General features: G+C 35.7%; 1 protein-coding gene and 1 pseudogene across 2 annotated transcripts; both read left to right on the top strand.

Annotated features, from left to right (window-relative positions):
- The first annotated feature begins 1,771 nt into the window (after nucleotides 1–1,771).
- TMEFF2 (transmembrane protein with EGF like and two follistatin like domains 2) lies at nucleotides 1,772–233,136 on the top strand. 2 transcript variants are annotated; one of them, XM_033111301.1, is made up of 10 exons: nucleotides 1,772–2,540; nucleotides 4,918–5,027; nucleotides 14,292–14,421; nucleotides 19,241–19,267; nucleotides 126,727–126,823; nucleotides 184,448–184,596; nucleotides 185,318–185,377; nucleotides 226,292–226,415; nucleotides 228,324–228,482; nucleotides 231,710–233,136. In XM_033111301.1, exons 1-10 carry the CDS (start codon nucleotides 2,369–2,371, stop codon nucleotides 231,720–231,722), a joined length of 1,041 nt encoding a protein of 346 aa, XP_032967192.1. In that variant the 5' UTR covers nucleotides 1,772–2,368; the 3' UTR covers nucleotides 231,723–233,136. The 2 variants fall into 2 exon arrangements, with proteins under 2 accessions (XP_032967192.1, XP_032967191.1); XM_033111300.1 differs by having other exon boundaries at nucleotides 231,767–232,154.
- Nucleotides 136,273–137,557, top strand: LOC117025446 (protein DEK-like; annotated as a pseudogene).
- Nucleotides 233,137–288,358: the final 55,222 nt, after the last annotated feature.

Here is a 288,358-nt window from a genome sequence, read left to right on the forward strand (position 1 = left end):
TGAGGAAGGAGCAAGATGCCACCGACTAGAATGCTGGGATCTGCTGCTTAATTGCCAGGAGAGAGAGAGAGACAGATTCAGAAATCTTTGGAGGTGGGCGGGGGGGGGGGGGGGGGGGTTGGGGGGGGAGGCAATCTCCGGGTGGAGGCGGAGATGTAAGATAAAGGAATGGGTTTCACACAGGAAAAAATGAGATTTCTTTGAGGCACCGAGGTGCTGCACGATCACATCTCTCAAAGGAGAAGTTAAAAAGCAAGGAAGTGGGAAGAGGTTGAAGGTTAAAGTACTTACAAGGATAGCTCGGGTACAATTTGTTTTTCTGGCGGTGCCTGCAAAGGATAGATAGTTCCTGTTTTCAAAGTATATGAGTGCCTCTTTTAAGTGATTGGGGATGGACACTAATTGCCTGTGGGATGCTATCAAACATGCTCTTCTAAATTCAGGTGACACATAAGGAGAGGGGGAAAGGCGAGATTAGAAAGAGAAAGGAAAAAAGGAAGAGATGAGGGCTCTTAGAAAGAAAGAAGAGGTGAGAGAGGAGAGAGAGAGCAGAGAGAGAGAGAGGAATAGAAAAGGAGGGTGCGGAGAGAGAAGGGGAAAAAAAATCCTGAATCACTGAACAATTACACAGAAAACACTCACAGAGAACAATCACATAGAAAAGAAAACTCATTCAAACACTGTGACTTCAATAACGACCAGGGTCACGAGAGAAAGATGCTCCTCTCCATCCCTGTCCCGGGAATCTCTGGGTCCCGTTACTAGCGACTAAAATATCATTAGTCTGAAGAGTGTGTCTAACTGCGTGAAGAATGCAGCAGGCGGAAGGCGGGTCCCGCCACGCTGTTTGCACAAGGCCGGCTGGAGCGAAGAAAAGAAAGGTGCAGAGCGGGAGATTCCTGCCAAGTTAGACCTTCTCGCACCGTCCAGGTCACTGGCGATCGGAAGAGACCCGCGAAAAGCGCCCTGGGCCACTACCCGCGCCACCAAAGTGAGCCGATTTTCTCGACGCTGCTTACCGGAGGATGCGCCCGGCATCCCACCCACTGCTGATGCAGAGGAGCCCTCCCTCCCTCACTCTGCCCACTTGTCACGACCAAATCTGACCTTCGAAACACATTTGCCCCGCATCTCCCAGGAAGCCATACAAATAGGCTCCAGGCTGGAGATGACCGTGTGATGGGGAGAGGGCTTCAAATCTTCGTCTCCTCCGGGTGGGTCTGGGCTGCAGGGAGCCAGGGAGGGCAGGAGACAGAGAAAAGAAAGAGGAGAGAGCCTGGAAGGCTGGTTGAGCCAGCTGGGAGAGCAGCCTCAGGGTCGCAGTCTCCTGTGGGAACTGCAGCTGCTTCCTGGCCGACCAGAGCTGTTCTCATACCACCGCCTCTCACCCTCTCTGGCTCGCTGCTACTCCCTAGAGAAATGTCTCTGGGCTCTCCGCGGCGATTTTCCCAGCCTGTATCCGGTTACGGCCAGGGGGCGCACTGCCGCACGCTGAAGTGCGGGGCGCCAGCAGGACGCCTTCTCCTCTGTGCCCGCTTTCCCCTCTTTGCTCTGCTGCTACGGCTCCTCCGCCCTCACCAGCTCCAGCTCTGAGAGACGCCACCCAGCCGCGGCCGCCGCTCGCACCCAAGGGTCAAGCACGGAAGTGGGGCGCTAGAGCTGACCCTGCGCTCGGTAGCAGGCGTCCTAGGGCGAAGAGTGAAAGGGCAGGTGGTATGTATAGGTGTGGGAGTCGCCCACCCAGAAGGCTGTGCGTCTCACTTGAACCTTCCCCGCCTAGCCCCACTCGGACCAGCGCCTGGCGAGCTAGCCCATCTGTGACATCCGCTGCCGCTTCCTCCTTGCATCTCCTCGCCGACCCCTCCCTCCCGGGACCTGCATCCCGCTCCGCCAATCAGCGTCCGACTGCCTCTTCCCACGTGATCCCGGGCGGGCTAAGGACCTGCTGCTTCCCAAACGCCAGAGGGATGCGGGCGGCAGAGCGCGAGAGGCGGCTGCTGGGCTGCGGGGCGTTTTGACTTTTCCTCCACCCAGCCTCCTTGGGCTCCTCTCCTCTGTCCCTGGACTCTGGTCTCCTGCTTTCCCGGCTTCCCAGAGCCCTCTCCTATGGCAGTAGCTTCCCGCGCCTCCGGCATAGCTTTTCAGCGGACGACCCTCTCGCTGCTGGGGCTGAACCGGATCACTGGATGTTGCTGAAACTCTCGAGATCATGCTCGGGTTTCGCTGCTGCTTCGCCGTCAGGTGCCACTGCCACCACCGCTGCTTCTGCTGCCGTCGTCCGCGGGATGCTCAGTAGCCCGCTGCCTTGCCCCCGCGGTAGTGTGTTCTTCGGAAGCCGTTTGCTGCTGCAGAGTTGCGCGAACTAGTCATGGTGCTGTGGGAGTCCCCGCGGCAGTGCAGCAGCTGGACACTTTGCGAGGGCTTTTGCTGGCTGCTGCTGCTGCCGCTGATGCTACTCGTCATTGCCCGCCCGGTGAAGCTTGCGGCTTTCCCTACCTCCTTAAGTGACTGCCAAACGCCCACCGGCTGGAACTGCTCTGGTAAGTCCAGAACCCCAGCTCCCAACCCCTCAACACCGCAGAGGAAACGCGCTTTTCCAGCACAGACCAGTCTACCCTACCTAGCACGTCTCCCCAGCCCCTCACTTCCTACTGCCCCAAACCCCGGAGACGACAGACCTCCACCCAAAGGAGCACAGAGAACTGTTCCTGGCCACTAAGGAAGGCTGGGGGTTGGGGGAATGGGGGGGGCGGAGGGTCTGGTGGGGGCAGAAAGTGCAGGTTGAGGGACCTTTGCATCCTTGCGCTAGAATTGGAACTGCGAAGATTTTGAGAAATGTTAAACGGGATGCTTTTGTGAATTCACTGAAAAGAGCACCAATCCTTGGGAAAACACTAAAACAATCTTCCCCATCACTAAAGAAAAAAGTGTAGCTAGAACGAGCTAGAAATAACTTTATGAGAACGAATGAGTGACAAAGCAATAAATCAAATGACTGCAGGGGAAACACTAATTCCTAGCAAAAGTGTAATGAAGGTGCGCTGGTCTTGTGTTCAAGACCAGATTATACGGATGCTATAGGAGCTTGGGTTTCAAGAAATCCAAAATCTCTCTCTCTCTCTCTCTCTCTCTCTCTCTCTCTCTCTCTCTCTCTCTCTCTCTCTCTCTCTCTCTCTTTCTCTCTCTCTCATCCTCTTTCTCTCCTTGACTGCAAAAGACATTGTTTTGGCAGCTTACAGATACCACGCTTTTTCCTCCCAAGCTCCTAGATCGTGAAAGGAAGTTGAGAAAAGAATCATTTGTAGGTCTCTCAGGACCAGGTGGGCATGACTAAGGCCGGCCAGGCTCACGCTTAACCGGGCAAAGAACAGAAACGACCCCGTTGGGCGCTGACTCCTCCATTTCTGGGCAGAGTTCCTTGGGGATGGGTCAATCGCTCTTTCTGCTCACTTGGATCTCTTCAGAATCTGAACTCCAGAGCTTGTTAGGCTTTGCTCTGCTGAAGCCTCCTAATGAAATAGGGCCCGCGGATGGGAGTTGCCGCACTCTGAACTGGATTCGCATTTCAGTATGACAGCCCTTAGTATAACGGGCTGGATTATGGTGTGATTTCATTGACATTTTAAACCCCATTCACACGTCTGGGTATTGTCCCTTACGTCTGATCTGTTTTAGATTTAGCAAGTGTGTATATAGTTTTTCATCTTCTGTAAATATAATCCTGCTATAGTTAAATCTGACTCTAAATAAAGTGGCTTTCAAGAGATGTATGTGAGTTCAAGTGTATGTAACTTTAGAAAGGAGGTAATGACCAACTGTAACTTACAGGATGAAAGAATATATAGCTGTGGGTTGTTAGTGATGTAAATTCCACAAGTAAAATTGTTATGCATCACTGGTTTGTGCTTTTTAAATACAAGACTTGCAACCCTATTAAATATGGGTCAATGATAGCCTTTGTTCTGTTTTGACAATTTCTAAATTTGGCATTTTTATTAAACTCAACATGTTTTCTGTAACATACTTGTGGTTCGTGCATGCATGTACATTATTTTGGAAAGACTAATTTCCACTTTGCAGGTGCCTAATCACTTTTTATGTCCTTTATCATAGGAATATTAAACAACCTGTAAACTCTACTGTTTGAAATGTTGATAGCTTTGTACTGCAACATGACTGGTTTGCTTCATCCTTAACTATAGTATTGTTTTAGGAAATAACTATAACTTGAATGTGAAATTGAGGTTGGCAACGAAGAAATTCATTATTAGCTGGATATCTTAAAGGGATCTGTAGAAACTAGAGAGAATGAACAGATTTTCCAAGCAGACTGTCAAGAACCTGGCACCCTCCACCCCATCCCTGTTAACTTAGAGGTGATCAATCTTCATTTGAACCAGACAGACCATCACAGAAAACACTGTGCCTGTTTATCTTTATTATTGGGGCTTTGTTTCTTCTTTGTCTGGAGAAATTCCAAATAAGGGGCTGTTTCAGACTGTAAAGCAAAAGTATGATTAAAGATGGAGAAATGGTAAAATAGCATTCAGAGACCATCACTAGGTCTTTTCTAAAATGTGGATTTGGGGGGTCATAAACCATAGTCCACTTAATGAGGAAAAAATAAGGAAGGTAGGAAGCAAGTGTTAAACGTTCATTCAGCATTGCCAGTATTAACCCCAAAATCAAATAGCACTATCAAAAAAGGATATTAAAAGAGAATTGACTAGAAAGGAGCTGTGAAAAAACAAATATTGATCGCTTAACTAGATTTTTTAAAAGTTATCAGCAGAGAATGACCTTGCAGTACAACTGTGGTTGTTGGAATTAAAATTTAGGGTAGTTCTTTTAAAGCTTCAAGATACCATGTTTTTGTTAAATGACTTTAGTGACTGGAGTGTTCTCTTTAAATTTGAGGTTATGATGACAGAGAAAATGATCTCTTCCTCTGTGACACCAACACCTGTAAATTTGATGGGGAATGTTTAAGAATTGGAGACACTGTGACTTGCGTCTGTCAGTTCAAGGTAAGAAATCTGACATTTGCATTTTCTAATTCATTAACAAAACTACAAAGCAAAGATCTACCTTTATAACCCATCACTTGGCAATTTATAGCTATGTAAGCTAAGAGGAAAGCTGGCACCAAGCAAAATACTGGCAAGAGAGCCAACTGATGTCAAGAAAACTTAGCTTTTTGGAGAAATGCATATGCCACAGTTACAAATGCTATGAAGGTGGAAAGTTTCAGGTTGTTCCTTTGGTGTATCAAAGGAAAATTATGTTTCTGTGTCTCTTCTAGCATGCATTTTAGAAATCAACTACTGAGGGTAATAGTCAATCGACAGTGGATAAGAAGTGTGGATTTGTACTTTTGTTTTTTTTGATTGGAGCTATCATCTTTTGATGATGTTGCTCTCTGTTTTAATGGTCGTGGGGTTTAGTATACTGGCAAAATGATTAGGTTTTTAAATACACTTCTTAATATGACTTCAAAGCTATTGTGCTTGTTTTGGAAATCATGAAATTTGTTAATCTATGTAAACATTTCATGGGTGCTACATTCAATTATAACTGAATCTCCCAGAAATCCAAATGAGTTCAAATAGCCACAAGGTCACTTCATAAACATGAGAAAGATGTACTTTGTGTCATGTTAAAAAAAAAATAATAATACTAAAAAGAGATATTTCAGCACTATTATAATCAAAACTAGCTTATTAGTAACTATTGAAGATAGAACTCTGAAATGTCATTACTATAGTCATCATCTAACAAACGCTTTCTACCATGTAAATTATAAATCTTCATCTCTATCAAAATGATTAAATAATCATATATTCTTCAAATATCATAGATGTTATATCAATGTCTTATTCACCTTTGAGTGTTACTGAATTCCTTTTAAAAATACATATGAAATCTAATATAAGGTTTAACTGGGAAATGTGCATAAACAAAATTATACGTGAAATCAGGGGAAACTTTTCCAAGATTGTAAGCAAAACAAAAAAAAAATTAAAATCAAATTCAGGTCTAAATTTTGTTACAGTATGTGATATTTAGAATTACTGATGAAGTTTAAATATTTCAGATTGAATTCAATCTTCTAGTAAGAGAGATAAGAGAATTCACATTTAAATATAGTTTAACTGGCTTATAGATAAGCTAAAAATCTTGGACGTCATTTTCTTCTTTCTAAAAAAAGTAATAAAACAACTGATACTTGTAAAGTGTACCACCTCCTGTTGGGTAACTATTGCTATGACCATGGTCTTTTAGACCATTCTATAGTGTTAGAAACATGTCCTTTCACATTTAATATGCACATGACACCAACGTCTATGGTCTCCAGCCACACTGTACAATGTAATTATGTCCTTTCAATGAACTACATGAGAGAGATGGAGCATGAGAACTCTCTAATTTATACTTTTCCCAAATGTTAACTAAAAGGAAAAATACATTTGGATAAATCATTACTCATAGGCCCCCAGGATTTTGTGGATTTTTTTCCCCTTTCTACTTGTGATTCCCATAAATTTGGCTTACTTTTGTAGCCAAGGGTAGACATGAGAAGTGAACTTATAAACAGTGTAGAATGAATCAAGGAAAATGTTCCTCAAATGGAAAGCCATAATTCTAAAAAGATTTTGTCATGAGAGGAAAAAAAAGGAGCTCACAAAATTCTAAGTCGATGCATGCTACTAAGAGGGAATGTATACTTTTCTTATTAAAGTAATGGTGTTCTGTTTTCACATTCCACAAAGGGTTTTGGTAAAACTCTCATCAGCTAACATATTTGTGTTTTTTATGCATTGATCAACCAGTCACATTTATCATTAACTTAAATAATTATTGAGTGGAATAAATGGAGGGCAGGCAATGACTATACGTTTGAATAAGAAACTACAATGTAAATTTTCTTTTGCTAAAGTCTGTAGCATTTTAAGTTTCCTACTAGATTACTACTGCTATTAGTTTTTGCTTTGCAATAGTTGTCAATCTATGAGGAGAAAAACATTTCCCTAGTGGGAAATTTAGATTCTGCACATACCAAGAACTAGAGTGGCTGAATTAAGTTGAACATCAAAGAAAATGCACCAGTTATACAAAGAATAATAGGTAGGATATTTTAGATTAAAGGTATCTTGATTCAGTACTTTCCAATACTTTTCACTGAATTTGAGGGTTTTTTTTATTATTATTTTGTTGGGTTTTTTTGTTTGTTTGTTTTTAATTTCCCAGTATCTGATAGAAAGAGACAGGTCCTGAAAATCTATTTTCCTATACACTATGCTAAGCAACCTGAGTTCATAATTCATCCATTCAAATAGGATACAAACTATGATCTTTCTGGCTGAGAGTTAAATTTCAGAGAAATGGGTGTATATGCTTATAATCTATGTTTTTCAATTTGGATTATTATTGGAGCACTTACGGGAATGTATTGTCACCTTCACCTCTTTTTGATGATATAAAATAAATGTATTCTATCCTTCAAGCATATTACAGTAGATGCTTCTTTATCCTAGGGAGATGCATCCCAAGACCCCCAGTGGATGCCTGAAACCACAGATAGTACTGAACCCGATATGTACTATGCCTTTTCCTATATGTACATGCCTATGATAATGTTTAATTTATAAATTAGGCACAGTAAGAGATTGATAACAATAACTAATAAAATTATATATTAAATAAAGTTATATATTATGTATTACATATATTATATCTAATATTATATATTATAGCAATTATAACAGTATACTGTAATAAAGTTATGTTAATGTCTTCTCTTTCTCTCACAAAATATCTTATTGTACTATATTTATCTTTTCATGTAAAGGATGCACTTTACAGAATCTCTTTGGCATATCCAAATTGCCAGCATCATTACTCTTGCATTTGGGTCCATTATTAAGTAAAATAAGGGCAACCTGAACACAAGCACTGTGATGCTGACAGTCAATCTGACAACCTAAATGGCTACTAAGTGACTAACAGGTGGAAAGGGTGCACAGCATGGAGATGCTGGACAAAGGGAAGACTCACGTTCCAGTGGGATAGAGAAAGGTGGCGTGAGATTTTATGCTACTCGTAAAAGCACACGATTTGAAAGTTATGAGTTGTTTATTTCCGCAATTTTCAATGTTATACTTTTAACTGTTGTTGACCACTGGTAACTGAAAACACAGATAAGGATGGACTACTATATCTCATTTATTTCTCTCAACCAAAAAGGTAATTATTTTCTCCTCCTTTTAAAGATGAAGAAATTAAGGCCCATAGACATAAATAACTTACTGTTAAGTGTTGATACGAAAGCAAGAACCTAAGTCCTTCGACACCAAATCAATTTTTTTCCAGGACATTACACATGAAAATAAGAACATCAGTAACAACTACAAAAGTACAAATTTGTTGTGGAGAACTCTTAATGTCAAAAGTAGTACAACTAAGTTCTTAGGTGAAGATATGAGTTCCAGAAATGGCCTGCAACCTCATGCATCCTACCTTCCTATCTGTATGCCATATGGTATATGGCCAATCTAGTAAATCATTTGTGGAGATGAAAAGTTAGATACAGTGGATAGATAGATGGATGGAAGGATGGAGGGATGGATGGATGAAAGGAGGAATGAGGGAAGGAATTAAAGAAGACATAGATAGTTATTTGTAGATAGCACTAATCATACAATGATTAATTATCAATTTATAATTTAAAAATATGATGAAGCTTTATGTGTTTGGGGGTATTATTTAATTCAAATATTAAATATGTTTTTATTTAAAAAGCCCTGCATTAGATTGCAATTGTTTCAGTTACTAGGACTGCATAACAAATTGTCCAGAGCTTAGTCACTCAAAACAATGAACATTATTTTGCTCATGAATCAGTTATTGTATGTAGCTTAATGGAAACAGCTCATCTTTGCTCCGCTTGGCATTAGCTGAGGTGGGGGAGGGAACACAAAGGTTTGGTTCTGTACCGTCTCAGGGTTCTCACTGTTACGTCTGACTATCAACTGGGAACCTGTTCCTTCTCCATGTGGATCTCTCTGTATGGGCTAGTTTGGGCTTCCTTAGAGCATGGGGGCTGGGTTTCAAGGACAAGCACTGAGTGGGGTGGGGGGGGAGAGAGAGAGAGAGAGAAGAAGAGAGAAGAGAGAGACTGAGAGAGGAGAAGAGAGAAGAGAGAAGAGAGAGACTGGTAGAAGCTGTATCCTTTAATGACCTGGTCTTGGAAGTCAAAAAGCCACTATTACCATAGCCCACTCTCAAAATCATAAAAAAAATTTCCAAGTAAAGAAATGTAGTCACAGAGAACTAAAAGTTACCTATGGAATGATCAAAGGATTGGGACATATGCGGGTTTTTTATCTTTTTATTTTTTGGAAGAGAAACATACCACATTCAAAGCCATTATTCCTAAGCCTTTGACAACTGGGAATATAGCAGATTCACTTAGTGTCTGTGGAGCACCTTCTATATGCCAGACCCTATGGAAGGTGCTGACAATACATAAAGTATAAGTTATGCATAGCTTCTAGATGCTGAAATCTCAGCTAAATTCAATCCTTATTAACCAACTAAGCAATAAATCATATGAAAAACTTCTCACATAAATTTTTTGTTCATTTGTAGCAAAATGAATTCCATATATTCTAGAGTGTCAAGTCATTGAATCTACCTGTGTGGCATGTAGTTGCTTTCTTAAGCAATGTGGACGTTTTGGAACAAAATCATTTTACTGAAAAACATATTTGGAAAATAAACTTAAGAGTTTTTAAATGTTAAGAAAAATACTTCCCTTTATTCTTTTCTTTACAATCAGCAAATAAGTGAGATCATATGGTACTTATCTTTCTCTGTCTGACTTATTTCACTTAACATAATGTTCTCTAGTGAATGAACTAATCAGAAACAGTTTGGGAGACAATGAGGAAAAACTGAGGGTTGCTAGATGGGCGGGGGGGGTGGGGGGTGGGGGGGAGGGTGAGGGGATTGGAGGGCAGTCGGTGACCACAGGATGGCCACGGGGTTTGAAAATTAATCTGGGGAACGTAATTTGGTGGTTACCAGAGCGTAAGGGGGTTGGGGGGTGGGGGATGAGGGTGAGGGGGATCAAATGTACGGTGATGGAAGGGGAGCTGACTCTGGGTGGTGAACACACAGTGTGATTTATGGATGATGTGATACAGAATTGCACAACTGAAATCTATGTAATTTTACTAACAATTGTCACCCCCAATAAATTAAAAATAAATTTAAAAAAATAAATAAATAAATAAATCAGTACATCAGGAAAAAAAAAAAAAAAAAACAACATTGATGCTTCAAAAATACGAAAGGAAGGCAGTGGATGGCTGATGTTATCACAGTGTAACAGCAGAAATCCTTCCCCTCAAAGAAAGGGGAAATCCTTCCCCTCAAAGAAAGTATATATATTAGTTTCTTAATTAATATACAGGAATTGTTAATCTTCTTTTGAGACTGCCTAAAGGTTAGGGCAAACAATTTTATTTCTAAAATTAATGAATTTATTATCTTGATTTCAGTTTTAAAAATCTATAATTTAACATGTATGATGAGTGTATTAACTATTTTTGAGTTAAACGCTTTGATTAATAACACAGAATACAAATAAATAAAATTACTAAAATAAAAAATAAATAAATAAAAAAAAATAAAAAAAAAAAGAAAAATACTTTCCCTTGAGAGGAAGTTTGTAGAACACATACATTTATTGGCATAACCCTCTGGGCCTGAATGTTATTTTTTCTCTCATCAGCCTGCTGTGTGGCCTTAGCAAGTCACTTAACATCTGAATGTATCCCTTTATCTGAAACAGCAGTTTCATAATTACCACTAAAAACTATTTCCAACAATTTGGCATATTTTAATGTAGTAGTTAGCCTATTTCTATGCTTAGGGTTATCTTGTTTTACTTTATTTTTCTGATTTTAGATATACATGTTTTAGTGTTGATGTTAGATGGTGACTGCTAGTTAAAATACATATCATGAAAGGCAAATAATTTTTACTTCTTTTTACGAATGAATATTGCGGTTTGTTTTTATAAATAATTCTGTTAATTCTCTCAAATGCCCCAGTTGACCATTTCAAGTGGGGAAACTGAGCAATAAACTTGTTACATATTTAACTGTTGAGTGATATTCACAAGAGCCTACACCAAGGCAGTGAGAGAAATGGGAGAACCTGGGACCAGACTTCTTCTCCTGAGCCTTAAGGATTTAGAGTATGCTCCCTCCGTGTGTTATTCATATTAATGAGTGCAAGTCACGGTACTAAGGGCCAAAAACATCGTGCTGATAATCTACAGTTAAGCTCTTTGCAGCTCCATACAAATCTCCCTTTTGGCTTGGGCATGGAACTTGGCAGCTCTGTTTTTAGCACTGTTCACATTTGGCTTACTGCATCCCTCAGAAATGGCATATGAGTACTTTGTCAGTTTATTTGATATTTTAAGATGCATTTCAGCATTGTGTATGAGCACTTGACAGACATAATAAATACTTCTCACCCTTCATTCCTCGTCCACTGACTACATCTAAGTAATTTGCAGACCTACATGAGAAGGATAAATAGAGAAATTCTAAGAATCAGTGTGAAGAAAATGCAAACCCAAATTATCTACACACAAAGTGTTGTAACCAGGGCTGGAGATGTAACCCGGGACAAGAATGCTAGAAGGACTCAAGCATGAGAAGTTAACTAGTCCAATTGTCCGCACTAATCATGAATACTGAAAGGGTCAGCAAGTCTACTGATTATATGTTACCAGCTGTTTACTTCTTAAGGGTCTCTCCTCCATGTGTTAGTGGGTCTTCGTAAGTCCTCCGTACATTTTCCTCTCCCTGGGCCTAAACATAGCAGATTCGTGAAGCACCTCCCATCCACCTGCCTCCCTGGCCATGGTTCCGACATGAGAACCAGCTCCATTTATTTGGTGTCTCCCCAGCATTGCTCATTGGAAAATTCAACTCTTCACTGACATTTTGCTATTGCCTTTTTTCGTTAGCAGTGATGCAGATGTTCTTTCAGTCATTTGTAAATCAGTTTTCAGATATCGGTACACACACACACACACATGCACACACAGTGGGTGCCCAAAAAATGTATACACATTTTAAGAAAGGAAAAAGCTGTATTAAAATTACACTGAAGGCAAACACTTTGAGCACCTCTTGTAATTGCAGAAGTCAAACATGACTTGTATTCATCTTTTGTTATTGGTATATATTGAGTATTACAATTTTAATAGATTTTTTCCTTTCTTAAAACGTGTATACATTTTTTTGTACCCTCTGAGTGTATATTTCCAAATATTGGAAATATATACATATTTTTGGAAAGCAAATGGAAGGTATTACACACATATCACCTGATCAGAACTTAATTGCCTACTGAGTTAAAGAATCCTCATTAATGAAAAGTTTCAATCAAAACTGTTTTTAAAATATAATTACATAGATAGACTGAGTCTCCGAGGCAATAGTCTAACTGCTGAAAGGAATAATTGTATAGATGGCTTCCAGAATGCTTGGTTTAGAAATTGTAGAAATAAAGACGATTTCTGAATGTCATATTTTAAATATTTTAATATTTAAATAATTTCTAAATAGATATGATTTAATATCTAAATCACCATGTGAGCAATTATGATGATCCTAATAGTGGCATAGAATTTAGATTTATTATCGGGAGAAAAGTATATCACTATTAGTAAAAAATATATTTGTTTTTCAAAAATGGTTACAAAGTAAAGCTCATAAAATGGCTTTCATTTCAGAGAACATTTATAAATTGTTAGGATGGTTACGCCATTACTACATAAAAGCAAAAAGCAACAGTTAAATGGTTGATTGGGAAGGAGAAAGTACAGATATTATAAGGAAACAGAGTAAAAATATAAACCTGTTTTTATCACTAGATTATAACCTTATTGAGAATTTCTTCTTTTGTTGCATAAATTCTTGAGTTGAATTTAACTTATGATAGAATTTTAGGTTTATTATCATATATATTAAAACTTTCCTAGCTATCTCACCAGATCATTGGTTTATTTTGTATGTGCTATGAATTTACAATATATCAACAATCCAAATATTTTAATGAGTCGAAAACAGAAAAGTGTTTTCACATACATGTGTATGCATGATTTTCTTTAGTTTCTGGCATAGGTGAGTGTTATAAATAATCATCTTCAATATTACATTTGTTATAATTAAACAATGAAGTGTATCTGTAGTAGTAATTTGAGATAATCACATCTCTGATATAATTAGCAGGTATAGGACACAGCCAAGTATCTCTAATGGCTTATACTGTGATTGTATTATGATGAGTACACCCTGTAGGTTGCCTAATTTCCATTGTAAAATGTGTACTTCTTTTAAATTAAAATTTGTTGGGGTGACAATGGTTAGTAAAATTACATAGGTTTCAAGTATACAATTCTGTAATACATAATCTACTCATATACTCGTATACCACATTGTGTGTTCACCACCCAGAGTCAGTACTTTTTTGTAATGAGACTGTTTTTAAAATTAACTTTTCTCTTTATGAAATATATATTAATAATCATACTTCTGAATAGTTAATGAAGTTTACATACAGTTCAGTAGCTGTTAAATTTTTTTCCTGTGTTCCATAGTCTGTTGTTTCTCTCTACACTGTATCTACATCAATATCTCATGATCTAAAGATATAAGAAAAAATATTTAGTAATACAAATGTCTTACCGCAATATTCAGAATTTTGTGAAGATTAAAATTCAACAGAGAATAAAAGCAGGCTAAGGAGTAACTGAATTCTCTGGCATTTCATGTATATACTTCCGCTTTCCAAACATAGACATTACCTATTTTTTTTTTAATAGCTTGGCTATTATAGCATGTTTTAATTTTTCCCACCAAGCCATATGGGCTATATATCAGAAAAACAATCTTATGTAATATTGATATAGTTGTTGTTATCTCTTTTTAGTACTGCTTGTCTGATCACTCTGTTGGAATTGCCTGATCAATTTAGAAGCATTCCCCCCTCCCCACATTTGAATCAAATGACTGGTTGACTGACTTGATTTTGCTTTTGTGTCTCTTTGAATGATGCCCTTGCAAAGTAAAAGATTTAATGGATGTAATGAGGATCACTGAAAACAAAGACAAGTATTTCCTTTTTTAAATGATCATTTCTTTTCATGAATTCAGAGGCATGTAGACTCCAGTACTAATCGTAGACTTACATCTGTGTGTTCTCAGTGCAACAATGACTACGTGCCTGTGTGTGGCTCCAATGGAGAGAGCTACCAGAATGAGTGTTACCTGCGGCAGGCTGCCTGCAAGCAGCAGAGTGAAATACTTGTGGTGTCTGAAGGATCATGTGCCACAGGTATGTATGGGAATCCTGAAGACTCCCTGAAACCTTCTAAAAGATTCTGAATCCAAAAGCCAAGTCTTGTTTATGCTGTTATCTCCAAATAAATAATTTAGACTATATATTGGCTAGACAAGCCTTTTATTCTTTTGTATAAAACATGCATTATTTTTATTCTATGTCATTTTTGTATTTCAAATCACTTCTGGAAGAAAGAGAAAATCTACCATAAGCATGTTGGTAGATTTTAATATACATGTCATTTATTGAAGTGCTGACAATTGAATCATATAATTAGAAATCTAGATTGAGTGCCCAGTTGTCAAATATATAGAAACCTATGTATGCATGCATATAGTTTGTTTATTTGCTTGTTTGTTTTAAACATTGTCTGTTGGAGGGTAGCTTTACAGATTTGGGTTTAGGAGTCAAGATGTGGCTAACTTTAGCACCTCTACAAAATGCTCTGCTTACCATTTAGCAGATCATTTTGAAGAATGTATTTGTGGTAGACATTACGTCTAATGACATCTGTCCTTTCTGACATAGTCAGCCTGGGATCCACGAAGCTTTTTAATTATATTGTACAAAGAATGCTCACAGAAAGTGAGGGAATAGTGACTTCAGATGATCTTTCATTTTTCAGGTTTTCCTTTAGTGAACAGTTGCCAGAATTGAACATTATAGGCAGGAAAAATCAATCAATCAATCAATCAATCAATTGATTAATTAATTAATTAATACATAAATAAATAAAAAACAAGAAGAACAGCCCCAAACTTCAAAAACCAGTACTTTAAAATGAAGCTGAGCTTTCAGGTTAGTCTTGAGACATTAAAATCACATATGTTAAAAAAAATTTAATGTCCCATGGTAGTTGTCCTTAATAGCAAATAAGCATCTTTCTGGAAAAGTCATACTTTCTGAAGAAGTGGATGATATAAGCGTATTCAGGGGGGAAAAAATAATGATATGAAATTCCTTCAAAAATGGAAGTAAAGAATAGTACCAGGAAAAGTCTATTTTGTTGAAAAGTACCTCTTAGATAATAGGTATTTCTAGAGAATCATGTTAAAAGTTATGTGTATGATGACTAGGGCAGAGTGCTAATAGAGCAAAGAGAAAGTCTCATATTCTGTAAAAGATTATCTTAACCCTATTGATTATTAGTAATTGATAATGTTCCCACTTGTACTAGTGACTACCAAAGTTTCCAAGAATTAGCAGAAGAAAAATGTGTCACTTCTCATGGGAAATGATGCAGGCTGTCTGGTTTTGGTTTCAGTTTTTAAGTAGTTTTTTCTCCTACATGATTCTTCACATCACAATGTGAGTGTCCTTCCTGGAAGAGTGATTGTGAGGCAAGCTAAACTGGTGCTCCACTTGCTTTTCATTTGCCAGAGCAAACAGATCATTGCTGCTTGATCTTTGAGTGAGAAATAATGAGTGAAAATAAGAGCAAGAAATGAGAGTTATTGGACCATCTTCTCCAGTAGGAAAGAAGGACCAGCCTGCTATTCTCATAGTAAGGATGCGGGAAATACAAAGAAAGACAAGGAACAAACTAATTATGAAAAATCAATCTTCCATACCTAATGAACGAAAAAACAAAAACAATGAAAAATGGCACTTTAGGACAAATGGAATAGAGGAAAAAAGAAAACAAAGAACTTCTGGCTCCCAGAAACCAGGAGTGATGTGGCAAATACCAGAGAGTATAAGGGAAGGATTTGCTTATTCAAGGTCATATAGGTTATCTGTCTGCCTCTGACAATAGTCAAATGAGAATCAGTGGACATTACTCATAAGCAGTCATGAAGTTATGATTATAGCTAAAAATGTTTGGTAGCAAAAATCTGTTTCTCACTTGCCAACCTCAAAGTTCTTGTCAGCACATGCAGTTGCATTCTTCTGATTCATTCAATCTTTCCATTCTAGTCCCTAATGTGTTGGTTAAACTATAAAAATAAATACTTAACCAAGTAGAAAATTTAATCACAATTGAGTTATCCATCCTTAGCTCATTCACAGACTTAGATTTCTTCAGGATTTAATTAGTAACCCAGTATTGCTGAATGTATCTTCCATTGACTTGTAAATCTAAAGGGGTTTTGATACAAATAATAATGGAGGGACCAAAGTAATTTTGATTAACCAGGTCTGACTGTAAATAAATTGAAGTTCTTCTGACTTTTGATCTAGAAGAGATCCTCATTCTTTTCTTTGTAGATTTTCCATGTATTTTTTAATGTTGTTTGACACTGAGTAGAGATGGCAAGTTGTGATCTCTAGGAAAAAAAGACAGCAGAAGATATAACTTTATATTTATTATTTTCATTGAACTTAAACTTATTTTTTTTGTCTAGAAAATGGTTTTTATTGGGCAATCTGGCCCATAGCCTCACTGTCAATTTCACTTTTCTGCCTTATAAGAAATGATTAGAAGCCCAGTATCAGGACCACCAGCATGATTTCTTTTCTTAGGTGTTTCTGTCTCACTAATAAGGTTTTAGTAGGTTACTTATCTCTAATTTGCCGAGATGACTCATCTTATAGTAGAGAAATCATTAAAGCTTTCCTTCACTTTTTCATAATGATGCCATGGATTTAAGTGACTTTTTTTCTTTCAATCTATTCCTCTTTCTTCCCTATATACTTAATTTGGGTCAAATCAAACACAAATTTTCTTAAGAACCATACTGCATGATTTTTTAGAAACACACATGGGAAATATAAGCCAAATACTACTGCTATTTTCTTGATTTTTCCCAGCTATGTCTACTTATTACAAACCTATAGATGAATAGTCAAGGTGTTCACTCAAAATTTAAATTATTATGTTCTGGACACAGTGATAAACATTTAAAATATGCTATTGTACAGTAAGCCTCAAAATAGCCCAATGAGATAGACATTGCTAAACTCATTGAATAGAAGACAAATAAGCTTAGGAAGGTTGGATAACATTCCTTATGTCATCCAATGAGTAATGCTTTAATGTTTCGAGCTTGGCATCCTTAAACTTTTATGTATTTCCTCTTATATGCATGTAAGTATAGAAATGAACAAGACATGGACCCTGATTTAAAGAAATGTAGTCTTAGTGGGAAAGGAAGAAGGAACTATACACATTCAATTGAAGCACGGATAGAATACATTGATGTTATGGTAGTGCAATCTGTTATTAGCACCTGATCATTGTAAGTAATACTGACTTAAGCTTTCATGTTAGCTCAAATTAAGTCAGTTAAATTTTTAGCTGTAAAGGTATACAAAAAGGAGATTTGACAAACAATGACCATTCTAGCACTATCCTGTCCAAACGTAATGGTGCCATCACTTGTGATTATCAGTTCAGTTGACAGGACTATTATCCTATTATGGAGATGTATGCAGCAGCCTTTCTTGACCTGTTATCATTAAATAGTCAGATAATATGATTAAAATATTTTATTTTGCATTTAGTAAGAAGGGTTTCTTTAGATTATAAATTGTTTTACCAATTAGCTTGCCTTAAAGAAAAGCATGTGATGGCCCAGAAACATAAACCTTAGTCACATTAGCACTTAATTAAAGACTTGACATTCTGATTTAATACAGTGCTAGACCTTGTGCATTTAGTTAATATGAGTCTCCACCAAGGCTGATAATTCAAACTACTGCTCTTTCATGGCAATACTAATGCCTAACATGATGGCAAGGAAGATGATTGGGGAGTATTTCATTCTTCCATATGTGTCAGCCTTCTCGGATTGTTATACTCCATGCCTCTTTCAATGCAGTGCCTCTCAATAAAGTGTCATCATGGCAAACAAGCAGCAGTGTTTTACTTTAATTGGACTAAAACATTCAACACAAATTCATAGGCGTGGCATTTGATGTAGTTCTTGAACCCTGGTTGAAATTTCAGTGTGAGATTGGGGCATATTAGACAGAGAAAACCAGTTTTAGTTTTATTTTCCAGTATTAACATCAAAATGCATAACCAAATGTATTTAGAATACAAAGGACTGGGGAGGCAGACGGAAGATGATGTCTACACTTAACAGGTGGAAGCAGGTGGAAACTCAATAGTCTTGACTCCAACTAGAAAACTGGGTGTTCCTGAAAACTGAATTCTCAGGAATAGTTGTATTTGACCAGTTGTAACTGTGTAGGAGGGAGGGGAGAGAAGAGATGGAGAAAGAAATGCAGAAGGGATTTTTTTTTTCCCCGCCAGCATCACCTACGGTATATCCAATTTTAAGCAAAAAGACAAAATTAATCTCATTCTTCTACTGATTTCAAAAATAAAGGATTCTCTTGGTAACAGTTAGACTCATCCACAATTGTGGTATTTGTAAAATACATTAACAATTATATAAAAATATATTTATTTTTAAACTGTTTTTCTCTTTGTGCATGTGATTTATAAGAATAAAAGCCTTAATTATGAATTTATTTGCCACGTCTTAGACTGTTTAATTTTTAAATCTCACTGATGGTTATAAGCATCTCATTTTCATTTTTTGTCATTGTTAAAAACACCAAATTTATCCTGATTAAAATAAAAATATATGAGAGATTTTACATAGTCATGTTTAGGAATTATTTTTAAACTAGATAATTATTTTTCATAAAGTTTAAATATGAAAGTAATAGAGAATTTATAAGTTATGCTATAGAAATTAAATTAAATTGATCTGAATACATATTTTCATATTAAGTATTAGTATTTTCTCAATTATATTACTATCTCAATGTTGAAAGTAAACATGAACTAAAAAGTAAAAGTCATACATGTTTTTTGAATATGTTTTCAAGCGAAAACAAAGTATTTCTTTTCCCCCCCCAGATGCAGGATCCGGATCTGGAGATGGAGGTAGGAATTGTCTTTTTATATATTTGAAGACTTAAAAGTACATAGATGTTTATTACTTATATATTTGCCATTATAAATGTCTCAGAGGAATTCACATGTTGCATTTTAGGAAAGGAGAAAACAAAACAATATCATTCTTCTTATTAAGGCAATACATATGCCATGCAAAATATTTTATTTATTTATGAATCATACTTAAGAACTCTATCTCCATCGAATCTTCCTTATTTATTTGTTTGTTTATTTGTTTGCATCTTAGTTATCTTTGAGATAGATATGTATGTCAAAACTTCCTGACAGAAGATTCCAAGCATATTTGGCAGGACAGAAAAAAACTCATGAGTTAATCATTTAAATATTGGGTTTTTATAATATTGACTTCAATTACCAGATATTAATATTAACACATACATAACTATCCTGTAAACAGGTCTTAATTATCAAGTTAATAATTTGAAACTGAAGGAGTTGGGGCTCATAAAAGAAAAGCAAAACAAGATAAACAAAATTTAGGCCAATGAAAATAAAATAGTATCTTTACTTCTTTGATTAAATTCATCTATATTTATTTTTACTAAAATAAAATACATATATGTTTTCCTTATTTAGTTGTGTGTTTAATGACGTATACAAATAAGAGAGAGCTGGAAACTTCTAAAATTTTATCTGATGTACTCACTGATAGATAAGATTTTATTTATGGATTGAGCCTTCATTGTAAATTTCCCAAAATGCCTTTCCAAATGAAATCCAAACAAAATTCCACCTTTATGCACAAGAAAAAAACAAAAAACACAGATATAATTTCAATAAAAATAATAAAAAGAGAATGAATAAAAAATGTAAATATTCTCAAGGCTTTGTTTAAGGTATACAAAATGGTTAAATGTATGATTCCAAGTAAATTTTAGTTTTTAAATAAAGAATTTGATTTAATAAAGAAAACAAGTCCTTAGGTTCAGGAAAGTCAGATCTCTACTGCACACTTTATCTAGTTCTGGCAACACATTAAAATTTATCAAGTAGCCTTATATAATGAGAGGTTTAACTAGTTCAAATAAGCAATACCCAGAGAACACAATTAGAGCAGCATGTTAGAGCCTTTTTTTTTTTTCCATGAAGACTAAAACGGAAGAGGAGTCAAGATTTAGTAGCATGAGAGCATTAAATGTATTTAATGTCATATAGCATTGGACAGTCATTTGGTGTTAGAACAATCTTTCACTAGTTCTAAGAAATTAAATTTTATTTTTCCCCTGTGGCTGATTAACATGGTAGTCCTAAAAAAAGTTACCTTAGCGATTTGAAAAGAAGAGCTTAGAAGACCAAATTAAATCCTAAAGAAAAAGGAAGGAAAGAAGATAGTGTTCCCTGAATAGACGTTTTACCATTGGAATGTTAAGAAATTAATCAATTTTAATATTGCTTTTTTAAGGAAATGGTTTCTATGCAAAATTCGGTTTATTTTCCAGGTATTTAGTCTTATGTGTAGTTTACTTAATTTTGCAGATACTGTGTTGAGTTTCAGCTGTTCCACTGTTGATGAAACAAGTGTCGTTAATTTTTTAGCATCTTTGAAAACAAAACAAAATAGATTACAGAATACACAATATCTTTATTGCTATGTTCTGTTAAAACATCATGATATATTTATTTCTAATTGAGTCTCCTATCATACATCATTTCTTTATTTTTCTTTATTTCTTAATAATAAGACATAGTTTATGTTTCAGAAACTAATTTCCAACTTTCATTCAGTGTAATCAGCACATGGAAGTAAAAGTAAAGTCAACCTCACTCTTCCTTGTTACATTTTACATTGAAATATTTGGTTCAGTATGCTATCTATGATCTGAATAAGGTAATTTTGTTTAAGAAACAATTTTAATCTCATGAATATGATATTTATAACTTAAACTTTATGCATTAGTTGGAAACCACTTTTCTTCACTTATTTTCTTCTCCCTTTTTTACTCTCCCTTTCATTTATAGATGCTTTACAGTAACTTGGGGGGGAAATCAAGTTCTTAAAAGATAACTGCTTTAGGAAAAAACAAGCATATTACCCATTTATTTCTGAATTGTACTTTTTAAAAATAGTTGTTCTGAAAGTTGTGGTAATCAGTATTTACTCCTAGTGGCATAAATTGTTTTTAAATCAGAGACTGAACAATTTTATTTTAACTGAATTTCTTTTTTTTTAAGTCGTTATTTGCTCTGCAATGCTAATGGTTTTAATTTTCTTTAACTTTTTACTGTATTACAAGATGCCCAAAAAAGCTTAATAACTTGAACCTAAAAACCTAGTTTAGAATGACCTGCACAATTCCAATTCACATATCCATTGCGTTGTATATAAAATATGTTTGACTCATTACCTCTGCTATAAAGAGGAGGGACTTGCTTTTGTATTCTGTTCCCGATACCAAAGTATCAGAGGAGCCAGAATCAGTTTCCTTTGAATTAACCAAAAGTGATTGAATTACCTGTGATTGGTTAGTACAACAATCCTAGCTAGTGATTGTTCTAACTGATCTCTATAGGATATATTCTCAATAATGTGTATTTGATTAATAATTGGGGCATCTTTCCAAGCATTTTGGATGGTTAATGGTTATTTTTCTAATTTATATTAACAAAAGTTAATATAGTTCCCAACTGGACTGCGGTGATCTGAGTAGTGAACAAATTTATTTGTAATACACATAGTGACTATCATAAATGATATCATTAAAACTCCAAATCCAAAATCACTTTAAAATACATCAATTTTCACCTTTTTGGATTGTTCTATATTTTTATTTTTATTTTATTTTATTTTATTTTATTTTATTTTATTTTATTTTATTTTTTTAAATCCCACCAAAAGTGCAAGTGGATTCTCTTTTCTCCATATCCTCACCGACACTTTTTTGTTGATTTTGATGATGATCATTCTTATAGGTGTGAGGTGATTATTTCATTGTCGTTTTAATTTGCATTTGTCTGATGATCAGTGACATTGAGCATCTTTTCATATGTCTGTTGGCCATTTGTATGTCTTCTTTGGAGAAAAGTTCATTCAGGTCCTCTGCCCGTTTCTAAATTGGGTTGTTAGATTTTTCTGGTGTCGAGTGAGTTCTTTATAAATTTTGGGATTGTTCTATATTTTTAAATGAATGAGCATTACATTAGCAATGAAGATTAGACCTGATTATTTAAAAAATAATTTAAGTTTAACCCAATTTGCACAAGAGCATACCTGTCATTTAGTGCATTTGAGGGAACATTTCTACCACAATATAAAAGGGATATAAAGGTTTCATAAAATTTGTATTAATTTATTAGTATACATTTTATAGGGAATTTTAAAATCTTTAGCTATCGATCGGTTTATTCCGATGAAACAATTCGAAGGGCTGTCTTTATTTAGGTATGACATGTTTACTGTGTCTGCAGCATGCTCTGCAAATGTGCCTTCATTCATAAATGTAACTTGTTGAGTAATAAGAAACAAATGCTGGATAAAAATCTTAAAAGTTGGCTTTTCCCATTTCGATGACTCTATCTTCTTCTAGTGCTTAAGAAAACTCATTAACACAAAGAATAATTTTGTATCATTAGTTTTGAACCTAAGACCTGCTGTTGATAGAATTCTGTCTTCAAACAAAAATGTTTAGTTGGAAAGGCATCTATATCAAATAACCTTTTGGGATAGTCTCAAAGTTGAAAAAAAATTCAGGATGAAGTATAATTTACTATATATGCATCTAATAGGAAGGTAATGTGTGAACCAAATTTCAAAGAATTTCAGAAAATAGTTGGAAGAAAGGCGTTGGTGTTTCAAGTACTGATATATATATCAGTTATATATATACAGATATATATATATATATAGTTTAGATTTAATGTTGTAAATACAAAAACGGGTTTGTGTAGGACGGATAATAACATCTTATCCACCCACCGACTTCCTTTAGCAACAAATACTGCAGTAAGAAAAAAGTGTTAAAAGAGCCTCCTCTCAAAATCTAGGGGTGTGTGGGTAGTTAAAGGATAATTTTTAATTCCTGCTTTTCTCTCAGTCTTTTAGTCATGTTATAAAGACAACTCTGAATATTTTCCTGTACTATTTAAAAAAATATTTCTGGATTGATTAGACCTTTGATAGATCCCGGATATTAAAAAAAAAAAACTAACCCCAGTAAAATGAAAACAATATTTCAACAATTAAAATAATTATAAATGTATTATCTTGTTATAGACCTGGAGGAATCCACAATTAAATTTTAATAATAGCATATGGAAAGTTGTATGATAATGTCTCTAGAAATAAAATGTGTCTAAGATACATGGCATAGATACAATGGGTATAGTTTTATTTCATGAAGTATAATGAGGCACTGGGACTATACAACTCCTTGTATAATTACATAGTTTTAAGAGAATTCGTTAATAGGTTAATGTCAGATATGCACAATAATAAATCAAATTAAATTTGTGTCCATTATTTGTATAAAAGAAGCCTGATTTTTATTTTAATTATCTAGGTAGTTGTTATTATGACAACTTTGTTATAGAAAACGAGTTATATGTTTTTATTTAATATAAAAGTGCCCTGTGCAATTTATCTTTGTATTATATTACTCAGATATCCATAATTAAGACATTTACTTCATATACATTTTGTATAAAACAAGGAATATTTACATTATAAAAAATGATAGACCTAAGGCTGCCACTTTTGATTATGTGGATTGCTGAAAACTGGGTAACACTATTGTAAGAAGTTTGAGAACTTGAAAATCATTTTTTAAAAATCCTAATGTTTCTAAGGTAGATTTGATGGTGTTCAGGAATTTAGGTGCATTGAATAAGCCTAAATGTAACTTGGGTAATGTGGCAAGATTTCTGGAGTAATAGACATATATGTGATACAGTTCTGTACACTCAAGGAGATGACGTGTAAATTCTCTTTTTCGCACACAATGGGAAAAATTACGATTTTCATTATCAAAAGAAAAGTATTTCCCTGCAGAAACAAAATGTTAAGTATATTGTAAATAATAAGGAACTGAACGTTCATGTCATAAAATATTCTTATATGAGGCTAAGTAATTTTTTTCTTCCATGTGGCTGCATTCATTTATTTTCCTGACCTCAGTTTGTAGCTTCTTCATCTTCCTGTCACAATCAAGTTATAGCAAACACAATATGCCTCACCATGTATTTTCTCCACTGGGTTCACATCACAGCCAAAGTCTGACAGGCATTAACTGTTAGCAGCTTTAGCTGAAATACTGACTCAGTGAAGACATTCTACCATGTACATATGCAAGGTCTGAGATTCTTCCAGAGTAGTACAAAGAGGTGAGAAAGCAGAAACTATGCCCGCTTCTGTTGTTTCACACCTGAGGGCTGCTGTTCAACCTGAAGATGGGTTCAGAACCATCTGAACCTCAACTGAAATCTTATCTCTGTTTTCCATAGCTTGGAATACATTTCGCTTTTTCTTTACCTCAGAGAAAAACAATATTGTGATGATAATGAAATATAGTAGAATGAATGAGAAACATGTAATGGACAATGAAATTGGAAAAATACAGAAAAAAAAAAAAACAGGAGGGAAACAATGTCAGAATGATGGAAAATAAAAAAGGAAGAGAAAGGAACCTGTGTTATCAACATGGCTGTATTTTGTTTTCACACATGGCTACCATCTTAAAAATAAGAATCACTTTTCTTTTCTTCCAGTAGAACAGTAGTAGTTGTCTGATATTCCAGAGAAGATTGCTTGGGAATATGAAATGGTTGCTACAAACTTTTGTCTGAATCATCCATATGGGTTTTTAAAACCATATCTAAGAAAAGAAATGTAATTTTGTGCAGTGTGACAGAGAAATGGCTTTGGACTGTGAATCAGGAAATTTGTATTCTAGGTTTTTAATTGGCTCGAAGGATACCTATTTGATTCTTACTCTCAATCTCCTTGGAGAGTCACTTATTTTATTAGTAAAAGAGAATAATATCTACTTATAGGAAATATGATTATAATAAACGAATGCAAAAAACTTTGAACTCCATAAAATTAAAAATGAAATTAAAAGAATTTATATTACCTCTTCTCTTTAGTCCCATTTACTCTAAGAATATAATTTCTTTAAAGAGTTTAATTAGAAGTTTGAATCTTTTAATTAGTGATATTTACCATTCATAGTTTAAAGTATTGATGCTGAGATAATAATAAGAAATCTAGGAATCCAATCACAATTCTCAGTATTCAGAAATAGCTGGCTCCCTAACTTGAATAGAAGTGAAATTCATTATTGATATCAGAGAAACTGCAGTTACACCAGTAGATAAGAAATAAAGAAAAACATTAAATTTTTCAAAACAGTAAATAATTATTCTTAAAACTATAATGTTAGGCATATTGCCTCCATAGAAAACCAAAAAGGAAGAAATTGGAGGGATTTACAATATGAGGGATTCAGTATACTTACAAGGAAGAATTCCCATCAGCTCTAAACATTGCAGTTTTTCTAAGGGAATTGGTGCTTTCTAGATAGAGATTCTTAAAATAGAATGGAAGGTTTTATTACTTTTCTGCTTGATAGCGGAGCATGAATTAGATAAATCTGTAAGGATGCCTACCTGGTGTGTAATTGTTATTAAAACACACTGTGATTTATAAAAAGCACTATCATAGCATTATTTAATCACAATAACAGACTTTGGATGATGATTAGAAAGGATGAATATCTTACCCACAATTCCAACAACAGTATACATGGTAACTAAGCCAGTCCTTGAACTTCAAGAAGGAAGGAAACTATAGTCTACATGATTACCTTACCCCTTGTAGTAACTTTTTGTAATAAGTATACCAGACCCTATATTCTGTGGTCTATGTAAATCATAAACCCTATCAACAAGCATATGAGATTTCATTATCCCATCTCCTTGTTCCCTTCCTACTCTCACTTTTGTTTCTGAAATCACCTGTTCTAGTCAAGGTAGAACTCAAACCCCTATGGGTTTTTGTTGTTTGCTATCTAAGTTAATCCTAATTCTCAGTTCATAGCATTTAACTATGGCCATCTATTCTCTTCTATTAATTTCCTCTTAAACCCTCATCTCTAACCTCATTTCTGTTCTAAATATTTGCTCTAAGTATTTAATATACTTTAAATTCTTGGGGGAAAAAAATATGGTTATGCGTTTAGTAGTAGGAAATAGTGGTTGAAAACTCAGGCTCTAGAGCTAAATTCTGTGGGTTTGATCTTGGCTCCCCCTCTTACTAGTAGTGTGACCATAGACGTATTACTTAGATTCTCTGTTTTCAGTTTCTTCATCTATGATCCTGGCAGGGTTTCCCAGGGAGCAGACTCTGAGGTTGAGATCTGTGCATTCGAAGTTTATTGAGTAGTACTCTCAGAATCAGCATCTGTGGAAGGGAAGAAAGTAGAGTTGGGCAAAGGGAGATTTTAAAATGGTGCAGTTTTAAAGGGCCACAGCAAGTCTGCAGGAGGCTCTCAAGATGGGGTGGTCTCTCTGAGTTATGCGAATTGGGTTGACAGGGCTGTGCCTTTAGTCCCCACCACTGATGTTGGCAACTGCCAAAAGGGAGTGTTACTTTGGGCCAGAAGGCTCTTTCAGCTGCAGACTAGACCTGGAGAGGGACTCAGCTGTGAGCTGTCTGGTGCAACGCTCCAGCAGTTGACAAGGGGAAAATGTCGACTTTGTGCAGTCTATAAAATTTAAAGGAAGGAACAAAACAGACAAAATTCCTGCCCTGGTAGAGCTTATTTCTTGTGAAGTGACCCAAACCATAAAAAAATAAACAAGAAAAAATATAGACTATCAGATGGTAGTGAGCACTATGTAGGATGGAAAAAGTGGGACAAGGGAAGATGAGGGATGGGGTTCCTAATTTGTTTGGGGTCCTCAGGAAGGCCTGGACAAAAATAAGGAGGAAATGAATGAGCAAACTTTACAGATAAGTGAGGGAAGGGCATTCCAGAACTGCAAATGCAAAAGCTTTGAAACAGGCGCATAACTGGGGTGTTCCAAGAAGATTACGGCTGTTAGTTGGACTAAGGTGAGTGACAGGGTACTTGGAGATGAGGAAGAAAGGTGAGCATAACTCTGCAGATTCTCCTATGGGGATTAGCTCTTCCTATGAGTGAACTGGGAGCCCTCGAGGGTCTGGAGCAGGGGAGCATGTTGTGATCTGACTGATGATATTACAAAGTCACTCAGGCTGCTATGTTGAGAATGCAGTGTTACAGTAAGGAAGAGAGTGGAGAAGACTTCTGCAACACAAAAGACAAAAAACAAAGTTTCTTTTGTTTGGTTGTTGTTGATGTTAAAGCGCTTATGGCATATCCTCTGGAGTCTTCCTTTTCTATCATACATATACCAACCAGTCTGCTACCCATCTAAGGGACATGGTCTGTGGATCTTTATTGAATAGCTATCCTAGATTTTACTGTAGTCAATCCATTTATTTTCTCTTAAGGAATTTTTGTATTTGAGGTTTTATTTAAGATGTCCTTCTCCTATTCTGATAAGTAAGCAGAAAATTTCACTTGTTTCCAGACACTATTTAATACATAAGTATCTCTCTGCAGGCTGCAGTGCATGCCAAATTGTATTTAATTTGTTTCAAGTTTGGATTTGAAAATATAGCTTTTTTTTTTACTGTACTAAATGTGCAATCCATATTGTAACATATGATTTTCAATGTGTACTTAACGAAGTGCAGTTTCATTTTCTCTGGTAAATTACACACTTGTTATAGCTTTGGGATTAAAAAAATCCAGGAATAAATAGAAAACAATATGTTTAAGTAATGTTTGCATCCTGGCTCAGTGAGTCAAACCGAAAGAATTATTCCAGTTACCGTCAGTTAGTAAACTGGTTCTGAAAAATCTTTTAGTTTTGTATACTGTGCTGCTATCTCTCTCTGAGAAGAATTAAAGGGGAATGAACTGGATTTTTAATAAGGTTGGACTGATGCTTCCAAGAACCTGTTCTGCAGCTAGATCGTTAAAACTGGATCTATTCCTAATTAAATAACATTTATTATAAACTTAATCTTTCACCCATTTTCTCTCATTTTCCAGCTGCTTTTCTCACTCCTTAATCCTGTAGTTTAGCTGACTGGGTGGCTGTTCTGTCATTACCTTCTTTTGGTAAAGCCTGTAAACAGAATGATCATTATTAGTGGAATCAGTTAAAGAGTGGGCTCATTTCTATGATAACATCTATACAACATTGATGGACTCGGCTCAAATCTGGTCCTGGCTAAATTAAGAAATCTTGCATGATCTCGTAAGCACTGAATTAGGGTGAGAGTCATTTAAGATACACTGACCGTCTTCTCTAGAGACTAGCACTAATAACATGACCTTTGGCAAGTAGAATTTCTGACACATTGATTTAAGTAATAGTGGTGGAAACTTCATGAAAATACATGTTGAGCTATACAGTGTCATCTTTCTTGAACCCTTTGAACTTTGTGATGCAGTTTGAGATCTAATCCTTGAGGGTTGGAGAGTTTACAATATTGAGGATTTTATTCAGTTACTCAAAAGACAACCATCGTAGCAGCTTGTATGTGGTTATCTTTGAAGTAGGTGTTATTTTTAAATATAATTAAAGAGAAACACAGCTGGCAGTTTAGAGAATAAAAGGAAATTCGTAGTACAGTTATTACACTGCAACTTAAATAGTGGGGTGATATTTAATGGTTATGTTCTGGAAGCTCATGTTCTCACTGCTTTGAGTTCCATGCTATCCAACTATGGTAAGACATTGATTCAGGAATCTCCTTTGGCCTCTTATGAAGAGAGAACTCCTTTATGCAAGCTCTGCTTGGAAGTAGAATGTGGCAAAGTTTTAAAGCCAGTCCAATCCTATAAATCAGCATACTCTATGGATTTTCTATTGTGAATAGTTCTCATATCTCGATCTCCAGACCTTCCATCAATCCCCTATTTCAATCCCTAGTCATCTCTTGTAAAATGTTGGAAAAAAACAAGCCCCCTAACAGGTGTCTCTGCTTCTTGCCTTGTCCTGTTTTTTTCTTACTGGTACAGTCAGAATGATTTATATAATATACTTACCTGAACTTACCATTTCCCTGCTTACAACCCACCAATGGCTGCCCATCATCCTTAGAATAAAAGTCAGTCTTTGTTTTTGAAGTACATGGCACCTGATAATAGTATATCAACATGTTCACTTGTGATTTTCCTCATTCTCCTGAAAGTGGTGTGCAGAGAAAAAAAATTGAAGTTATTTTAGGGTCCTAGTTAGTTAGTTTGTAGGTAATTGAGGTAATTTTACCCTATGTGAATACTTTATTCCACATCCAAATTACTTATTAAAATACCAAATGACTTCCGCCAGAGAATAGAATCATTTGGAAATCCATTTGATGCCTTCATTTAATTTGACATTGAACTAGTGAAAAAAGCCTGTCTTTTCTGAGTTTTCAAGGAATTACAATGATTACTCCACATAAAATGTACTTTAGCCATAAAAGAATGTTACTTGGAAAATCAAACACTGGATATTAGTTCCTTACAGGTGGAAAGTTCCTTAATTTAGTGGAATAAGAGAGTAGAACTCTGTGAACTTCAGCTTCTAACTTATGATCTATGGAATAGTACATATGGAGGAGAAAAATGGAGCCTCCATGTGATACCATGGAGATTCTTGAGGAAATATTAAAGTAAGTCACCTCACTGTCATCTGACTGAAAGTAAAGATGCAACCGGAAGAATTTCATAGAACTGTGCCTGTACTTGATGAGTATTTGTGAAATTAATGGATGGATGAGTGAAGTGACAGGGCAGTGATTGCAAGAGCAATTACTTGATGCATATTTGCACAAGGAGGCCACTCTTGTACTTCCCAGTAACCGCTAACTATAGCTCTTGACTCACTCAGTGAAGACATCAGAAATGCTGTAAGACATGTCATTCCTCAAGAAATTTGCAGAGTGATTCTGTTTCTTCCACAAACTCTGAGTCACAGCTCTTACCCACATCTCCATGTTCTTCTTTCTCATTATTTCCCCCATAAATGAACTGGAGCAATGTGGGAATACCATGTTCAGATATAAAAGAAGATATTTAAGATATTATAAAAGAGTTTGGAGAAACAAGATAGGAGAGCAGTCTGGTAAGAGAGAACAGGACTTCTCAATGCAAAATGTGAGAAGAAGAAAAGAGAAAGTAGTGGTGTTCAACATTTTGTAGAAAAAGAGTTTGTCTCCGAGTAAAAAAACATAAAAGGTGGGCTTTTAAATAGCTTCAGGCGTGGATAGGCTGTATTATTTTTTTATGTTTCAACTCTTAACATTTCTTTCCATATTAACATACACAATATTTACTTATTTAAAGCATTTCTCCTCCCAATTGTTTCTATATCCCCAACACATACATGTTTTGAGATGAAAATCCAGAAAAAATGTTCCAGAGGTAGACTTTCTTCCTAACTCTACTCCACATGCATTTTTCTCACCCATCTGAAATAGCATTTAATGTTACCAGAGGATATTTCATTAGGAAGAATAGTTTTCCTTCTTGCCAGATAAGACAAAGTTTGAAATCGATGTTTCAGTCTGCTGAGTAGGAGATCTGACAACCTTCATCTGCCCCAGCACTTTAGAAAATGTGTTCTGTAGAACTCAGATGCCTCAAAATGCTATTATACCGGAGGACATCCAGTTAAGTGAGATTGGTAAATACTGCATATTTTGACCCCTTTTGAAGAGTCACAGATAGGGTGACCAACTTGCTCCAATTTGCCCAAAACTTTTCCAGGGTTAGCACTGAAATTCCTGCATCCCAGGAAATTTTTCAGTCCTGTGAAAACTGGGATGATTGGTTACTTTAGTCACATATGAAAGACTTCTCAGTCTTTCTGAGAAACTCTGCTCCAACCCATCCATTTGTCTTCTGGCCCCTGCAATCTTACTAGTGGTCTTCTCTCTACTGCCCTGTGTCGAAGACCTAAGGAATGGTTTACTGATCATAACTACTTGACTCTCCTCCTGAACCTTAGACTAAGGATATTTAAGCCTCAAGCTGGAAATGTAAAAAAAAAAAAAAAAAAAAAAATCAACATAGAAATATATTTCATCACTTTGAAATCATTCTCTTTTCTCAGTCTTTTCCACAAATACTTACCTGTCTTAAAGCAAAACTTTTGGGACTTTCTGTAGGAAAGTAGTATATTGTAAGAAAAGTCTTTAAAAGACCTATATTGCAATTTATTTTAGTACTTGCTATCATATAGTTCTGGATAAGTCTTGAATATATGTTGGGCAGTATGTGTAAATTTTTAAAAAGTTAGAAAAGAGTTTTGAGGCTGCCATTACATGACAGCAGAGGCATTCATAGAACTCGCCTCTGATCCCTCTCTCTGTAGGAACAATACCTGAGGGGAGAACAGGACAAGAAGATAAAGATGGGTAGAATAGAATACAAACATTTTTAATGTCTGGAAAGGGGAAAAGATTCAGATTCAGAACTTTTTAGTTCCACCCAACCATTTTTTAAACCAACAGCTAAAGGCTTCATCTAGCGAGCGCATCCTATATCTGCCACTGCATCGCGAACTAGGACAGGTGCCTCTTCCTGCACCTGCAAAAGCTCACAGAAGGCAAAGCCCATTTTAGTGAACTCCAAAGGACTGGCTGAATGAATTTATGAAAAGGATTCTGTTACACTGAAAAATGCATTTGTTTCAACAACGACTTAAATTTTTCTAAATTCAGAGGTATTTTTCTAACTTTTTCTAAGTGGTTTTTAGCTCTAAATATCTGAGAATTAAAAGGTACTATTTCTGACATTTCTAGCACACAGTATTTACTGATAATGCTGAGAGAGCATTCCTTTTGACAAAGTTTCTAATTTTTTACCTCTGGGACAAGTCCAAGCAAAAGAAAAATGCAGTAGCTGCATAATACTCCCTGAGGTTATGGGGAATGAAAAGGAATAGATGGAAATGTGCCTCAGAGAGTGTGTTACTTTTAGGTATGCTGCTTTTCGGGGAATTATAAAAACACTGATAAAGACACACCGCTGCTGATTTACATCTATAAATTTACATGAATCACTCATTTCCTACAATTTATCTTCTCCAGTAACTGATAAGCCCAGTAACACTCTAAAGACTAACTTATTCTGTCTTTATTAAGACATTTATAATGAGTACCTACTATGTGTCAGGTATTTTATAACTATATAGTAAAACTTTACTATATCTCTTCAAGAAAGACATATCATCCCCAGTTTCCAATGAAGAAAATAAAAGACACAAAGATTAAGTTATGTGTCCAAGACCATGTAGTTAGAGGCACAGCCAGGATTTAAACCTAAGCCCTTAGAACTCCAAAGTTCCTCTTTTCTCCATTACTTTATGTGTCATCTGCCACGTATTTTAAAGTTGGGGACTTAAAACAAAAATTATAATCTTTCATGCTAAAATAAACATTTACTAATTTGATTAAAAGGAAGGTGTTGCTGTTAAGTAGGAATTTTGAACTAATCAGGGAAACTTCATTTTGTGTGATGTGACTGATTTATTAGTCCCCTGTGTGTGCACTTGCACTCACACAAATGTACACAGTTATGTGTGTTTTTTTTTTAAATTTGGAACATGTATTCCATTAATATTTATGGATAATATAGTAGTTATTGCTATGCTTTGCTAGCCTTGGTATTGATACCATGGCATAATATTATATTTTGTGCCAGCCATATTTTAGATGCTTGAAATACAGGAGGACAAAAAAATCCCTGTTCACATGAAACTTAATTCCAAAGGGAAGAAACAGACATAAACCAAAAAAATAAATAAACAAGAACATCTCAGAGAGTGATGATTTCTTTTATTTAAGTAAAACATGGTGACCTAATAACAAAATGACTGGGTTTTGTGGGAAGGCTGAGATTTGCATGCAACACCAGGATTATGAGAAGTGTGCACCAAGATCCCGAGTCAGGGCATTAAGAGCAACTAGAAGAGCAAATGCCAATGGCCTGAGGGAGACTTAGTGAGATCCGGAAACAGGAAGAAGGTAAGTGTACCTCGAGCACAGTGACTGAGCAGGAAAATGGTAGCAAAGGAAAATGGAGAAAGGGTAAGGAATTTGGATTTTATTCATAGTGTCATGGGAAGCCTTAGAAGGGGAGTAATGTAATCTGGTTTATATTTTTAAAAGACTGCTCTGGCTGCTTTGTGGAAAATGAATTATAGATGAAACAAGAGAGGAAGCAAAGAAACCAGTAAAAGGGTTTATTGTAGTAGAATAAGTAAAGATGACCCTGACCTGGCTAGGGTGATGGCAATAGTGACGGTGAGAAGGTGACAGATGTACTGGTGTTCCATGTCTCCTCAAATTACTTTCCATTGTTTCATATTGACATTGGTGTGGACAAATATGTTGCATGCCAGTTTAAATCAGGATCTGGAAAGGGGAAGGAAAAATGATAATAATCCTGTCACCTCATTTTGCACTGTTGAAATTCTCCATACACATTCAACATGAATGTATATATTGGTTTACTTTAAAGACATGAAAATGTTTCATAAAAAGCTTCATTTTAAAAAACCAAAGCCCATGCACTGAACCTGTTGTATTCGTAAGGCAATTTTCTCAGACTTCAAGAGAAAAGCAGATTGATGTACTTTGGGGATTTTCAACCAGTGGCTTTTTAATAAAGGCTGCATATATTGATGTTTTTGTTTTTCATTTACCATTTTAAATTTATACCACTTAAGCATCACCATTGAAATGGCAGTAAAGGTAAAATATAAAAAAAATAGACAGCTCCATAATTTGGCATTTAAATGGCTTTATGTATTTATATTCTATGTAGGGTATGTAACAGATTGTGATAACAGAATTAGATATAATCAAATTGCAGCATTACTAATATAGCAAATAACAGAAACATCTCCTTCTGCTGACTCAAAGAGTGGGCGTTCCATTTCTTTAATTATATTTTTTCTGTAACAGCTTATCACTAACAGCACCTTTGTAGCACTTCTCCTGCTTTGTCAGTGTGAATGTCACCACAATAGCACTTTACTTAATATTTGCCATTTATTCTCACATCGGATCTTCTTCTCAGGAGACAACTAATTTGAGTGGTTTGAAATATAAAACTCACTGCTTCCTCTTTTGGTTTCCCAGTTCACATAAAAATATAGGAGAAGTCACTTTCAAATGCAAAAAAAACCCTAAGGCCCTCAGATAGATTTTGTTCAACTTCTATGGTGCTGCTCTATTTTATTTCTCTAAAGCCTGCAGCCTTTCACATGTACTATTAGAGGTAAAATCCCACATATACTGTTAGAGAGATATATAAGCACCGCTACAATTAAACTCTGCTTGTTGACCCATCTGAATGCAAATGAGCACACCAGAGCATCCTGAGAGTGACAGCCATTTAGTTCACTCTGCCTATCCAATCTTGGGTGGGGACTTAAAAAGTGCTGTCAAATATTTATAAACATGTGCGCTGCATATTTATTTCACAGAGATTATTTTAGAGTAAGCAGAGTTGTTTTTCCGTTTTTTTTTTTTTGGTTGTCATTTGTTTTTTGTTTTTTGTTTTTTTTTTAAAAAAAAAAACTTATTTTGCTTTTCCTCCTCTTTAAACCTAAATTGTAATTCTATCGGAACCCACAACTCACAGACTATCCCTTACTAGATACATGAAGTGGGAATAGTGTTCTACCAGTAGGGGGAGCTCAGATCATGCCTATTTTGTGGGTTGTATAAAAGTGACTTGCAGGTTTATGTAGTTAGGGTGGAGCTATTTAACTCTAAAGCCAACAGAGATTATGGGTTGGAATAAAACTTATTTCCTCCAGTTGCCAAGTTAAAATTTCCTAAAGTTGTAAATCTCAACAACAATAAGTATTTTGGTAGCTTTGGTTAATGAATCTGCAATGCTGGGGTTGAATTTTTCAGATAGCTGAAATGGGGAGGCTTTAAAACATGTTAAAATATTTATTTCCTGGTATGTATTATCAAATTACTTTCCTCCATAAATATGAAACACAACATCTTATTTTAAGATATTTTGTTTGTTTTATGGCTGTAAGTCAACGTAAACATGTGCAGGTGCAGATATGAGTGGCAGTGGACAGAGGGTTGAATGGATACTGCTTGCAGTCTTAAGCTTCTTTTTCTCATAAATATCTTTTCAGTAAGTTTGCTTGGGGCCATTTGCCTTTCTCATTACAGTGGTGTCAAGTGTCATCTCACAGACACCAGAGTCACGATTAGCTAATTTTGACCAAAATCGGTAAGGACTCAGAGCCTGAAGCATCCTTCGCCTACTCTGTTTTCTTCTTCATGTTTGTTATGGTTCTCCTTTGAGTTGTCAGAACCCTTCAAAAGACTCTTCGTAATTTTGGAAGCTAGAATATGGTGGACATCAAGCACCTTACCGTGCTGAATGTACTTTTCTACTCCCCCAGGATTTAATGTTATTATAGGAAATCCTCATTTCTTACATTTTATTGAACACCCATTTAATACCAGGCACTGAGCAAGAGACCAGAGATTAAAAAATAAAAGATGAACAAGACTGGTCTCTACCTGCAAGAAACTCATGATCTAGGCAATTCATCACTTAGTGTGTTGGAAAAAGGATGGCTCTGAAACCTGCGTTTTCTTCATAGAAGAAAAGGACACAGTTGTTTCCAAATGGGTCAGAATGTTTGGCTATCAAATCATTCCTGACTGAAGCTAATTTACTAATTGCTTACATTATATGTAACACATTGGAAAGTGCACAATGCCTGCATTTGGGTAGCGTGTACTTATGAAATCACTTTTGTCATACAATTTTCATCCAAATAAATGTGCTATTTGATAGGTTGACTCTGGGTGGAAACACTGGTGTGGAAGTGGCAGGGTAGGAGGGTGAGCTCCACAATTGTCTAGCAATTTTCTAGCAATAAAATAGCTGTCCTATGGTTGATACACCTTTAGCAGGACAGAGTGATGACCCTAGACTGGATTCTCAGACTTAAATAGCTCTTTGGTTCCCAGAAGGCAAAGCTTTTTTCTCCTCTCTCTCCTCAAAATAGACTTATTTCTGCTGTCAGCATTACTACTTCTTATTGTTTTCACTTCAGTGCTTAATTACTATGGCATCATCACTGCTACAATGGCCTCTTTTCCTGTTCTTCCCACTTTTCTTTTTCCATGTATCTTATTTCTCCTGACTTGGATTTATCTGAAAAAGCTGTTCTATAAACGTTATCAGTCCTACATCAGCCCACAGTGACCATGGCAATGCAGAGGGTGTCATATCGTGGAACGTGTGTAGCTTCAACTTTAGAGTCCCTCACTTTGCACACGCCCTGCCAGGCCTCCACATGAAATTATGCATTTGCAATGTTTGTTTTGTTTGTTTTTGTTTTTCTCTAAAGAAGGTACCCTAAATTGTGAAAGCTCAGACTCTATAGAAACTTGGATCTGTCTCTGCCCGTGAGGTTTAGTATTCAGATCTTTGGCTCCCTTTTCAATTGCTTCGTTGTTTGTGGTTCTGTAGGGAGATTGTTGCAGCGCTGGTTCTTGTCTTAATGAATATTTTTAACTTTATTTTTTTTTTTTTGCTTCCAAGGATACTTTTTAGTCCAGATTTGTGGCAGAAGCCAGGTCTTCTAACAGAGTTTAATGGATTTTTCAACAATTCTTATAAAACCTGGCATCTTAAATCTCTATCACCAGATATTATAATACAGATATTATTATATGTGAACATATTCAATAGATGTCACAGCATTTGAGCCAAGCCAAATGGTGGTATACACCATTAATATGATTCACCAAGTACTCATATTTCTGGCTTGACAGTACCTTTGAAACTGGACTCCTTGTAAAATCTCCTGGAGAGTCTCCTAAATCCACCTATCTCCCCTCATCTACACACATATTGTTCCACCTCAGAGGTCTGAGGCTCTCAGAATTTTAGAAGGCAGTCCCAACAAGGTGCCCTTTTCCCAGGCAGTGGTATCACAATGGAAAACATCCTTGAAATACAAAGCCTCTGGCAACCATAAAGTCTGTCTAAGCTGTTGCTAAAGGAAATGATGACCTCAGAATTCTCACTGGCCCTATGACTTTTCATCATTAGCCTCGGTCTCAAACAAAACTGAAGTTCAAGTTCTGGGTTTAGACTTCTGTCTTGCCAAAGAACTGATATGTTAAATGACTTCCTTTCATTAATTCAACATTTTAAGTATTGCACACTTGCTCGGGGAATATAGAAGTGAATAAAACAAACAATAATCATGTTAGCATGACAGTGAATTTCAGCGGAGCAGGGCAGTGAGGTAAGATATATTGAAGTATGGGGAAGGAATTTTTAATTATCTAGAGCATTTCCTTGAGACAGACCTACACACTTTCAACACCAAGCACTTAGAGTAGGCCATTGCTCAAAGGAACTGCTATGACAATTCTTTGCATTATCAAATTTTATTAGATGTTGGGTTCTTACAGAGTTTGAGCTATACAATGGCAGTAAACTAAATGTGAAGTCATTAAAAATTAAGTTTTATGTTATTTTGCATGTCATGAGAGTAGCAAAACGATTTGATTCCCAGAATCACAGCTTCATCTCAAAGGTGAGTCACAGTTAGCAAAAGGGACCATATTTGAATGAACCAATCTTGTTACTGTAGCTCATTTATGCTCAGCGGCAGACTTCCTAGGGAATAGGAGACAATCTTTTTTTCAAATGAAGAATTAGTCCCTAATGCTATCCTTTTGTCTTTATTCCCCTCTCAACACTATCCACTCTGTTTCTTCTTGAATACACTCTTGTCCTGGGGTTTCCTTAACTACAAATAATAATAGCACAAAACATTCTCAGTTATTGTGGTTGCAATTCCCCATTTGGCATTTGTTAACAAACAAGAATCACCAAATATTTTATTATGCATTTACTATGTTTATAGCACAGTGGGGCTAGGAAAAAATCTTTATAAGATAATCACTTCTCCTTGACGAAGAGCTCACAGTCCTTTAGGAGAGTGCAAACGTGTGTATATGAAAGAGTCAGACCAAAAAGCATAATGTGTAGTCGTTCAGAAAGGAATGATTCATCAAGTGGTACGTATGGGTAGGGAGACCCTCAGAAAGGAGATAAGGCATGAGTTGAGCTTTAAAGAATAGTTTAGGTTTTAAATAAATTGGCATTTTTATCATTTTCCAGTTTGCTGTCTTTTTAAATTCATAAACTAAACATTTCCTATTGACGAATGGATAGTATGTGCACAATTATTTTTATGCCTGGTTTTAGCTGATCATTTTATGAGTAGTTTTAGCTATTTTTCCAGCTCTAGGAGAGGATTCATACTTTAAAGGTTTAGTTTTGAGTCTTTCACTGGATCTAGAGGTGCTAAAGTGTGAAGTAATAAATTCTAGTGTCAGGGAACTACAGTGGAGACAAAAAAAGGAAAATTAATAACTTTTGGTTTCAGTGTAACCAGAAATAATTTTTACAACTGATATTCTGATATAAATATTATCAGATAGATTTTGAGTATATTATCTTTCTGAGTATCGTATAGTATTATTTTGAAAATATGTTAATAAGCTCCAGCTATGTGCCATGTAATGTACTTTACTGATGGCTAAAACACTTGGCTAGTAACAGAGCTGTCTTGTTTTCACATTAAAAATAATAAATCTAGGTTTACAAACTTCCTGACACATAATATCACATAATATATTAGAGGTATAATCTCCAACACGTATATCCAAATAAGGGTTGTCCTTCAAATTCGATCCTTCATGAAACTGTAATCACACTTGAACAATAATGCCATCAGTCAAAGGTTTGCTAAATCTGGTTTCAATCTTTCATAGGGAGCCAGCTTACAACTGCACAAATACATTTCCTTACACTACTGTGAAATCTAATTTAAAGAAAAATGGTATTGTCCTGCTTGATCATCTGCCTCATTCACTCATGTAACAAACATTTGTATGGTACTCATACACTCAGTGTTCCAGGCACTGGGCCAAAGGAGGCATGGATCCTGCCTCTAAGAAGCTTACCACTAGAACAAGAGGGCAGGCACAAGAGTTTGGCTCATGAACAAGAAAGAAAGAGCCATTTGAGATAGAGGAAATGGCATGTAAATACATGGGAGTGTGGAACAGCATGGCATTCTCAGGGAACAACAGATGGTTTGGCATGACTAGAATGGTAAGTGCAAGGAGAGGAAGGGCGCCCATGAAGCTAAAAAAATTATTTTTAGCCAGACAATGAGGGATTTTCTTAACTTAAAAAGACTTAGTATGATCAAAGATTTTATCTGTCCTTTTTGCTATAGTCTGGAAAAAAAGTTCTAGTAAACTGCTAAGGGATATGTTTACTAAAATCTGAGAGATTTATGACCAGAGAAACAACTGGTATAGATAAGCCTGCAAGTGCAATATGTGGTGTCAAAGTGATGTCTACTTCTTGTGAGCTAATTATTTCTCTCTTCGGTGAAAATAATTAAGAAAACCCCAGTGGGTACCGAAACTTGCTTTTTTGGGGGTGTGTTTTCTTTGTTTTAATATTTAAAATGCATTATGCTATTTAATTTATACAACAACCGAACTAATAGACATTCATCCCCCCATTTTACAAATGGGAAAACTGAGGCTCAGAGAAAAGATATGCCCAAGATCTCCAGGTTACTGAGACAAAAATCAAGATTCAAACAGAGATCTGTTTGACACCAAGGTTAACGGTTTACACTGTGCTTCCACTTTCCCTTAGTCAGACTTTATCTATATCACATTTGGATGTGAACACCCTCTGTTCTGAAGAATATTTAAATCCCTCATTAAAGCATCCCAAGTATCAGATAGGAAATTTTGGTGTTGATTTCTTGAAGTCACAATATTCATGTTAAATATTCTGGAGGTTGCCGGGGGGAAATTCCATAGCCATCCTTCAGCTTGCTATACAAACTGTATCTTGTTCCATTAATGCTCAAAGTGGATTAAAGGACAAATGGGAATACTACAAAGTCCATAAATGAGACGAAGCTCTCAAGTGTGACTTTAGGAAACCTCTCTCGATTTCAGTTTGTCATCTGTAAAATAAAGGGTTTGGACTACCAATCCCGACTGTCCTTTTGCATGGCCTCAACATTTTGCACACACTCCAAAATTAATGGCATTTAATTCTATAGATGCGATATCTGTTGGCTTAGAGGTGAGAGAACACTTTAAGTGTGATTATTTATAACTGCCAAATTCGGAATCAGATTTGAGAACTGTGATTTCTGTGTTTATTTTTAAGTATTCTCATGGCCTGCATATTTCTGGCGCATGTAGGATTTGTTGCTGGTGATATACCCGGTGTATAAACAGGAAATTACTCTTTAGAAACAAATACCAATGTGTTTAATTTTCAAATCAATAGAAACAAAGTAATCAGGAATACTTAGTAATAATACTGTGTAGTGTTTGTTACTATGAGAGGGCAGTAGGGCGGAGGGATTAAGGAGGCAGGCTCTCTGGCCAGACTCTGGCTTTAAGCCCTGGGCTGCCACTTCCTAATTGTGGAATTTTAGGCACGTGAATTCCTGCTCTGCACCCTAAGTTTCTCATCTGTAAAATAGTTCCTGCCTCACAGCCTTGCTGGGAGAATTAAACATGCCAATGTGTGTATAGTGTCTACATAGAACAATGCCTGGCCCATAGGAACAGCCATGGAATGTTACCTGTTGTTCACATTTTGGATAAGGGATCATTTATTGGAATTAAGAAACTATAGAATGAATGGGTTAAATAGAAATATTGAAGGTAAGCTCGAGGAGGGCAAGAGTTTTTGTCTCTCACAGTGGTATCCTCAACGCCAACCTAAGTGCCTGGTTCAGTTTAGGTGTTCAGTAGATATTTATTGAATGAAAGAAAAGGTTAAGGGTAAACAGTGTTGAAGTTTCTGTTATTCTGTTCATTCCAAACTGTCCCCTGTATTTTCATGTTCCTTGTGCTCAAAAGCATTACACCATACGTGTATGCTATAAATCATATAACATAATGAGTGATAACTAACAGCTTTGGTTTCTAACTGACTCCTGTTCTAATTTCTTTGTGATATAGCAAAGAGAAATATCTGAAAATCTTAAATAGAAAACAACTGTTAGGCTTCATTGTTTTTTTGTGTGTGTGGTTTTTTTTTGACAAGTACAAACATACCAGACTTCTGCTTGTTTAGACATTTCATGTGTCTTGGCAGCCCTTTTTGTCATAGCAGTAACTGTACTGATCCAGCTGTTGCGGTTGCCACTTGGGCAGCTGCTGGGCAGCATTGACAACTACCTCGGGAGCTTTTAAAGTGATTCCAGAGAGAAAAACAATCCGGCAATTCCAGAAATACTGACAAGCCTCCCACTCCCTTGTTCAACTAGTAGCCATGACCTAGAACCATGGATTCCAAATTTAGGAATTCTATTCCTCTGGACATAAATTCAAGCCAGTATTGAGCAGTCTAAATTTGATAAAACTCTTACTTGCCATTTTAGTTTTAATAATAATGGTTCCGAATTAGTTATATAAACCAAGTGTTTGTAGGATTTTCACAGTCTTTATCTTATTTTATTTAAAACCTATGCTTTCTCCTCTTTATTGTTTTCCACACAAAGACTGTTTCCTAATCATTTGATTTGCCAGAGTGACAAGGACAGCCACTTTAGTTAATGAAACAAAATTATTCCTCCCAATAGGCAGTAAGTCAAAAACATGCTGATATTTAAGGTGCCTTCCAGCTTTATACTGTTTTAAATATTTTATTACTGTCTAAATGATTTTGTTGGAAGCAAAAGCTTTGAAAACAAAGAGATATGTGTAATACCAAAATGTGATGGTTGTCATCCAGTGGAGTGTATTGGCCAATGAAGAATACCTCACTTTTTGTTACAGGAAGAATTATTGATACCCAATTTTAAGTTTCTGGGAAGGGTATGGAAAATTTTACATAAAGATCTCATGGGCTTTCTGGAAGGAAAAATATTTAAAAACCCTCTGCAGCCTTTCTTCCCAAGGTGCAATGCCACAGAATCTTGTCAGAATGGAAGAAGATACTTTTCAAAGACCGGGTTGGAAATAGCAGGGAAGCCTTCAACCTCAGCTGCACGCAGATGGTAGCAGCATTGTCCCCTGCTTCATGAGGGTATTCCCAGGTTTTACTAGATTGTGTATGTAGAATATAAACAGAACCACCCTCCAGAGAATGCCTGAACAGTCTCCAGATAAAACAGAGGAAAGAACAGAGCTGCTATCAGCAATATGGAGGGACAAATAATGTGCATAGGTTATTAAAAAGAGATGCTACTTTACTTATTGCCTCCAAACAAATGAAATAGATGATAAAGTGATAAAATTTATTAAAGTTGATATGAAGTTCTGTCTATGAGCCTCATAAGAGACGCAGGCACTGAAGTCATTTCTAAATAAAAGCTCTCTGCTATTTCTGATCTGTGGAATTTGAGGAGTAAATATCAATCATAGCTAAATCAGAGATTTCATTACTATGCTTACTGCACTAATGTGGAAAGTAAAGTGTTCATGCTATCAGTATGTTCATTTGTACTCAAGCCATACCCTCAATGAGAACCATCTCTCTCTTACACAGAGCTCTAACCAACCCTGCCCTATCCACAGGTAGTTGACACATTGCTATATATGATTTGGTAACACCCCACCCCAGCATGCACATCTACCATTTCTGGGTGATGCAAGTTTCAAGCCTGAATTCTATATACTGAAGTATAACACTGCCAACTCAGGTATTTCGACTCCTAATTGAAGGAACCCAAGAGAACCACTGGGAGCACACAGAAAATCTTCTCCATTTTCAAAAGCAACCATGTCTGTAGTCAAAAACTAGTTAATGGAATTAGCATCCACTTGATTTCCTCTGCCTTCAAATGAAAGATACAAGCTTTGTCCCTCCACACCACTACTACCATGAAAGAATGCAAGCTGGTTTTGATAAAATTGTATCTAAAAATGAAAAAGCTATTTTATGTTTATTTACTGGTTGAACCTGCGCCAGCAGAGCTGGTGCATTCCCAAGTCAGCATCAGCCATCTCATGCATATTTGAGTAGCATCAGCACTTTCACCCCTATTGGAGTATACAGAATTTCAAGCATTCGAATATACATCGGCATCTGTGACAGCTCAGCATCTTTCAAAACAGAAAACAAACACTGTAGACAGTCATAGTATGCATTTTTTATACCACAGGTGTCGATTTCTCCCCCAGGAAATATAAGAATGGTAAATCAACAGATATTAGCCATCATGAATTACGTTCTGTCTTCTGAATGTGAATTTTAAATAGTCTAATGAGAATGTCACTTGGTTGGCAAAATACATGATGGTCAGCCTGCTCAATAGTTGTTGGGCTAACATGGACAGGGTAAAGATGACACTGGCAACCGATCATGGAGTGAGTCTGCACAGCAGTGGTGATGCATCAGCAAATGTGCATTGGAGAACTGGCTATGAATCAATACATTGGCAGATATGAAATGAATAAATGCCAGGAAAAATGCAGTGAGAAATTGGGTGCAAAATCATCGGTGAGAATCCATAATTTTTCAAAAATAATACCATTATTCTGGTATATCATGCTGTATAAAAAGCATTCAAATTACTTATGTATTAGCATTTAAAATTATACGAACATGTGATTTGGTTTAGTCTCTACCTTTTACTCATACGTGAAATACGTTTCTTTCATAAAGTTCTAATATATCTATTGAGCAAATAAACTAATTCTTAGATGTATAATATTACCAAGAGTAATAATTCAAATATTTAAATGTAGGATCTCTACTAATTGTTGAATAATTTTCTTAAAATTAGAATTGGCATGCAGTTTAAATGAGATACCAAATTAATGTTTGCCTATTTACTAATGTACAACCTATGCTCACTTCTATTAAAGTAAATATTTAGTGACTATCTACTATGCGCAGGCACCATACTAGATACCTTCATAGATGTTACCTTTTGCAATTTTTATAACAAACCCAAATAAGACATTTTACAATTGATAAATGTGACTCTGCTCCCTGAGGCCACTCATTACTTTTACAGCTGCATCAAATCCTTTTTGTATGACCCTATTGTATTATATCATGTCTTGGTCTCTCTCTTGGTTAACTACCTTCCATGAGGTTAGAAATAATTACAACAGCAATGGCACCAAATAACTTTGTGCCTATAAAACATATTGGAGGGAAATCTCTGGTTACAGTGCCTACTTCAGTCCTTTAAAAATGGTATATAGATATGAAGATGAAGAGACCCTATGGCTGATTATCCCATTTTAATGCAAGCCTTGCATCTAGTATTTGCAATATAAAAGACAGCTCTTCATAGTCACTCATAGTGACCCCCATGCTGTCCTGAGCTGGACAAAATGAATTACTGAGATATGCTTGAGATAAAATTTGGCATCCGTCGTACTGCACTCAGTTCTTGATTATGCTGAATGCAATATTCTTTTGCGAGTAACACATGTTTCTCTGGATTACCACCCCCTAATTGCTATTATGGGACCTCCAGCCTTCCTCCTCCCTAAACAAATCTTTCCCAACCACTCTAGAAGCCTCTTAGGATATAACTCGAAAGATTTCTGAACAATCGGCTTCAGGTAACATGAAACATCTGTGTTTTTCCTCCTCTGAGACCCAACTCTCTTCGGTCATTTTGCTCAGGAAGCCTGCTATGGGTGCAGCTTCAACCACTGGTACTGCCACCTGTTCATGCCACTACAAGGTCAGACTAGGTAAACACTCATCACTAAAGCCCCCTGCAGGACTGGGGAGACTAAGGAGGCCATATCACGATGGTCCCTAAAAGGTGGCATTTCCAAGTGTCAGAGAAAAGTTTACTCTAGTTTCTGCTTACACCTCTAGTCTAGAGGACTAGTCTTTGAAATTAACCTCCAAATTCCAATCATCTTTCTTCATTTTCACAAAAACAAAGCAAAACAAAAAACTCACCTTTCTCAATTTTCCTCTACAGCTTCCTAATCAGCATATTTGCTCCTAGACTCAGGTTTCAGATACTTCACAATGAACCTGTGAAAATAGAACGCTTGGTTTCTGAAAACAATTCTCTACACAACAGTCAATGGCGGTCATCTTAAAATGTTACCCCGGTTAGTGGTTTTCAAATGCTGCTGCACATTGGAATCACCTGGAGAACTTAGAAAAATGCCTGATGGCTATGCTCTTAATCTTGATAGTAAATCATCACTAGGGGAGAAAAACTCAGGAAATAATGTTGGATGACCCACCTCGTCCTGAACTTCCTAAAGAGAATTAAAATTTAAACTCAACATACTCAATTCAGCCTTTTCTCCAAGGCTATGGAGTAGTGGCAGGATTTGCATCTAAAGACAAAGCAGAGGCCTAGGAGAAGTGTGCTCAGTGGGAGATATGCCCCCGGCTCCGCTTGTTCCCTAGGAAATTATAATAGCACTAAATGCAAAAGGAAATTGCAAGATACCTGCTGCTTGGACCATGCAGTATGTGCCCAGGGAGCACTTTCAATGGCTTAAGTGTGAGACACTGTAGGCAAAGTGACCCAAATCAGAAGAGAACTGCGAGTGGAGCAAAGAACTTAGGATGCAATGTAAGGACAGGACATACCTATTCTGTGTATCACTGGGGAATAATTATGCACTGTGGGATACACCAAAATCACCCTGCAAGTGATGACCTTAGTTACTTAGATTAGTTTCTTAAACATTGTCAAGAGCCTTCAACTAGACAGTGTTGGGCTGAGGAAGTGAGGATTTATTTTTGGGGGGGGGGTTGGGATTTTGGAAATTTTTACTTGTTTATTTTCTTTCTTTTTTTTTAGTTTCAGGTGTACAAAACAATGTAATAGCTAGACATTTACACCCCTCACAAAGTGATTACCCCCTTCCCCCAATCTATTACCCCTCTGACATCGTATATAGCTGTTCCTTTGTACAATTCCATTGAGTCTATTCCCCGTACTCCACATCCTGTAACTATATATATATATATATATATATAGTTAATATATATGGTTATATATATGGTTAATAATATTTGGTATTATATAGTTGACATTCAGTATTATTCAGCTTCAGCTTCAGGTGTACACTGCAGTGGTCAGGCATATACACCGTCCGTGAAGTGGTTTCCCTAATAAGACAAATGTCTATCGAATACCCTACGAAATCTTTACAACATATTGATGATCTCCCCCAAAGATGGAAGGGGGGTGGGGATGAGAGAGAAGGTGAGGGGATTAGAAAGCACAAATTCGTAACCACAAGATTGCCAGGGGGATACGAAAGACAGTTTGGGGAATATAATTAATAATGAACACGTGAGGGTTTTTCCAAGATACTGAATCAAAAATTAATTAAGACAAATGAGACTTCCCACACTGGTCCTTATTTTCAGGAGTACAGCTGCTCCATTTATCCTTTGGTCAAAGTAGGGCTATGTTTTATTGTTAATAATAACAATTTTTACATTTCATTGTTCTTGTTCGTATATTTTTTAAAGACACAATTTGGTAATTGAGTTTTCATTAAAGAAAAAATAGATTTTGAAAAATAAAAAAAAGATAGTGTCATTTTTTTCATTTGCTCCCTAATTAACTTATAATTATCTTCATCCATATACATATAGATACATGAGATATGTCTCCAAAATCATAAACAGAACTTATTTATATCAGCTACAAATAGTGTATGATACCAAAACATTGATTTCCAGAGCTTTAAATGGGATTGTTCTGTGATGGGCCTTCTAGATCAATCAACACTAAGTAGAAGTTGTACTTAATAAAGTCACCAAAATATCAATTTATCGTAGTTGAAAGTTAACCATGAAGTTATGTAATATTTTGCTTTCATTGGATCACGTGTTTGGTCACCTCCTTCACCAAGAAATTACATGAAAGTATACAACGGTAAGTATAAGATACACTTAGTATGTTACCCATCTCTCATTGGAATGTGTGATTATAACGCATTTCAGCACAGGTTATTTATGTTCTGCAGGGCATAATAGTATAACCATTGCCACCTTTACCATGAGCACTAATTTTGAGTCCATTGCATGATGCGAATGCAGAAAGAACTTCCTATCTAAGGCAGTTTTCAGATTCAATGTACCTCTGAGTTTTCCTCTTCATCTTCTTAATTCAAAGCTCCATTTTTTTAAATACTAAAAATCTCCCAGAAAAGTCTTTAATAAGTACGGCTGTCTAATAAAGAAAAAGGCCCAGATGACGCTTGGAAAGATAGAGCAAGCATAATTTGAGCTTCTTCTTCAATCCCTCCTTCCTCTCCCCTCACTATGCTCATCTCTCTCGCTCTTGTATACACACCCACTCGTACATATTTTTGGAGGCAGAAGAGCACTGCTTGCTTTTTGTGCAAATTAAATTGCAGAGAAGAAAAAAATGTTGATGTGAAGCTGAAATACACTCATCAGACTAACAAGTGCTTTTGGAAAAGCTTTCACTGAATGCCATCCTGAGGCTTGCAGCTCCCTTCCTCTTAGGGTCCTATATACACATGAACCACGGGACCTCCCGGTGCCCCCAAACCTGTTAGACAATAAACAGGATTTGAAGGAAAAATTAAAGGCCTGAAAATTGTAATCACAAAGTGGTTGATGGGTTGTGGTCATGGGAAATGGGGGGAAAATAAAGGCATTTTCCTGTTTCTTTGTGGTTTTCTTGTCATTCTAAAAAACTGACAATGCTGTGGGACTTAGGGACCTCCTGGACACAGAAGATAGTCTAAAAATACATTTGTTTAAAATAAAACAAAAACAAAAACATCCACTCTAGAATTTGTCTTCTTTTGAGGTAATCTGTTACACAAAGCTGCTATGTTTTGGCTTTCAGCAGTAATGACTAGTTATGCCAGAAATGGATCATAAATAAAGTCAAGACAAATGTAGTGCTTTTATTCCAGAGGCAGCCAGCAGATGCTTTGCGTAGCCCGCACTCTCTTGCCGACCAGATTAATTTTGCACCATGCTTTTACTCTGCCATGCCTTGGAACAAAACAAATTTAAAATGTGTCCTTTGGCCACTTGGACTACCTCAGATCACTCATTGTGGCATTCTTCAATAATCGTGAAGAGTAAACTGTTTTTCTAAAGGCTCTCATGATAGTCAATGACTTACCACACAGCTCCACATGGACAAGAACATCACAGGCAGAGAAATCAGTACTCCAGAAATGTTCTTCAATTGTCAAAGTTCTGTAACATGTCAGGTGTGGGAAGAGGGACAAGGCAAGGAAACGTAAACCTAGGGGAACAGAAATCTCAAGTTTCTTTATAGACTGTCGATTAAGTATATGATTATAATTTCTGATAACCTCTCCTTCCCCTTCTGTGACATTTATGTTATAGTGGAAACCATGACACCTTTCAGATCTAGCACCTTGTCTTCAGGATGTGTGTTATATTTGGACAAATAGCATTGCTGCTTTTCCGAGTGGATTAGTAACTGGGTCTTAAAAATCAGGGGGTTTTGTTGTTGTTTCCTCATCGCTGATGAGAAGAACAGAAAGGTCAGTGGAACTCGTCCTTGAAATATAGCCCAAACTGATAAGTTTATGCAACCTAAATGTTAGCATTAGCTACAATCATTGTGAAAAGCATGATGGAGCTTTCCACTCATTACAAGTAATTCTCCTAAGCTCGATAGACAGACTTTCCCTAATTGAGGAGCAGGCATTACCAATGAATTTTTATGAGTTTATTCATTCTGGAATGTTTCTTCATATTGCAGTCAGTTTATTATATTAAAAATGTATATCACAACTGAAACAGTTTTGTAAAAGAGGCATTAATACAGTACTGTATATATTTATTTGTACCTTGGGGATGTAAGGCAAAAACAGCAAACTGCTTACTGCGTAAAATCATAGCCATCCAATAACTAATGGCTGTATTGTTCGAAGTAAGGAAAATGCTTCCGTTGGACCCCAATCAAATGATTGGGGTTGGCTATAATGAGATTGGAAGAGGTAGTTGAAATTTAGTCAAGATGTAGCACAATTGGATATTAATTCTCTTTAATGTTAGATGAAAATAAAACATGAAGGAAGATAATTGAAGTGCAATATTTTTTATTGTAAGCATTTACATCTACTATACACTCTTTCTACCCCACAGTGTATACCTGACTATATGTATACCCATTGTGGTGTCGACGTTGCCTTAACTATTAGATACCCATTCATATTTTTACTACGTCTACCAGAGTTCCTGCTTGTTTCTGTAGCTACTGATACCAATAATACTGCAATGGGCAGTCTTCAAGCTATTTTAAAAATGAAGGGTTTCCCCCCAAAAGCAGCAACCTAAAGTAGAATCCAACTGTGACCTCTTCCTATACTCCTAGTATCTTAATGATACTTCCTAATATGTTACTAGGGTAAAAATAAAAACTGCATATGAGGTCTTGAAAATTAAAACTAAAATGTTTGTTTTCTTTATTGTAATTACACCAACATTGCTTACCTTCCACTAGCCTGTAAATGTGTAAAGTAGTTCAAGGGTAATTACCAAATCATTAATTTGCCATTGGGTGTTCTTATACAAGTTTTTCTCGCCAGTATTTTCCAACAGTTGTTTGGTAGATTTTTTTTTTATTTTTTTTTTAGATTTGAAAGAGTTGCTAGAACATGTGCAATTGGAAAATAATTTACACATACAGACACACACTCAAATTACAGGCTGTTGCTATGGGAATCTATAAAGCTTACAAATTCAGAAAATAGGATATTCACATTTTCTCAATGAATCAAAAATGTAGCAGTCCACATAACTAAGCAGATGACTAAGCAGACACTTGGGAGAAGAGCTTGCAAATCAGGCAATAGGGAAATTGCTGTCATCAGATTCTAAAAATCTAACCTAATTATCACTTAAAGAAAGTCAATGTTGAAAGTTAATTAAAACACTTTTTAGGCCATTAATTTCTCTAGTTCTCAGATCCCTTCCTCCTTCTATACCCATCTTATGCCATGTTGTAATCTAGCCCAATATCAAAAATATGTCAAAGGGACTCTTTAAAAACCAAGTTTCTCTTAGTTATTTTTCCACAATATTTTTATTGGCTAGTAGCTTATCTTCTGAGAATAATCTATTTTTTCCTAACTCTAAAGATTTTAAAATTTCTTGTAGGAATGGCACCTTGCATAATGGCAGGGTTTTAGTTATTTTGTCTTGTGTGATGTTTACATTTTTGCAAAGATGCTCCATGGTCTTATTTTTATATTCTGCCTTCATGAGATCATTCGCTTGGATGTCTCATGGCAGTAAATACAGAAGTAGCCATGCAACGTTTCACTCACCTGCTACCATTTGAATATGGGGGGGTTTCTGTTAAGTTGACTTAAGCATCTGAGATATTGCTTTTCAGTCTCTTTTTCTTCGCTCTTAAAAAGGATTCCAACTTTTAGAAGTGCCACATTAACATAAGAACAAATTCATATGACACTTGCTATATCCTGCTCTCTATTCTAAGTTCCATGGGTAAAATAAAACATTTAATCATTGTGACAACCCTAAAATATATAGATGAGAACTGAGGCACAGAAAAGTTAAGCAACTTTTTCAAAACAGCACATCTTGTAAGCGGCCAAGTCAAGATTTGAACTTGAGCGAACTGTGTCTACAATCTGTGACCTTAGCCACTACTCTATTCTCATGTTTACTCATGTTTTTTTTTCAGTTATACAGACGAGACATTCAGAAAAGGTTATGTAAGATAAGTGTTTTGTCCTTTTTATCACATGGTGGATAAACTACTTTTAAAAATATTGAAGTTTTATTAATTGGAATTACTCTAATTCTGAGTATAATACAGATTTTTTAAAATGCTACTATCAAGTTCATATAAAAACAGTATCTTATTTGAATGAAAAATTATCTTAAAATTGTCACTGTGTTACCACATTCTTCTCTACTGCTTTCTCTTTTCAGTTTATCATTTTATTGTAAAATGAAATGCATATATATTTAAAAGTTGTTGTATACAATGATAATAGATGCCATTCATTAGGTATTTTGTTGAATACATAATCAGAAGCATAGGTACATAAATATGTATATTACGAAAAATGTTAGTTTAAAATTAAACTACAGAATCAACTTTCAAAAAAGTCAAAATCAAATTTATTGTATTAAATAATGTTAGTATTAAATAATTCATAATGTCAAATATTGTTAATAACTCAATGTTCTATGTACTGTGACTAGTTCTTTATAATATGCCCTTTTATATCCTTAGAAAATGAGTTTTATTCTACTAAAAGTGTTTATCTGATTTTCTCCCCAAAAAGAGAAAATATTTCAGAAAGTTATTTCTTTCAAGTAAGTTAACTCATAATGATATTCGTTAAAAACTTCTCAAATTTGTATTTTTTTAAAATTCCAGAAAACTCCCAAATGGTAAATTAGTCATTATTTGACCTTTAATTATTATAATCATTCCATCAGAAGAGTTGACATTGCAAAGTCAAATTAGAAATGGCAAATGAATATGATATTTAATAGTGAAACTATATATGTTATAGTTTGGGCATGTTTAGGAGCATTATTTTTCTCTCTGAATAAGGTAACCGAAAAAACTAAATGAAAACAAAACAATTCTGCATTTGTCCTCATTACATTTGAATAAGTTATTTAACGTTTCGTCATTTACTTTCTCTCACTGTGAAACCAGATTCAAAGTATTATCAGTTCAACCTTGAAATACACACACACACACACACAGGCATGCACACACACGCATGCACACACGCCCATGCACACACACGCCCATGCACACACATGCCCATGCGCACACACAAACATATTAATTTAGCCAATTATTTGATTGTTTACAAAACAAAAAATAGAATCAAGTTAAAAGAAGTATAGAAAATAATTGAGTAAAAATACTTTTGGAAGAGAGACACAACAAACTAAAAAGTAAAAATGGCTTCTATCTTTATTTCACCATTACTGGACAAAGGTTGGAATACTCAGAGAAAATACTAATCTTTTGTAAAATACAGAAAAAGGAGGAGAAATTTTCCCAAGTTATATTTAGCAATGTAATCAGAAAATGAGTAGAGTGAAGGTGATGGTGATAATTTGGGAACGATAATAAGCCCTTACACATGAGACTTTTTCCTGTTCTCCTTAGTGTACTTGAACAGAAGCCTTCTCCCCAAACAGGAATTATATAATTTTCTTACCAGATAAATCAAGATTTATAATTTTGTAAATGTTTAGGTATCAACTGAGGTTTCAAAATAATCCAATAATACATGCAGTTATGTTTTTAACATAAGTGCTTTTGTAAACACATAGATAATAAGTATTTTAATGGACTGCAAACTGGCCTACTAAGACCGGGACATTATGAAGTAGAAAGTTAAGCGAAATGAACAGCTGTAATGTACATACGATCTTTTATTCTAAATTAAAGGTGACTATTAAAGAATATGACGAAGAAAAGACTATAGGTCTTATGTTTTTTAAAGAAACATGATAAATGTGGTGGATGCTACAAGACAGTGCTTCTGCTACTCAGAAATTGACAAATATTTGTGGTTGTCATGGGGACACTTAAATTACAGAAAGGAGGAAATCAGGAAATGATGAATGTAATTAATTTTTCTTGAAGTTCAACTGATGCAAGGTTAAAGCATATTTATTATGTAAATGTCTAGTCACCCATGATATTTAAAAAATGAATAAATACCAAATTTGCAATATATGTAAATTAGGCAAATCTTGTCATGAAGTCCACAGCAAATACAATAACGTTTAGTTGCTCACTGATGACTTTCCTTTTCTCATATGGTTTTACATAAATAAATACATTTATAAAAATAGAAGGCTTTTTTTGGTTGTTATTTCTTGTACTTTTGATTAGGAACAAAATAAATCAAAGTGAATGTAACAGCCACATATACCAGATGAGATACGATGTGTAAAAAATTGCTGTAATACTGAACAGTAGACCACACCTTCAGGGAGGAATTTGAACAGCTTACAAATGCCCACCTTTGAGGCAAACTTTAAATTAGAGACACAACAGGTCTGGATTAGATTAGAGAAACAGATTAGGCAAGTAAGTGAACAATATGGGTGTTAAAAAAAAAAAGTGAAGGAGTAATAGGGGTTGGTAAGGTCCACGGTAAAATAAATAGTCTAAGAGCAAGTGAAGTCCTCTAATAATTGTCCTTCATGAATTTGTATCCATACATGCTAGATCTGATTTTCATGGGAAGTTGAAGATGTAGATTTTCATGCAAAATCTCTCAAATTTTAAATGTGGGCAAGTAATATAAACATTGAAGTCATCTAGTGGGCCACAAAAGAATTACTGTCTGTAAGTATTTTTTGACTTTCTTAGAGGTCTTTATCTAGCGTTGTCCTTAATAAGTAGGCTAAAATATGGCCAATTAGGGAGTTTGTTGGTTACAATCTTGTTGCATTTAGTGAGTCATGGGCTTATGGATATGAAGTGGTCCATGGTGTTTTATCAGTGATGGCTTTTAATAAATGATTACCCCTTCAGTCTGTAGGTATAAGTTTGTCTCTCAGAATTGCACTAGACCCCAGGTACACAACTAATAAATTCTATCAGTTCTTGTATTCCAGACCAGGGATTTTATTTTTCATTAACAGTTGTTTATGGTTCACAATAGAAATTTAAATAGGCTCCAATCAGAGAATTTACTAATTGCTACTCATCATTTGTCAATCTTCAGACAGAATTTTTACCCCAATAACAGCAAGGAACCGCTATCTTTGTGATACAAATTAATGTATACTCATTCCTTCCTGGCTTTAGAAAAGAAAAAATAAAGGCGCTATCTTCAATGTTGTAACCTATACATGATCTTCAAACCAAAAGGCACCACATTTGGCCCACTGAGAAGTAATTCATTCACCAGAGTTATCGCCATAGGCCAGCTTAAGTTCATTGTTTCTAGGAGAGTCCATATTTTCAATCTACATGTAACAAACATATAATACCTGACATTTATATGATGCTTACAATTTACAAAATATATTCTCAGATAAAACCCTAAATATAATATTATTTTGATCCTGGATATAATACAAACACATATGAAACTCTTCTTTTCCCCCTTTGACTTTCCAAAGAGGGTCTTTCAAAAGTATCCTAATAGATTCCTTTCTTATGTTTCCTGGGAAGACTCCATTGCCTGAAACGTACAGCTGTTTCTGGTTTATATTATCACAGTGTAATAACATATACTTAATTCTATAGCTTTTTTTTTTTTCCAGTTACATTTGCTGTATAAATCTGTGATGATTGAAGAGGTGTTTTATGTAAAGGATCTCACTTATGGTCTGGAATATAGATGATAGTCAATAAGTACGAATATCCTGAGTTGCCTCTATGTTGGCCACCTTCTTTCCAAATGTACCTGTTTGATCCAACTTATCTGCTTACACCAATTCCTAAAACAATTCCAATCATAGTAATACCACCCTCCAACATGTGCTATGGATTTTTCCTGCCTCTGGAAGACAGGGTGTAGCTTTCAAGGCCCTCTCTGATCCTATTATTTTTCATTGCTTCCCCTTACCATTATGCTTTATCCAAATTAAACAACTTCCTTTTAAAGCTTCTCTCTCAGGTTGCTATCTTTGCTACAATTTCCCATCTACTCGGCATTATTTTACTACCTTTTCCCTCACTAATTGCATCCTATAAAAATCTTACACACCCTTGGGGCCCAGTTCAGTGAAGTATTTCTACACCACTTCCCCTTCTGTACTTCCAGAGTACTGTGTGACTCTTAAATCTCTTCTCTGTATATTCTAGCCTTAAAATTAATGAAGTGCACACCTCAAGATCACAGGTATGTTTGGAAAAAGTGTTTATCCCATTTACTTTTTCATACTTCCCAAAGGGAGAGGATGCCTTTCACATAGTAAATGGTCAACAAATATTTATCGAATTGACTTGGTAGAAACTACAAGAACCATTAAGACCAGCTTCCTATCCAATTCAGAAATCCCCTTTACACCTTCCCCACTTCCCAGCCTCTGGCAAAAACATGTGGAATCTCACAATTTCGTGATGTAGTACTTTTCCTTGTTGGAAAATTAAAATTATTCTAAAGTTCTTTCTTGTTTTGAGCTGAAATATTTTCTTCTTCTCACCTTGCTCTCAGCTCTTCCTGTGGAATTTACATACTAAATATTCCCGTCTTCCACATGGCAACCTTTTACATATGAATATAATGTTTACCCTAGCCATTCTCTTCTGTTAAGACTCACCTTTCCCTCTCCCCCACATTCTGGTTTCCTAATATGACACCATTCTGATCAACCTCTTTTTAAATGGTACTTATTTTATCAGTTTACTTGTTTTAATGAGGAATCCAGAACTGGGCAAAATGCTCTGTGAATGATCTGACCAGTCCAGGATGCAATGGAAATATCACCATACCATATTCTTGCAATACAGTCTGCAACTTTAGCAGCCAAATCAAATGGTTTGCTTGTAGTGAGCTTCAACAAAACACAACGATTTAATGAGTGCCTGCTATCTGCCAGGTACCACAAGAACCCTTCACACTTGTTATCTCAGTAAATTTGTAGTTGATTAAAGCTCCCAAGTCATTGTCACATGAATTGCTGTCAAGAAAAGTTCTAGCTTCAACATGTATAATTGCTATTCCAGCACAAATCTAAGATTTTGATTTATCCCAGCTAAATTTTGTTATGTTGGGTTTGCCTCATCCCTTTAGCCTGTCAAGGTGAATTTATATCCTGCTTCTGGTGTCAAACATAGTAGTCAGCTTTCCCAGCTTTGAGTCAACTATGTATTTGATAAGGACACAATTTAGTTTTCAGCTAAGACATTGATAGAAAAACTGTTGAATTGAATGGAGCAGAGTTAAGGCTGGAAGCTACCTCTTTAGAGTCCATTCTACTGATTCATAATTAGAATCACTAAGGTAGGAGATATTCTATAGCTCCATATTCACCTAAATGTTCTAGCATTTGTTGCACAATCTTTGTCATAGCAATAGAAGCATCATGAAATTTCATTAAGTGTCTTAATTAGAATATGATAGAAATCCCATGAAATATGAGATTGGCTTGGTGTGCCTTAGTCTGAGTGCACTCTTGGTGTTATTTGTTTATTTGGTTTGCATGTTCACATTTACTACAGGTTCCAAACTATTACTTTGACAATCCTTTAGGAAATTTTGCAAAGTTAATAAATCTCTGACAACTCTGTTCACTCTGTGCTTTGACATTTATCCATTTTTGAAAATTGGGTCATTTGCTCATCTCTAATCTTATGGGATTTCCTCTATTCACTACCATTTCCCAGTGATTACCCAGAATGATTTGTTTCACAACCTTTCAAATGTAATTCATCTGTGTCTGGACTTGAACATTCATTTAAAGAGGCTAAATGCTCTCATAATCTTTGCTTTTATTTTGTGCTTCAATTACCGCTTTACGATGCTGTCCTTCCTAATGTGAAGATAATTCTCCCAATGGAGAGAAATGGAAGAAAATCACCATTTTATCACATTTAACAGTATATAATTTTCCCAAGCAGTGATTGTATCCATCATTTAAAAACTCTTTTTTACTCTGATATAGTATTTATATTGTATGTACATTTTATGCATATTTAAAAGAAAACTCCTCAGTATCCTTAGTATAGATAAGAAATATCAGATATTTCAATTTCTTGATCCTATTCTTAAAGATTATTTTTTCTCTTTTGTATTTATCTTTGGTTATATGTTCTTCCCTTCATATTTTGCACATGTTTTATTTAAATCAGAGCTCATCAGAAAGAGAGCCCTAAGCAACTACACTGGTTTCCTTGGATACCAATTCTTTATTTTCATCATCAGTATAATTTGTGATTGTATTATCAGATTTTTACTCTCAACCTCTTTTAAATTTTCTGGACATGGAACCCCAGGGGGATTATGATTGCTGTTACTTCTTAAATTGTTTTTTTTTTCTTTTTTTGATAAAATTTCCTAAAAACTAGGGTATGCTTTACTCACCTCTTCTTGACTGCTAAAGTGTCATGGATGCTTTCTCTAAAAGTTTCCATTATTTCAGATTCAAGCATAAGCTCTTCTTTGCTGGTGAAAGTGAAATTATGAATAGAAACTCCCTTCATTGTTACGTGGAGAATGTTGTTTCAGCAAGACAGCACAATTTTCAGATGCTCTTTATTGGCAGAAAAGGCTTTCTTGGAAATGTCCAGTTGGTTGAATTTCCAATAAGTGGCCTTTTTGAACACTTGTGTGATTTGTGTAATACAACATCAATGTTAAATGTGTACTTATTAGAAATGTGAATTTTGAGCCTCAGACAGCCCTATCGTATCAGAAACTCTGCAGGTGAGTCTCATCAATCTGTGTTTCAACAAACCCTTGAGGTAATTGTACTGCCACTAAAGTTTGAGGACCACTATTGTAAAGCATCATCCATATCTTCTGACTAGGAAGCAATGCACAGTATTATCCCTCAGCCACTGATGTTGTCTCAGATATTGCCTACTAATGTCACAGGTTTCTAAACAAATGTATATCCTCTTACCACATAGTAGAATGTTTCTGCCTTTCTACTGACTTATATGACTTATATCTTTTGAACAAGAAGTCTTCTAAATCACAGACATAGTTGTATCCCAACAAATATTTTAATACCTATAATTCAACTTTTAATGTTAAATTGCCATTGTTTCAAGAAACATGTTACCCATCAGGCTTAGTGAATAAGTATGTAAATATCTGAGGCCTTTCATGTAGTCTGACTCATTTAGGATTCTTTTTCTCCTGAGAATGTTTTGGCACCTTCTCCACTATTGGTTTTGCTCAGACCATAAGTACCTTGTACCTGCTCTTGCTTTTCCCAGAGTCCATTCAATCTGGTCTGTTCCTCTATGAATTGACCTGTAACACAGCTCTAATGATCATTTCCTTATTGGAAATTATTTGCTGCTTTTGACATCCTGAAACTGACATTTAAAACTGACTATGTTATCACTTTGACCATCCTCTCCAGGCTTTCGTTTCGTGACCCATTTCTTTGTAGCTGATACTCTAGTTCAGTGGGACTAAGCGTTGTTCCTAGGACTTTCCTGCCCCAGACTTTTGTTCATGTTCTTCCTTCCTCTTGGCATGCCATTTACCTTCATTTTCTTGTTATAATCCTTACTTCACATCTCTGGTTTACCCTATCCTCATGAATTCCTTTTTATGTAACTTGGTTAGATGTCATTTCTCCTCTTCTCCTTCTGGAAAACACCAAAAGAACCATAAGATGTTGTACTTTATGATCTTGATTACATATTATTGTGTAAGCATATGATCGGGGACTTATCATATACCTCTGTTAAGAAGGGACTTCTCATGTATTCTTCATCCTTGACAATATTTCTGGAATTGAAATAAGCATCATGCTATAGCATTTCATTTCATTATTTCTTCTAGGCATTTTTGCTTTCCCCTTTATTTCCCTTCTAAAATTTTCTCAAATGAAATAGTTCATTTCAAAGTGCCTAAACAGGAAATCAAGTGTTTTGCCTCCAAAATATTTAAAGTTAGTGATTCAATACAATAGTATATTACCTTTTTTGATGAAAGGACCCTTGAAGATGTTTTGATAAGTCTAAAGGTAACTGTTTACCTTGGAATAACTTGTCTACAAATGGAAATAGGTGGAAAATATTAATTTAAAACACTTGGTGTTAAAAAAGTGACATAATACACGTGTGTGTTTGGGGGGATATATGGGTGAGAGAACAAGAGACGGTGCAGGAGGGAAGAAGGGAGGGAGAGAAGAAAAAAGAATAAGTTGGCCGGAAGGCCGTCAATCTTTCTTTAACACCCAGTCAGTAATACCACTATCACACACTCAATTTAAGTGGACATGTAACCTATTAAAAACAGGAAAATAATTATTTTATTCCACACTTACAGGTAAGCAGTGGTTATATTATAAAAATTATAAATTATAAAAAAATGATTTTAAAAAGATACCATGTGTTTGGACAGTATGTTGTAGAGTTGAGAGGTTTTATGAATCAAAAAAGCAAGAGATAAGGAAGCTGACTTCATGAAAACCAGGGAAAAGGCTTAGCAGTTAACCTTAGGATGAAGTATCTTTCCTGTCTTATCGTGATCAACTCATATGTAAGTCTTTAAATGGAAAATGACTTGTATTTAACCTTTTATGATTCAGAGAGCCATTTAATTGTAATTATAGCTAATCCAATTAAAGAGGGATTATAACCACTGCTGAATTAATAGGTCATGAAATACTGAGTTTAATTACTAGATTCCTGTTTATTTTGAAAAAAACTACGCTTCTTGAAATATTATGTAAAAATCTCTTTAAAATTTTAGTCTAAACTTAAAATTGTGGAGGTTGCACTGTTAAAAAAAAAAAATAGACGAAGCCCAAGAAGGAATGACATAGCATGAAATTTGGGGGGAAATCTGATTTTCCAGTTTTATATTTATTGAATTTAAATTATTATTTTATACCCTCAATCTTGAAGGCAAAAATAGTGGTAATTTTAATTTAATTTCCCTCTGGATAAGGTAAAATACACTAAGATAATAATAATAATAGTATTAATTGATAAATTTACTTCATTAAGATTACAAATCATAATGCAACACAATCTAAATTACCTATAGGTATTTTGTATCTATTTGTTGCATAGTTAGAGAAAATCATGCAGTTGCAATTAAATTAGACCAAGTTATGTTAGCATCAGATGTAATATTTTAATGTTAGTGTAATTTTTTTTTTTTAAAGAGCTAAGGAAACAAATATAAATAAATGGGATCTTTTTAAAAATCACTGGCTATTGGGATGGCAAATGATTACACAACTAAAATTGAAGGACTTCTTTATTGTGTGCATAATATAAATTATACAGGGTACTGTGCCTCAATCTTTCAAGCCATTCATACAAGAAAGTATATTAAAAGATTTACATTCCCATAGACATGCACATTAAGGTTAAGTTCTCAGACTGGGCAGTTCTGGAGCAATATAGGCAAATTCCTAATCATAAATATATTTCCTAATTCTATGCTACAGTATTTTCATATTTTAACATTTTTGAAATCAGGATGCATTTTTAAACAGAAATGTAAGAACAAATATGAGGTCTTCAAATTCCTGTATGTGTGATTTTTCAGGGTGACATGAGTTAAAGTATTAAAATGTTTCCTTCTGAAAGTGTCCTTTTTCCTTGGACAGCCTAAGAACCACCTGCTTCTGGCCATGGCCAGAAGGATACTACTATTACCTGAGGATAATACTATTCCTTTTCTTTTTTTGACATGCTGGATAAAAGTGTTCAGATATTTCATTTTCTTCTCCTACAAATTCACCACTGGATTATATTTTCAAGATGACTAGAGGTCTGCAAATAAGAAAATTGGTTGACATTAAAAAAAAAAAAAAAAGAATCAATCCAGAATATAAATTGGGGAACTCTCAAGGAGCCAATTTTAAGGGCTGCATGAGGATTCCAGGATTCCTTGTAGTTTAATCAGCATTGGCCCACCTAAGTACACAGACGTATAAACTGGCACCAGAGCTAAAATACCTAATTTAAGAGCCCAAGGCCAGAACAGGTTAAGATTACTCTGTGCTCAACACACACGTATGGAACACACAGGAATGTCCCAGAGGAAATATGTGGCTATTGAAAGATATACTGTGGCAATACATATCAGATTCACAAATCACTTAGAATGCACTGTGCGTGCCACACACTGGAGAGTTCCACCACCTCCAGGGAGATGCCAAAATGTGCTGCTGCAGCACTTGGAATGGAAATGCATCTTCTGCAAGCAACAACCTCCTATGAGGAAATTCCTTTCTCCTTTGGCATTTGGAAGCTGCTGAGCAACCCATAATCAAGGTTTTCTTAATGCTTTAAACAGGCCTATTCAGAGTCACATCTTTCTGAAAGTTTCAGACTTCATTACACTATTAGAAAAAAATTACCATATTGTAGCTGATAAGTTTCTGGCATATTCAAAGTCTTGCAGCCTTATTAATGCTGACTACCCCAGCACTTGTTTCTTATTAAAAGTGAGTTGCACGAGAATTAAAATATATGCTGCTGTTTGTCTACATTTTTCTTGAGATAAGGTAGCAACAGTTAACTTGTTCGGAAGTTAATTTTCTATCTGTAAATTCAAGTATTCATTTTTAGCACATCCTTTCTCTTGTCAGAATACTATATCTGATTGTGCAAGAATTTATAAAGGAAAACCAATTTGGGCACATTTATAGTAGATGATGTTAAAAGTAAATGTGAAGGTTACAGTGTATTCTTAGAATATTTGTTAATAATCAAGTTGAAACTAAGAATATCATTATATTATGTTAATGCTGAGTTGCTACTTCATATGTCAATCCTAAATATTTTAAAATTGAGAAGTATAGAAAATGAAAAATATATGTATCGACAATGAATAAAAATTTTAACATTTTGAAAATAAGCTTTAAAATGGCAAATTAAAAAAAAAGTGACATGCAATTTATTTGGACTTAAGTTTAATCAGTGAAAGGCTAAACTTATATAAAAGACTGAAAATTGCAGTGATCTGAAATCTAAGGTTGCAGTGGCAAATCAAGGTTGGAAATATATAAATCATGTCATCATTCTGCACAGTAGAAATGTGTAATTTTATGCTACAAAAAACTACAAACCAGCCCAGAACTGTGTATCTCAAAACTAAATTAATGGGTTGCCAAAAAGCATGGATATATCATATCATCAAGATTAGAAGGATGTAAAAGTATGAGTTCTGTTAGGTAGGAAATTTTCTTGTAATTTGAAAGATTTTTGCTAAGCTGAGACTCACTACTAGGAGGAAAAATAACATACAAATATAAAGATATTATTACTTAAAATGCTCAGGATTTCTTGAGCATTAGCATATTTACGACTTAAGTTAAAAAGATTGGGCTTTTCAATCAAAGTAAAATTAATTAAAATTACAGAATTGTAGTGTTGCTCCAGTTTTGACTTTAGACCCAGTCAGCTCTGTTCTTGTCGTGCCTTAGCACAATGTTTCAACATTTTGCCCCAAATAATTGTTCTGTGCCAGCAAGTCACTGACATCTCTGAAATAAATAGAGGGATTTCTAATCCAGTTTAAACAAGCAAACAAACCAAAAACTGAATTGTTGATTTCTCGAATGTTCGCCCAAATGAATAATTTTTACAATTGGATTTAGGAAAGAAGAAGTAAGAGAGAAGGCAGAGGGCAACACTTAAAGACAGAAGGGAAAATATTCTAACAATATTAAGAATTCACACAGATAATAGCTGTGAATTAGGTGGCTTGTGATACTTAATGAGCCCTGTATAATTTTCTCTATTGTTAGTCAATATGTGGCTTTTTGTAAACATTTATAAACTTATACCTTGATTAGCAATAAGGTCCTGTAAAATGTTTTTCTTCTTGCTGATAGAGAATCATTTGGAAATGGTCCGAGGCAGTCCAGTGTCAATAGTGCACTAGATTCTCCCAAGACTGAGGGAGGAGCTGCAGACTCTCATCTGTCAGAGAGCCTGGTGGACGGAAGAGTCACCTGATGCTCATAATCTCATTCATGTCCTTAGCATTGTAGCAGTCAGAGGAAGAATACTTTGCTGACACGACACGTCACTAGATCCGGTGGTGCTAAATTATTTAGTGTTTCAAAACAACAACAAAAAGATCCAAAGTAAGAATTAATACTATATTTATACCAATAAACTAATAAATACAGTAGAAAAACCTGAATGAATAAATCACTTAAAGTGAGAAGAGGGGACATTCTTTTAAAGTACCCAAAGCAAGTGTTTCTTTGTAGTTGGGAGGTAGCTCCACATAATGAAAGAGGACACGCTTTGGAGTCTCACCAAGCAGGATTAGACTACGGTGGAGCAGTTATCCAGTCTCTCTGAACCTCAGTTTTCCTAGCAGGAAGAGACTGAGGGGAAGGCACCAATATTCTGAATGTAAAACACCATATAACTTAGTGAGTGTTAATAAATATTTTTTTCTTCCCACTAGTTGCAAGTGTGTCTTTACCTTTATCTCAAATGTATTTAGCATGGCAGTATCTAGAGCGCATCAAGCTGTGACATGAAACCTGAAAAATGCAATCAATATGTTTAGTTTGGGACTGGCAGTGTTAGTTGTCACTTTTTATTGTTCTCATACAAATCCTGATGCTTTTTGCCCCCTGCAATATATTGTCTTCATACAAATAATTGAATGTATTTGAGATACCTGAATAATTTGTAGGATTTTCTTTGTTACCCGACCTTTCATATAGACTTGGCAAATGTATTCACAATTGGGAACATTTCCATAGAAAAGAAATGGTAAGTTATTCAGATTGTACTTTTTGCCCATCACCTAATTAATTAGCACAACATATTAAGGGCTCATTTTATGTATAAAGTAATATTCAACTAGATTTAATGAAGGAAGATTAAAACATATTTCAGAAAATGTTTACAAATGTCTCATCTTTTTTGTTTGTTTGGAAGAAAGGAAAGTATTGCTTCTTTTTCAAATATCTGAATAATGAATTGATTTTTTTTTCTATTTCCATCTGGATTTTGGTAGATATGTCCACATTTACTCATATTTTTTTAAACAAAATTTTATTAAACTTTCTCGAAAATATTTTATTTTTCTCTGAACTTAATGAAATTGTTAGCATATTTTATCTATTTTACTTATTTGCCTATCTCTTCTCTGCTACATATTGTAAGACATGACTTCTTGTCTAAAATGATATTCAGTTAGAATGAAGACATGGAGGAAAATTTTTCAAACCTTTGAGACATACTGGTTTCCAAATGTTTTTCCTTCCAAATGAGAAAATGTAAAAAAAAAAAAATTCTGTTCTATACAATTTCATACAAGTGATGTTTGAGACCAGGAATGGTAATGGCTCTTTCATGGTAGGCTTTTCCCAATTAATTCATGTCTCTTCTATGAAAAGTTTGTTTACAATAACATTTCAGAGGTTATATGGCCATATGTACTAGTTAATGAGGAAGAGTTAGTTCTTGGCATATTATAAGTAAGAAATAACAACAGGATTATTTGCAAGAGGCAAAACAGGTCTGGAGTGACTAATATCTAGTCTTCAAAAGGGATGTGCCTGTGGGCAATGAGGATGGATAACAAGAAATAAGAAGACACCCGTGACTTGTGACAAAGTTGGAAATATTGGAAGACTCTATCTGTGTTTCGTCTTAGTTTTATGGTCAGTGTGAATTACTCTTCTGTCCTTACATGTTTAAATTCCATTTGCCAGTTGTCAGCCAAGAAACCCATTTGCTTCCTGCTTATTTGTGTTTTCTGTCATCTGAAATTTTTTATAAGGGTTCAGTCTGCTTCTCTGAGGTAGGCTGCATAAATTTGAAAGACTTGCTGATCTTATCCATCCCAAAGATCCTGACAGTTTCACAACTGTGTAGGGGATCCAGATATTATTCTCAAGAGTGTGAATCTGACCCAGAGAAGGTACAAGGCATCCAGATACACAGAAGAAAGAATACATCATTCATCACTTCTGCCAGCCCTGAGTCAGGTGACCCACAGATCCCCATTAGAAGGTCTTCAATAGGGAAAAGCTTGACTGCATTCTCGGGTTAGGGAAAGGTGATGCAGTTTATAACTGCTGAGACAGGAGAGATGAGAAAGAGATGGATAAATCAGTTCAAATGAAGCCATAAAAAGAAAACTGTGTGAGTGCTTGCCCCTGTGCTCCTGTACCCCACATCCCAACCAATTTGCAGACTAAACATTCATTTTCATAATGATTGCATTCATGTATGTTTATCTTAAGGTGATGGAAGTCAGGTGATTACATTCAAATGCTGCTGGATGAGGTGTATTACCTAGCAGCACTGTAGGCTCAGAGTACTTGAGTTAGGGAAGAGTGAAAGGTGCATTTAGAGGAGCCGCTGATCAGTTCTTGGCAGGCAGAATACAGCCCAAGTAATAATTTGCAGTAGTTTTACACTCCTGTCAGTGCCAGTTGGCAAACTAATGGAGATGATGGAATGAAAGAACAAAATGTCACAACAGAAAGGAATGAGTTGAAATTCAAACATTTTCTTATTTCTCATAATCCTACTGAATCAAATTAAATCTGTCTACAAATGAACCAACTCGATATTGAATAAAAAGCAGCTACCTGCACAATTTTTTTTCCAAGTAGGAAAATCGATTAACATTCTTGTGACCATTAGCTTGTTCAAAACATCATCATGATCTTTAATAACTCAGAGAACTAGTTTATAAACAGGATTATTGATTTTTAAGAGAGTAAGTTTTAGTTGAGAATAGCAATTCATACAGATGTCGAAACCTTACATTAAGGATTGCCTTATATTGCTGTAGTAGAAAATCAGTGCTAAGGTAGCAAGGTCAATTTTAAACTATTATTTTCTAATAGCAGATATAATACATCTCCTAGTTTTCCTCCTAATACTGATCATGCGAATTTGCTATGTAATCTTTGCCTGTCACTACAGACTACACTAGGAAAACCAATTCTGTGTACATGTTATACATCATGTTCTTAAGCTTCAGCAATTTAATAAGCATTGTTGACTTTCCATGATTCACTCAATTTTAATGTTTTGTAACTCAAGAGAAATTACCTCAGTTTTTGACTCTGGAAAAAAAATGTAAGTTTATCAAAACAAATGAGAGAAAATTAAATTAGCACATCACATCAGAAGTTCAGGATAAATAAATGTGAAATAAAGATGCTGCCAAATGTCACAAATACTGCCTCAGTAAGTAAATACACTAAAGAACGAATCTTTACTTCAGAACTACAAGACTGCAGCCGTTAACACATCAAAAATGAGCTACCAGTAACTTGCCAAAGGTTGAAAAGTAATTTTTTTCTTCATATAATTTTACAGTGCAGCTATGTGATGGTTTATTAAATTTTTTCCCATTTGGTGTAAAGAAGTTGTTTCAACATTCACATGGAAAAATAGATAAATAGCTTTATCTGTTACATGGCTACTATAAAGCTCAGAGCCCAATTTGTGTGCCTGTTATTATATATACATCTTAAAATAATATACATTCCTTAAATTCATTTCTGAATTTCAATCTGATTCTTATATCCTCAGTTTACATTTTTCGCTGTTCTGTTATCTTTTTCTGTATTTATAAATGATTAAATCACATTGAATAAGGCAAGGATAAATTTCTGCCAACCTGAAAATATTCTTTTAAAAGGCATATAAAATAAAGTATATTTTTATTTCTATGTAGTGTTTACATGCATATTCCATTCTGTAAAGGTAATCATCTGATCTCATCATTGTAGACTAAATTAGTCTTTGGGCGAAGCAGATGTATAAGTTAATTTCATAAATAAATTCGATTTCATTGCCTATTGATCACTACAGAAGCCATACAATGCAGTACCATGAATTGGATTTAAAAGGACCATAAAAAAACCGTACAGTTTTTTGGCAGAACTAAGCCATTCCAAAAGCAGAAATGCCTATCTCATTCTTAAGAAAATCCACATAACTTACCATCGGATTTTTTTTTTTTTTCTGGAACCTTAAAATAAAGCTCCTACATTGGCAGAGTCTAAATTCCTCTGACATCAGTTTTAGCAGAGTGGAGGTTAGCTATTATACACCAAAATATTTCTCATGTATGTTTCCTGTTGGAATGAGTTCTGTTACTAAATACCATTTTTAGCCCTAAGGAAATCAAATTCTGTTTTTGCTTTTTCACTGGAGAATAAAGGGTATGCATGGAGTGGGGCCAGATTTTATTGTGACCTCGCCTGGTGAATATTTTTTAGGGAACAGAGCTATTGCTACTTATCCTCCTTTTCCAGCCTCTCCACCTCATTTGCCTATTTACTTGTTGGATGTTTTTTTTTTTGTTTTTTTTTTAATTTTATCATCATTATTACTGCTTATTATAGGCACCTCAGCATTTCTCTCCTGAACAAATTTCTCTTAGCAGCTCTCTCCTATCTTCATTCTTTCTTACTTGCAGTTCATTCTCCTTTTAACTGCAGCTTTATCTTTGAAATTCCAAATTTGATTGTGTTACTTCTCTGCTTAAAATGTCAACAGCATTGATATTCACTACAGAAAGAGGGAAGAGGGCTAAAACCCTTAGGGTTATGTAGAATCTTGCTATTCAAGTGTAGTCCTCCAGCCAGCAGCATCAGCACTGCCTGGTATCTAATGTGAGAAATGCAGAATGGAGCCCCCTGAATCGGAAGCTGCATTCTAACCAGAGAGATCATCCTGCTGATTGTTTGCACATTAAACTTGTAAAGCCCTGGTTCCAAAGGCCACCTCAGTCTAGCCTTATCTTGCCTCTCCAGCCACATCTTTCCAACATTCCCTCCCCTCCTTCCACTTTGCTTTCACTGCCTCTCATTTCTCTAGACACAGAAAGATCTTTTCATGCCTCCGGCCCTCTATCTACAAAGTGGTCTCTTTATCTAGAATTTTCTTTCCTGACTGCTCTACCTAAGAAACTGCTACAAATGCTTATGACCAAGACCAAGTATTTTTCTCATCTGGTGTTTCTTTTCAAACTGCAGCATCTGATAATCACAATTAGTTATTTTTATACTCTTTGCTCCTATAGTACATTTACATATTCTTTTTAGCAGTTATTGTATTATGTTTGAATTACCTGCTGACGTGTTTTTTCCTTCACTAGACTCTGTTTTTTAGTTGCTGATACCTACTAGAGTTCAAATAACATGTAGGCGCTTGACATGTTCAGGGCAGTCATGATTAGAATGGACACTAACTATAAAGGTTCTCTCTCTACATCTTGCTCAAAGCAAATAAAAATAAGTATTACCATGGGACAATTTAAACAATTGCTTTGGTATCCCTTAGAACAGGGGTCCAAAACCTACAACCCCAGGGCCAAGTCCAGTCTGCAACCACTGTGATTTAAGCCAAGTTGGCTTTAGAAATTAGCTTTTGCTGCAGATTTGATAAAATTTCTTAATAAACTCAACCTAAAATCACAAGACAAACAATGTCTGTATGCAAAACTTATACTTCTGTAGAGTAATTTTGAGAACAACTGATGTTGTTTAGATCACAAGTAATATCAAGCTGCTTTAGACACTCCTGATACAGTCAAAATTAAAGCAAGAATTCATATCTCCATTTTCATACAAATATGTAGCAGATACATTTTCTGAGTTCAAACTACAATCCCATAGCACTTTCCAGGCTTCAATGCAAGTACAAAGGAAATTCACATGTTTCAAAATGCATTAATTGTTGAAAAGCTTCAATTGGAAGTCATTAATCTACAATTTAAAGACAAACGAAAAGGGCAAATATCAAGATAATCTAGTTAGAATTCTATAAATTCCTTTCAAGCAATAAATATGCTCAGTTAAAGCCATGTGTTTATGCATTTATATCACTATTTGTCACTACCTACCTTGGTGACAAGACATATTCAAAAAAGTAACACATAAAATCATATTACAGAAGAACATTTGCAATTAATTTTAATAATAGGGAACACTAATTTTGGACCTCAATTAAGTAAAGGTTAACCCTCCTGAAAGAAGAATTACATTTTTCACTAGTAGATCTGTATTATACAAAACTGTACTCAATTTTTATTATTATATTTTTAATTTTAGCAATAAAAAATTTGTGGAAATTTAGATTCTGTCTTGTAATGCAAGTACCTACACATTGTCTTTGATTTTGCCTCTGGGCCCATTATCCTTTACTATCCGGCACCTTACAGGAAAAGTTTGCTGACCTCTGCTGTAGAACCAAAGAAAGATATTAAACATGCAAAAATGGGTAACATATTTAATAAGTCTGGGGATAAAGTGTAGACATTTTCACCAATTTAGAGGTTATGTTGTCACACAGTATGTTTTCATATTTCCTAAATAATCTTGCTAAAATATATAAAAATAAAAACGTGTATATTTTTAAATATGTATTTGAATTATTTTGTGAGAATCATCAGGAATAAAGGGTTATGAAAACTGTATGGGAAGCAAAAACGGAAATAACCATAAAGAATTTTCATACCTGAACAACTCAGGTCTGAATCAGATATACTTTATGAACATTTTAAATCTACTGTTTTAAAAATCCTAGTCTGGGGGTGGTCGGTTAACTTAGTTGGTTACAACGTGGTGCTGGTAGCACTAAGGTTGCTTGTTCGATTCCGGCATGGGCCACTGTGAAATGCGCCCTCCTTAAAAAAAAAAAGAAAGAAAGAAAGAAACGTAGTCTTTAGGGAATTTCTCTCTTTCAGGCAATACATTGTCATAATTTTTTAAAAGCTGAAAACAGCCTTTGTATTTAGGTGTGCTGAATAAGCTCTCAGTTACTGAAACAACTTACATAATTAAACTCAGCAAACATCTCTTCACCATTTGCTGTGCCTCTCATATATAGAGGCATTTCTGAGCACATGCAGAGGGCTCTTCAAAGGTGGAGAAAGAGGAAAGGCGTTTTGTTTCACTTTTACTTGCATATATCCCTTAAAGACAAAGCAATTTTCTGTGTTGAAACTTTGATTCTTTTAGAGGTATTATAGTGGAGTAGTTATGCCACGAAGTTATTGCCACAAAGTCGTTGCCTGTTAGAAACACCATCATCAGAGAACTTGTTCCGAAACTGGCAGTCACTCTAGTTAGTCGGTTGAAGAGGATCGAAGGCAGATGTTGGCACATACATCTATTATAAAATATCTCTATTCTAAAATTCTTGGTACAAATCCCTCCATTTTGATTAAAGCAACCTTCAGTTTACAAAGTTGAGACAAAAAAAAAATTCAGAATCTTTAAGGTGTAAAACATAAAGGAATAAAGACAAACTAATCTCTATTAGATTAGTTTTATTCCAATTCTGTACTTTATCAATAGAAATCAAGAACTTTCCCTTTACTTAAATACTTTTAGCTCATTTTTCCTTTTTTAAATATTCTGTTTGTATTCGTGGTTTTCTTGAAATAAATCGCCATTGCCCCCCATTTCAGGAATTATTCACTTCTGCTTAGTAGTTAACCTATTACCAGTATTTTAAATTTTCTTATGACAAATTTATGTGTGTATATGACAATTTGATGATAAGTACTTTTGTAAGTCTACTTACCATTGAGCTGATTATAGATCTCAAATAAATTCTACTATCATGCATAGTTTATGAAAATTATGTTCAAATGTAGCTTTTCATAATTTTGAGAGAGTACTACACTTTTACAAAATTTCTGAAACAATAACCTTGTTTACCACCTCAGATTATGACCATTCTCTGACAGCCCTATCTTTTGGTAATTACATTTTTAAAAAATAGTCTCATTTGTTAAAAAATAGCTAAAAAAAAATCACAAATATCAGAGCTAAGAAAAAGAATGACTTTTTGTTTAGCCTCAAAACATCTATTGCGAATATACACGTAGTAGCACTTACTCAAAGGATATTGTTAGATAATGATGAAGGAAAAAACATATATTTATTCTTTCAATAAAAATAACTACAGAAATAAAATATCATTGAATGATTATTGAGCAATAAATGTTTGATCTCCTGCTTAATTTAAAAGGTTTAAAATTCTTATTAGCAATAATAAATAACAAGCTGAACTGAGATTTAGTAATTGTAAGAATATTGATCTTCAATGAGAATTGATTCCTTCATTTCTTATATCATGGTATTGGCAGTAGCCTTAATTTCTATCAAAAGATTTCTGAAATATCAGTCTCACATAGATTCAGATCAGTTCTTAGGGAATACATTTTTAGATAATAGTAGTTATGTTTTGAATAAAATCGTGTAGCTAGTTTGTCCAGCTGTTCAGATTTTAATATCAACAACAAAATCTACAAAATTATTTCCTTTACGGTTATACCCAATGACTAATATCAGCATATAATATTCTAGTAGTAAAATATAATAACTGAGCCATATATTCATTGAGATTGATTCATTTATCTTCATTTTGCTTACTGAATGTCATTCAGAATTCTATCGGGCAAGTTCTGTGATTTACTTTTACTTTACTAAACATATTATTAAATTAAGCTTATATGTATCATATTTTTAATTTTTATTATAGTCACTCTGAATATATTTTCATAATTGGAGATTAAATATAATATGGATAAATAAAGTAAAATTATCTTCTACAAAAATAGTTAGTATTGCATGAATTTCATTTTCCCATAATATAACTCTTTTGGATTAAGGACCGTATTCATACTATCCACAATCTGAGATATTCATTTGATATTTGCTTTTGGGGTTTTTGTTTTTTAATGAAAAATACTCCAAACTTAGTATTAATAAGCCCTCTCTTTTTCTCTCTCTCTCTCTTTCCCTCTCTCCAGGCTTGATTCAATATTGTTCTCAGGGAGAAGAGTAATTCTAAGTAGAAACTCCTTATCAGTTTTGTTTATTGATGTTATTAAAGTATAGAGGTTATGAGCCAAGGTTTGAAGTCGGACAGACAGATCTAAGTTCAAATCCCTGCAGAGCAGGGATATGCCCTTCTCTGAGCTCCGATTGCTGTCAATGTAAAGGAGATAATAATAATATGTACCTCATTAGGAGGTTTTAGACAAACAATAAGGTGAAGGGTCTGGTGAATACTAATTACTCAGCAGTTGTTAACTACTATTAATGTCACCTACTTTTGAGCCACTGCCCATATTAAAATCACTATGTTAGAGCTGGCATTATGTTCATTTTATAAGTTTACTATTTATTGAAAAATATTTTTCATTTTATTCTACTATTTTTAAGGACAATAATTATACTTACTATCATATGTATTCAAAGCAATCTAAACAGATTATTAGAATTGATTTAATGTAATTAAATGCCATATTTATTTCACATAATTTCTATTATGAGAAAAGAAATTCCTTAATTAAGAAATATTTGAAACAAGAATATGTTCAATAATCCATGCATCTATTTATTATTTTTAATTATAAGACTAGTGTTTAATTCATGTAAGTTAGTTTTTCTGTTTCATGTTAACATGTGATATATATAACTAAGACTTCAAAAATATATGAAAAAGATTCAACTTTTCTATAGAACATTGCAATTTACCTGAAAAATATCTTTGTTCAAACTGCCCAATTATTAGTATTTTCATTAGTAGCAATCACTGGTAGAAAGAATAATAAAACTGTAATAATCTTTCCAATATTTTCTACAGTGCTGATATTTTTTCAATAGTGCATAAGCCTAAACATTTTCAAATCAACAGATACCTTTAATAAATGGTAATATTAATTTTAAATGCATTTATACAACCTTCAGCATTAATGAAAGCATGTTAAAACACATGAAATATGTGGAATATATATTTTCAGTTATTATCCAAAAAAGCTACATATATGCAGAGTAACAGACAAAGCATCTCAAACTGATTCAGCTATGTTAGAAAGAAACCAGTAGCAATGAATACGAAATTAATACAAAGGGATGTTCAGGAATTGCAACAAATCTTAAAATTCCGTGTTTATAACAACCTAGCATATAATAAATACTTAATAAATGCTATATATCCTGGAGGATGAAAGAAGAGGTGAGCATGGGTTTAGTCTTGAGAGATGTTGTTCAGACAGAAAAGAAGAATAAAAGTGCAGTTGGGTTTTTATTCTAAAGATGAAGGATACCAGCTAAAAACGACAACAGAAGTCTCCCTCCACATTTAGGAACCAACTCCCTTTTTTCTCTTGTTTAGAATTATCTAGACTCTCTAACTCTGCTATTTCACTTCCTACTCACCACTCAATCCACTTCAATTTGTTTCCCTACCTCATCTTGCCACATAAATAGATTTCTGTAAAGTAACCAGTGACCTCTGGGTCATGAAATACAGTGGACGTTTTTTAGTCCTCAGTTTGATTGCTTAGAATTAGGTGAGTCCATTGATCTCTTAGTCTTTGAAAACCCTCTCTTTCTTGAGCTTCCATAACTTGCCTCGCCAAACTTCCTCTTATGATTCAGACAATAACCTCTGTCTCTTGCTGGCTCATCTTCTTCATCCCGGCATTAAATATTAGAGTTCTTCAATGCGTAATCACAGGTCCTCTTCTCCCTTCTTTCTTTTTATTTCCATTTTTTATTCTAAAATTTCCCCCTGAGGCATATCACCCATCCTACGACTTTAATATGACCTACATTGCTAATGGCTTCTTAATTTACATCTTTAGTAGAGAATTCTGTGAGATTCAAACTTGGAAATGTAACTACCTACACCACATGTCTGTTAGGTGTAACTGAAAAGTGCTTTAAAACCATCTACAACTTAATATGTATGTCCAAAACCAAATTAATTATCTTCCCATGTAAAGTAATGCACGCATATTGCACACATCAAAATCTGCTTTTCCAGAGTTTCCTATTTCAATTTAATTCTGTAAGCTAGAAACTTAGAAGTTATTATGGTATTTACCCCTCCCTCATACCTTCCCACCAATTACAGTCAAGCATGAGGTGACATTGGACCTGATACTAAGTCTGTTTGAAGCTGTCCACTTCCCTTCTTCATCTATAATAGAGATAATAGTATTAAGAAAAGTGTTCATTAAGTTCCGAAATGTCTTCAAAAATCAACCAATTATTATTGCTTAGTCATTTAACATGCTGTGGTCATGAAATAAATGCCACTAGGAACAATATACTAAAGAAAAAAAATGCCTTCAAGGGATAAGAAATCGATAGCAAGTGGCAACCAGCAATGTGTCAATATATCAGAAAGGGATTTGCAGATGTTTAGCCTTCAGTAGATTGCGTGAGAATCAACTAATATGACTCTACTGATTTTTTTTAAAAGCACAATTTAAGATCCATAAATAAGAATATAGTACATGGACTCTCATACTAATTATTTATTACACATAGCTTTCATTGACACACATATATGTAAAATATATAACATAAAACTTGTCATTTTAACCATTTTAAGTGTACAATTTAGTGGCATTAATTTCATTCACAATATTGTACAACCATCACCACTTCCTGTTTCAAAACTTCGACATTACACTAAACAGAAACTCGGCCCATTAACTACAACCCCTCCAACGGTAAATTCTAATCTACTTTCTGTCTCTGTGAATTTGCTTATTCCAGATATTCCATATAACTGGAATTACACAGTAGCTGTCCTTTTACATCTGGCTTATTTCACTTGGCATGCTTTTTCAAAAGTTCGTCCATATCGGAGCATGTATCAGAACTTTATTTCTTTTGTAAGTACCCATTTTGAGATGGAATAATATTCCATCTGTTTGTATATATCACACTGTGTCTATTCATTCACCAGTTGGTGGAAACTTGGATTGTTTCTACCTTTTGACTTTTGAGGGTAATGATGCAATGAACATTGGCATATAAGTATATCTGTTTGAGTCTTTGATTACCATAGAAAATTTGTTGCAATTTAGTGTAACAAAGATCACTAAATAATTTAAAACTAAAACTTACAAGGGAGAGCACATAGATCTGGAAAAATCTTTCACTCTAGAGAATGCTAACATTCATTTTTATTACAAAGAAAAATATATGTTTATGTTTAAATAAAGTCCTGCCCTTCATAGAAGTGGATTATACTAAAAACCCATATGAGTATAGCATGCAATTAAAATTGTTTTTAGGGTATTAAAAAAAATCATGATTTAGCCACTTTTTATGTTGTTTTATGTGTGTTATGTATGGGTACTCAAAAAGTACCCATTTTGAGCTTGCTGGCTGGATTAGAACCTATTTGTGGAAATAAGCATAATCACCTGCTAGGAAAATTAATTTAAAAGGTTGACTTGTTTGAACTAGCTAAGATAATTGATCACATACAATGGATGACTGGCTCACTACTTGCTTCTTTTTTCAATAAAAAAATGAACTTAGTTTATAACAGATATTCATAATGATATTATTCAACAGAAATGGTATTTTAATTATTTTCTATAAAATAAGTCATATGGTTTCTATCTTCTGTGGAGAATTAGAGAGAGATTTGTAAAACAGACAGAAAATGAACAAGATGATCTCTTGATTTGTTGCCTTGTGATTCCTTAAAGATGCAACACTAATGATACATTGACGTAATTGTATTGGGATAAAGAAATGCTAACAGTCTTAACATTAACACTCTTACTGTAGCATATGCACTCATACTGACATGTGGAAAAGTCACTTAAATTCTTATATTTTGGAAATTAACAGACCAGTGTTTTATAAACATAGAATGAATATCTTGTGAATAAATACACATTGTCCAAGTCCACAAAAAATCTTGATCCTTGTTTTGCTAGATCGTTTTATCAACATATAATATCATATGAATTGGGCACTTCTGCTTTAGAAAAGCTACTCTTTCCTAATTATGATTCTGGTAAAAGAGAACAAAGAGTTTCCTACGTATTCTAGTTGAAAATAAAGAAAGACGTTTGAAGACTTTTTCTAACTTTTGTACTAATTGATCAAGATATCAAGATGCTTTATTCTCATGTGATGCTGAAGCACTGAGAATCTAGGGCTCAGTTGATCTGTATGTGAATTAACAGTCCTTTCGTCCTAAGTGTATTTGTCATTGACCCTCAGTGTATTTAACATTATTTCTACTTTAACATAGATAATATCATTTCTTTATTCAAAAGCTTTTAGTAGTTCCCCAATAAATAGATAATAAAGTACAAACACCTTAGGCATTTTTTTTTTCAGGATGTTTAGACCTTGTTTCAACTCCCTTTCCAGACTTATATTTCACTATTACTTATCAAATACTCAATGAATGAAACAAGCCACCCTACTTACTCCGCTTTATTCCTGCTAAAATGTTTCTCGTGTAATTCCCACCCACTGAAAATGCCTAATTCCTTGATTTTGTCTGTAAAAGTTCAACTCATTCTTCAAGTCCAATTTCAAGGTCAAATGCCATTATCTCCATTAAACTTCCCTTTTTTCACCGAATGGGAAACAATATCCACCTCTCTGCTACTGTAAGACTTTTTACCACCTATTACCATATTCCTTACATTTTATCTGGAATGATAGTTAGGTTTTATGTGCCTTATTTCTTCTCCTATTGATGTGCTCCGTAGGGCCTAGGGTCATATATTCTTTGTCTTAAAATTTCCCAAGCACCAAAAAAGAAAAAAGTGTCATGCAGACAGGGAGTACTTAAAATATTATTATTTTGAATTAAATAGAATTCACATTCCCAAGTGTAGTTTATAAAAGATCATTTCAAGAAGAGTATAACTTATTCTTCATTAAGTAAAATAACTAACAAAGAAATTGGTAAATCATGGACCTCTTTTGAAAATGATACAAGCGAAGTAGTGTCAGTGTTTCAAGACAGGAAGAAACATGAAAATAGTGACTTTCTTAAAATAACTTTTTGGCTTTATTGTCAAGTTATATGTTTATTGTATGGAATAATGAGAAACAAAAAAATCTGCAAGAATAAAATCACTTTTACCTGCATTGCCAAAGATAAACTGAAGCTATATCAAGATACATTTTCAACGCACGCCCCCCAGAGGAAGCATAGTTTATATGTGTTTCTGTATAACAAACTGCATAACAGTTTGTCATGCCCTTGTTTCTACATCAATAAATACACATCTCAAACATTATTTTTAACAAATGCCTAGCATTCCTTTCTTGTTTATATAACTCCTATTCTTAGACATTTCAAATCCTAGTTTTTCACTGTGGCTAAATCTCTTCGACTTTCATCCATGTGATTTCATCTTTATGCTCATCTTTGTTTCTTGGGGTAAATTCCTAGAAATAGAATTTTCCTACCCAGGAGATATATATATATATATATATATATATATATATATATATATATATATTGTGTTAAAGGTATTTATATGCATCAATAGCTTGCCTTTCAGACATGTTTGTTTATATTTTGTCACTTTCTGTTGGCAGCAGCAGTGTTTTAGAGTAACTAATAGTGACTTAACAACCCTGTTTCTGACTCAAGCTTCATTCCCTACAGTATTCCTAATTCTTCTTATCGGCGTGAAATTCTCATCTGCTTGAAAGACATTAAATGAAATACTTGCTAAAGAAAAAACAATTGGATTAAGGATGGAATAAAGAATAACTTAGGTTCTCTTCTATCATATGATTTCTACATATCTGAAAAAGAGTTACTTATAACTTGACAGACTAATGGCATGTAATATATGAGTATACTCCAGTTCTGGAGTATACTGTCTAGTTAAAGTGTTACCTACCACTTAACCATTGTGTGACGTGGGGCCACACAAAGAAGTGACCTTCTTTGAAGGGTGGTTGTGAGGGCTTGATGAGATAAGTGCTTATGAAGTGTATTGCCCAGTGCAGTGCCTCCCAACTGGAAGATCTCCAGAGTAGCTGTTACTATTTTTAGTTACAATATTTGGAAAATAGCTGCCTAAAATATAGGTTCATCACTTGATAAATACGCTCAGTAAATGATTTTATTTATTGTTGAATGAGTTATACTAGCTAAAGGGGGAAACATGCAAAAACATTTAACTTCATGTTGACTTGAGGAATACTTCATGAGACATCTATAATTAACCTCTTTATCTCATTAACATTGAAATGATTTGGTAAAAAAAAAAAGCTGTCATTTTGGAAGAGGTCAAATGGAAAGATTGTGTTGCTCAACATTACATCAGTTAGACTTCATATGAATATTTAAAGGATTCTGGTAATAATTCATATGCTAAAATCCAAAAGCATCCTACTCAATAAATGAAAAGTTTCCAGGTCAAATCTCTTCACAATATTCATATATATTTTCTTGTCTTGAGTTAGCATGAGATAATAGTCAGGGTTATAATTTCACCTATAACTTAAAGAAATAAGACAGGTAAAATAAAAATAACTGCCTTTCAAAACACACATATAGAATTAAACTGCCAACACTTGAAATGTTCAGTAAACTGCATGTGGAGTAAGATTTTTTTAATTCAAATAATTTCCTTTGAATATGATAGGAAATGAATGTATTGGCCAGAAAATTGTGACAATTAATTGCAGACTGGCTGAATTTTAATGAAAGGTTCTAAGAAAAAAGAATGATGAAATGAATGTGCTATTTGCTTTTAAATCTTTTACAGTCAAATAATTTACATTATCTTTAATTCTTCCCGTTAAATTATCCACTGTGCATACAATATGAATGGAAGAGGTTTAAAATTGTCAGGTTTTTGCATTAAAATGTTTTCCAATAACCACTTTCTGTTTTTTATTACCATTTTAATGGTTTTATGTATTGCAGTATGAGTTAGAAGACTCAGCTAAAGTACACAATATAATGAGTTTGCAGGGTTATAAATATTTGACCTATATCTTCAGACATTGAGATAAAATCTCATATACGTAGGCTATGTGTTCACTCAAAGTAAACTAACCAAACTGGAAATTATTCTGATAATCTTCGTCAAATTTGACCCACATATTTCTCCCCATTTCTGTGTCTAACAACATTTTCTAGTTGTTAATGCCATATCTTTGGAATCTTGCCAAAAACCCTTGACTTCTTTTCTCTCAAACTCTACATTTTATTCATCAGTAAATCCTGTCAGAAGCTGCCTATGAAATGTATCCAGTATATTTCTCACAAACACCTACTGCTACCACCCTTATCCAAGCCCCATCTCCATTCTCATCCTTTCTCTCTCTCTCTCTCTCTCTCTCTCTCTCTCTCTCTCTCTCTCTCTCTCTCTCTCAATCTCACTCTCTTTCTCCCTCTCCCTCTCCCTCTCCCTCTCCCTCTCCCTCTCCCTCTCCCTCTCCCTCTCCCTCTCCCTCTCTCTCATTAAGTAGTAGTCTCTTAATGTTTCCCGTGCTTTGGCTGTTGCTTTCCTATAGACTCTTTCCAATAGAGCAGCCAGAATGATAATTTATAAATAAAAGTCAGAATGTGTTACTCTACTTCTCAAAATTCCCAATGTTTTCCATCTCATTTGGAATAAAAGCTGAAGGTCTTACAATGAACTTTACAGCAATATAATGAACTAATCCCGGCCACATCTCTGATTTTATGCCCTATCACTCTTTTTTTTTTCCTGAGCTCTTTCCTCAAATACACCAAACGTACCCTCCCCTCAAAGCTACTGCAGCTTTGTATGTAAAACAAAGGCATACGATTCCTCATTTTCCTTCTCTTTCTACTAATAACCCCACCATTGATTTGGCTTTCACCAAGAGAACCCAGGAATCCAACTCCAAATGCTAACAGACTGACTGCATGACTCAATGTATGCAAAATAATTTATGATTTATATAATACTCTATTAAGTGTTTCACTTGTAGGGTTGAAAGCAGACCTACCTACCTATCTCCTTAAAAGGTTCTATATCATTAAGAATTAGATACTGAGTCAAACTCGGGTTTTGTTAATATATAATTGGTAAAAGACACAGACAAAGCACAAAGGTTAGATCTGACTCCTCATGAAACTAGAAGATTGCTGCAGTTTTGAAATGGAAGCAAGATAAAGACCAGTTCTACTAAAGAATAATTAGGACACATGTCTGAAGGTGAATACCAAACCAAAAGTTACAAGGACCAGCCAAGAGCCAAGCCTCGGTGGGACAGGATATGTGAGGAAATCTAATAATCATGTCACTGGTGAATATACTTATGATTGATCATTTGGGGTTCGTCAGTGGGGATAGGGAAAAGAAATACAAACAACAGTCATACCTATTTTGAGATATTGACGTTCAGAAAAAGGAAATCCCTTGCAGTCAGGAATAACCATCAGAAAACAGAGTTTTAAAAAAAGGTAATATCCAGAAAGACCATAGTCAATGAGAAATTGAGTTACGGGGCAATAGACATGGTTAATAGAAGATTAAAATTCAACTTCTGAGTTTCTGGGTAACCAGCTCCAATTTTGAGTTAGTGAGATATGTCTATTCCCATTGTTTAGGTCCAGAAGTGATCTTAGGGTTTAGAAGAAATCTCACGTAGGCCCAGCGGCGATATTCTACACCTCACAGTGCTCATACAGAAAAATGAGCTTCATCTTAGGAACAATCTAGAGGTTGCCATTTCCAATAGGATAGTTAAGAAAGCCCTTATTGAAAAGATGACATTAAATAAAAACTTAGAAAGAGGTGAGAGAGAAAGAGCCATGGAGATATCTGGGGGCAGAGCATTCTAGACCTTGTGTGAAGGATTATAAGAAGGCTGGTGTAGCTGGAGTGAAGAGAGAAAGAAACAAGGAAAATGAGATTGAGGTTGGTGCACATTCTATGGGGGCCTTATACGCCACCATGGTGAGGACTTTACCATTTATTGTGAGTGAGATAGAATGCCATGAAATAGTTTTTGTCAGAAGAATACTTGATCTCTACACTGGTGATAAGCTCACACGCATGACCTTAATTCCTGGACTAACCATTGCAATATGGCTAACTAAAAGCTAGAAGAGAAGCAACTGGAGGCTTTAATTTTGGTTGTTTTTATTTTTTTATAGGCTAATAGTTTCTTACCACAGAAGCTTCAACAATTTGTGTGTGCTGTGTATTATACACAGCTCCCTGATACGCTACCATTATTTAACATTCCAATTCCTTCTAATTTTTTTGATCAGTTGCCCTAAAGTTAAATTAAGATACATTTGTTGAGCCTTTATATGGGGTAGGTACCATGTTCTATGCTTTATATGCAGAATTTCATTTATTCTTCCAACAACTTAGAATCAACATCATCTCCATTTACTAGTAGGGAAACTATAATGCAGACCATTTCGGAATTCTGGAGCCTGTGCCTTGCCTCAGGTTGACATGATACTTGTTTTCATAGACCTGAGTTCCCTCGTCAGATATTTTCTTTAGGTTGACTAGTATTTAGTTAGAAGAGAGTGCATTTTCCATGTTGGATTAGATTTCTGAGTGAGAAGATATAGCATGCATCCTCAGCTGTGCTTTACAGCCTGAGGTACTGGGTGGAACTCAGCATCATCTGGTGATTTAGCATGTGTGCATGTAAGTCAGAACACAGGTTTGTTTCCATCCCAGCTCAGCCATTTACCGGCTCAGCAGGACTTCCCAGTGTCTTGTTTTGGTTTCTCTGTAAAATGAGAGTGCTTAAAGTAGGATTCAAGCCTATCGGATTTTGAGGTCACATTTTAAGAGATAGCATACAAAATTAGGTACAAAAATAAATATTTATTTAGATGGAGAAAATAAAACATAGCAAAATACAAATGTAAAATAGATGACAGATGCCACAAGCATCATTAACTCCAGGAAAAAAATTAGCAATATTTTTGTTCTATGCCTAGCAGTCAAAGTGACATAATTAAGGATTGTTGGAAAAATAGCTGGAGCCAGACTCTCCTGGAAGCCCAGGGATGATGAGGCAAGCCTTTCTTCACAAAAGTATCAGTAGGTCGCTATTCCCACACAACCTCATACACAACATCACTGTTTCAGCCTCCAAGCCCATCAAGAAATTACCTTGCAGTGTGCATGAAATACATTTTAAGTAAAATCAGTCTGCTCTAGGTACTCTCTATATATTTGTTTAATTGAATTAAATTTGAATTAAAGTGGGCAATGCTGGTTCCTTGGTATAAAATATAAGGAGGCTGATTGAATTTAAAAAATTGGCTAATTTAAGGCAATTACTAAGTCTCACAATAGAAGTGTGAACAGAACCATAATCCCTTATTAGGCAAACATTTCTTCTTTCTGTGATAATTTGTTGACTTCTGGCCATGACCTCTAATGATGTATGTACTTGTAATACACTTCAGTAATACTTACAAAAATAGTTTGAAAAACTAAAAGTAGTCTGCATTTTTTTCTTTTTTTAAAAGATTTTTATTAAAAAATATAGCTAACATACAATGTTATACTAGTTTTGGAGGTACAACATAGATATTTAACATTTATATACCTAAAGAATTGAGCAGCATGAGAAGTCCAGCAATCATCTGATACTGCTCTATGCTGTCACAGTATTGTTGACCATATTCACTATGCTGTATATTACATACCTATGACCTATTTGTTTTATACCTGGAAGTTTGGACCTCTTATTCCCCTGCACCTTTACTCCGCTTTTTTAATTTTTCAGTTACAGTTGACATTCAATATTATTTTATATTATGTGATTCCCCTAACTAGTACCCACCTGGCCCTATACATAGTTACTACTATATCATTGACTATATTCCTTGCGCTTTACTTTACATCCACATGACTATTTTGTAACTACCAATTTGTACATTTTAATCCCTTCACCTTGCCCCCAACTCCCTCCCATCTATCAGCCAACAAATGTAGTACCTATCCGACACCACACAGTTATTACAATATTATTGCTACATTCCTTATGTTAAACCCCATAACTTTTGAACAACCAATTTGTATTTCACAAACCCTTCCCCTTTTTTCGCCCACACCCCTAAACCCCCTCCCATCTGGGAACCATCAAAATGTTCTCTGTGTCTATGAGTTTGTTTCTGTTTTGTTTGTTTATTTTGTTCTTTAGATTCCACATATAAACGAAATCACATTGCACCTGTCTTAGTCTGTCTGACACTCCACTCAGCACAGTACCCTCTAGGTCCATCCATGCTGCCACAGATGGCAAGGACCCAATCCCTTTCATGGCCAACCAATATTCCATTGTATATATGTACCACCTCCTCTTTATCCATTCTTCCATTGATGGACACCAAGGCTGCCTCTACATCTTGGCCATTCTAAACAGTGCTGCAATAAACATATGGATACACAGTTCCCAAGTAGTGTTTGGGTTTCTTTGGCTAAATATCCAGAAGTGATATTTACTGGGTCCCTTTTTATCTCTTGTTATAGCCTTTGTTTTAAAGTCTATTTATCTGGTATAAGTATTGATACTCCAGATTTTTTTTCTTTTCCATTTTCATGAAATGACTTTTCCCATCCCTTTACTTTCCATCTGTGTGTGTCTTTCAATCTGAAGTAAGTCTCTTGTAGGCAGAGCATATGTAACGGTTTTGTTTTCTTATCCACTTAGCCCTTCTATATCTTGTGATTGGAGCATTTAATCCATTTATGTTGAAAGTAATTGTTGATAGATATGTAGCTATTGCAATTTTATTATTCATAATTTTGATCTTTTTTTTTTTCATCTTAAAAATGTCCCTCTATAACATTCCTTGTAATTCTGGTTTGTTGTTGATGAACTTCTTTTAGCTTTTTCTTGTCTGGGAAATTCTTTATCTGTCCTTTGATTTTAAAGCCTTGCTGGGTAGAGGAGTTTTGGTTGTAGATCCTTGCTTTTCATATTTATTCCAATCCTTTCTGACCTGTAAAGTTTCTCTTTAGAAATCAGCTGACAATCTTATGGGGGCTACCTTATAAGTTACTAGCTGCCTTTCACTTGCTGCTTTTAGGATTCTCTCTTTGTCTTTAACCTTCGCTGTTTCAATTACAATGTTTCTTGGTGTGAGTCTGGTTGGGTATTTCCTTCACCAGATTGGGAAAGTTTTTAGTCATTATTTTTTCAAACAGTTTCTCAATCCTTGCTTTCTCTCTTCTCCTTCTGGTATCCCTGTGATGCAAATGTTATCATGCTTGATGTTGTCCAGAGGTCTCTTAAACCATCCTCATTTTTTTGGATTCTTTTTTTCTTTTTGCTGTTGTGATTGGGTGTTTTCTGCTACCTTGTCTTCCAAATCACTCATTCAATCCTCCGCTTCATCTAGTTGGCTGGTGATTCCTTCTAGTGCATTCGTCATTTCAGTTATTGTATTCTTCACTTCTGACTGGTTCTTTTTTATGGTTTCTATGTCCTTTTTTATACTTGCTATCTCTCTGTTGAAGTTCTCATTAAGTTCCTTGCGCATCTTTATAACCATTATTTTGAACTCTGTCTCTGGCAGGTTGCTTGCCTCCATTTTGTTTAGTTCTTTTTCTGGAGTTTTGTCTTGTCCTTTCAGTTGGGATGCATTTTTTCATTTCCTCATTTTGGCTGCCTCTCTGTGTTTGTTTCTATGTATTAGGTAGACCTGTTATATCTTCAATCTTGCCTGGGCAGCCTAATGTAATAGGTGTCCTGTGGGGCCCAGTGGCACAGTCTCCCTAGTCACCTGCTCCAAGTGCTCCAGGAGTGTCCATTGTGTGAATTGTGCATGCTCACCTGTTATAGTTGAGCCCTGATTGCTATTGGCATGTCAGTGGGTGGAATTGACCCACAGGCTGATTGGCTGTGGGTTTGGCCACATCAACAGATTATAGACTGCTGTGCAGGAGGCTTATCCCATTGAATGGGATTCTCCCTAGTGGGCTCTGGTTCCTGTTGAGACCACCATTCATGTGTGCCATTGCGGAGCTAATTCGGTGGTGCTATACCGTGGTCTGAAGCAAACCTCCAAGTATGTTGGTTCTGAGGCCTCTTGGGTGGGGCTCCATTGCAGGCCCAGTTCAGCCACTGCCGGTGACTGGCCAGGGGCTACCTTGTAGGAACTACAAAGCAATCCACAGTTGTTCGCTGCTTGTGCTAAACCCAAGGCATGTCGAAGAGGCCATGCTGCAAACTGAATATTTCTGCCACCAGTACCAGGCCTGAAATAATTTCACAAAAATCCAGCACACCGAGATGGAGGCCTGCTGCCACATGCCGGCTCCTTTAAGGTTCAGGCACTGATAAAGGCTCATGTGGTACACGAGGTGGGTGAGGAAGGATCTCAGGGAATCACTAGAGTGGGAAGAGTTGTGGTTTCCAGGTTAATGTAGATTTTGGTTTGGTGCCACTGCTAAACCTAGAGTGACTCAACAAAAGTCTCAGAGCACACTGAGGCCAGTCACCACCTGCCTGGGTCCAGTGGACTCCAAAGTTTTCAAAGAAAGAGTGCAATGAGGGAGGGGCTGCTGCTCACAGAAAAATTGCCTCCAGCAGTGTGTGAGTTGGGTGAGAAGGAGTCCCAGCTGAGTCAGCAGGGCGGAGCAGCACAGCTCACCAGGCCAATCAGATTCAGATTTGTCCTGTGGGGGCAGGTTCAACATAGGAAAGATGGCGCCCGCCCGCCGGCTACACTGGGAGAAGGGCCTCTCACTGGGAAAATGCTGACTGTCCTCCATCTCTCTCCGGGAAGCCACAAACCTCAGTCTGCCCCTCTTATGCCTCTGATGCCCCCTCAGTCACCATCCTTCTGTTGGAGCCCAGGGTGAGTGCCTGAGTGTGAGTGAGTCTGTGTGCGGGCCATTTAAAATGATGTCTGGGTATCCTGCAGCCTTCCATCCTCCTGGATGGTCAGAATCCCCACTGTTTTCCATAGTCATATGTTGTGGGGGCTCCTTTACCCCGCACCAGTACTCTGGGCTAGGGCCTGGTGTGAGGCTGCCGTCCCTGACTCCTCTGGGAGAACCTGTGAGGTTGAGATAGCCCTCCTTATTCTCAACCGTCATACGGAATTTTGGGGCCAGCATGTTTCAAGTCTGGGCTGCTCTTACCAGTCTCGATATGGCTTCTTCTTTATATCCTAAGTTACAAAACTGTTCAGCCGATTTCAGATTGTTCTCCAGGTTGATTGTTCTATCATTTAGTTGTAATTTTAATGTGTTCACGGGAGAAAGCAGGACCAGTATTTATCCACTTCTCCATCTTGGATCTCCTATTTTTTTTTCATTAATTAAATTACAGTTATTTATTAGCACCATTGAACCAAAATATACTGTTACTCTTAAGGTGGAATAAAAGTGATTTAGTTATCAATGTGGTGTGGGAATGCATAGGCATGGAAGTAGACCCCACCTTATTATCCAAGCTTGATTTCTACTTGCCAATGTGATCTTAAGCAATTCATTAAATATCTTTGTGACACAGATTCCATAAATGTAGCAGGAGCCAGTGGAATTAGATCTACCTAAAGAAATTGGGAAAAATAAATCTAGAAATGAAAATGCATGTCTATGTGCTTTTAGTGCCCAAATCTGTTTGGTAGTATCATAGTCTGAGGCATATGAAGCAGTTTTACATGCCAAACAGAAAATTGAGTAGAAACCCTTTTCCCCTTAAACAGCCTTTGAAGTTGCCAGTGATTAATTTGATATAGTGATTTAAAAAAAAAAAAAAAAAAACTCAAGCCAATCTTTCCAAGTTGTGGGGTTCTGTACATGGGCCATCTGGAACAATCAGATAATTAAGATGATTTAAATCATGCTTACATAATTGTGTATGAGGACATTCATTTTGGTTTGAGTTCAAGGGTTTAGGAAAACAGAGCATTACCAATTCAAGAAAGTCTGAAACACAATAGTAACAAGAGATATACATGCAAAAATATCTGGTTTAAATGAAAATATGTATGTGAAAGCTGTCAGAGTCCCTAATGTTCCCAGCTTCCCAAAGAATTAGTTTATAGACTTCCCTTCAAGGGGTAAAACCTAAGTATATATTACTTAGATAATAATAAAAAACAAACAAACAAACAAAAAACAAATAAACGAAATAGGCTTGTTGACTATTAAATAATGCAGTTTAACTATGAATATTACTTGAGGCTTTCAGTTCCCATTTCTAGTGAGAAAAAAAATGTTTGTTTGCTATAAAGATAGAAATAGGAACAACTGGAAAAGATGGAAGAAGGGAAGGAAAAATAAGGAAGGAGGTCTATATTGATTTTCCCTCAATTCTCAGTGTATATGCCCTGTGGATACTACCTGTTAATGTTAGAGAATATTAAACAAGTGCTAATGTAGTTTGGAAAAGTTGACTAGTTGGGAATTTCAAAAATTTTTCTGTTTTTAAAAACCAACTCTGTTAAACACAGTTTCATGCCTGGTTTCTATAATTGAAATATTCTGTAAAATTCACATCAATTCCTTTAGAATAACTAAACTGAATAATATTTTACCAAGTCTTTCTAAATACTTACTCTAAAAAAATTTTGCAATATTCACTCAGATACACATAATGAGTTATGATCAGCTGTCAGAAGACATGCTTTTAGAAATTCTATTCTGGTGCCTTTCATGGGATTGCCATTTATCCTGGAAAAAAAAAAAAAAAAGTCTTCAGGAATCGCAGTTCTATTGAACTGCCAATTTAGCTAATTTGTCTTGATTTTTCATTTTCACTTTTATCATACAGTTAAGAGAAGAGCAGCAGACTGCTTCTACCTCTAGCTCAGCTGACTTGCTATACAGGAAACTGGAAAATATGGTAGAGCCTTGGTTCTCCCCTGCTCCTAAAACTCACCTGCCTAATCAAAAATCATCTGCAAGGAAGCTCAGTGTTTAATCCTTAAAGACTTGATTTTTTTTTTTTTTTTTTTTTTTTTTTTAGCACTTTGCCTAGTATTAATGTAGCACTTGCCTTGTCAGATAATTAGGAGAATTTTTGCAGCAAAGTATTCTAATTCTGAATGGCAGGCAAATTAATTAATTTGAAAACATTGATTTCATAATATATTGACCAAATAGTTAAAAATTCTACATAAATAAGAGAAAAAAATAGTTTTTTCACAAAAGGAAGTCAGGATTCCATTCAAATAAGATTTGGATTGAGAGTGTGTTTGCTTGATAGAACAAGACCTTGCATTTGATAGTTCTCACTGGGTAAAAAGTCACTTTATTTTTTAAAGAATATATGTTAGTGTTTTATATGTTTACATGTTGGGTTTATATGTTAGTGTTTTGTTAGTGCTATTGTGGATAAATTCAAGATAGAGATTATTATTTGGGGGAACACTTCCTACCTTAAAGCATTATCAAATGATGATATTTGATGTCAAATAGCAAACACAGAATTATACACATTTCACCTTGTATTTGATTAATTGAGGCAAATGCAATTGTCTTGGCTAAATGCTTGTGACCTTTCTTTTCTTCATCTTCTCCTTCCTCTAAGCTTCCATTTAAATAGACATTATTATTGCCATTTTCCTGAACTCTAAATGTGATAGCATATGTAATGTACCTACAAACATAGCCTTGCACTGTCTTCACTTCATTTAAAAGATTTTTAGGTTAACATGAGCTCTGAATGTGAACATATTTTCTTCAATGAGAGATTAGCATAATCCAATTAAAAATAAAAATATGAGGACTGTAAGAGATACTAATAATGGAGGTCAAAGACCACACAGTGAAGTACAGTTGAGACATGATGACCTGTAATTGTCTTACTGCTGCTCCACCAGAGGACAGAAGACAGTACTTAAAATTGCATTGAAGATGTATTCTATTTTGGTTATGTTGAAAATGAGAAGTCAAATACTTATTTCTGAGAGAAGAGTGTGTGGTAGGTCAATTGAAAGAATCTGTCTTATCCTAATATCTATTCAAAATGTTTGAATGAATTATTGTCTAAATTGACAGGTGATTGCTATGTAAGCTAACACTATATTCTGTTAGCATAGCTCAAAAGGGATTATGTTAAAGAATATATGTTCTTTACAAGCTTTGGTTGAGTAAATAATGATACATGAATTACAAAACAAATAAGCTGGACTTACAGCTACGTAGATCCACATAATTCTATTGCAACAAGTCTACTTGCAATCCTTTGCGAAACACACTGTGTACAGTGTGACAAGTGTGCTTGTAATTAATAATCAAGGGAGCTTCTTACATAGAGAAATGCACAGGCAATATTTTTAAAAATTATAGCAGTACATACCTAAAGTAAAGTCAAAATGGTTTTCTTAAATTGTTTAAAAATGTGTGTGCTATAACTAGTATGTCTGCAAAAATTAGTGTGCACACAAAACCAATAATTCCTTATTAAATATTATACTTATATATGCAAATAACAAGAAATAATACTAAAAAATGGAAGCAAGACATTTTTTCAATTAATTTTTTCAATTAAGACAATTAATCAGGACATCTAAAAACATAAGTGTTTTTAGAACACTTTTAAAAGACAAATTTAAAGGTACATCCAAATTTTTTTAAATATATATTTTTATAATTTTCAAAATAATAAGTACATTCATAAACTGAAATTAAGTTTATAGATATAGAGGATTAATTTGAGAGAAACCAGTCATGCAAGAAATATTTTCTTATATGAAGAGTGAGTATCTAATTTCTAAGTGGCATAAAAAATAAGCTCTTGGAATAATAAACCATTAAAAAATTTTAACTTGCCTAATAAATACAGTCACACTTGTGTTGTTTTATATTAATGCTTCATCTACATTTATGTATATAACATTTTTAACTTCAGTCAGTGGCTGTAGTTGAAAATCTCTTCATGTAAAAATTCCCAATTGTCCTTTGAAATAAATAAGGCTCAATTAATATTCCATTGATTTCATTGTTAATGGATGACCAACTCACAGCCTGAGCAGAAGGGAAGGTTAAGTATTATCAACTGCTTCCTCTTTCAGAGTGGTAGAATACCCATCCAAATTCCATTTTCTGTGTTCTGTGGAGACAGTGTTGCCAAATCCCGTTCTACCACTTCTCCTCATGAAAACCTCTTCGAAAAGTGAGAACAGAAAACTAATCTGTGACATGTGTCAAAGCATCTTTTAAGTTATTCATATGACCTGTGAATATATCTTAACTTCAAATTATGGATTATGTCAAAATCTATGAAGCATACTTGTCTTACATACATTTCATCTGTTGGTTGTGGTTTTTAAATACTTTGATAGTTGATTCTTTATTTATTTTATATTAAAGTAAGTTGTGCAAGACTTTTATGCCCAGAATGCAGGAAGCACTAAGCTTGAATTAGAAGCCCAAAAATTGAACATTCTGGTAATATCCAGCTTTGCCATTAGCTTATACCCAGTATCATTATGGAAATTCCTTTGGCCTTCACCTCTAAAGTGAGTTAGTGACAATATTCTCTATATCTATTGTGTTATTATTGTTGTTCCTTGTCTTTTTTTTTTTGTTTTAAATAATTGTTTTCTCTAGTGTTTCTTTTGCTACAAGAAAAGTGTCTAATTTATTGAGTTTCCCCATAATTTTATAATTTTAATATTGCCTTGAAAATAAAATTAGAATAGTGTGAGACATTATTTGTCATTAAAAACGTATAGAGTTATAGTATAAAAAATTTTTCAAGGCAAGAAAGTATTTTTCCCTCACTGAATTCTATGATGTTGCTATTTCAAAACTTCCTTTAAGGACCCACTACCCATGCCATATACCTAAAATGATACACAGGGTCATCCAGAGGAAAGCATCTATCTAGATAGAAAAGTATATTTCCATCCATTTCTGTCTTTATTGGAATCAATTTTAATTCCTCCATATATTTTCAAAAACTTGCACTGTCACCAATAAAGCAGATACTGAAAAAAATTGAATTATATTCCTCTTTAAGCTGTTATTTAAAAGTTATAGTTGGTCACTGAAGGTTTTGGCTCAGTGGCAAAATAGGCAGCAAGTTCTGAGCCTGAACTGTAAACTGTAGATAATCAATTCTACTGCTCTCTAGGATTTTAGTTCTAAAATATTGTCAGGCCAGACACTAAGCCTCAAAGCATAGACTCTTTATGGCTTCAGCTATGTTACCTTCCAAGCTCCCAACTTTGTAGAATCTGAAGGGAGAAGTTTAAGAGGACTCTCTCATCCTACAGGGAAAGGAAAGATGACTCAGAACCACATGGCAAACTAGATAGATGATTGATTGATAGATAGATAGATAGATAGATAGATAGATAGATAGATAGATAGATAGATAGATAGATAGACCAATATAAATAAATAAAGGGAGAGTAAGAACAATAGCAAATCTACTCAGGACATAACAAAGACAAGAAAGGAATGTTGAAGAAGATAATTTACCATAGCAATGGTTGTAGGGAACCGTGTATATTTGAGGAAAATTCAACCCTGATGTTTAAATTCAACTTTGTGATCAAATGTGCTGGTATAAATGTGAAAACTCCGCCTTCCTCAAGTGAATTACCATGAGCTTCTAGAATATGAAGGGCAACATAGACTCATTTTCAAAATAGGCATAAAATAATTAATCTGGTATAACTCAAAGCAATATGTTGATGCATTCTATTTTCTAAGAGAGTCATTATGTTTGGAAAGTCATTGGGTTCCAGGAGAAAATATATCCATTTATGTGGCTAGTGGGATGCTAGCATACAACTTTTCAACAATTCTTTACTTAAAGCAAAAAATAAAACAACAATAGCAGTGAGTATGAAACTTGATTATCAGCAGCTAATTTTTCCCCTCTCCAATATACACATGAACTAATGCCAACTGATGTCAACACAAATTATGAGCATGCAAGAAAAACTAATTGTTCCACATTATTTTACAGTTATTATTGATTACCGTGCTCTTTTCAAATCAAGATAGAAATAGAAAGTATAATAATTCTTAAGGATTAATCTAACAGTTATTAGAGGGAGGAAACATGTTTCCAAATATTTTCTTAGTTACATTAAAATCACAGGATACATGTAAAAGGCTTCAACTAAGTATATAAAAAATCTGACAATTTTAGAACACATGTCTAATCACATGCACTGATTTAGGAGGAGACTTCTCTTTTCAAGTTTAAAAATTGTTTCTTTTTTCTGTCAGACAAGGTAAAAACTGAAATGGGCATATCAGCACCACAAGCACACACACACACAATTCTCGTTAATCTACCAATTTTCTTTAAATATTACATATTTGGTAAATGTAAATTACTACATGGTAATATAAAATAATCATATATTTGAAAATAAATATACAGAACCCTACATATTTGAAAATAAAGAAGACTATTGAAGATAAACCCTGAGTAGCAAAGTCAGACTTTATGATGATACCACTTTGTTTACATAGATTCAATCAGAAATGGGGGGGAAATCACATCCCACAGAATATAACAGGAATCGTCATTATCAAAAAATACATGGCCAACCATCCAGGAATGTAACTGAACTTTAACAAGAGAGAAAGAGCTGAAAATTAAAGGGATTTGCCCAGGGACTCCTGGGCAAGTCCCTGGAGTTTAGATGTTTAAAGTTCTGAGGAAGAAAGTAAGCCATATGTTTTTAAAACTAACTTTTAAGAGGATGTAGTCACACTATTCATAAAAAATAAATCATTCTAAAGAGGTAATATACACCTGCTGGAAAGAGAGCAGTTTTAGGACATCGATTTCACTGGACTTCAGGAATTTCATCCTCATCTTTTATTTCCCGGGTACTTTGGCAGGAAGTACACATGGCAGTTCATGGCTTTTAATGACTTGAAGAATTACATTGGAATTCAGTCCTGTGATAATAACCTCCAAATTAATATTTCCTTCAGATAAATTGCATGTGAAAAAAAAAGTAATCTTATTGCCCATAAAGTGACATAATAAACCAAAATGCCAAATACAGCATGGAAAACTCTCCCAGTAAATGTTACAGAGATAGTCCAGTTTCTGAGTGTTTGTTCTTTGTGTTTAGCTATTAAAATAAGGGTTTAATTTAAAATTCATGAATAAGCTTCTTATTTGATTGCAAAGAAGCAAAGGAAGTGATTTTTTTTCTCTTTTTTAGAGAGCTGTTACTGTATCCTTTCCTTTTTTTCATGCAACTACTAATTTAGTAGGGGACCTATGGGTGTGGAGTTGCTGGGTAGGGCAGGAGAGGAGGGTGTTGGGTATAACTGCTCAGTAATTACTTCGCTGTCCTAATAATTTCTGTGATTTCTCTGATGTTTCTGCTACTGTGTAACTTTTGTTTAGGCTGGGATTTATAACTCTGTCATTCAGGAATAGGTGTTAGAGATAAGCCATTAAACAACCATCAAAGCATTGAACAGCTACACACACGGGGAGCTACCACAAGCACCGCCATGAGCTGGCCGCAGAGAATCCCTAAGCCTTGCAGCAGGTGTGATACTACTTAGAGTAGGAATCCTGGGAGCTGGGAGTTGACAACAATGTCCAAAGGACTGGAGGTGAAAGAGCATGCAGCTTCAGTGTGTAAGACAGATGCTGCGTTCGCCATCTTCTGCATGTAATACTTAAACACAGGAATGGAGCATTAGTTTGTGGCATGCTTAGTGACAGAAATAGAACCATGAAATTGGTGATGTCTTGTAAATTTTAAAGTGTAGATGAATAACTTCTTGTCAGAGCAGTGAAGTCTTTCTTATCCTATAAAAATAAATCCATGTATAACTAATGAGATACCTGGGCCATCATGCCCGCTCTATTCAATTTCTTACACCAGTTTTCCTGTTCAACTACCTGTGGTACTTAAACTATGGAGATTGGTATCTTCAGAATTGATTAACACTATAATAAATTAATACATGAATGTCCATGTCTGAGATGCATCCTGGATGTAATGCATAAATTTTATGTTACCATTTTTTAAGCTAGACTTGGTGTTCCTACATCAATTATCAGACTTCTTTGATTCTTCTTTATATAGAAAACATGTAAATTAGCTTATGTCACACATTGCGGAGGGAGAGCCTGGGAATGGCAAGTTGTCAGAAAACTGCCATTTTGACTAATAGTGCTCCGGGCAACATATTATGATAATAGATTGTTTTTTATTATATCACTGGATTTGGCGGTGATGATATTTAACTACAGAAGATTAAAGACATGTCATGATGCCGGAGAGCTTTATGAATGGGCCAGTGCATTTTTATCATACTTAAAAATTAGCAAACCAGAACAGTAATAAACAATTCTAGGAAACCTTAGAGTCACTGAAGAACGCACAATTTTTACCCTTCATCATTTCCTTTAATTTTTGAGCCAATAAATGTTTTTTGTTTACTTTTTAGGTGCTCGCCCTCGGCTGGGTCCATGTAGAACACTTGACCATAACCCCATGACCCTGTCCTTAATGATCTGATAGTCAAGTTTCTCTAAGACACTATGAAAGAATGTACGATCATACGTACTATTTATAATATAAAATAGTGATGTTTAAGTGATGTTTACAGAAAAAAGAAGCAGATCAGTAGGGAGAGAATTATATAAGATAGTTTGATAATCAACTGGTGGATGAATAGCGTTTCATTACGAAAAAAGAAAAAGAAAGGCAACTGAGATGGGGGAATAATGCATAGAAGAAGAACGTGGTTATGCAGGGAACAGGTGAGATCGTTTCTTGAGTTTAAAGGTTACTGTGCTCTAGGCATTGTGCCACCTGACTTTCATGTTTTTTTCGTGTCTAATCCTCTCAATAATGCAGACATAGTGGTCTCCATTTTGCAGGTAAGGAAACAAAAACTTAGGGAGTTTCTATGGTCACTAGACTTGGAAGCAGAATGAATTGGACGCAGACCTAGCCTGTGCTCGGCCACATGGCATGTGGCCTGAGAGCAGCACAGGGCACAGAGTGCACGCGGGCTCGTTCGAGGACGGGCGCTGTGGGAACACAGAGGGAGACCCAAATCACAGAGGCTGTTGGGTGAAATGTTCAGGGTGATCTGGTTATGGAGAAAGGCAAGGGACTTGTCAAAGAAGACCGGAAGCGTTTTTAACCTGGAGGCCGACTTTAAGAGTCACTGGGAGAAAGAGAGGGCAGTCTCTTCTCTGACATCCTACATTCTTCAGAGTTATCCAGGAACTTCAAGAGCAGGATTCTTGCCACTTAGAGACCAATATTCAGTCCTCCTCACCTTTGGGAGAAAAACGGCTGGGGTTGTTGGTCCCTAGACTGTTGACCTAGTTCTTCTAACAAAATAACTAGGTCAAGCAGGAGGAGCATGGATGAGCAGAGAAAGGCCTTCCGTGAGCTTAGAATGAATTTTTAAAAAAAGGAAAGGAGGTTAGGAAAGACTCCAGCAGAGTCTTGTCTAGATACCCTAAATTCCATGAAGCATTGGAGCAATTAGCTGATTCAAATCCAATGTCACTTTTGTCTCAATTTTCTGTGTGTGTGTGTGTGTGTGTGTGTGTGTGTGTATTAAACAAATATCTACTATAGTGCTTACTATGGTAAGTGGCTTAAGTGATACAAATATAAATTAGATACAGATCCTACCCTCAAAGTGTTCATTGAGAATTATGAGATCGCATAGCCATAATTAACCCTACAAACGAAGGTTAATGTGATTAATAACCCAAGTTAGGAGCAAAGTGCTCCAGAGTTCAGAAGAGAAAAACTTACTCCAGAAAGAAGGGAAAAGGTGAGGAAAGCTAAGCACAAAGGATATTTTGGAAGTGATATTTGAAATCTGTGTGACAGGCTTTGGGCATTCAGAGATGGCGGAAGAATAAAAGTTAGTTTGGGGCAAAAGGAATACCATGAGTTAAAAGACTGAAAGCTAAGAAAGTATGAGGTATGAGTAAGAAATAAAATCAGTACTTGAGTCTGCCTAGAGAGCAAAGGGTACATAGTATTTCAGAAAATATCATTGATTCAGTTTTGTCCTATATTCTGCATGCCTCTTGTTTCATTCAAAGAAGCTGATGCTGACACCACCAGTAATGTTATCACAGTCAACTTGCTCTGACCCAGTTGTCACTCACTGTTTCTGCAAATCAGGTGGATGAGACCCACCTGAATTCTCTCTCTGTGAATTCTGTAGCCAGGGGTGGCCTGGAACAATGCAAGAACTGCATCAGTTAAAAATTCGTTAATCACATATTTCTATAGCCAGTGGATAGATAGGCCCTATAAATAGATAGTGTTAGTAAAAGCATGAGTCTCACTCTCCCCACTAACTCCTTCGATCTTCCATGTCCCTTCACAGATTCGGTCCCTTCCTACCTAGGAGCACAATTTATCTTCCTGGGATGTGTTAGGAGGAAACATCTTATTTGCTTTGAGCTGATAAAAAGTTTCTGGAAGTGATGGGAGGAGCTGAAGTCTAATGCCCACGTTGCTTTGCAGAGTTGAGCTCATTGTTGAGCTGCAGACAGAAAGGCCCAACATTGAAACACTGCAGTTCCTTAGTGAACCAGGTAGCCACAGGGATCTGAGCCAGGCAGAAAAAAAGTGTGTCTTTTCTAAATCAATGTTTGGCTCAAGGTGAGGAACAGCAACTAATTATACTAAGTATTGCCTCCCAGCTTTTACTCCTTTATAAATAAATGTATTTTGGGTTAATAAGCAAGCTATTTCTTCTTTTGTATTCAAACATACAGCTGAAATATACAATGTAGAAAGATGACAAAGGACTAAAAATATGGTTTTATTAATAAAGATATTAACAGAGAAAGTCAGCAGAGGTAAAACAGGAATCTGAGTCTATCCGGGATGATATAATGAACTTCCTCAGAAATATTATTTGTTGGTATCATGCATACTGTACGTTACACATAAAAATGTTTCTAATAGAATCTTTAGTCTCTTTCATTGCATCTAGTTATAACAGATCTGCTCCTATTTAGTTTCTTCTTTAATTTCACTGTGGCAACATGCTTGAGTGAACACAGAAACGGTACATTTAACCAATTTGACACTATGCCTTAGGTTTATTAAACAAACAAAGATTTGATGGGCTGTCTCTAAACTCTAGCCCCTTAGGTAAATTCTTCAGCTATAATATTGCCCCTATCGTGACTTTTCACTCTGCTGGTGCTGGGACTTAGGGCACTAGGAAAGTAGAATCCACACACTTTGGGTCCAATGTTTATTCCTTGGATTTCTCTCCTCTTTTGAACCTGGATATTGTCTTCTCTCTACCTAACAACTTCCACATAGAATTATAGGCGCTTTTTTCTCAGTGTGTTACATATACTTCCTTACAGCCATTAAAGCTGGGGATTAAATATTTTGTAAAGTTAGAATGAATAAGTAAACAAACGAATTACAGTATAATTTCTCCCAATGAACAGGCAAAGTCCTCCTCGTTGATTAACTAGCTGGATTTTTTCCCCTAGAGTTCCTGCCCAGAGGAGGGCATAAATATCTATCTATGAGCTCCTAGATTGAAAATTTAGTTTTATGTAGAGTGTGGATTTTTTTTTTTAGTGTCAAGAAGATGTATATTTCAATTCTTTTCTTCCCAAGTCCAATCTAGCAAATGATGCCTAGTTTTTATTATACACATGTTGTATTAAGAGAGAAAATTGACTTCTAATATATTTTTCTGCCATGTATAACAGCTAGGTAATACACTGCTGCACTTTATGCTAACAAAATAAAAATATTTCATGGCAAGTGTCTTTACAGGTTGCATATAGGCCAAACACAAGGGAAGATATATTCTACAAGGAATAAAAGACATGTGAACTTAATTAAGGTTGCTCATCCCTTAGTAGGAGATTTGTCTAATTCTCTATTAGGTTAGCACCTACCATAATGTTGACAGATCATAAAGTTTGATTATAACTGTGAACATTTTTTATAACCCAAACTCATAACTCATCTCTCAGCTAAAAGCCCTTCTCCTTTTTTGGAGTGTTACCAAGGTGATACATACTACAGAGCATGTACTACTAAAAAGGTAAAAATTGCAATAGGAATATTTCACGGGTAACCAAATTGTAAGCAATTTCCATAATCAGAGATTTGAAGTAAGTCTACATAAACTTTGATTCAAGATAAAATCTTATAGGAAGGCTATTTTTCCCTAAAAGAAACTGGGACACATTACATGATAATTGGAGTTACCATTACTCATCTATGATTTTTAAAGGAAAACAAAAAGAAAAAATTTTAAATACATGCTTTTACACAGCTTTCATGGTGGCTCACTGACATTACATAACAATTATGAAGGCAAAAAGAAAAACCAGCATATAATTGAATGTACCAAAAACTTAAATGTTCCTACTTGTGGAGAGTTGTCAATGAATTCTATAAACAATTACTTGTTAAATAATTTTTTTTATTTTCTGATATCATTGATGATTTAAATTGGCCAGAGATGCAGTCTTAACCAAAATAACAAGTTTCATTTGTCATATATTGGCGCCTTTGATCTTTACAATGGCCTGTGGAATTTGATAGGGTCTGGTTTCCTGATCAGGGAACTGACACACAAAAAGATAAAATAATCTACTAAAGATCACAACAGCCATTTTAAAGAGGCTCTGAGTCACATTTGGGAAATGGATCCTGTCCATATGAACACATCCTTTGAAATGCAGAGTTCTCTGCAGTGCTCATTGCATAATGATCGAAGGCTGTGAGATAACATAAAAGTCATCTCTGAAGAGTTTTGTGAACTGAACAGATTTATACATTTGCATGCTAGACTTTTATGATCCAACTATTTACTGAATCCTGAAATCACCTCTTTGGTGTTTTGTTTTGTTTTCTTTTGTTTCTTAATCAATGAGTTCACCTACTCTCTATCTCCATAGATATGGATTTCCCCTTCATATTCCTCTTTAATATGGTTATTAGATATAAACTGCGGAAGATTCTGCACTTGAGAGAGAAATGGAGCCAAACAAACCATTTTGAGATCTGCGTCCTCCCAGTTTTTCTCTTCATATGGATGCCTGAGATAGGATTACGACTCTCCATTTCTCTGGGCAAAGCCTTTCATCCACTGTCAGTTTCATTTAAAGAACCCACAATGAGTGATTCCTGACTACGTGGTGCTGTTTTCTGTGCAGAAAAGCCTGGGTTGCATAAGGAAAGCAGAGCTCCAATGCCTTGTTTATCTCATTTCGGCCTCACCGAGTTGGTTGTCAGCAATGTGCTGCTCCTCCCTAAGCACTCCATCTCAATTTACTGAGAAACTGTGAGCTCAAGTAACGTATCCAAAGTCACACATGAGTGGCTTACCAGAATTCATACCCCAGAACTGTCATGGTTCCTAAATCCTTTATTATAAGCATGATACCATACCATCTTCCAGGTCTCAGGATTAACATCATGTAAATTTATTCTCCAGCATGATTCATTAAAATGAAAATGGGCCATTTTCTCTGATTCTCCAAGCACTTCAGAAGAAGCATTACATCCTGAATACAGATTTCATTTCTGAGAAGGAGACAAGAAAAGAAGTTAAACCTTTACTTGTATTGGAGGCTGGTACATCGTAAAAGGGCTTTTATTTCTAGTTTTCAGTTTAAAATATTTAAAGGAAAACGAAGCAGCATTAAGGTTAAGAATAGCTACAATTGCATTTTTTAGCAGTGGGTAAAGCAAGAAAACTAAAAAGTGCCTATAATTCAGTGGCAGAAACTATTGAATCCCCTCCAGATTAAAAGGTAATGTAAAACTAAATTTAAAAAAAATAATAACCTGTGCTAGACACCCACTCACACATTTCTTTCTGTCATAAATATGTAGTATCAATTCCCTTTTTTGGGTAGGATCTCATTTTCTATTTAAATAGAGAATTAAAATAGTAGACTAATCACATATACTCATATAGCTCCCAGTACAAATAATATCACAAGAAATAAAAACTCAACATCTATGTTTAAAATTGCAGTCAAGAGGTAGAAAGGTGAAAATAAAAGTGGAGAAATTATAAAATGTGACTTTGTCTTTTTGTTCTCTTTCAATAAAAGAGTCCTCTGGGTCCATTCTCCTCCTCTTCCTCCTCCTCCTTCTCCTCCTCGTCCTCCTCTTCCTCCTCCTCCTCCTCCTCTTCCTCCTCCTCCTCCTCCTCCTCCTCCTTCTCCTTCTTCTTCTTCTTCTTCCTTCTTCCTTCTTCTTCTCCCCCTTCCTTTCTCCCTTCCTCCTTCTCTTCCACCTCCTCCTCCTCCTTCTTCTTCTTCATCCTCTTCTCTTCGGCCTTCCTCTTCCCCTCCTCTTCCTCCTCTTTCTTCTGTAAAGAACATTCAGTTTTCTTTCACTTAGATACTTAAGTTAAAAATTATCCTCAGCATAAATTATTTATTAAGTTCCCACTCTAGGCAAAGCATTAGAATTTCCACTATTTGAGTAATAAATATCTCTCTCAAGGAAGTTGTAATTTGGCTGTGGAACAGAACATACATTTAATGACACAAGCATCTATCTAGAATGTAAGGAAGGGAAAGTGACATCACACAGTAAATAATACAGATATTTATAAGAACTAAATAACAGTGAAGCAAAAAAAAAATGAATCTTTCAGAGCAGAGGCACAAGAAAGAATGAGGGACAATAAGAAGAGCCTGATTCTAACGGACCTGTTTACAAATTCCATCTTTACCACTGTTAGCTGTATCTCTTAAGCAGGACATTTAACTTCTCTGATTCCGCATGTATAAGTAAGCATGATAATACCTACCCCATAGAGTTATTCTGAGCACTAAATTAGGCCGTGTTTATAACTACCTACCCCAAGGTTTGTCTCTAGGTAGGTGCAATTCAGTGGTACAATAGTTCTAGTGGTGACAGTATTAAGAGCATTTTTGAAGCTCCTGGGACCAGAGCCTGGCATAGAAAAGGCCCTGAGTGAAATTTAGTTCCCTTTCCTAGACCCTCCCTTTATCTACAACACCATCTAATTCTCTAATTACTTGAGTTGATCCCTGTGTCAAAAAAGATCTTAGAAGCTTAGAAATGGAGATGGACATTTCAGATGTGAATAGAGTGAACAAAGTCTGGAAGTTGAAAATGAAATTAGGGCATACAAGAAAAAATAAATACAATTACACTGGATTTATTTATTTATTTATTTGTTTGTTTGTTTGTTTACTTATTTATTTTGGCAAGGATGTGGTTGTGGTGTTGATTGTGTAGAGGAGTATTGCAGTGTGTGTTTCGAGAGCAGATGAGCTGTCTAAATACATGTGGTAACCCCAACATAGAGGATTTTTTCCTACTACTTCTGAATTCAAAACTTTTCTCCTAAAACAGTCTAAAAATCTTCCTAGCATGGACATGTTGCAAAATGTAGGAAACATAACTGATAAAATAACAACGTTCTGGTTAGCATTTTGACATATTTTACTGCCTTCTATTTTTACTTAATTGAAAACATATTTTACAGTTAAAAATAAACCTTGTTACTCAAAGTGATTTAAAAAAAATGGGTTTTAGGGATAACAGTTCGGGGAAAGGCACCAAAATTAATACCAGCTGGAGTAAAGATGATCTAAATCTAACTATCATGGAAGGTCTTTTGTCTATAGAATTCCAGTAAATAGGCAAAACAGTTTTAATAAAAACTCATTCCAAAGTAAAGGTAATTAGTAAACATGCATATAAGAGAATGTTTATTCTCATACATGGTACAAGGAACACAAATGCAATAATTTTATAATAAAAGTGATATAAAGTTAAAAAAGATAAAAAGTGATAAAATGTTAGCACAGTTTCAGTGATGTTACTAAATTCATTTGTTTTTAGTAGCATTGAAATTTGGAGGATTGTTTTAGAAAATCATAGGAGGAAGATAACAAATAGGTCATACTTAGCATGCTAGCTCTGACTTCTGTTTAACTACAGTGACTGTTTGGAGAACTGTGCGGTGATTATAAACCGCATGCGGTCTTACCAGGGAGGGGCAGTAGACTTGAATAAAGTGTCTGCTATAGGTAGGAGCACAGCAGTAAGAAGTAAAGATAAAAGATTTTCAAATTCTTTGGTTAAAATACTTCACTCCTAAGCATAGGTTTCAACGCAAGGAAAAAGATGTATTTATGAGTGTGTTCATCACAAAATTAACTATAGTTCCCCCCCAAAAAAAGGCAACTTTAAAACACGTAAAATAGGTTAATAGGTTATGATACCTCATCATTGATTTTTATGCATTAAAAAATATGGTTTTAAAGATCACATAAAAGGCTTTAATACTTCCTCCATTATATTGTCTCCATATAACATGCCAATAGTAAGAAAACAAAATAATAACGGAATTAATTTAAAAGCACTGGGACTTTTCTGCCACTGACATCAATTTTGTATCATCTCCCCATCCCGCTTGGCATTTTTAAAAAATAGTTATGATTTCCTGATTCTTTGGGAGGAAAAAGCCTGATATTTATCATAGTTAATGCCATAAAAATTAAATTTCAGGTATATGAACTTAATAAATTGGCACATCATCAGGCTGATCATTTTATCTTTCTTAAATTAGAATTAATATGCCAAGAAAGAAATGAGTTCCATCTTGTGCCTCTTTATAGGGAAATTTGCTAATTAAACAAAACCTCAGACTATCTAACAGCGAAACATATTTTCTTGCCCTGCATTCCCAGGCTTTGTATTAAAGTAGACAAGTTTCTTTGCAAAGAATTTTTTCAGAGAAAGCTTCAAGACTAAATTACAAAGCATACTGCATTTTCTGCAGATTTGTGGTAAACCAATAAGATGTGTACCAAGATGCTGCTAGAAAAACAGTATCACTTTACATTTCCAGTGATTTAAATGTTTTGGATAGACCTTAGTATTGTATCAGAAAATACCTATCACAAGAAGTTCACTTTTCATTCTTCACTGTCATAACAAAATATTTCTGTTCTTACAATATTCCTGTACTCTCTTTCTAAATATCACCTCAATGTATGCTAATTTTATAAAATATTTCATAGGGCAAATAAATAAAATTACAAAAGGTAGTTATTTTTTAAAAAATTTGCTTTTAAATGTCACACCTATTTAAATATTTTGCAAAACATTATGTGTAATGAGAAGAGATGAGAATTTGGCAAACAAGTAAGCTTTTGGGTATATACAACAGTGGCTAAATAATCACATATTTTGTGTTCAGCAAGGAGATATTTTGTATAGTAGGATTCTTTATTGTTGTCAAAAAAAGAAAATCATGGAGCAGCAAAACTGTTTATTTAAATTGATATGTATAAAATCTGTGCAATTTCTGTATATCTGGAAATACCAAATTGACTTACTTTTTCTACCTTCATGCAAAGTTCACAAAAGTGTCCACCAGGCGCATTTTGTCATAATATGGCCTAATTGATGTGAGTTAATATACCCCATGTTTATACTAAATTACTCTCTAGCATATGCAATCATCGGTGAGCTATTTGTAAAATTATCTTTGTCTCCCCATCACTACCATCATCATGCTTTTGTGTAACGTAGAGGACAGTTATAAAAATAATGTTAAGATGTCTTAGATTAAGGGAAGTAAATAAAGTAGACTTTATATGTATCATGGTATCTCACCTTTATATATTTTTCTATCTTCCTAGGGAGTATTTGTATTAACATGATATACAAGTACTAAGCAATACAAATGCTTTAGGTCCTTAAAAGCTCATAAACAAATGAATGATTTTTTTTTTTTTTAGAGAACTCCTCAAAGCTTACATGAAGAAATGCCTGAGTTATATAAAATTGGGGAGGAAAGGAAAATCATTTTAATATTTTATTTATTTGTATGTATATTAGCTAAGGTATATTGCCATAACAGCAAGGCACAATATAGTGGTTCAAAAGATAAAAATGTTTTTTTTTGCTCTCACGTTTCAGTCCAGGCCCGTGGGACAGGTGAGCAGCTTTGTTCACATAAGCACTTAGAGACCTACGTTGATCTGGGTCTAATTTGTTGAGCTACAATTCCCTAAAGTAAGAGTCAGCAAACTTTTCCCATAAATGGTCAGATAGTAAATATTTTGGGCTTGGTGGGCCATCTATGGTTTCTGTCACATATTCTGTCTGTTTTTATTCTTTTCACAATGCTTTACAAATGTAAAAATCATTCTTAGCTTAGAGACCATACAAAATCAGCCACAGGTCAGCTTTTGCCTGTGAGCTATTGTTTGCTGACCCCTTCTTTAAGGGAATTCCATGCATATTAGCTCAATCTAGTCCTCATCAATGTGACAACAATGGAAGTAGAAAGGGAGCAATTTCCTCTTAAGAAAGGAAAGCGGTAGTTATACACATCATTTTTAGTCATATTCCATTGCCAGGAACTTAGCCATATGGCCATACCTAGACACAACAGGGGCTAGCAAATGAAATCTCTAAGTGAATATTCTCATATTCTGCTAAAACTCTATTACCCTATGTGTCAGTTTGGTCCTCTGGGAAGACACTGAGACAAATTTAGAGTGCAAAACGATAAACCTAGGAGAATGAAAGAGAAAATGTAGAGGAAGCAGAAATGAGCTCAGCAAGTCCTCAGCTATGGTGCAGATACAATATCTCTGAAAGGAAAGGGGACAGAAAGCAGAAATGGGCAGAGCAAACCCCAGACCAAGATGCAAATCTGGCAAAAATTAGGTCAACCCTATGTGCATTTCCTAAGCAAATATTGTCCATTAAGGGCGTCTCACGTGGGGCAGGAATTGCCAGACCCTAGTGCCCCACCATGCTCGGTCTTTCGCTGTGACAGCAGAAGAAGAAAGTGCCCTGGGCTTGAAAGTTCAGTTGGATTTTGAAGTCACTAACAGCTGGAGGCTTCCAGCTAACAGCATATCTTGCAGCAAAATGACACGTTCTTTGTTAAAATGAGATCTGAGATAGATACCTCCATAACTGCCATATTGTATAATAAAAGGAGAATGGATTTTGGGAATATTCATAGTTGTCACAGTATATATCATTAATAGAAATAGAATACAAAGAATTATGGATTCAATCACTGGGTGAATCCTGCTAAACCTACCAAGAAAGGGACGGTGTCACAGCAAGTAGTGGCATACCTACTCTGAATCTGACCAATATTTATATATTTTTTTTATTTTTTTTAGATCAAAATTTATATAGATTGTTATAAGGTCCACTTTGTTGTCAAATTGTGATTTACTTTTTACTTTTAACCTGACACTACATAGTTTTCAGTTTCTATGAAGTGAGATTCAGCTGAAACATTGAGGAAGATCTAATGAGGGCCCTGTGCCTGAAGTCACTACAATAATCTGTACTATAGATAGAGAGAATCAGCAGGGTTCAATTGGGGATTTTCCTGATTCACATCAGAAGCACCTCTGCAGTGTATTTCTAATACCTATGGTAACAATTCTTACTCTTTATTGTTATCCAAAATCAACAACTGGAATAATTCAGATAAAAAGGAACGCAAAAGACTAGGTTCAAATATAAATGTTTTTGTCCAAATTCAATAAATGAATTCAGTTAAGAAATATCTGCCAACCCATATAGGTAAAGAATAATAATTTCTACTGTTTACCGAAGGTCCTAATAAATGTCAGTATCTTTCCAGATGTTGCATGTAATCTTGGAACATCTCTGCAGTAGTTATTGTTATCCCCATTTTGCAGATGCTAGGATAAAGCCTCATAGAGAGAGTGTCAGTGCTTGCACTGGTCTGTGACCTGTGCAGACTTTACAGATCCCCATGATCTCAGCACCCATCATTTTTCAATAATGCCATTGTTGTTCCAAAATAAACAATCCTTCGGAATAATTATTCTTTCCTTTTCTTAAGAGTGTTCACATTGATTCATATGTGAAAAATATTGCTTTTCTTAAAAGACTTAAGCCTAGTACAAATCGAGGTGAGAGAACTTTGTGTGCAGTTGTTTCATGCAGACTCTGTACCTAGTACTGCTATTTATTTTCTGGAGCTTATGCCCTCGGTACCAGATTCAGCTTAGAAAATATATTTAAATATTATTTTGCAATGTATGTTTTGTTAAACCTCTTATAAGAAATCAGAAAGTTGTGCTTGTATGCGTGTGTGTGTATCCATGAAAGTAGCCAAACTTGAAAATATAAGCCTAAATATTCATACATTTCTGTGTCCTCTCATACATCATTTCATAATTGACATTCCTCATTCTTGTCCTAATTATTACCTAATCTAATGACCAAGAAGTAGAAGGAAGACATCCTTGGAAGGTTAATAAGCCATCCCGAAAATTAGATTAGCATGATCAAAACCTTAATGATTATTATTTCTCATTATATTAGATCACCTGAAAAAATTGAGGAAGAAAAAAAGATTGGTATCATTTGACAATTATACTTGTAGTTTTCCACACAGTAGATTTTATAGATGATCACTAGTAATTCTTTTCATATCTAAAACCAGAGATTTTTTATAAATTATACTACCATTATTATAGTAATCAAAGCCCGTTTATTTGATCATCATCATAATGGCTTACTTGTGGCATTTTCTCCTTTGCTAATTGACAGTTGGTCAGTTAAGAGGTGCTTTTCACAAAATCTTCCATAACCCTAAGGGTTTGAATTAGCTTCTAATAAATGCCTGAGAAGCTCCTCTAGATTCTTAAGTGCATTTGCTAAAACTCCCAACTGCTATTTTCTATCTTCTGGTCAGCAAATGTCTTTGATCTGCCATCTAGCTGCCTTTCTTGCTTATATCTATCTGTCTCAAGCAGCGTAACCCTACTCATCAATACAATGACACATTATCATTTAGATATCACTTTCTGAAGCCAGATTTCTCTGAGAAAGAAAACGAAATGCGAAGAGTAGGAAAAGGGTCAAACTGAAGTTTGTATTGCCCTATTTGGAGAATTATAAGAAGTGGCATGTGGTCAGAAGACTAAGCCTTGAGTTTGATCCTCTCACTCTAATTTCATACCTAGGAACTTCCTGTGCGGACTTTTTGGCTCACTCATTGCTCCCTGCTCGCCCACATGACACTTCACCATCTGCAGTGGGACCCCCCCACCCCACCCCAGAGCCCAGGTTCCACAATATCAATATCCAGTTATGCAAAATTGGTTCCTTCAATTTCATTCTCCTTTATCACTTTCTAATAAGGTGGTAGTAGTGACTTGGACTAAATGAGTAAATCAACTTGCTGATCTTTAAAAAAAGAGCATGCAATCTTAAATTATTCAAAAATATTTTAAAATATTTCCTCACAATACTCTAATGGAGATTATTTAGTTCACAACTTTATTTAGTTCACTACTTTATCCCCATTACTAGCAAATAATAGGTATTTAGTAAATGTTGGTAGAATGAATGAATACGCTAGAAAAATTGGTCCATATCATTGAATTAAAAATTTAATATCTAGTTTCATCTTGATTCCTTTATGTCATTATGTTTTTAAATAAACATTTAAAGAAGATATTTTTATAATTCAAATTCCCAAATATCAGGAATATGCTTAATCTGAAATATCTGTTGTTAATAGGAGACGAAGAAAGAATTGGGGAGAGATGGATGAAACAGATGGTAGGAGGGACAGTGATACATATTAATTCTTCAAATACAACAAAGCAATATATATATTTCAGTAAAGAAACATTCTAACTATAAATATACACCTATAAGTATTAAGTTTAAAAATGACCTTTCTTGTAGTCTCAGCCAAAATCTATTCCTTCATTTATTCAATAAATATTTCCTAAGTCCCTTACTGTGTGCCAATTAATATGTGGACACTAGGGCACAAAGCAAAATAAAACAATTCTTACCACAAAGAAACCATAGAGGTAATTCCTTCCGTCTTTCTATTCCCTTCTCCTTTCTTTTCTTCCTCATGTACAGAATATGAAGTCAAAAGTATAAAGATAAAATGACACCCGTAGTATCTCCCACAACATTTGAATTAATCCAGAAAAGTTAGCAATTGAAAATCTCCTTTTCACCAGCTGAGGCTAGCTTCTTCAGTGTGTATTCTAGTGTTTAAAATAAATGTTTTGCAATTAGAGTAAAATATGTTAGTGACAGCTGCGAAGACTGAAGGCTTCTGTTTACTCAGATACCCATTTATCTCTAAAATACCAAAGTAATGGCAGATCCCCAGCTTATCACTGCTTCTAGATGTGAACGCAGAGTTAAATCTCTGTATGCCTTTGTTTGGCTTTAACCTCCCTCAAACTGCTGGTAACGAGAGGCCTGTTGATGTCAGTTAGGAAGGTAATTCTTCTGGAGGAAATTTTTAGCCACCAGAAGTCTGTCTTATTACAAATAATATATTGCTCAAGGCGCCCATGTTGACTTGGTTTAAACTCACATGGCTAAGTGTATATATGGAAGAACTAGGCCCCCATGAAAAGGAAACAATGTTGCAAGGATATCCGATAAGCATTGTGTATATATTGGTGTTGTCCTCCATGCACAATACTTATCTCAGTGTATGACGTAAGCATGTTAACCCAAACTGTAAATTTAAGTGCAAATGTAGTAGCTAGAGTCTTGGACAGAGGAACAAAAAATATTCATTAAAACCACATTCACTCAGTTGTGCCTAGTTCTTTGCATCTAATCTGTTGAGCTTCAAGCCACAATAATACTGATGCTCATTATCAGGATGTTTAGAGACTACATTAGAAGATAGCTATGTTTGAGCACTTGAGATAGAGGAAAAATACAAGATTTATCCATTAAGAATTTCTATTATGTTTATTTATTAATCAAGCTACATTATATACAAAAATGTCACATAGTCACACCACATACCATGGTAAAATGTTCCTTCCACTTCATGGAAAGATGAAAATGGCAGTCACACCATCTCTTATCTTCTATAGGTTGAAAGACTCTAAAACAAAAGTACTGAATTGGGAAGACTGGTTCATGAATACCATTATATGCTATATTCGAGTTAAACCTTTCTAGGGCGATGTTGTCCAAGAGAACTTTCTGTGTTAATGATAACAGTCTAATACAGTCAGTAATCACTAGCCACATGTTGCTCTTAACTTCTTGAAATATAGCTAGTGCAACTAAGAAAATGAATTTTTACTTCTATTCAGATTTAATTCATGTAAATTTAAACAGCAAGAAGTGGCTGCTGGCTACTCTTTTAGAGAACACAGTTCTAGAACATTTGATTTCTAATCTTTGAAATATTTGTTTTTCATAGCAGAAAAAAAAAACAAAAATGCTGCTTTTAGTCAAATATTAAGCAAAAAGATATATAAAATGAGTTTAGTTGCATCATCATTCAATAATTATTTATAGAATAATGGTTACCCCACTGAAGTTGGTCTTTCTATATTGCAATAAAATTTCTCAAAGAAATTTAGAGAAAAAACTCAGTACATTTCCACCCTTCTCACCACTGCCTTTTCCTCAACATATCAGGGTTTTGGAATTTGTGGTTTAAAATGTTAAAATTAAATATAGTCTTTACTTAGGCAAGTCAAATTTTCTCAGAACTAGTAGCAGAAACTTAAGGTAGGTTGATAGGTTTGGACACGCCACACCAAGTGACGTATTAACTCCTCTATTGGCTTTTTAAAAGAAAGATTTGATGTCTAAAAGCAAAGACACGAGATTGCTATAGCCTCCCACTCTTTTTGCCAGTCAACTGTTTGATTTATCTGATGAGTGACTGATCTCAGACGACCCTTTCAGGCACTGAACCATCGAGAGTTATGTTGCCAGATGATAAGAAACCTTCAGAGATACCTAAATCTTCTTTTATCACTGAGAGTTTTATCTGCTCTGGAATAAAGGACATCTTTACATATGTTTCTATCTAAATAGCTATACGAATATTCAGAAAATATTCACAGACTTAAATTTGTAATGACAAGGACGTTAAAAGTGTACAATATTTACAAAAATATGTTAGACAACACCTTGTTTATATTTTGTTTCTCAAATGATGGCTAATGTTTTATATACTTTGAGAAGTCCATTAATCTTTTCATTAGCATTTGTTTTCCTGTATTTTCCTTGGAGACAAACCAACAAATGAGGAATGTTCTTAATTTGATCTTGGGAGAAATCATAGATATGACTATTGTGTCACTTAACAAATGCACTAAACAAACCTGTAGGGATTTTTGTTTTCTGTGTTTTGTTTTTGCTTTAATGTATACTTTTATGCACCAATGATGCAACTGGCTTCTTAATTTTACTGAAGTTCTTGGACTGAATTTTATTTCTAATCTAATGTGTCTGCTGATCATATATAGTCTTGGGCTTTTTAATAAGAGTTAATTCCAAGTAATTTACCTTTAAAAAAAAAAAGTTGAAATCCTTTCCAGTTGCATTAAAACTGATGTGGAACCTGCTCTTAAAGACATATGCTATGAAAGTAACACTCTTGGCTTTTTTCTAACCCACAGATCTCTCTCTCTCTCAATATGCAGCAGCTTTCACTAAGGAAACTTCATTTTGTTTACAGTTTATACATATTCACCTTGTCCTGCAACTCTGTCAGGTGTGGCTGATACATAACAGAAGCTGTTTTTAAAACGCTTTTTCCCCATTTAGAAATTCTTCACCCAGGTATTGTTTTCCACTCCTTTGCACTAAGCCCTGGACACAAAAAAATCACTACCTCAACCATCTGACCCTCTTAAGAGTAAAGCTAAGGTACATGTTTTTAGATCCCTTTTTAGGCAAAGGAATCTGGTTAATAACCTTTCTCTGTGATGTGCTTGTGAGCCAGTGTGGGAACAGAGGAGGAATGAAACTGTTGTCATGAAAGACAGCTCATGTACTGGGGATTTAACATGATATTTAGCAACCCTGGAAGAGGCCTCTTTATTTTGATACCAGTATTTGTGTTGGTGGAAAGTCTATCCGAAGTAGTTTTTCTTAAACGTGAATGAAATGCAGTACAGATATGATTGGTCCCTATGTATTACCTCATATTTAGGCATATTTTGAAAGAGATGGTGTGTAGTACATTTAAATTCCTTTCCCCACCCCTTTCTCTTCCATTAAAAAATTCTGTCAATACCAGGGCTTGTACAGCTACATAATTCCATAAGAATAGGGCTTCAGGTACACAAAGAAAAAGCAATTGAATATAGAGACAACGTTAGTTGCTGTATATCAATGTTTTACAAGGCTTTCAGTATTTCATTTCATTAACATTTTTTTTGAATCACACTACATATATTTTCAAGGAAAGAACTTTCTATTCATTTTATCTGATCTAAAAATAAAAATATGCGTGAAGAAATCTAAGCAGAATTGGGGGAAAAATGAAAGCAATGGTACAGAATGTTGTGTAGGTGAGAATTAGGGCAGGAGGCAGGATGTTTGGAGGTAGGGAAAAAAATGATTTTCCATTTGAGATACCACACACCATCCACAATCTACCTTTATGTCAAAGGGCTTTAAGGCTTTAACAGCATGCATATGAAAATACCAATAATTATTAGGAATTATTTCCTGTATCTCTAAGAAAATAAAATTTGGCCTATTTAAGCATACAAGAATTTAGTATATTCTTGCACTGTTATGATAGTTATTATCAATATTAGCTCTAGTGAAAGTGGAAGGTTAAATTGTCCTAAATGTTCCAATAATTTCCTTCTGTCTTCTCCCCAGTGACAGCATAACGCCCCTCTAAACCTAATCTACTTCTGCTCTCCTTTCCTATGTAAGGGCATACATTTCTTTCTTTAGACTGTTATGTTTAAACTACCATGAATACTGTCTGCTATCATCACTCAATAAAGTGCTTCTTAATCAGAACTCATGCTAGTTGCTTATACTACCCTCTCCCCATACTTGAGGTATAAGTTGCTGAACTCCACATAACTGCCATTTTTTTTCCTCACTGAATCAGCATTTGACTTACTTTCATTTATTCTGTTCCAGAGTCACCATCAATAGTTAGGTACTTGAAAGTTGCTGGTGAAATCAGCATAGTGGAACCAATTGCATCCATGCCTCTTATGCTCATCCCTAACATATTCGAGTTATTTTAGGTTCTGCAAGGTTAAGCAGAAGTAACAAACATCCCCCCAAACTTAATGGCTTAAAAGAACCAAGGTGCAGTTCTCATTCTCACCACATGTTCACTGCAGGTTGGCTGTGCAAGCTGGTGTGTGGGGGCAGCTGACTCTTCCCATTACAGTCACTTAGTGACCTAGACAGATGGCAGCTGTCTCAAACACTGACTTTATACCTACACCAAAGCCATCAGTAAATCCTGACAGTTCTCTCTCCAAATCACATGCCACATCTGACAAATGTTTACTATCCCTCTTCTGTAGCCTTCTAATTTGGCCTCCTTTCCTGCCCCTCTTAGGCACCCTTTAATAGTAAGGAAGGTTTCCACCTAGCAATTAAATCCTCTAGCCTAACGTGACCTGTGTCATTTCCACTCCACCACTCTTTAGCCAGAACCCATTGCATGGCCTGTTCAACCACAGGGTGTTCAGGAAATGCAATCTTGCCCTGTGCCTGGACATTTTAATTCAGGAAATCAGGAAAGTAACCGGACACCTACAATGGGATACGTTCTAAGAACATGTGGGGCCACAACTAACAACCCAGCATAGCCTTGGGGATGAAGGAAAAGGAAGGACGGTGAGAACATCTTTTTTTGAATGGTGTGATGCTACAGCTGAATCTTCAACTTAGAGTCAGAATCAGCCTTAGAGGTGGGGAGGAGACATTCATTATAGACAGTGGAAACAGCATATATAAATCCCCAGCAGAGTGGCAGGCACAGCTGTAGCATAAGCAGCACACCAAGGGTGCTAGAGATGAAGGTAGTGATAGGTTGGTGGCAAATCATGAAAGACTGAATACAATAAGAGACTGTGGATTTTTATTCTGAGGGAAATAAGGAACCGTTGAACTAAAGAGGGTTGTATCATAACCAATATTTATATTTTTAAAGTAGCATTCAAGTTCGTTTATCGACCAATATTTCAGTCATTAAAAATATTTACTGACTAAATTAAATGAACAACAGCGAAGCTCTAGAAAAATATCAGGCGTTTTTATTTTTTATTTATTTATTTTTTCCTTTTTATTAATTCCATCAATGCAACCCACAGTGTTATAATATAAATATTTTGATGTTTTAAAATCTTTCTTTCTTATTTACGAACATGGTTTTGTTTATTCACAAAATTAAGTCACATTTTTATTGTTGATAACTTTAGCATATATGTCCTTCAATATTATAATTTTTAAAACAAACATTGAACAGAAGTAATAAGCTACAGGCCCTGTTGAACCTAAATCTTCATGGTTTAGGCTAAAAGCAACTTTCCCCAAAACTTGAAGGTTTTTAATTCCAAATCTGCAAAAACAAGGGAATTAATTCAGTTCCAATTATTTTACAATTCAGATGGAAGGTATTTAAAAATAAAAGATCTGTGAATCTCGGTGAAACTATGAATGAAAGTGGTTTGAATTTAAAAACCTAAAGTTTAGAAAATTGATCTCATTACAAAAGTCCAAATAGAACATTGTTATTTTTTTTAAAATTATCTCTTTCCATTCCTTGGCAATCTAATGGTGACAAACTTTTTTTCAAAAATTCATGCAATTTTTTTTTTTAATCGAGATGTCTTTTCCGTAATTATTCATTCTTTCCACTTTACAGTTTTAGACTGAGCTAATGGTTCTTTAAGTAGACATATTGATTAGGTTGAAATCAATTTCTAACCGATTCCAGCACTTGCACTTTCTTAGACCATTTTGTGGGTTTTGTTTTGTGGGTTTTTTTTTTCCATTTTGTGGAAGTTGTTCATGTCTTCTTTCACACTTCAAATTAGATAATTCTATCCTTTCTATCCTTACGCTTTTGAGGACACATTTTTTTTTCATCTTGCTTTCTTTTGTTTATGTTGATTTGACATTATGTGTAAGCACTTTTTCCGGGAAGGAGTGAAACTAAAGATACTGGGGCCTGCTTTACTTGGCTGTAGTGGGGATAGATTCCATGGTGAAGCATCACAAGAATGGTCTTCAGTGCTAGAGTGTAAGCAGTACATTACAGATTTGAAACCAGAGTGTGAGAGACAGCTGTAAACTGGAAATGGCAATCACAAGAGTTATTAAACTCTACCAGCTAGAGACAATAGACAGAAGGGAAATTGTAGAGACGAAACAAGGTCTCTTAATATAGAACAAGCCGGATGGAGGAAGGAGTGTTGCTAGATCTAGCACAGGCTGAAACTAATCACAAACACTGAATTCCAGCCCTGACCGTTTTCCTATTATTTGGGTTATTGTGATTCCAAAAATTAGGGATTGGATCTTCAATAGCAAGTTTGGAAAACATTATAGGCAATTCAGAAATATTATTGCTATAATTGCCAATTTTATGAAATGCTGTGACCTGTTAAAATTGGCTTGATTATTACTACTGCTCTTTTATTTAATTGGCCTATTTATATCAATCAGTTATTCATTTAAACGAATCTTGATCTTTATACATTTCATTTTTAAGTTTCATTTGGACTTGAAGTTAGACTTAGATGGAATATATTTTTTAGGCTTACAGTGAAAACCAATGCCCATACCAGGCATGTAGGAACAAAAAATGATAAAGCCCTTATTTCATTCTTATTTTATTAATAAGATAAGAAAGAATCTATCACTTTAGTGTTTTCTTTGTTTCAATATCCAGTGTACTAGAACAAAGAGCCTGGAGCTATGGGCAATTTCTGAGGATACATACTTATCAGTGACTTCTCATCCACTTCTTACCTGTTCCTCTCTCAATCTTTTTACCTCTTAATATAAGAAACCAAATGAGAATGTTTTGGTGCAATTTTCCTCTATAAGTTCTTTAATATTTTTATTTCTCTATTTGTTATGTTGTTTGTGATTTTCATTTCCCTGCTCCCACCAAGACTTCAGTGTCATTCATTATAAGGCAACTCCCAACAGCCAACAATTCACATTTGTGATACTCAGTCTGAGACTTCCTTCAAAGAAATTTACTTGGAATAAAATGATGCCTTTACTTCAACTTTAACACTTTCTTAATGTTAACACCTTAGGGTGGCAGAGTAATTTAGAGGGTGCAAAGCACTTTCACACATTCTCCTGTTTAATTTTCACCACAGCCTCTGAACTAAGCAAGGCAAACATCTCATTTTACAAGTAAGAAATCTGAGGATCTAGAAAGAATCTGGGCAACCCAAATACTACTTCCCTAGCACTGGGCCTGAATTGTATTTACCATGTAACTGTCTTTAGATTACTTCATGTCATTTTAAATTTTAAATGACATGATCAGATTTGCATTTCAGTAAGATACATGGGAGATATATTTAAGATAGACAAGTTTGCATGTGCTGAGATCAGGTAGTTAGAAGTATAGGCAAGACACAGGGAAGATCTGAACTAGTACAGTGATGATAGAATGGGAAAATATTTAGGAAATGAACATTACATGTAAATTGTTACCAGATTGCAAAGCCAGTCTATCGAAACAAATATGCAATAGGGTAGAGTTGACTCTACTGGCAATTTAGTCTTTATTTGGTTATTCAAATAAAACTTTCTACATCATAAAATGCTTTTAAGTTACCAATACCAAAAGCCATACACTAAAGACACACACAGAAGTGCAAGTTAATAAGGATGTATCTTTATTTATTAGAAATTTGCTAATTAGAAGAATTAAGCATAAAGTTGGAAAGCAACAAATTAGTATAAGAAAGCCTTGGAAGACTTTGATCTTTCTTTATTCACATTCACTCTCCTACAGTAGTATTTCGTATTTTTCTCTTTTCATCACACCCTCTCAACTGATGGTATCCCTCTTAAGTACAAATACAATAGAGACAATAAATATAACCATAGAGCTATTTCACCCTCCTCTTTCCAGTGTCACCTCCTTCCTACAGCTCTACCCACATACACTGCTACCCCTCCTGAAGTAGAGGTGTTCTTATCTCTAAACTAACCATTAGAACTGTATTTAAACCCATTACTTCTCAAGGACATTGCTTCTGTGATTACTCCCTTTCTCTCCTGCATAAAATGTATTCCTCGCAGCAGGCAATGATGCCCCAACTCCATCTTTTCATAAAAATTATTTTCTTGACCCTATATCCTTATCCAACTAATGCCTCATTCTCTGCTCTTCTCATCAGAAAATGTGTGCAATAGTGTCACCTACATTTATTATTTCTGCTTACTAGCGCTTAGTCTTTCTTCAGTCTCCCCTCACTGGGATTTGATCCCTACCATGCTTTACAATAGCTCAAGCCAGTGTTCATAATTTACCAATTAAAAAAAAATTCTCATCATTTAGGCATTTAATAAGAAAAATTAAGTTACTTATAAGAATTTGCATAAAATGATTCAAATTAATAATACTGCGAGTAACAAAAGTACTTTTGCTTAAAATTATCATATGATTGATATGATGGAGTTTCATGAAATCTGGCATAGTAACTTGTTCTGATGAATTCTGCCATACATGATATCAAGCTGAATAAGCCTTTCTGTTCCTTTCCTTCCCGTCATCCTTCCTTCCTTCTCTCATTTCTTTTTTTCTTCATTCTCTTTTCCTTTTTTCTAACCAACTGAGTATCTTCATTTCTAACTAAGAACTGAGTGAAATTAGTCAGGCTTAAATGACAACAGAATTATGCCTCAATATAGTAACATTGTAATAATCTCTTAAGTTATTTTTAGTTGTGCAGAAGATAAATTATATGTGGTTACTAAAGAAGTCTTGTCAAGCTCTAGCAAACTAGCTTAATTATGAAAAATTAAATTTTCTGTAATGATCTCTTCTTTGAGTTTTTAATATAAAATTAGATTTGCTGAGTCATGAAACTTGGTTCTTAGACTTTTCAAGCAGTTTTTAGAATTTTAAACTCTTATGTTTACATGTAATTTTAGCCTTCTTTTAGTTTTTGGCATTTTAGTTTACTTAAAAATTAACAGTGGATTTGCATTTCGTTTAATTAGAAGCAAAGATAATGATTTTCTTCCTAAAATCCGAACACATCTTACTGCATTATGGCACTGATACACAAACAGAATCTATCTGTTGTTTTTGTAAATAGCTGACTAAAATGCTACTTCTCTTGTTTTAGTATTTCAATAATATGATGAAACAATGTAATTATTATTCAACTCTCCTCACATTATAACATGAATGAAAAGGAAGTATTTCTTATTCTTGTTTTTCTCTAAAGTCATATTGAGATTTCTAGAGAAATGTTGGAAAATGTAAAAGAGAACATGACTATAGTTCAAAAACAACAGTTTAGAATTGTCTGAGCCTTTTAGAACTGTCAGTGGTTCCATCATTTAGAGTCAACTGACATGTGGGAGAAGCATATCAGAGGTAAAACTGGCATACAAAAGGCAAAACCAACATGTTGTCCAAATTAAAGGATGGAATGGAGAGTTTTGATTTAAAATTTTCTTTCTATTCTTTAAGTGGAATTTTTCCCTTTTTGGAAGGTGAACTCAAAGTTCAGTTTTTGGTGATAATGAAATAGTAATTTATGCAAGTTATTCAAAAAGAAAAGTTGCTATTTATAATTTTAGAATCAAAGTAATTGTATCTATAATAATTGAATGTTATCACTGATAAATCCTTTATCTACATAAAGTGGAAAACATAAAAGTTTACCAAGAATTACTTTGTCATTCTACGTATTTAAGAAAAATACACTGACTACTAGATTGATACTGACTCTAAAATAGAAAGTGAAAGTTGCCTTCTATATTTTGAAAAAAAATTCAGTTTAAAGTCTACCTAAAATTTGTGTAAATACTTTTTCTCAATTATGCAATAATTTAAATGAGTGCAGAACCAGTACGTATGGGTCATAGTTAAGCTTAGAAATCTCATTCTTTTTTATTATAAAATCTGATCGTTTCAGAGACAACCTACTTTATTTCAAACTTGATGCATGTGGAGGTTTCAATTCATTTATGTTTATACTGTGTTTAACATTTATGCTCCGAATAATTTGAATGGCATACCTTACATATCTGTGAAAGAGATGTACTAGAATGACATGGAGAAGAAAATGGAAACCATGCATAGACTGGGAAAGATAGTGCTCTGTTGGGAAAAAATGAAAATATAATAGAAGCAACAAAGTACATATTGCAGAGTATATGCTGGTATAGAAAAGGAATAGTAAAATGTTTGAAGGAAGATTTGGAGAAAATTAAAAGCAGATCTAGAGTTGTGTAGAAAAGTAATGCAATAAATCTGAGATGTGGAAAATGATGTGAAAATATATTTTCTTAGAATTTATTGATGACATTAATTCATGTCTTCTTAGTCATCTTTCGCAAGGTAAAGATGCAGTTACAAACAACCTCAAAACCTTAGAGGCTTCCAGTATCAGTGGCATAATTCTTACTCCTAAGGCTGTGGTCAACTGTGGCTCTGCTCTATATTCTGGGATTGTTGAAAGAATAGCTCCTATTCTAGTATGTGTCTTTTTTTATGCAAAGGGAAAGAGCAAGAAAGTAGAAATGCACATGATGGCTTTCATATAGTTTCTCACTTCTATTCAGATTTCAATGGCAAAAGCAAGTCAGGGCTAACAGTGATATCATGAAACTCGTCATATGGCTGTGGAGAGGAACATAATTCTTTATCAGAAAGGGTGGGAAAATAATTGGAAAAAATAATACAATGTACTATAAATGTCATATATCATTAGTGTTTTCCATGGAGAATTTGAGACTATATATAAGTCTTGAAAAGTTAGAGCAAATGCATGTCAAAAGTCAAATAATCATTTAACAGTAACAGACAGGAGTTTTCATTAGTACGGAAATCTCTGGCTTTTTCCTTTGAAATTAACACAGAAGAATAGGATCGTTGTTTAAATAAAATTAATTTTTAAAAGGAACATGAGCTTTGCAGCATAGGCAGAAATATGATAAATGACAGTAAGAATGCAAAGAGTAGAGTATACTAATTAAAAATATATTGTCATAAAGTTCTTAAATTATTCATGTAATGGAAGTAATGGATTAGGATAATTTAAAGATGCGTATTGTAATCCTTAAAACGAAACACCAAAGTAACAGAAAAATCACCAAAAAAAAAAGATAATTACATTAAAGTAAATGGACGAAACACCCATATCAAATGCCGATATATTCAGACTGATTAAAAAAACAAGATCCAGCTATATGTTGTGTCCAAGACACACACTTTAAACATGTTAAACAGGTTGAGTGTAAAAGGATAGAAACAATAAGCAAAAGAATGGTGGTGTGGCTCTCTGCTTATCAGAACAAACTCCAAGATGAATAGTGTTACCAGAGATCAAATGGGTGTGTTTTATAATGATAAAATGGTCACTTATTTAAAAAGACACGACTACTAAATGTGTCTGCACCCAAAATCAAAGCTCCCAAATATAAGACAAAAGAGAGCTAGAAACAATTTTACTGTCACTGATAGAGATTTTTAACATTCCTTTCTCAGTAATAAGAACAATTGAAAAATCAGTACAGTTATGGGTAATTTGAACAATACTAACCATCAACTTAAGCTAATTAAAATTTATAAAAAAATTACTCCCCACAAGAGGTTACAACTTCTAAGATGTGCATGCATTATTCAAGAAGATAGACCATCTTCTAGGTCATAAAACAAGTTTCAATAAATTTCCGTATGTTCTCTAACCATGACAGAGTTAAATTAAAGATGAATTAGAATAGTATACCTTTAAAGACCCTCAAATATTTGGAAGTTAAAAAACATATTTATTTAATAAACCATGGGTTAGAAAAGAAATCCCAAAGAATATTTCTCTCTCTCTCTCTCTCTCTCTCTCTCTCTCTCTCTCTCTCTCTCTCTCTCTTTATTTTATTATATATAAATATATAATATATATATATTTTAACACAGATACATAAAAACACAACATCCATATCTGTGGGATGCCACTAAAGCACACTTTAGAAGGAAATTTATAGATTTAAATATCTGTGTTAGAAAATAAGAAAGGTATAAAATCAAGCACTTCTTCCATTTTAAGAAGCTAGAAAAATAATAAATTAAACCCTAAGTATATAATATGAAGTGAATAATAAAAATGAGAGCAGAAATCAATAAAATAGAAAATGTAAATAGCTTTGTATGAAGAAATCAAATAATACTATGAGGTGGGATTAAACAATACAGTGAATATTTAAATAAAAAGAAATTATTACAGTGAAAGACACATTGCCATTAATCCCCCTCAAAATACTCCCCCTCGCTTCCAACAAACTTATCCCATTATTCTTTCCACTTTCTGAAGTAGTTCTGGAAGTCCTCTTTCATGAGTATCTTTAGTTGAGCTATCATGGTTGCCTCAATGTCCTGAATCTATTAAAAAAATTTTCCTTTCATGGACATTTTGAATTTGGGGAAGAGCCAGAGGTTGCACAGTGTCAGATCCAGTGATTAAGGTGGATGAGGACACACCGTAATGTTTTTATTTGACAGAAATCGCTGTACCAGAGGCCATGTGTGACACAGAGTCTTCCCATTGTGATCACAAAATGTCGTAAGTGCTGCTGCCCAGAGCCATCCAATGGAAAGGCGGGGGTCTTCAATACGGGAAGCAGTGCGTGGAACCTCAGTTACAGTGTGTCACAAGTTTCAACTTGTTCAGTGCAGTGAGTTGGGTATGAGCTATGGTTGAGAGAAGGTGTGTTTTAAAGTGTGACATAAATCATGCTCCAACTTGGCAACTTGGCAACGCTCCGTGTCACATATCGCTTCTGGTATATGGCAATTTCTGTCAAATAAAAACATTATGGTGTGTCCTCATCCACCCTATGCACTAGATCTGGCACTATGGGACCTCTGGCTCTTCCCTAAATTGAAAATATCCATGAAAGGTATAAACGTTTTGAATGGATTCAGGACATTGAGGCAACCACAACAGTGCAACTAAAGACACTCACAAAAGAGGACTTCCAGAACTGCTTCAGAAAGTGGCAAGAACAAGAATGTGGGATAAGTATGTTGGAAGCAAGGGGGGATTAATGGCAATGTGTCTTTTACTGTAATAATTTTTTTTAATTGAAACATTAACCATATTGTTTGATCACACCTCTTATACACAAAACAGAGGAAATGGGGGGGACACTTCCCAACTCATATCATGAGACCATTTAGGTAATATATTATAGTACAGTACATGTATTATAGTGTGTGTGTGTATACACACATATATATATACACACATATACACACACACACACACATATATACACATATATATACACACACATATATATATATAATATGTACTGCTGTGTTTCCCCGAAAATAAGACCTAACCGAACAATCAGCTCTAATGCGTCTTTTGGAGCAAATATTAATATAAGACCCGGTCTTATTTTACTATAATATAAGACTGTGTTTTATGTAATATAATACAAGACTGGTCTTATATTAATTTTTGCTCCAAAGGATGCATTAGAGCTGATTGTCTGGCTAGGTCTTATTTTTGAGGAAACACGGTATATATAACTATTATAAATGCTATATGTAGTTATAATAAATACTACTATTATAACACTTAACATTATTATAGTGTATATTGTGTATATACTATTGTGTATAATTGTGAGTTAGCATGATTCATCCCCTGAATTACTTCCAGTAGATCCCCAACCAAGGATCTCTACTGTGAAAGAAAATGGGACTGCCCTTAAGTGGCTATAACTGTTCATTAAGGACCTTCCCGTTGTGTTAGTACGTTTCCTGACTGATGGGAAGTTTTAGTCTGGAAGCTGCTAATCTTGCTAACACTAAAAGGCCCTCTCCCATTAGCAGCTTCTGTGTTGCATTAATAATAAGAAAGTAATAAAGACACCAACCTCAGCTGTTCAGTCTCCCCTGAGGTGAGGACCCAGCTTCCTTCTTATCCCCATGGTCCACTCTAATGGTCTTGTCTGTATTAAAGTAATAAAGTGGATAATAAGTGCTATCTATTTTATCAGAGTTTAAAATTCCTTATTTCTAGAGAGGAACACCTTTTTTTAAAACTTCCAAATATAAAACTATGTCATGAATACTTTTGCAATTGAAGTTAATCTGTTTAATTCATAACTTTTTTAATGTAAGTGTAAATCATCAAGCACAGGAAAAAAAAATCCTTTAGAGAAAATAAATCTCTGTACCTTTCCTGGAAAAACTATAAAACACAGTACTCTCAAAGATGTCTTCTTGTCCTTTTTTAAAAAAAATTCTATCACTAATCAACACAGCAGTAAATTATAAGGAATAAAGACCTTTACTTTTGTAAATACGAAAAACCCTCTTGTTAATAGACAAAGAAGAAATGTTGAGAAAATATCTTATTAAAACAAATAAATAAGGTTGGATTTGTTAGGTTCAGGGTGCATGTTAATAAATTATGCCTTTGTTAAAATTTTATCTTATTAGGGTTCACAAAGATAGGAGCTAATACTATGTTTAATTGCTTATGTTCTTTTTCTATTGAAAATACATGACCTTTTGCAGATGTGCACTTTTTAAAGATCCTCTTCATTTAAACATCTGATTTTAAGTGTATGATCTCCCCATGGAATAAGATTATCTATGCAGTAGTTAGGTTGTTACAATTTTTCATCTATAAGCAGAACTATTTTTGCTTTCAGCTATATACTTTTTTAATTGAGTAAACAATAATCCATCATCTCAAAAATGTTGCTTAAATTCTCATTATTTGGACTCCAAATACTAGAAAAATTTTCCTGATTTACACCACTATTTCTTGATTTTAAGAGGTTAATTTTATAATTAGGTTACATATTGCATATTTTTATGTTTGTGATTTATGGAGAGAAAAATACCAATATCTATAATCATCATCAATGACAATACATATTTTTTAAATGAAATATATGTTCATAACCTACACAGAAGAACTCACTGTAATGGTCTCTGTGTAATATTTATGTAAGGTTCAAAAAATTACTGTACAAACCAATTAACAGCCATTTTCCAAAAATTTATAATCAACATTTTTTTCTTATAAGTACTTAACATCTTGGAAAAAAAGGAGATATATATAATAAGTCAAGGTTGTCCATCTAAGTTTCTTAAATTATAAAAACCTTCAAATGAAAAAATAATCTATAATTTAGAAATGAGAAAATGCTAAGTATTTTTTATAAAGCAGACACTAGATTTTTCCTCTAGGCAGGTAATACTCTAAATCTCTTTTTATTAAATAACTCTTTCATATGGTTTATTTATTAGCCAAGCAATGTTGACAAATCCTCTTGTTTGTTCTGTTTTGTTTGTAAAAAGGAGAAGTGTTCACTACATACCAGCAGGTGGCATATTATTGCTAGAATTGCCCTTAAATTTAGGGAAGAATGGAGTTGAATATTACATTCTTTAAAAATAATTATTTAATTTTTAATTACAGTAGACATACAATATTATATTAGTTTCGATTGTACAACATAGTAGTGATTAGACATTTATATAACTTACAAAGTGATCACCCCGATAAGTCCAGTCCCCATCTGACAACATAGTTATTATCGTATTATTGACTATATTCCCTATGCTGTATTTTACATCCTCATAACTATTTTGTAACTACCAATTTGTACTTCTTAATCCCCTTTCCTTTTTCACCTATCCCCCACAAATCCCCTCCCATCTGGCAACCATCAAACTGTTCTCTGTAACTATGAGTTTCTTTGTATTTTGTTTGTTCATTCGTTGTGTTCTTTAGATTCCACATATCAGTGAAATCATATGGCATTTATATTTCTCTTTCTAACTTACTCCACTCAGCACAATATCCCTTGTATCCATCTATTTTGTTGCACATAGCAAGATTTCATTCTTTTTATGGCTGAGTAATATTCCATTGTATATATGTACCACCTCTTCTTTATCCATTCATCTTTTGATAGACACTCAGGTTGCCTCCATATCTTGACTATTGTAAATAATGCTGCAATGAACATATGGATGCACATGTCCCTTCGAAGTAGTATTTTGGGTTTCTTAGGATAAATACTCAGAAGTGGGATTACTAGGTCCTTCTTTGTCTCTTGTTATAGCCTTTGTTTTAAAGTCTATTTTGTCTGGTATACGTAATGCCACGTCAGCTTTTTTGCTGGTTTGTTTGTTTCTATTTTCATGAACTATCTTTTTTCTCCACTTAATTTCAGTCTGTGTATATTTTTCAATCTGAAGTGAGTCTCTTGTAGGCAGCATATGTAAGGGTTTTCTTTTCTTATCCATTCAGCCACCCTATATCTTTTGATTGGGGCATTTAATCCATTTACATTGAAAGTAAATGTTGGTAGATGTGTAGCTATTGCCATTTTATTATTCATATTTTTAAAAATCTTTCTCCTCCTCCTCTTTCTCCTCCTTCTCCTCCTTCTTCTTCAAGAAGTCCCTTTAATATTTCTTGTAATACTAGAATGGTGGTGATGAACTCCTTTAGCTTTTTCTTGTCTGGGAAGCTCTTTATCTGTCCTTTGATTCTAAATGATAGTTTTGCTAGGTACAGTGATCTTGGTTGTAGGTCTTTACTTTTCATCACTTGGAATATATCATGGCAATCTCTTTCGGCCTACAAAGTTTCTTTTGAGAAATAAACTGATAGTCTCATAGGAGCTCCCTTGTGGTTATATAACTGATTTTCTCCTGCTGCTTTTAGAATCCTATTTTGCCTTTAACCTTTGGTATTTTAATTATGACATGTCTTGAGGTAGGCCTCACTGGGTTCATCTTGTTTGGGACTCTCTGTGCTTTCTGGGCATGTGTATCTATCTCTTTACCAGGTTAGGGAAGTTTTCATCATTGTTTCTTCAAATAGGTTTTGAATTCCTTGCTTTCTTACTTTTCCTTCTGGTACCTTTGTGATGCAAGTGTTGATACACTTAATGTTGTCCCAGAGGCCCCATTAAGCTGTCCTCATTATTATTATTATTTTTGGATTCTTTTTGCTGTTCTGATTGGGTGAGTTTTCTGCTACCCTATCTTCCAAATCACTGATTTGATTCTCTGCTTCATCTAATCTACTGTTGATTCCCTCCAATTCTTTCTTCTTCTTCTTTTTTTTTTTTTTAAAGAAGTTTGATGTCCTTTATTCAAAAGAGAACAATCCATGAATGGGAAAGCACAGTGTGTCACAAGTGTTGGAGCACACTTCCCCTGTTCTTTATTTCAGTTATTGCATACTTTACTTCTGACTGGTTCTTTTTTATGTTTTCTATCTCCATTTCAATGTTTCCTATCACTTTGTTGAAGTTCTCACTGAGATCATTAAACAGCCTTATAACCAGTGTTTTGAACTCTGCATCTGGTAGATCACTTGTCTCCATTTGTTTGGTTCCTTTTTGGAGCTTTGTCCTGTTTTTTTCATTTGGTTGGAACATGTGTCTTTATCTCCCCATTTTGGCTGACTCCCTCTTTTTCTTTGTATGTCTTAGGTAGAGCTGCTAGGTCTCCCAGGCTTAGTAACGTGGCCTTATGTAGTAGGTGTCCTATGGGGCCTGGTGGCACAGTCTCCCTGGTCACCTTAGCCAGGTGCTCCAGGTGTCTCCCTTGTGTGGGCTGTATGTTCTCTCCTGACATAGTGAGCCTTGGTTGTTGTTTGGGAGAGAATGGCCCTCAGGCTGATTGCTTGTAAGGGCTGGCTGTGACAACAGTAGAGGAGTTATTGTACAGGGGCTGACCCTATAGAGCAGGATTCACTTTAGCAGGACTCTGGTGCCTACCCAGTCTGCCCTTTGGGTGTGTAATCTGTGCAGGTGTTTGGGTGGTGCTCTGGTGTGGTCTGAAGCTGGCCACTGGGTATGGGGCCTCTTGAGAGGTGCTCTGTTGCAGGCCAAGTTCAGCTGCTGCCTGTGCCCTGCCCAAGGCCACTTGGCATGAGCTACAAAGTGATCTGCGCATGGTTGCCAACTGTGCTGGGCTTGGAGGTCTAGGAGAGGCTAAGCTGTAAACCGAGGCTGGCTGCTGCTAGTGCTAGGCTTGGGGCTGCTTAGCAGGAGGTACCGGGCACACCCTGGCCAGATACTGCTTGTTTAGGGGTTGTGAACCTTTGAGATTTTAGGAAAATCCACAGCATGAGCCAAGACAGGATGTTTTTATTCAAAAACCACTGGAAGCAGCTTGTGTGGAACCACAAGTTGGGTGGGGAAGGGTCTCAGGGCAGGGCAAAGACTGTTAGCCAGGTTGATGGAGACTGCAATATGGCACCCGCCTGTATTTGCACACTGGGTACAGGGGAGGGCTCAACAAAGGAACAATGGCTTCTGCCAACACTTCTCTCTGTGAGAAAGCTGCCCATCCAGTCCACACTCTGAAGCCAGAGAATTCAGTTTCTCCTTGTATGTCCCTGGAACCTTTTGAGCTGCTGTCCCAGCACTGGAGCTCAGAGCAAGTGAGTCTGTCAGGAATAAGTCCATGTGCAGGCCCATGAAAAGGAGCCTGGGACTCCAGCCACCCTCGCTCTCACTCAGTCACAATCTCCACTAGTTTTCACAGCCAGAAGTTGTGGGAACTTCTCTTCCCATCACTGAAACCCAGAGCTGGGGAGTCTGATGTAGGGCTGGGACCCCTCATTCCTTAGGGGGTACCTCCACAGCATAGATATCCCTCCCAATTTTAAACCATCACCTGTGAGTGTGGAATCAACTTGTTCCAGATCTCTGCCCCTCCTACCATTTCAATGTGGCTTCTTCTGTGTATCCTTAGTTATAGGACTTCTGTTCAGCTAGACATTAGGTGATTCTCAATGATGATTGTTTTTCAGTTGCAATTTTGATGTGGTCATGGAAGGAGGCAAGCACAGCATTTACCTACTCCACCATCTCGATGGGCAAATATGACATTTTTTTGAAGCCCTGATAGCAAACAAGTAGCAGCTTTAATATGGAGTAATTTTAGAGTTGTTGGTATTATACACACTTATCTGAATTCTTTTTGTTTCCTTTTTTCTATCCTACAGTCCATGAAGGCTCAGGAGAAACCAGTCAAAAGGAGACATCCACCTGTGATATTTGCCAGTTTGGCGCAGAATGTGATGAAGACGCTGAGGATGTCTGGTAACATGATTTTATTTATTCTTCTAAACAAAATAATGACAGTAATTAATTTATTTTTACTCCATTAACCATTACATAAAAACGACTTTTTCAGTATTGATTTTTCTTTTCTAATTCCTAAGGGAGTGGAGGTGGGAATTAAATCTATAAAACAGCAAGGAATTTCTGAAGCTGAATTAAAAGTTGGGCCAGCCAAGCAGCTGCCCAGGGCTTTATTTGGTAAGATATAAGAATATATCATTAAGACACCCCAATACTATCAATGTTAAGATATGGAGATATTCACCAGAACATTTTTCATGAAGTATGGTCAAGAAACAACGGACAGTTGTTAATCTGCTTTCTAAGATGGTGGATCTGTGTAATGGCAGATATTTTATTTAAGGGTATGCCTATGCATGCCTGTAGCTGAACTGGAAAGATGGTAGAGCAAGTAATGATCTCTGGGCCACCCTGTAGGATCAACTTCTTTCTTCACTCAAGCAACATTCAGCTTCTCCTGTAAAGATATGCTGAGCAAATAATGAATAATATTCATTATTCTGAATGGGTCCCAAAGTGTTAGCCTTCTAGGGCATTGACATGTGTATATCCTTCCCTGGTCATACTCAAAATGAGTGACTCAGTATTCAGAGGACATCTTTGTGGCATGGTAGTGGAAAGAGGCAGTCTTAAATGTTCTCACCACCAAAAGGAGTGGTAAATCTGTGACTGTGAGGAGGTGTGAGCTAATAGGATGCTGGTAATCATATTGCAATATATAAGTTTATCAAATCAGCACGTTGTACATCTTAAACTTAATACCATGTTATATGTCAATTATATCTCAACAACATTGGAGGGAAGCAATCATGTTGATCAAACTTTTGTGTGTGGAGGGGGCAATTCATCTAAGGGACAAGAACAAAAAAATAAGGCAAGATAATTTTGGCAAGAATGAAACAGTCTGCACTTGAAATACTTTTTTGATGCAGATTTAGTTGAGGATTCCAAACGAGTAAACTGGGGTTCTTAGGGTAAATTAGCTAAGTACTTACAGGTAAACACTGCCGTAGACTAGGTAGGTAAAATAGCCACCCATTAATAAAAGCAGACATCAGTAAAGCTTCCATACCTGTCAAACATTTCTAGCCAATGGGCAGCTAAGAACCAAGTCAGGCAGGCTGTGCACTGGTTTGATCATTTTGAGGTAAATGCACATATGTTTTTTTGAGAACATCCTAGGCATCTTAATGGCTGATGAATGTATGGTTCCCAAACCTGGCTGATTTCCAGAATGAGGGGATGTTTTAAACACACCAATTCTTTAGTTCCCTTCCAAAATCAATTAATTAGAATTTCAGAAAAGTGGAGTTTTAAATTTTACTTATCTAAAACTCTCCAAAATACTGCTCTAAACTAAATGACTCAAAGAATTTTTCTCCTCCCTAAATGCTGTAGGGCTCTGTATAGTCATAGTCATTGTATATTAAAACACACTTACAGAAAATATATTTTTAAAACATTTTATTTTTAATATTTGCTGATGCCTGCATCTATAGTTCAACATTATTTTTAAAGTAATTAGTTCTCTTGCTGTCAATTATTTTACTCTAAAACAATTCACATGGGTCCCTAATTTTTTTCTTAAAAAGTTTTCATTCCCCTACTTTCTCATCTCTTTAATAATCATCTTTAAGTGACATAGTTCCATTTAACAAGTGCAAAAATTTAAGAGATGAGATAATTATAGCAGCTAAAAGTTACTGGTTGCTTACTATGGGCTTGGTCCATTTGTGTGCATTTTTTCTCAGGTCTCTTCAAAATAAGCCTAGGAGTAGATTCCATTCTGATCTCACTTTACAAAGAGGAAACTGAGTTTTAAGGTGTTTAAGTGGTAGGGCCAAGATGAAGATATGAGTAAGTAACTAGAGGGTGTTAGCAATTAAAATAATATTTTCTCTTGTAATGTCTGGAATAATGAGATGGCCAAATTGTGGGCAACTTAGATCCAATGACTCAAGACCTACAGGGTGAGAGCTGGTGACAAGGGAGATGCCTGCAGCAAGCAGTGGCAAAACATTCAGGCAAGCAGTGTCACTCCTGGTATTCTAGCAAAAGGTCGTATCTGTGGTAGGAAGGTAGGCACTACAAGTTGATATGGGCAAGGCTAGTGGCATCAGAAAGATTCATCAGCCATGGCAACTGGAGTTAGACAAAGAAACTCAGTTACAAAGGGAACAAAGAGAAATGCAAGGCAGAAACTCAGTCAGCTAGGAATGGGGTATCAATCAGGGAAATTAATCAGGGACAGATATGGGAGAAACTGAGAGATACTCACTTGCCAAGCTGGTGTAGAAAGCCAAGCCTTGGTTCCAGGGGGCTGGGACAAGTGCCTAGATCTCAGAAATAAATTACAAGGTCAGAATGAAACCAGCCTCAAGGCTGACTGGATGCTAAATCAGTTATCTTTTGGCTAAGGATACTTGTACATCCCCAGCCTAGAGACAAGATTAGTACCAAAATGTGGAATAAGGCTGAACCTCCAGATGGGGCTAAGTGGCCATAGCTGTGAAGATTAGAGGGCTGCAGGGGGCAAGAAGCCAAGAAGATCATTATACTTCCCAGGCAAGAATGAAAAGTTGTTAGCGTTTAAATATAATGTACTTAAAATGCACAACGTAAGCAATAAGGAATGGTGCTGAAATGATAAGCATATTGATTTTCATTTACATAAATACCTTTGTACTTTAATATATTGTATTTTGTTATGACTATGAAGGGCAGATTGGAAAGAGCTGAAGGACACAAGGATAAAGCAATAAATGAAATTAAATAGGCATGGAATAAAAGAGGCTATAAAGTAAGATAGGAAGCAATAGGGGACTGATCTGACTCTCATACACTCAGCTGATTCAGAGGAGCTTTGTTGTGCTATTGATTTTGGATGAAACCATGCCAAGTCCTCTTGAAAACATAAAATACTACATATGCTGTGTGACAACCAAGAGTACAACTCAGTGTTTTAGATTATTTTCTCCTTTGATACCAACTAAACAATTTTATGCATACATATTTCTTCAGCACTGCAGTATGAAGTAATAACAAGGCATGGATAAATACTACTAAGGGATAATGTTATTATTGTATCTGCAATATCAAAACAAAGGTGAAAAATTAACTCATGATCTTTCTTTAACCCTGGCCAATGAAATTAATATTTTACATTTCACCACAAGGACTAAGTCTAGTTATTCAAAGGTCCTCAAGTACTTTCTACACAATGGTAAATCTTTGTTAGAATTAAAAAGTTGGTACACAATCAGCTTTTCTTATTTTCATAGTTACCTGGAAGATTTTTTGAGTTAAGAAGTGAGTCATACTGGACATGAGGAAAAAAATAACAAATAAAATGAAGAGGAGTAAGAAGAGTAAAGGGAAAGGGGAAAAATACTAATTAGAGGGTGTCATTGATAAATCATATCCAATGACAACATTTTAGTGAGTTTATTTTGATAAAACATATGGTTTAGACATATATGCCTCTCACTTATGTGCCATAATTTTATTTAAAAGTTATTTTTCTTGTCTTTTTTTTCTTCTTATGGAAAACATCAAGGCTGTAAAAGTCAGAAAATGGCTAGGTTTTCTTAATAGGGAAGAAAGACCATTACTACAAAAAAAAAAAAAATTCCTCAGTTATAGGTATTTACCTAAGTGTAGGAAAGGATGAATCGCCCAAAAGAGAGAATTAAAAGTTCACATGAAGTGGTCCACACCACAGATATATCAACTCTCATAGTGAGCCCTCCCTTTATTTAGGATGGACCTCAAAAATAATTGGAATGTCTGTGCACAGGGATGTGTGTCCTGTTTATGAGGCAGAGGTTAAGAAGAAACGAAAAGAAGGGCTTAAAAGACTGTGTCTCTTCATATCTAGACTGAAAAAAGTCAAAACTAATACATTTATACATTAAAGAGACTCTCAAATACATCCTGTCAAATATAATTTATAAAGAAAAAGAATGGCTTATAAATAAGTCAAACATAATAAAATTGACTCATTGCAAAGTAATAAAGCCCTGTCTGGTAGGACTGGGAATACCAATTTATGATTTTGGCAAATATTTCTGATACTTGGTTGATTTTAGAAACAGCTTTATGTTCCCTTAATTATCTTACCTGGTAAAGTATTTCAGTAAGTCCAAAGTAGGTCAGCAGTAACTCTTTGCACTGAGAAGTCCTCCTAAGAAGTAATTAGATTAGGACTTTCTGTTGGTCTTGTCAATCAGAAGCAGTTTAGAGTGCTGAGGTAGATATTTGATTTAATATAACAAAAAAGGCATGTTGGTAGCTGGGTCTGGTCATAGAAATGGCTGGGGAGGAAATTGGCTCCATGCCTAACATTTCCATGGTGTCAGGATAGATCAAGCAAGGGAGCACAGGTTTAAGAGCAGATGTAGCTAGGTGACAAATGATATAAACAGACAACTTAGATTATTGTGTGTGTAATAATTTAAAGTATTATGCTTAAATAATGACTTAAGGTATTATGCTTCTTATGTATGCGTTATAGTTCCTATTTCCATTTTAACTTTGCTCTTGTATTATTCTCTGCATGCCACTCAGGCTCCATTAGCAAAATCATATTGGCTTAAATGCTAATAATTCCTCAATAGTCATTCATTTTATCTTCGAAACATTAATAATGCTTCCCAGTTTTAGTGCATAACATCCCTGCTGAACTGCAATGGTGAGAAAGGAGGAAAACAAAGTAGTTGCAGTAAAATGAGTTCATAAGAGAAAAAGAATGAGCATCTATTTTTTTTTCTTTATTTCATTGATGTTCCATAACTGAAACAGGGTGCATGGGGTTTGACATTCCTTTTGTGTCTTTTACAAAGACACTTTAGTTTGAAGTCTTCAACATCTTGCTCCTTTGATCTGAGAAGGCTCCTTGTCACTAGGAAAACTGTGTGTTGCTGGCATCATTCCCACCTTTAATGCATTTTGCACTGTGGAGAATCATGAATATTTGAAACTGGGCAATAGCCACGATGATCCTTGGCGCTAGATTTCACCATACATATAAGCAAATTAGGCATTAGTTCCTGCTGACTTTAGTACATTTGGATTATGAGTTTGATGGGGAAAATTAAGACACCTCTGAGGAAAATATAGAAAATGATTTCTTTTAAAACTACTATGGAACCACAATTGAACAAAAAGATTGTATTGCAATTGGAAAGTTTCCAATTGTCTTCTATCAAGAAAAAAAAGATCAGTTAGTGTTGTATATGGGATGTCTAAAGAAGAGGATGCTGATTAGTCACAAATTTTAGTGAACTAAGAGTTCATTCAGTCTTCCCCCAGGGTGTTTCCCTTTTATTGATTCCCTTGGCTCTCGTGCCTTAGAACTGCAAATGTGGTTACCATAATTAAGACTGGCTTATAACACATGAGTTTGCTCATGGAGGGAATGAAAAACACACACAAAAACAAAAACAGAGAACAGATCTGGTCTAGAAAATCCAAGGTTTTTGTTGGATGTAAGGCTTTATTTAGGAGAAAGCCTTTCCAGTTCCAAGATTCCTGTAGTTGAGATACTGCCTCCCAGGAATTGCCTCTTGCCACCAGCAAGACAACACTCTCTCCTCTGAAAACTGCTGCCATATTTTCTGTTTATATAGATGAATGGAGTCTTAAGAGTAAAAACACCTCTCTTTCCTTCAATGCTTCTATTTGCCCAGAAAATTGTTTTTTTCAGAGAGAGAAGGAATCTATAGCTCTTGATTCAGGGAAACACACATCTTTCCATATCCAGAATTTCAAGGGAAAAATGCTGACATTTTAAACAAATCTATGTCCTGATGTAAACATTTGATTTGACAGTGTTATTTCCATCTTTTATATATTTCTTCACCTATCTTAATCCATAAAAAAAGTTTACTTTTAAAAAAATAGTCGCATAATGAAATGACATTTACAAATACAATTATAAATAGGACTAGTATCTGTAACATGGTCCATACAATGGTCTGTGCCAATAAATGCCATATTTGTGACCCAAACTTCCCTCTTCCAGTAGCTGCCAGTAAATAGTCAAATCTACAAACTACATCTAAACCCTTTGAGATACTTAGAAAGAGATAAATGGATGACAGTGCCACTCAAGTGTATGACAAGCAATTCTCCCCGCCCCCAGAAAAACCCCACAATTAATCCACCCCTCAAAAAAATAGTTATGCTTTGTGAAAGGTATAACTTAAAAAATAAAACTGAAATTTGAAAATAAAACATGGTCTTTAAAACAAAGGCTTACCTCAGATCTTCTGCAATACTGGGCTACTTCAAAAGGAATTGGATTTTCATGTAAGTTCTCAAGAGTCTTGAATTTTTTCTCATAAACTATGCCTCAAATGTCTAACTATCACATAGTGATTAATGAAACTTAATTAGGATGTGATATATACAATCGTAGATCTGCTGTAGAGTACCAAGAAATACAGGAATAAAGTAGTCTAAACTTTAACATGTTTTATATGTTTTAATAATTTTTATTTAGCTTATGCAGTATGAATCATGTAACTTCCATTTTGTATAAAAATAGTGAAATACTACATGAAGGCAAAAGAAATCAGACAAAATAAGTACAGATTGTATTTCTGTCACTAACTTAACATTTTTCATTATTTGTTTTGCTTTTTCCTTGCTTTAAAAAATCTTGCTGTAAAAAAGGAAAGAAAAGAAAGAAAGTCTTGCTGTAAACTATATCCTGCCTTACTTCTCCAGTACTCACTCACCAAATCCTCACTCTCAATTTCCTCTGCAGTTTTCTGGGTCTCAGTTTCTAATATATTCTGAGTAAGGGATTCCTGTCCCTTAGAATCAGGGAGTACATGCTCCATGTTCTAGCATCCTGGTGTAACATCCCAGTCTTGGAGATAAGAACATGAATCTCATTGTAGTTATCAAAATAATGAGAGAACTTTCAAAAGTATATGTTGGGAAATATGTGGCAGGCACCACTGTAATAGTTACATTCATGGAGCCATTTAATCCTCCCAATAATCTTATGATGTTAGACACACTAATTTCATTTTACAAAGAAGGAAACTGAGGCACAGACAGGTTAAGCAAACTGCCCAAAGCCAAACAGTAAGTGGAAGACCTAGGATTTGAACTTCCTGAGACCAACTCCAAAGACCATGCTGGTGATAATGAATCACCATTCATTATCTTCCCATATATTTAATGACATAAATTTTGTGTGTGTGTGTTTGTATGTGTAGTGTGTATTAAGTGTACACACCCATAAACTGTGTATATCTAACAGAATATAAAAGCAAAGATGCTAAGTGCCACTTTGTGATGAAATTCACTACTAACAAGTTCACATTGTCTGTGATGCCCTTGAAGTATTTTCTTTCCCGTTAAGTAACTACACTTTATTTCTTTGAAGACTGTTGTTTTTTACTTGTTTTTTAAGAGATAGTGAATTATTACCTAGGAAGAAAATTAGAGAATATCCTTATTATAACTGTGTGTATCAATTAGGTGGGAAGGTTGTTAACCATGAGGTTTCAGAGAAGAGACATATCTTCACCAAAACCTGGCTATTTTAGCCCCTTCAACTTCAATTTACTTGTTTTGAAATGGCAATAGCAACCCTGATTATGGACCAGCGTAAACATTATTTATACATTATAACAAGTGATAAGTTTCAGATTTTTACCAAGAAAAGGGGTAGATAACACAGCTTTTAGAAACTGGCCATTGTAACACTCCCCCTTTCTCTCATGCTGGTGTGCCATTATCAGCAATATTTCAAAGGGCTACACAAAAGGCAGAGCATTGAGGAACCTCGAAGAACAAGGGCACTGCTCAGTAAGCCATTTGCTAAACAAGGTGGGATTCATTCCTTAATAAATTGGGAATAGTTAATGTGCTACATGCCCCTTTCCAAGTGGCAGAGGACAGTTTATTACAAATGCATATTCTTCCTGCAAGAATAGAAATTAGGAGATATCGAGAAAGAGGGAAGAATCACCAAATTAAATGGCAAATAAATATGGCCCATATGCCACTGGGCTTTAATCCCCATTTAGTGGCAATGCTACATATTTTTATTTAGCACTTAAAAATATGATGTCAAGCCTATTATGTCCCCATCTAATGTATATTTTTGATGGTTACATTAAAATGGAATTTGTTATGGCCTTTTTTGATTTTAAAAGTTGTACATGTTTATCATAGAAATTTGAAGACTAGAAATATAAAAAAAAACTCTATTGAAATGTCATCCCATCATTCCAAAATAATTACTGTAAATTTGGAGGTATATTTTCCTCCCATGTATGTGTGTATGTATGTATGTATTTCTAATGAGTCTAATATTTTACACATCAACAAAGCCTCACTTGAAAATTTTACTTAACCTTGAGGCTGAGTTAGGAGAATGTTATGAATGCTAAACAAATTTATGAATAATATATTTATATTTGAACATAATTTCTGTGGCCCAAATTCTAATTATTCTTTCAGTTTGTTTTTTCCATTTCACAAGAGTAATGAATTTGAGGGTACTGTCTTCACATTTGTGATCTAAAAAATTTACCAAAACCTAAGTCTTCTCTAAGTCTACATTAGGCTTTTTTTTTATTAACACCAAGAGACTAGACAGTATGTGTACTGAAAACATTTCCATTGTCTGTTTCCAGAGCATTCATAATAAGTAGCTTTCTGAGGTATAAGCATTATTTACTGAGAAACTGTCCTCCCAAAGGTGTTTTAAATTGGGTAGAAACTATTTCTGGTCTTCAGTGGTTTACTTCCAAATACTCATATATTGTATGTGTTGGTTCATCTAAACAACAAATCAGCAAGCCAGCCTCAGCAGCTCCCATCCATCTGTTCCAGATACATTCCCCTAACAGGATGTATAATATCTAGTACATGACTGAACAAATTGTAAGATTATATGCAACACCACTTGAAAAACCAATACTGCTGAAGATCTATATGTTTGTTTAAGTAAAAAACAAAAACAAAACAAATATCCGTTTTGATTAGTCCCCCCAATGCAAAGTAAAATTGGGTCCATTCATCCCTTCATCACGAAGCTATGAATGAAATAAGAAATCTGGACAATGCCCTTGGGAAGGGTGATCTTCCAAGGTTGTTTGTAACAGCTCTTTTTTATTCGTTGCAGTCTTTTCCAAGTCTTTGACATAACAGTTGACTCTGTTCTCTGCCCTCATCCTAAAATGAGCTTTGTATAATTAAAATAGTATTATCCAGGGTAATAAAAGGAATGCTAGGTCTGAACTAGCCATAAGTGCCTAGAATTAGCAGATATTAAGAGATGTATATCGGGGAGAAGTACATAATAATTGGGGAAAAAGCAAAAGTAAGAAATCAAACAAAATAGCTTCAGGAATCTTGTTGATTCTGGGGAGCCAAGAGCTTAGTGCAAGCGTCACTCCAGCACTCCGGACAGCAGACAGCGGGCCCTGTGCACCTTGTCTTCGTGGCCTGAGGCTGCCTGAGGCCTCCATGTGCCCACACGTGCCAGACCCACGGCAGCTGGGACCCACCAGCGTCCACAGCATATCCTCCTCTGGCCCTGCTGCCCAGGGAGAGGGAATCCCCAACCAGCCCGCATGCAAAAAAGAACCCAAAATTCCTGGCCAGAAAGAGAAAAGTAAAGAGGACAACAAGGAGGACAGAGAGACTGAGGGAGAAGAAGAGGAGGGAGAAAAAGAAGAGTCTCCTGGTGGAAGGCAAGAGAGAAAAGGAAAAAGTAGAGAGGCTGACAATGCAAGTCTCTTCTTTACAAAGAAAGCCATTTACCATTGCACAAAGAAAGGGGCAGAAACTTTGTGAAATTAAAAGGATACATTTCTTTCTGAGTAAGAAGAAAATGGATGAACTCAGAAATCTACATAAACTACTTTACAACAGACCACTCACAGTGTCCTCATTAAAGAAGAATCTGGGCCAGTTCAGTGGCTTTCCATTTGAAAAAGAAAGTACCCAGTACAAAAAGAAGGAAGAAACGTTCACAAATTTTAGAAATGCCACGTTAAAGAGCATCTGTGAGGTTCTTGATTTGGGAGTAATCAAACAGTGAACTGATGAAGATAATCTAGAACTTCTTAAGTATCCAAAGGCTTCTGGCAAACCATTGCCAAAATCTAAAAAAGCACTTCTAGCAAAGGCAATAAAAAGGAATGGTACAGTTCTGAAATGGCAAAGAAAGCTAAGCAAACCAAGTGTCCTGAGATTCTGTCAGATGAATTGAGCAGTGATGAAGATGAAAAGAAAAACAAGGAAGAGACTTCAGAAGAAAACAAATAGAAAATGAAGAGAAGCCACCAAAAAAAAAAAAAAAAAAGACTTACTAAAAGATAAAAACCTATACAGAAAGTCACTTCTGAAAGTAAAAAAAAAAATCTGTTAAAAGTGCTAATATGAAGAAAGCTATAGCAGCACCATCAAGAAGAATTAAAACAGTTAAAAAAAAAAAGAAAGTTAATCTGATGATAGTTAAGATGATGAACCTTTAATTTAAAAATAGAAACCTCCTACCGGTGAAGAATTAAAGGAAACAGTAAAGAAATGATTGGCCAGTGCTAACTTGGAGGAAGTTACAATGGCACAGATTTGTAAAAATGTACATGAAAATTATCCTGCTTCTGATTTAACTGAAGGAAAGGTTTTATAAAAACAACTGTTAAAGAGCTAATTTCTTGAGATAGAAGACAGAAACAGATGACTTGTTCCATGGATTTCAACATCTGATTTACCGCATTATACCAGCAAAGAGAATGTATTTCCTTTCCTAAAACCTTGCAAGCATTGTAGGTAGAACTTACTGCTGATTTTTTTTATCGTGGTGTAAATTTGAGTTAGCCATTTTAAATTGCATTTCTGTGCAGTTTTTAGTTTAAAATTTTGCATGGCAGTAATTGTTCTTTGCTTTTATAGTTGTATTTTGGATTTCTTTATATAAGGTCATAGATTCTTGAACTGTTGTGATTTTTAGTACACTTAATATTAGCTTGTTTAAGACATACTTTTAATCGATTAGAACAGAAACTATTGTAACTGCCATTTACGCATGCAGAGATTATTGCAATATTTAGCACATGAAATATTTTGAATACATATCTCTCTGTCAGTGTAAAAACTCAGTGACAGTGTGTTCATCATGTTAAGAATATACAATCTTCAGCTGTCCAAATGACTAAATTGGAACTTTTCTCCTGCATGTGTATATGTGTCAAATTGTCATCATGACAAAAGTGAGATGTTAGTTTTGTATTTTTAATAACAAATTTGTTGTATATAAAGTGTTTTTTTATTTCTTTTGTGCAGATCAATTTTTAAACTCATAGGTAGATATCTTTACATTTATAAACTATGAAATGTCAGTGTTCAGCCAGATGGTATCACGAAGCAGTGAAAGTCAGAATTCAGTGAAGAAAACACTGAAGGAACAGATAGTTCTCTGCTTTGCCTTGAAAGTATCATTAATTTGTAGTTTTACTGTTAACTCTGCAACAGTGTCTATAGATGCATTTTATATTAAAGATAGACTAAAACCAACACATCAAAAGTTGAAAAAAATTGCAGAAGAGTGGGATTAGGTACAAGCACATTTGGCTTATAATAAATGACTGATTTTTATTAACTGCTTTTGCCCATTTAAAATGCTGATATTTATAGGGAACCTGGCCACCTTTATAAGTACGCCAAAAAGTACCAGGAATAATGCCAGAAATAATGTGTAGGCAATAGTGGTTATCTCTAACAAAGTATTTCTCAAAAGTGATAATTGATTTATTTTTAACATTTGTGGAATTAGAGCTATTGAGTTTTAAATTTTGGCCAGTCAGAATTCTGGGTTATCAACATATGGACCACCGCTGAATGGTGCTAATTTGTCTTTTAAATTGACTGTTTAATCAATTTATTAAATAATCTAAATTTTAAAGTAAAAATTGCTGCTTATGAGAGAATTAGGCCTTTCATAATCCAACTGAGTGTTTAAAATAAAAATATATTTTCATTATAGAGCAGAAATATATAAAAATACGTTGACTGTTAACAGGTATTTTCAGGTTTGACATGTTTCTTGATAAAATTGTTAAGATATTAGAGAAAGGTACACTTAATATAAATGAATGGAATAAATTAAATGAGACTTAAGAATTGGCCTTTGATTTTAAATATTTAATTTGTTCCAGTAAACCTTTTCAATAAAAATAATAAATCAAAAAATATTAGCTTCACATTAGCAACAATTAGCGATGTATTTAGAGATATCTGCATAAATGTGGTACTTTAAGACATTCACATATAGCATCAAATTATCAATTATGACAATTAAATAAAAATAATGTTTTTAATGAAAATATACAGTTTAATTTCAATTGAATATGTTTTCTCTTCTGTAGCAAAAGTATTGATTAGAGAAAAATAAACTGCAAGAAGCTGTCTGCAATGCAGAGATATTAGACAGTCATACTTAAGGAAAAAAAATAAAAAGAAGCCCTGTATCAATCAATATATCAGTATCTAACATTTTTGTGTAAAGTTATTACATGCTTAGGGTATATATTATGGAATATTGAATTTGTAAGTCTTTTAACAATTCTCTTTTTGTAATTATGTTGGAGGAAGTATTTGCCTTTTGAATCATGCATGGCATGATGGGACAGTCAGATGAAAAGGAAAAACTTCTAACATATCGAAAACCTTATACTTTTCAGACTACTTTCTTCTCTCTTGTGGTCCTCTGATATCTCTATAATGTAGGTAGATTAGGTAATGTTATCATCATTTTACAAATAAATATATGAAATCCCTGAAAGCTTAAGGGTGATCAACATGTAGCAAAAGGAAGGGCTCAAGTGACTCATGCGACTATCTCATCAAAGCTACCAAAGAGAGATTTAAAAAAGAGAGAGAGAAAAGAGCTGGCATGACACAGTGGAAAGACTACTAAACTGCCAGTTCAGAAAACTGAGTTCTCATCTTGGATAAAATCACATTTCTTTTGGTCTCTTTTGTTTTGTTTTGTTTTGTTTTGTTTTGTTTTGTTTTGTTTTTCATTGATTAGATTACATAGATAGATGATAGATCTACAGCCGTATTGTAATATAATTCACACAAAACTCATTCATTCAAAGTATCCAATTTAATGCTTTTAATATAGGCACCAAGTTGTGCAACCATCAACACAATCAATTTTATAATATTTTCATCACCCCTAAAAAAAACTTGTAGCATTATTAACCCCTCTTCATTTCCCCCCAAGTTTCCCCTCCTGCATCTGTAGGCAAAACTCATCAACTTTATATCTCTATAGATTTTCCTATTCTCATATTTTATATAAATGGAATCATTCAATATATGGTACTTTGTGACTGGTCTTGTTTCACTTAGCATGATGTTTTCAAGGTCCATGTTCATTGTAGCATGTATCAGTATTTTGTTCTTTCGATTGATAGAAAATATTTCATTGTGTAGATAGATATACAACATTTGTTTATTCATTTATCAGGTGATGAACATTTGGGTTGTTTCCAATTTTTAGCTATTCACATAATGCTGTTACAAACATTTGTGTACAAATATGTATGTGTATGTGTGTTTACAAGTTTTAGTCTAGGCATATGTTTCCATTTTTCTGGGATATGTACCTAGATGTAGAATTGCTAGGTCAAATGGTAATCTTATGATTAACTTTTTAAGAAACTGCCAGACTGCTTTCCAAAGTGGCTACACCATTTTATATTTCCTTAAGTAGTGTGTGAGGATCCAAATTTCTCCATATACTTGCTAATACTTGTCATTACCATCTTTTTGCGAATTATAATCCAAGTAGGTGTAAAGTGGTATCTAATTGTGGTTTTGATTTGCATTTCCCAGACAGCTACTGATGTTGAGTCTCTTTTCATGTGCTTGTTGATCATTTGGGTATCTTCTTTGGAGAAAGAAGATACCCAAATTTTTATTGAGTTATTTACCTATTTATTATTGAGTTGTAAGAACATTTTTATAACATATTATAGGTATATCCTTTTACCAAATATATATGACGTGCAAATATTTTCTCTATCCTGTGGAGTTGTATTTTCCCTTTTGTGATTTTCAATTGTAAAGCACAAAAATTTTGAATTTTGATGAATTCCGATTTGTTTGTCTTTTCATTTTTCACTTGTGTTTTTGGTGTCATATCTAGGAAGTCTTTGCTTAACTCAAGAACACAATTACAGTTTTAGCTCTTGTATTTTGACCTCTGATTCATTTTGAGTTTATTTTTGTATATGGAGGGAAGAATGAGTCCTAAATTATTTTTGCATGTAGATATCCAGTTGTTTCAATACCATTTATTAAAAAGGCAATTCTTTTTTCATTGAACTTTTTTTGGCAACTTCGTAAAAAAATCAATTGATCCTATATACGAGGGTTTATTTTTTGAACTCTCATTTTATTCCATTGATGTATACACCTATCCTTATGCCAGAACTAACTCCATTTTTCTCGTAGGTAAAATATGGGAAATAAGGTGATAGTCTAGATGATTTACATGGTTCCTTTGAATTCAAACATCATCTTAAGATAGGAGCAGAATTACTTTGAGCTATAAAGACCTACTTCACAAGCATCCCCAGTGATCACAGTGGTATTGTTCCTCTTTCCCCTTTGGCCTAAAGTTTCCACTAACTAATTTTTATTAAGAAAAGTTGGTCTACTGTGCCCAAAGGGTAGCATTTACCACTCTATATTTTAACCCTGATATAGAAAGTAATATAAATAAGTTTTTATATTGACTAGTCATCTGTTTAGAAAGCAAGGAAATGGGATGTTCTTTAAAGGATTTGAAGCAAGAGTGTGAAAAGTAAAAATACAATGAAGCTATTTAAATAAGAGAAAAAAAATTGAAGCGTTGAGTAATAAAACAATGTTGAGGAGAAGAGAAAAGGAAAAAGGTAGGATAGAAAAAGAAATAATTGTAAAAAAATATCAAATTAAGAGAAGCTGCTACAATTAATCAAAAATCCTAACTCTAAGTATCCTGGAATTCAAGGAAAGAAAGAAAAGAAGTAATTCTTGTGGTGTAATTTCCCAAGACATACAGATGGCCAACAGACACATGAAAAGATGCTCAACTTAACTAGCTATAAGAGAAATGCAAATCAAAACCACAATGAAATACCACTCATTAGAATGTTTGTTATCGACAAGACAAGAACTAACAAGTGTTAGAGGGGATGTGGAGAAAAAGGAACCCTAACACACTGCTGGTGGGAATATCAATTGGTACAGCCATTATGGAAAACAATATGGAGATTCAACAAAAAAATTAAGACTAGAATTACCATATGACCCAGCAATCCCTTTTCTGGGTATCTACCCAAAAACTTTGAAAACATTTATTTGTAAGGATATATGTACCCCTATGTTAACTGTAGCATTATTCATAATAGACAAGACATGGAAATAGCTGAAGTGTCCTTTGATGGATGATTGGATAAAGAAGATGTAAGACATAGATACAGTGGCATATTACTGAGCCATAAAAAAATGATGATATATTGCCATTTGCGACAACATGGATGGATCTTGAGACTATCATGTTGAGTGAAATAAGTCAGACAGAAAAGGACAAGAACCATACAATTTCACTCATATGTGAGATATAAAACAGAAAGCACTACATGAACCAAACCAAACAAACAAACAAACTCATAAACACAGACAACAGTACGGTGGTTGCCAGATGAAGGGCGGTGGGGGGAGGCTGTAAAGGGAAAAGGGGTTCAAATATATGATGACAGAAGGAGACAAGCCTTTGGCTGGTGAGCACACAATGTAATATACAGAAGATGTGTTATAGAATTGTACATCTGAAACTTACACAGTGTTATTAACCAATGGTACCCTAGTAAATTTAATATAAAAAAGAAAAAACAACTAGTTCATCAGGAGATACTTTCGTAAGTTCTGAACGCCACCCAAATTTATACTGTATGCCTTTAATAACATTTTGAAAGAACTAAAAGACAACATCCTTAATAACTAGCTTATAAATTATATAAAATTATTTATATTGGATCTTAATGTAATATATTAATGATAAAATTCTAAAGTTAAAAATTACATCTCTGTAGAGGTGATTCTCTGTGAGACCTGTATAATGATATCCAGATATGTTGTTGTTATATTTCACTAAGTACAGGGTTAAAACAAGAGGAATCGATGGCAAATGTATTTTAGTCTTTTTCTATTAATTATAGTTATCTCAACCAGAAATTAGGCAGAACCCTTAAAATATTTCATATGAGTCTTTAGGATTATAATTCCCTTTTACAGATCACAAAACTAAGCAGTTGTTGAAAGATAATTTGTTCATGCAGCAGAGTAAGGAAGAGTGCCAGTGATCTTGAGAAGGTCCTAGAACATAAGAGAGGTGGTTCTTATACAAGTTTGTGAAAAATGGGAAAACATTGTTCAGCTTTTTATGACAAATGTGCTTGTTTTGATTGTAATTAGTTAAATGATTAAAAAATAGAAATGAGAAACAAAGAGAAAATATGCAAAGTAATAGATCTTAACATACGGCTTAACGATTATAGTTTTGTATTTAGAATGCAAAATGTAACTGAGATATATGTATATTTACTATCAATTCTGTTCTTTCTATTTTGACTCAGATAATCAATAAATAACCAATATTTTGGTAGGTATATTTGACTATATATTTTTTAATGTTCATAATGGGATTTATAGTCCTATATTAGTATAATCAAGCTTCTGGAAGTTTTAATCCACTTATTCATCTATTGTATCTTTTTCCCCCAATTTTTATTTTTCCCAACTCAAAGTACAGTTTCAAATTTATTTATTTATTCATTTATTTTAAATTTTTGTTTATTTTTCAGTTAGAGTTGACATATTAGTTTCGGGTGTACAACATAGTGAATAGACGTTTATATATTTTACGAAGTGATCACCCTGATAAGTCTAATACCCATCTAGTACCCACCATACTTAGTTATTACAATGTTATTTACTATATTCTGTATGCTGTGACTATATTAATAAATGGCAAATTGTACTTCTTCATTTCTTTCACCTTTTCCCCCATTCCTCCAACTATCCTCCCATCTGGCGATGACCAATTTGTTCTCTGTATCTGTGAGTTTGTTTCTGTTTTGTTTGGATTAGAGGGGGAAGAAATCTTAGCATTAGTCACAGAACAACACATAGTAATAAAATAGAGTGCACGAGGGCAGTAGGCCTGCAATTTTCAAAAATGTAATTTAGTTTAATTCCAATTTTGTTGCCTAGAACATTGGCTAGAAGGGTTGATGTAGAACATTGTGAATATTAAAAACTGTAGCGTGCAAAATTGCTAGTCAGGGAGAATTTCTTTTTAATAGGAAATAAGACAATACAATGGACACAACAAATATCTTAAGTATCGAAAAGGTCAGTGTCCACATGAGCTGGGATGATTGAGTCTGAAATGTTTGAGAGAATAATTTAAAATAACAACTAAGCTACAGTGAGCACTGACTTTGTGCCCTGCACTCCTGTAAGGGCTTTGCATTAATTAATTTATTTAACCTTTGCAAGAAAACTACAAGTTAGGTACTATTACTATTTCAGTTTTAAATATTGACGCACAAAAGTGTCGCACAATATTGTGGCGCACAATAGTGACGCACAGTTGAAAATTGACGCACAAAAGTGTTAAGTAACTTGTCTCAGTTTTCTTAACCATTAAGGGTCAAGTCCAGATTTGAACCCAGAGGTCACACTTTTGCCTATTTGGTGAACATTGTGCTCCAGGAAACTAGGGGCACAGTGGAGAATTTGCAAGACTTGGAAGAGTTTTGCAGGTGTAAAGAAGGGAGAGAAATTTCCTTGGGGAAATAGAGAAAGAAATGTATGTTTATATAGCATGCGAGTCAACTGACTCATCTATGGAAGTCAAGTGCACCATCTCTTTTAATTGTTTACAACAGTTCAGTGAGTTAGATATTGTTTTCTTCCCTTTATATATAGACAGAAACTAAGTTTTGGGGAGGTAAATACTAGTAACATGCCAACTGTAATGTTGCTAGGTAGGTAGTTCTTGAATTCAATTTCAGATTTTTCTAAAATATTTTCAAGATCCATGCTCTTTTCATTGTGTGATGCTAGAGGGTAGATGTTAAGGTAGAATTAAGGTAGAGTTAAAGAAGCTGTACTTTCAGAGGAAGGAGTAGCTTATGACTGAGAATATATATAGTACCTGAAGAGTTGGAATAGTACCCATAGCCAAATGATGGAAGACATGATTGTCAAGTGTATTAGTTTGGGTAAGTAACACTAAGTGTTATAACAGAGAAGTGCCAAATTATCAGAGGTATCACACACACACACACACACACACACACACACACACACACACATTTAATTCCTGCTCTCCTCACAGTTTAAGGCAAATGTTCCTAATAAGGCAGTTGTACACATGATCTTTTAGGAACCATGTTTTTTTTTCCCTATCATGGACCTGCCTGCCCTTGTCTAAATCACTGAAGTCCTATTCATTATTTAATAGGACGGAAAAGGAAAGGGAAGGGAAGGGAAGGGAAAGGAAGGAAAGGGAAGGAAAAAAAAGAAAAGAAAAGAAAAGAAAAGAAAAGAAAAGAAAAGAAAAGAAAAGAAAAGAAAAGAAAAAAGAAAAGAAAAGACCATACATGGGAGTTTTTGTTGGCCAGTCTTGGGACTGGCATTCCTCACTTCCTCATATATCACTCTGGCCAGAACATTTGTTACATGGTAAGGAGAAAGAACCCAGTAATGAAGTTTGACAATTGCCCCTGAAAGAAGGAGACATTGGAGTCAGGGAAGCTGTACAGTAGCAATAGATATGTGTTTAGTGCATATGATGGGTCATGTTCTGTCTGTGCCCTGGCAATAGTGTATAACACAGACAAAACTCACACCTGTAAAGGTCTTATATCCTGAGGAAGTTCCAGTCCAAGAGGGTGACATAGACATCCTAAGAAAGAACAGACAGGGAGATTGGTCATCAAGAAATAAACAAGTAAAAAGAAAGGGAGGGAGGAAGATGATTTCAGACACGTTTTTAAAAAAGAAAACAGGAGTTCTGAAAAGCAGGTCCTGGGAGAGGTTGATGCTATTTAAGATGCGTATTTAGGAAACACCTCTCTGAGGATTGTCATTTGAATCCAATAGCAAGAAAGAGCTAGCCTCACAAATATCTGTAGAAACAGAATTCTGAGCAAAGAGAAGCTCTGGTCCAAAGGCACAGAATGCAGAAGGGCTTGGTATGCTGAAGGAACTGACAGAAGATTTGTGTGGCTGGAGTCCAGAAAATAAGAAAGAAGGTCTTAGATGAAATTTAGAAGGGGCCTAATCATGAAAGTTCTTGTAAGCCTTAATGAAGAGTGTTGATTTCATTCTAAGTATGCTGAGAAGCTTTCAGATGTTTTCATCTGGTAGTGAAATAATTTAGTCTTCCCCACTCTCACTTCCTCCTGAAGCCTTACTAGACCATTCCAGAACATCATTATTGATGCCTTTTCCCATATCCCAGAGCATTTGTCCTTGTTTCAATTATATTAGCACCTAGTTACCTTGAAGTGGGGATACGTGATTTCCTCAACTGGAATGTTACCTCCTGGAGAACAGAAACTTCTATTTAATTTGCGGCTCCCTCAATAACAAGCAGTTCCAAGAAAGCACTTAGGTCCTGAGTAAGTGCATGGACAAATGAATGATGAATAAATAGATGGAGGAAGGAATGAAAAATAGTTAAAGGAATAGAGAGCAATATGCTCTTATATTTAGAGTCTGCAATATGTTTTTCACTTTTGCTATGTCATTTGAGCCACGCAAGCACAGGGGGTGCATGGGGAAGAGTTCGGTAACCACTCAATTATGAGAAGCAAGAGATTAGAAAAAGAGGCAAAGAGAAATAAAGATTTTTGAGGCTGAGTGCTGGGAAAAATAATGGAACAACTTTGAAAACAGGGATCAGGAGGTAGAGTCAATTTGGAGTAGGGGAGGGAGACGGTGAGAGAAAGTTATGTTCTGATTCAGCTGATAAAAGGCAGAACCAAGCGAAATACCCAGTAGGCAAGTAATTAAAGGTTAAGTTGTGTGGTGCAGACAGAAAGAGCTGCAGGAGTTCAGAGAAATCTAATAAAGAAAATGGATTTGGGGCTAAGGAATGAGAATAGACACTGGCCTAGCCAAAAGTTAGACTATTGGGAAAAAGGACACAAAATATTTACTGAAAATAATGTGATTCAGAAATAAAGGAAAATAGAAAGATATCAGGATGTATTAAGAGGCAAGAAATTGGAAATAGACCAAAGGTGGGAGGGGACATAGGAACTGCTATCCTCCACTTGTTTAATTAAAAGATAAAATCACTGCCCTGCTGCTCACTGAATACTTCTATTTCCCACTTCCAGAGTAGGAGAAATAGCACTGTGTCACAGGATTGTACTTCTTGGTTCCCTTGAGGTTGAGGAACCTCAGGTGTCTAGTTCAAGACCTTGACCCATGGCTGAGTTTTTGATTGTCAGTGCAAGTCTCTGCCGAGTTCTTTCCTCTTTCTGGTATTGTAACCTGCAGTGTTCAAGTTAAGTGACTGCTTCATCATCCTGGGTCTTTGGGTGACAGGTAACATGAATAAGAAATAGATCTTTGTTGTTTTAAGCCACTGCGATGCTGAAGTTGTTTGTTACTACAGCATAACACCTTATCCTTACTGATGAACTCAACATCAATGAGGAAAGGTAAACGTGAGTGAGATAGACTCTTGAGATAGGAAACAGGGGAGAAATTGAGAGTCATTAAAGAAAGCAGAGAAACAAATTCGGTAAATGGCACTGTCTGCTATGGCCTGAATATACACCCTCCCACACACAAATTCATATGTTGAAAACGTACGGTGGTATTAGGTGGTGGTATTAGGATGTGGGCCTTTGGGAAGAGGTCTTAAGGGAAGAGTCCTCATGAATGTGATTAGTGTCTTTATGAAAGAGACCTGAGAGGGCTAGCACTCCCCTTCCACCACGTGGCTTTATAGCAAAAAGAGAGCCATCTATGAGGAAACAGGTACTCACCAGACACCAAACGGGCTGGCGCCATGATCTTGGTCTCCCTAGCCCCCACAACTGTGAAAAATAAATTTCTGTTGTTTATAAGCCACCCATACCATAAATACCAAACTTATGGCATTTGTGTTGTAGCAGCCCCAATGGACTAAGATTCTCTCCAAAGGTGTTGCAGTGGGGTAACCCTGGAAACATAACCACAGATGTGTTTACCTCCCCATCCAGGCTCCACCCAGAGATAAGTAGGAGAGGCCACCTCCTTCAAGGAGACTGGTGAACTCTTTCGACTGGCTGGCTGTGTCACTCTCCCTGCCTCCTCCTCACAGCTAACATAAATTACGTTGACTTGCCTGAGCATCAGGAAGCTGAGAGGACAGGTAGAGGTGCTTCCAGATCTCCAGCATCACACTGCCTATGACAAAGGAGAAAAAAGAACCAGTTAATCAGAACCAAAAGCATAAAGTAGGACAACAGTTTATAAACAGGGATAGCAAAATGCTTGATTGGCTTCTGACGAGAAAGATATATTTAGGAAGATAAATCCAAGCTTACAGAATAAAGCAGAAATTGATTTTCCATGTGAGGCCTACAAATCTAGAGACTAGTAAAAAGAAAAGAGAACAAAAAAGAGGTAAATCCATTTTTGTTCCTACAATGTGCAACATTATTAGTGAGTTGTTTTCCCGTGGAGAAGTGATGAAGAAGGTAGAAGGGAAAGGAAATGAATATCTTTTTTAGCTCGGTATTTCACTACTTGTAGTGACCTAATTTTAAATTTGAGGAATTATACATAAAAATATATTTGATATAGTGTTTTGAATATTTTAAATGAAATTCTAAGATTCATTGTGAACTTTATATAGGAAATAATCTGTTTTATTCATTTTTAAAACTCAAAATCATGCTTTAAAAAGAGAAAACTTTTTTTTTCTTTCTAAAAGAGGAGAGAGAAACAAACTTGTAAAACTCGCTCTGTTAGGAAATTTCTTTTACAAGAAGAGAATTTTCACTGCCTAACAAAAAGACCCCACCAGAGGAAATACTCAATTGGCCATTGAGCTGGACCTAAATCACAGGTGTGTGATGATCACACGATATCAAAGTCAAGTCTAACAAATCTGTCTCACTCATTGACCAAATCCTGGTGGTCATATTTTAATAGACAAAGACATGCTTGGATGGATGGATGGACAGATGAGTGTGTGGATAGATTTATATAATGAGGCAACTTGGTATCTTAAGAGAGCATAGACTTTGTGTAAAACAAACCTGAAAACAAAAAAAGGGGGCTCTTGTGCTAAAAGCAGTCTAATTAAGGGCCCAGATGCTGAAGTCAGATTGCCTGAACTTAAATTTTGGTGCTGCCACTTACTTCTGTGTGCTCTTAGGCAGGTTCCTTAACCTTTCTGAAGCTCCATGTTTACATTCACATAAAGCAAATTTGGATATCTATTATTTGAGGGTGTTAGGAAGATACATAATAACTATTATCATTAACCTCAGTTTTCTTTGAATTTCTTATTTTAAACAAATATACCTCAAAAGTGTTTCTCTTTGCCTATATCATAAAAATTTATTGTTCAGACTGTGACTTGGAAGAATGTCACTCATTCACTCATTATTGGTGACCTGTACAGTGGTGTCCTAACTTATCTCAGAAATTCTTCATAAGTCTCCAAAGCATCCATTTGAATAGGCCTTGAATCTTAACACTTAATTCTGCTTAGGTGGGGGTGAAGGCGATCAAATCAATTGTTTGAGATTGTAAATGAAATTAATGCTTTGACTTACTTTTTTATACTTTGAATAATAGAATAGGTGTTATATAGATTAAAGAGTTTAAATGAAGAAAAATCATACCAGCCTGAATTCTTAGGAAAATTTTTGTTGTTGTTAAAGGGAAAAAAACATTTAATTTAAAATATAAAGTAAATAGCAATTATTCACAATACTTGTTCATTGATCTTTTTTTTTTTACTAAATCCAATACTAAATAGTTTACAACAATGATTATGTTTAATATTCAAAAGAGCCCTAGGAAGGTTACTATCCTCGTTTGGCGAAAGAGAAAACTGAGGCTTAAAGGGTTACAAGGTCCCTTACGTCATATCATATGGATAATAAGTGAACTGAAGCAGGACCTAAGTGGAAGCAATCTGGTTCCAGAGCCCAGGCTCCTTACTGCTGCACTCAAATAATTGGCTCTCAAATAATCGTAGTGTGTTCAATCCATCTAGATGGCACCTTGGAGATCATATAATGCTGTCTCTTTGTATTACTGCTTGTAAATGTAAAGCAGAGAGAAGTTAAACGATCTGCCCAAGGTTATACATTTCCATCTTTTCCTCCACATAATAACACATTCTCATCTGAACTCATTTCTAGGGTTTATACAGACTAATGGGAAAATCATGACATTTGTTAATTGAATGCCCAATAAAAGAATCATTTTCATCTGGTTTTTCCATCTCATGTCCATGAAAGAAATGTAAAAATGTGTTGCAAAGCCAAAAGAGTTCTTATCTTCATTAATACCCTGCTTTTCTACAGAAGGAAGAAAACCATCCTGAGGCTGGTCTGTTTTAAATGAAATAAGTGTGTGGTCATTTTCTTTGTGAAGAACATCTCTGAGGCATTAAGGGAAAAGCTGTCACGACTAACCTTCTAAGTCATGTAATTTTAACTTACAACGAACACATGACTTGAAGTATATTTCCTACACTGCTAGTGTATTATTTTATAAGGTCCTGCAATTCCAGGTAGAAAACCAATAGGGCTAAAAGTGCGTTGTCTTTTCAATAAAACAATTTATTTTATTTTTAACTGTTAATTTTTATTTGCATTAGAAGATATGTTTACAAATCTGCATAGTTACCTGAATGTTATTCTGATTTCAAAGTCAGGAATTACTTTTCTTAAAAATTTAAGAAGCAGTCACTTCTACTTTTGACAAAGCCAGAAAGTAAGAAACACTCTGGATCATTTTCCTTGAAACTACTTACCATTGAAATTTAAAATTCCATGCATTAGATAAAAATGTCTGCTAAAGTTTCTACACGAGACCTTGTTTTGGTCTTTTACATAAAGGCCCAGCTCCCTCACTATCTTTGTGACCTTAGTTGTTACCTAACCTCGCTGAACCTCAGCTTCTCTATCTGTAAAGTTGGAGAAATAATTATCTACAGGATTTTATAAGGGTTAAATGCTAAGATATATATAAAATGTTTAGGACAATCCTTGTTACTCAGTAAATATCTGATATTAACTGTGTGAGCTCAGTATCTAATTACAATACATTCATCTGGTCCTGAGGCTTCAATTACTACTTTAGACATACATGTATGATTGACCAATATTTTTTGCAGCCCTGGATCTGAGTATTTATAGTTCTGCATATTTATTCATTTCTTTAACATATTTATTGAGTATCCACTAAGTGTCAGGCTTTGGTTGGGGTGCAGTGGTTACAGAAGTGAGCAAAATAGATTAAAACCTTGATCATTGAGCTTACTTTCTGTTAGGAAAACATGATAATTAAATAAACATATACATAGTTTATTAGATAAGTGCTTAGGTTAAAAAAGTGCACAAAAGTAACATAGGACTCATTAAGACATATTGAACAAGTGTTAAGGAAGTGGGGCATGAATATTACAAGTTTAGATAGAGTGATCAAGAAAGGCATTCCTAAGAAGGCAACATTTTACTCAAATTGTGAAGGATGTGAGGAAGCAAACCCTATGGGTATCAGATATAAGACCACAACAAACATTTATTGAGCATCAACCATGTACAATGTGTTTTCAGTGTCTCTTTCACACCACATATCCAAATTTAATCCATCACCCTCCCTCCCGAGTCTATTATATCTGCACTGTTTCTGGCACCACTGTTCTTCTAGTCACCGAAGCAGGCAATAAATTGTGTCATCGTTGATGCTTCCTTTTCATTCCTCTGTCCATACACACTAATGTCCATCTGCTCAGCTGCCAAGCCCTAAAAATTTTACCTCCATAATTCTCTCATGTCTATTTTGTTCTCTTTTTTGTTTTTGTTGAGACCAACGTATTTCAGAGCCATATTACCTTTACCTGGAATATTTTAATAATTACCTTATTGGTGCCTCAAAGTCCAATCCATGGCAGTGAGGTCAGTCTTCATAGACACTAATGGGTTTGTCAGTTCACAGTTCCAAAATCTTCAACAATTCGGTGACCCATCAGTGTCCAGGCTCTGGGTCAGCTCACTCAGATTCCCTTAGCCTTCTCATCACTGGAACAGGATGGCTACAGCAAGCATCTATAGGGTGCACAGCGATACTTCATACTCTTATAGCTCAGCATCCAAGGGCAGAACGGAGCAAGCCTCTGCCTCAATGAAAACTTCCTCGTTGCCATCGCCACCTGCAACAGCAGACTTCTTTTTGTTGCCATGGTTATGTCACATATTTGAGCTTATAAAAATCATGGGAAAGGGGAAGACCACTCAACACACACCCCCTCAAGAAACAAGCTTCCAATGTCTGAACAGAATCAAGGATTCTTTAGCAAAGGAGAGTGGGAATGGCTTTTGGATTGACGACAAATAATTTCTGCCAAACCCTCTGCTGAATACTAACTACTGAGTATGATCTTCAAGCCTTCTGAGATCTGCCTTCCTGAGATTTTTCCTTCCATGGAATGCTTTAGCCAATATGTGCTCTGAACTCCCCCATCTCCATGCCTTAGCTGAGTTGTTCTCAATGAGTTGTCTAGGGACTAAGGTATCGTTTGCCTTTTTCATTCTCATTCTCACACAAATGCACAGTGAAGTTTTCCAGAGGCCACTTGATATGTGTTATTCGACAATTTCAATACAGAAGCAGGTATTAGAATCTAGTTTTCTTCTATTAAGCCAAACATTAAAGGAATTTTCAAATATGTGCACATTGCCATTCTTCTCACTAAATTTATTTTTAGAAAAATTTTCATTTTTATAAAAATATGTTAATGTGAACATGTATTACACATGTTATTGTTTTTAAACAAATTAATAAGAACACATTTTTAAAAGCCTCAGTTTTATTTTCTACTATGGTAAATATCAACAGATTACACTGTGCATAAATACAAGCTCTTTGAGGTCCTCAGTATTTTTTAAGATTAGGAAAGGGGTCTCGAGATCAAAAATTTTGAAACATGTCACCCTAACCTAGATTACACAGTCTCCTCTACCTGCAATGTCAGGTCCTCCGTCACAAAATGCTTATCATAAAAGAATGTGAAATGATCTTCCTCAGTCCTTAGAAATAAGCTCTTATTCCACTGAATCCCAATGCTTTAGTTTTTTACTGCTGCAAAACCCCTTATCCCAGAATGTGTCAGGTTACAACAAAAATATTTATTCCGTCATAGCTTGTGTGGGTCGGGAATCGGGGTGTGGCTTAACCATGTGTTTCTGGCTCAGGCCCCTCCTAAGTCGCAGTTGGGATCTCTGCTGGGGCTGCAGTCATCTCCAGGTTCCCCTGGGGGAAGACCACCTCCACACTCACTCTGTGGTTATTGACAGGACACAGGTCCTTCTTGGCTCTTGGCCAAACTCTCCTCACAAATTGGTGGCTTGCTCTTTACCTCTGAGGTAAAGAGAGATTAAGGTAAAGAGAGATGGAGATAGAGATAGATTGAGATTGATTGAAGCCAGAGTATTTTTTTATAACCTAGTCTTGAAAGTGACATTCCATCATCATAGCCTGCTGTTTGTGGGGCCTAATGCAAAAAGAAAATGTGAAGTCTGTAGTTCAAAAAGCAGGGGAAAAGTTCTATTGAAGGCTTTTTTCCTTCTGTTAATTTTTTTTCTTGAGTTGTCATGATTTTTATTTGGTATGTCATTCTGAATATAGAAAGGTCAACATTTTTAATTATTATTATGAATTTTCCTGCTAATCTTTATATTATGTAAAGCTAGAATGAGTAAGATTGAATCTGTAAGATTCATACAAAATGAGTAAGATTACACAATTGTACTTTGTAGCTTGTATGTGAGTATACATTTCGTTCTATCAGAACAATGGAAATGGCTGCACAAAACTAACTCAACTGTTTTTATTTCATTTGTTGATACTCACACATTCTCAAACAACTCTCTCTACCTTCAGTTTATTAGTAAGGAAAGACTGAAAGGAAAAGGAACTACAGGTCATTCTTTCTCTTTCCTATTAAGTCATACTTTTTAGCACACATGGTTGGCTGATCCAGGGAAGTAACATGAGAAAAAAAATTAACATGAATGAGATCCTTGGTCATTTGTGTTTCCTAGGATGCCATTGCCTTCTTCCTGTGCCCTAAGCAAGTCTGGTTTGAACAGAAAGGACAGCTTCTCAGGCTGTCACTTCTCCATTTACTCAATTGTAGAAGTAACCCACTTACTTTGTACTTGCTTTGAGTCTTACTAAACTCCCATGAATCATTGATCCGCTAAATCCTGTGTTCTTTGGGCATCTAGAACACTATATGGGAATGGCACGGCCAAAAAGGAGGCAGACACACGTATTGAATGCATCTCTTCTGCTGACGTGCATGCCCCACTGTGTCACTGGACTTCAATTACAAAATTCAAAAACAAAGTTTTAAATCAGTGACAACAGAACATTAAACCAAATGCAGGATCCATGAAGCCATCTCTGCCCATCACTTTTGCTGTGTTAAAGGAGAATTACTGGGTCCAGCCTACACTCCAGGGAAGGGGGTTACATGTGGGCATGAATACCAGGAGATAGGAGTCCTTAAGAGCCATTTTGAATGCTGCCTACCACATCCAATATCATTTTTTCTCTTTTAATTTATTCCTTTCTCTCTGTACTCTATAGTGACTTACATACGTACTATCTCAGGTACTGTATCTGATGGTAGTCTCCTCAAGGCCAGGCTCCTTCTCTGATACATATCCTGGCACTGCTTTGGCATATGTAATATCCAACACATAGCAAGCACTGAAGATATGCTTATGGAATGAGTGAATGAATAATGCAATAGAAGTTTGATTTATATTCTGGTGAGTTATCTTTGTGGAAAATAATCAAAATTGAAAATTGAAAAAATCAAAATTGACCTTAATATTTTCTTGAAATGTTTCAAGATCTTATGACTGACTCCCTTTGTGAGTTCATATTTTTATCTTCCACAAACCACATATACTGGTTTCTCTTTTTAACCCCTCCTAGCATAGGTGCTTTCTGATCTCTAAACATAATCTTATTTGGGTTATTGTTATGGGTGAATTATTGTATTGGAGAAGAGAATTAATGATACAAGGGACAGCTGGAGCATATCTGGAGAAACTGTTCTGTTGGCATTTACATTTTTATTTTGGACTGCATCAAAATGGCAGGGGAGCTACGCCCTTTTAATGGTTTGCACATGTGGTCAGGCATTGTGTGAGCAAATAATGCTTCCCAGAGCTTGTATCCAATTTTCAGAAAAAAAGAAAATAAAAATGAGCAGAAGCCTTTGTAGATCTAAGCATTTTCTTCAGTTTTCTTCATCGGTCTATCCCACAATGCATAAGCTTTGACTTGCAGATCTGTTTTAAGGGTGTATTTTTTTTTTTTAAATAATGACAGAAGCTAAGTCTTTGTTTCTAAGGAACAGAATACAAAATGCATCCGTGTGCCATTTAAGAAAAACTATTTTGTCTGCCGTGCATCGTGTTTATGCACTCAATATAATACAGTGTTTCAAAAATAAGGCTGGACCCAGTCTCTGCCTGTTTATTCCACATAAACAGAAGGATCCCTTTTGACGTTGTAAGGACAGGATGTGTGCTAATGTCTCCAAGTAAAAGCCACAGCACTTGGCAATATAAATCCTTGTGTAGAGCAGCCTCACTGCTTTACAATATTGTGAAAGTGCACATAAAAGATAATATGATGATGCACATCAAATATTAATGTGCATTGACACATAGTCATCGATTACAGCAGCAAAGTGACCACACTGAGCCACGGTAGGTTTGTGTCTTCCTTCACCTTTGTCTTCACACTTCAGCTTTCCCTCCTCCTCCCAGGCCTAAGGAAAACAAAGCACTCTGTAACCTAACCAGCAACTCCAGGGATGTTCTGGCAGCAAAGCAGCCGGTATCCTCAGGGTCATCTGTTTACTTACAATAGAGTCCCTATTGGCTAATGTGTGATCACGTAAGGAATGGTATGTATCATTTCAGATTTATGATACTGTGAATTGAGCAAAAGCAAGAGCTACACAGGAGGTTGGAGAGTGGGAGTGGGGGAAAAACAGAAGTTCGCAAGAGCTGTGTATTTATTTCTTTACCGATTTCTTACCAGCATTTTAGCCCTAAATGCACCGTGTCTTTATCATGTTTCATGTAAGAATGTAAGAATAACCCAGCAACAATGCAACCTTGCAGTTTAGAAATAAATCTGTTGGCTAAATAGTTCAGTCGAATATGTATTTTTTTTCTTTGTAAAAGCTACAAAAGCAGTTGTGTTGCACCAGAGCGCTGCATTAGAGAGTCCACCTTCCCACTGTGTATCACGCCCCCTTGAGCCAGCACCCACCCCATATCCTGCTTCATTTGAGACTAGCACCACACCTCAAGAGGAAGGAAACACTAGAAATCTGTTTATGCATTTCTAAATCTCCCAATTTAAAAAGACATATGCCAAAATCATTGTATTGCTTCAGAGTTTTCCACTACTGTGGCACATCTTCAGATCTCTTCCCACAGAAAACTCAAGTACTGAATTTCATAACCCAGGATAGTATGCCGAAGAAGAAAGTTTGTTTTTCATTACACAGAAAACTATTTCTACCCATGATAGCTGTGCTTGAGTGAGAATTTCTCCGACTTCTTAGATTTGAATTGTGCTGGTTTCCATGTCTTCCCCATCCAGCATGCTTCCCGCTCCCCACCACAAAAAACTATATCACAATGAAAGGCCTTCCTGTAATGTTGAATTTCTTCCTCAGATAAGACCTTATCCAGCACCAGCTAAACCAGTAACCTCACACTTGATCGTAGGCCCATCCTCGTCATCCACTGCACAGTAATTCAGAGACTCAATAGACTGCTTTAAACGGAAATGGAACCCCCATTAACAGAAAAGTAGGCATGTTCAAGCAGAACAACTGCAGATACTCTCTTAGTCACCAACACAGCGGCCTATATAGCTTGAAGTCTGAATTTCTCACTGAATGTCAATGCATTTTCTCCAGCTCAATTATGTAGTCTTGACTAGGTAAACTTTTGATCCTCCCTTCATGTGAACGTTAGTCTATTTCCCTTACATTGGGCAATAGTATACCTCATTCCTTCCCTCTTTGTTTAGGCCTCTCTGCTTCTCATTAATTTTCTCCCAGTCAACCAGCCAGCTCTGGTCCCCCGTGGTTATAAGAAATTATCCATGCAATGAGCTTAATTTAGAAAACTGCTGCATAAAGAGGTGGCAACATTATCCTTCTCAGAGTCCCATCTATGTTTACTTTCATGCTACAGCCTCTCAGTGGTCACTGACATAGAAATAGACACTGAATTTAAAATGTTTTTACAGAGCCATTTGACAACTGATAAATAAAGCTGAGGCTAGACTCCAAGTTAAGTGCTTAAGGAAGTAAAACTCTAGCATCCATCTTCCTTATACTTAACATGGAAAAACGCATATGAAATACTGACCCTATATTTGAGTAATACTTCAAAACTCATGTCTTTAATAGTAGGATATAGGTCTGCTCTGCACAATTTATAATAGGTAAGTTCTCAAATTTTGAAATTCTATTGTAGAATAACTTTTAAATTCCATTGAAGAGCTACCAGTGTACTCCACATGCCTGCCACAGCTCTGTGGTGTACAACACTAATATAAGGAAGCATTCCACTTAATTTAATAAGTTTCTCAGCTTCTCTTTGATTTCACTCATGAAAAGACCAGAACCCACCATATTTTTAAAACAATAAAAAAATACTGAAGGGCATTCATGAATTTTTTTATAAACTACAATCTTTGGCTATATTTAAATTGAAATGTGTTGGCTTAATACAGTTTGTGTTAATTGAATGCAACTTGTAGCAAAATGAAAAGTAGAAAGTATCCATAAAATATAATTCCATTCCAGTAAGTTATGATAAATCGACTATGGAAAACCCTCATAAATGGAAAATACATTCAAAATTATCCCATGAATAAAGAAATACGGGAATATTGTGCTTTAGCCATAATAAACACATGCACAAGAGATATTTGACTATCACAAAATATATTTGTGAGATGGCCATATTTTGGTCCCAAAACTCTCCCCTCTGCAGTGTTCTTTCACAGAATTTCACAGGAAAGACTCTACTTTGTGTTAATCTTTCTTTAACGTGCTTTTTAATCACTTTGAAATGTGTGATTATCTTTAATCAATGAGCGTCGCTAAACCTTCTTCCAACAAGTGCAATCTGTCCCAAATTCAGGTAATCTAAGGATAATAGACTAAAAAGGGGATTATAGAAGTGGTGAAGGGAAGGCTCTCCCAGTTTAATATTCTGTCTGACTAGCAAACCTAATGAAACTTTTCCCTACTAAGAAAACAACTAGAAATATAGATAGATGGTGATGATAGAGAGAGAGAGAGAGAGATGATAGATAGATATTAAAAAACAAACAAACAAACAAACAAAAAACTAACACAACCTGCAGGTGTTTTACTAATTACAAGGCCCCAAAAAACTGTATTTAAAAATGCAATCAACACCCACCAATTTTTCGCCTGGAGAAACAAAGATTGCGACTGACCACTCTATCTCCAGCCTGTTTTGAAAAACATAAGGACCAACCAATCAGAAAACTGGTCACCCTTTCCTATATTAATCAGTACTGCTTTTGGAGAAAGCCAGAATGCTGCTGTCCCCCTCCTGTTTCCCATTATTATCTTTCTCAAAGTGCAAGCAGAAACTATAGTTCCTAGAACAAAATTAGGCAAGAAGTGGAAAGTACCTGATGTTGGTGTAGTTTCTGCAAGAAATAAATGCTACAGGCAGAGGAGGGAGGGAGTCTAGAAAGAGTTGTGGCTGCTGGGCATATCCACGATTGTCAATTTTTGTGTACTCAAACTTTTCAAAGTGTCTTAGAGGAAAGATGGGAGGACTGGCTATTTAAATGAAAGCCTAGACACTGGAAATTGGACTGGAACATATGGCCATCAATCTATCACACAGATGTAGATCTGAAAAAGGAATATGAAAACACACACAAAAAAAGGTCAGAGAATAGAATAACCACAATCCATACACCTTGCATATTTTCAGACTAGGTTTAGGTAAATCAGGACTAATTCAAAGAAAAATAAGCAAGCCAACAAACCAACCAAAAAATCCCCAACATCTTCTCTATTTTTCTTCATAATATAGGGAAACCCAACATAAGACTTAATATGTTTATTGGGAGATACCTACGTCATAAGGTTATCGTAATTAAATAAGGAATATAATGTATCTAAAACATGCAGCCCCTGGCAAGTAGTAAACATCCAATGAAAAGTAAGTATTATTATTGATAAACAACTGATACTAAAGAGATAATCAAAAACTACTTTCTTGAGTGTAAATAAATAATCCAAGAAAGAAAAGTTAAGTGCAGATTAAAAGAAAAACTTCAATGAATTAGTGAATAGATGTCCATTCCAAGACACCCTGGAAAATGTTTTTAATCATAAAGATAGAGAAAAAAATATTGACAAACATCTGGGTAAAAAGAAACAACTTACCTACTCTCTCAAAATAGTTCAATTAAGGAACCAACACCATTGTGACTGTGACAGAATTAGGAATTTATTTTAATGGGGGTAAGACCTTATGTATTCATGGGAACTGCTGAAAAGTATGTGAAGGACTGCTGCTTCTGCATCTGCCATTGACCATGACATCACTACAGGTCAACAAGGTTGGCAGTCAGGAAGAAAAGCTAGATATGAGTCAAAGAAGACAGCAAGGACAAACGAAGTCTGAAGGACCAAGTGGAACACACATCTGCCTGTCAGCCTCCAACCTCAACAATGCTGGTGACATGCAGAAGTTGACACCTTTAACTGCACACCTCATGACTCAGGACTCAGAGAAGCTGATGGAGGAAATCTAGTGGGAGCTTGTGGTGCTGCAGGCCAAGCTGCTGCCCCACAACATTGAAGGGAGGTAACATCAGATCAGCAACAATAAGCGTGGCCTGCAGCTGTGTCTGTTGCCCTAGATGGACTTTCAAAGTATAGTGGCTGCTTCTTTACTTCCAGCTAATTCTCTTGTGTCCCAGACCACGCAGGAAAGGGATTCCTGGGAAATGTAGTTCCAGTTTATATACCTACAAAGGAACAAAATGAGAATGACCTCAGACTTCTCCTGGAAAATCTTAATTCCAGAAAACAATGAAACAATAATAACTGAATTATGAGAGAATTAAGGTATGAGCTAAAGATTTACTTCTGTATAAGTTACGTTTTTGTCTGAAGACTTCGGTCCTCTTCAGCTCACTCAAAGTATCCTTAGGCATCCCACACCCCCATTCTACCACTGGTCTTTCTCTATTGAAATCCTTCTCCATCACTCCATGTTACCGTATGTTAAGCTGCTCCTAAGGCAGTTTTTCAAATTTCACAATTCTGCTTGCATCTTGTTACTCTTAGTTATGGTACACAGAGTCCAGAATCTTAGCCTAATAAATTTGATCTTTCTATCTCTTCTCTTTATTTCAAGTCCAGCCATAGTCATCCTTTAAATTGGCCTCTGGTATACTATGGTATGTTCAATCAGGGGCCCAGTCTTATTGCAAAATTTATACCTAAAAAGACAATCTTTAGGTTATCCAAGGTTTGTTTATTAACAAACTTCCAGGACCTGTGGGGTAACTGCCCCTTTGATTCCAATTCCTGCCATGTTTTTCTTCATGCGATTCTTAAATTTTGCTTCCCAGTTTCAGTCAACAAATTCACCCCACAAATGACAGGTACTCTGGAATATATAAATTTGTTTTGCTTTTGTTTTTGTCCTAAAGTGATTAACTTAATGTATAAGTTAAATACTGAATTTTAGGGGGAAAAAAGAAACTAGTAGGTTCATTCCCTGTTAATTAAAATCAATGGCATACATAGACCAATAAAGACACCACTAATTAAATCTTCCCTTTCTAAAAAAAAAAAAACAACAAAATATAATAGAGTATAAATCAATATTGTATGATCTTTGTTTGTAATATGAAGTTTTATTTGTGCAATACTAGGGCTTAGCTCTTTCTTTGGGTGTCACCTGAGAGCTGTGTAGAAGCTCTTCTTAACAGGATTCAAACAGTTCAGACTGTTCACTGGTAATGAATAAATGACAAATTCAGTTTCATTTTCTACATAGTCAGGTAAATTAACAAAAATATTGCTGAAATATTTCTGTCCTCCAGGCAAACTCTCAAGCTAGTCAGCTTGGACTTCCCATGTCTTATATTCTTTGCACCCACTAAGGCTAACCCTGTCACCAGGACCGGAAGTCACTTCATGACTCTGCCCTTTGGATCAGACTCCAGGAGATCCTCATCTAATACTCTTTGCAGACCAGACTTTGAGAAACACTATTGTAAAAGAGGGTTTATGGTATATTTGCTGACTGATCAACAGAGGATAAGAACTGCTAAGTAGACTTTGAAAAATGATAGTTCTCTGGGCACCAAAAATGTTCATCTGTTTTATCCTTCAGCTTTTCTTATGCATTCTCAGTTTTCTTTCTCTTCCGATTTTATTCTGTTTCCTTTCTTAATTGCTACACATCCAGAACTCTGCAACCTTCAATGATCAAAATGCCTTTTTCTTCCTTTGACATCCTGCTTCAGCCTACTTTATTCCTTAGAGTTCTGTGATCAGTCCTCCTTAGGAAAGTGACTGGTAAAATAAAAGGGAGTTGACTAAGCAACTGTTCCAATCCTAGAGTAGTGTCAGTGTCATAATTTAAAAAGAAATACAGCACCTGTATTTGGAAAGATACAGTCTCTCTGTAAGATGGTAATGATGAATATGTATTTTTAAACTTTTAAAAATACTTTCTTCAACTATTCGAAATGGTTTGAAAATTTAAAAAAAAACAGATGCCTAAAATTACTATTTAACAGATAAAGTATAGCTAGGTATTACACATTTGAGAGGTCACTTTAAAATGGAACAAAAGCTAAAAAGTAAAAGAAGACATTTATTTTGCCCTTAAAGTTGTTAGCATGCAATTCAATGTGCTGTTGAGACACAGGCATGGTTGCAAGTCCAATGAATGTTGTAATTGATACTCTGAATTGTTAAGGAGAAGCAAAGGTGAAATGGAATGCTTTTCATTATTTGTTGAAATCTTATTAAAAACTTTTAATGGAATATAAACTAGAGACCATCTTCAAGGTCTCAAGTTAGATTAGATATTCAGCCTTTAATAGTATCACTTAACATAAAACTTTTGAAAATAACTTTCCCAACATACTAATACATTTTCTAACTTGTTTGTATTTTCTTTACTATTTCAGAGGAAGTCTTAAGCCCAAACAATATAACGTATAATTATCATACTTAACCCCGATTCTGCAATATAACTGAAAATCTCTGGATTACAATTTCCACTCAAAAAATAAGAACTGGTAAATCAATTTAACATTTTAATTCAGTGGTTCTCAGTCATACTTAATTGCTCAAGCACCTGCAAATTATAACATTTTTTGCACATTTTCTCTAAAATAATGATATTTTAATTGAACTGAAAGAACTAGGAGGAAATTCACCTGCTGAAATATGACTGTTTTTATAAGTATGCACATCTTCACACATAAAAATAATGATTTAGAACATATATTTGAGAACTAACATGTACAAAGTTTATCTCTTTTCTTATGTGCTCTGGGTTCATTCATTTTGTTATCTTACAGCAGCACATACAAGTAGACAAATTGAAGAACAAATGAAACTAAAAAAAAAAAATGGGGGAGAAAAATTTATAAATCAGGAAATTTTCTCTATTTTTCTCAAAGAATTGGGGAAAAAAAACTATTATTATTTTATTTGCGTGGCAGAACATCTTGGTTGAGCTCCCAACAGAATTGTTTCTAAAAGCATACTATGAATCCTACTATTTTAGTGTGTATCTGCTCAGACACATTTGCAAAAGAGAGTAATTTCTCTATATAAATACACTAAATTTCTTCATATTGTGGAACCTTAAGGCCTTTAAAATTATTTTTATCCTGCAAAACCAATTTTGCTTATAAATTCTGATCATTTTGAGCATAGGTTATATATTATTCTAATTATTTGACTAACTTAGTCTGTTCTATTGAATCACCGTCCAGCAACTTCTCAATGCCTTTTATTCTCAGTAAAGAAAAATGTGCAAACTTTTATATACCATCATGAAAAGCCAATGCAAAATACAAGGACCATAAGAGAAAGAAACAACAAAGACAATATTCATAAATGCAGTATCTTGTGCATGTTATAATCATCATTTCAAGGGAAGGAAGCAATTCTGAAAACAAACTTTCAAAGCTATTTTTACACTAACATTATTTTTTTTCTAAATGCGGACCCATTATGGTAGAGTTATCTTTTCCTTCCTTAAGCTCAGAATTGTCAAAGTTAATTTCTCGGTGTGCAAAGTGCTTTTATTTTTTGTTATTTAAATTGTTTAGCCAAAGTTAGAACAGAGTGCACATTTATTTATACATTTGAGGGCACTGTGAGCTGAAAAGACAAATCTGTATGATGTATTTAGGCAAAGAGATTCCTAATACTTCTCAAGAATGATTCTGATGAAGTATTCAGTAATTTATTAATACTTTTTATGCTTTAAGACTTCTATTAATAAAAGTAAAAAAAAATGTGTCATCCACTTTGGCTGACTGTCCTCCTGTACTGAAATCAAATAGTTGACAGGTGATCATTAATATAAAAAAGAACTCATTCGACATGATATTTTGGCCTAATACTAGTAACCATCTAAATAGTGACAAGTAATAAAATATCAAACTTCTAGGTATTTATATTTGTTTTATTTGTAACATGATTTTTCACCAGTTTTTTTTCCTTCCAGAAGAATTATTTCCAAGAATGTTCTGCCTTAAAATAAATACCAAGCATTTCAGTAGACGTTATGTGAATGTGTATAATAGAGACTAACAATATTATGTAAAAATATTGCTATTATTGTGGTTATAAAGAATTGGTTTGACCACAAAGGTACAGAGTGAATTAAGAATTAGATCTTAGTATACCCTGACTACTTTAGAAATCTGGCAAAGTTAATTTTGCTATCTTAAAAAAAATACCACAAATAAATCAAAAACATAATTTGTCTAAACTCGAGGAAAAACTGTAATTTTTTCAGTTATGAGTTTTTCAAATTTATGACTTTGAAGTGTTTAAACAATTGTACTTTTGCCAGATGAAAATATATTGGGTTAGAGTTTCACAGAGAAATCAAATGGGGACTTGACTGGGGAAGGGCAAAAGAAAGAGAAAGGAATAAAAGTTCCAATACCACTCCCAGCCCATCCCCATCTGGCATTGCCAAGCTGCAGGATGCCAATTCAATAGGACAAAGTCAATCAAATCCCCTTTTAAATAATGATTGAATAACATAAAATGAGAGGAAGAAAGCCAAGTACCCTAGATTAAATGCTCAAAGATGAGTGAATAAATGAAAAATGTTTGCAAAACTGAGAAGGAAGGAGAATCAGGAAGTGGATATTTATGGTGTCTTAATGTGTGAGGGTAAAATAAAACTAAGTATAAAGGATTAACTAAAAAGCAAAAGTAAAATGTTGAACCACTTCTAAATTTGCTGAGTAAAAAGTTTAGCACAGTTATATAGAATTTTTTTTCTGACTATCTCAAATGACTTTACCAATTAGAAAAAAAATATCTGTTTATTGACAGAGAATAGAAATCTGAGGCTCCGAGAAACTAAAACTGCTTCTAACAGGGCTTGCATTTGTACAGAGATAGAACTTACCATCCTCATAGAGTCAAATTGTGGAAATCCCACCCCCACCCCTAAACCCCCCTTAGCCTTGCTCTCACTCTGTCCACAAACCAGAGGCTTGTTATCTCAGATGAACTTGTCATTTTAGGTAACAGTGAGAAAAATGAGTAGATTTGATGAAAAATTGGAAGTGAAAGAGAGGAACTATCAACCCTGAGTCCTAAGCTCTTGCCTTGCCCACTTGTTTGATGTAGGTGCCAATAACTGAGGTGGGGAAAATGTAAAAGAAGTAAATTTCTGGGAAAAGACAAGAGTTTAATTTTTAATATTAGTTTATGCTGCCTATGATACACCCAAGTGGGTACGTCAAATAGGCAATTGGGTTCTAGTAGTTGGATTCTGCACTGGAAAAATAAAATTTAATTTTTCAGACTGTGAATAGGGGAGATAGCCTAGAGAAAAACTAAGAAGAAAAAGGAAGGGGAAATTAGGACTTGAAGCTTGAAGAACATCAACCTGTAGAGTGTGAGAGGAAAAAAAGAGGTATGAAACAGGCTGAGAAAGGGTAGCCAAAGAAGTACAAGCAACACCAGGAAAAAGTGTTAACACAGAAAATGAAAAGAAGAAAAGAATGCTTGACTAGAGTGAATGCTACTCACAGGTCAGGTGTAATCAGATCATTCAGGCCTCATCATGTCTCCTCTATATTGATACATGCCATTTGAACTGGTCTCCCTGTTTCCCCGCTCAGTCTCTCCAATCCATTTCCATTACTGCTGTTACTCTTCTGCTTCCATTCTGCAAAGCTCTCCAAGCCTCCAAAGTAAAGTTCAAAGACCTTAGCAGGTTGCAGATCTACCTCATGATCTGGCCCTGCCTATCTCTTCAGCCCCATTCTACTCCTTTCCTGGAACACCGGGACCTCCAGGTCCAGCAAGACATCTGCAGCTCCTTGAACAAAGACTTCATGCCTCTGTGCTTGGACACAAGCTCTTTCCTCCAGCTTGAAGATTTGTCTCCCACTTCTGTGTCCATCCAAATCCTACTTGACTTGCATTCCTTCTCTAGGAAGCTTTGACACTCCACCACACCCAAGCTCGGTTAATCTCTGAGCCTTGCCCATGCCTCTAAAACAACACTCTGTAATAGATTTTTTGCCCATTGCTCTTAACTGTAGTAGTGTCATGTTCACCTTTGTATCCAAAAAACAGTGATGCCACATTTAGATGTTTAGCGCAGATCTAGTGAGTAAATGACTGAACCAAAATTCTGCCTTTTGTAATTTTTCTTTCACGGCTTTCTGCCATATTGCTTTATTATTTTTTTCTTTAAAGTTTTATTCGAGTGACAATTATTAGTAAAGTTACATAGATTTCAGGTGTACAATTCTGTAATACATTATTTATATCTCATATTGTGTGTTCACCACCCAGAGTCAGTTCTCTTTCCATCACTATATATTAGACCACATTTACCCTCTTCAAAAGCCCCGCTCCCCCCTCCCTCCTTACCTTCTAGTAACCCCCTAAACTATTGTCTATGTCTATGAGTTTTTGTTCTTTCAGTTGTTTGTCTTGTTCTTTTGGTGTTTTTGGTTTATATATCACATATCAGTGAAATTATATGGTTCTCTACTTTTTTTGTCTGACTTACTTCGCTTAGCATTATAATCTTAAGATCCATCCATGTTGTCACAAATGGTCCTCTTTCATCTTTTCTTACCGCTGAATAGTATTCCATTGTGTATATATACCCCAACTTCTTTATCCATTCATCTATCAAAGGACATTTTGGTTGTTTCCATGTCTTAGCCACCGTAAAATAAGCTGCAATGAACATTGGAGCACACTTGTCTTTATGAATAAATGTTTTCAGATTTTTTGGGCAGATACCCAGGAGAGGCATTGCTGGTTCATATGGTAATTCTAGTTGTAATTTTTTGAGGAACCTCCACACTGTCTTCCATAGGGGCTGCACCCATCTGCATTCCCACCAACAGAGAATGTTGCTTTATTATTATTGAGTTGAAAGATGTAATATTTGGTAATGTTAAAGAAAATGTAACTTAGTTTGTTTTTTCTTCCTCCAATTAAGGAAAGCACCTTTTGGATTTTGAATCTTATCCATTGGCTGAAATAGAGAAGTTACCAATTTCACTGAACTTTTAATAACTGGCTAGTAAAAGAAGTGACAGTACACAAAACTGAGATGGTCTTATGGGATCCTAGGTATGGTTCACCAGTGGAGAGCAGGGCCTGAAACCAGGTGGAAGTATTAATATTTCACAGTTCATGTTTCAGTTGATGAGACATGGGATTAAAATATTAGTTATTTGATTGAATGCCTTATACAAATAGTTACAGAAGAGTTTTGGGTTACCGTGGTAAATCTGTAGTGTTCAAAAAGATTCTAAGAGTGAATGACCCTTGACCAATCTAATTTAAATATGAATTGTTAACAAAGGTAGATATGTATTTACTAGTTAATTAGACTATGTTGAATGGAAATGGGAATCATTCCATTCAGCTTCCTGTAGCTCTTTGTATGTTTCTAATAACTTTTTTAACATTATTAAGTTAATCATATCACACAATTAATGGGATTATATAATCTTTGGTCCATGCATTAGTTCTTTCTTATGATATGGCCTCTACTCCAAAATTTAGTACTCTCATCATTCTTCACTTAAAGCAGCCTGTAGAATTTATAGGTTAAAAAGTGAGTATCCTCCTGTCTGACTGAAGGCATGGTATAGATATATTGGTCTAACTCTGTACAGAACTTATATTTAGCTAACATTCATTTAAAATGTCTTGTCCTGTGAAACTTTTAATTATCTGTAACTGCAAGCATACACTGCAGTTAGGTTAGGCTGACATAGTGGTTGCTTGAACTATGACACTGTGTTATGATATGAGACAACACCAATATATTGCGACACTGGCATTATGCTTCAAAGAAAACAGGATGGAGCCTAGTCCCTCAAGCAATCTGACAGATCTGGTTCCACTTTTCTGAATATGATACCAAGTAAAATGGTGTACCTTCTCACAGAAAGGAGCCGTCTTCTAAATGTCAAATGTTTTGAGCTACTTACTAAGTTGCTTACATATACGTTGTTTCCTGCATATACATTGTTATTTAAAAAAAAAATAGTATCCCTTTTATTTAGTGATGATTGTTTAAATAAGATTCCTTCACAGTATATTATATTTAATAATAAGCTTGTGCTTTTTTCTATTTAAGAACATTATCAAAAGGATAATCATTCTTTAGCCTTTAAAAAACAGATCATAAATCGTGCAAGTTAGCCAGTTTCAGTCTTTAATCATAAATTCTCTCAAAGGGGTTCACATATTGCAGACTATATGTATAGCCAAATAGAACAAGTTCAGAATTAACATCTAAAACCCTGTAACCATTTTAGTTTTTACCAGCATGGCAAAAAAAAAAAAAAAAAAAAAAAAAACTTCTGTGACAGCCTCTAGAGTGCCACTAAACCATTTTAATGTTCTCTCTGTCAACAAAAATATTCCAATGACAAGTCACAGCTATAATTTTTAGATTTTATTTTTATAAATCATTTTTATAGATAAAACTTTATATATGAACATATAGTACAATCCCTAATATTAACTCACCACCACCCTAGCAGCATACTATCTGTCCAAGCACAGCTTACGTGTCAGGAAGAACAGCATTGCCGCCGAAGAAATCTTGCTAAGCAAAAGGAGGTATTGTCTGCTTTGCATTTGCTTGCCTTATAAACCATGTTTACTGCAGAACATACCCTATGCCTTGTAGTCTCCCGAAATTATAATCAAAATTAAAATAATGCCTGTGCAAACATAAAATCTTTATGCAATATTTATGCAATCTTTAACGTCTTCTGATCCCAATTCATGATTTAACAATAATTTCATATGCTGTAAATTGATATACATTTTTCTCCTTGTTCTATCTAAATTTTTGAACCTACAGAAAGCATTTTCAGCCAGTACGGGCACAAGTTTATTCAGTTTTCAGTAGCTGCTGCTGCATCTTTGAAATTAAATAGATCTGTTGATACAAGTATAATTGGAACTCAAATTAGAATGATCAAATGATCAAATTACTTAAATTAGACACATACTAAATTGCTTAAAGATGAAGAAACTACTTGATTGGCAAAGGCTTACAGCAGACAGTAACCTTCAATCATTTTCTACCTCTGCAGTAAGCACTGACATGTACTTTGAAGGATAGTCACTGATCTTAACTTAAGGAAACGGTAGCAAAGGTTGGCACAAATTTAATAATCATTAAAAGAAACAAGGCTGATTGAGTTTTGGCTCTGAATAAGGAGATTCTGACCGATGGGGAATCTAAGCCATTTTGAGGACCACAATGAAAAAAAAAAAAAGTGAAAGTGTATAATATAGATTTCAATACCAAAAATGTACATAGATAATAAGGCTAATTGTATGCCTTTCATGTAAACTTGGTCTGTCAATCTTTGGGGACCTTTATGATTCTTACTGATTACTAAAGACTGATATTTGGAATACGAAATCATCAGCATGTTTAAAATAACCTGGTCCACCTAACAGGGATATTTGGCCCATATTTTGGTAAATTAATAATAAAATAATAACTTGTACATGGTAGGCACTCCATTTAGTCAGCCAATATTTATTGCATGTTCACTATGAGCTAAGCATTTAACAAAAAATTAATAAATATTTATCATGCATATGAATGAATAAATACTTTTCCTGATAATTGAAGCAAAATAATAGGCATTTATCTAATTAACCGTATAATTCAAAACAAAGCTATGTCTAGATCACTGATATATAAGCATATTTTTAAGTCAGAAATCTATTCACTTATTTACTCATTTATTCAGCAAATATTTTATTTGAGTGCCTATTAGTGCCAGATATTGTTCTAGGCCTGAGGTATACAACAGTGAAAAAACAGATGAGGTCACTTTTTACATGTCGCACATACTGAGGTGGAGAAAACAGACAATTTAGAAAACCAAGTATGTAATATAATCTCAGGATTCAGAGATGGAAGCGTGCTGATTTTGATAGGGTTGTCAAGGAAGGCTTCTCTGAATAGGTCTTATTTGAGCCATGTAAATATCTGATGTAACAATATTCCAGGCAGAGGGAAGAGCAAGTGAAAAATCCTGGTGGCAGAAGCATGCATGGTATGTCCAGGGAGCAATAAAAAGTCCAGTGTGTTTGGAGCATGGAAAGGATGGAGAAGATTGACAAGAAATGAAAGTGGAGAGGTAGCGACGGGCCAGATCATGTAGGGCCTCAAAAACCTTCGTAAGAACCATAGATTTTATTCTAAGGTCCATGGATAAGCCTTTGCTGGGTTTTGAGCAAAGGAATTATTTGATCTCATTTACATTTTAAAAGCATCACCCTAGCTGTGCTGTGAACTGACTCTAGGGAGGCAGAAAAGAAGCAGGGAAAGAAATGCAGAGGCTCTTTCATTTCCCTGGTGATTTATACATATAGAGTCTATGTATACTCATCGTTAGCTGTTTTTAGCATCTTAGTGTCCTAATTCTGGATTAGCCTCTGAATTTCTTTTCTATTATATATATAGATATATATATGTGTGTATATATCTATATATATCTATATATATGTATATAGATACATATATATATAGATATATCAGAGAAGAGAATTTTTAATTTGTGTACACTTTTACTAATTTTTCTATATTTTGTCATTCCAATTTTTTTCTCAATACAATATTTTGAATCTCCTATGATCCAAGACACTCTACAATCTACATGAGTATGACTATAAAGATAGTCATCCCAATTCTTTCTAGATAAGAATATATTTGAAATTATATTACTTTTGATTAGAATTTTACATTTTAAAAATAATTTTTCCTATTAGAAAAATTCCAAATTAGAGAAGAGACCAGTTCATGTATTTAGCAGTAGCATTTTATGAGGGAAAATATGAAAAACTCCAGCTCATGTTGAAGGGACCCCTGACTGATACCACATCTGCATGAGTAATGATAGCATCCTGTATAGCTCGCTGGCATTGGTCCCATTGTTACCTTGATACTTGTCTGATAATGATCCCAGCAAGCTCCAAGTCTACCTGCCTAACAACTGTCAAATCTCCATAGATCATTTATGAGTGAAAAAGGTATAGAATACATGCTAATCAGTGTCACAGACAAAAGTTATCACCCAATGATTTTAAATTGTAATCTACTATAGGCTGATTTATTTAAATAGAATTTATTTTTTATATGCCCATTTAAAGTGTGGCAGTTAAAGATACTTATTTTGAAAATAAATAAAGAGTAATATGTGATAAGAAGAAATATTATTTGGACTTCAAAGAAATTATCATTTAGCTTAAGACAGAAGACTGACAATTTATGAAATGGATGAATAGCCTTGGTAAGGACAAATCAAATCCCTAATATGCATTGTATATAATATATAGTTACAAAAAAGTTAAAATAATGAAAATATTCCCGTTTCAGGTAATAACTTATGATAACATTAGTGTTTCTTATAAGCAATAGCTTATTGGTTTAACTAAAATAATTTTTCCTCTTAGAAGTAATTCAAAACACTCTTTTGGAAAACATATTGTGTTCCTATAGTGATCACCTACTTCACTAAAAGAAAAGTCCACATTTGATTGTACAGCTTAAAAAGCCTTCCTAGATGAAACCAAGAGCATGACCATTTTGCATAGCCATGCTTAAAAATAGAAATGCAGACATTTTAATTAGAATAGAAAGAATAGCACCATTAACAAATAACTCTAGCATGAAAGATTAAATGAGAGCAGGAGAATCCGATGTGACTTTATGCATGTTGCTATGGACATTTATCTAAAATCTGTAAATTGAGTTTGTTTCTACTATGTTTGAAAGTACAAGCAGGTTTATCTCTCATTTCATTTATATTGTTTCTGCATATAAATGATATATCATCTTTATAGGTAATATGTTAAAAAGTGTTTTTCTACATTATTATCAAGAATTTTGAACATTTCCATGTTCTAAATAGTAAGCTTCTAAGCTAGCTGATAAGCTCCATGAACATCAGGGAAATATTTTTCCTAAGAACTTAGATTGTATACTTGAATTAAATATTTGGACAGATAGGAGACAATAAAGAGAGAGAGAAACGTAAAGAAGAAGTGAAGGACTGGGATAACAAGGGCTAGGAAAAAATGTAGGAGTGAAATAAACTTATTTTTAGTACTCATCAGTACAAAGCTATTCTCTGATTTTACAAGAATTTGTAACATTTCTGGAAAATCAGGTAAATAATGAATGTTTTTATATTTTGAAAGTTACATGGAATAAAAATACTAAAATCTGTAGGACAATGCCAAATATCTCACCTTTAAAGTAGAATACACTGAAGATGTTATCTGTTAACAATTTCTTTTTTATCCAAAAGAACTGAAAGAGGCATTCATCTTCTTATACTTCCAAACACGGCAGAAAAAAAAAACTCAGGTTATTTTAGATAAATAAGCATGACAAACAATTCTTTTATCCACACTGGGTCAAAGTTTACTGGCATTTGATCAATTAGGTGAAGGTGGAAAGGCAAGGTAGTTATGTTCAACCTAGAATGGATTAGACTAGTTTAGTACAAGATGAAGAATGAACTTTATGAGCAAGAGAAGCAACAGAACCTGTTATGCACCAAATATCATCCAAAGTTATTTTCCATTTGTTCTCCACTTATACCTCAGATAACCTTTTGAGGTAGGTATTATTATGAGCTAGGAGTTATTTTCTACACTTTACAGATGCGTCAAGTCACTTGCAAAATTAGGATTGTAACTCAGGTCTATCATTCATTCAATAAGCATTTATTAGGTACAGATATAGCCTGAAGCCCTAATTACAATATCTACAGGTCCATGTTCTGCCCACTAAGCTGTGGAGACAGGTGACACATGGCTGTACAGATGATGAAACAGCAAGCATCCTCGTAGAAGTAGAGGGAGCATTAGCCCCAGGAAGGAAGCATTCTCAGATGACAAAGACCATGGTTGGAGCTCTGGACGTTTAGGAATCACTGAGTAATTCACTGATTGGAAGGACATTAAGGAAATGTTGAAAAATCAAACAGAATTCTCATTCATTCATTCAACCATTATATGTAGAATGTCTATATGCAAAGCACTGTGTCTAGGGGTCAGGGAGAGGAGGGGAGAATGTCAAACCCATTTTGTAGAGGCTTTAGCAGAGAAGAAGCAACAAAGACCGTGAGGATGATAGGAAGACAAAGATGTGCTGGATAAATAGAAATAATTAGTAACATGAGTATAAGGAAACAGTGTCAGAATGTTAGAGCTGACCACCCTACACATCATCTTATTGGGCCAGTTTGTCCTGCAGTATTTTGAGCCAGAGATATAGCAGCCAGAGAGCGACAGTGCTCAAACCAGACCCCACAGTCCTGACTCCTGGCGCGGAGTTCCTTCAATGGCCTGGCCTGACTTCCAGGTTGGCTCTGGGTCCCAAACAGGATACACACACTGTCATTTCTAACATGAAACACTACATAAGAGTTTTGAATTATGTGCTATATAAATGAACACACAGGAGAGAGGTTAATAGAGGGAAGAGAATGAGAAATGATATTGTTAGGGAGGTCTCTTCAGTGGAGTAAAGGGTTCACAAGTCTCTTGGTACAAGTCACCATGGAAACCACCTGTTAAAATTCTACTCCTTAAAGTTCCAGTTCATGCATCACATCCTCTATGAAACCTTTCTAGACTCTCCCCGTAGAAGCTATTATTCCTTCTCGGTGCTCTCAGAACACATTGTTCATGCCAGCGGAGCCCAGCTTTGATGACACTGTCTTATGGATTCTTGTTTTTCTCATTTCATTGTGACATCTGTAGCCAGCTGGGATCACATGGGCCATGTCTCTGATGTTTAGTCCAAATACCTGGCACCAAGTAGATACTCAACTACATTTATGGGATTAGACTAAATTAAATGAGATTCATAGTAAATGAAAATGTGTGTGCCTAAGAATTCTTAAAAAGGGGCGGGGGTGCCAGTAATAGCTTTAGCAAGAGGTCTTTACTGAGAGCTCAGAGCAGGCAGGCAACCAACATCCTTTCCCTTCTTACCTTTTAAAGCTTAATATTTTTGAGAATGCTTTAAGCATTCTTCTTTCAAGGCAAAATGTTCAAACATTTCTACTTAAAGTCCTTCATCCCAAGGGCTTTAGAATAGCTCATGACTATTTCTGGCCGACAATACTGCCATATAGCCCTGTTTCAGAGCAGTCAGAACCCACCGGCAGTACTGCTGGAAGTCAACACTGGCTTGGGCCTGGAAACTGAAATGCCACCATGTGTTTGTGAGGTTAACATTTCAGTGGGCGAACAAGTATGATGAGGAAAGAGAAAGACAGACACGATTCCTTTCATATAATAAACTCTTCTTGAAAGTCATTTTTATATAGGTATAAACTCAACAGTGATTTACAAAAAAACATTTTATTCCACTGGAATTTCTCCATGCACATATTGTGGGGTTTTGTTCAAATTTGGTTTAAACAATTTAGAAATAAATTATCCAGACCTAAATCAATGCAAAATATATTTACCAAGCTTGATAATTTAATTATTTTAAGCAAAAGGTCAAAGCTAATATTTTATTCTTAATTATATTTTGAAGCTGTCAAAAATGATATAACACTTGTGCATCCACCACCTAGTTTTAACAAATACAAACATTTTACCATATTTGCTTTTGAGCTTTTCTTAAGAAACATAACATTACAGATAAAGTTAAGGCATCTTCATCCCTTAATCATATTTCCCACCTTCTCTTGTTGGGGTTAGGGTGCAGAATCCCTGTGAATATTTTTGTTATATTTTTTTCATTCCAATAATGAAATTTATGATAACATGTTATAATATATATTAAATATTATTTTAAATGCAAACTTAAATTAAATTGAACCTAAAGTTAGTAAGTAAAAAATAAAGGATGATGTAATCATAAAGGAAGGTCATTTGATACAACTTTTAATTATGAACGGAATTAGTTCATGTCAGAATAATTTAATCAGTGCTTTTCTGCCCAATTATAACAGCATAAATTTTTGTTGACATCAGTCTGGGAAAAGCATGTTATAAAATCACTGAAAATTAATTCCATAAGTAAATGTTACAAGTATACAAATGTCATCTTATTTTCCTACCTTTGTATCATACGATCAATAAAATTGATGAAAACTTGTTGGATAGATATTTTGTTGTTCCCATGTATCACCCATCATTTATTCACCACACGTGTACACACACACACACACACACACACACACACACACACACACTTATTTATTTACTTACTGCTTATCAAGCTCCCTGAGAGCCAAGGAATAAAGGAAAACATTAAGTCTTAAGCTGACATTATGTCATAAACGGAGATATGCCAGATCATCAAGTGAGACTACTTTTTTCTCTGAAAAGAATTATCATGAATGTCCTTATAGAAAAATAAGTAAAAATTAAACAAGCAAATGAAAACCACCTGAACAATATAATGATATTTCCAAACTAGCAATTTTACTACAATGCAGAGCTATTTTTCCATCTACTGTTTCTTATTTATCTCGTGAATAAAATCCAAGGATATGATGTTAAACTGCAGCTTTGTAGCAAATCTATACTGTAATGATGTTCATACATATTTACTCCTGAAAGTCCTTTGTCAAATGAAACCATACCAGAAGGCCAGTTTGTAAAATATGAACACGAAGACACCCCGCTGGCTGAAGTGGGTGTGGGATTCCGGCAGCTGGGCCCAGAGAAAAGTACTGAAACACTCAACACGATCCTGACAGAAGGAGTGAGTGGAAATTGCGTCTATCACGTTATTCAAATGCAATTTCCCCCCCAATTTCATTGTATTGTTTTTCCTCCCAACTATTTATTCTGGGGTTTTCATGCTCTCTGACTTTGTTGTGTATTAAGACACATCTAGCCAAAGCGACCACACTTCTTAGTAATCAGAGTCACCCTTGGTTATTGAAAATGTTTTCAAGCTTAATGAGCAAGAGCATACACATGCTAATGAGGGATTTTTGCTTCAAGATACTTTTTAAAACTGTATATGAGGAAGAATTGTTTACTTTGATTATTTTAAGATGTAAACGCAGCTGCTTCAAAAAAAGAAAAGAATAGTTCTGAGAAAAATGCATCTGTGATACATGAAAATAGATCATGACTTAAATCCTGCTTCAACTATAGCACATAAGCTGTAGAGGGGCTGCCTTGGACGGATCCTTGTTTGTTTTCAAAGGCAGTGAGAATTAATAAATATCTGCCTCTACAGTCATCTTCAGTCAGCCCTGGAATCAGGCAGGGTCCGCATTCATACAAGGACTAATTCTCTCTAAACTGCAGTTCAGGGTGCTTACATGAGATCAGCATTGTGATAGAACCCTGTTTACCACTGTCCGAGTAGCAAAGAAAGAAAACTCTCCTGTCCAGGAGAGGAAAGCAGGCCTTCCTGCATCCCGCACACAGCTGCCTCCTTGAGCCTGCCTGCTGCTCTCGTGATTTTCCAATTTGGAACAAAACGCAGGTCAGGAAAAAAGCAGGAAAGGGTAGAGCAGGAAGTGCATGCTGGTGACATGTTTGCCTTAGTGCTTCGCTGTAATCTGTTTTAAGTATCAAGTCACTAAGGCCTATCGAGTCTTCCTTTTCTTCCTTTAGTGTGAATGCCTCACTCCTGGGCTTTTCATACTCGTCCCTCGTCCCTCTTGCTGATGATGATAGCCTGGTGACTGGTCCCTCTGCCTGCACTCCACTACAAGCGTAATCTTCCTAAAGCACCCCTTTCATCATGTTGACCTTCTCATCACCCCATGCTCAAAAAGCTTTCAGGACTCCCCACTGCATAGAAGATAAAGGCCACTCCTTGGACTGGAATGGAGGCCCTTTACAATCTGTATAGAGTGTTATATTCTGCCACTTTTGTTGCGAAGAGCTGATTCCAGTCAGATTGATCTATTCGCGGTCCCCCTAGTATCCAATGCAGTGTCTGCCTCTACACATTTCCCCCAAGTCATTCTCCACGATTCTGTTAAATCCTACCCATCTTTTAAGATAGTTGGGTCTCCACCTTTTTCTCTCTATCTTGTGAGCATGAAACCTGGGAGTCATATGGAAGTTGGGCTAAGTGCCTGGCACTGGGGAGCCCTCCATAGTCTGGTCTTCTTTCTCACCACTCAATCTTGGTTTTACTTGGCGAATCAATCGTGTTGACTGCTCCAGTGTTAATGTTTTTGGATCAGTGCATTTAATCATCTGTCCCTGTTACCACACACATATCACCTGTGGCAAGTGAAGGAAAGCCTTTTTGTACATGTAACTGAAGCATGTATATTAAACACTATTAAACTCCTTATAATGGAATGAAGGGGAGAGAAAAAGGGTGTGTGGCTGGAGCCAGAGTAGCTGAGATTTCTCAGTAGACTATGCAAGCTATCTGCCTCAGAAAGAGCTATTGAACTTGCTTAAAATGCTGATTTCTGAGTCCCACCCCAGACATATTGCATCAGAATTTCATGGTGAATCATACACTAAGTTGGGAATATTTTATAATCTTAGAAGGTAAGAAAGAGTATTTACTATAATTACAACTCACATAACTGCCCATCAGAATCACCTGTAGCATTTTGATAACCACAGTTACATTGGCCTTACACCAGAGCTCCTCAGTGAGAATTTCTAAGTTGAGGTTCTCGGTTGCAATGTTCCAGAGATTTTGATCTGCATCCGGGATTGGAAACCACTCGGCCAAAAGTTACTAATGAACTATATTTACTGGGTAATTACAACTTCTCAGAAATTTTGTTAAGCATTTTATGTGCATTTTCATTTAATACCTACAATCCTAAATTCGTATCCCCATTTTCACAGGCTCAGGGAATTTATGTAACTATTCCAATGCCACACAGCTAATAAATGATCAAACCTCAATTAAACACAGGTCTGATACCAAATTCCAAGCTCTAATCATATTCCCCATTGACCTTTTTACTATATTAGACATTATTTCAATACATGGCCATCAGTTTCTTTCCCAGGAATTGTTCCCCCTGTTTCATATGTGATTCTGTTATTAAAAGTTCTGGCACCACTCAGCTCAGCTTCCCTTCTTTCAGATACCTGGTGACTGGCTATTTATCGTCCTAAGCTTTTTTCCAATAGTCCCAAGAACTTTTCATCTAATAAGCCAATTTCTATGCTTTACCTCCTTACAAAGAAATAGATATTGATGGCAACTAAGCTTTTTCCATATACAAGATAAGCTTAGCCCCCTTGGAAGACTTCACTGCAGTCCTGGGTTACATGTCTGGAGGAGGGCATTGTTCCTTCCACCTAGGTTTAAGAAATAAAAGGACAGTCCTTCTCAAAAAAAAAAAAAAAGTATTGGCCCAAGGTCACATAATGTCACCTGAATAACAATATAGTAGACATACTAGTCTTACTTCTTAGTCAATGCTTTTTCACACTTTGTATAGAGGGTGTAAGTTTCCAGTGAATTTTTACATCTTATCTTATTTTTTCCCTCACAACTCACAGTTATTCCTGAATGAGAGTTTCTTTACACTAAAATATTTATAATGAAGTTCCAGCAAAAGGAGTGACATGAGACTTAATGAGTAAATGGGCTTTAAGTATCACAAGAGTCTTGAATGAAAGGTACACACTTTCTTTTTTACTGTTATTAGTAATATAATGCAGTTCATCCATTACAGTTCGGATGGAGAATGCAGACGGCGGCTCTGACCTCATTTACTGGCCAAGCCAGAAGGGGTCTGCATAACAGCCCCAGAGACAGACAGGCCCCAGGGAATCAAACTAGTCAAGGTCCAAAACAAGCCAGAAAGCCAACCTCACTGCAGTGTAATTGGGTGCTTTAAAACTGATTATGAAAGTTGTGTAGTCAAAATTCGAAATGGACACCCAGTCAAGGACCTTGGGAGAAGAATAAGTGACAGGCATATTAGATTAAACGAAATCTAGTGAAATTAGAGGGTAGCCACATACCAGACCCATGAATAAGTAATTTGCTCCCTGGCAGCAGCATCATCCTCACTCTCTGTCAGGCAGGAGGCAGTCCTAAATACAGAGGTAAGGCTTAACTCATTGAAGCACATCTTGGAAGAGCCATCTGAAGAGGCAGGGAACTAAATGAATGTCAAACCAGCCCCTCCCAAATAAAAATATGCATGAGATAATTATAAATGTATCTGAGTTGTCTTAGACATCACCTTTACTTCCTATAATTTAGATTTGCACTCCATCAAGTGGTTTTTGAAAATTATTGGATATTTGTCTTCTTTCTTACAATTCAGAGAGTTAAGGTTTTCAGTCATTGTTAATTTTCTTTGAAGGATTTTAGAGGGTAGTGTTTCCACATAGGGACCCCTGAAATTATTATTTTCAAGTAAGGCTGTTTCTTTTCCTTTGTAGACTAGAAGAAAAGAAATCTATGTAATCGTAGTGCCAAAATGTCAAAAGACTGAGATAGGTTGAAAAAAGAAGAAAAGAAAACACGAAAAAAACAGAAAATCCTTGAAGGCATCCATGTGGTCCTCAGCCTAACAAATCCTTGGCTCACATGAAACACTTGTGACATGCTGTAATTAACTAGTTACTCTCAGAATGAATAATAATGCAATTATTTGCCAAAGGCAGTGAAGAAGGGATACTTGCTGTTTTAAAAATGTCTGCCCCTTATTTCTGTAGAAAGAAAAACCCTGGATTAATTTACATAAGCTGCTAAAGTGCAGAGTAACTTGCAATTTCACCATCACACTATGATAATTCTGTCACCTTTTTATCAGAGCCTTGTATTTTCCAGTGGTTTAAAGTGGCAAGAAACTAAGTCACTACTATGTTTAAATTATATTGGCTCCCCAAAACTGTACCCAAGTACCACAAAATGTAATAGCCTGGCTGGTGAAAATATCTCCTTTTCACAATTCTCAGTGTCATTGAGACCAGTAAGAGGTAGTGCTCTATTTCCTTTGTGTAGACACAAATAAAAGGAGGAAGGTGAACCTTAGTTCTTCAAGGGCCTTCTCCTTCCTTAGAGATTCCATGTGCCAAATAGTACAAAGTTGTGAGGTAAAAGTTTATATGAACATGTGACTGGTTCTCTCTCCTGTGTGTTAATGTCTAGAACAATGACTGTTTTCTTTAAGTCCTACCAACCCATCCTGCCATTCTCTCAGTTACTAATTCAACAAGCATTTATTGGAGACTTCCTAAAATGCGTTGTCATAGGTACCACAAAATCAAAGGTGAAAAAGATACAATGCCCTTGAGAAGGTTGCAGAAGTAAAAAGATAAACTAGTAAATAGGCATATAAACGATGCAGTAAGTGCCACCACAGTGCCCACTCTCAACACACACAGACACAGATTTATTCATCTTATAAACACATAATGAATATGAACTTCTAATAATACCAGACCCTTTAGAAGTTCTGAAGCAGAGAGTTGGAAAGATTTAGTACTAAAACTTTCCAATTTTATCATTTCAGTAGAGCAATTGGAGTGTGTATTTTTGTGTATGTGTGTGTCTGTCTAAATGTGTGTTTTTACGTGAAGCCAACTTTATATAGAGTTTTGTTACGGACAAAATATTCTGGACAATCTGTGCCTCAAATTGTCAGATTAGTTACTTATTCTAACACCAGATATTAGTTCAGATTGTCTTAAAATGAATATTCACTGATACATCACTATGACACTAAAAAGCCTAGATCACTTGTCTGAGAAGACAGAAACTAAGAGTCAATGAGACTTAAATTCATAAAATCATGATAAATAGTCCAACAGTAGAAATAGCACTGCTTTTTAATTCCCAGTCATCCAAAGTATTCCTTTAATAGTAGGAATTTGGATCTGTCTTGTACTGAACAATAGGTACAACTGTATAGGCTCTGGAATCAGACTGCCTATATTTGAAATTAGGTTTTTCTGTACAATTTGTGTGACTTCTCCAAGCCTCAATTTTCTTACCTGTAAGATGAAGATAGTAATAGTAGCTACCTCATAGACACAGAAGGATGAAAAGAGTTATAACATAAAGCACATAGCACTGGGACATGCATTACCATTAAGTAAGGCAGTATTATTATCATTGTCTTGAAATTCAATTGAATATTCATTTGATCTCAATGAGGACACTTAATGTTTGCCAAGAAAATTACTTAGCTACCCTATATCTGTTTTTATGGCAGTATAGGGATGATCATTTATGTTAATTGTATCCTTTTTTTAAGAATATAAAATCATTACTGCATTCATTCATTTAATTTGTTTTCCTATTGACCGCATAGTTATTGAAAGTTTAGTGTGTGCAAGGTATTAGGTAGGGCAGGGAACACAAAAATAATTTATCCGTGACCAATAGAGGTCAAGATGAACTTAGAGTTTCAGAACATGGCCCTGAAATCTTGCCTGGTTTTTTAACTAATTAAGCTTAATACACTTAGGTACAAAAAAATAGAGTAAATCGTGATCATATAATCAGAATTCATTGGTCTAACATAAACATAGGAATGGTAGGTCCTTGGTAAGCCAGTCAAAACCCACATCTTTCCCTGGGCTACATAGTTTTCAAGTCATTCAGCCAATTGTTGAAGTTTCTTCCACTTATTCAAAGAAAAATATTCTCCAGAGATTTCCAGTTTCCAATGGTTGGTGAAATTCATAAGCAAAAATTTTCATTGTATTCTTGCATTTATTTAATGTATGCAAGGCCTTAAAGGAGGAGGAAAAAGAGAGATATAATGACAGTATAGAGCAGAGAAAAAGATAAATATAATCCATGCTTTCATGAAGCTTATATCCCAACAAAACTACTTTACTTTCACCTTAAGGAATCGAGGTCCTCCTTTTCAAATGAAGAAAATAAAAAATGCCACATGTCTATACTTTTTTCCTAGCCACTCTCTAAAGGTTTGATTAGAGGCAGCAAGAGTCAAAGATTTCCAAAGGGGAAACAGATCTTCAAAGGAGGCCCTGAGAGAACAATGCTAGAAAACGAAAGGGAAGATATTGGCAGCAGAAAACCTGTGAAACTAAGATCATATTAAACAAACAGATAAACAAACAAAAAAAAAAGCCAACTGGAAAACGAGGATCTTATAAGAATTCGTGAACAATTGTTTAATTTGATGCCATGGCTTAATTAAGTGAATTTTTCACCAAAACATTGCATTTAGCCAATTCATTTGAACCACATTTTCTCTTTTCATTTCTACTCTTATTTCACCATTTTGTAGGCTATCAGAAGGACTTCTGAACTTCCAGTCTTTTTCTTTTTTTTTTTTGGTCAGGATTATGTATGGTGTACATCTCTGAATTTCTTTGGATTTAATTTGGAGGTACCTGCAAAGCCCTTGATATCTTACATAATTTACGGATAGATTTGAGAACATATCTTTCTCTCTGTTCTTCTGCTGCTAACAGATAATTATTTCAGTGTGTTTCAAGGAGCTACTCCCTAGAGTCTAACACAACTGTCAAAACCTAAATTGCCTTGAAGATAAATGTCAGTCCCCTCCCCTTTATTTACTACAAGTGGTTCAAGAGAAAAGCCTGATCTACAAAGTCACTTCTCCAAATCTACTGTGAAACGGACCAAAAGCTCTTTGAACTTATAGGAAGCTCCTGATGTCAGATTTTTTTCAGATGCCAAGAATCAGCTGAGGTAGCAATGTCGTGATCCGAGTAGCTGTTGTGACATGGCAACATCACAGCCAAAGTAGGAATACCACTCCTCAATGACTTAAGTATTGAGAGATAGTTACCATCTATCTGAGCTATTTGTTCATAAATAAGTGAAAGTGAAAATAACCAAGAGATCCTAAAGCAGTTCTCTTACAACAACAACAAAAAAAAAAAAAAAAAATGAAGTGCATTAGCACATTTTTTTTTGCCAGCCTTTTTAACAGAGATCTAGCTAATTCTGACACAGATGGTCTAAGGACTACACTCTGAGAAGCACTGGTGTGTAGACAAACCCTCTCTCACTCAATCAACAAACTGATCAAGCAGTGATTCCCAGGAAGTGAGACTGGTGCCAGGCTGACTACTTGAGAATACAGAATTCTAGGCTTTGCCCCCAGATTTACTGGGGCCCCAAAACCTGCTTATAAATCAGTATATTTAAAAATTTGCCAGAAAATTCTAATACACATTCCATGGCAAGAGGAAAGGGATTGTATTTTACTTGAACACATCAATGGGGCTCTTCATTCAATGGTTTACTAGCTCTCTGACCTTACTTAATATTATTGGCCTGCAAAATGGCTGTTGAGAAGATTAAATAAAGTCATGCATGTTAAGAACACAGCATGTAGTAAGCCAGTTATTACTGCTATCATTATAGTACATGCGCAGCTCTAAAGAAAATATATAGAAATAAATGTGTGGCTCACCACTTTGAGAATCATATAATCTATTTAGAAAAATAATAGAAAAATTAATATACTATTAATACAAATTGAAAAGATGAGTTTATATTCTAAGGCAGTAACATATTTGCACACGCACAAAAACAACACAATATTCTGAGTAACAAAGTAGATTGTAAAGTACAGATAATTATAACATAAGAGCATGGAAAAAAAAATCATTAAAAGTTTCCTTTGAAATGTCTAATTCTTCTAATTCAGGTGACCTAACTCTCATTAATTCACCTAATTTTTATTTATATTAAGAAACATATTAAAATAATGAGTAATAATCAACTTATTATTTAAAACTGGAAATAGAAAAAGAGTAGTATATCTGAGAAAGGGCCATTCAAGAGGCTACTAGGGGCCCACAAAACCCCTGAAATTATTTATGCAGAGTTGTTTATTTAAGATCCATACCTTTCATTTTATTCTCAAAGGGTTTGGTACCTCCCTCCACCCCGAAATGTTAAGGACCACTGAAGGTTCCTGTTTAGCACATTTTATGCACATCCGCATGTATGCTGAAGAAATTTAACTTCTGATTACATTCCAAATAGTCTCCTTATTTACTTTCTGTTAAATATCCTCTGAATCATTTTCCTCAAGCTTTCACCATTCAAATTTCCTGAGAAAAGAACTAACACTGTAAGATTTCATTTAAGGAAATTGTAAAGCAGAGTTTCATGGCTACTTCAGCCTATTCAAATTCTGCAGGCATCAGCACGGAAGTTTATGTATGTGTTTTAAAAGTTCCAATGGCAGAGATTAACTGATGATTATTTTCTGAGTTTTCTCTTTTTATTTTTTACCCACTGCTCAGTCTTTTGAATTATTTTCTATTCTGTGTTTCTTTTCATCTCAAGTAGAAAACCGAAGGAACTTCCCTGGAAGAAAACAATTTAGTTTTGCCAACTTGTACTTTGCCTACCTAGCAATTCTTCCACTTTGTGTTTTATTTATAATGTAACGACACTATTGATGTGACATATTTTTATTTCTCTCTTCCTTTAGGTGTGTGTGCAACATTGACTGTTCTCAAACCAACTTCAATCCCCTCTGTGCTTCTGATGGGAAATCTTATGATAATGCATGTCAGATCAAAGAAGCATCGTGTCAGAAACAGGAGAAAATTGAAGTCATGTCGTTGGGCCGATGTCAAGGTAATGTTCATATCAAAATTCATTTCAAAGAATGTTTTTAGTCTTTGTGTAGAAAAGTGAAGATAACTTCTTATTTGGCAGCTACTTCATTTCCGAAAGGCAGTTTTGATTTATAAAGGATAGTAGAGTCTACTGTAGAATTTGTGTAGATTAAAGGAATTTGAGGGCCTATTGGCAACAGTCCATATCTTTTTCTATATAATGGGACTGTATCTTCACAATGCCATAAACACAGAAGCCAATATTCAGAAGATAGAAGACATTCTCCTTGCAGAGGAAAAAAGAAGGTCAAAATCATTTTAGCAAGGACTCTAAGGATTTATTACACAACCTTGAAATTAAAAGTAAATCATACCATTTTATGTATTGAGTCAGTAGAAATATTTTAAGTACATTTTTTAAAAGCAGGATGTACCAGAATTTTCTATTTTGTTTCTTGTGCAGAAATATCCTCTTGGTTTTTGACTTGTCATTTCTTTACCCAACTTACCTTAGTTAAAATTGTAAACATTCTCTTTGCCCTAAACTTTAGAAAACTGGTATCATTCTATTATTCAAACTGAAATTGACATTGTAAATCTGTCTTTGTATAGAGGTTGCTTAGAACTATATTGTAAAAATTCCTTAATTGCAATGAAGATACTGTTGGAGGGGTAATATAAGTTTGACATTAGATATTAGGAAATAGTTCATCAATCTTTATTGTTGATTTTTAACACAGATAACACAACTACAACTACTAAATCTGAAGATGGGCATTACGCAAGAACAGATTATGCAGGTATGTCATATTTTCTACTACAAAATATGAGCATTTCTATAGAATAGTCCTAAGGATTCATTGTTTACTATTGATCCTAAGTTGAACCTCGCAAGACCTCTGTTATGTGCTGATCCTCTCTTGCTCAGTTCAGACTTTCAATAGGCAAGAATGAAGTTTTTTGAAGGTAATAAGAATTTTTATTTTCTTTTGCCAGAGTTAAAGCAATTGTCAAAAATGTCAGTAAGGTATAATTAACTTGTTTTGACAGTGCAAATGGTACAAATGACAAAACATTTATCAAATTAATGGGCATCAGTGGAAATTAATGCAATTTTTGGCAGTATGTTGTAATAAATGCAAATGTTCTTGTTTGAATTTTCATAAAAGTCAACAATAAAAATGTTTGCTAGTCTCTAAAAAAGCTGGAAAGAAGGGACAGCTATAAATAGTAATACAAGATGTCTCTATTTAGATGGAAAGTTAAAAAGGAATATATAATTTATTTTTAAAATAATAAATTTCTTTAATTTGCTTAAAAACTAAAATGTAGTTTCTGACACCTCCAAAATTATAAAGCATTTTATGTAAAAATGTAAGTCTTATTTAGCAATTATAGAACATTATTTTGAGAAATATTTCTATGTGATATTATTTTCATAGGATTTGAAATAATTTATGAGTATGCAAATGGTATTTAAACAGATTCTTAAATTTTATACAAAATTGAGGATAAAAATGTATAAACAAAACCATTGAAGTTGATAATAATATGTGAGGTTTTTTTACAGTTTTCTATTTAGCTATTAAGTAGCATTTGTAACTAGATTTATGGCTAATATGCAATCAAAAAAGTTGCTTATCTTTTATAATATGAACTACTATTTATTCTTTTTGAAATTGCATTTCCTGTAGCAATATTTCTAATGGTATATTTTTATAAAGTAAATCTTGATGAAATTGAAAAAAAATTAGTCAGATGTTTTACTTATAGATACTTTAAATCTCTGAGAATTTGGAAATAATAACAGGATTCAGTCCTCTTTTACATTTTACATTTTTACCTTCATGTTTTTCAACATGTAAATAAAACTTTTCGTGTGCTAGAAGCCAGGAATTATCATGGGCAATTATACATGGAAAAACATTAGCTCTATTATGGTATGTATAGCTGTTCCCAGAGTGTCCAGGAGAGATATTAATAGGTGTTCCTTGAAAAGAACAGTTTATGGTCAATACATTTGGGAAGAGCCCAGATAAATAAATGAATTTTTTACCTAGGACTCCTCACAGCTGTTTTGTGCACTATGAAATTGTTTGAGGTATGCATCTTTTATTTATTTATTTTTTTTTTCACTTTTTGTTATGGAGAATTTCTTTCTTTTTTTAGAATTAAGTCCCAATTTTTATTTTTTAATGTTTTCTTTCTTATTTTTTTTAAAATATTTCAATTAGAGTTGACACAGAATATTATATTAGTTGCAGGTGTACAACATAATAATTAGACATTTAGGTAACTTAAAAAGTGTTCACCCCAATAAATCTCGTACTAAAATAAATGCACAAACAAAATGGAAACAAACTCATAGATACAGAGAACACTTGAGGGTTTCTAGATAGGAGAAGTCTGGGGGGTGGGATGAAAAAGGGGAGGGAATTAAGATGTACAAATTGCCATTTATAAAAACAGTCACAAGAATATAAAGTACAGCATAAGGAATATAGTCAATAACACTGTAATGAGAATTTCTAATTAACACAAAACACATGCAAATGTAGGTTGGATAGTACAATGAACTGACATGTACTAATCCCTCAAGCTCAATACCATCAGCCCATGGCTAACCTAGCCTTTTCCCACCCTCATCCTCTTTTTCCACCTTCAAAATGTGTGGAAATAAATGCCAGAAATTGCATTATTTCATTTACAAATACTTTAACCTGCATCTCTAAAAGATCAACCCTTTTTTAACAATATTACTATGTCATTATATCACATAAAATAATTATGAATACATCTTTATAATGCATAGCTTTTATCAAACTTATTTGATGAAGAATACATTTTTTGTGGCAAGTTTTACAGTGCTAGTGTTCCCAAGAATGCACTTTAGAATATGCGGATCCACCGGAAAATATTAAAAGTAATAAAAAATATTAGAAAATAAAGTTCTGAAGCTAATAATACATATTTTATATTTTAAATGAAATCAAACTTAAATTCTATATTTTCATTATAAACAATGACTACATCTTGATAGTATTATAAGCCACTATCTGGTGCATTTAATTTTACTATAGCCTAAAATATTTCTAGATTTTGTAAAGATCTCTTTCATTCAAGGAGTATCTTTTGTACTGTGCTTAAAATAACTTTATATTTGTTTTGCAAATTAATTCATTTGGAAAAGAGTCTTCAAAACTTTAATAGTCTATGGACATTTTCTCCATTGAAACTTCCATCATTGGATTCACAGGAAAATCAAATCTCTCCCTGAGAATTGTGTCCCTGAAACAAATAACCCTTCAAGTTGATATGTGTCAATATGCAAGTATATGTGTATTTATAAAATTGTACCAATAAATATCATAATGGAGTTTACCACTCTCTCAAAATCACCCATATTGCATATCAGTCTGTCCATTTTCAAAGAGTTTGGGAGGAAGGGTTAAATTTTTACTCAAAAAAAAATTTCATATTTGAGTTTAGTTTCAAACAGATAATCTCTGATCTTCAGTTTCAATGCTTTTAATTGACATTACGTATTTTCTATCTTACCACATTATTGAACGTGGGAAGAAAAGATAATTTGTTTTTAAATACATGCAAATGAAAACTATTTAGACACTTAGTGTTATTTAAGGTCTTCTAGTTTGACATCAGATTTATCTAGTTAATCCCAAAGAAAAACTTTTAAGGTAAAAGCAAAATTTAAAAATGCATGTTTGTTGAGGTTCAAATTTAAGACAGGAACTAAAATATCAATTGAAGCTTCCAATTCCTAATTAAACATTGTTTGCGTACTTTATAATGCCCTTTGAATTTAATTTAGATGTCTTTATTTTCATTGATGATCTTATTAAAATACAATGTATACCCTTCTTTAGACATAATTTAAATAATAGTTATGTTCCTCAATATTTCCAAGCTTCCTGAAAAAAAAAAGTGTTTTCATTTTTCTGAACTTTAGAACTCAAACTTTGGAAAAAGGAAAAGGAACCCCCTGGAGACTCAGTATGCCATGTCCTCCTTCATTTCCGTTTCACATACTCAAAACTCCCCAAGGAGATAAAACAGGAACTGTGTGACTCACTGTCCTACAAATTTGCTGTGTGCTCTCAGCTAATTTAATGTCACAGTCACTTCCTTTGTTAGACAAACTTCATGAACTCTCCCACCAGAGGGAAGTACCGATCCTGTTAACATACTCTCATTTTTTCCTTATGTCATTAACACTAGAGGTTAAACACCTTTAGCAATGTGCCCCCACACTATTTTTTTCCTTTGAGCCTTCTTTAAAGTTATTAATACAAGAACACACATTTCCGCTTACGAATATGGAACTATATTTTAAAGAAAGCCTAAATCTTCAATATGCTCTCTTATTTTTAATATTATTTGAAAGAAAGAGACTCCAGTAAAGACCCACAGAGGTTGATTTACAAAACAAGACTACGTGTGGTGGAGTAGACTGTGAGGAAATTAAGCAGAGCTGTGAATTCCATGGTCCTCATAAGCACACAATTGCTCCCCATACCAGGAAACCAAAGAATTTGCCGGTTCATCCCAGTCAGCCTTACTTTCTGGTTGTGTCTGATTTGGGTCTCTATTCTGCCCTGCTCCTTTAATGAGAACCGAGGAATTAGTCCTAAATTAAGACGTTTGGATCTCTTTGTTTCAAGGCAAAGTGACAGGATCTCTGTCTGATAAGCTAAACAGGCCACTTAATGTTATTCTCACCTTCATAGTTCCAAGATTTGGGCTTAAATTTAGGTCTTTCTCTTCACTTGCAGAAAGGTTCAGAGAACACAATTTTATAAAACCACAAATCTAGGGCTTTTAGGGATTTTCATTGTTAATATTAAACTTTCCTTGTGAAAGTTTTAAAATGGCAGATGTTTTACATCTTTTAACATTTACAACATTTTCTTGAAAAAACATGTATTCCATGTGTTGTAATAAAAAAAAAGTGAAGTTCAGCTATTTTGTTTTTCTTCATCTGGTATGTGTACTTTCTGATTGTGTTGTTTTTCTAAGAGTCTGGTCATGCTTCAGAAGCATGGCTACATATTTTTCCAAAGCAAGTGTACTTAATTTCAGAAGTTGTTAGGGAAAAAAAAAAAACAAAAAACATGATGTTAATTATTTTGTCTTTTATCATATAGAAAACAAAATATTTTTATGACATTCTGTCCCGATTTTCAAAATGATTTTCAGTGGCTTATAATTAAAATATATTTAATAAGATTATTTAAAGAGAAACTGGAAACATAAAAAATAGAACTGCTGAAGATAATAAATATATCAAAAACAGACTATTACAGTTACTGCATGTATCTCTACCCTTCCTTTTGACCAATGTAAAAAGAAAACTTAGAGTTGAATCAATTATTCCAAAAATATTTACAGAGTCCCTGCTATATGCATTCCACTGCCCAGGGCTTTACAAAAGTGAACACATCTACCTAGGTCTCTGCTAAAATGGAACTTAGATTTCCATTGTCTGATAAAAATAAATAATCAGTTCAGAGGCCAAAGACAAAGTTTCTCTAGTGCTAAATTCTAAAAGAAATATTTAGTGTAGATCTTTTTATGTCATTGCCAGAAAACATAGAGGAGTATCTTCAACAGTGATTTTTATAAAATATGCTAAGAAGCTCATCATATGGCTGGGAATTTATTAAATCACTTTTTGATAACATTTTAGAGCATAGCATTAAAATATGTATAACTCAATGATAGTGTTTGTAAGGCAGACTAAAGTAATGAGTTGCATTTACGTGTATTTCCAAACTGGAAAAAAATAACACAGAATACTGAGGGAAATGTCTGTGAGGGAGAGTTTATCTTCCTCATGTATGTAAAGGTTCAACAGGAACTGGGTAACAGAACAGTCAGAAAGCCCGAGTAAAGATTTAAAAATATGTTAGGTTATAGTATGTATTTGGGGAACAGAAATTTCCCATTTTTGGTGGCTGTTAGTGAGTAAAGTGAGCCCTGAGTCATCTCCATCCTTGGGAGAAAGCCAGGGTCTCCCCGCCTCTGAATCTAGGTACAGGCATGCAGAGAGGCCATATGTCTACCTATTGCACATTACACTGTGGCTGTTCATCATTTTTTGTAACATTTAGGGAGGATTAATTTTTATGTTCTCTTTAGAAACATCTTCTTCTCTTTAAGCAATAATTTAGATATTAATCTCAGGCCTGAAATATGGAAGAAAGATATCAGAAATACACATTTAAACCAAATTATATCCATCCTATTATTATTCCATCAACCCATTTTTCTACACTAAGAGGAAACTGACATCTTGAAAGGGTATCTAGTTTAAGTGAATTGTCATAATAACTTGTTCTCTGTAGAAACCACTGCAATTCCCCAAGGCTTTTCACATGTATAGTCTCCTTCAGTCTTGACAACAGAAATGTGAGGGAGATACATGCATTTGACAGGTGAGAAGTGGAGGTTCAGGGAGATTAAGCAAAAAAGCTATGTGATAGAGCTAAGGTGTAAGCCATCATTGCTGTTTCCAGATTCCAGCAAAGTGTGAACAGTGAGGGATCAGAGGAAAAGTGTCACTACCTAACATTCTTAGATGCTTTGGGATTCACTCTACACCTTGGGAGTTCCAGACTCAAAAATGTTTCACCATGATGGGATGCTCCAAAGAGTTACTCTTCTCTTTGAACTTATGTCTATAACTTACAAGCATCTTACAAGGGCTATATAATTTGGTTTTAATACTCTCTTCTTCTGTTTCCTAGTTCCCCATGTAAACAAGAGAAGCCAAAGAGAGCAGTGTTTACTACCAAGTAATCCTACATTAATAGAAAAATGTGTGTGTGTAATACTTTGCAGTTTTGCAAAGATCCATTCACATTCCCTGATTTGCTCTAATGTCAATCCAATAAAACAGGGTTACGAATACTAGAGGAAATAAAATTGAGGCTAAAAGAAGCTAAGTGGTTGACCCGGAACTGGACGCAGTATTTTGACATATTGACCATCCACCCATGCAAATGAGGCACTTGCTTGATGTATCTACTATTTGCCTTGATTGTTCTTCCACTACACATGCATAGACATGAATATCAAGTGATTATATACCATATTTATAACATGAATTAATTCAGTCATGTGGCAAAAATATGCATTTAAAATGGAGGCTTTTTCCATTTGCTCACGAGCCCAAGGAGCACTTCACCGGAAAGCATGTTATGTCTAGGCCAATAATTTGATCTGTAGGAAATAAATAAATAGCAGCAAATGCAGGCAGCAGCTTGTAGCACAAATATTGGCATCAACAGTGAAATAAATAAAAATGTTTGCCCGGGCTATTACAGTGCCACCAGACTAGTAGAATATTTAAGCTCAGGCAATGAATTAAGATGTCAAGATTTTCTCAAGATTTCTGAGGGAAAGTGTCTCAATTCAAGTATTTTCCCCTCTGGGATTACATTAGAGTGCTGCAAAATTCATAAAGCTTTCTATGAACTCTAACTCACAATTTTTCCTGCTCTCTTGAACTTCTGTGCTTTCATTGCTTTCCATAAAATCATGTAGCTAGTCATCTGTACTATTATGTTATGTTCGTGGTTATAGATAAACACAGAAATAGTATTTGCAATACAGATGAAGGTTTTCTACTGAAGAGTTGCCTTGGGCCTGGTAGACACTCTGGAAAACTTTGTGTTTTATGCCCCAGTTCATAAATGCATCCTGCATCATTTATGTGCACTTCTTCCTATTGAAATTGCTCCTTTCTGAAACAAATTGTTCACCTTGAGATGTTACTTATCTATCTTTCTCTTCCATAAAGCTGTGGCAGCCCGTGGTTAAACCCACTAAAAATCAGACAGGGCTGAGTTTAAACATTGGCCATGCTTTTACTCATTGTTTAACTTTGAGCTAATTAGTTGACCTTTCTGAGCCTCAGTTTCTTCATCTGTTCAATGGAGATAAGCCTATTTTCATAGGGTTGAAGTTTGAATTAAAAGACATCATGTAAGGCATTAGCAAGCAACTAGTAAGCTAGCTATTGTTATTACTTTCCTTTTGGTCTGACAATGGGAAATTTATTTTTATGGGAAGTATAACAGATTGTATGGGATAGAGTCTGTTCATGTGATATGTTTCAGAGTTTTTATACATATATTATCATTTTTGAACTCATACAATTATAAGAGGTTTATTTTTTTTTCCTACATAAGCTGTATAATAACTTATTGCAAGAGACTTTAATTGACTTAAATCATTTTTAAAGAAATATTTATTGAGCACCTACCATTTATAAATCTTTAGCACATTTATGTCTAAATGTTCACATGGCCAATTTTCAGTTTTCTTCCAGTCAATATAATTTTATATATGGTATACTTTGATCACTTTAAAATAATATGATCGCCAGATTATTACACCGAGATTCAAATAGAATTTTAATGAGAGGACATACCATTTGACAGAACTGCTTGATATTAGTTATATTTCTTTTCTATTTGACCTTTAAAATTAGTCATTTACACCCCAGGGTATATGCTTGAAGGGCCTACACATTCATTACTTAAGAGAAACCTATGTAAAGAGTGACCATACAGATGGGGAGGTGTCAAACAAAAATGTGGTATACATAAGAATTTATTTCAGTTTATGCAAAAAATCATTTTCACTCAGAAAAGTTAATGTTTACACATCATCAATCATCACTCACACACACCTTAAAGAGGCACAAATCAGAACAAATGTTTTCAACAAACACTAATCATCAAGGAAACAGAAGTCTACTAAGCATAGGAGGCAGAGGAAAAGGTGTTTGAGCTCAAACATATACATATCACTAGTGACAGTCACATAATTTTCCACCTTCATTTACCTTTTTTACCTAAAGCATGTTATTTGCAGTCCTAGGAAAAGTAGTGTAAGTATGGGTAGAATGTGTGAAACTCAAAGAAGAGTAGGATATGTCCAAATGCTCTGCAGAATTTCAAGACACACTGTTTTCCATAAAACTAATAAATAGAATCCAACCTGTTTCAAAAAACTAAAATATCCAGAGCATTTTGACTTGCTGCTTCTGTTAATTAGTCTGACATGCCCCAAACCTATGAACCTACATTATCATGAACATGAAAAATTCAGTTTTCATATCTTGATTATTTGAAACTGTGTACAAACGTAATGAACTAAAAATATTTTTAAATATCTGTGAAACTAAAAATCTGTCAGAAAAATTGCATTTCTAAACACTGTTACCTGTTTCATGGGTCATAGCTTATTCTCTTTAGTTTCTGTTTGCTCATGAACACACGAAAAATGCTCAGACTTTAGTTTGAACTCAAATGTCATCAGGAGAAACCTAACTTAGGAGCCAAAGTCCAGGCATAGCAATGTATGGAAATCAGTTCAAAGGCTCGAGGGAAGTGGTGGTCCAGTGACATAAAAATAGCAATGAGGACCAAGGAGAACAGCACCCAACCCCATTTCTGAGTCCTGAGATATAGGGGAGGAGGGTGGAGAACACAGCTGAAGAGATTGGTGTTCTCAGGGGAAGTCAGTGCTTCGGTATGCAAGAAGAGAGATGAGAATTTCAGTGAAGCATCTGAGAATAGAGGGGCAAGTACTGTTTATAGAGCCCAGTCCCAGGTGAGCTCTGGGGTGTGGTTGAAAACTGGGGGCAGAGAGATGCGTTTAGTAAAGGGCAGAGAACCAATATTGCGGAGAGGATCATTCGGTGGAGATGAACAACTGGGACAGGACAGGGTGAGAAATAGATATTGACCAAATTCATGATAAGATAAAAGTTCTTGGATTTGTAGGCTCAGAAACATACATTCTCAACACACCAAGAGTAATCTGTTACTCAGCAGTGAACTCAAATTAACCAAATTCACTGTCTGCGTATTGGTTTGCAACAAGGAAGAGTTACCTAGAGGACTTGCATCCTCTGACAAGTGCGTTCTCTTCTTCGAGTTGAATTCTCTGAGAAGCTAAGTTACACTGAGTTCACTAAGTGAGCCTGAATATGGCATATTTTCTTTAGTTGTTTAAAGCATCAAGCTAAGATAGCATGATGTAAATGTCCCCAAAATAGGGACACTCCTGCCCTCAATTGAGTATAGATAAGAAGTGCCTTTGGCCAGGACCTCCTCCCCCATGGTCAGAGCCTCCACTAACAAGATTGGCCTGTGTGACTCTCCTTTGTTGAATTTCCATTCCTGGGTAGTTCTTGACCAATCTACCTGTTTTCCTATATACAGTAAATGTAATCAAGGTAAAGTTGAGGCCTGCTGTCCCAGATGCCATATTATTATGACTCTCAGGCAATCTAGGGCTCTGGAAAAGCACAGGGCAATCCTATTCTCCTTATTCCTGACTTCCTCTGGGGTTTCATTCAATAGCCCTCAAGAAATGACATTATTAGTACAGAGCACTAATATTAACTATATTGGATGGGTAGTACAGAATACTAATATTAACTATATTAGTACAGAATATTAATATTAACTATACTAATATTAACTCTATTGGATGAAAACTGCAAAAATTTTTACACAAAGTTCACTTTGAAGTTCATTCTTTAACATATAATCCAATAAAAGTTCGACCAGTAACAGAGAAAAATGAACAAATCTTGGAAAGCAAGTTTAATATTTTTGGTATGTACTAAGGTAATTCTTAGTATTTATGCTAGTGAATATCCTTTATGGTGACGTTGTTAATGTTTCATTTCATAGTGTCTCATTCCGTGCAGAATGAGATGGAAGGTTCTGCAGAGTTGTGAATGCACTATCAATGTTTGATAATGTTGAATAATATTTCTACTAAATTATGGCCAATAAAACAAATTCACTGCTTTTAATCTTCTCAAACATTTTCTAAGATTTAAAGCTGTTTATCTCATACATCAGAAAGTCCTCCCCCAAGAATATTTTATTTAAAGAATTCATTTAATAGTGGAGATAAATGGCTGCTTAACTAAGAAAAGGTTAAATAAATTTTTAAAATATCATGCAGAGAATGAAGCACCCAAACAAGCTCCATTTGTCCTCCAGAAATTAAGCATTCCAGAAAGATGATGTTATTAGTCTACAGAGTTTAAACCAACAAGCAATTAGTGTTTTGTCAGGCAGTCCACATCCAAATTCACTTCTGCAGATTGACTGTTCATGTACTGTCACAATTATTCCATAAATCTTGCACCAGAGGTTTTTTTCCTATTTATTTTTCTGTTACTTAAAGAGCCCCAGGGAAGCTGAAGGTTCCCGGTTGCTTGCAATAATCTCTGAGCAAATCCCACTCCTACCCCCAAACCCCTAGTCACTCACTCTTCCCCACGGCTGGCATCTATGCCTTTGTTTCTGATTTTCAATGAAATGTCACTATGGAACCATGAGGAAGAGAAATAAGCAATCCAGAGAAAATCATCATAAGGTAGTTTTAATAAAATGTGTACATTGTCTTCTATGTAGAACATATACGAGTATAATACCCTGTCAACAATGATAGGTGACCATTAACTGTCATTTATCTAAGTAGATTATCAGGACTATATTCTAACATTCAAGCCAGCTGCTTTCTGCAATTTAGCATGGTTCTCGACTGTTTACCTTAGCCGTGAATTGGTATGTGCTTAGAAAGCACAGCTAATCCTAACGCTATCCTCAGACAATCATTGTTATCTTCATTATAATCATGATTATCAACATCATCATCATAATATCAGAAAAACAATACCATTGGAATAAGATCACTTAGTTCCTTCCAAAATCAACTCGAAATTATATGTGTTATCTTTGTTTTGAGTTCTCTACGAGACTATTCTCCAATCATACGGGTAGTCATACTTATTTCTTAATTTCATTTGAATTTCAGAGGCAATGTCTTACAAATAGCATTTTGTAGGAGAAACAGCCTGGAATAGGAATGTAGAAACTTTTGACTTAGTCTCATCTCTATTCTAAGCTAATTCATTGGAATTTAAATAGGTGTTTAGTCTCAAAGCACCCAGGTTTTCTGGTCAGTAAAATTTGTAAAAAAGATTAGATTATAATGACATCTTTCTGGATGTAGGATTCTATAATCAAGAATATAACTTTAGTTCATAAATCATGAACTTGAAGGAACGTGGTAGACCATTACCTATGGCAGCAATTCTCAACGGGGGCAATATTTGGCAAAGTCTGGAGACATTTTTGATTGTCTGAGAGACAGGGGGTGCTACTTTCATCTAGTGCATGAAGGCCCGGGATGCCACTAAACATCCTACAATGCACATTGACAGGTCCCCACGACAAAGAATTATCCAGTTGAAATGCCAGTAATGCCAGGATTTGGATATCCTACTTTGTGGTGTTAGACGTTAGGAAATTCTGTATGTATATTATGAGTGTTCTAGAAATTATAAAGTCCAGAGCTGGGCTCCCTAACCATTTCTCAATTCTATTGTACCTTCAAAGGAGATACAGTCTCAGATGGAGAACCATTGGCTTAGGCCAAGTTTTTTGTTTGTTTGTTTGTTTGTTTGTTTGTTTGTTTGTTTTCATCTCACTGCTTCAATATCTTTCCATCCCTCTGTCCCTCCCTCCCTCTCTCCCTTCCTCTCTCCTTTTTAAAATAATGGTTGTCCCACGAATAGAAATGTCCTTTAAGATTTCACAAATAAGAAGGAATATCTGTTTCTGAAAAGCTTATCAAAGTGATAAAAATTCTTATAACAAAAAAGGAAGATACACTCTTAGTTGTCATAAGTTATTGAGAAAATTCTCGTAGGCATAATTGTGTCTCCTATTCAGCCTTCCTAACAAGTATTCTAATAACTTTGGACCCTGCTTTGTTTCTGTTCAAAGCTGTGTCATCTTTTTGTTCATATTAGTTACTCCTTCCACATTTTGACTAAATTGCTGAACCAAACACTGCCTGTTTGAAAGATTTTTAATGATGTTCTTTGAGGAGAGCAACAGCAACCATTTCAAAGGTTCTTTTTATTATGTGGCACTTCCACAGTATAAATCTTTGTATATCGGATTCATAGGAATATACTTTAAACGAACTGGCTAAATCCTATTAAAGTGTCCAACAGTAATTCTTAAGACTGAAATTGTGTCTGTCATGAAAAAAAAAATGCTTGATACAGAATTTGAACTCAAGTATTTACGGAAAACGTCCTAGTTCAAACAGAAGGGGAACCCAAAGATGTCTGTTAAATGGCAGCTTAGTGCTCCCTAGACTGTGCCACATTCCTTAAGGAAGGACACCAATGTGCCATCCTGTTTAGTGGCACCCAGACACAGATCCTCCTTAGAACAGGGAATAAACCTTGCTGCATCGGTTTGCTGTCATACCTCGTGAAATAAAGTTATTGGTTTTGTAACAAGGACAATGAGGATATTTGTTTAAAAAGACAACTTGAAAAAATAGCAAAGACAACAGGAAATGATAAATGAGCCCGTCTTGGCTACAATAATTACTTTAGTATTGAAACAAATGAATAAGTTTCACAGCAATGCTATTTTCTGTCTTGGATTATACTGCTATCTGTTCATACAGTATGTAGATCAGTTGCCTTTCTACTGGCACAAAAACAATATCAAAGTAGGTGGCATTGGTAAATAAACCATCTGAGAGATCTGTGTTAATTTTTGAGAGAATTATGATGTCCTTTTTGGAAATAGACTATCTCTGAAAGGTGAGACAACTTTTTTCCTCTACACTAGTTTTATGCCAAAAGTTAGTCTTTGAAGTAAATATTTCCGGTACACACAAATGAAATAACATACGAGTATCTATAATCCATTTATTAAATGTTATTCTGTATATGGTTTGTTAATTCCCTACTGAATTGTTTTGATTTTATGGAAAACACTGAACAGGTTATCAAAAGACCTAAATGCTAAACCTAGCTGCTCAATTTACAAATGCTACATAATCTTGAAAAGTTTCCTAACCTCTCTGAGAATCTTTAAAATGAGTATTATATCTTTTCTGTCTTTCTCACATTTTGGAAATGGAAGCTCTTTGTGAGACGTGACTCACTGTTCAATTATAAGGAATTATTATTGTTCTAAATTTAGAATTGGCCTAAATTTAGATGCTTCATATTCTAACATGTTTTCCATGTTGTCATCAAAGTTTTGAATATTTTCCAGATTGAAATAATTATTAATTTAGATAGCATAACTTGATCTAATTTTAACAAAATTCAAACTGAAGATTTTTAGCTTCTTGATTTTCATTTTCCTGTTTCTATGTATGGGCATATTACTTGGAGCATATAAAAAAAATAGATGACCAGACTGTTGGACTCACTCTTACCTTGACTAGGCATAAAGCTTCGAATGCATGGCCCCAGTACTTCCCTTCCCTGCTGATTGGCTTAAGTCTTATTCAAGCTCCATTTTTTAAGAGCAAAAGAGCTATTTAGGGCAACCATTCATATTGCTACAATGAATTTTTTTTTTCCCTCAACATGTTCCTAAGTAATGGAAGAGTTTATTGTACTCAAGATATATAAAATGTTTTGGTATTTGAGTAAAAATTGTATTAGTCTAAGGTAGTATTACTTAGCCGTGTTAAGAAAACTCTAGTACAGAATGTAGCAGCATACCAATGAAAATTATGAGTTAAAAATATTAAGAGCTTATTCCAGATAAGACATGCTCCACATTCCCACATTTTGGTGATGAGTTTGGCCCACTCAGAATCTCATCAATATATATATTCTTGCTTCCAGCAAAGAAGGGATTTTAAATTGTAACTCTTGTTTTCTCTCTGAGAAACAGAAAATAAAGAAATAAATAATCTAGTCACTTGTGTTCATGAAGATTAAATTCTCAACATTCCCCCTCATAGAAATGAGCCTCGGTTCTATATTTAAATTTCTTTGAAGAAATAAAATGCCTGTTTTCTTGATCACCTAGTTAATAACACTCAATATACACAAGAAAATGCTTTCTTTTAATGAACAAAGCTGGTTTTTATTTGGGACATGGTTTTCATGGTTGCCCTTTACCCCTATAAAGTGAAAAAGAAAGGAAACTTTTGTAGTTTATCTTCATAGTTTATATTTACCTTTACTTACCATAATATTTTTAGTAGATGGGCTACTCAGAGGTTAGCAGAATGCACCTACAAACTACTATTAGACTTTGTATTTAATTTTGAACCTTGAAATAACGCAGTTCATTCACTGCTCTACGTGATATTTTAAACCTTAAGAAAACAGTATTATTCTAGGAAAAGAAAATCCCTTTCTCACTAAATTCGACATTTAGAAACAATGTTGAATTGATTTGAATCAGAAAATTGTCTCTGAAAACATGAAATGAATAAAAACATTAGAAAAATGATCTCACCTCTTATTTCCTGCCTTGGTCTTATACTGTTTCTTTTGAGTTGTGCATATTCACCCAAACACTGTGTGTGATGGGATCCATCCCAAAGCCACAGTTCGCTTCACTTCTGGGAGAGCCCAGGCTTACTGTGCTGCACACTTCAGATCTGTGCATGGCTCCTGTGCCCTGGGGTAGAGTCCTGTTAAACAGAAGCCTGTTATAGTCATCCTACCAGGCACTGTCATCTCATATGTCAAGGTCACTTGCATATTTTTAGTACTGTTTCTTCACCCCCAAAAAGAAAATGGTGCTTTCAGGTGAATAAAGCTTTCCTGCCTTACCCTTCAGGCAGAATTCTTACATTCCTTGAGGTGACAAAGGTTCCTATCCCTTTCTGCCCCGAGGAACAACAACAACAACAAAAAACTAAGAGGCATCATTAATCATGCAAACTGTCTACTTCAACAGTGCCAAGAAAACGATCAGTCCCATACCAACCATCAATATTCCTGACACCTGTCTAAAAACTCAGGTCATGCATATCCATCTGCCTTTAGAGAAGTGTCAATGTGCAAACATCCCTTCGCTATTTTTAGGGTCACGTTAAAATTATTCATCACCTGCCTGTCAGTTCATTCAATTTGTCATATTATCTTGATCTACCAATGTCTGTTATTGGTCATTCCCCTTTTGCCTTGTGTTTTTAGAGCATTGGGGGGTAAGATGTTTTTGAAATTGTCATACTGTGTTTCCCTGAAAATAAGACCTAGCCGGACAATCAGCTCTCATGCGTCTTTTGGGGCAAAAATTAACGTAAGACCCGGTCTTATATAATGTAAATTATATAATCTTATTATATAAGACCGGGTCTTACGTTAATTTTTGCCCCAAAAGACGCATGAGAGCTGATTGTCCGTCTATAAGACCGGGTCTTACATTAATTTTTGCCCCAAAAGACGCATGAGAGCTGATTGTCCGGCTAGGTCTTATTTTCGGGGAAACAGGGTATATGTATGAGACAGTGCAATCCTACTATAGGCGAGCATTCTCACCAAGAAATTACTGTGCTCAATGTCCCCTCATGCTTAATGGAAAATGCAATGTTCGGGATGCCTGTGTCTACTGCAAGGTCCACTTCAAACTAATTGCTGGTAAATGAATTCTGGTTTCTAGTGACTTTCATTATAAAAGCCACAATATTTCTATCTTGGGAAATGGTTACAAGAGGTTAAAAACACACCTTACAAATGAAACAATCGTTTTTAAAATTAAAAGTTTAAAGAAAAGTTGTTCCCATAAAACTTTCAATTCCCAAATGCCAAGCAATATTGTGTCCTGGCAAAATTAAAAATTAAATAGAAATTTTGATGCAAAAATATAACTTAGCATCACAAACTTAAACAAACTGACGGTATCAGTTGGTTTATTAGTATTATTCTTAGTATAAAAGTCATCATTCTTAAAGCTATCTTGATGGTCATTAAAATTTTTCACTGGTCTCAAATCATTTTAACATTTTTATTTCACATCTAATGTAATTTTAAAACTAGTATAGCTCTTTCTCTGCCTCCTTGCCTTTTTTTCCCTTTTACCTATTTCCATTATCTTCTGCTAACACCTGTGAAATGGGTTACCGTATCTTTGAATTATAGGCATTTCCAGGCAGGTCACAAAAGCTTAGAGTTGGGACCTAATGCAACCTTGATTCCAGTCACTGTTGTGCATTCATCCCCAGGGAGAACTGTGTTAGGTCCCGCATTTGACCACAATCTCCCTGAGCCTTAATTTTCTTATCTGTAAATTGTAGGTCTTGGGTAGATGATCTCAATGTCTGTTCCAGACAATAATCTCATCCATTACTCTCCACCGTGATGGCATATAAAGCCGCAGACTAAACTGCTCCATCTGTGAGTCTGATGACTTTCCCCCGAATTTGCAGAACTATGTTAAAATCCTGAAAATGATCAGCAAATTCGTGGAGTGTCTCTTCAATATCCTCTTGTTATAGTCAACATCATTGCCTGAGCTCATCAAAATGGTAAATTCTAAGCCTAGAAAGGTGCTAGTTTTTCGTTAGTTTTTTTTTTTTCAGATACTATCAAATGATAAGAGTTTAACTGTGACATTCTTGAAATAAAGTCCTGGTTCTTAGGCTGGTGATATCCAGGACTTCCAAGTGGCAGGTTCAGCAAAACAACCTGAGACCCATGAAACCTACTCATGTGGAAGACGGGGTGCGTTAGAGAGATTGTGATTAGTTAGTTAGTTATGGGTTCAGAGTTTTAATTACTGAGTTTCTTATGAGGTTTGATCAGTCTCTCACTGATAACTGGTAATCTTTGTTTTGACTTTTGAGAAATAAGGAAATTCAGAGGCAAACTACAACAAGCCTCTTTCTAACTTTAAATTCAGAGAGCCAAGTTACTTGAATCAGAACTCTTATACTAAATGATGCTTACTCAAATAACTTTTTTTTACAGCAAATAGAATATAAGGCATGAAGAGTGCTGAAGGAGAAATAAAATAATAGAAAACAGAAAAAATAGATTTATTTTTCATTAACTTTGTGTTGTGCATTAAGTACCTATGCAACATGCTGTCTTATCTGCTCACAACCTTCCTGCAGAGGAGGCATAATCAATCCTTTCTAGACATGAGGAAAGTATAGCTCAGAGATGTTTATGTAATAGAGCAGAGATTCAAGCTGATGGAGTAACTATGACTGGCAATAAGACAAGTCAGGTGTTACAGAGAAGTTGGTGCTTGCATTGGGTTTACCTGATAGAGAAGAGAAAAGAGCATTATAAACATGGTGAACAGCAAAGAGGCTTTGAAGAACAGACATTTTTAGGGAATGACAAATAGTTTGGGATGACTGAAGCACGGGATGAGGAAGGGGAACAAATGAGCTAAAACAGGATAGTGATGTGGAACTTCAATCAGCCTTTTTCCTTATTTGTGAGGAAAGTTGAAATCTACCCTCTCTGCTCAATAAGAGGCCATTGAGGTATCATAAATGATGTTGTATTTTTTCTTTTAAAAAAAATGAACCCTGGCAGCAAAGTAAAAAATAGGCTGGAGAGAGAACGAACACAGGGCAAGACGAGTTAAGAGAACATGGTATCAAACCAAACATAGAACAATGAAGCATGAATGTTGTTGATGGTGGTGGCAGCAAAGAGGAAGAAATGGATTTGGGGTGGATTTAGGAGCTAAAAGTTTACTAAATTTGCTAATTGACTTCAGTTTTTTACCTGTTTTTGTTTGAGGACATTGACATGAAAATGAACATATGGGGCTAGAGTTGTGGGGAGAAGTGGAGATAGAAATACTGATGTGGTAATCCTCAAACAGCGGCTGAGCTTAGGGGTACCAGGGAATGCAGGTAGAGGACAAAGCAAAACAGGCCAAAAATAAATCCCTGGGAAACAGTGGGACCCGTAACAAGGAGCCCTGGAAGCAAATGAAAATTGTTGAAACACTGTTTGCTCCTTTCTTTCCTCCCTCCCTCCTTCTCTCCCTCCCTCCTTCTCTTCCTCCCTCCCTCCCTCCCTTCCTTCCTTCCTTCCTTCCATCTGTCATGTTTCTTAAAACCTTAATGTCAAATAAATGGTCATTTCACTTTCACAGTTGTATTTTAAAATGTCCTTCCTGTTGCAAAACATATTCTTGTATACAGTTATGTCTAAAGCTTACTATTCGTCTTAGGCTTTCTGCGCTCTTAAAGGTGTGCCTGCCTTGTATCTTCCCCTACTAGGACCCTTCATGCCATTCCAGAGAAAGCCTACCTCACCACTCTAATGTCCACCGTGAGACACCTCGTGTATTGTCTCTGCCAATATTATGTTTGATTTTCTTCACAGTGTTGAATGCGAACAATTTTACTTATTCATTCGTGTTTTTTCCCTTTCATTTTGCCTTCTTTTGTTACAATGTAACCTTCATGAGGAATTTTGTCTTATTCCCCACCATAAATTCAGTGCCTGGAAAAAAATGTCTTGGCATATAGTAGACACCCAATAATTACTTGTTGAATAAATAAGACGTGTATCACACTAAAAACCAAATTATATGGATTTTAAAAGAAAGTTCCATGTCAGCTTAATGAACTTTTGTTTTCATAAGAAATTTTGACCATAAAAATTTTTTATTATTTTACAAAACTCTTAGTGAAAAGCCACAAAAACAGAGGTGCCTATTGAGATAGATATATAGATATATAGATATAGATATATACAGTGGGGTAGGCACTACCTGACAGATTGCAGATAACTCCTCCTTTTAGGGAAACACAACTCCCACAGGGACTCCATGAAATGACTGGTAAAAATTGCATAAAATAATTTATTAATTTCCTTTTCCTGTGGTGAATTCCATAGTCACAATTGGAAAAGAGCAAATGGCCTATTGTAAAAAGAATACCTGGGCACCTGGTCCATATAAAATGTGTGTGTGTCTGTGTGTGTGTGTATACATTTTTATCCCTAAAAAGATAGATTTCAGTGTAAGGGTTTTATTCTTTATCTCTACTGGTCATTTAAAAACATTTTAAGGAAGGATCTGTTTAGAAAATATAATTCTAAACATTGCTTTGGAGGTAATAGCAGAGACTGTTTACTGAAAGGGGAAGAAAGAGACCTTCATATGCAAATGTATGGCATTTGAAAATGTCATATAGCTACATCTACATATAAATAAGTTGCTCTCTGAATTCCAGGGAAGAGAGACTTTATACAGCATTAGCTGATTTCTATATCAAAATAAACTGATAGAATAGCAGTGAGTCAAGACATGGAAGAACACAGTTTCACTACCTCTTAATACAGTAGTGGCATTGCATTAAGGTCAAAGACCACCTGACTGAAATGCAAACCAATAAGAAGTCAAATCCCACAGTATTTGAATGGCAATAGAAAAGAACCAGCTAAAAGAAAAGGGATTCACAGATTTAAAAAAAAACAAAAAACTTTTTATCAAGTATTGACTTCCTTCTAAATATTGGCATCCATGGAAATCAAGGGCCTTGTAATGTCTTCTATACTTAACTTCTATGTCAGAATTGTTTTTGTTTGTTTGTTTGTTTTTTCTGTGAGGTTCTGAAGGCTTGACTAAAAGAGCAAAGACTATTTTTTACCTCTTTCCTATTTCATATTTGTTCCATTGCCTTGTATTGGTACAAGATGGTCATTTTGGGACAATTCCTCTGGTAGACCACAATATGCAAACTACCAGACGGGGATAAATAACTCCTCTCTATTAAAGGAATTGTCCTTCCAAGACATTTGGGTGCCATTCTGTAAACCATATTTTCCCTACCTTGTTATGGTACCCCTCCTTTCTGGAGCAGTTAATTAGCATCACCTGAGTAGGCAGCCCATTCCTGAGGACCAGGTGCCCAGGTATTCTTTTTACAATAGGCCATTTGTTCCTTTCCAACTTGTGACTATGGAATTCACCGCAGGGAAAAAAAAAATTTAATAAATTATTTTATGCAACTTTTACCCGTCATTTCATGGAGTCCCTGTGGGAGTTGTGTTTCCCTAACAGCAGGAGCTATCTGCAAGCTGTCAGGTAGTGCCTACCCCACAATTTTGAGGGACATACCAGAGCCTGCCCTCATCCTTGTAAAGCATATTTATAAAGGAGCTGGAGCTAAGAGAATAAACTTCTAGAATGATAACTAGAAGGGAAACACGTGAATTTTATAAAGAAAAAGAAATTTTAGTAAGCTTAAGCTATCAATTGGTAAGAAAAGTGGAAAATCCAACAGTCAGAGGAAACCAGGAATCATCTTCAGATGGATAATGTAACTGCTACCTTTTATTGCATATGGCTCAATGCTTGGCAGTTTGTTAGTGCTTCTCTTTAAAATGACCCTTCAATGAAAGAATTATTATCACCGTTGTAAAGATGAAGAAATTTAGGCTCAGAAAGTTGAAGCAATTTCCCCAAGGTCACCTAGCTACTGGGAAGCTGAGAATATTTGTAAACTGATATCTTTCTGACCACAAAGTTGGCTGATCTCTTTCTATTACACCAGCCTGCCTCCTGATATATACAGTAATATGGGAAAAGGTATCAAGATGCAGGTTGACTACATATGAGACTGTACAGTCAGTCTCTTGTGGTGGATATTAAAGGAACCAAAAGCAAATCCCTAATGAGGATTAAAAATATCCTATCAAAAAAGCATGTTCAGAAAACTAAAAAAGGAAAAAGAAGTAGAGAAAATTTTGTTGACTTTTTGCTAAAATGTGCTGACATGTGGAGATATTTATGTTTTTCTGAACATCTGGTGGATATTAGAATTTTTTTTCACAATCTTCTGTTATTAATGATAAAGGGAAGCTGAGTAATTATGATATACTGCCACAATGAATGAATATCATGCATGTTTTTCCCCAATGTATTACAGAATCTCATCATTCCATCAAACATAAAGTTATTTTTTAAAAAGGAATATGGATGTTATCGTATTGTAAGAAACTTGTTTCCATCAGAACAGACCATGTTGAGTCAGCCACTCTTGTGTCTCATAAGAATACATTTCAAGTTCTGAGATTTGTGTCATTATTGATTCAAAGTACAAATTATACTTTTAATATTGCCTTGAGTTTGAGAAATGACCTAAATCTGAAATGAACTTGTTTTGCCAAAAGAGAATCCCATTTCTTTTATAAGACTTCATGGAAAAGAGATTATTTTGTTAGAGTTAAAGACACCATGGCCTTTGTCTCCTTTGTAGATTGCCAAAATGAAGTGTCTCTTTACTGACCCTATAATCTTTCTGCCTAGCTTTTATTGAGGGCTCCTCCAGCTACCCAGGGCTCCTGCCAGAATTCATTATTGAATATAACTGAATCCCTTCCATGAGGTGCCAGCAACACCACAAACTTAAAGGCTGGATAAGGCAAGTGTGGCAGTGGTTCTGCTGGAGGGCAGCGTCCCCATGAGTGGGAGCAGTCCCCACATTTGCGTGTGCCAGTTATTGAGTGCCTACCCTGTTGCACAATGGTACAGTAACTTCTATGCATGTACTACACTCCTTAATCCATGCCCTCTACCCTAATTTCCTTCACTCTCTGTGCTGCAGAAATTGATAGTTCCCCTACAGGCCATACTCTGTCTCTTACCCGAGTTTTTGCAGATATTGTTCCAACATGATTAGTCTTATCTGTCTTTCATTTGTGTAATTCTTGTTTGTTCTTCATGATTCAGCTTAAATATCCTACCTCTGGGAAAAACAATGTTTATAACAGCCACTTTCACTTATTGATCATTTACTATGTCCAGGCACTGTGCTAAATAAATGCTTCTTTACATTTAAAATTTCATTTACTCATTATGTTTGTTAGTTTAAAATAGCCTTAATTTTTGAGTACTTGCTGTGTGCCAGACATTGTTATAAATGTTTTACAGATATGCATAACGGTTAAATAACTTGGCTGTGGTCACAGAGTTGGGCTGGGAGGAAAACGAATTGAACCCAGACAGTCAAGCTCCCAAGCCTGTGATCTTATTGCCTCACAAGTGTCAACAAATAGATTCATTACTTCAATCATTTTAAAAATGAGGAAACAGAGGCCATTTGCTCCCCACCTTCACCCTGGAGTCCAGCATGAGTTCTGTGCACTCTTTGGCCCCTATCTTTACCGAGTCATCATATCGCATTGCATTTGCCTGTTTGCTTTTCCTTTTCCTTCTTTTTCAAGGAGGAAATAGAAGACTGGAGGAGTGAAGTCACTTGCCAAAAGGCCACTAACAATATTAATTGACTGTGCTGAGATTTGAGCTCGGCTCTCTCTGTTCCAAACTCTGCATTTTTCCCTCTCCTGAACAATAGCTTATAAATGTGATCCAGGGTATTTCTCCACAAATATGCATTCCCATGAAAACGAAAGCAAAAGAGATCTGAAAGGACACAGAGAACATTTATTTCTAGGTGTATTGCTTCATTCTTGTTCGGTTCCTTTGGATTTATTTTAAAACATGACTCTGAGGACATGGGATAAATCACTAACAATAACTAAAACATGGATTAAGTGCTTATTGTTTGCTAGCTAGTGTTCAGAGGGTTTTATATAGATATTCTCATTTATTCCTCGCTGTCACCCTGTGATACAAATGCTATTATCATCCCCATTTTACAAATGAGGAAACTGATCACAGAAGGGTATGTAACGAGCTCTAAATCCCACAACTGGTGGGTGAAGGATTTTGAACTCACACTGACACAACTTCTCATTGGTAAGAGAAAAGAGATGATTTTTAATGTTAGCAAAAATTCACTGTCAATTACCACAACTGTCTGACTCATGTATCAATTGTGTATTATGAGAATAACAGCAAACGTGCCTTATGTTCAATGCCCCTCAGAGAACACAGAGAGATACTTAGAGAAGAAGAGAGAAATGATGTGCCTAAAGCCATCCGTGCTCATATTTTGCTCCTAATTTCTTTGGAATGACCTAGCTTGAAAAGATAATAAAGGGCTTCTATGGGTCCAACTTTGTTTAGCAGAAAGACAGATGGGATCTTGAGACTCTGCAAAGCTGTTATTCTGCTAGGCATACTTCATCTTCTCTATATAAACTAAACGTCTTTAATTCGTGTGGAAGATTCATTGTTCCAAGTCTCAGACAAAGATCCCTGTATTATTTGAATTTAAGCCTGGCAGGGCTCTGAAAAAACAGTCCTGTCACTTCTAGTCACAGCCAGGATGTGATATCAGTTGCTTCCCCGTGACCCAAAACCAATAAAAAATTAAAATATGAAAGAAATTCTGATCCTCAAAAACAATTAGCCCATCTCTGGTACTGCCAACTATGATAGAAGACAGTGGAGCTCCTAAGGCTCAGTCAAGGTTGGGAACTGGAGAACCTGTTTCCTAAAAACAGTATGATAACATGATGATAGTGAACACTAGAGTTTCAATAAGCTGAGAGAAGTAAGATTAAACATTTTCACTAGGAGAGGTTGTTAATAAGTGATAAAAAGTTTTAAATGTACCCAACCTAAACTGATCAAGTAAGAGTAAAATCTTAAATTTGAAGACCTGACCATTCTTTTTTTAGGCTCCCCCTACTGCCCCTCAAAAAAGGGAAGAATCACTTGGTGACTCTTATTTTTCAATTAGTGTATATGTTTTTCTGATAAAAAGAAAACATATTTATTATAGAAAAATTATCCTTACTACCTAGAGATAATCACTGTCAAAGTTTTGGTGAATTCTTACCAGGTTTTTTATATTTTCCTCACATTATATATTTTAGTATCCTACTCATTTTCCTATGTTCAAAATTCTTCATAACTTTTTTCTAGTTAAATAATATTTTATCATTTAGTTACATTACAGTTTACATAACTATTTTTTAAATACTACTATACCATTGCTGATAATTCAGGTAATATCCCATTTTTTTCATTTTTATAAAGGATGTTGTAATTGACTTATTTATAACATGAGTTTTTGTGTGCTTGTAAGGATCTTGATATATAATAAATACCACATTAGTCTTTAAAAGTTTGTACCATTTTCTTTTTCACTGACTATATCTTAAATTGTCATCTATACTATCAACCACTGGCCCAATTAACATACCACATGGACTTCCAATGACTATAGTTCCTCTCCAGATAGACTAAATGGCTTACTTATATTGTACAACGCGGAACAAATTAACTATCCTGCTATTTGAGATCAGCTTTTAGAATGGCCTGATATGAAGCTTAAAAACAAAACAAAACACCCTATGCATGGGCCAATCTAAGTAAACAGACACAAACAATGCACGTAGTAAAATAATGAGAAGTAAGTTAATTAAATGTTGGTAGTGGTTCCCTTTAGGTTATAAATAATGTCGACTTTGTATTCTTTTATTTTTTATATTTTCTACTGTTCTTAAATCAAGGTGGATTGCTTTTGTAATGAAAAATGCCCAACATATTTTATTTTTAAGAAAAAAATATATAGAACTAAGCAATTTAGCCCTCTCAAAAAACCCACATTCTTCACATTGAATCATATATGGTTTCCTATTAGTAAGTGAAACACCTGTGGTTATAACGGTACCTACAAACACAAGTGGAGGAAGAAGGCAATCATGGGGATCTCTCCAGGCAAAAAGTACATTTCTGTCTCAATTATCTCTATCTTTCAGACAAAATTGTTTTCTGGCCTGGAATTATCCAGATGACTGCATCTTTCATTTTCCCCCTATCTCTGTATGTACAACTCTAAGACAATTCTTTACCATTGAAAAATTGTGAAGAAAACACCAGATTAAAAAAGAACACAGAAAAACTGGGTGTGAGTATATGAGAATTGTCGGTACTATCTTTGTAACTTTCTTATAAATCTAAAGTATTCTAAAATAAAAAGTTTATTTTAAAAAAATGAGAACACCTGGCTTCTGGAACTAGCTTTCTGCCTTTAGCCCACTATATGACAATAGGGATTAATTGAATATTTCTGGTCTTCACCTCCTAATATAGCAAGGAAACACACACACACACACACATTCATATTCTTAAGCTTACCTAATGTTTAGGAGTATTGTAATCCCAAATAAAATAATAGCTACAAAAAAACTTTGAAAATATAAATCATTAAATAAAGTAAATTAATAATATAATTTAATAATCTTTTGGCCAAAATTGAACCTATGTTCTGTAATGCAAATTGAAGAGAGCAATCTACAAACTTCTTATCTGTAAATAACTCTTTATTTTTGTGATAATTTTTTTAAAAAAAGAGAGAAAATTGCTTTGCTTAAAAGCATACTTCACTAATGTTTCTTCATGGTTTAATTTTTCCCTTTCATTTCATGATATTTCCTATCTTGTCTTTAAATTTATATCTACCAAATCCTTTGTAGAATGTTATTAATTTCCTTCCTCCTAATTTAGAGATCATATAGCTGAAGATTTCAACTGAATAATCATAAATTTGCTTAATATTAATAGGCACTTTTTCCCCGCCCAATAATAATAATTTTCTTACTAAACCAGAACTTCCTTCCCATTAACATCAATTCTATTGTAGACATACACAAACATAAACATAGAATTTTTAATTCAGTCTCAAAAATCAGAAGGAAACTCTGTCATGTTTTTATGTCAGAGATTATTTTTTTCCTCCAGTCTTTCCCATTATACAAAATTGCACCACCCAGAAATTCAAGCCAAAAACCTAGTCATTTTTGATTTGTTCCTCCCTCTGTACAATACATAAACAAGTCATATTCAGTCCATCTCTAGAAATTTTTGTTTTTTCCTTCCTCCATTGCTATTACCCAAATCTAAGACTCAGATGTTGTCATTCACCCACATTTCCATAATGGTCTCCTGTTTGTTCTTCCTGCTTCTTCTGTTTCCCCTTAATGATCTATTTTCTGTATCAGTCAGATCTGCTCAAGAAGTTATCCAAATGGTTTCCCATTGCACTTTAAATTAAACTGATACTCCTTAGCATGGCATACTCACTTCCACATAGAAAGGATCTCATTCCTTTGGAGAGCCTTTTCCAATTCATTTTGTCCGTCTCTCCGGCAGCCTCTGCTCTAGCCTCTGCTCTAGCCACAATGCTGGCTTCTGGAACATCTCTTTTCTAACGAGAGTCTTTTTTTCTCTGTGTGTCATTCAACTAGTCTGGGGCTCTTTGGAGCTCTTCGCCTGGCCAGCTCTCTCTCATCTTTCCCTCCTTAGTACCCTTCCCTCACTTCTCTAAAATAGGTCTCCCACCCTACTCTTCTATATCTGAACACTCCATTTTTCCTTGTAACATTTCTAATTTAGATGTTAGGTTGTTTGTTTTATATATTGTCTGTCTGATTCCCTAATATGTATGATCTCAGGAGAGAAATTTTATCAGTTTGATTCACCATTGTATACCCTGAACCTGTAATATTTGGCATAGAGAAGGAGATCAGTCATTATTTTTTAAATGAGAGAATAAATTGATGAGTGAATTAGGTACAGGTAGGATCAAGTTCTAGTAAATTTCAAAACCTCATAAGAGAAAATATGTTTCTTACCTCCTCTGGGTCCAGTTACATATCAAAAGTTGTGAATTGATAATGACACCATTCATTATGACAAAAGTGAGGGGCCTTGTTTGAATTATCTAAGTCATACTCTACTCCCATCTCTGGACATAGCCATTTTGTGCTTTTTCTATTTCAAAGTAAATGGTTCCTTGTAAGCGCCAATTCTAAATGTCAGCTGTTTTATTTCTAATGGATAAAATAGGTGTTTGATTCTTTCTAAATTCAAATTTGTACATGTTTTATAACCCCTATTGATTTCTTGAGTGGTTAACCATGTACTTGAAAAGTGTAAATTATACACTGTGAGTGTGTTAGACCTGTTAAAAGGTAAACTAACCCTATGACACCACAAAGTACCATTTAGTTAATAACTAATTTCAAGCCCTAAGTGCTGTCCAAGTGGAAACTGTTAAGACCCACACCTCATCCATAACTATTTCTAGAGCAGTTTTTTACACTCAGAGTTATCACTGACTAGAAATTAAGAAAGTGCTAGAAGCAAATCAATTGTTCAAAACGGGGAAGCAAAAAAAAGTGAATGAGCAAATTCAGAGCTATTTAGAATACTTGGGGGGATAAGTTGCCCTAAATTAAAAAGATTTGCACTTAACAGAAGGGTAACACTTCAAATCCAAGGACATTTAATGTTCAGATTTTATTATTGGACTACTCTAAACTTCCATCCTTCTTAAACAAAAGATAATAAATACACTCTAGCATTTTCTTAATCAGGCAGAATTCCGTAAGAACATCGGTTTCAGGCATTCTGAAAACACAGATAATGTGGGGATCATACCACAGAGGCCACCTGGAATCTTTCTGTTGAAAAGGTCATTGATGTCAGTTTGCTTCTTGGTCATTTGCTTCTTTCTAATACAGGTATAGTGCAGCATTATTTGTTGTATGACAAAATTAGCAATGTAAGATAACTGCCTGTCTTATAAAATGAATTAGTATATCAAACAACAAATGCAGACCGTGCGATACAATTTTCCTATCCTCTCAAAAATGCTTCTGTACTGTGATTATTAGCATCATTTGACACATCAGCACCTTCAAAACAAAATGTTCGTTTTGCAAATACAATAAACCACAGACATTTCGATCTGAGCTTAAACTAAGGTGATCATATAATGTATCACCCACACTAGGAAACTTTTGAGAGTAAAAGGAGTCACTATTCATCATTATTCTAGGAAAATAAACATAAACCAAGATTGTCCAAATTACATACTAGCTGAAACCAATCTTTCAGCTCATTTTCAGTGACTTCATAAAGACTACTAAAAAGTAGATTTCATCAAAGTGTTTGGTTGCTGAATGGTAACTATTAGTTTGCTAGGATTGCCATAACAGATTACCACAAATTGGGTGACTAAAACAACAGAAATTTATGATGTCACAGTTATAGAGGCTAAAAAAAATGTCTAAAATTAAGCTGTTGACAGGGACACAGTCCCTCCGAAAGGTTACAAAGGGAATCCTAGTTCGCCTCTTTCCGTTTCTGGTGGCTCCTGTCTTCCCAACTTGTAGCACCATAGCTCCAATCACAGCCTGCCTCCATCTTCACATGACCTTGTCCTTGTGTGTCTTCACATGGCCTTCTTGTAAGAATACCAGTCATTGGATTTAGGGCACACTCTAAAACAGTATGACATCATCTGAACTAATTACTTATTTTCAAAGTAAGTCACATTCTGAGGTTCCATGTGGACATGAGTTTTTTTTGTTTTGTTTTGGTTTGGTTTTTGTGGGGGTGGGGGTTGGTACTGTTCATACCTAGTACAATAACAAATAAAATATTTGGTTACTATTTTTCCAAATAATCACTTAGACATAAGTTTTTATGGACAGTAAAACAAAGTATAATACTAGGCATGAAAAAGTCTTGTTTATTGATATTAGCATGTCTCTGTAACAAGTTAAATGAAGAGACCACATGGAAATCTACTATGAATTATCACATCATTAAAAGTTTTATTTTAAGAAGTAATATCACCATCAATAAGTCTTATTATGCTTAAATACTCATACAAAGATACTTCATTCACAGACATGTACCAAGATATAATTGAGAAATATGATAAAAAAAGAATAACTTTTCCACATCATTAAACTGTTCAGGGGCTATGCTATGTTCACAAATTACTTCTTAGTAAAAACTACAAAATTCTGTCTGAGAGTTGAGTCCATGACTTTTTATTATTAATTTTATTGAGAATGATAATTTAAAATGTCAACTCAATCTTCTGAAATACTCTTAAAATTATTTTGTCTTATCATTGAATATTAGATTAGCTGGTATACCTTCTAACCCTTTCAACAAGAATCACTTACATTAACTTGGCAGAACTCCAAATTTGTAAATGAATCCAAATCAAATACTAAATTCTCTATCTGCTGTTGTGGGCCATGACGTCATACAAGAGAAATGAATAAACCCATCAGCCCTATACTTGCATTTCCATGTCGTGTATAGATATCTTTCTTGTCTTTTACAGTTAGCCACACAATTTTGCTCTCCAGCCTTTCCTTTTCACTGAAGAAGACTGAAGTGCATAGCAAATATACCTTTTACTTGTGTATCCAGTCTGTCATACTCAGTATACAGAATTATTGAGTAGACTAGACTTCTCTGGCATATTGTACCTTACTTTGCCGCTGAATGGAGGGATTGGCTGTGCCTTCAAAGGCATATCACTGAAGCCAGCTGGCTCTTTGATGCAAACAACTAACAGCCATTAATTTTTTGAAAGCCACCACACCAAGGTACAGGTGACTGCCAAATATATCTACGCCTCTAATATTCATTCCTTTGTTCATGCTACTTATTAAACACCCACTTTGAGGTAGTTCTTGTTCTATACCCTGGAGTTGTAAACATAAACAATACACAGTCTCTGCCGTAAGAGGCAGTAGAGCTTTCTGGTGTGCCCTGAATGAGTAACAAGTGTGTTAACGCATTGATCTACCTTAGCCCTCAGATAACTTGGGTGGTTAGAAAACCCAGGCTGCTTGTCTTCTCCTTTTACCTAAAACCAAATATTAGTGTGTGGTGGTGTGAAAATTTTAGAGATGTCATGGTCTAATGCAGTGTTCCCCAAAATGGAGTCTATTGAATAAGCCCCACAAAATGTTCCAAAAAAGAAGAGTGAGATTCCCTAGACAAATGAGTTTAAGAACACTTCATAATGCATGTTTTCTCTTGGCATCTCACAATGCAGATTTGCCTTTTAAGGACTCCGAAAACCAGCAGTAAAGAAACCCACACAACTTGGTTTAATCTAATTTTTCCCAAACTTATTTAACTATAAAACCCCTTTGTCCATGTAGCCTGCTCAAAAAGTAGCAATGCATTGACAGAACTCCCCTTGGGAAACTCTGGTTTAGGAAGTATGGCCATTGTCTTTAAGGCCTACAATTTAGAAGCACAGGTGCCTATTTATCCGGCCCTATGACACTGAAGAGATGTCCCTCACTGCTGCCCCTTCTCTTGTGCTGGCAACACCTGCTATTTGTTGTAGCATCTTCTCTCCCAGTTGTCACACTGCCACAAGTAGTGATTTTGCTTCCATTTATTTCCCTCTGTTTGTCTTCTTTTCTGCCCCTATCATGTCTCTTATGATTTTATCTTTTCTCCAAGCTAAGTATTCCACTTAAATATTACATGACATTTCTAGTTATTGCAAGTGCTTTTATCGCAAATTTTATGGAACTTATTTCTTTTTATTTTTTCCAGAAGCCCAGTTTTAAAGCCATTTTCATAGAGAATTTTATATTACTCCTAGTGTATTTTCTCACTTTTGAGACTCTATTCATGAAAGTCTGTGGAAGAGTAAAAGCTATACTTTTGTTTCTTAGTTTTGAAAATTATAAAAGTTCTCCAATTCTTTTTAGAGTGCTGTGTAGAAAACCAAGGTGATCGCTAGCCTTAGTCATTGCAATATCATCAAGTATATCTGCATTTATAGTTTTGATGTTTGTCATCTATTATTTTTAAGTATGAGAATAAATGCATGGTTGTATTCAGAAGCAGACAAAGGAAAATATTTTATTCATTCCTAATCCTAGTTTCTATTTTGAAATTCATTTCCTATGTTGTGTTTTATTTATTTATTTAAAATAAAAGCTTCCTTCCTTGTTGTCCTGAAAAAGTTCAACCAACATTTCTAATTTCTGGACAATAACTGTAAACACAGCATGAATGGCTAAACTAGAATGTATGAATTCAGAATTGGCTATACATTACTCCAGTGTGAATTTTTTGAGGTATGACATGCATATCAGTTTTTCCACCTAGAAGAACTAAATTTCTCATAGTCTTCAATCTTGAAGTAGGATGATTATAAATCATTCCTTTTATCCTCACACCACATTGGTTAACAGAGGGGATATTTCTTTAAAAGCTAGATGATCTACTCATTTCTCTATTAGCCCCATGAGAAACTAGAGCAAGATGGAGCCACATCCCTTTCTCTGGGTCCACTCCTAAAGGGCCTGTAGGTATAGATCTAATACTCCTCTGGCAGACATTCTTTTATAAGGTACTTCTCACTCTCCCCTCAGTTATTTTCTGATGCTTCCCTCATCCTTTTTGTATTGCTTCCCAATACAAAACATTGTTCCCACAACACAATGTTAAGATCCTTTTGCTACTGCTGTTACTTCCGGATATTGTTCTGGCTGCTTCTCTATGCTGGGCAACTATGCCAATGGAGAAACATTCTTTTATTTTAAAAACCATGTGGTCATCATCTTTTCTGTGCTAGGTGCAGAGACTACAACAGTAAGAAATAAGTAAATTAGACAGGTACAATACTTGCTTTTAAAAAGGAGTTTCTGAACTAATGTGTCACACAGACAAGTAAACAAGAAAGAAAAGTTGGTGCCAAAAAGTGCTCAGAGATAGGAGTGGTTTTAGGTTAAGTTTCAGTGAGCCCAAACTGGGTGAGCAGGGGAGAACATTATAGAAAAGCTTCTTAAAGGAAACAATGGCAATGATCAGAACTGATGATGAGTAGGAGTTAGGTAGATGATTAAATGGGGGAAATGAACATTCTTGACAAAGGAAACAGCATTGGACAAGTCCCAAATGGCAGAGAGAAATTTCATACGAGTGTAGGAAGATGCAAAAGAATTACAAGATGTGAAAACAAAGAAGCTGAGACCAGATTCTGAGTGGCTTTCTAAGTAATCTTAAAATTTAATTAATTGGAGGAGTAATAAAGAATAACAAAAAATATTTGGGCTTTTTTGAGCAGGTCATGATGCATTCATGTTTTTCTTCCGGAAAGGTCTCTGTGTCTCTAGTGTGGAAAATTGATTTGGAAAGAGGAAGATTGGAGACTAGCTAAGAGGTGGTTAGTGATGGTCTGATCTAAACGAGTAGCAGTAGACATGTAGAGAAATGAAAAAAAAAAGTAGGTATTTAAGAAGTAGAAATCATAGGACTTGATTTACTCAATTAGAATTTGAAAGTGAAGCCAAGATTTCTGATTGGATCAATAAGTGGGTGAATATGTTTGGGATGATAAGGAAAGTGGGAGAAGAGGCAGCTGAGTTTGAGGTGCCTGAGAGACACTAGGCACTTTGATAGAGAGATAGGAAACTATGAAAGTGTGATCACCTATGAAAAGGTGATCTAGGTTGGCTGATCAGAATTTAGAATCAGAGGCATTTAGGTGATAATAGAGGCCTTGAGTGAATATGACCTCCTTCAGAGAGAATGTTTCAAATGTAAAAAGAGAAGAACTTTAGGAAATCATCAACATTTAGAGAATTAGTTGTAAAAGCGGAGCCTACAAAATAGACTATGAAGGCACAGCCAGAAAAACAACAGGTAGGTGATATGGAAGCCCAGAAAGAGAGGGTTTCAAAAGGAGAAAGTGTTAGCTATATCAAATTACTGAGAGATTGGGACAGTTGGGGTCTGAGAATAGACTACTCCTTTAGCAACAAAGATGCTGTTGGTGGACCTTGGTCTTAGCAGTTTCTCTGAAGGAGTGACCAGATGGTGGTGGGTTAAAGAGTGAATGGACATCTTTCTCCATCTGATTTACTTCACTTAGCATAATGTTCTCTAGGTCCATCCATATCATTACAAATGGTAAGATTTCATTCTTCTGTATGGCTAAGTAATACTCCATTGTATAAATGTACCACAGTTTCTTAATCCAGTCATCTACCGATGGGCATTTTGGTGGTTTCCATGTCTTGGCTATTGTGAGTAGTGCTGCAATAAACATAGAAGGGCATGTATTTTTTCAAATTAGCATTTTGGATTTCTCTGGACAGATACCTAAGTGTGGAATTGCTGGGTCATGAGGTAGATGGGCACTAGTTTTACTAGGGAGACCACTTCATGGACGGTGTAGATGTTTGACCACTGAAGTGTACACCTGAAGCTGAAGCTGAATAATACTGAATGTCAACTATAATTTTATATATATATATATATCTTCATAGAATGTGGAGTACAGCATAGGGAATAGAGTCAATGGAATTGTGACAGCTATATATGATATCAGAGGGTTAGTAGAATGGGGGAAGGGGGTTATCACTTTGTGAGTGGGATAAATGTCTAACTATTACATTGTTTTGTACATCTAAAACTAATAATTTTAAAAAGGAGCTAATGGAAGGAAGGGACACACTCAAAATTTTAAAATGCTGATGGCAGGGTGCAAAGAGTGAAAAAGAGAATTGAAGACACAAGAGAGAAAGGAGATAATTGATGGAGAAAACCCTTGAAGAGGATGGGGTAGTTGGGGTCCATGATGATTTGCCCTTAGATAAGACATCTCTCCCGGGTAGAAGGAAGAGAAAAGAAAAGAACTGATTTTCAGAGCAGCAATAGGATCCAGGTGGAATAAAGAGTCAGGAGTCATAAAGGGCAAACAATAAATAAAATATGGAGACCAGATGTTGTCTTGTGTTTTAATAAGTTCTTAACTGCCTGGTCTGCATGTTACACTAGAAAGAGCCCTGGTTTTGACCCCAGTTCTGCTTATCAATTTTGTACATTTCTAACATAAGTAATGAAATCTATTTGAGCTTCAGTTTGTTTATTTATATAAAATGGGATTTTTATAAATTTATCTTGAAGGGCTGTAATAAGGAATACATTTCTATCATGTTAAGTATTAAAACAATGTAGGACATATTGTAGATTCTCAAGTAATTATAGATATGTTTATCATCTTGATCTGTTTCCTTGGCTGTGTTTAGAAGACATTAAGCAAAATTATGGAGAGATAACCAATAAATATAGCATATTGCATATAGGACATAGCACAGTGCCAGACACAAAGGTATTCAATAAATATCCATGTAACAAATTACTGAAAGCCAGTGTATTGGGTTTTTTTGTTTTGTTTTTTTGTCCTATCTACATTATTAAAACCTTTATTTCTATCGTGTTTCAGTGAATGTTTCAACCTAAATCCCTCTCACTCTCTGCTGGCTAGCAACTTTCAGGGTCATAGAGGAAAACAAATGTGTCACCTGAGAAGGTTTATTTTTATTTATTCATTTCTGCATATGCAGTCTATGAAAGGGACAATAGATGATCACATAGTCCAGAAGGCAAAAATGGACAGGACCTGAACACTCATTTTCAGCATTGTCACCAAAGAAGTTCACTAAGAAAGCATGCTCAGATTAGCCAGTAGGCAAGTACATTTGACCAGAAATGCATAAATTTAGTTCAAGACAAAAGAAAGAAGGCTAGGGGAATATTCTTGGCATAAAATGGCTTCACATAATTTTTTTCTCTTTCTAAGGTATATAGTAAACTTTGTCTTCTAAGAACAGCTTGCAAGTGAGAGGGCTGCTGCAGCAAAAGCTCAATGTGGAGAGCTGAAGCAAATTGCCCTAGATAAGCTTAAGGCAACTCCAGCTCTGGACTCCCGAGAGGCTAATGAACCATAGATCCCTTCCTCTTCCCAAGGCCTGATATTTACAAAATGTTGTCAAAGACATCTAAAGTTCCACAAAATAGTATAGTTTTAAAAGGTCTTCAAGCTAAATCCTCTAAACCTATAGGAGTTACCCACTTGCTGAGAGTTAATAGGCTTTTGACTGAATGGTGAAGTTTGAAAAGGACCATTAGAGGCAAAGTACAGTTTCTCCCAATAGCCTCTCTCATCACTCTTTTGAGGGCTCTGCCATCTGAAGCTGGGAAGAGTATTGCTAAGTCACAGGACAGAACAAAAGGCTAAAGATCTGCTTATTTTGCTTTTAATAATAAATGAAAAAGAATATTTTTTTCCTTGGGAGTCTAGCATTTCTAACTAAATCTGTATGAGCCTTGTTATGCTAAATTCTTGAATTTTAATAATTGTATTTGGATGCCATAAGTTAAAATGTTACATATAAGTTTCTCTCCCAAGATTTCACAGATTTCTCAGCTTTTATCTATGTAAATATATAACCAGTAGAAACTGAGATAATAAAAGCCCAGGCAAATAATCATCCAGTATTGTTGCATTTTAATCGCTCCAGTCCCCAAATTACTATGTCTATTTCAGATGCTGGTACTTTTTCTAATTTAAATTCAAGCAGTTCTTGAATAATGTCATTAAGGCCTTGCTTGAGAATGTAGAAACATGAAAATTAGTTTTCTTCCACTTTATTTTAATTTTGTGTCCAACAAGAATATTTATATATACAAGTGGTGGTAAGGATAATCACATTTCACATCTTCTATTAGTGCCTGATCAATGGTGGAGTAAGAAAGAATTTCTCTCTATCCCTATCCATCTTACACTCAAACCATACCTCGACCTAATTAGCGAAGTTTTGGATCAAGTAGTTTTAATTAAATTACTGTTCTGAGGAAAAATATGAGATAATGTTCAACATGCAGAAGAAATGTTGAATTTGTAGCATTTGAAGGACTTGGTCTCTGTTTTGAAATTATTTTTCTAAATCTTTAACAGAGATTAAGTAACTAAAAATGTTGTGATTGGGTCTCTGCTCTTTACAAAACTTAAGAATCACTTGAGTCTTTAAATACCTCCATGTCCCTTGCACTAGGCTGTCACTCTAGTATTCTCCTTTGAGTCTCTGTACTAGAGGCTTAAAAATGGAGAGACTCTTCTGATCTACTCATCTGTGCCTTGAAGAAACTATGACAGCAGGTGAGGCTATTATGGAATTTGTTAACTTGCAGGAACTCATATAGCATCACAGTCAGAACACCCGTTCAATAGGAATGCTTTTCTGGTCTTTAAAAAACTTCGATTGCAATTCAAGCTAGATATAAGGTTTTACTGCCACCTCGTATGTTTATACCTGATAAGGAGAGGAAATCATAAGAATTATATATCTTCTTTGAAACCAACTCTAATCAACAACAGGGACAATCATGACTTTACTTCTAAATTCAGGATTTGTTTCTGTCCCAGGCACATTATAAATATAATGGGAAGAAAGATAGTTTTTCTTTTTCTGGTTACTTAAAGAAACATATTGTCAAATTGCTTTGAAGACATTGTAGTGAGAAGGAGAAGAATAAAATCAAGTAATCACAACAGGTGTGCAAGTACACAAATATTTCAGTGCTGGAGTATCCTTGTATTGTTATTAAATGGAAAAATAGAAGTATTATATAAATATATTCAAAATGGAAAATTTTAGTTTGCTAGAAAAGTAGCATAGTTTGTGTGCCCAAAGGAAAAGATAATGGAAAAGATAATAAACCAAACTGTACTTCTCGTATGCATGTGCTTGTCAAGATAATTGGTGATGTTAAAGTAGATATTAAAGATTGAATTTAAATCCACAAACATATTGTTCCCCGTAGGAAAAAAATACATAGTGACCATCATTTCATACTAGAATGTCTGAATTATAGACATACTTAATATTTAAGGTATTTTATACTTTTTGAAAAAGTAAAATGACCTCATAATTAAGGCAGTGATTTCCTTGTTTACTGTATCTAAATAATGTCTCTATTTCTCCACTTCTTTTTCCCAAAATATCAAAAATAATATTTTACAATAAATATTAGTTAACATTTATTAGTAATTTATTATAAGTATTAGCAATAGAAATAAATGTTACTTTTAGAGTTCAAAGAACCCAAAGGTCTGAAATAATCCAATCTACCATGTGGTAACATTCTGCAACATCTCTGAGAAATAGTAACACAGGTCCTTTTCAACTCTACCAGAGACTCACTACTTCACTATACAACGCATTCCCCTATTGAACAAGTCTAGTTGCTTAAAAATGTGCAATAGAAACCTGCTTCCCTAAAACATCCACTAAATCCTTGATGTCACCCCTGGTTAGGATCTTTCCAACTTACTCTGAAATCCTACCAGAGAATCAGACCCCTACTGCAGAATTGGTGGCCTATGAGATTTATATATATATTCAAAAGAAGGGGTAGAATAAAACGAAGTAGGGGTATATCCAGAGAAATAGCATCTAATCCACCATCAAAAGGCCTCCCAGACTGCAATGCACCATGGATATGGTCCAGTCCTCTAGCCTTTAAGTGCAGAAATTTAATTTTAACAAAACCTCAGAACTGAATGGGCTGAAGAAGCTGACTTGCACCCCCAAAAATAAATGCACATTCAAAACCAATTAATTCACTCCAACAAAATATATAACTGTCAAATGGATAAGATATTCAGATGGTACTGTCAAAGCCATTCCCAATTTGTAGGCTACATAGAAGTCAAATTATTTAAGACTGTTTAGAGAACAGAGCATCAGAACAAAAGAAATAGTTTCACTGAGTGAATATTTAATAGCGTTAGACACTGCTAGTCTAGCGCATCCATCTCTGCAACTGAGACTCTGGGTTTGCTAGTTCAGGTTGGCTTCTCAGGCACACCACCCTGGAGAACGCTTGAATTATAACTTGATGTGACTTTCAGAAGCTTCTTTTATCTAACTGTAACCATTGTCCAAAGGGAAATCTTTCTTCAGACATATGGCTAGGTTTCATTCAATTTTACACTGTCGTAGTTCTCCTTTGATCCATAATGCGTTGCTTTGATAGATTAATTCTCTGAATGACATCTTATTTCCAGCTTTTTGGGGAGAAAAAAGCAGGGCTAACAGTGAGCACACATACCTACATGTAGTGGGTTGTACTGATTTAAGTCTTTAAACTGCTGTGCCGGGCTCTGGCCCCTTTCTGTCCACTTACTTGACTTGCCTGTGGTAAGGTAAGGCCATAGTAATGGTAATTGCCATTCCCTCTGGCTTTGGCTCCTCCTGTCTCTTTCCCTGCAATCTGCAGGATAGAAATAATATGTTTCTGAGCAATGCTTCCGAGCACCCTGCTTCCTTAATTCTTGACTGGAGTGTTGAATCGCAATGGGCATGCAGCCCTATTAGCTCTGCTGCAGGTAACTCAGATTATACCAGAAATGGTTTCTTAAAACGGTCGGGACCTCTTTTAGAAGAAACCATTTGTAAACATTTAACAGGAAACTGGTCAAGGATTTTAAACAAAGATATGAAGAGTTTCTACCATTGTCACTATCACTCTTAGAAGAGAGAACACAACCCTTACGTTAAACCTTCTTTTAAATGGAGTACAGAGAAATTGATGTCTAAATCATCAGCCACTGGAGGGAACATACAGCTTTCCAAAGCATCATGTTTATGTACTTTCAAATCTTTAAATGCTTTATTATTGCTTGAATATTTTTGCATAAACATCAGGATTACAAATACTATGGTCCATACACATTTTCGTTGGAATATTAGATTTCTGTGTCTCTACTTTTCTAATATACTTAAATTTCATGTCTAAAATATGTCTAGTGCATTACTAGAAGTGGTTATATATTCAGGTTTTCAATCAACTAGTTTACTTGGTTGCATTGACTATAAATTTGTTGACATATATTGATGACTCCTCATTTTCTTGCCCAGGGATCATTTCTTCTACTCATTTATTTTCAATCTCTCTACTTTCTTATTTGACAGTATTCCACAAATAGAGCACTCCAAGCTTATAAGGAATGGTGTAAACTAATTAGCAGATTTTATGATGGAAACTATTTCCCTCCCATGTGAGCACCCTGTCTGGATAATGAACTTATCCAGTGAAAATATCCAGCTTTTACCACAGGCAACAGGCAACTAAGGCAACAGGCTCACTCAAACAAGCTCTTATTTTGCCCTTTGTCTTCAGTTCATAATCGCAGATATGATACAAATCCAGAAACAATCAGTATCAGATGACGGATACAGTTAAAAGTAAAATAGCCTAAAAAAAAGGATTTTGAGTTGAAACATAGGGACGTTACAGAAAATTTCTCTGAATGCAAGTATGCAGAAGCACAGAAACTAACTTGATGCAGAAGCTAACGAACACTGAACATTAAATAGAAGTGTTGAATAGTTTGTTATGGGAAAAGGATCCAGAAAGAAGAGTGAAAAATCAGTGCTGGTTCATTACATCAGCAGTGGGGCTAGCAAACCCCACTGCTAAAGTCGCCTTTAAATAACAAGTGTATGTTTGACTGCTCTAGCTTATAGCCCCTGGCCATAGCAGAGAATGAGTGCAGTCTGCTACGTAGATTCATGAATGACGACAAGCCATCTCTAGATGCAACTAAATACCATGACGGCCCTGCTTCCATTTTAGTCACATGTCCCCATATTGTCTATTTCTCTCAACATTATCCATTTCAATTGGGTATCTGCTTACTGCAGGTGCAAATTGCTACCCAAAACACCATGACACAAAATTCCAAGGTAGCTTGGAAGAATGGGAGAAACCAAAAGAGAAAATTCTGCATATGCTTAGTGTTTCCATAGAAGTGGTTCCTTCAGTTTCATGGCAATTACCAAAGTAGAACTATTATGATGCAAACAAGGGACCACCTGTATAGATAAACAGATACAGATATAGAACAAATTAATGATTTGAATGTCATCTTCAGTCTCTCAACATACTTATTGTAAATCCCTGATTAATTTGGTTTATATAATTTGAAATATTACGCATCATACCAATGTATGTAAATATTCCTACAAAAGAAAGCACTTAACATACTTAACCATTTGTTTCAAACTTTAGTGTTTTGCAGATGACACTGAGATCTTAAAATGTATACAAATTTTACAGTTCTGCTTAAACATAAATAATACATTTGTCTGATTCACTAATACAAAAGGCACATTTTTTCTCCTGCTGAATATACTCATCATTCATGACTGTCAGTAAAATAAATAAATAAATAAATAAATAAATAAATAAATAATAAAAACTATACCCTCATGTGGAAATAATAGGAAATAATATAGTTTATAAAAATAGTAATTCATTCTCAATCTTCCATTACTGCTGACCAATTACTGTGGTGTTAAAAAGTATCTTTAAATTGACATCAAGAAAGTTATATTTCTCATGTGTTTTGGCAAGACTTTTAAAGTATGTCAAATTATAGAAGGGACTCAAAATGGGCAAACTTTGTGTTATAAAATGAACGTAAAAAGAATCAAAAAACTGCTTCGAGATGACAACAAATCTGAAGCAAACGTATTTGGGTTAATAAAGGTCAGAAAACTATGTTAATATCTTTATAGAAGCATGAGAAAACAAACACAACTTGTCAATGACAAAGGAAAACACAAGGTTTTTTTCTTAATCATAAGTTTAAGTTACACATAACGTTGTTAACATAGGCCAAATATTATGCATTAGAATATGCTTATAGCAGTCAGTGTGTACTGTGTTGGCATCTACATAAGTCATTCTGAAATAATGTTTGCTCTTTCAATAGTTTTATTTTGGCAATAAGAAAATGTATGGGTGCTAGTAAAATTCATGTTCACAGTCGATGAAAAAAGCCTGAAAGAATACATTTGTTGAAATTTGCATTTGGTTTTGGAAAACGTCTGTTTAACAATTGAACATGGCAATATTTTAACTTTTAAGCTCCCACATTGAGAAACTATCAAGATTTTCAGCAGTTTACTTTTAGGGACATTATGCTGGGCTTTGAAATTCAAAAAATAGGATATTTCTTCTTCAATTATTTGATGATCAATGTACAGTCTCTACACAAGAAAAATTAAAGTTGCCTGACAACTCATAGACACATTACTGGCTGTTAAAGATGTAGGAAATTGCATAAAAGCATGAAAAGCACTGGGTAATTTTGTAGTTTCATCTCTAAACACAATTGTAAAGATGGCTCTTTCAATTCTTTCTTCCTCTTTCTTCTGAAGCATGGCCTTTTAGTTCCTGCCCTTTTAAATATTTTTGCCTACTGTAGTTTTGCTTCTTAATGTACTGGTTGATCTTACCGAGCTAAGCAAGTATTTACAGGGTGCTTGCTTTTGTCTGTATTCACAGAGAATGCTAACAAATTAGAAGAAAGTGCCAGAGAACACCACATACCTTGTCCAGAACATTATAATGGCTTCTGCATGCACGGGAAGTGCGAACATTCTATCAATATGCAGGAGCCATCTTGCAGGTAATGTTTTCACTCTTTAACTTCTAAAATGTATGAAGTAAAAATGTAGAAACCAAATTCTGGATATTTACAGAGAATTGGATGGCATTCTGCCTGAGTGGTTGATCAACAGCAAATCCTTTTGCTGCCCCTCCTGCACACACACACTCACTCACGCACCCACTATGACACCATGAAATGTGTGTGCCTTACACACCCAAGTACTATGTAACACATCATTATGTATATGTATTCTTTATGTAGCATTTTAAGTTATACCTTGGGCATTATAGGCTCCTTAGAGATTCAGGCTCCTCTCTTTTTGTCGCCACTCTTTCCCATGGACCTAGTATATAGCACTTCGTACATATCAGGTGCTTAATAAATATTTCTCAAGCAAATGAACGGATGAGACCTTACTGTTCATACGATGACACAATTGCTTTTGGGAGGTCATCTTTTCTAAAGCCCTTCAGGCCTTATAATAAATATCATCAATCTTTGTTTTGCTAGGCACACATTCATTTCTGTGGATCTGCTATCCACAAACCTTATACGTATAGTGAGATTATTAGCTATACCTCCATAGATTCAAACTCAGTTGAGACACAAAGAAATTGCTTGTCTGGATTTAGTTAATAAATATACATATCTGATGAATATTCATGGCTAGAACATAATTATTTCAGAGACAGTAAAGCCAAAGTGAAAAAAACAAATGTATTTTTCTTAAAGAAATATACAAGGAACACATGATGAAAGAGGTTGTGTATTGCTATACAGTGAACGGAGATTCTGTCTGTCTCTCCCTCTTTTCTCTCTTCCCCTCTCCTTTTTCTCCTCTTCCCCAACCCCTCTCTCCTCAAAAACCAGAACTGTCTTCTTTTCATGTGTTCCTTCATTGAATACACTTGCACTTTCCTTCAAATGAAGCCAGGCAGAGTGAATGGAACTGAGAGGTTAGAGGTTGCTCCTGCTGACCTGTCATTCTCAGCAGAGCTGCCATAATTAAACCCTTCTGATGCAGACAGGAAAGATCCCAGGATTCAGTTAGGAGAAATTCAAAGAGAAGTAGTAAAATAGTTGCACCAAGTCAAGGACAAGTCGATCCCCATTAGTACTGTTTTGTCCTCTTTTCATTATATAATGCTAATTTTAACACACATTGTCTACCTGAGCTTTCGGATGAGGGTTGAGTGAGGTGCAGTGTTCATTCTTTTCATTCTCAGCTGAATAGCACATGGACTATTTAAATTACTAGTGTTTCTCAGAACTATATTACCTATATCATAATTACTTTTTTCTACTGAAATTTAACTCTCTAACATAAACAGACAACTTTATGACCAGCACATTAAAGAAATTACTCTTGTACTTTTGGTCCTAACATCTTTCAACATGTATTCTAACAATAGCATAGAGAAGGCTTTATCCAAAAATATATATATGTATGTGTGTGTGTGTGTGTGTATATATGTATATATATATATATATATATATATATATATATATATATCCCTATTATTTATTCCCATGTTATCAGAAAGAAACCTTTCTTTCAGGTAGTCATATTGACTTAGGTTGATGGAAGAACAAGTTAAGTAAAATGTAAAGCTCACCTGAGAAAACTATAGAAACAATTATCCCTAGACATCTGTTGTCTATATTATCATCTCAAATTATCTACTAACCCTCCTATCTTCAAAATCTCTTATTGTAAGTATAAAAAGAAACCCCATACCTTTGAAACCAAAAACACAAAGAGATCTTGTTGAAAATAAGTAGAGAACTCCTATCTACCAAGTAGCATTTTTTTTGTAGAGAGGGAAACAAAAAGCTCTACTTTCACAATATAGATAAATGCCTATAGGCCATTTATAAAAATAAGTCCAGCAGCTTCAGTTAACTGGACACTATCATTTCTTCCAGGTGTGATGCTGGTTATACTGGACAACACTGTGAAAAAAAGGACTACAGTGTACTGTACGTTGTCCCCGGCCCTGTACGATTTCAGTACGTCTTAATTGCAGCTGTGATTGGAACGATTCAGATTGCTGTCATCTGCGTGGTGGTCCTCTGCATCACAAGGTCAGTAACTATACTCAATGGCCACCCAAGTAAGAACTATGTTGTTCCGCCTGGTCTTAATCAGGTCACTCTAATTATGAGTCTCTTCATGGGCTCTGCAACCATCCATTCTCTAGAGTCCTGTTTCTTCGGCATAATAGCATTTGAATAGCCAAAAGGAAAGACAGTTCATTTTCATGCTGAGTGGTACAAATTATTTTCCTTACGTTTGCATTATGATGAGGATTATTTATTTTCTAAGCAAACGTCTTTTCCCCCTCTAATGTATAATGCCAATAAATATGCTCTTCTCTTTTAACTAAAAAAGGCCGGTCTTCATTCAAACTATTAACAGGCTATTTAAATTACCTGTATTGCCTTAACCAGATCAGTATGCTGTTCTAGTATTAAATTATGTATCTCATAAATATACCTCATTCATGGCATAGATTTCCAAGTGTAACTCTCAGATGTAATCATTTTAACATAATTTAACATAAAAATATACATTTTTATCTTAAATTAACAAAATAGCTTTTAATCACAAAATTCAAAGAAAAATAGTTATAATGAGAAAAAATTCTGTTATAGTACATGAAAACCTTTAATGTAAGGGAACATGCAGCAAATATCACATTTTATATCAGACTCCCAGAATAATCAAATAGTAATTGTTTCCTAGAGAGCTAGGTTGAGAGAGATACAGAGATCTCATCCAGTTTCAACAGGAAGGTAAACCATGATTAATTAGTGATGTCTGATATTGGGCTTGGACTAAAGAAGTGAGGCCAGGTACTTGCTTAACTTCATTAGCATGTAAATTCATGGTAACCGAGAATTAGATTCTAAACCAAATGCATAGTATCTATGTCCTACCTAGAAATATTATTGAAGATAGATTTTTTTGGGTTTTTTTAATCTGATTTCACTCTCCTTGAGAAAAAAATTCTAAGGAAGTTTACAAGATTTTTGCCAAATTCAAAGGCATTTAGACTTTCATTCATTTATACAGCTCTGCAGTAAATCAGAATGTTTCCCCAAAAAAAATTATTTTCAAGAGAAGAAAATGAAAGTATCATACCTTTGGAAAATAAAGGCACAATGCATCTCCGTCTCTGTATTTCACTATCTTCTTTGAGGACAAGTGTGGCATTTGCTCTTGAAAAAGACAAAATATGGTTCATAAATCCTTGCCTGGCCTAAAGGCTTAAGAGAAGATCATTGACAGGAGCTTTGTGCTACTCTAAGCCAAGTTGAGTTCATCAACTCGACTCACACGTTTAGATGCCAAGTGAGTCAATGGATTATATTAAAATAGATTCTGGGGAACATAAAAATGACTCAAGAAACCGAAAACACTGAATATAAAACAAAACATAGAAAAAAGTCTAAAACACAGGAAACTGCACCATATTACTCTGAGGGTCTTGAGCCTTCTAATATCTTAGCAATATCAGCACATGAAAAACAAAATTCATGTTTACCAGATCTAATCTCATGATAATTGGATTTACTACTTCAGGTACAGACAAAAATGCAAAATTTTAAATACTTTAGCAAATATTTTCAAGTCTCATTACACAGTTCCATTCCCATACATAATAAAAACAACTGGAACACATAGGGTTCTCACCAAGAATTGTGTGTGTATATGTGTTTATATAGATTGGATATGTGTATATACACACATCCATGCACATGCATTTAATAACATTATGAAGAAGGAACAATTATCCCCATTTTCAAAATAGGGACTCTGAGTTAAGTTAGCAAATTGCTGTGTGTACACAGCTGAGCATTAAGGGCCGAAATGGAGTGCTGCCTAGTGAACAGAGACTGTTCACTTAACCACTGCCCTTACTGCCCCTTGGCTGGTCATGATGCTGTATATTCTGATGCTCAAGGCAACCTAAACTGAGCTCCACATTAAAGCAAGCCATTTTTTCAAGGCATATGGTCATTATTATTTTCCATGTTAAAACAAAACAAAACCCATCTTCTGTTTACTTTTGAGGATGAGAAATAGCCATAAGCTAAATTAGCATTATTGCAATGTATTTTATGAACCTGCCTTAGGACATCCAAGCCTTCCAAAGCCTTTCTAGGAGTCACACTAGTCAATAAACCACAGTGTTCCTAGTGCGCATTCATTTCATTCACTTGAAAACATTCTGCTCAAAACCCAGACTTTCCAACCAGGCCATTGCCCCCCAGCAGAGCCCTCTTGGCCACACGTGTCTGTCAAGACCTATTCCAAAATATCCATTTGCTAACAGATTTGCAAAATCACATCAAACAGAGGTCCCCTCATTCTCTTCAATTTTTTTTAATCTCTTCATCATGTGGACTCTCCTCTTTTCTACTTCCCTCCTCTTTATTTTCTCCTCTTCCCACTTTTTTTTTCTTTCCATCATTTTTACTATTTTAGTCAAACACCTAAATACAACATGTGTTATAAAAAAATAAAGATCTAGAGACATGTCCTGAAATGAAAAGTTGCTTTGTGAGAAGATGGATCTTCAATCTTTTTATCTCCAGTTCCGACTTACTTAAAATATGACTTCCAGCTCCATGTTCATTTTGATAGATCTACCCTCCCCCCCAAAAAAATAATATATATGAATATACATATATATGCAATATATTTTATTCATATATTCTCTGATACCCCACAGTTTATTGTAATAGAAGTTTTATGAAAGTTATGTTGTTGTTGTTTGCATCATCAAAACATTCTTTTATTACAAGAGAAAAGATACTAGATCAGAGCTTCTCAGATAATTTGACTGAATATTAGCTTTTTGGTACCAATTTATGTCCTTAGCTTATAGTGCTAATGTAGAAAAATGACATTAGGCTAAAGCAAAATAATATCTGTTTCCATTACATATCAGATAATAACAGATGGCTGATTCTCTGGTTTGATTTAAACTTGTAGCATTGAAATGTCAATATAACATTCATCCTGAGAACATTTAAAGTGTAAAGTTGTTGAAGACCTTTAAAGTGAGATTAGATGGACTCATGACTTACTTGACTGCATTATGCTTAGTCATTCTTTGTGCTTTAATGAGTAAACAATTGAGGACTAGGTAAATGTATTCCTCTTCAACTTCCGCCTCTGTTCTTCAATTTTCCTCAACAGATTCTTAAGGATGACTGGAACTCAGTTAATACTAACAATAAATTCTGTCATCTGAAATATTTTCATAACTTGCTTAATCCACAACTTCACTCTGTGATTGTAGGACCCAACTTTAGGTAGTAGCACCGGACTAAGATCTGTACACTTTCCAACCTTCTAGGAAATGCCCCAGAAGCAACAGAATTCACAGACAGAAGCAAAATACAGGGCACTACAGTTCAGACAACACAACAAGAGCGTCTACAAGGTTAATCTAAAGGGAGCATGTTGCACAGTGGCCGGACTACCGAGAGCTTGGACTACACGTACCGTATTATAGACAAAAGAATAAGAAAAAAGATCTACACATGTTGCCTTGCATTTGTGGTAATCTACACCAATGAAAACATGTACTACAGCTATATTTGATTATGTATGGATATATTTGAAATAGTATACATTGTCTTGATGTTTTTCTGTAATGTAAATAAACTATTTATATCACACAATATAGTTTTTTCTTTCCCATGTATTTGTTATATATAATAAATACTCAGTGATGAGAAAAAGTTGGCATTCTTAAATGTGCTGTATCTCATAACTGTAAATATAATCAAGCTAGTACAATCTGTGCAGATACCAGTATTTCATCTTTCTCCACATCCTGAGACAGAGCATTGGTTTATATAGGACTCAGTGGCTAAGTTTTGAGTGATTTCAAGATCAAGGGAAATGATGGTTATTGAAAAAGGGAAAAAAATAATTTAGTTTGTATCGAGTGAGGATAAAATATTTCAGATCTTTGAATCATCTCTATTTCATCAACTTTCTTCCATGGTCCTCCATTTTCATCCCCAGAGCAACAAAAATCTCTGGCATATAAATTAAATCAAAGAAGAAAAGAAAGGAAACTGTTTTATAACTCATAAAGGAGAGAGAAAGAAGATACTGATTGTTATTTGGGAAGCATCTTAGAATCTCCCAGTTAAGTGCATATATTTGAAGGGTCCTGAACAAGTTACATATTAGGAATACACAGAACATAAAATCTATTCCATTTAGGTAAGTGGAATTAACTACTAAGGGAAAAATTTCATAACATCATTAAATGTGAAAAACCAAAATCACGAATTCTCAAAAGCACCTTGCTATATTTATAGTATATAGTTCTTTAAAAAGAACTATAGTGGAATCACAACTAAATACCTCATGAATACCTTTATGGCTAATGCAGCACCATTATTTAAAATGGAACTAAGATGATGATAATACTTTATAAAACATAGAAATGTTTTAAGCATATTTATATGATGAGATAGAAAGAAAATGAATCCCATAGCATTTGAAAGAGCTTAGTGGGAAGTTGATGAACTTTTGAGCATACAAATAGGTAGGACCACTTTGTTTGGGAAAAAAAAATTCACTGAAAATTCTCAAAGAATAATATCAAAATAACAAATCAAACCATTGCCTTTTTATCATTTAGTTCTTCATAGCTTTCTGTGGCTAATGTAGTAAATCTAAATAAAGGTTTTTTTTGTTGCCTTCAAATGACCTCTTCATGAACTAAAAGGAATGACACTCCTGTGTCAAAAAAAAAAAGACAAGGAAAAAAAAGCAGACAAGTATCACATCAACATATTCTGAATATAAAATATTCAGTGAAAAATAAGGTTCCTTAAGTGATATTTAAGATATTTCCTAAAACATAAAGAGAGGACAATCTAAATAGAATTTTTGACTCTCTGTAAAACCTGGTTTTCCAGGTTAGTAATCGTACTGAAAAATGTGAATTTATTGGCATAACCATCACTCAAGTGTTTCTATAAATCAGTCCTATGCCTCTTGTACAAAACAAACTCTATTTAAACGTCTGCATTGAATTTTAGTGGTTAACAGAAATGTTACTAGCCCTGATCTCCTTTGTAAGACAGAAGTTATGGCAAACAAACCCTTCTTTCTCCTAAAGGAAGAGAAAAATGCAACATCACAGGGCTTAGCAGAGCTTAAAAGAAACAACAATTTCACTGACTTTTACTTGTAAGTATGATGTGACTTGCTTTGTTAAATACTGATATATTATTTTGCATGAATTTTTATCAGAGAATCTTAAACCTAAGTGTCGGAAAAGTCCTTGGATTTAATAATATAGTACATTTCTATCCACCTCCATGCTCACCCGCTTCATGAAAGAATTCCTTTTAAAAGATACAATAAGAAATTTTAAGTGAGCCTATACTATGTGCCAGGCACTATTCAAGGTCCTAGGGAAATAACACTAAAGCATGATTTCTACTATAAAGGAACTCACAATCTAGTCCTTACAGAGAACCATCCAGCCTCTACTTGCATATTTCTTATAATTTGGAATTCCATTCTTGGACGACTTTAATTTTGAGACCATTTCTTTCTCATATTGAGTTGAAATTTACTTCTCTATGGTATCTACCCATGGCTCCTATTTTTTCCTGTCTGTAACAAAGGGATAATGAGTTATATAGTTTAAACTATTAGGACAGATGCCATGTTTTTCCACTCACCCCATGGCCCCTTTGCGTTTTCTTCTCCAGATGAAACATCCTTAATGTCCTCATCTGATCTTCATGTAATATGGTTTCCACATCCACAAAGCATCTGTATCATCCTTCTTCAGAAAAACTCTACTTTGTTAATATATTTAAGTGTGGAGCTCAGAATTGCACAGTCCACCACAGTTGTGGGTGACCAGCACAGAATATAGTCGAACTTGGAGAAAACAAATTTAACTGAGAGCCATGATTTCTAAATTCGGGACCTACTTGGACCAAAGATTTGCTATGGAACAATGACAGAGTCATTTCCCATCTTGGGTCTCTGTTTCCTTATCACTTCTATCTCTGTAATTCCAAGATTTAGATATTCAAAAACCAGGTACTATATTTTATGATTGCTACCTTATTCCCTATTTTTACTGCTTGTCCTCAACTTAAGTTCATAACTCTTTCCAAATAAGCTGCTATTAAGTCCTGTCGTTCACTCATGCATTCATTTATTTAACCATTGATTCATTATACATTTATTACACATTCTATGTGTACTGAGGGCCACCAAGTACCAGCACCATACGAAGCCAGGAGAAGACAGAGATGAACAAGGCAGAGTCCAGGCCCGAAAGCAACTCACCGTCAGATCATCCTAGTTCCTTGCGTCAGAGATCTCACAGACTGAGAGGTAAACAAAAAATTATTTTAAAAAGGTCACAAAGGCCATGGTAATGGTCAGTTCAGCATGCTCATGGTCTCTATAGGAGGACTTTCCAGATTGGGTAGACATACCTCTTCACACACATATACAGGTGGACTTCATCATTCTGAACCCAAACTCCGATTTCTTGCTTCTGAGATTCTGTCCACTACTCATGCTCTGTTCCTACCTTTCTTCTTTCCACAATAGTTTTACAGTGAAAACTCCATGACTCCCTTGGCAGTCTTCCTAATTCTGTTATGGTACTTTCCATGTTATTTCTTAATTGTCTGTGCAAGTCTGTCTTTCCCTTAGTCTGGGAGCTACGAGAAGGTAGAAAATCACTGCCTTGCCAGGTGTTTCCACTTATTCAACAGACATTTATTGGGTGCCTGTACCGTGCCAGACACTATTCTAGGTGCTGTTATGTAGCAATGTAGTGGATGACAGGTCTCTGCCATCAGGTTTACATTCTAGCACAGGAGGCAGAGGTGAGGATTAATCAAACAATAAACAAAACAGCCACACACCAAAAAAAAAAAAAAACTAGAAAGTTATAAATTCTATTTAAAGAATTAAAAATGAAATGAGGTGATTCAGAGTGACTACTGGTTACTGGGGATTGGGTCCCTCCAAGGAGAGTGTGGTATTTAAAAGTTGACCTCTGAAGCAAAACAGCAATGGGTCCTAGCCTAGGCTCCACTTTACTATTTAACCTTGGACAGGTTGCCTAATTTCTTTACACCTCATATTTAAAATCAAAAGAAAAATGTCTTCCCACACCCCATGTGGTTTTTGTGAGAAACAAGACAATCCATTTTGTGCTTACAACAATGGCATGCACAGAACAAACTTTTAACATATGGAAAATTTTAGGGATACAATATATATTTGTTGTAAAATAAGAAGAGTAAGCCATACTTCATCAGTTAAATAAAACATAATAAGAATCATGTGGTCAGAGTTAGCAGGAACCATCAATCCCATTTATTCAAAGAAGTGTCTCTCATATCTTTGGAGACAAGAGAGCTGGTTCTGGAAAACTAGTCAGTATAGAGTTAAGAAACAATACAGCTCCTCTAAATTTTTTTTTTTTTTTTTCCGAATGGGCCCACTGCCTTCATATCTGAACAAGAGGAGGGATCATTCTTTCATTTTAAAAGAGGTCTATCCTGATGAAGCACATACCCTTAAACCTCTTGTGTGTTTCTAGGCACAGGATAAGTGAGTCAATATTGCAGGGGCTTTAGGGGCCAAATTCTTTACTTTTATGAATCCTTGAGGAGAAGTCAGTACAGACTATTGAAACATGACACAGATTATCTCAAAGTCATATTAGACTCTCTACTAATGTTTATCTTCAAATGCTACTTCCATTTTCCAAAGTCATGCAGCGCCTGCACCAACTGTTACTGTTCCCCAATTATAGGAAATATTTCATTTATATAATTAATCATGTGATAAAATTGTTTTGATATCAATAACAAAACCTTTCCATGCAATGAATTGATAACTTTTTATGAGCATCCATATTATAAGAAGGATGAAGGATTATAGAAAGTAATGCTATTGTTTTTTATAACCAAGGCATAAATAAATATACAAATGAGTATGGCCCTTTGAAATCAACAACAGGAAGGTATGTGTGATGTGCAGCCTACCCAGTCATATTCAGGCTTCCTTCCAGGCTCACTGTGCTGTGGACAAAAATATATTTTAGTGGTTCACTTACTCTGGAAATGTGACCTTGATTGGTATCTATCTCCAGTAATACTAAATGAGTTATTTTAACTTAGATTTTTTTGTTTACTTTTTTAAATTTTCATTATTTCTCTTGTATCAGGTAAGAAGCGAAAAAAATAAAAATAATGTTTTTCTAGTTTTACAAATCAAATTTAATCCAACACAAGAACTTAACTCAGAGTTAATGAGACATCCAAAATCAGGTATTATGGGGGAGAGGGAAGAGGAGATAGGAACAAGTCCTCATCTTCTATTCCTAGTGATCGCATTGCCATTGGTAAACCTTCCAGTATTCCTGATCCATCAGTGACACTCTCTCCACAGGAGGCTGATTTAGCCACAGTGACCTCCTAAGGTAACAGCTCATAGGACCCACACATTATGCAGGGTTTGTTTTAAGGGAGCTCTTTGCCCTTCCTCTCTGTGGGTATCTCTCTTTACTGGACTTTCTCCCCTTCTCAAGATCCTAACCACGTTTGTCCTTCACCTCGTGAAGCCTCCATCCTCTGTTACAGCGTTTGCCACAATACCTTAATTCTCCTCCATGGACATAAGCGTTGAAAACAAAAGCCTTTTTATGAGTTTAGCTATAAAAACAAAGCACAGAATAATGTCCCAAATTGTCACCACAGTACATGAAATTATTAATAAATACATAAACAACACTTGTTTAACTAGTAAAATTAGAAAACATAGACAAGCCAGAAATATAAAATAATCCCACCATCAAGAGATAAACACCATGGTGTTTGTATACATTCTTTCAGATAATTTCTATGAATTTATGTTGAGGTTTTTATAAGGCAATAAAATAATTTTTAATAAACCAAATCCTCACTAAAGAATCGTTACAAAGTTTCCTAGCCATTTAGCACAATTTATCAAACTATACACATATACAGTGTGGTTCTTGTGTAAATTTCTATCTCAGTGAGGAATGGGGGAGGCCTTCAAAGACTTGTGCTGAGGGTCTCTCCATGATCTGTTTGCGTCTTTGTCTTTGATTCTCTCATCTCACTGATTTTTCACCATCTCCCACACTACTGACAAGGGCCCTCCTAGTCGCAGAGCTTTTATACCACTTCCACAGTATTCTCAGTCTCGCAGTCTGCAACTGTCCCAACCAAGTTTACCCATAAGGCACGGGGGTGTTATTGACAGAGTTTCTCCTTAATTGCCCCTGTGCCTCACTTGTATCTACCTAGATCCAGAGATGCTAAAACAGCTTTACCCCCTACTTACCATGAGGACGTCTTGTTTTTTTTCTTTTCTTTTCTCTCTGTAGAAGCCTCTCTCTGATCCCTGGGCTAGAGAAGGGTTTGGCCATTTAACCATCGCTATCACGTGCCCACAAAGTACTTGTGCCGAAGCTGCCATTCCTCCAAGGATTTGCCCTTAAGTTAAACTCAGCTCATGATGGTGCTCATCTCTGAGCTGACCTGTTTCCCCAACTGGGACTCTGCTCCCCTGCCTTGAATGGTACGAGTAAAACGCCATTCATTGATATTAAGCAAGGCATTCGATTCGGTTCAGAATCAGGAGTTAGTAAAACTGGAGTCACATTAAATAACAATAGCAATGACATTAGGAAATGTACTTGTTTTTACTTTTATTTATTCAAAAATATATTCCTTGATTACATTCAAAGTACTTGAAACACCTTTAAACTGGAACACAATATAAAATTAAATGAAAATGATATAAAAATATTATGTTAGTTAAATATAGGAATATACAAATAGCTGCTACCCCTCATGTGAGCTGAAGTTAGTGTTAAAGAACAAAATTCAGGTGAGTAAATCTGAAGATCTCTAATTAGCTTTATTAAGCAATTCACAAATTGGGCAGCATCCCATCTAGCTACTAAAGGTGCGCTCTGAGGGCTTGTACAAAATGGAAGGTTTTCATAGGAAGAAGGATGGAGCAAGGGAGCTATTAACAAAATAAAAGAAAGCATTCTTTTTACACCAGGATATCTTTTAGAGGGAAGGTAACTACAAGGGTTTTTATCATGCAGATTTCCTCTTCTTTCTATGGGGGATAAGGGGGGCCTGTGTGACTGATCACCTCTTTGGGATTGGCCAGAAAATTCCAGACTGGTTCATTAATGTTATGTACATTTCTGGGAGAGGCTGAAACAGCAATTCGGTCAGTTATTAAATCTAGGTTTAATATTTGGGCTTTATCACAGTGACGCCATTTTTGGCCTGTGGTTTTCTCTTTAACATTAGCTACTATAAAAGGGCATTGAATTTTACTGGATGAACTAGTCCAGTAAAGGCAGTCTATTCTTCTAACAGGTTTTACTATATGTTGCTTCAAAGAGTTTCTTTACAAGAACAAAAATGACGAGAAAATGTATGGCCACTAGGGAACACACTCACCTCCGTACTACTTACTAGTTGGGGGAGGGGGGAATATATATATATATTGACTGCTGTATATATATATGACTGTATATATGCTGTATATATGCTGTATATATATGACTGCTGTGTATATATATATATAAACTAGAAGTTACATCATCTGTTCACATTCATCACCTCTGGACCAATGGCATTTCAAGTAAGACAACCTCAGAGTGAAAAATGACACTATGGAGGATGGGAAGAAAAGAAAGGGAGCAAGAAAGAGTGAGAGAGAGATCAAAGGTCCTGGAAAGGTGGCAGAGATGAAGATAGGCAATAATTGGATTGGGAGGAAAGAAGCCATTATGGGAAGAGGAATTTAAAAGATGTTTTACTCAAATAGTCCTTCAAGAAGAAGCATTTAAGCAGGATTGCAGGAATATGAAATAGTAGCATGAAAAGAGGGAGCAGAAAGGTGGAGTCCTGGGAAGACCCCTTGCCTTGTAGTCTCTGCAGACCAGCCTGCTGCGTGTATAAGGTTGGTTGGCAAGAAGCTGGCTTGGCAAGCTGGGCAGAATGAGGCCAAGGCACAAAAATGATTGCCCAGGCCTCTGAGTGAGAGGAAAATGTGTTTAAAATGCAAGTTCTGTCATGTGCATATTTTCTTCCTCCCAATTCTTGACCTCAAAATATGCAGATTAGGTTCTTTGTATTCTGCAGGACAACCTTGTCCAAAAGCACTAGATCTGCTCTCTAGATAGAGAATAAATGAACAGCTCATCCTCTCCACTCAGAGGCTAGCTCTTCCTCTCTGGTTGTGGAAATGTGGTGGCAATCATAAAAGCAGGCTGCTGGACAGCATCTGATCTGGCTACACTTGGAAAGCTAATCCTAGAGTCTTAGCGCAGCCCTAAGCAACATGCTTAGAAAAGACATGCTAAAATAGGAAGCAGACTAGACCCTGCTTGCAAAAGACAAATCTATCTGTGGTCTGCCTGGAGAAATATGGGTCAGAACTGCCAAGCAGAGCAAACTATTGGAAAGTATTGTTTAGGTTTGAAAAGATGAGTAGAAAGAGAAAAATGACTGCTGTATAAGTGGAGGTTAAGAAAGAAATGGAAATGGAAGCCCCAGTGTTCCACCTCTCAGCCTTTCTGAAGGCATTTGGCTCAGTTCTTCACAGGACAGCAGGATCTGAGCTGGTGATTTGTAATCAAGCTCACAGACCAAAGTCTTGTAAACAGCCAGTGACTTTGCTGAAGTCCCTCCAGAGATCTAAGACTTATCTGCACCAGCATCCACATGATAACATTATATTTCTCTTTTAAATAAGATGTACGTCAATGTTCACTTGTGCCCAATTACAGTAGTGCATGATTTACATAAAATTAACTCTCTTGCTTAATTACAGTCATGCCTGAATTAGAAGAAAGGGCTTTTACTTTGGAAATGTTATCTGCTTTCACACTTAGCCTCTCTGAAATATAACTGGCCCAATCACAGACAAAAATGAGTTCTTCTGTGACTGGGTTTTACCATATATTTTCTTCCCTTTTACCAAGATTGTATGTAAACTGAGTCATGAGAGTCTGTCTCTAGTTCCAGCAAAGAGATCCAATTCTTCTGAAATGTAAATATAAAAAGTGGAGTGCTTTGTAGCAAAGATCTCTGGATCGGAAGTTTTGCATACTGTGCTGAGTTTAACCGTCTGGATAAGGAATCTGCAAAGGGCAAGAGAATGAGTCTCTAGTTTTGCAGAAGCAGCAAGGAAAATGCTTTCTTCAAAGGGCGATCCAAAGCTGCTTTGACAACAAAATGATTAAAGGCTGCTGCTTCTCTCATCTTACATCTGTCACTTTTCTACATTCCTTTTTGCCACTAACATGAACACAATTTTTCTCTGAATAAGACTTCAGATTGCACATTAACAAGGAATTAAAAGTGCAGTTCACTGAAACCCACACCAAAAGATTTTTTTTTTTTCCCAGCCTCTGCCAGATCTGGTGCCAGAAAACAGGAGTTGAAGAAAAGTCATTGAGCTGGCACAATAAGTAAATGATTGAAGGCTATAGGGATTGAAGTTTCATCATTATCAGTTCAGTGGGGCTGTGAAAATGCTTCTCTGAAAAGCTGCACAAAAATACCTCAAGGGGACCGAATGCTCACCACACTGGCTAACCACAAAAGATGGAAATTCTGTTGTCAATCCTTTTGACCTAGTACACAGAAGAGCCAGATGCCATAAGAAAAGGCTTTGAAGAGGAAAATGAGAGACAGGATAACCAGTGAGCGCCTAGGAAAATTCAAGGAAGAGCAAGAGCTTGTACTCAGGTTGCATTTGCAAGGAAAGAACTGTAAATGGAAATTAGGCAAATTGAATATTATTTTCAGCAAACAAAAAATAAAGAAACACATTCTGAACTCAGGGCCTGAGTTAATTTCTTTAGCAATACCTTCAACATGATGCCTAATAAACTAGATACCTATATCACACCAAGAACTTTTATGAAAAGGTCATTCATCAAGAATTGTGTTTAATGTGTGTAAGCACATGGTATATTATACAAAATTATTTTACTTCATAATCCTTGCCTGTCTATTCAGCACAGCAGAAAGTAAAAAGACCTTCTTCAAATCCTTGAATCCAGGAGGGCTTCTGTGGGCGAGATCTCCAAAGACCTCTTTGGGAAAGCTGGAGGTAGTATGCAGTCACCTGGTTGTTTGGGGAAAAAATGGCCTACTCATCTGTGTTCTGCTTCTTTCTTTTCATCACTGCAAATTTTTCTATCAGGATCTGAGGCATTAGAGAGATTAAGCTATTGGGTTTTTTTTCCTTCTTTGAAATCAAGGTCTTTCTGTTCTCTGGAGTTACCATCTTCCTGGCACTAGTTGCTTCACATTGTGCCCGATGCTATGAATCAACCTTGAATTTTCCATCCTTTGATCCTTCATTGAGTTGTTGTTTAACAGTATCAAAGAGCCTCAAAAGCTATCAGTTGAATAGTGGCCATACTCAAAAGCACACTATCGCAGATTTGATTCCGAATACACAAAATCAAAATCAAAACCCCTTCCATTTAAGACAAAACTTTTTGTTTGACCTGATAGCACTGGAATAAAATTGTTCTTAAAGTACCTTTTTTCTCTTTCTAGCTATGCCTGAGGATTTTCAAGAGTTGATATTATGCCTGATTGATTGTGATAATGTATGACATACACAAAATTACAATTTATGACTACAGATGAAAACACGATCCACACATATTGATTTCTGGCTCATCTTTATAGGACAGGTATTGTTTTGGGCACTGTATGAATACTGTTTTACTTATTTTTTTACAATAGGCCTCTGAAACATGTTATTATTGTAACAGTTTTATGGTAAAGTAACTGTAAAGTAACTTGTAAATTTGAAAATAACGGCCAAAGCCGCAGAGCTAGGATGAGTCACTGTAAAAATTTGAACCCTGATCAAAACAAAATCCATTCTGCTCATTCAGCTGTATCATGCTGCTTCCATCACTTTTGGTTTTATGCTAGTGTGTCAGAAATCACACATCTTTCAAGTTTACCTGTTGATCAACCAAATGCTTGATCCGATAATGCTGCCATTACTGCCATTGTGTTGAAATTTTGCTTTGTAAGTTAGCCTCAGAAACAACTTATGAACCGCACCAGAACACTTGTTTCAACATATCATAAGAATGCTGTCTTTGGGTTCTTACCACTTTCTCTCCTTTTCCCCCTCCTCCTCATTCTCCCAATTGTAATGAACTCAGCTATTCACATCGCTCTTTCTACCTAAAGCACATGTGCCAGGGGAAAGAGTTGCACGAGATAATTTCAGATTGTTGTGACACGTGAGACATTATGTTGCTCATATGTTTACTTTTTTTTCTGTCTCTTTTCCATCTCTGGCCCCTCTACTCCAAGGAACGTTAAGCTTCATGAGATCAAGAAGCCTATCTTGTTTATGTTCCAGTGCTTAGAACACTTCTTGGAATATTATAGGTGCTTAATTAACACTTGCTGAATGAATGAATGAATGAATGAATGAATGAATGAATGAATGAATGAAATTAAAGTCATCTCTGAGCTTCTGCCAACCTACATGGAATAACTGGCTATGTAATTCAGGAACATAACTGTGCTGTAATGGCATAAATCAGCAGAAGTTGAATAAGACATGTTTGGTTTGAAAGTTACTAGTCTCTGAAAGAGGTCCCAAAGGCCAAAGTCACAATGCGGAGGCTGCTAAAGGGGCATAGGAGTCTTTTTTTCTTTCCCTTTTCTTTCTCCCAACCCTCCATAAGACACACTAGCTTCCAGGCAGCACCCTGGTGGGGCAAAGACTAGTATGAAGCTGGTGCTATAAATTATAGTTATTACAACATGTCAGTCGCCCCCCAGCTGACATCTTTAACTCATTGCTGTGAGAGCTTTCAAGGGCATCCACTTTCAGAAAGGTAATTTAAGCACGTTAAATGCCTTTTGCAACCCAACAGGCCTTTTACCTCATGTGCATCTGACACTGATTGGGTGCATTTTATCTCCCAATCAATTTAATTAGGAGCCATCAGATTATAAATGATTTGTTGCTTCTGAAAAGCACTTGAACTCGAAGATTCATTTGTAAAAGATGTTCTCTTTCCCCTGTATCTCATTCTGTCCTTTGAATACCTAGAACAAAGCAGCATAAGGGGGACGATGCATTGTGGGCACCTTGACTGGCAAATAAAGCTGTACCATAAAGCTCATTTAGAACAGTGAGTGAAGGCTAAGTCATTACTGGAAACTTCCGATGGCATACAAATACCTTTGGATAGTCCGGATGGAAACATATGCTTGTTTTATTTCTTATTAATGCCACTGATTTCTGCCCTTGTCTCAAAGATGGAAACCTTTTTAAGTGGCTCTGCATGGCAGAGGTCAGAATGGCCAAAAGGTGAACTGAGATACAGGATAAAACTCAAACACTAGACAAGAATAAAGGAACAAGGGGCACCTAGTCTGATTTCATTTGTTCAAGACATGGGTCCTGATTCTATCATTAGCAATTCATGTGCTGGGATGCAAGTGAAAAAGAAAAATGTCAACTACCAAAGAACAGTACTTCCAAAGCTACTGAGGTAGAAACTATAAAATGAACCCTGCTTTCCATGAGGTCAGCCATAAATGAAAGAGATGTATTCAGAATAAATTACCACCAGCAAAGGCAAACAGAGGGCCCTCTCTGGTGAGGAAAGCAGGTATTTTTGGATTTCACCTGCCAAGCTTTGTCATATGGAAGAGCTGAGAGCGAAGAGAAGAAAACCCATTTAAAATGACCTAATTCTAAGGATCTATATCACAATCCCTGCCTGTTTTAAATTTTCAAATAAAAAGAACCTTAGTTAATGGTTAATAAAAACGGTTATAAAAATAGAAGGCACTGAATCTGTCAGACCCACAATGTGTTAGAGAGAAAAATCTATATGATCCTCTAGGAGACTAAACTGTTCTTAATTGCATACATTATATGTTTGCACATTTATTATTAAAATTTGATTATTCTTTCCTTCCTTGGTATAAGAAAAGTAAACTAGAGGTCCAGTGAGATTTAATTGTATTGTATTTGTTATCTGAATTGGGTCCATTCAAATCTATCCTGGGTCCAATGAACTATTCCAAGAAGAGGCTATGGGGACAGAACTATATTAGGAGCTACAAATTCAGTGCAAGGGCAACCTTAGATAGCTATAAAGGGATTTATCAACTGCAAGGACCTCCACACTGAGAACATGGGAACCAAGGCAAATGTTAACAATGCACTTTTAATCTCTGAGTAGAGACTTGCCCTAAAAACAAATTACAATATCTATGAAGCCAAGCTATCTATGAGTAATGCACTGGTTCTTCCCCCCCCCCCCCCAAAACAAATATCACTATAGTTTTCCAATTGAATAACAAAGAAATTCTCAGAATAAATAATATCTAATTGATTGCAAAAATTTATGGTTTAGCATTTGGTTGTTTTTTCCATTCTTGGTACTATTCTTGAGGTTTGGGTTTGGGGCAACCTGGGGGCAGGGGTGACAAGGACCCATTTCTGAAAGCACAGGTCCCAGCTTTGGAAAGGGGGTTGTTTTGCACCACCTTTGAAAAGTCTCATCTGCATACTGTGATGGCCACAGCTAGTGTAGCCAAAGACTACACTACACCGGCATTTTGGCAGCAGGGTATTTTGGCAGTGAAAGTGCATCCTGGGTGAAACACAATCTGCCTTGTTTTATGCTCTATTTCAGAATCAGTTGCTGCCCTAATCATTTTTAAGGTGTGATATACTTTAGGAAACAAAGAAAGCTGAGGACTCATACAATAATAACAGAAGCTTACCAAGTGATGAGGTGGTGGGGCCAAGCATATTGCTTAAGGTTCTGGATAGTGTTTATGTTTGGGGGGGGGGGGAATGTGCACGCTGTAAATTACCCTAGAGATTCATACAACAGACAATCAAATTCTAAGCTTGACTTGGAGTCTGTGAAGTCCTAAATAGTACTTACCTGTTGAAACCAAGACTTCCCGCTGCCCTATGTCTCATTAAAAGCACTGTGATCAGCAGGATTACATTTACTGACCATCCTGATGAATACTTGAAAGAGAAGTAATGGAGAACTCTCTCTAAGGAATCTCTTTACCAAAACCTTTTGTAATACTTTTCTTCAGGATGAGATTAGAAATCTTTTCCCCTGAGATATGGATGTCTTAATTCTATGAAATGTTGTTCAGATGTTACAACTTAGATTGAAAAGATGTCCTTCCCTATTCATTCAGGATTGAAATAGTAACGATTTAGTTCAGCTATCTTGGTTTTAAAATACAACCATGTAGCAAGACAATTACTGGCAACGTTATGATTATATGTGTGTCTCTGTGTGTGTTTGGCCAATCAGAACCTGCAGCTGTTAAAATGCTTGGTTAGTCCAAAATTACTATAAATGCCTTTTGAAGATAACTTTCAAAAGTGAAGCATTCTCAAAATTGAAGAATGTTCAGATCTTTGAAAAATCGAAACAACAAATGAAGTCCAGGATGAGAGTTCAATAGGAATGAGAAATAATTCATATAGATACAAAAGATTCAAGGTTACATCGGATTGTAACTATCCTAGTATTATTAATTTGTTTCTGGTCATTATGATAATACCAAGAAATTAGAATGCATTTAGTGTTTATATAGATGGAATCACTTCTTCTCAAAATTACAATTTTGAATTAATATGCTATTAAAACTATCACTAGAAAGTGCTTTTATTATTCTGCCAGTGGAATAACAGTTCCCTGTTTCTTTTTATAAATGAAATTTCAGCATTTTTTTTATCTTCCTTAGATTTTGAAAACTGCAATGTGTCTGTTTAAGAATTCTCCTTATGCCACATTAGTGCCATGTTCTTTGACAGCATAAAAATATGCAAATATAGCCTTTTTAATGGCGACTTTCATTTTGTTACTCTCATTTAACTAAAAAACAACTGATGATGTTTCAGCTTATCACTTACAACAGTGAAGTTACTGAATTGATATTTATGTTCAGAGTAAATGACATAGAAACAAATATGTTTGAAATACCATCTGCACCATGTTGATTTCTTCCTTAGGGACACAATAGAGTTGTTGAAATTCAGCCTTAGAAGGAATATCAGACTTGGGGTAAAGATGGCCCATTACTAATCAAAAATAAAAAATAAATAAAATTTAAAAAATGGGTAAATGAGATTTGCTGGATTTGGAGATGAGCTGTGGGGGGAAAGGGGAGAAGGGAAACATGGGACTGTGAAATCCACAAGATTGCAGGAATCTTTCCATTTTGGCAACAAGTGCGCTCTCTGCTTTTTTGGCCCTCCATCTCCCAGACTGCCCACTTGGCTCGTTGCTTCAAAGCCTACCTCTCCTTGCAGGCTCTTCTCAGTATTACACAGCTTCTCCATCTGTTGCTGGTTGCTAACCTGCTGCTTAGGAAACCCCAGAATACTCTGTGCTGAATTACGTGGGAGTGGCACCTTTCACAGCTATTTGACCTGAGAGAGGCAGGCAGCTGGGTGGGAGGAAAGTTGGATAGAAGTGCTTTGCTGGAGCAACATGTCATGCCTAGCAAGACTGCCTCTCAAAGGTGGAGCTGAAGGCATATAGTGGGACTTGCTAGGAGATGTCATGTAGGAAGTTTTCTGTCATTTCAAAACGATTAGGAAATGAAGGAGAAAAATCCTGTTAATGGGGCAGTAGATAGAGTATTATAGTGAATGAGATTTTTCTCCTAGTTTGATGTAGGTAAATGATGCTAAGCAATTCAGTAAACTCCAGTCTGCCTAAATTTCCTGACGGTGGGATAGCCAGACCTCATCTTCATGAGCAGAAAAATGAAGTTCTTTGCATTCTCCCTACCCTTTCCACACACACATTCTCACCCAGCTTACCTCCATTCATATAGCCTATTAGAAGACAATAATAATTATAATAATAGTTAACATTAACTGGGCACTTACTCTTTGACCTAACTGGTGTTAAGCTCCTTACATACTATGCTGAATACGTCCCATGTGTCCCTCAGAGGCACTGTGTATGTGTCTTCACCTTGTTCCCTGCCCTTCTCTCTGCCCTGGGAAGCTGACCGTTCTGGACTACCTCTTTAGGTTCCCTTGTCTTTGGACTTCTGGATGAGTTCAATTTACATTTACAAGTCACCAGCAGCAGATGCGGGGGAGGGAGACAGAGGAAGCCAGGGCATTATTCCCTCTGTGTCCTGTCATAGTCGGTCAGCTGTGTCCCTGTACAGAAAACCCTAGCCAACAGCCTTCTCCTCTAGCAACAGATTCCTCCCCTGGCCCCTTCAGGCCTAGGGGTGGTAACTACTCTGTTTCACTATCCTCGTCCTTTCCCTTAACCCTTCCCACCTCTGCGAACATTCCCTTTATTCAACTCTTCCCAATCCCCTGACTTGGCCGAGCCATCTTTTTCCTACTGGGACCCTGACTGATGCACACGCACAGTATCCTCTCAACAACCCCAGGAGGGAGGTAGGTACCCTTTTATAGGTGAGGAGACCACGACTTAAATTGGCTTAGGACTTGCCAGTTCACGTATCTAGTAAATGCAATGACCAAAATGCAAACCCATTTTCCTAATTCTGAACCAATGCACAACATCACCAGGATGATCAATACTAACTTTCTGATATTTTATTATTGCATGAAATATTATTTATTTATATCAGTCTGTCTCTTGCCCTTATCATTGCAAACCACCAAACCCTTGCTTAGACTATTGCAATCCTATTATATTAAGGGTGATTTACTTGGTTTTACATAACAAAACTGTTCAAGTTAGCACAAGAAAAAATGGTAATCTCAGGTTGTGGTGGAAAGCCTCAAATAACCCCCAGGATCTCCACCTCCTTCTATAATCCCCTCCCCTTGAGTGTTGGCTAGATTTATTAACTTCTAATGAGTAGGCTATGGCAGAAGTAATGAGATGTCTCTTCCAAGATTAGGTTACTGTTTTTCTTTTTAAGTCTTCTATCGTGGATACTTGCACTCTTTCATCCATTCTTGGATCACTGTCTCTGGGAGAAACCAGCTACCCTGTGGAAAGGCCCATGTAACAAGGAACTGAGGTTTTCCAATAGCTACAGGAGTGAGCTTGGAAGTGGATCCTTCCTCAGTTGATCCTTCAGATGACTGCAGTCCCAGCCAATACTTGATAGCTGCTTTGTGATAGACCCTGAGTCAGAATCTCCCAGCTAAGCCACTCCCAGATTCTTGACCCACAGACACTATGAGTTGATAAATATAAATTTTCAGTGATCAAGTTTTAGGGTAATGTTTTATACAACACTAGATCACTTAGAGAGACTGATTCTGACACTCATCCAAGAGGAACAGAATCTTAATGATGAGTTGCCTGAACTGGTTCTGGATTTTGCGAATCTCGCAGGAAAGATGGACGTGGAAATAAAGCAGCACCTTTTGTAGCACATACATATCATTGCTGATCTGCTAGGTCACCCATTGTCATGAAGCAGAGGCCAGGCCTCAACTGCTCTACTATCTCCTGGATATTCCCCTTCAGCTTCTCTGAAACCTGGGCCAGGTTTTAGTTATTAGTTTACAGCCTTATAGAGACTGCTTAACCAGATCCTACAATTGTGAGAGGTCAAATACTTTGAACTTCATAAATTCAAGCAAGGATTTGACAAAAAAAAAAAAAAAAAAAGAAAAAAAAAAAAAAACTAGGAAAGAGAGGAGCCTGAGTAGTCAGCAGGAGAAGTTTGTTGAACTTCTTTCTCTAACCCCACCGTAATCCCACTCTGGTCCCCCAGCTTCCCTTCTTAGGTCTCCCAATCCCAAATTCCAAATTCTTCAGAGATAATTGATCCAGCTTGGGTCAGCTATCCTCCCCCTGACTAATAATCTGGGGGTTGTAATACTATGTGGTGAAAAAGATAGAGAGATATAGCTTCCAGAAGAGAAGAGCAAGGCCAACAGCCCAACAGATGACTACATCTTCTTCCCAAAAGGTCTCCCTGCCTCCAATCTATCTCCTCTGATTTATCACAACCATTGAGGTCATAACTCCCTACCATGTACTCAGGGTGCATATTAACATGGTCTAAAACCATTGAAGTTCAGATAACTTACTAATACGGTCCTTAATCCACAACTAATGTGTGCAAGCCACTCTGAAACCCCATAAAGCTATATTTGTACATAATTATTACAGTTCCCAATTTCACCTTTTATTATAATTATTTGTGGACTTCAACTTGAGTTAAGCTTTAAAATGGGTTACACAGTTGTCAATAATACTCACTGTCATCACACTTTAGTCAGGGCTCAGTGAGTAAGAATGCTACCTGGAGATGCTTTCTGATATAAACAGAGAAGGTATAACTTTACTTTTTAATTATACTTCCATTCTTTTACCCAGTGAATGGCTGCCTGATAAGAAAGAAGCTGTAACACCCTAAACATGTTCTTGCCAAATAAGGGCAGAACCATCGTAGTAGTAAGGAAATCTCAAACATATCTCTGCAGGCACTGAATGGCTTTTGTTTAATACAAATCATTAGGTACACAAATGGGAACACTGTACATTGGCTGAAGTATGTACAATATGCTCGTGAAGTTGTGCTAAAAGAATGTGCACCAAATGGTAGTGTCCTTTGCTCCACATTTTCTAAATATTTCATAGGTATTTTAAATTATAAAAATGAGGAAATCTGGCAACTGGAATATTGGATCTCAGTTTTTTGTGTGTATGAGAATCATCTGAGGAAGATGTTTTAATAAAATTCCTGAGCTCCAGACCCATGAATTCAGATCCATTTGATCCAGGATGGACCTGGGAATTTAAATATTTAATAAACACCCCAGGTGAAACTGATGAAGGTCTTTTGCCTGTCCACACCTTGAAAATTTTGTGAAAACTGAAGTAAATCCAGAATTTAAACCAGTCATTTCTTAGCTGAATGAACACAAAAAATACCCTCCTCATTCTTAGGAACCCAATCACATCCGCAAGCCATCCCACACCCTAGTAGGAATTACTTCTGACCTGGGAGCTTGCACTGAGTGAAAAGGCAAGTCCGGTACAAGGTCAAACAAGCAAAGAAAACTCTAGGAAGGAGAAAAGGTCAGCACAAGAATGACAGCGCCTCAGCCTGGGTTTCTGAGCATCTTGATAATAAGGCCTATGAAGCTCAGTGGTAGCTGAGGAAAAGTTTTCTGAATGCTAGTTAAATGCGGGGGGAAAGACCATTTTATTTTAAGAAATAGTCTGTTTAGAATGTTTGGAAAATGAGCCTGTAATGGCATCCTTTTATTGGCACTACCGCCATAGATTTGGTTGCTTTTAGAATGATATTATCAAACAACTTCTCTTAAGTCCTGCAGCCCTGTTGCCTTTGCTGTGTGTCAGGCACAATTTAACCTTCATTATATTCTCAGCAGAGCTGTTTATATGAGACACTGTGATCTCCATGCATTGTTTCCTCTTTTTGTTCTTCCACAGCCTCAAATACCAGCCTTCTTTAAAAAGCCTGTGGATAGAACTGACCTATCTGTTTTAGCCAAGCTTACCCTGAGGGTGATGGGTTTTCAATGGCTGTGGAGGTTTCAAGGATGATGGAGTGGGCAAAGAATGCCAAAATAGAGCTGGTTAAATTGAATGATACATGTATTCAACCGCCCATGGTTTCTGACCAAGGGTAAAGGGCAGCTCAGGGATCCAGGTGGGGCGCACAAGATAAGACAGAGATGTGGTCAGGAGCAGGGTCAGAGGCCAAACTCCACACTGAGTAAAAAGGCCATTGAAAGAAAAGTAAAGTCTCATTCCATCAGAGATAAAAAATAAGCAAGTAGTCATATAATCATAAACGCAAGGTCCATTACCAGAGGAGTTGAAAGGTAGCAAGACAAAACTGACACTCTCTAGTCAGCTACTACAGCGAAGGAATAAGGACAAGAGAGTCTTGTAGTCTTTCTGCTGAACTTGGCAATATTTCCCAAAGTGAGTCCTCTGTTAATGGCTTCATCCAGAGCACTAGTTAAAAATGTAATCATTTGACTCTACCAAGGTATACTTGGTTTTACATAACAAAACTCTCTAAGGGTGGGGCAAAACTCCCACAACTGGCTCTGTGTTCATCCACTAATGCTGGACACCCATCGTGCAAGTGCACTGAGCAACGGGCTTCATTCTACTTTCCTCCCCAACCCTCTTGTCTCATTTAATACAATGAGATGTCAGTGTCATTATTACAGAACTTTCATCCAGTTCCTTTGGAAATTGAATCTAGTAAAGTGGAAGTTCTCATGGGAACACAGGCTGTTCACTAAATGTTTCTAACAAGACCAAAAATTATAGGGCCAAAACATTACAGGCCAGTGGTATCATAATATCTAGACAGATACATTTCCAGAGAATATCATTTTCTTACCAGAAGCAAGGCATTACCATACTGGTCTCTTGGATTAATGTAACAACTTTTCCCTAATAAGCTCTAGGTTGTTTCATTGTAATAGTTGTAAAAATAAGACAAGAGAAAGTAAACACAGGGTTACCTAAAGTGGGTATTAACCATTAGTAAAGGTATACATAGATAGAGTTCAGTTCTCCTGACCTCAGCTGATTATTGCTATACCTATTCAACATCAAGTGTGAGACATTACATAAAACATTCAGTGGAAACACCCTTCTCCCCATATTGCTTTCTGTAATTTGAATGGAAAATGAGACCTGCAGCAATGCAGATAACAAAATATTTACTATCTATACATAGCTCATCTACTAGATGAAAGGAACAAATAAACACAAACATGCAATAAACATTGTGAAAGAAAACATTCAGTAACTGCAGTTTTCCAACAAATTGTTTTGTAAGGTGATAATAAAACCCCCAAATTACTTGTTCTGAGTTTCCAACTTGTACACACACAGCCATCATCCCCTAGTAGGAATGGCAGCCAAGTCACATTGCTAACACTGAAGCCAAGGACAATTACTGGAAAACACCATTAACCCATACTTTCCTCCCTTTTGCACCCACCCCCACATGTGTAGCTTTTGAGTCTTGTCCCAGAGTAAACAAAACTGTACTTGTACATTCCACCCATGAAGAATTTTATACTTACTCAAATTCATGGAGGACTGTGAGTATTTTCATGTTAAAGTAACCTCGCAAGTCTTACAATTCCATCATTCTTTAAGGAGTTCCTATTAAGTCTAAAATGCTTCAGAGATTAAAAGGGTATATTAATGTTATTAGAGACTTGAGATAAAATGCCATGCCTTGCAGGGTATCTTAGCACTTAATGAAAACATTTTCATCACATTCTGAGTCTATTATGCCAGATCTTCATTTCATAAGTTGTAAGATAATCTTATTTTAATTAGAGGAAAGATACCAAGTATATTAGAGTGATACAGTTAGATATATTCATCAACTTTCTTCTTGTCAGGTAAAATGCTCTTTCATAGTTTGTTATATTGATGTGCTGCCACTGATGTTTATACATACATACATATATATATATATATATATATATATATATATGTATGTATAAACTCTGAAGAGTTTGTAGAGTATTAAATTACTGTTTTCTAAGGAGGACGTGATATAAGACTGCACTATCCAATATGGGAGCCATGGTCACATGTGACTATTAAGTACCTGAAATATGGCTAGCTCGAATTGAAATGTGATGTAAATATAAAGTATACACATAGATTTCAAAAATTTAGTATAAAATATATAAAACATCTCAATAATATGTACATTGATTACATATTGAAATTATTATATTTTGGTTACTTGGGCTAAATAAAACATATTATTAAAATTAACTTTGGGATGACCAGTCAAGAAGAAAGAGTAAGTAAATGCTGTGCTCACCTTCTCTCAGGACCACATCAATTACGACTAACCTACACAATATCATCATTGAGAATCGCCTGAAGACTAGCTGAACTAAAGCCCTACAATTACGGACATACAAAAAAAGCCACCACAAGACTGGTAGGAGGAGCAGAGACATGGAACAGGCTGGTCCCACATCTACATGTGACCATTAAAAATCGGGAGGGATATCTCAGCTGCAGAGATCCCCTTCCCCTGTAGGAGTGAGGGTTCCCAGCCCCACACCAGGCTACCCAGCCCAGGGTTCCAGTGCTGGGGAGAGAAGTCCCCATAACTTCTGGCTGTGAAAAACAGGGGAAATTGTAGCTGAGTGAGCCAGAGGGCATCTGCAAGTCCTAGGCTCTCCTATTAAAGGGCCTGCACATGGATTTGCTCGCTGACACTCACTCGCTCTGAGCTGCAGCGCTGGGACAGTAGCTCAAAAGGCATTACAGATGTACAAGGAGGTGAATTGTTTAGCTTGACAGGATGAAGGCTGAAGAGGAACCTTTCTCTCAGAAGGAGGAACTGGTAGAAGCCATCGTTTCTTTGTTGAGCCCTCCCCCCTTCCCCGTGTGCAGATGCAGACAGCCCCCATATCTGAGTCTCCATGGCTATCACCTTTTGTCTGCCCCACCTTAGTGATTCCCTGAAACCCCACCCCACACAAATTTTGGTCACACCCAAACCACTTCCAATGACTTTTCTGTACAAACAACCTGTCTTAGCTCATGCTCTGCACTTTCCTAAAACCTCAAAAAGGTTCACAAAACCCAAACAAGCAGCATCTGGCATTGGTGTGTCTTATACCTCTGGCTGAGTAGCCCTAAGCCCAGCACTAGCAACAGCCAGCCTTGTTTCATGGATTGATCTCTCGACATCTCCAAACCCAATGCGAGTGGTGGCCATCTGTGGATTTTTTTGTGGCTCATACCAGGTGGCTCTGGGCAGAGCACAGGCTGCAGCTAAACTTGGCTTACAACCGGTACCCTCTCAGGAAGCCTCAGGGCTGGCATGCTAGGTGGCAAGCTTCAGGCCAAGCTGGAGCATCACTCAGCTGCTTCCAACACACCCAAAGGGCAGACTGGGCAGGCATCAGAGACCTGCTAAGGTGAACCCTGCCCTGTAAGGTCAACCCTTGTACCACAACTCCTCTACTATAGTCACAGCCAGTCATCAAAATGAATCAACCCAAGGGTCATTCCCTCCCACTTGGCAAACAGTAACCAAGGCTCAAATACAACAGAAGGGCACCCACAACCCACACAAGGGACACACAAAGAGCACCCAGCTCTGGTGACCCAGGAGACTGTACCATTGAGTCCCACTCTTCTAAGACCAGGAGGCATAGCACCCCACATAATACATAGACAAAAACACAAGGAGGCAACCAAAATGGGGAGACAAAGAAAGATGTCCCCCCAAAAAAAACAAAACAAAGCTCCAGAAAAAGAACTAACAAAGTGGACACAAGCAATCTACCAGACACAGAGTTCTAAACACTGGTTATAAGGCTATTCAATAATCTCAGGGAGAACTTCAACAAAGAGATAAGAAACAAAAATGGAGATAGAAAACAGAAAAAGGACCAGTCAGAAATAAAGATTACAATAACTGAAAGGGAGAATACATTAGAGGGAATCAACAGTAGATTAGATGAAGCAGAGGGTTGAATCAGCAATTTAGAAGATAAGTTAGCAGAAAACACCCAATCAGAAGAGCAAAAAGAAAAAGAGAATCAAAAAAAAGGAAGAGAGTTTAAGAGGCCTCTGGGACAACATAAAGCATATCAACATTTGCATCATAGGGGTACCAGAAAGAGAAAGAAGAGAGAGCAAGGAATTAAAAACATATTTGAAGAAGTAATGATGGAAAACTTCCTTAACCTTGCTATGCAAATGGATATTCAAGCCAAGAAAGTACAGAGAGTCCCAAACAAGATGAACCCAAACAGGCCCATAGCAAGACACAACATAACTAAAATGCCAAAGGTTAAAGACAAAGAAGGAATCCTAAAAGCAGCAAGAGAAACTCAGTTAGTTACCTACAAGGGAGCTCCCAAAGACTGTCAGCTGATTTCTCAACAGAAACATTGCAGGCCAGAAGGGATTGGCACAAAATATTCAAAGTGATGAAAAGCAAGGTACTACAATCAAGATTACTCTACCTAGCAGAGCTGTCATTTAGAATTGATGGACAGATAAAGAGCTTTCCAGATAAGAAAAAGCTAAAGGAGTTCATCACCACCAAACCAGTATTATAAGGGATCTTAGAGGGACTTCTTTAAGATGAAAAATAAAACTAACAAATATGAATAATAAAATGACAATAACTACATATCTATCAACAATTACTTTAAGTGTAAACAGATTAAATGCTTTAATCAAAATATAAGGTGGCTGAATGGAGAAGAATATAAGACCCTTACATATGCCGTCTACACGAGACTCACTTCAGATTGAAGGGCAAACACAGACTGAAATTGAAGGGACAGGAAAAAGATATTTCATGGAAATGGAAACAAAAAAGCTGAGGTAGTAATCCCTATATCAAACAAAATAGAGTTTAAAACAAAGGCAAAGAGACAAAGAAGGTCCCAGTGATCACATATCTGGGTATTTATCTGAAGAAACCCAAACTCTACTTTCAGGAGACATGTGCATCCATATGTTCATTACAGCATTGTTTATAATGATCAAAATGTGGGAGCAGCCTGAGTGTTAATTGATGGATGAATGGATAAAGAGGAGGTGATTCATATATACAATGGAATATTGCTTGGCCATGGATGGGAATGGGTTCTTGCTATGAATGGATATAGAGGGTATTGTGCTGAGTGGAGTATGTCAGGCAGAGAAAGACAGATGAAATGTGATTTTGCTTATATGTGGAATCTAAAGAACAAAATAAACAAAACAGAAACAAACTCGTAGATACAGAGAACATTTTGATGGTTGCCAAATGGGAGGGAGTTGGGAGTGTGTGAAAAAGGGAAAGGGATTAAGAAGTACAAATTGGTTGTTACACAGTAGTCATGGGGATATAGGGTATAGCATAAGGAATATATGAGGTCTGACAATTAAGTTCACGAACTTGTTACAACGATGTTGCTAACCTTTTCTGATATCAGAGGGATTATTCATTATGAATTTGTACCAATTGGACAAACAGTTAACCAAGTTTATTATTTGCAAGTGCTGAAAGGCTGTGTGAAAAAGTTAGACGACCTGAACTTTTCTCCAATTCATGGCTCTTGCATCATGACAATGCACCAGCTCACACAGCATTGCCTGTGAGGAAGTTTTTAGCCAGTAAACAAATCACTGTATTGGAACACCCTCCCTACTCACCTGATCTGGCCCCCAATGACTTCTTTCTTTACCCGAAGATAAAGGAAATATTGAAAGGAAGACATTTTGATGACATTCAGGACATCAAGGGTAATATGATGACAGCTCTGGTGGCCATTCCAGAAAAAAGAGTTCCACAATTACTTTGAAGGGTGAACTAGTCACTGATGTCAGTGAATAGCTTCCCAAGGAGAATACTTCGAAGGTGACCCTAGTGATATTCAGCAATGAGGTATGTAGTACTTTCTCTAGGATGAGTTTGCCAATTTAATTGTTTCACCTTGCAGTCAATAATACTGTAATAGCTATGTGTGGTGTCAGATGGGTACTAGATTTATCAGGGTGATAGATAGGAGGGGTGTTAGGGAGCAGGGTGAAAAAGGTGATGGGATTAAGAAGTACAAATTGGTAATTACAAAATAGTCACGGGTATGAAGTAAAGCACAGGAAATATAGCTAATGATATGGTAATAACTATGCATAGTGCCAGATGGGTACTAGACTAGTTGGGGGTGGGGGATTACTTCTTAAATTATACAAAGTCTAACCACTATGCTGTACACCTGAAATTAGTATAAAATGATAGTGAATGTCAAAATAAGTAAATGAGGGCAGCCGGATGGCTCAATTGGTTAGAGCGCAACCTCTTAACAACAGGGTTGCCAGTTCAATCCCCACATGAGATGGTGGGCTGCATTCCCTGCAATTAAGCTTAAAAACGGCGACTGGACCTGGAGCTGAGCTGTGCCCTCCACAACTAGATTGAAGGACAACGACTTGACTTGGAGCTGATGTGCCCTGGAAAAACAGACTGTTCCACAGTATTCCCCAATTTAAAAAAATTTTTTTAAAAAAAGATACGTAAATAGTTATTAAAAAATAAAATAAAATCAGTTTCACCTATACTTTTTACCTTTTTGAATATGGTTACCAGAAATTTTAAGTTCCATATATAACTCACATTACTTTTCTAACGGACACTGTTGCTCTATATCATCTAAATAATATGTAAGGTCAAATCTTAATTACCTATATAGTACATTGTCCATGTTTTTAAACAATAAACATAAATGATAATTGTGAAATTGTCTCCACCAAAATTTTGAAAAAATTCTTAATTACCTTTCGCCATTGTCCAGTCAGTTAAACAAAAGAATAGAAAAGCTAGTCTTAATAGCAGCCCAAGGAAAATGCCACCAGGCAGATCTTTGGCTGCAGAAGAAAACTGGACAGTACCTTCCAGAACCAGACACGAGAAACATGATTCTCAGGAGCAGACTGTGAAATGAAGCCAGAAGTATCTTGTGGGAGAACCACTCTTTGACAACAATCACACTTATAACCCAGGCATTCAAGTAGTACAGGGAAATCCTCAAATTCCATCTTGTGGTTTTCTAATTCTTGCAAGGGAAGGGAGCAGAAAATGTATAAGTTTGGATGGGAAAGTTTTTAAAATAAACAAGTACCCCGAGAGACTGTGTTCAAGCACCTTGTTGAAAGGCCAGGAAAAATGTAAGCAACAATCAAAACAGACAGCACTTAATCAAAAGCCATTCATGCCAAGCTGGTAATATAAAAGGATCACACAAGTATTTTTAAATGTAAAACTTGCTACTCTCAAAGTTATGTAGAGTAGGTCAGAGGCAAACTGAAAACAAATGGTCTAAGAAGAAATGAGTAGAGCACCTCACAAGGGACGCCAAAGCAAAATTGCAAGCCTCTTTAAATACAACAAAGTCAGGAAGCCAGCTAGAAAATGTGAAGGTCACTCAGGGATGAAAAAGTGATGAGAGGGAGAATCGATTAATTATTTGCTTTAGTCTTTACTGTAGCAGACTTTAGAAAGAGTTTCACCTCCATCTAGCTTTAAAGCAGACAAGTCAAAGGTAGTAGGACAAACAGTGGAAATCACAAGTTCTTCCTAGACCTTAGTGACAAACTAAATGTAAATAAATCACCAGGACCAGATGGCATCCATCCAAGACTTCCAAAGGAACTCAAGGGTAAAATATGGAACCGTTGGACAAAACAGGTATAACCTGTTGGAGAATGGCAGATTGCCAGCATGACTCACCCTCATAACTCCAGAGGAGATACTGGAAACAAGTCTCTCAGTCTGATTTCTAAATTTGATAAGGTAATGGCATCTATATAAATGTTCAAATGTAATATCTAGGGGAGTATGGTTTATACAAGGGGGATACTTGACTAATAATCTATGAGGGACAATTTCTAGATGATTTGGGAAACTTAAACCAGATACTAAGAAATTCTTGAATTATTTCTTGAGTGCTTATCAGTTAGAAAGCTGAGTATTTATGAATGAAATTATGTAACATTTGGGGATTGCATTAAAATATCCAAAAAGGAAAAAGGATATAAGAAGAAAGAAAGCAGATTGTTGATAAGATGGGTACACAGTGCTTTATCCTTTTCTTTCTACATTTGTGTTTGAAAATCTCCATAATAAAGCTAAAAAAATAGTCAAAGAGGGAACAATGGAATATGTATGCATGTGTCCAAAGGGAAACCGAAGAGGAACATTTACATAGACTTTTGAAAGCAATATGACAAAGTTCCACACAAGGATGTTTTACACACACACACACACACACAGAGCAGGTTTCTTCAGTTACAATGAAACTTTTTTCACAGAGAGGGAATCATCTGAGAGACAAGGGCAAAGGGGAAACATAAATGTGGATTTCTGTGCGTGATTAAGTGCTAATTATGGTATCCCTGATGAAGCAGTTTTATATAGAATCTTAAAAGGAGGGGACAAATAGAAAAATCAAGTTTGTAGGTGACATGAAATGCATCTCAGTCAGTAGTGAACTGTCCAAGCTTATAGGCAAAAAATGCCCAAAAAAAACATTCTAAGGCTGCCTAAGTAGAAAGAAAAATGGTACATGATTTTTAATGTGTACCAGTATTAAAAGATTAACTTTAGAAAACAGTAATTTAGAATATATGTATAAAATATGAAGTCTTATCAATTATTAAAAATCTAGGAAAAAAATTAGGAAGAACTATAATCATTCTTTTGAAAATCAGCTTCTTTCTCCTCTATGGCAAAAGAGAAACACAATGCTAAAGGCTCCTGGGAAAGCATTTCAGATATAAAACATTTTTAAGAATAGATATATCTAAGGCAACAAGGTCACCCCATATCAGTGACAGTAAAACAAATCTGAATGAAGCCTAGAGAACATCTAGCATAAATAAGGGAGTTGAGTCGACTATTAAAATGAACTCAAAACAGTTAAAACTTTTTGGCTTAGAATCACGAAGCTTGCATGAGGTTGTATGATCAATGTTTTTTTGAATTGACTAAGTATGGCTTCCTTCACCAATTTGTAGAATTAAGGGATACTCTTTGAAATGTTAATGCTTTACTTGTTAAAATTAGTAAAATGCACAGTGAGAACAAATTAAGATATTAACCCCCAAGAAAGTGTTAAAACTAGAAATATAAAGTGATTGAAGAAAACTTTTGGGGATTGCTTTTTTGTCCAGTTTACTGAGCATCACTGATGCATATTTAGAAAGCATCTACATTTTAAAAAAAGAAAAAACTAACAAGGGCAAAAAAAAATTTACTACAATATCTTTTGGTGCTTCTCTCAGAACTGAAGAGTAGTAAGCTACATGGACAGTTACGTAAGTTTTATTGGATTAACTTCATCTTTGGTTTATTTGTTGGTGTCACTTTTTTCCTTCATTATAATGAAAAATTAACTATAATGATACAAATATTTCAGTTACTCCATATAATAAACCATAACTTTACTAATTATAAAGATACAGTGTAGTACAACTCATGAGACAAAAAGTCCTATTACAAGTCCCAAATATTTATATTATGATTTGTTATATTATGTTCATACAGTTTATTCACCAGTGATTAGAAAATTGGTATTATAAATTATTTTCTTTAGTTTTTTTTTTAAGCTAATTTTACAAACACTAGTTAGCTAAATTCTTTACTCATCCTAAGGCACATAATATTCTTATGAGATTATTATTTCAACACCTTACTCATGGCATGTCTTTGAAATCTCAAGAAGCTGAGTGTGAAATGGTTAACTCATTTCATCAAATAACTAAGAATGGTTATCTGACACTCAGGGAAGCTAATGTAAAATAGAGACTAGATGACAAGATATTTACTTATTTGATCTTGCTCTAAAATCATTGCAATACTTTCTAATTCTATCATAACCTTTACTAAAAAATTAACTAATCAATACATTCCAAGAATAAATATTTTTATGCTACATATCTAAAAAGATAGCATAATTTCTTAATCTCTTTCAGCTCTACTTGTTCATAGCTCCATCTTGTTTTAGATAACTGAAACTTTGATTTGTGAATTTATAAGTTACAAAGCCAAAAGTAGATGAAAGTGAAACTTCTTGTTCTCCTGCAGCAGATGGTGGTAATGGTTTCATGTCTCACCTCACAAGAGGTGAAGGATGTCTGGTACCCAGGGCAGCCACACACGTGTCCAACTTGCTACAGAGTCCCTTACTCAATTTCTGGACTCAAACACTACACTATCTGGTAGATGTTAGGTAAATAGCAAAACTACAAAAGCTACATCATTATGACCAATAAACCCTTGGCAGATCATAATCTTGCCTGCTTGGTGTTCTAAGAAGAAAATTTTTTATTTATACAGATGGTGCCAAAAAATGTACACATTTTAAGAAAACTATTAAAATTGTAATACTCAATATATACCGATAACAAAGGATGAATAGAAGTAATGTTTGACTTCTGCAATTACAAGAGGTGCTCAAAATGGTTACCATCAGTGTCCAGACACTTCTGCTTATGGCAAACTACTGTTTGAGCAAAGTTGACCAAAGTGTCCACTTGTATACATTTTTTGGCACCGCCTAGAAACAGCTAATTAGGTAAAATATTAATAATGGTGATCTCTGGTTAATGGTTTTATTGGTAATTTTAATTTCCTTTTTGATATTTTTTAGTTTTCCATTTCCTTTAACATAGATTGACTTATAATCAGGAAAAGCATTAGAGTATTTTTAAATAGATGTCACAAATTTCAATTTATATAATCTGGAAGGAATATTTATAGTCAATATCTCACTGGCAATCAAGTTTTCAGGACTGGAGTCTTATATATAATGAGTTCCCATTTTCTCTAAAATAGAAAATACACTTGATTTTCATTCATGTAGAAGTTATGAATCAAAGACCTTTATAAGAAAAAGAAACAAAAAAGATTTATGGGTGTCTGCTTTAATTTTCGCTGAAGACATATCATCACTACCTACCGTCCCTTATGTCTGAGTGAAACAGACTTAGAGATGGACTCAACTATCACAAGTACACACAGCATGCCACTGTCTTTGTCCAAGTGACTCTGCTGTATTTTGGATCATGAGAGGGGGCTTGCCATGTTGGAGTAAAATGCCACAGAATCTCAAAACAGGACTCTGAGAAGTCTTAGGGTCCACATACAAATATCTTTTTTCCTTAGATAAGGGAATTAAGTGGGAATTTCACTGTACCTCTTTCATTTAAGGAATCTCAATCAGTTTTTCCCTAAACAGCAAAGTACAGACTCAGCAAAAGGTCCCAAGAATTATATCACATATTGTTTATGGCTGAGTGAGCTTACAGAGTGCTGCTATATGCTGAGCACACAGCTATTTGTCATGAAGCCATCAATCAAATTCAGTTGATAATAGAAATCCCTAAATAAATGAATTATAGAAATCAATGAGTCTGCTATTCTTTCAGAGTTTAAAATCACTGAAAAATTTACCATGGATTTAGAAGGCAATTAAATAGCAGGGCATCAATATTCTCTTATTCATTTCACAGTTCTTTCAGGCCTAACTGCACTAGTTAGCAAAGACCCAAAGAGACTGCTAAAGACAGACTCCACTGGGTCATCCCAGGAATAGCGGGAATATAGGCAGTAGTCAAGTTAAGTTACCTATTCTGTGAGGCCCTAATTACAAAATAAAGTGAAGTTCCTTTGGGCCTATCCAATTATACACACCAATATAGAACCAGATCTCACCTATTATCTCAATTACTAAGTCCAGTGGGAAATAAAAAATGAAACCCCATAAGCAATCAAAAACTCTCACATTAGCTGTTAAGTTTAACTTCACTTTTCCTCTCACATTACTAAGAGTAACAATGACATTTTTTGAGCCTCATCTTTCCTCTCTGTTTCATTACAAAACATTATAAATGCCTAAAGGTCCCAGATAACACGTACTAAAGGAGAGAAACAAAAGACACAGATAATTATAAATTCCATAATATGCACTGAAGTGACTTGGTTGAACATATTTGTTGGTATGAAGTCTAGATTGGTGAACGTTGTCTGATGCGGCTTACAGGGGAGCACATGAACTTATATATTAACTATAAAGCTTGCTTTCTTTCATTCTTAACGGCAGTGTTGCAGCACCTCTCCCACTTCACAGCATGACAGCAGCCTACAAAGGCTGCCTACTACATGCCTGGCACTGTGTTAGGCATTGAAAATACAACGAGAAAAATAAAACTTTAATTAAATCAAAACAAAGAAACAAAAATACCAAACAGGAACAAACCGTGGGTCCTTCCTCAAAGAAATTCCAGGCTGATGAGGAAGAAAGACATGGAAACCAACTACTACTGTGAAGGGTAAAAGGCATAATACTGTATAAGATATTAATACAAGCAGCAGAAGAGGTTTATTAAATCTTAGGGGGTTGGGACCCAGAAAGGGCTCCCAGAAAGTGATGATCTGAGTATTAGCGGCTAAGATGCCTTTGAAGAGTAAATAAAATTTAGCCAATAAACAAGGAACAGAGGGCAAGTCATATAAAGATTTTTAGCATGTTCCAAGGTATGGAGTGTAGAATAGCTTAGTGTTTGGGAATAGCTTAGTATTTATAAATAATTTGGTGTGGTTGGAATGAAAAGTGAGCAACGATAAGAGCCTATGTCCTCTGTGTCTGTGTGTGTATATATATATATATATATATATATATATATATACACACATATATATCATTTATCGCTCCTCTAATTGGGGTTAAATATTTACCAAGATGAGTCTGTTTGGGTTTCCTAAGCTGTACAATTTAGTCCAAATTGAACCTCTGATTATCACTCCGTATTCATCTGGTGCTGTCATTCTTGGTCATTAGCATTTTGCACAATTGAACTTCTAGGTGTGCTCCGTTGTAACCTGTGCTCATCTTCCTTGCAAACACTTAAAAGGAAAACTGACACTGATAGAGCCAAAGCATTTTTATGAAAATGTAATTACTAACAGAGCTTTATTGCTGAAAATACAAATTCAATTCTTTCTTCCCTCCCTTATTCCTATCATCCTCCTCCTCTCTCCAAAGTTTCATTCTTAGTATGCGCCAAAAAATACAGTTTCGTCGTTTTGAATACCCTTTGATTATAGGGATCGTGTTGTATTTATAACTGTTCCTAGGTGGCTGGCAGAGGGGCTTGCCTACAAACGATTTATGAACAGAACAATCAGTCAATCAGTTCATCTGATGGCTGCATTGAAGACAGTGTGGAAGCATGTGCCATCGAGAGCCAGCCAATTGAAGCAAAGGAAAATACTGTACATTTGCTGCAATTTTAATGAACTAAGAGATTATGACATGAGAAATCATAAATATTTGTCATTGCATAAATTCTATCTAAAAATAAAATAATGCCAGGTAATATCAGTTAAAATGTCTTGGTTACAAGAAATGGAAAGTTATTGCCTAAACAATAAGGGAAATGTATTATCTCACTGAAGAAGAAAGTCCAAAGTTCCAGGGTTGACTAATTCATTGGTTCAACAATTATATCTTTCTTTTTTTATCTGCCATCCTCTGGTTTTTATTCCTGTTTGCCTCCTTCATGGTTATAAGTTGGTGCAGTAGTTTTAAACATCACATGATATCCAAATGCCAGATTGGGAAATTAGGGCCTATGTCTTCCGTGTATTTTCTTTTTCTTTCTTTCTTTCTTTTAGACTGAAAAAATAACTTTCTTTATTCAGTGGAGAAGGCAAGTATCCAGCTCAGAACTTCTGGAATTGCCTCTTGGTTCCTGTGCATGGTCTTGCTTGGGGGCTAGCTCTCACCCACTGTGACAATGTCACCGATCATTTCTGAAATGGAGACAGGTGCACGGACATGTTCTTGTGATGCTTCTCAAAGCAGTTGTACTTTCAGATGTAGTGGAGGTAGTCTCAGCGCATGACAATGGCGCTCGGCATCTACATGTTGGTCACCACACCAGGTAGGATGTGCCCTCGGATGAAGACATTACCAGTAAAGGGACATTTGTTGTCAATATACGTGCCCTCATATGTACATCTTGACCCAGGGCAATGTTCTTGTAGTACCGCGGAAGCTTCTCTTTGCCACTTTCTCCAAGCAGGAGCTTCTTCTTATTTTGAAAGGTGGCCAGCTACTTTTGGTAGGCACGCTCAGTCCAAATGTCCACCATGTTCATGGCCTTCTGAAAAAAAAAGATCTCTTTCTTGTATCTTCCTCACACTTCTTTGGCCAGAATTGCATCACTTTCCTGGTTCTAAGTCGATGGCAGTCAAGGGGACTGTATTTGTTGTGATTGTCTTAGCCTGGGAGAATCAAGATGCACCTTGCTGAGGGGATAAGGTGGGTCCCAGCTTCTTCCAGAAACATGAATGAAATAAAGATTCTGAAGCAAGATATTAGGGGATAGGGAAATGCAAGCAGGATTTGCTGTTAAATAAGCAACTAATACTGTCCAATAGCCAATGACCTATTTAATTTCATTGTACTCATTCAACTTCCAAAGGGTCAAATAAACAACAGGTCAACTGCATTTGCCATAAAAAGAGGCACAACTGTATTTAATTTTAAGAAAGAAGAAACAGATAAATAATACTTCAGCAAGAAAAATCAAATTAAACTAAAAGAAGATCAAAAAGAATTTTAAGCACTATGATCTTAGAGTAAAACCAGTCCTATGTTCAACTATTGTGAATTGTCTTCCCAAAATAAATATTAGAATTTCAGTATCTGATTCAGTAAGTCAAAGTTCTTCCATGTATTGCTTCTATTGACAGTAAAGATTGAAAAGTGATCATATTTAATACAAGAGACAATAGACTTAGATAAAAACAGCTAAAGACTGAAATGAACTTGCAACTACCACCCTTATAATTACATTTGCTACATCTGCAATCCTTTACCCAAAAATATACAGGTTTTCACGAAGTCTTTGAGGTTAACGCTAATTAATTTGTTAATGTATTCAAAAGTTATTTTAATGGGCAGAATAATTTAGTTCTAACCACAGGTTAATATATTTTTAAGAAACATTTCTGAAATTCAGTGCCTTTCACACATTTAGCATTAATGCCACATTGCAATATTTAAAAATATATTAACATAAAGTATTTCAAGCTATACATTTAAAAATTAATCCCAAACTAAATTGAAGATTACACCCATTAAGCATACCTTTAAGAGTTGAATATTGGGCATAACAATCACCACTGGTTGCCTAGCAACCTGGTACCAGCACTTACAGTAAGTTTATTCTAAACACTAATGTAAAATCAGCAATGAGTATATATCCACTTCAAGTCTCTATTTGTTAGAAAAATGCACTTTTTCTGTTATTAATGATTTCGTATTATGCTATCCTGGGGAGTTGAATTTCAATAAAGGGTTCAGAAGGGCATGTCTTGGTCATTAAGTTATCATCCATTCTCAACCATCAGTCCTAAAAATGATGCCTAATCATTAAAGCAATGATGCCAATCACTGATTCATCACACTTGCAATGAAATTAATAACAGATGAGTATCCCAAGGCATCTATTTTTTTAAAGCCATGTGGAAAGTATACCTTGCTTCCATAGACTCTAATTTCCAAAAAGAATGTAAGATGAGATGATGAGTGCCTTGGGGTACTCTCAAGGCTCTCCTATTCTTTAAAATGCCTGAGGTAGGCCCCACAGTCAAAAAATGTCATCTCTCATCCCATTTTCTACTGCTTGAATATATTATAACAAATAACCTTTCTACTTCTGCATACATTCCCATGTCTGTACATTTACATTACTGGAGTCTCTGGGGCCACCATTGCCCAGGAGCTCTCCGAAGAACTGCGGCTGTGTTCTGCCAATTGCGTTTGGCTGCCCGGCTCCTTCTGGGCTCCCAAAGCTGGCAAGCTAATATGCTAATAGAATTCATTAGCCCGGGCTTTGACTGACAGTTAAAACAGGACTCCACATCAGCACTCCAGCGCTGCATGGCCATTATGCCATTTCAGGAGGCATAGCTAATTCAGAGAAGATGATGACAGGGTTTGCAATCAGGGAACATTAGAGTGTCGGGCAGCGGAGAAGCTGAACATGCTAGGCAGGCAATATTGCCAGCAACCCTGATTTGATTTCTGGCACCACTGGCAGGCTTGGCAAAAAACGGAGGTAATGAGATAAACTGAAATACGAGGCACTGGGACTGGTCTTTGAAGTAATTATTCTCTGGGGTAACAAGGGACAAGATGAAAAAGCTTTCAGGGGCAGGCAGTGGGCACCCGTGGGACCCAGTTTCCATTACAGCATGACACTCTGCTGAGCGACTCTCTCTCCACTTGGGAAAGCAGAGTACTAAATAGGCTGTCAAAGGGAGGGGAGACCAGAAAGGGTCTGGGAAAGGAAATAAAGCTGAAAAAAGATAGAAACCAGATAGATTGTCAGAGCCTGTACGGAAGCAAGAATTAAGCGAGGTGTTTTAGAATCTCTGTCAGGAAGGATGGTAACTTACGTAGGTTTCATCAATTAGTCTTTACATTCAACACACTAGGGGGAGAATGGAAAAGGGGACAAGGCAAAGGACTCAACAGGCCACAAAATCCCCAAGAGTAGTAAAATCCCTTAAGATGTTGGTCAAAAACAGATAAGCCTTTGGCATTTCCCCTTCAGGGCTCTTGGCTCTGTCAGGATGAGGACCTGAGTGAAATGATTAAGAGAGCACTTTCTGGAAGTTCAAGCCTCTAAGCCTCTGCATATAATCAGGCTCACCAGGCAATTCTTTATGTAGGAACAGGCCCAAGGCTAAAGTTGAACCAGAAATGAATCATTTCTCATTCTGCAGTGAATACTATTTCTTCTGAATCGAATTGGAGGTCACTAGCTAAACAAACTGGGAAGCACGCATGCTATAGACCAGGAAAGTTACTCCGTGTGCACAAACCTAGAGCTTTAGCTTGTTCTTTGGATCTTTACAAGAGAAACATTACCCAGCTGAAAATAAATACCACCCCAGGATTGACAACTGAGAACATGTACAAATCATGTCACCTTTGCCCTGCTTTTTTAAAAAATGAGAACAAGGATACAATATTTGACCACACACACACACACAGTTGTGATTCCAGAGAAGATATATATATACGTGTGTGTGTATATATATATATACATATCAGTGGTGCACTTTTGATTTTTTGATTTCTGCATATAACAAAACCTACCCACAATGTTTATCAGCCATACGTCTTATATATTTTCTCCAAAGATTTTTTTGACCCCTCTCTCTTTTTTTTATACTTACTCTTTATCAATGACAGCTCATTCATTCTTGCATTTTCAACTATCATCTCTATGTGGAAATGAGTATCAACCTCTCTCTGAAACCTAGTTACCTATATAAACTCCAGGCCCAGATTTTCACTGGCCTTTTGGAGAGCACAAATTATATATACAGAGCTGGCACGCAATATGCTTTGACACACAGACACCAACTCAAATTCACACTTGTCCAAAATTCCTCCTTCTATGTTCCTGTTTCCATGAACAGCATCATAATCTCTTTATTCACCCAGTTTGGAACCTTGGAAGCATCTTCTCTTCCTCTTGTCTCCCACACCCAATGTGATGTAAATTTTGTTCATTAACTCTCTCAGGTCCCTTGCATTGATATCTGAATGTCATTCCCACCATGGTTTTCTAATTTAGGAAGCATGTTATTAATTAAATTATGTTTTATGAGTAAAACTAGGAACATAACTACTGTAATATTATTTCAGTGGGAAAATATAGTCCAGGTACCTACTCACCAACCAACCACAACTCATTCTTGACTCTGTTTACTGTATCCCAAATTTATATCCAGTCATTTGCAAATCTTGTGACTCTACCTCCATTTCTCTTGTATTTGCTACCTCAGGAGAGGATCTTGCTGGTATCCCAATATCTGCCCTCAAAACTTTCATCTGTAGCATTATAAGAGCCTCCTAATGGGTTTTTATTACATTCATTAATACAAGGTTAGCTTTTAAAAACATTAATCATGACATATCCCTACTCAAAAACTATCATGCTTCTATTTCAATAATAGTTAATCTGGAACTAAAGGTTCCTTGTGACATGGCTGGGGCTCATTTCTCCAATTTTCCCTCCTTCCATACTTATTCTAATATTCCAGCCATTCAACATCACTTTCACATGCCAAACAAATTATATACATTTCAAAACAACCATTTTTGTTTAGAATGCACTAATACCCCAACTATAAATTTCTTCGTTACATCCTACCTATTCTCTAGATTGTTCAAATTCTATATCCTTCAGGAGGTATTGCTAGTATATTCCCCCCATATAAACTAATTACTAACTCAAACACCCTGATCAATAAATGTTAGTTAAGATTCATAAGGTTTGCCAGTATTCTCTTTCTTTGCAAATAAGACAGCAGGGTTTGTGTCTAAGATCATTTTGTGAAACACACCACATGCAGAAAGGCATGTAGTTATGATTCTTTCCCATGATATAAATGAAAAGTAAGTATCCTCATAATTAGGTTAGTCAACAAATTCAAATAACTGTGAAACATGACTTGCACAGCTAATTAACCTTGGTGGTCTCCAAAGGGGTTCTCTCTGCCTGGTACCATCACATAGACTTATGTCCACCCATTGGGAAAGTGATGCTCCCCCAGCATTCCTCTCTACTGACCCCTCCATTCTGATTGTGAAGAAATTCTGGTGACTTTCTTAATTTCCCTCAACTCACATTTACAGAACTTCTAGATAAACAAAGATGGCCACTCAGATAGAAATAATAATTTACTTTTGGGGTTGATACTGAGATATAAATCAAATTCACTGTAGAGTGAACCCCTTCCTCTGATTTCCAATATGCATCCTGGAGAGGGTGGAAAAGCCCTCCTGTTGAGAACCACCACCATTGTGAGCACTATTACTGATTTGAGGGCATTGTGTCACTCGAGTATTGTGAGGAAGAAAAACAAAATTAGAACTGCTGGCATAGGTCATGCTGATTTCTACATTGCCTATATCAAAGGGTTGTTATGATACAAAGATGACAACAAATATGAAAACACTTTACTAGAAAAAATAATTCTAAATGTGACAGTTAATTTAGGTAACCTGAATATGCCTATTCTCCCAGTGTAGAATAGTTTGCTGTTGATAATGCATCATTTAGTCTTTGCCAGTGTAGACTTACCAATGTGGGTCTTCTTTCAGATTGTACATATGAAACACAAAGTAAACTAGTCACGTAAGACAGGGAAAAAGAAAAAAGAAAAGAATTATCTGGCCCCACTTTCTCCATCATGTTAATCGGTTGTTTTCCTATCTTAGCTTTACCCAGAGCCACGGGTCTTTTTTGTTAGAGAAGTTGAGACACACATTCGCAGAGAACATAATTAGAATCATAGAATTTTAGAGCTGGAAGAGACCATAGAGATCATAATTGAGAGTAAAGTTTATTTGGGAGATATAATTTTATTTTTCCCCTTCATGGGTTAAACGACCACTACAATCTGCTCCAGATTGTTGTGTCCCTTCTTAAAAGTAAATTAACTACAGCTTCCAAAGAAGGGAATTCTTTTCTCTTTGCACGTATTTTAAGTGCTAGTTACTGGTACCTTTCAGAATGTTTTGTTTGTCTCTTGCTGCTGTTCCCTTCAGAAATGCAGTCTGGCATCCAAACTTCTCGGTGAACATTCTAATTACAATATGCCCTCTTTTCTAAATGGTCTCTGAACAAGTGAAATAAACAGGCATGGAAAGAAACACTATAATGAACAACTTCAATGACACAGGGGAATGATGATGGCATAAGAAAATCCATTTTATGCATTTCTTGATAAATCTTCAGAAAAGCAAAGGTATTCTTTAAGTGTAATTTTAATGCTGAGTAAAATATGGTTGGCACGAGGATGGTAAAGTCAAAATAGCAAAAGGAAACAGAAGAAAAAGATCCGGATTCTAATCCCCATTTTATGTGTACACACAATGGTGTATACATCAGATAATCTGAGTGGAAATAATTTGGAAACTGTAAAAAAAAAAAAAAATTAAAGCACGCAACATAAAGGTATTTTTAACACCCCTATATTGTACACATTTAACTATTGTGTGCCCTATCAGCTTGCAAACCTATGGATATCAGTAACCCATTTTTTGTTTGTTATTGTTATTTTGTTTTGTTTTTGGAAGAGGATAGGATCAATGATCTTACATAGTGTCTTGCACGTAAAAGATGCTCAATATGTGTGCTGAATAAAAGAACACATGGATAAAGGATACAAGAATCATAGAATGATTAAGTTATTCAATGAATGAAACAATATGTTAACGAAAAGGGGAGAGAACAAAACTGTAAATGGACCATAAACACTCTAATGGGTTAGAGTCATTGAACAGCATTCTAATGTGACACACGAAATGCTTTCTCTTTTTAGCAAATAAGAAGCTATTAATCTAAGGTGTTTCTCTACCTGCTTACAGAGGAATACATTTCAAAACACTGTCAGATTTTCTTTTTAGATTGGGGCGAGCCAGAATGCATCCGCACTAGGATGGGAATTATAAGGGCTATTCATCTGCAAGCTTCAGGACATAAACTGATCACCAGCTGGGGTCAGGAAGAAATTATGGAGTCTCCTAAAAGCTTCCTCCAGAGCATGCTGCAGAGCTCACTGCTGGAGTCACAATACCAATACTAAAATGAAGCTCAACTGTTATTTTTTTATTGAGTAGCAATTCTTATGGTTTTCAAAATGAGAAGAGAATACAACAAAGAAATCTGCTCAAATAGCAACAGCAGCTCTGTCGTTGTGGCTTCCAAACAAAATGCAGGCAGTCGGTGATGAAAGTAAGGAAGGCTGTGACATTGTTGATCTAAAATCCAAAGCGTCCTACCTATGTGAGGGGCTATAATATTTCACTGAAGGGCCAGGAAAATAATATAACTTTCTCCTGAGAGAGTACACAGCACAGAAAGGCAAATATTTCATCTTTAAGGTCAATAGTCATCTCACCGCCAGTTTTCTCATTGAAAAGCTACTTTGGAAGTAAAGAAATGCCCTATTCAAACATAAAGCTTTTTGGCCCAGGCTAGTAATTTTGTTAAGGTAAAATGATTTCATGAGATCATTTCACCTGAGAAAATAAACAGGGTATGTAAGAGATGAAACTCTTTTCAAGGACACGATGCTGAAAAACACACAGGAGACAACTGCTGGTGGCAAAGCTGTTGGGGTTTATTTAAAGAAAAACACAATTGTCAAACATTGATTCCAATAGCTGGATTCCTAGGACTCCTGGATGGTATATGCAGAACAAGCCTTGGTATTTGGCTGGTCTGCGTGCTTCTCAGGCACAGACCTTCTTACTGGTGCAAATACGTACAGGTGAAGTTGCCTGAAAGTATTAGCAAAGCCACCGACATGCGTAACCCCATCCAAGCTTTTCACTCCTACAGGGAACAGCTTGAGGCTTTGTGCCGTGCCCAGAGTCAAAAGTTCATTCTATCTCGGGATATTGGCAGCCAGGGCCCCTGACGAGAACAACGCCACAGTCGGCAAAGTCAAAATGTTTCGCCAGTTCCTCACTGTTTTGCCTTAGATGTCAATGAGAACGCTGTGAAAAGAACGCAAGCCAGGAGACTACACCTGTTTTCAAATTAACGGTACCCTGAATATACTACAATACAGTGTATATTAGATAACAGGAACATTAGGTGGTGCCGAGCTATTTAAAGAAAAGATGAACACATTTAACTCCAGTGCAGCTCTCCGAGAAATGGTAAACTCATTCATGCAATAAATATGTGTTGAATGCTGACTGTGAATACAGGAGGTAGGAATGCAATGGTGAACAAGACTTGGCCTTTGTCCTTTAAGTGTTAAAATAAAGCATTCAATCAATAAACTCTTCTTCTTCCACCTTTTTCCTAGGTCTCAAACTTCTGTAAGGGAAATGGCAGGAAGTGTCATTCAAACCAAATGTGACTATATCCACTGTGCCTTCAGAGGAGTAGGCATGTGGGTGGTGGCAGTGACATGTCACATAATCAGGGAGAAATGAGAATGGGTGGGACATGGAGTAGTCGGTGCATTGTTTAGCAAAGTACAATGATGAATAACAGCCTTGCAGAGGAAGCCCAAGCAATTTATGGGTAGGAAATGGAGAAAGCTGGATTGCCCTGCATAAACAAGTATGAGAAAAATATTATTATATTATTTTTCTTTTTGGAATGGCTGAAAGGAAGCACAGAGAGGAAAGAGAGAGTGCCAAAAAAAAAAAAAAAAAAAAAAAAAGCAGGCATTGAGAACTTAGGTGGGGAGAAATAGCTGAGGGACTTTTTAAAGAGCCCAATGTTCAATTTTGGATTACCTGGCTGTGGAATGCCATGTAACTTCTCTTACTGTTACCATTTCTTCAATAAAATGCTGCCACATACAGCTACTTCCTAGAGTGATATTTTAGGAATGTGAGGGAAAGGATCATGGAGAAGAAAGGTGTCCCATGTCTGGGTTGATTATACCAATGAGGGGAAGCAGAGTTTCCCACCCCAAAATATGAGGCCTGACAATTAAGTTCGCGAACTCATCCCAGGAAAATTGCTACACACCTCATTGCTGAATATCACTATGGTCACCTTTGAAATATTCCCCTTGGGAAGCTATGCACCGACGCCAGCACCTAGTCCACCCTTCAAAGCAATTTTGGAACTCTTTTTCTGGAATAACCATGAGAGCTGTCATTGTATTACCCTTGATGTCCTGAATGTCATCAAAATGTCTTCCTTTCAATATTTCTTTTATCTTTGGGTAAAGAAAGAAGTCATTGGGGAACAGATTAGGTGAGTAGAGAAGGTGTTCCAATACAGTTATTTGTTTACTGGCTAAAAACTCCCTCACAGACAGTGCTGTGTGAGCTGGTGCATTGTTGTGATGCAAGAGCCATGGATTGTTGGCTTCAAGTTCAGATCGTTTTCATCTAACTTTTTCACACAGCCTTTTCAGCACTTCCAAACAGTAAAGTTGGTTAACTGTCCAGTTGGTACAAACTCATAATGAATCATCCCTCTGATATCAAAACAAGTTAGCAACATCATTCCAACAAGTTCGCAAACTTAATTGTCCAACCTTGTATGCCTTTTGGGATATTGATTATTTTGGGCTGGTATTTTGAACATCCAAAAGACCCAGGAAAAAAACCTTTGACCTTCCCTCTAACTTCCTAAAGGAATTTAGATAGAAGACCTTCTTCAGCAAGGAAGTTTTCATCGTAGGTAACTAGTTTAATATGAACTAGTGTGTGATAGTGAGGAACCTAACAAGACCCGTTTCATCAAAGTCCTCTCTGTGTCCCATTGTTAAAGATGGCCCAGCAAGCATTTATTTACCAAACATTTGTTTTTCTACCTCCATGTGAATAGCCTTCCTGCCTTTCTCAGTCCCAAACCACACACAAACACACACACACACACACACACCACCTCCTTAGCTCAAGATGACATATAAGCCTCAATTGCCCAATGTGTTGTCGAATTTCATATTCTTAGGGAACTGTGTGTGTACATATGTAATAAACCTGGGTATTTTCTGATTATCTATCTCATATTATTAATCTAGCCAGAAGAATTTAATAAGGTTGGAGGAAAAAATATTTTTCAGGGCAGAGACAAAGAAACAGTGACAAAACACAAAATAAACAACAAAAATCTAGCATCAGTAACAAATCAGAGCCCATGATGTTGAAATGAAGCCAAACTCCCTGGACATTTGCAAGAATCCCAACCAGGGACTGGTATGACCTTTAAGGTGTCAGGTGGAGGTTCTTAAGAACAGCACGTGACATCTGGACTGTGCTTTTGCAGAACAAGACCACGTCTTTGTGTATCACATCATGCCTCAACAGGTGCTACTACAAACCTCCTAGGAAGAAGTTATGAATGTTTGTGGAATGATTTATAATAGTGTGATGAAATCTCAGCACCTAATTTGCCACACAAGGAATCAGGGGCTTCCCAGAGACCTGCAAATCTGAAATAGAGGAACTGCTTTCTATGCAGGTGAACAGGTAATTGCCTCAGAGGCTCCTTGCCAGAAATTTTTCTTTGCTGGTCAGCCCAAGATTGAGATTCCCACTATTAAGGATCTTGGGGTTGACTTAAGACAACAGATCCAAGAGCAATGCCTTCATACCTGGTTCTCCCACTCAGCACAGAAAAAAACTCCATCACATTTTGAAAAGGTTTTCAAACACACACTCTTAGAAAATGTATTGCCTCATTTTTGTTATTTAAATTTGAAAAGAGCAAAGACCAAGCTGGTACTTCTTTGGGTATGAGTTGTGTTTAAGGAAGAGCTACCTTAATGTCAAATGAAAAAAAAAGAAAATAAGCAAACTGTATTTTTCTAATACATGAATTTACTCTTACACAGAGTTATCTCTGTCCTAGTGAGATGATGCCTAAAGAAAAATGAGGTTCCTGCCACTGAGTCATTCACTGATTTACTGAGCACATACTCTGCCCAGCACAAGAACTAATAATGCGGACGACACAGGAGTAGTCTCTGTCTTCATTCAGATAGCATTATCGTGGGAGATATAAGAAGTAAAGGAGAAGTTATGACACAGAATGGTAGGTGCCCAGTTCGAGGGCTGCAACACGCAATGAGAGTACGTAAGAAGGGGGACAGCTCAGATCCCAGGCCAGGGACAGCCTCTGAGAAGAACTAACATGTAACTGGAGACTTAAATGAGGAATAGGATTTGGCTCAAAAAGAAGCAGTGAGAAGGACGTAACGTGTTCTCAGAAGAGCGAAAAGCACGTACTAGGTCAAAACCCCAGATTAAGCTCAGGGTCAATCTCCAATAGAGCAAGGAAAAAATAAGTTCTCTCTCTTTTTTTTTTTACTCTAGTAGTTTTTAAAAATCAAAGTAGCAATCATTGAAATATAAAATAGCACCTTTTTTATTCTTAGTTATTGCTTAAATATACTTTACAATTTAGAATTGTTTTTATTTTGAATCCCAAATGTGGGGTAGACATAACCCTTTCACTGTTTAGGGCCATTAATAGAGGGCAATGTTTATTAAATGCTATTTTTGCCCCAGCATTGCTCTACTTGTTTTATACTCATTGACTCATTTAATCTTCACAATAATCCTATTGCCATCCCATTTTATAGATGGAAAAACCGAGACACAGAAGTTACTTGTTTGAGGTCATAACATTGTTAAGTGACAAAACTGGGATTTGAACCCCAATAGTTTGGTGCTAAAGTCTGTGCTACTAACTATGGAATTGAGCCCATATATTGGGGAAGGGAAGTCAATTTCTCGTGGCTTAAAAAAATCTTATACTTAAAAAACTGAGAGTAAGGAGGAAAATGAAAATGAGATCATGGAGAGTTTTATGCACCATACCAAAGAGTGTTGACTTCTTCATGAGAGGAGTGAGGAGTCTTTGAAGGTTTTTTAAGTATGGAAATGATTTGCTTTATACCAAGATTTCTCTGGCTACAGGTGAGAACAAATGAGGGAGGAACAGACCTGGGCAGGGAGACATGGAAGTGACAGCAGTGATCTAGGTGAGAGATAGTAATTGCTTGATCTAGGATAGTAGCAGGGAAGCTGCAGACAACTGTGTGTGTTTGAGTAGTTAAGAGGCAGAACCAACAGAATTTAGTGACTGACTGGAGGTAGGGTTGGTGGAGAGGGAGAAATCGAGGATGACACCCACATTTCTAAGTGAATGGTAGTTCAGGACACACAAAAAGAGCAAGTTAAGGGACAAGTTCAGGCCTGTACATACTATACTTTGGGGGCCTGATGTTTTTCCAGCAGGTGATGTCCAGTAGGCAGTTGGTTGTGAAAATCTGGAGTTCAAGAGACAGAGCATAATTAAAAACCATAGGAGTAGAGGAGTGCCCCCATTGCAAGCGTGCTGGGTAAAGTTAAAAGAAGCCAGGAAGAGAATTCTATTAAAATTTAAGAAATTGGCAGAAGAGAAACCCAAAGAACGCCAGGAACAAGATACCAGGGTAGTGGGACCTCAGAAGAGCAGTGTGCCCCATGTCCCAGAGCAGAGAAAAAGTGTCCAGAGAGAGGAGAGACCTAATGCTGCAGAGAGACTGGAAGGGTTCTTCCAGAGGCTCCACAGGATGTAGCAACAAGGACATTATTAGTGACTCGGGCAAGATCTGTGTTCATGCAGCGTGGAGGGAGAAGCCAGACAGCAGCAAACTGAGGGACATATGGGAGGTGGAAAATGTGAAAACGGGCTGTAAACATCAGGAGGTTTGACTGGAAAAAGGAAGAAGAAATTGGGCCGGAAAGTGCAGTTCTCATCGTTGTCATCACTTTGGTAACTTTCTTTTCCCAAAGATATGAGCACAAAGGCTGATGGAAAGGAGCAGAGACTCAAGAGTGTTTACAAAGAGAGACACGAGAGAAGGACTAAGATTCCAGATAGAGAAGGATACTTTAGTCCAGAAGAAAGAGTTAAATTAACTGAAAAACGAAGCCATTCCCCTGAGGTGACTCTAATGCCAGAGGCCTACGTAAACAAACCAAAACCTAAGCCTGTAAACACCTCAAGGTTACAAAATTGAAACCTAACGACAACCAATTACAAACAGCCAAATAGACTTTAAGCTTTCGCTAATCAATAATTCCCTGGATTTGCTTCCACCTTTTTCTCTATAAAAATCTCTCTCCAGCTTCTGTCAATGGATGGCGGATGGCTTCAAACTTCTGGTTTGGTACTGCCTAATTCTAATCGATTTTTGCTCAGATAAACTCTTAAAATTTTTAATATTCCTCAGCTTATCTTTTAAGTGGGGGGAGGAACAAGGATGAAAGACAGACACTTGGTAGAGGCAGAGCAAGAAGCAACTGCTATTTCTGAGTAACAGCTTTTATTTCCTCTGAAACTCGGGGCAAGGTTATCTGCCGAGAGGAAAAGGGAGGATATAAGAGAAGTCTGAAGAGATTATTCCTCTTCTTCACCACCTGCACAGACCATTCGTGTGGGTAGCTCAATTCAGTCCCTGAAATTGCCAATTCACTCACAAGAAAGAACTCTTCATGTACATCTGGTTTTTTCCTTTTTTTTGGAAGGGATAGTTCAAATATTAAATATCACAGATGGAATTATCCTAGACAGAATGGAGTCATCGAAGTAAAAAGAAAAAAAAAAATCAAGAAATTATGCCAATATAAAGTCCCTTTTTAGCTGAAATGATAAAATATTTCTATATAGGATGGATTTTCAAAAATTCCAGAATCTTTATTTCTGTATTCGTATTGGACTTTCAAGTCTCTGCAATATCTACATAGGTAATTCTTCCACAAGATAAAAGGGCCCAGCACTAAATATTTGTGAAATTGTAGATTCTTCTTTATCTCCCATATTCCATAATAGAATTTTATGATTTTCAGAACAGTCACATTCATATTTCAAATTTCTTCTTTATTTTTATAAAACTATCACCAAAAAGAACATTATATTGCTTAGATATCCCTTTCTAGATCCCATGTATTAAATTTCATTCAGAATCAAGTGCTAAAACTATCTTTTGAAAAACTCCCTCTTGATATGCTCCCTCCTTCCTAATAACAAAAATTATGAAACTTTCTAAGTCTCCTCCTTTGACATAGATATAGGGATTTTCTTATGTGTAATTGGAGCAACTATATTTTCCCCTGTAGTTAGCATATGCCTCCTTTTCCATTTCCTTTAGTCTGTTAGCCTGAATTGATGTGTTCTTACTAGACATAAACCTTTAGGGATATGTGATACAAATACATAAGTTAAAAGACCAGCTTAATCCTGTGGATAGTTGAGAGCAATTCAATTTCTCCATGAACACTTAGGTGTTTACCTGGTCTTCATAGCACCTAATAAATCTGTTATAAACTAAAAATCCAGTTTCGGTCTGAAATCCTGAGCCTACACTGGAAAAAAAACTATCTTGAAAAATTCTCGTAACTTATATTGAATTGTGTCCAAATCTTCTAAATAGTATCCCAACCTCTTATTAAACCACACAACAATGTACAAAGAAAACAAACAAAAACATAATTCATCAGAGTTTTAAAAATGTTTTTGGACCCCGTATTTTAACAGATATTTTGTTGCCTGTTCCACCTGGCTGTCTTCCAGGAAGTGGCATTCTAATTTTTCTGAGGATAATTGTAGCTCTGCTTGCTTGGTGGTTTTTATTCTTCCGAGTGATTTGTTTTACTCAGTTTATACCATTCACATGCCTCGTGTTCTTTTCCAGGAGCCAGCCCATGATATTTAGAGAAGATACACATCTGGTACCTTTAAAAGTAGCATCTGCATTGCCTGCAATAATTAGCATTTTGCTTTACAGTGCATCCTGCTTTGCATTTATACTGCACCCTGAATCAAATGACTTTAAGACCCTGAATTAGTTCATCTATACCACACTGCTATCTTGCTCAATATCTCCGAAAGATCTGAAGAAATTTTATTCAAATTTAACTTAGAAAATGGGAGAAAATGAAATTAGGTAAGCAAGGCAATAAAGTAACAAACCTGGAATAAGAACACCTGGAGATGAACAACCTGGAGCTGCTTCTCTAAGCCAAACTATTTCCCTAAGAATTCCTGAGCGCTAATGAAAGCAATTAACACTGCACACAGCTTGTCTCCATATTCTGCCTGCTGGTGGACTCTCAATGGCCTACATGTGTTCTCCACAATAGTATTAGAATAAAGCAAAATTATTTGTAAGACAATAAAGGGCAGCTATCCTATTGTCCTATAAAATTTCTTTTACATTGAGTATAAAAGGTATTTTAAAAATCATTCAGGAATATCACCTTGTTTCCCCAGTAAGCAAAGTAGATTTTATAAAAGCAATTTTTACAAATGATTCCTAGAAGTTATAAGTATTCTGCTATGCCTTTGTAAAAAGTCTAATTCCTCTCCCCTTCCATATCTCTATACACTGGGGAATGGAAAAATGATACATACAAATTCTGTCCTGATCTCTATAGATAGAATTTGGCAAATTGCTTCATTTTGGCATAGAAACAAGTTATTTCTTTGCTGAAGTTGTGGGTTTATTTAGAACCAAAAGTGCATCTTTAATCTTATTATCTATTCCAGGACAGGAGGCTGTTGTGATGCATTTTAGAATTTTTACTATTCTTATAAGATGATTTACAACTTGCAGTTTAAAATAAATGAGTAGTTCCAACATAATCTTTTCCCCACTAGGTTGAGGCTGCACCCTTATCATGTACAAAATTTCCATTATTTTTTAGTCCATTTCTGAATTTCCTATTTATTCCTCTGGTCTATTTATACTCTGATAGCTTATTGCATTAAATTCTGAGGTTCTATAGTGCTAGTCCTTCTTCAGTGTTCTTTTTTAGAATTTTACTAGCTATTCATATTTATTTTTTCATATATCCTTTTGCATCAACATGTACATTTTAAAAATATACTACTGATCTTTTTATTGGCATGCCAATTTTTTATTGGCATACTATTGATCTTTTCATTAGCTTAGTAAGAATAATATCTTTATTGACTATTACTACCCAAAATAAGATATATCTTTCAATTTGTTTGGCAGTTTTTTGTAACAGTGCTCTAAACTTTTTTAAAAACTATAGATCATGCACATACTTTTTAAGTGTATTCCTAGGTATTTTATTTTTTTGTACTGCTATTATATATGGGATTTAAAAATTTATTAGATCTTAAAACTGGTTGTTATTTGTATATGAATACAATTGATTTATATGTAGAAAATTTTAACACATTATCTTAGTTAATCTCTTATTAACTAATCTCTTATTGTTTTAGTATTTCTTTTTCAGTTTATTATCTTGGGTTCTCCAGGTATACGATCATATTGCCTATAAGTAGTGATTTTTTTAAAAAACATCTTTAAAATTTTTATACCTCTGTTGTCTTTCTTTAGTCTAATTGCATGGATTATTACTTTCAGTATAGGGTGAATAAAAGTGGTGACAGTGAGAATTGATATCTTATTCCTGTTTAGACTGTGTAGCCATCTAGAAAAAATATATATTTATAACGCATACCTTATGAAATTCCAAATCAATCTGAGATTTACATGTAAATAATGAAATAATAGGAGAACATATTGGAAAATATTTTTGTAAACTTAATTTCAAGATTTCTTCAAAAATATTATTCAAACTCCAGAAGCCAGTCATTAAAAAAAAATTGATAATTTTGATTACATCAAAATTTTCTGCTTGGCAAAACAAAATAAAAACAAAGCCAAAGACAAAAAACAAACTGGTAACAAAAAACAAAATAAAACAAAACAAACAACAACAACAACAACAAAAATATATATATATATATATATTTACTACTCATATAACAGAAAGAATTACATTAACAGGTAAAATGTCCCTAAAATAGATTTAAATAATTAAAAAACAATAATCCAAGAAAAAAAGAATATAAACATCCCTCACAGAAAGTGAAATACAAATGGCTCATAGTCCTATGAAAAAATACTCAATCTCCCTCATAGAGAAATGCAAATTAAAATGATACCGTAATATTCTTTATCATCTATCAGCATGGATAAAATCTAAAAGCTTGATAATACACTATTCTAGCAAGGCTGTAGGTAAACAAACATTTGCAAACTTCATCAGTAGGAATAAAAATTGCTGAAATCTTATAGATGGTAATTCGTGAATATCTATCAATATTACAAATTCAAATACCATTTGACTCAGTTCTTCTCTTGTGGATGTTTATTCCTAGACATATTTTTCCTATGTGCAAAATGAATAACTTATATGGCTATTCATTGTAGCATTGTTTATAAGAACAAATGATTGGAAATATTCCTAATGTTTATCTAGAGGAGACTGGTTAAATGAATTATCCATACACTGAAATAGTATGCAGCTAGGTAAAAGAATGAGGAACCATTCAGTGTCCAAGTTTGAAAAGTTCTTGAAGATATTGTTAGATGAAAGCAAAAATTCAAATATAGGCCTTATGGTATACCTTTTCTATTTAAAAGAATAATAGGAAAATAAGAAAGAATTTATATTTGTATTTGCTTGTGTATACATAAACAAATTCTGGAAGGAAACATACTACTAACATTGATTACCTATGGCAGTGGAGTGAGAACTCAGCAAATTGAGGATAAGGATGGGAGAAAGATATTTCACTAATACTTTATTTATCCATTCATTTATTAATTTATTTACTTAAATTTTTCAACCAATTAATATATGAGTATATATTTTTTAATAAAGTAGGGACTTGTCCAAAAGACGAGAATAGAAAAGTGGGTCAAACCTCCTTTTCCATACCAGTTGAAAAACATGCAGTGTATCAAGGAGTCCTCCCAGAAACGTCCAGAGATGGTCAAGAAGAACAAGATGGAAGCAAGTCATCAAAAGCTAAGTGATGATCTCTTTCCAAAAAAACATAGCTCACAAACTCACCTCTTGTAGCAAGGGCCACTAATAGCCCATGTTAAACTTCCATGCAATTTATAAATAAGCACCCCCTCTTTCCCTCAGAAGTACTTAAGTCCCCAGTCTGATCAAATAAACAATATATTTATGATGATTTTTAGATCATGCCTCTTTCTCTGGGTGGAATTGGTCTTGCTCAGTCAGCAAGAATATGAATTGCAGCCCCCACTCAGCCAAGTGCCTTTGCCCAACCATGAAGAGTTGTGAGGAAATGAGTGAGGCAAGGGACAGAGAAAGACAACCACACTTGGACTCCCTTGCACTATTACATCAGTGTCATGGCAAGTCATGTCAGGCAGAGAGAGAGAGGGATTTTTGCAGACCCCAATTTCCTGTTAGTGGATCCCCTCTCCCCCGTGTGATGGAATACCTTTCTGAATTGAAGGGGAATTTTGAGAGAGAGAGAGAGAGAGAGAGAGAGAGAGAGAGAGAGAGAGAGAGAGAGAGAGAGAGAGAGAGAGAATATAGGAAAAACAGGAACTCCTTGCCTTAGAGTCAGTTTCAGTGCTTCACAAAATCACTCCTAGGCAGAAGCACCAACATTGGCCAAGGAAATATATGAGGCCACACAAAAGGGAACACAGACAGGCAGCTTCTCACTAACTAACAAGTGCATCCTGACTCAGAGACATTTTCCTAAAACAAAAGGACATTTAGCCAGATTGGCAGACAGACAAAAGGCAAATGACATCACGTACCAAAAAGTAACAGTAGGTTACAGGGGAAATCGGACATGGAAAACAGGGATATAAAGTGCTATTCTTCTTCCGGGATCGTCCAGGCCTTGATTTTTCTCTCCATCCCTCTCTAACTAGTAACCAAACTATTAATATGAATCTCTATTATCATTTTTAATCTGAAGATATAAAAGGAAGAATGAAAAATGTCAAGCTAAGTAGTGAGCAGACCCAGGAGAATGTACCATCTTAATTTTTGTGTAAATAACAGATCAGAACAGACCTGCCTTCTATCAAAGATAAGTGTACACAAAATAAATAGTGTTAAGTCCTTTGAAAATTTTGGCAAGAAAATAAAGATAATGTGATAAAGCTGGAAAAGTGTATTTTTATAAAGATATGTTCCAAGAAACAAACATTTAAACATTTTAGAACATTGTTTTTATAATATTTAAAAGATAAGATATAGGAAGATATTTTTGAAAGGGAGTGACTGCATTAGGGAAAAAAAATAAAGCATGTAAGGTAGCTAATAATGCCATGATGGCATTTAAAATATCACTCTAAGCTGTAAAGAACTAAATTGACCTTGCAGAACATTAAATCTGGGATGTGGAGAGAGATTTGACACGCTCTTTCAGAGAGAAAAGGTAAAGAAAAAAAGAAATGAAAAAGAGAAAAAGGATAGAACAGACGAGCAAGCAGAAATCTGACATCTGGATAATTGATCTTCCTTGAGGAGAAAATAGAATACCCCCGACCAAAGCCATTTAAGAAATAGGGCTTTAAGCTTCTAGTATTCTCCTCCAGTTTATTCTTGCTAAAAACTGAATGCTAGCTCAAATGTCCACTTATTGATCGTCCTATCCAGATTGTGGGTAGTTTTCCTCAAGAGACAAATCTGAGAGTAGCAATCCAAATTCCTCATCTTAAAACAAAATAAATGTATTTATTAAATAAAAATAAGGAAGACATAGCAGGAAAGTACTGATTTAGATATCAATAATGACAATAATAACAATTTAGCTATATTGAATATTTTCTATATGTCAGCGAACATGCAAAGCATTATCTAATTTAATAATCACCAACAACTCTATGAAGAAAGTATTATGATCAAAACCATTTTACTGATTAGTAACCTAAAGCTTGTCAGAGTCAAGTCATTAATCAAAGCGCACACAAGAGAAAGGAGAACAGAGACTTGAGCCTAGTTTATCTTTCTCCAGAGTCCATGCTCTTCACCACCATGCCATTGCCATAAAGTCCAGGTAGTCCTGAATTGTGACATTCATTCCAAAATGTTCCTTTGTGGTCACTCCAGAGCCTGTACTTCCAGATGAAGCTAATAAAGAATCAGGAGAGATTGGACCTCTAGAGTGAGCAAATCAATCCCCAAATTTTGATAATTTCTGTGATGTAGAGAATTTTGTAGCTCATTACTAGTATTGGTTGTAAGTGAACCCCTGGACTATTCTAAATGAAGAAGAGCTAACAAAAGAGAGATGGGTTGGGGCAGGCAGAGGACAGACAGTAGACTATGAGAGCAAATGCAGCTTTCTAACTGACCGAGCAGATTCCAACTGATCACACACCCGCCAGCAACTGGATTGAGCCCATCTACAAATGAGTGTTCATTAAGTGACCAAAGAAAAAATAGAACAATTTTGGTCTTACTTTTGATGGTATGTACCATAAACAGTTATCTTGGTTATAAGGGCTTGCTGCTTTGTATGTAAAATGTCAATTGAACTGACTGAGTCAGTTGGTAAATTGAAAGGAAAACACTGGCTTCTCCCAGACTATATAATAGAACAGAGAAGTGCATCAATGATATAATAAGGTGCGGGGGAAGGAAACCTCTCCTCAAAAGAAGAAATGAATAAACCTGCAAAATGATAGAACATACCTCGATGTCAATCAGAACTTATTAAAAGTGACCAACACCTTGACATATTCTAATAAAATTATGGATTTCTAGGAGAAGAAAGAAGCCCATAAGTATCCGGGCAGAAAAGGACAATGTCCTACAGTTGTAACAAAAACCAGGCTAACCTCAAACTTCCTCCCTCAAGCATTAGATTCTAGATGAAAATGAAGCAACATCTGCAATCTGCTTCTCCTAAATTTAGGCTCAGAGTGCACATTGGCGTGGGAAAGTTTCTGCACTGTCCTGTCACACATATGAAAAAAAAAATACTATCAAGCATTAAGTTGTTTATACATATTAACTTATTGACTTCTCATATCTTCCAGAAGGTGATATTATTATTATTATTGTACCAAAGGGGACACTGAAGCACCAGGAACTTAGTAAAACTTCCTGAGGTCACATACCTGAAAGTGGCAGATGTTATGATTTGCACCCAATCACTTCAGCTCCAGAATCTGTACCTTTAGCCACTATGCTGTTTGAAAACTAAAAAAATTATCTTAAATGAAAACTACAGTACCAATGATAGTACGACAATCTGTCCATTTTGGATAGCTCCTATTCATCTCTCAGGTGCTGGTTTAAATGTCACTACATTAGGAAAATCTTCCCTGTGACCTTTTCCAGGCTAGGTCTACCCATCAGGGTATAAGTAGGAAATGAGAGCTCTCTAGGTATTTCAGACACAAGGGATTTAATATAAGGAATCAGTTACAAAGGTGGTAAGAAAGCTGTGAAAATAAATAGGGGACTGTGAGGCAAGGGATTAATAACAGAGATTAATAACAGCAGGAAGTCACTATTGTCTCTATGGAGTAAAAAAGCACAATGGGAACAAGAAGTGTCCCAGAGACAGTGGCTGTTCAGAGGAAGGTATGATCACAACGTGAGGGATTTTCTGATACGAACTAGACAGAGCAGAGGAGGCAGATAGAGAAGGGGAGAAATACATTGGATTCTCCTCCTCTCCACCTTCCAATACCATGCCAGTGCCTCCTATTGGCCGAACTTATCTGAAAGGCATATGTATCAGGTATTGGTACATAAAAGGGCAACTGGGTAACGCACCCTATGACACAGAGCAGAACTGGGGAAGAACTGTGAAGGCAGATAAACTTCCCCTGCTACACCATCAACTACGCCCACAATATTCCTGTTGTGTCCATTTGCTCAGTGTTCGCACTTCCCCAGATGGCCTCCCCAAAGCCATAGCGATGCACCTTTTATTACAGTTCACTCTTCAGGAAAGAACCTGTGTAATTAGCTAACAGTTTCCAACTGCCACTGTCATGCGGGGTCTCTGGTCCCATGCCCTGCACAAGAACACAGGACATGGTGAGACCAAAAAGGAACACCCACGGAGCCATAGATAGGGGAGTCATACCACTATATTCTCACTGGTTGCTGGGTTGGAGACACAGGAAGCAGGAGCCACATGATCTGCAACCTGCCATCTGCTTCTCTGCCAACCAACCAACAAACAACCCCCTAGGCTAGCCACGGCAGTTATATAGCCATTATATATTAGTGGCTAATGGCTAACTGGTAACAGCTGTAGGCCACCCAGCCCTAGCGGATGGCAATCTGATTACAGCTGATGGCCATCTAATAACTGAGCCAGCACCTTTCCACATAAGGTTGAGAGCCTGGAAACTGCTCTCTGGGACTCTGTCCCCACAGCCACACCTACTAGAGCCATCATGGCATTCACACCAAGATCATACTTTCCCAGGGCTGGTCTTAGTCAATGGCTACACAGAGGAAGTATTAGAGCTGGACCATTCCTGGCCAATATGTGACTCCTCTAATGAACAATTTTTGTTCAGGGCTTCTCATGCAGAGACTCAGCTCCCGCTCCCCACACAAGAATTCAGGATATGGTGAGGCCAAAAAGGAACACCCACGGAACCATAGATAGGGGAGTCATACCACTATTTCTCGCTGGGGTTGGAGATACAGGAAACGGGAGCCACACAATGCGCAATTCGCCGTCCGTCTCTCTGCCAACCAACCCACCCTTACCATAGCCATGGGCAGTTATATCAGTGGCTAATTGGCTAACTGGTTACAGCTGATGGCCACCCACCCACAGCTGATGGCCATCTACTACCTGAGCCAGCACCTTTCCACGTGAGGCCAAGGGCCTGGAACCTGCTCCCTGGGACTGTGTCCCCACAGAGCTCCCCATGAGCCTGAGAGTTTCTCAGAGCTGCACTGGAGACTAAGCTTCTTCCTACCCAATCCTCCTTCCTTCATCTCTTCTTGCAGCACTGTCAGGCCTACATCACAGTCTGAGGCTCTCCTCGTCTACTCCCACTCTCTTCTTCATGATCCTTCACAGGTATTTCATCCAATAAATCTTTTGCACTCCTAATTTCATCTAGGCATATGTTTTCCCGGAAAAAACCACCAAACTATAACCTCCTGTAAAGGAGAGAATGTGTAGATTTTGTTCCTTGCTATAGTTCCATGACCTAGTACAATACCTGGTCCATAGCTGGTGCTCAATACATATTTCATGAATAACTGTTAAATGTTTGAAAGAATGAACTGACATCACACTATAAATCTGTAGCAATAAGTATTAGTCATGAATAGGTTTGAAACAAGCAATAAATAACTTGCCTTCAAATGAGGATTCATTATGAGGCGTCTTGCAGTTTGCAGCTTGCTGTCATACAAAAAGAATCCTGCATTAATCATTAAAGTGAATAATATCCAAACATTCCTGGACTTGACATAAGGGAGAACTCTTATAATTCTTCTTTGGTTTCTAAACAAAGCAAATAACTTTTAAGTTGGCATTTCAAAATTTTTGGGTGTGGGGACAGAGCCCCAAAAAGCAGTTTCCAGGCTCTCGGCCTCACATAGAAAGGTGCTGGCTCAGGTAGTAAATGGCCATCGACTGTGATCAAATGGCCATCAGCTGTGGCTAGTTGGCCGTCAGCTGTAACCAGTGAGCCATTGGGCACTAATATAACTGCCATGGCTACGCTAGCGGAAAAAAGGGGAGCTAGCAAGAAGATGGTGGCTGAGCCTGCAAGCGGCGCAGTGAGGGTTGAGAATTGTGTGGCTCCTGTTTCCTGTGTCTCCAACCCAGCCACCAGCGAGAATATAGTGGTATGACTCCCCTACTTATGGCTCCGTGGGTGTTCCTTTTTGGCCTAGCCATATCCTGCGTTTTTGTGTGGGGAGTGGGACCAGAGACCCCGCCGGACACCCCGCACGACAT

The sequence above is a fragment of the Rhinolophus ferrumequinum genome, chromosome 8, assembly GCF_004115265.2.
Source record: "Rhinolophus ferrumequinum isolate MPI-CBG mRhiFer1 chromosome 8, mRhiFer1_v1.p, whole genome shotgun sequence".
Classification (NCBI taxonomy): Eukaryota; Metazoa; Chordata; class Mammalia; order Chiroptera; family Rhinolophidae; genus Rhinolophus; species Rhinolophus ferrumequinum.

What these genes read in the sequence shown, in the direction of transcription:
- TMEFF2 (XM_033111300.1), top strand. Translation starts at nt 2,369, where the DNA reads ATGGTGCTGTGGGAGTCCCCGCGGCAGTGCAGCAGCTGGACACTTTGC. An exon ending in GTCGTTGGGCCGATGTCAAG is followed by an intron (nt 184,597 to 185,317) that starts GTAATGTTCATA and finishes TTTTTAACACAG; the next exon opens with ATAACACAACTACAACTACT. An exon ending in ATGCAGGAGCCATCTTGCAG is followed by an intron (nt 226,416 to 228,323) that starts GTAATGTTTTCA and finishes CATTTCTTCCAG; the next exon opens with GTGTGATGCTGGTTATACTG.